At 43.9% G+C, this 288,358-nt stretch overlaps 1 long non-coding RNA gene across 1 annotated transcript; it reads left to right on the forward strand.

Annotated features, from left to right (window-relative positions):
* The first annotated feature begins 19,440 nt into the window (after window positions 1–19,440).
* On the forward strand, window positions 19,441–172,411 carry LOC146868018 (uncharacterized). The gene is made up of 4 exons (XR_014966171.1): window positions 19,441–19,497; window positions 36,176–36,286; window positions 162,470–162,607; window positions 172,112–172,411. It is a non-coding gene; the product is annotated as an uncharacterized LOC146868018 (long non-coding RNA).
* Window positions 172,412–288,358: the final 115,947 nt, after the last annotated feature.

The raw sequence follows: 288,358 nt of genomic DNA on the forward strand, positions 1-288,358 counted from the left end.
TTGCCCATTTGAACCTGGGCTGGGCGAGCAAGCTGGCGTTGGATGACCGCAACTGCCTTGCGGGGGAGTACCTTGAGAATCTCTCCTGGAGTGGGACCGGCCCTGTTCCATGAATTGCCTTATGAACCAGGCAGAGGGACTTAAAGAGGACCCTCTCTCTAACGGGCAACCAGTGAAGGTCCCTAAGTGCCTGAGTAGAGGAAGAGTCAAACCTACGACCCAGTGCCAGCTTAGCAGCGGCTGACTGTACTCTCTGTAGCCCCTGCAAGATGTATTGGGGGGCTCCTAAATACAGCGAGTTACAGTAATCCAAGCTTATAATTCTTATCCCTGTGTAAGTAGGTGTTAATGGGGGATCGCAACTTAAGGGGTCACTTGTAATCAGGACCAAAGTCTATTATATCGAATATGTCAAATAAGGATGTTTAAATAAGTAAGAGACTTGTCTCCAAATGAATTCACCTTCCAGAGAAGTAGAGTTGGACAATATGTGAGGATTCCTTTCACAAAGATTGTATTGCAGTTTATAACATTAGAGTAATTCAAATAATAGTGTAATTCAAATAACAGTAGTATAATTCAAATAATGCTTTACCGAAAAAGATGATGGCATTTCCAGCCACGTCAATATTATTTCGTTTTAATATATATTACGCAGGAGAGACTATTGAGGAGTCACCTGAAATATAAAAGCACGGGTCAATTTTCGAAGCAGTCACAAGGTGCTAAAACACATGCACAGGTAATTGTTTGACCTAGCTTAGCTGCATTTAAAATATTGCTGAAACCACTACAGCAACTGGCTAGTGAAGAATCCTCAACTTACCAGTGCAAACTGTATTATTTCCTCAGGTCGATTGATGCAAATGTCCTTTTTTTTGCTCTGTTCAATTGGTGAAGTGTCATTAGGATAGCACTGGTCCAAATGTATGTCACATGGCATCAAGAATATGTTGCTCTTCATTACAATCTTGTATTGGAATTTATTTTGTAGTGTCCTTTAAGACCATCAACGATTGAGCAGGGGGAATAGTTCCTGCTATATATATTTGTCCATGTTATTATCAATAGAAGTAAATTTCCTTAATGTGCCAGTCACAGCAAGGAAGAGATAGAAAGGTACAAAACATACAGAAAAAGCTAACCATAATATATTTAGAAAAGGTTTGTGTCTTGTGGAAAACTGTTGTAATTAATAATGATCAATTAATTGCAGTATTAAGAGATTTCCACTTGTCCCTTGTGTTACCCTTTCCTTTTCCCTGTTCTTCCCTTCCCTTCTTATTACATGGTATTTGCCAACATTGTAATGGCAGAAGGTCAGTTGGTTCTCTGTGTGAGAGTCTCTGACTGAACAGCTGATGTGTCTTAGAGGCTGTTGCAGTATTAGACAAATAAAGCCATCTTGACTTAATATAGCGTCCACTTTGTTCTTCATAATATTGGTGACGACGGCGGGATACAAACCCATGCATGCAAAGCACAATGAATTAGCAATCCCTCGCAGGAAGAAAGCTGAGGAAGAAAAAAGGGAGAGACTGAAGTGTTATCGCTGTGGAAATCTCAACCACCTAGCTAAAAACCCAAATTGTCCCGCACATTCCATTGGGTGCACAACATGCAATAAGAAGGGGAAATATGCCAGGCTATGTAGGAATTTAAAGCAGACAGGAAAAATGTGCATATGGTTGAAGAGGTGGAAGATGGAACAAGCAAATATGTATTCCAGGTGGAAGGTAATACAGGAGAAAAGGAGAATAGTTACTCCACATGTGATATAGCTTTAGATGAGGTAAAACTAAGAGTTTACACTGACTCTTGCTCTCCATATACAATTATTCATTGCAAAATGTTTCAAGAAAAAATTCAAGGAATGAGCTATGTCATTCAAGAGGCAGACGTTAAACCTATAACGACCCCAACCATTTAGTTAGAATCCTTACTATGCATATTTCTTTCAAAGACTGTACAACTTTAGGAAAGATCTACTTGACAAAGAAGGGTTCCAGTTTACTAGGCGGGCGCATCATAGAAAATTGTTGACTCAACTCGACCCCAATATTGATGAACCTGTATTAGCTATAGCAGAGGAGAGTGAGCGTAAAAAAGAAAAGTGTGTGATGAGTTCCCTGAATTATTCGCGGTGGAATTGAGCCATTTAATAGATTTCCAGCATAAAATTAAAGTAAAAGACAAAAAGACAATGCAGTACTAGTGATACACAAAGTCAGGTCTAGCCATCACATGATGCAGGAAACCCTAAAGGAAGAGTTAAACAAATTAATTACACAGGGCATCATTGAACCCATCCAGAGTTCCCTGTTACTTGCTTCAATTGTGGACGGCTAAAATCTGGGGGGGGGGGGGGGGGGGTTGTGTCTCTGTGTTGACTTAAGGGACCTTAATGCAAACATTTGGTTAGACAGATTCCCTCTTCCTAGAAAAAATAAAATGATCAGTGTAATAGGGGATGCGGAATGCTTTAGAGTTATTGGCCAGTCTTCCACGTACCATCAAATAGAGTTGCACCTGGACTCCAAATCGCTAGAATCGTTTCTAACACCTTTTGGAGCATTCAGGTATTGCAGAATGCAGTTTGGCCTCGCATTAGCAGCTGCAGAATTCCAAAGATTTATGCAGAAGATATTTGAAGGGATAAAAGATGTACTATGCTTCCAGAATGACATATTGATTTATGGTGCCTCAGCATATCTTCACAATAATACATTAAGGAAAGCTTAAAGGGTGCTAAACAGAGCAAGGTTAACCATCAGGAGAGACAAATGTCAAATTGGGGTGGAATCAGTTGATTACTTAGGTCATACTATTTCAAAACATGACATTAAGCCCAAGCTGCATTTTGTAAAGGCTGTAAGGGAGGCACCCCTTCCCTTAAATAAAGAGGAATTGGAATCCTTTCTAGGATTAGTTTAGTACTTAACAAAATTTGTAAAAAACTTTGTGGTTATCACTGCGCCTTTGAGAAGACTATTAAACAAGAAGGAGTCCAATTCAATTGGGAGTCCGAATGCCAAAAGTTCTTCGAAGCTACTAAAAAAGCCTTCATGGATGCACCATCATTAGGTAATTGTGTCACAAGACGAAAAACTATTTTGACCACTGATGCCAATGCAAAAGGGATTAAGGTATGATTGATACAAATGGTAGAGGGCAAAGAGAAAATCATGGCTTTTGCATTTAGAGCATTAAAGGACGCTAAATGCAACTATTCCACAATTGCCCGTGAAGCATAACATGCCATTTTGTTTACTAATGAGGTTTACCATTTACAGTTCACACAGATCACAAATCCGTTGTGGATATATTTTCAACCAAAGGAAGTGAGGGAGAATACCACTCTTCACGTTGCAAAGTGGCTAACAAGATTAGAAGGATATAATTTCAAAATTGAATATGTTCCTGGTACAAAACAAATAGTAGCAGATTATTTATCTAGACTGCTGTGCAAAGGGGAAGGAGTACAAGGATACAATGTGGCAGAACCAATTTTGTTAGTTGACATTCCAGGGATCTCAGAGAAGGAGTGGGAAACAGGCATGGACAATGATCTAGCTCTGAGTGAAGGGAAAGATAGTACAGGGATGGGCAATAAAGCTTGGGAATTTGGTTGAAAATCTCAAATACTTTTGACCAGTATGTCAAGAGTTAAGCATTGTTAACAAGATGGTCATGAGAGGGCATAGACTGGTACCCCCTAAAGACCTGTGGGACAGAATAGCTGAGTTAGCCCATGAAGGCCACCTATAGAGGAGTCTTACTAAATCCAATTTTAGAGCTACGTACTGGTTCCCTAGAATGGACAATGTGGTAGAAGGTATGGTTAGGGATTGCTTGCCAAAGCACAAGAGATGCATTGTTGTCTCCAGTGAGCATTCCATCTCAACCGTGGGATGAACTTGGTTGAGATATGATTGGACCTCTAAAACTATCCATGTGGGCTGGGAAGTTTAAGTTAGTATTAGTCAACTACCACTCTCATTGGATCATAACCAGTGGTCAGTAATATCAATACTCAATCCCTGATAAATTTCTTAGCTGATGTGTTCACGGCAGAAGGTGTGATAAGCATCATCATAATGGAAAATGGGGTGCAATTTACGTCAGATGAAATGCGGAATTTCCTTGAAAGATGTCTATACATCTCAAAACTTCTCTTTACAGCCCAAGAGCAAACGGCTTAGTCAAACAAGTCAATCGCTTGATTAAAGAATGTATTCAGCTAGCTTATATGTCAGGAAGTCCAGCAGACAAAGCTCTTCAAGGAGTGCTACCACACTATGCCCAATTCAGTCACCACTGTTTCATCTTTTCTGGCACTTAAAGGTAGACTCCCAGGTACAAAAATTACTCCTAATTCCCTTGGTGGAGGAGAACCAAGATGGATGTGCAGAGAAGAAATGGGTAGCCAAGTTAAACAACATCAAGAAGTGTGCAAAATAAGACATGATCAAAAACATGGAATGAAAGGATGTAATTGGAAGGTGGGGGATTGGGTATTAATCAAACTTCCTGTTTCCCATCTAAAGGATGGCAGCACATTTTCTACACCTAAGAAAGTGATTAATGTAAAGAGAAATGCTGTGACTCTGAGGATGGTAGAACATGAAGTATGGACAGATTAACACCATGTCAACATTCTCTGAGCAATGTTGATCCGATTGAGAATTCCCAAGAGGTTTTGAATTCAGATGGAGTTCTCCAAAATTTGAGTACTCGCACTGTCCGTTTGTGGCACAACAACTATAGTCTTCATTAATTTGTGTGAAGAACATTACAACAAGGTATATCAGTCATATTTATATTTGTGTTACAATTTATCAAGGTCGCAATGTATTTCATCTGATTCTTGTCATGTTATTACTGTTCCTGTTGGTACAATGAATTTATCTTTCTTTTTATAGGAGTGTGAGAGGGATGGGTGGGAAAAAAATCTCTGAGGCTTAATGTGCGGATCAATTTTGGCTTGGTTTTACTAAGGAGCGCATAAACAAGAATTGCAATGTAAAAATTGAGGGTCTTTTCTTCTTGGTGGGTTTTTACGGGATCTTCTTGCTTTTATAACAGTGCTTCCACGAAGAGGCCATCCCCAGGAGTCTCAGGAAGAAAGAAGAAGGAAGCAATAAGTATTACTGTTGAGCGGGTCAGGGTTTCTAGAGTAAAGTCCTTCACCATCTCTGGGAGTGTTAGGATACCACACACAAAAATATTTGAGGTGTGCGACAAACCAAGGATTGAAAAAAGGAACCAAAAGAGTATAGACTCTGAGGGTCCTGTTCTATGACAGCCGACAACCAGTCCCTTATCTTTATGGTACATGCATAAAAAATAAACTGACTGTCTCTTTCTATAGGAATGGGCGCATGCACAGTATTTCAAGGGAGTCTCCCTTTCTGTACGGGTGACCTAAACCAGTTAGGTTGATATGTCATGAATAATACACAAAGAAACAGTTATGCCACTAAGGGGCAATATGGACGTGCTCATGCAGATAGTTTGAGTGCCAGGGGAAGGGCTCAGAGGTATACACCATCAAAACTCCCTGTGTTGTCTTTTGTGCCTTCCCCTTCCCCTCTCACCCACCAGCCCCTTACTCCCCTCTCTTGTCCTGATCACGTACCGCAGAGGCCGCAATTCTCCTGAGTTACAGCGGTGTGATAGCGTCCTCCGGGGGCGTCCACCAGTCCTCACAACAGGTCTCGAGGGCTTCGCCGGTTTCTTCATCCCCTCGCACAGCTTCAACTGGGCTCTCTTCCACTCCTGCCTGGTTGTCTTTCCTCTGTGATACGGGTTGGTTCTTCTCCTCGTCTGAAACGGCGTCCACTTTCCTCGATGCAGCTGGGCTCCTTCTTCCCTATAGGATCTTGACATCTTCCGCATTTCCTGGGTCCTCCTTATGTGGCGGTTGCTCCACCTCCCTTCCCGCGGTCCATGGTTCCCATTGGCTTCTGCTATCAAGAGGCCGGTCTTCTTCCTGCACGCGAGAGACTTCGGGGAGAGTTAATCCTTGCTTCTCTGATCTCTTTGGGCTATGGTCTCATCAAATGAGGATAAAGACGGCAAGTGGAGCAGGTGGGAGGTCAATGTCTGCTCCCCCTCCTCACAAGGAGGGAGAGATGTTGTAATTTATAATAAGCTGCAGTGTTAAGAGATTTCCACTTGTCACCTGCATTACCATTTCCTTTTCCCTGTTTTGCCCTGCCCTTCCTATTACATGGTATTTACCAACAGTCTATTGAAAAAATGTCAGTTGGAGATCTGTATGAGAATCGCTGACTGAACAGCTGATGTGGCTTGGAGGCTGTCGCAGTATTAGGCAATATAGTACCGGTTTGGCCTAATACAGCATCCACTTTGTACTTTATAATAGAAACACTAATCATAACGTGAAATAAGATAGAACCAGAGAGACCTGGTAATTTTGATTTCTTTCTCCTTCTTTCCACTTCTGGTGCTGGAGGTTACTCTTATATAAAATGCAGTCTTGCTAATGTTTTAGGTCTCGGAACCCATGGTAAAAGAGGTAGTTTATTCTGTGATAACTTCATTGAAAAGACATTGACCACTTGTGGAAGCAGATGAGCTTCCTTACATAGAACTTCATTTAGGCCTTTTCAGATGGCCCATCAGGTCAGCTATAGCCTCAATTCCCCTGGCAGAGGACCACCTGCCAGATTTAGAGATCCCCACTAGCCTGGTCAGATTCTCTAAAGCCTTCAGTGGAGTCACCAGTGTGGCATCTCCAGTAAAGCCTGTGAAATTTGCTGTTCAGACGACCATGTTTGTCGCGCCTGGTTGGCATAAACCTGGTCCTTTCCCCACTTCTTAAATCAGGTGAGAAAGGTAAATAAAGCAAATTTGACAAGGTGAGAGACCCATTCATTTATGGTGGGGTCCTCACTTTGCCATTTTCTTCTTTTGACACACCTTTCCACACCTAAAGATCCATATAGTTTAACAAGCCAAAAAACTAGTGGTGGTACACCTACAAATATTTATCAAATTGGGTCAATCGATTTATTCGCCTTTAACATATGAACAGCTCATGTGTTGTACCCTCCGCTCTTTAGCAATATGTGTAAGCAATGTATCACTTTGTGAACATGAGTGCCATTCGAAGGGCACATTTACTGCACGCCTACTGATTTTTTGGTGTACGCTCTATAGTACATCTGCTGCCAAGATCATGGAAATATTATAAAATTGTTAACGTTCTGGCAAGAGTCTACCATCTCCCAGTGGACATTAGTTTTATATTTTAGTCGATTTACATCATTAGGATGGACATCTGTGTTTGGGGCCTGCATCAGACAATATGCTTGTCCTGTGAGGGAAAGTAAATGAGTACATAGGTAGCCAGGACCTGCATACATGTCTGAAGGAATTAACAAGTGCAAAGATGTTGTTGAACGGAACAAGCAAGGTGAGATCAAAAAACAAGGAAGGAGTTCAAGCCACGATGGGGGGGGGCTTCAAGGACTGAGGAAAGAATTACTGCAGAATGAGAGCAGATTATCTAAACCCGCTCCAAAAAACTGACATGCAGTATAAGTTCAATATTATGAATCACAAACATTAGATTCACTTATAATTTCCCACTGGAATGTCAAAGGAAGACTCCTTAACTAATCTTGCATATTGATATAACGTCTGTAGGGGTGTATTAGAGTATATACACCAGAGATCATTTCGATCCCTTCTTTCCCAGTGGGTATGATTTGCCAGGAGTTTTGATGTAAACACAAGGATGTATAGTCTATCGATTGAAGCCGATCCAGCTCACGGACAGTGCAGGAAACTGGAATAGTAGTCTACAGGAGACACAGTCCTCAGACTTTATGTGACCAGTGGCTTCCACGTGATTAAAACAATGTAGCATCTTGAAAGGAGAAATCATAGGCACACCCTTCGTAGGTTGATGGAAGCAGCATGGCCCTACTCAGAGATAATGCACATAGGATATGAACAGCAATTCCCAATCTAATTTAGTTAAAAAGAAAACAATTTAATTATTAAAAGGACAAGCTAGTGAAGTCTATCCGATGTAAGGATCAGGAGATATTCCCTATACTAGCTGGATGCGTTTTTAGAAATTTAGGCAGTCAATCAGTTTTTATGTAAATCAGTGTTTTGTCTCTAACTCTAAAAAATCATCCCTTAGGGGGCAGCAATGTTGCTTAGGGAACCGAAATAAAGCCATGCCTTTCCACATTGATTAAAAAGTGAATTGCTCTGGAAAAACGATATCCTTTTAAAACATTTTCACCTATAAGCAGCAAATGTCCATGTTTAGAAACTTGCTGTTGAAAATGTTCAAAATTTAAGCAAATGTCTAACTTATACTTTGGTTCTCAAATGTTCTTAAACCTCAAGGACCGCCTCCTCGGAAATCAAGCTACACATTCATTGGGGAAAACGGCCTTCCCTCAGATCATTCTGGACTGAAGTCCAGTTCCAGCTGGTCATGCAGGTTAGTCACAGTAGTATGCCTGCCTGGATAAATCTTGGGCCTCTTTCTCCTGTGGTGTTCAGCAAGCGAGCCGTTTCAATGGGCTTCAGAATAGCCACTAGTTACAAACGATTTAATGAAAGATTGGAAAGTCCTAATTTCTTTCCCACTCAGACAGTTTCTCAAACAATAGTCTTTTACCTATTTTCTTCTTAGAGCCTGACTTATAGTTCAGTGGATGGGTACTTGTCACAAATTTGACAGATATTGTTTTCACATTAGTACAAGCACCGTAGGATAAGATGCACTTGTTATAAGGTAGCCCTGATATCTGTCACGTTTGCAATGGAGTGTTGTCTGCCAATCTCCAAATAAGGCCCCCAGGGCCAGATGTACGACCCTTTTTTGCGGCAGCAAACGGGAGGGTAATAGCATGTACAGATGCTATTTTGCAAGTCCCTTACTCGAAAAATAGCATTTGCAACTCTCGCTATTAGGTAGCGAGTGAACATGCTATGTACTAGTGTTTTGCGACCGTATTTGCGGTCGCAAAATACTCACAGTTTACCACCTACTTCAAGTAGGTGGTAAATCACTTGCAAACGCTTTTCCTTGTTGCTGTTCCTCTTGGCATTTAGGGCCAGATGTACGACAGTTTTGTGCGGTTGCAAAAGAGTATTCAACCCTTTTGCTGCTGCAAAAAACGGTGGTGGTATGTACCGACGCTAATTTGCAATGCACAGACTTGCAAAATAGCGTTTGTGACTCGCTATTAGGAAGGGGATATGATAAGGGAGACATCGAAGAGGTACTCCATGGTTTTATATGCAGGCCTTTTGTAAATAGATCCCTGCCTCCCAGGATGAAATGCCCATATACCTGGGACCCACTCTAACTGGAAAACAACTGTGCAACAGTATGCCCACAATAGGGGGCATCCCTACAGTATGTGCTTCAAGGCTGTTCCAGGGGTCTCACGCCTAGTGCATATGTCTAAGGTACCTGGGAACATGGAAACGAGTGGCATAGGGGAGAGGTAAGCCCTGTGTAGGATGTAAAATTGGATCAATTTCAGGTGTGCATTTTGTGATACTCTATATTGATATGCCAATGCCTTTCCCCATTGGTTATTGCAAAATTGTCCACAAATTTCAGTCAATCACAAAAATGAGAGACCAAGAGTGCATGAAGGTCCAGCATACGTACGCCAAGGTAAATTAAATCAATAAAAGATATACAGTTCTTGGGAGAGAGACAGGTCAGACATATAGGAAACAAAGGTGTTCGAGACGGGGCAGGTATCTGGTGTAATGTCACTAGGACTACTACTCTAAAATTTAGCATTATCTTAGTGCAGTCTCAAGGAGGCACTCACACCAGCCACATTGGGTTTGCCTTTTGGCATTATTAAGGTACACCAATTAGGGTACTAAGTGTTTGGATTCCATACATTTCACTTTTAGTTCCAAACGCTGTGTACATTAGATTCAACTGTCCCGATGAATTGCCCCTGATCATTATTTGACTTCATGATGGCAAGAAACATGGCGACCTTCTAACTTCTTTCTTAAGGCCACCTGAGATCATTGCCTCTGCTGGTGGCAGCCATAATTTCTACTTAGACAGGCACACTCATTGATTATAATTCTTTTTAGAGATTTGCTTAGTCTATTTTAGTTCACCATTCACTATACACTTACACCAAACATTACCGATCTACACCTAGGGCCCTATATTTGCACATCACATACAGCATTGGGACAAATGCTCTTTGATAAAGAGCCCCTTTGAGGGTGCCCGTCGTGCATTGCAGTGCCGACCCAACGAGAAGCAAGCCCCATGATGAAGTATTATGCCCACAACGGTGTGTGAAGACCTAGTTCCAAAAAGGAATCATTCCCCTACCTTTGGCTCCTATATGTCTGACCTGACACCCTCCCAGGACCTGCATACCGATTATTGATTACAAATTTCAGTCTCCCTGTATCCCGCAGGGACAGTAATGTGGTTTGTGTATAGGTGGTTTCCGTGGCGGTTGGCATGTCTTGCGGGTGGCAGGGCAGGCGCTGGGGGAGGGCGTGCAGAGGGTTGTGTGCAATGTAAAAGAAAAATAACAACTTACCTGGCCGCCCGGTCCCGCGTCTCTGCTCCTGCTCTTCTCGTCTTGACTCAAGGAACAGGATGCACAGCCAAGCTCCCCTGACCAATAACAATGCTGCAATGCAGCGTTGTGATTGGTAAGCACCCAGGCTCCCCTGACCAATCACAATGCTGACATGCAGCATTGTGATTGGTCTGAGCATCCTAATTCAACGCTCAGCCAGGGAATGAGGGCCTGAGTATGTTCTTCATGCAGGTTGTAATGCAGCCTGCATGGAGAATGGGGAAAGTGCGCATGACTAGTTTAGGCCGCCCGAGAGGGCCGGCTAAACAGTCATCTGCACTTAGGAGTGGGCAAACCACTCCTCCTCCGCTCTGCTCCGAGAAAAGAGCAGCCTCGTCCACCCACCTGCCCACCTGGAAAAACAAAATGACAATAACTCAAAGTTATTATCATTTTATGTTTCTACTTTGCACTGCTTGATCTGCTTGCGTTCGCTGCCCATGGTGTGTAAGGTGTGTATGTGTTAGTGTGTGGTGGGCTCTGTCTCGTGGGCTGCCCAGGCATCCCAAGGGCCCATTCAGTGAGTGTATTAGAGGAATTGACCCTCAGGAAGTTCATATTGGTCAGTCAGCGTCACAATTGTCATAAGTTGGCCATTCTGATACAGGTCTCCGATGGTAGAGAGTCTGGCTTTTTCCCAGGGCTGCAGCTGGCACTCAGTTATATGGCCTTTTCCGGACTGGATACAGAGCAGTGAGATAGGATGTAATAAGAGTGTAGCTGTTTGGTGACTCTGGTCACCTTTGTCATGCAGGAAAGGGCCATGTTGAGAAGTAGGGGGGCTCCCAGGGTGGTCGAGTGTTGGGCTTCGAGAGTTGAAGTAGGGACCCTCAGGAAAGAGGGGGGATTTTGGATCCCGCATATTCCAGAAATTGTCCCCCAACCAATGTAATAGCCATTATATCTAGGCCACCAATGTAGTAAAATTTAAAGTTGGGAGGCCATTAACCACCGTGCTCCGAGGGAGCTGGAGAGTGTGGATTGCTACTTGTCCACATGAATTATGCCAACATTGGTCCCCTTTTAGTTTAGGAATCTCACGGAACCATGGGACCACTGGGAGGTTCAGGAAATAGTAGAATAGGCAAGGAAGCATAACATGGCCCATGACTGATAAGGGAAGGGATCTCGAAAAGGTCAAGTGTGATCTGATTGAGGCGACGGCTGCTGTTAGGTTACCATCGAGCAGATGTGATACACTCGGCCATTACCACTGCTTTCAATCTGTTATGTCTGTGCTCAGCTACCTTAGTGTATAATAAAAAGTATCTAGGTTTTAGCTGCTGGGAGTCAGTTAGGCAGTCGTAAAGCCTATTTTAACTGATTTCAAGAAAGACTGTATCACCTTTCTAAAAGTTATTCTTGATACATATAAAATGAAAATGTATCCATCAGCGATTATTTTAATTTTCATCAGCCTTATGTCACCTAAATGAAGTTTCAGCATTTGCCGAAGACAAAGTTGTTGTAAATAGAAGACTTTACTAGATACGTTCACCAAAAGGTAAACTGTTACAACCTTCGTGGTGACATGCACCACATGTCCATGCCACCATTTAAAACATGCACAAGAGTTCTGCTTACATCTTTAAATTGTAACACTACACAGTTGTACCTTGGTCTCACATGGCATAGTGACAGTAGTCATACATACTGTTGCCCTTGAATGTCAAAAGCAGGTTTACGGGCATTTCAATACTGAGGCCTTGCCCATAGTGTGCTATGTGGTGGAATTTGCCTTTTCGGCTGCCTGCACAGTTTGAGTGCATTTAGGTAAGACTTACAGGTTCATTACTGCACAGCGGTCTAAAATACCAAGGGTCATATGTACAAGGATGTGGTGGAATAAGGCGTTAGCCGTCATGGCTTAACACCTCACTTCAGAAACACAAGGCTGAACCATATTTACAAGGATATGTTGCAGCCTTGCATTTACCCCTGCGCTGGGGCTACACTTAGCAGTGTAGCACCAACTGAGGCCCCCTTGCACCATTGGGGGGTGTCTGCGTGCAGGGGAGAAGTGTTTATGTGTACGAAGGTGTGCCTTCCTGCACATAAACAATCCTGAAATGCCATTTTGTCACTTCTATGTGTGCTGCTTAATGCAGCACACATGGAAGTTACAAAATGTCATTTTTTAAGGATTTTTTGTGTGAGGAAGGGTCGTCTTCCTACACATACACAATCCAAAAAATGGAAAAAGCAAAAACCATGAGAAATAAAGCATTGATCCTCGTTTCGCCAACTTAAGACCTGTTTTTTTCTGGTCTTAACTTTGGCGCTGCTTCCTCATTACGATGCCCTTTTAAATAGGGGGCAGTGTCAAAATCAATGGGTGTTGCAGTGGAACGCCAACCGCAACACACACTGCCCACCCCTTTCACACTAAGCATAGCGTGAAAGTGGGCCTTATTTACAAGGCAGCGTTAAGCCATGTTAAGTGGCTCAACGCTGCCTTGTAAATAAGGCAAAGCCCCTATCGCCACAGAAACGTCACAAAAAGTGACGTTCCCATGGCGATAGGTGCTTGTACATATGCCCCTAAAAGTGATGTTGTGATGGCGATAGGGGCTTGAACATATACCTCAGGTTTCCACACAAAAAAAATGCAGGGGTACACACAGAAAAATAGATTTTCCTTCACATGCCACTATCAGATGAAAATAAATCAAAGCGTTGCTTAGGTGATAGAATTTAGCAAATACATACATTTCCTCTTTGTGTATGTCAGTTTTAATCCTTGTAAAACCATTAGAACTCCTCAGACGGGTTCTACTCCCACAATTAACATTATCCATAGGGTACCAATTTCTCCGGACTCTACCCATGATAACCCTAGCCTACCAGTTGATGCATGCATTATGACAATAGTTATCTCAATGGCCAGCCAGCTTAGGGGCACTATTTTACCTCGTTTCTGTTCCACGCCCTTATACCCATGCAAGCAACCAGGGAAACCAGAAAACAGCTGCCCAGTGTAATAGCACATGGGCTGTCAAATTTGGCAGCTGTCAGTTCGCTGGTCCATGCCATGATCCTCACTTGGCAAACTATGGCTGGGCAAGGAGCCTTCTTCTATCGACCTCTTTTAGCTAATTATTTTCAAGAAAGCCCTGCTTTCTGATCCAAATAAAACATATACTGAGCCAAATGAAATGCTAGTGTTTAGTGAGCCTTCCCTTTGGGTAGTTAGCCGATCTGGGCCCTCAAAAGTCTCTCTAAGTTCACAATTTGCAATTTCCAACAATCACAAACTGGATACACTCAAGTGTTTCCCCAGGAGGCTGAAAGGCAGGGGGCCGGTTTTGCAGAGGTGGGGTGGTTTGTTACTGCGGGCTGGTCTTCCAGAAGTTCTGCAATATCCGCCCCAGTGACAAAAGTGGCCTCCTGGGACTAGGCAGAAAGAAATTTGCCAGAGCTGCTTTGGTTTCCCATTCCAGCCCTGATTCTCTCCTCTCTCTTCTGAGATCCTCTTTATTCTCTCAATGGTCTTCACGGCCCTCTGTGTCCCATCTGTCTCTCTATTTCAAAATGCAGAGGCTATCAACTGAAGTAAGACGCTCTGCCTGTTACAGTGCTTAATTAGTGCCAGTGGTTTCCAGTGCGTCACACCAGCACCTAATTCTCGACAACGGCACTTATCACAGACTGCCATATGGTGGCGCAGTTTGTATAATTTAGAGACGAGCAGAATACCAATTGTTTATTTATTCAATATACATTAAAATGACTAATAATTTCCGCCCAAGTCATTCTTATATATTTGTGTGCCTGAAATAGTGTCATTTGTCACACTTGTGGCATGCAATGGTTAGAAGTTGTGTAAGTACTGGCGGGGCCATGGGTGGTGCACAGGGCTGGAATGGGGACAGCAAGCAGCCCTGGCAGATTGCTGCCCGACCGGCCCTGGGAGCGGTGGGCGAGGGGGGGGGTGCTAGCACGCAGCACCACATCCCGCTTTTGTTACACGGAGCCGATATTGCAGCACTGCTACAAAACCAGCTACCACGGACACAAAACCGACCCTACCTCTCTGGCCCATGGGGAAAATGCCTGGTACCCGCTATGACCAGTCTGGCCCTGGTGGTGCAAAATGCAGTTGCCTCCTGACAAGGGCCCTGGTACCTATTTTTTTTTTCAAATTGATCACAGGCCTACTCCAACAGCACTGCGTGGCAAACACATTCCCTCATCGCAGCAGAATTTATCAAAGCAGAGGTCCACCATCCCCTTTGGCCTCCGCACTCTTTGCAAAAGCCCTAGGCAACTGTGCTCCGTGGCCTCCTTCATCACCCTAAATGGAAAACGCTCAACATCTGGTCTCCTCATTCAACAAGTGGGTCCCATAATGCTGTGACAGGAGATTTTTTCCACTTGGATAATGGGCTCAGTTTTTCTTCTTTTAATAAGTTATCACAGGGACTCCGTCATAGCAGTAAGATTGTATCATCTGGAATGTGAAAATGTTGATATCTGTATCTTCTAACATTCATCGCTTCAGCTCCCCTCCCCTCTTGGTTATGATTCTGCCTGAAGTACGTGCCACAGTTTGCGAAGTGGGAACCTTTGAGGTTAGCGAATAGTTGCATTGTGCTTTGATATGAAGCTCAGGTCATTGGCAGGTATCAACTACTTGTACAACTTGCAGCTCATAGCACCAGACCCAGCACTGCAGGGGTCTTGTCAGCTATTTCTCTCCTTCACTCCTTTCTCTTCCTCCTGGCAGGATTCATCTGCAGTGTCCTGGCAGTCCTGTGCTGTGGATCTGTTGTCCTGCATCTAGTCCCACTTGCTCAGCGATCAATACACTTTTGGCTAGTATAGCTAGTAATCATCAGATAGGCACACCATTTCTCTGGATACTCGCCATGCAGAGCACTTCAATAGGTAGGATTTCATCTAGTGTTTTTCAGCATCCATTGTGATGCAGTCTGAGTTCAAGTATTTAGAAGAGGTGAGGCGCTAATAGACCTTCCTGGAGTTTCCGTGTTTAGCCAAGTTCTGCAGCAACACTTGTGTCTTAACATGCTCTGTCCTATCGCATTCAACCAAATAGACCCCTGAATTCTAAAGCTTGTCTGTATTCAGGGTGGAATTCTCTTATGTAGTGATCTCCTGAGGTTACCACCAAGTTCTTCCTGACACTATTGTTTTAAGATGCATATACTTTTTTAAGGTCCCGGTTTCTTTGGTGAAAGTTTGTATTCTCGGAGTACTGTTTGATAAGAAACTGGCCTTAAAATCTTCGCTACGGGTAATCTCAAAGGCAGCATATCTTCACTTATGATTTCCCTCCTGAGCCTACATAGTCATAGTGACTAAAGGCAAAAATATTTTGTGGTCTCAAAAAAGCAGACATTACCACAGTACTTCCTGGCATTGAAGGGAACTATGTTGTGTGTAAATGTGCTCATTTTGAAATGGAAGCATGCTGTAACTCAAAGTAAAAGCAAAAGGAACAAATGATGGACGGAATGCTGAACAATGCAAACATTCACCCCCAGTCACAAAGATCTGGGTTTAATCCATTGTTCTTTTGCTCACCACACCAACCCAGTTTGGATCCAGTCATATGCAAATCAGTATTGACCCTGTGCCTAATGGGAGCAGTCCAGCCCGAACTGCCAAGCCAGGTCTTACCTGGATCGGAAACAAGCATTCTGGGACTGGTTTGGGGGCTTCACTCCTCATAAGCCAGGCTAGCTTGAATCCAGTGGCGCAGTGAGCACGGGACCCACGTTTGGGCATATCATTCCCACTTAGGGTGACCAAAGCAAAAGGAACAAATGATGGATGGAATGCTGAACAATGCAAACATTCACGCCCAGTCTCAAAGATCTGGGCTTAATCCATCCTTCTTTTGCTCACCACAACACCCCAGTTTGGACCCAGCCATATGCAAATCAGTCTCTACCCTGGGCCTCATGGGAACAGTCCTGTCCAAACTGCCAAACCAGCTCCTCCCTGGACTGGAAACAAGCATCCTGGGAATGGTTTTGGGGCATCAGCACTCATCAGCCAGGCCAGCTTGAATCCAGTGGCGCAGTGAGCATGGGACCCACTTGGAAGAAGAAAGAAAGAAAGAAAGAAAGAAAGAAAGAAAGAAAGAAAGAAAGAAAGAAAGAAAGAAAGGAAAGAAGAAATGAGGGAAAGAAGGAAGGAAAAAAGCAGTAAAACAGCAAGAAAGAAGGGCGGCAAGAAAGATGGAAATGCAGAAGGAAGGAACAATAGAAATAAAGAATGGAGAAATGGATGGAAAGATAGATGTAAGGAAATAAAGATGGAAATAAAAGAGAAAGGTAAAGAAGGAAAGATGGAAAGAAAAAAGAAAATAAGCAAGAGAGCAAGAAAAAAAGACAAAAAACAAGCAAGCACATAAGAAAGAAAGACAAAATTAATGTAATTTTTCCCCAAATTCTTTAAATTACACATGATAAAAGATTATTTTCTTCCTGTGCAAAGTTTATTTTAGAAACATTAGTGAAATTGAGTCCAGAATCAACGTTTTCTGAAGAATTGCTCTCTTATGAATTCACATAAATAATATTAAAGCTTTTGGGTTGTTTTACTGCATGCATAATAATAAACGAATAGATTAATAGACAACAGTTTCAGATGTATGCAGCCTGTTATGCTGTGAAATACCAACAGGCAAATAAACAAAGGACACTACAAAAGGAATTTGCAACAGCATTGGGATGAGACAGGAACTAATAAAACTGGTAGAAAGCATCCTGGTATCACATCAGGCTCAAAACACAAGGGCAACTCTAAAATAATAATAAAGTAAAAACAAAAACTCTGGTACTGAAAGGAACTACCTTGTGTGCTCATGTGCTTATTGTGAAAAAGCAAGTCACTCCAAGTGAACTTAATTAACCAGTAACTGAAGTTGGCTGACCCATTGCCCCATGCTATATGCTGAAGTGGGTGGAGTCAAAATGTGAATTACACAACAGACCGACAGATGAAGAGAGGTGGCTGAGTGTTACAGTTTATACCCACCTGAACTCCTGGTTGTTCCTTCTTTGATGCTGACTGTTCCCTGCCCCCTCCGGAAACTACCAGAAAGGCAAGGAAGGTGTGCCCTTACCGTCCTGACAGTTCCCTGGGGGAAGGGGGAAATGGGAGTGAGAGACAAGAAAAGACAAGAGACTGGATTCCTGTTGGACTCTCTGGTTGGCAATGTCTCTTTGTGGTCTCTCAGGGGACTATCAGGAAAATGACGAGCTTCAGATTTCTCTCTGTAGTTGACTAGGTACATAGATCTACAAAGAAAATACAGTACATTTACTAATTCTAGTACTATAGAATGAATGAACATTTAAGCATTCACTAACCAAATGTGAAACAACCTACCAGAGCAATAAGTGTACTCTTAACGAGCTTCTTCTATTCAGAAGTATCTGCAAACACACATTCTGTACATAATCATCAGATGATTAATCTAAAAGATAAACAATTACCATGAATTTCAATAATCAATTAACTGTGCCACAACCTTCATGCAGGTTTAAACAATTACACTTAAACTCACATACCTTGCTTTTGCTCGTGCTTGTTGTTAAAAATGATCCAATAACTAAAGGAAAGAAGAAATAAAGAAAACTACACAAGCACAAATATTGGATGACTGATTCTCCAGTCAAACAAACAAAAAATACAAGGCCTTTTCTTTGTTTTATATTATGAAGTCCTTTTCAGTTCTTTAGATTGTCTTTTAATTGTAAAGACTGAGGGGCAGATTTATGAGGCCTGTTGCGCCATCGGAACGTCACTTTTTGTGACGTTCCGTGGCGCAGAAGCCTGCGTGATATTTATCAGGCAGCACTGAGACACTTTTTTTGGCTTAATGCTGCCTCATAAATATCAGTCCCTTTAACGCAGTGTTCTGCGTTAAAGGGGCGTGCAATGGGTGTTGCTGGGGGCGTTCCCAGCAACACCCATGGCCTTTTGACACTGCCCCAGAGGCAGCGCGAAAAGCTTCCGCCTCCCCAGGGGAGGCGTAAGGGAGGCGCAACGGGGAGAAATATCTTTATTTCTCCTCGTTTTTCCTTTTTCTATGTGTGCTGCATTCTGCAGCAACCATACAAAGAGGAAAAACCTCTTGTGATTATTTTTGTACAGAAAGGTTTCCCTTCCTGTACAAAAATATTCATCTCCGCAACGCAGGCACCCTTGCACCATGGTGCAGAGGTGCCTGCGTTGGCGCAGGCAGCCCATTGTGCGCCGGCGCAGGGGAAAAGGACAGGAATGCGCCGCATTTTATAGATACGGCGCATCCCTGCCCTTTTCTTTTGCCGTAGGGAAGCGCAGCAGGAAGGCCTGCTGCGCTTCCCTACGGCAAAACCTCATAAATCTGCCCCTGAGTTCTTTACAGTTCTTTATGGGTTTTTTTAAAAGTTCAAAACGCTTTTACACGATGAAATAACTCCTCTTGGATTGTCCGATATGTGTTAAACACTTCCTCACGTTTCAAATATGCAAATTAGTCTGACACGCGATGAGGAGTCTCCTCGCATTCAAAATATGTAAATTAGTTTCAATCGAGATGCAGAGTTCCTGATTTAAATGATAGCTTAAATCATCAACTAACTTCCTGGAAGGTTTGCCGCTTTTAAATACAACTTGTCCATAATCCTTAGAAACAAATAATGACTTTTGTCTTACCATGAATCTCCTCGTGAAAGATATCTTGACCGGGTCTGTTGCTAAGCAACCCTTGTACACATTGCTGTTTCTTTCTTCTTTTTGGTAGGAGCGTCGGGGGACAGGACTCTGTGATGGACCAGCGTGGACCGGAACTGAAGGGAAGAACCGGATGCTTCTTCTGCGATGAAGAGCTCTAGGACGCAACTGGAGTCAGGTAAGATGCGGAGCAATGAAGCGAAGCATCACAGTGAATGCAAGTGCGCTTTAAATACCCTGCTACTGGATTGTTCCAGAATGCACGTGTGCACCAATTGACTGTTAACACGTGTGCATGTTTCCCTGCTATAACGGTATTGAACACAAGTTTGCTGCTACTTAAGTCATCATCAAGCATTGACACAGTCAAAACAAGCATTGGTAAATGTAAACAAGCATTGATAAAGCCAGGAGTAAATACTTGTATAAGTGTATACATAAGTTGGGTACAGGTACTGTTGGTCATTTAAGTTAAGGGCATAACGATTATACACCTACCAACCAATTCTGAAATGGGGCATAACAATTATATTCCTGGCAATCATGATAAAGCTGCACAATTCCGCTTACCCATAACACTGAGAGCACTCTTGTAAGTAAGTATATTAAACATATAATTTTAGTAAATCAAAAGGTCTTGGCCAATACCAGCCCTAAAAAGAGTCCAGATGAATTTGATGTCACTCTAAATGTCTGATTAATAAAGTAAATTCGGTAAATGCAATCCCTTGGAAAATTAGAAAGCTCTCTTCCTTCCTACAACCCATAAACACAATTGTCTGACATAAAAAGTATGTTATAATTCTCGAAGTCATTTGTGGAAAAAATAGATTCACAGCAAATAACACAGACAAGACTCTAATTCAAATAAATGTAGAGATTATTCCAACCAAAGTGTGCATGTTGCATATGTGACTTCTATCCAATTGCCCAAAATATTTAAATTTACGTTAGTGCTTGAATACCTTGACCAACCAGAGTTCTACAAAAATCACAGATTGCAAAGATTGCCTGCAAGATCACAGTGTATCTATACTATGGGGGTTACCCAATACTGCAGGTAATAAATTCTGTAGGCAACATATGAACAAGCAATATATGAACAATCTCATGGTGTTCTACACCCAAATGTAATTTAACATGACTACGAAAAACATGTAATAATGCTTAAATTAAATTAATATGACATTTAAATGGAGTTAAAGGGGACAATTATCTATATTTAATGGTTGAACCAATGCATGTATATAGTTTAATAAATATTTATTGTTTTCTGTATATAATAATGCAAAAAAAAAACTCACTTAGAGCCAGATGTACAAACATTAGGACTACCGATTTCCTAGTTGCAATTCTCTCCAAACCAAAATTAGGAAATTGATATTCCTACTATATAAAACTCTTTTGAGTTAAATTAAGAATTCCTAGTGGGTTGCAAATAGGTCTACTTCATGCATAATAATGAGGTAGGTCGCAATTTGCTACCCAATAGGATTTGCAGTGATCACTGGGATGGTGCTCTCCTGAGGTCATCAGACCACCAACTCTGTGATTTATTTTTAATAAAGCAATCTTTTTTTTAATGCAGTCTGGTCTCTTGAAAGGAAAACCGGGATGCGTTTGAAAAGACAAAATTAAACTTTGCAGTTTTATGCAATGGCAGCATTGTGATTGGTTGGGACGCCGACCACACAGGCAACTATGGGGAGGCCATTTCTCCATGTAGGCTGCATGCAGCCTACGTATAGTAAAGAGAGAGTGCGCATGACTGGTTTGGTCGGCCCCAGAGGGCCAACCAAACAGTCAGGGCCCAGAACATTGGGCTAGCTACTCCTCTCCTGCCCTCGAGCAGATCTGTACCAACCAAACCCTTCTGCTTTCTCGCAGTGCGAGAAGCAGAATCATAAAATGGTATTTATAATATCATTTTATGTTTCTGCTTCTCGCACTGCGAGAAAGCTGTGGGGCGACGCTCCTCTGCCCACATGGAGGAGCCGCCCCTGGTAGATACCAATGCTATTAAAGACAGTAAGAAACACATATTTGGGTGGATTGAGAAATGACTTCTACAGCTTAAGTAAATACATAGCCCTTTAAGCATTTTCAGTACACTTCCGTACAGAGCAAAAACATTTTCACATTTGACTCCTAAATATCTCTAGTTATTTGAAGTATGTTGTATACTTGTGAAATTGTTTCACTAAATATGCTGGCTTTCGCTGTAGTCAAACATTTGTAGAACATCACAATAATCATTACATACACTGTTTCATATATAATAATTTACTTCAAAGATTCAAATAGAAATCACAATATGCAACATACTACAACTTGATGCATTTCAACATTTGCCTAAATAAGTCATAAGTGTGGCCTGATTCTCAGTATGGCACACTCCTACCTAAATATATCTGATAGAACATTCCATCCTCCAAAATCCCATTAAGTTTCCCATTTTTATCCATCATTGATTTATCATCTGGAAATGACAAAGGATATTGAAAAATGGTTTTGGCCATATGTTACTTTGTCCAGCACTGACTCCTGTATACGGGTGCAGGGGCTGTGCCCCCTTCCCTTTCATAGGCTCTGAGTATAGAAGGTTAAGTAAATAAACACAATTAAAATGAAGGTTATATTAATAGGCATTTTTGCAAGGCATGCCCCTTTGTGAGGATGTGTCTGATTCAACACTAGGAGGGCTTATTCACGCAGAGCCCTAGTCTTTCCTGACAGCACCGTGACATCACTTTAATTTCTCCACCATCTTCTACAGAGTCCATTAAAAACAGCCACAGGCGTTTTGCATTCAAGCCCAGGTTGTACGAGTTTGCATACCACTCAGCATCATTTACCCCACCCTTTAGTATCTTGCCACACGGTGAGGTGTGGCCAGCTAGCTTCACTGACCACACACCACCCTGTGACAAGATGTGAAAGGGTGGGGTTAGAAAGAATGCGACTAATGCCACAGACAAATTTATTTGGTCAGTCTGTGGCGTCGTCAGGCTTGATTTATTGTGTTCACAGCCAGGAGGAGCCCATTCATACTTAGCACTGTATGTATGAGAATCCAAGATCTGAACCTGCACTGCAAGCTGTCAGGACACGAGAAAAAACATAGGCAAATAAATGTGGGCACTGATGTCACATAAGGTATGGAACGCACAGCCAGACAATACAAGTATCACAGAACGTTGAGAAGAGTTTCACTTGTGAATCAGAAAAGGCCCTGGAACATTTGTTATACAGGTATCATTGTGGATGAGTACAACAAGTATGTATGAGGTGAGAAATGTGCAAACCTACATTCTGGACATCTTAGTTTAGAGACGATAGACAGGCTTAGAACAGGATATTTTCATCTCTATGCTATGCCACATGAAAAGTTGCAAAGTTTGTAAATATAAATAAAGATGTGGTGTAATGACTGTGGAACTGGGGATCCAGGTTACAGTTTTGAGGCCAGCTTAACTCCTGTGATTCTGGGCAAATCATTTACTCACCCATGCCTAAAAAAACTAAAACAAATGTGCTCCTGTGTTAAGAAACTGATGCTCATGTTAAGGTATGGAAAATGCCTTAGGGTCAAGTTCTTTTTAAATAAAACAGCAAAAAAGAAATCCTAATGAGTGTGACCTAATGTAACCTTTTTAAGTAAGATGACTAGATCAACAGCTGCCTAAAAAAAAAACTGCACAAATAAGTTGGGAGAAAATAGTAAAAATCTATTCCTTTTTAACTGCTGTGGTTTCCCCTCTGCAGCACCAACGGGGTCAGTGCAAAATACTTTACAGTTACAACTACATATGGTTGTTTTATCTCCCTCGCAGATCAATTGTGCTTATTGTTGTGGCATTAGACCTCAAGATGTAATCTGCTGGGAGAATTAAAAAAGCACTAACAAGGCCACTTAGTGTAGCGTTTTATTAATGAAATTGCTGCTTACTCAATGAGTGATGTTTGGTGCGTGTGAATGTCTAAGTCATTAAATGTGGAGGTGACTGCGTGGCTAGGTAAACGTAGTTATATGAATTGGGTGAATGACAGTGGGAAGCATGATGCGGTTGGGTGAATATGAGTAAGCAGGTGAATGATATAAGATGGGAGAAAGTGAAATGATTGTTGAATGTGGGTGGAATGATCTTAAGTGAGTATTTGTGTGAGTAGCTGGGTGGATGACTGTGAGAATGATAAGGCGGGTAGACAAAATGTTGTTAAAACATGGCAAATTGTCTGAAATGCAACCTGCTACCTTCAGTAACATATTTCAATAACTAAAAATATAACAGTGAGTGGGTAAGGCAATGTACATTAGGTGAATGAGTGGGAGGGTAGTTAGATGAGAATGTATGAGTGAGTGTGTGAATGAGTATGAGTGAGTGGGTGAACTGCAGCATGGGTGGGAATATATAGTCCAATGAGGGAACAAGAGTGTATGGGTAGATGGATGAATGTAAGTTAATGAGAAATTGTGCTGAACATACACTGGTAATACTGGTGACGGTTGGAACGGAATCTGGCAGGTCTCAAGCCTCTTGCCTGGGTCTAAAGGCTCATTGGAATAATGTATCCACTAAGCCTTCCAACAAAGCTGATGATCTTTCTTTGACCCTAAGGTTTGAGCTCTGGCGCTCCACTCAGCCTTTCACCCTCTCTAGGTTGATAAAAAAAGCTATTGAGTTGTGTAAAAATGAACATCTGTGTTTACCCTCTCTTCCCAGTCAGTCTCTCCCTGAGAAAATCAGGCATCAGGTTTGCTCGCTATGCTACATTGTGTAGTACAATTCTGTGTATTGATTTCCGCCGCACTACATTTTGCAATCACCAGCAGCCACTGTCAAGGGAGATAAAACAACCATATGTAGTTGTAACAGTAAAAAGTTTTGGGCCCTCAACTACCCAACAACAGCCCATTAAGGTCCGGGTAGGCCATCCCAAGAATGCAGGCCACTAGGGGAGTCAGGGTGCGGTGCACGCGCTTCCCATGCTGGGAGGACTATCTGAGCTGGACTTCAGCTGACTTTATGGTCCAGCGTTGTAGGTCCTCCCACTTCTTGCGGCAGTGGATGCTGTGTTGCTTGTAGACCCCCAGGCTCCACACCTTTCTGGTGATCGCTTCCCAAATGTTCCACTTCTGATGGGCGTTGACCTGTATGGATAGAAGAAATAAAAGAAAAACAATGGTTTTGTGACTTTTTGTTTGTCTGTATTGATGTAACAACGTTTTTCGACACCTATCACTAGCATGACTCATAAGTTAGCATACAACATGAGTATTTTCCCATGCTGACAACCATCTTAATACACACTCTTGTAGGGACTTGTTGATTACCCTCATCTCATGTCATGGCCTAAACTCACTAATCCTGGCCTTTGACATCATCTAGCCCAGGGGGTTCCCACATATTCTGTGATGTGACCTACTTCTGATCAGTTCAAAACATTGTGAACTACTGAAGGCTAAACATAAATACTTATGGCACAATGAATACTGCCCACTGTAAGTAACAGGCCTGAGTTTTGAGCATGACACACTTTGAAATGGGAGTAAAACAAAATGAAGTGTTAGCTCAAGAAGTTAGATAACACTCCATTCGAACTGTTGTCCATTTAAAAGCATTCAGGGGCATATTTTTAAGCACACCTCAAAATTGATTTGTCAAGGATCTATGTTTATGAAAAATATACTCTAATCGTAACAACAAAAGAGTGTGCCTTTAAACAAGGAATGTAGAGCACGACAGAAGAAACCAAATTTGGTTCTTTATAAAGCCCTCACTCAGCAACCTGGTTGGTGACATGCTTCATCATTGGGCCCCACCAGGAGAGGCCGAATGCCACCCTGGTGTGCTACGTCGCCAGATTTACTGCGGAGCTGGTTATTCGTGTGTGGTGAATAGTGAAGAAGTGAAAGTTAAAAGTGTCACGGTTGTGTTCAAAAATGATTTTTATTAAAGGCCAATCGGACACAGTAAAAATAAAGTGTGGGACGACGAGGTGGATGATATTTTGGCACGCCCTTCCCTCTTTGCTGATCCTGCAATCTCGCAGGCTATAACTCACATGAGTGAATGGGACAAATTATCAGAGAAAAAGAAAAACAGAATTCGGACCATCTTACATGGGACAATTTTAACTGAATACCTCCGCACCAACACCGCACCGAAGGGCCTTCTAGTCACCAACGCCCCACGTATCTTCTTAGAAGATGCTACCTTTAGGAAAGAATGGGCAATGATCGCGTGGCATTGCACACGCGATTGGCTGGTGCTAATTATAAAAACAGCAGTAAGACTCTCAGAGACACTTATGATCGAGATTCAACAAACAGAGAATCAATTTAAAACCACACTTACAGGTTACCAAAAAAGATTAGATGAAATTAACAAAGATATTACAGAGTATAAGGAGGGTCTAACACAGGCAAAAGTGACTAAGTTTCAGAAAGATTTTAAAAAGTTTGCTTTTACTAAAGCCTATCCATATGCCGACCCCACTTACACCCCATCAAACAGAAATAATTCTAACTCTGAGCTCTCTGATGATAACTCTTCAACATCAAGTGGCTCCAGCAATGGTAGTTACAAACAAAGACATTGGAGAGGAGGAGCAAGGGGGATGACAAAACCAAACTTCCAACAACCAATCTGGCACCCATACCAAATGCCTGGGGGTGGGAAACATCCGATGCATTTCCAACCCCCCCATGTCCCTTTGATGGGATGGAACCCAGGCTATATGCAGGCACCACCCTTCCAACAGAATACCTACCGCCCACCATTTTTAGACAGAGGTCGGAGAGGAAGGGGCAAGAGGAGAGGACCCAACCAAGTTCGGTGGGAACAGGACGACCCAGTGGGCAACAACACTCGCAGCAAATCCCAACAGGCAAGTACGAGTGCCCAGGGAGTTTAATTGTCAACCTCTCCAATGTAACCCTTTCCCCTCTCGAGACACAGGTCCTTGAGAAAGGTTTAGGTTTTGTGCCAACAGCGCGCCTGGATAAGTTCAGCCTTCAATGCGAACTTTCGAATTTTTTTAGGAAGTTAAAATTAAAGGCCTTTTTTGAGGAAAAGGATGAAGAAAAGGAGGAGGAAACAACTAACCCTAATAAGGGAGACACCGGCCTGAGAAACAAATCTACTTTCATACCACCCCCTCACACAATACCAGCAGAAGTGACTGCTTTTGAACAAGCGGTCTTTCTAGAAATCGAGGCCTTTGATGAACCTAGACAATTCAAACATTTGAGTGCACAAGAATACAAGGCACTTGATAATTTAAAGGCTAACTCTGCTATCACGATAAAACCGTCTGACAAAGGCGGGGGTATCGTGATCCAAAACACAGTTGATTATGATTTTGAGTGCCAACGCTTGCTGAGTGACAGGACCAACTACCAACCACTCACGGCTGACCCTTCTCTAATCCTAAAGACTCGGATCTCCAACCTTGTGAGAGAGGCAGAGGAGAACGGCCACATCAGTAAACACGAGGCAGCCTTCTTGACAGCAGGGGATAGCATAGTGCCCTATTTTTACACTCTGCCAAAGATACACAAAAACAAAATGCCCCCCCCAGGACGCCCGATTGTTTCAGGCATTGGCTCTCTACTTGAGCCTCTGTCCCGTTTCTGCGACTATTTTCTTAAAACCCCTAATCCAGGAAACTCCCTCCTATTTTAAGGATACTAAGAACCTCCTTAATCTACTCCAAGAACTATCGATTGACACAGAAACCACCATATTAGTGACCTTAGACATCGAAGGCCTTTACACCAGCATCCCCCAGGACGATACTATTAGAGTCCTGGGTGAAGCCCTTGATGGTACAAACTGGGAACACCAAACACCCAAGGAATTCATTCTGGAATGTGCCACTCCGGCACTTAAACAAAATTTCTTTGAATACAAAAGGGACATCTACTTACAGGCAACCGGGACTTCTATGGGCAGTACCTTTGCCCCTAGTGTAGCGGGCCTCTACGTCCATAATTTTGAATGTAAATACATTCTAAGTGCTACCAACCCCGACTCTTCTTCCATAATTTTTTGGAAGAGATACATAGATGATATCCTCCTTGTTTGACAAGGTGTAGAGATCGATCTAATGATTTTTCTCCAATGGTTAAATACCCTGGATCTCAATTTAAAATTTACCCACACCTGTAGTTCACAATCAGTGGTATTCCTGGACGTTGTGATCTCGAAGTCTAACGGGTGCCTCACAACTAAAACTCACTATAAACCTACTGCCAGGAACAATCTTCTCGATTTCTCAAGTTTCCACCCAAGACCATTACGAGAAAACCTACCCTATGGCCAATATCTCAGGGTAAGGAGAAACTGTAGTAATCTTGAGGATTTTCGCAAGCAGTCTACTGATCTCACCACTAAGTTAAAACATAGGGGTTACCCAGACAAAATTCTAAACAAAGGCTACAAAAGAGCGCGCAACCAACCAAGAGAGGCGCTCCTTGAAGATAACCCTAAAATAAATAAAGACTCACTGCTGACATGCGTAACCACTTACAGCAGTGCCTCTAACTTTGTGAAAAAAATAATTAACAAACATTGGGGCATCCTCACGAGCAACAATCGCATTTGGAAAAAAACCCTTTTTTCTTTAAAAAAAGGACGTAGCCTGAAAGACACTCTAGTCCATACACGTCGTAGAGAAAATCTCACCAAAAATCCAACAATCACCGAAGCATGGGGACTACCAAAAATCATGGGCCATTTCCCTTGCACCAACTGTAGTGTTTGTCACCTAACTAAACACACCAAAGTCCTCAATTTAGAACAAGGAAAAACGTGGACACAAAAAGCTCATACCAACTGTAACTCAACCAATGTGGTGTACCTGATAACGTGCCCATGTGACTTGCGTTACGTGGGCATGATGACTCGCAAAGTCAAATTACGCATTGGTGAACATCGCAGTAATATCCGTTGTGGTAGGATTACCACAAAACTCAGTGAACACTTCATACAGCAGAATCATACTGCTAATGATCTCAGATGGACAGTCATCGAGCAAGTGCACACACAACGCAACACTCAAGAAATTCTTTTTGAAAAAGAACAAAGGTGGGTGTACCGGCTGGGCACTCATAATAAAGGACTGAATGATAATATCCCCTGGTCCTCTGTGTTGAAACGCTAATTGCTCGCACACCTCTGATTTTTGTCCGCAAATAAACTCCTTGTCCTACTTAACACTTTACTACCATATGAGAAAGTTGACCATCTTGCGGGTTTCTCCCGTATTAAATGCTGAATTGTTGACCTTTTACCCATTAGATCGATCAATTTTGACAACTCGCTCTAAGTACAAGTGATCACTGAACTATTGACTTGGGCCATTACACAATGAAGACCTCTCGTGTCCCACCTTCTGTGTATCTTTTATCCTATTGTTTTTTATCCGATTCTGTTTTCTACCCTCTGTGCTTTTTTTGGGCTTACTTGACCCTATTTAATCTATCCTCGGATTCCAACCTAGGATTTGTCTCCCACAACCCCTTTTCCAGTTGTGCCGACTGTGGAAACATTTAACAGCAGGATAATTTTTCCGTTTTTAATGTGATCGTCATAACTTCCAACCTAGGAAATGTCTTCCACAATCCTACTTTTAGTTGTGCCGTCTGTGGAGACATTTAGCAGCAGGAGCTTTCTCCTGTCCGTAATGTGACCGTCATGGTTTAATAAAGTTCACTGAGTTGAAGCCCATACTAACTTGTTTCAACCACACGCTTCTGAAGCGCTATATCGCCATGACTACCAAATGTACTATCACACTAATGTTGTTTCGCTTAGTCATGGATCTCCAGAGTCATACTATTTCCTATTCGCTTAGCCTCGAACCTCGAGAGTCTCCTGATTCTTGATTGGTAGATAACGGATGACGCTTTCGGGCGAACACGTGATCGCGCCTCTCAGGACATGACTCCGCCCTCGGCAAACCCTCCGGAAATTTGTCTTTAATACATGCCTGTCTTCCATTCTCCCCGTCTTCGGGGTCCGGTACTAGAGGGCTTTTTGCAGGCACCAAGCGGGTGTGATGCACTGCGGGTGTGAGTCCCTCTTATCGCCATTTAAGATAAGTAACGCGACATTCCTGTTGCCTTCTGGTAACTGTTTGTTTTCTATCTCTCATTTCCTCCCAATACTCTAGGGTGTGCCATTGTTGCTATCACTCCCCTCCCAAGACCCATGATGCAGTTAATGACTGCGTCCTAAGTGAGATTTCTCCTCTTTTCTTTTACTAATTATTTTATGCCCAATGTTTTAAAGCTTTACGCATAGCCTTTTCTCACTCCAATTCTCGTTTATTGATACATTTCACGATGGGCATATAGATTATTTGAATCTGTTGTGAAATCCTTCTACCAACTTGATTTTGTTTTGTCCTGTTCAGTGCACACTATTACCCATAAGCAGCACGTCCTGTCAAGTGTTACTGCTTATTTGTGCACTGCGTAGAGCATCAGTATCTGTATATGCAACCAGACCATATGGAATGAATTACGACTAACGATTATGTCTGTCTTTTTCTTTGTATGTTTGTCTGTGTATGTCCTGTAACAACCAGAATAAACTCTGTTTCTCCCACGCACGAGGGATACACGTATAAAAGTTTTTATCTTTTTAACACTTATAACCTCAGGCCAGGGTGGGCCTTAGCATGCCCATACCGCCGGGGTTTACACTTCTTGGTCCTGAAGAATGCCCGTTAAATTTACAACACATAGGCAGAAACATGTTGACCACCCCTTAAGCGGACTCTGCTGAACAATTTACTCAGCTACTCGTCTCACACTTTGTTTTTACTGTGTCCGATTGGCCCTTAATAAACATCATTTTTGGACACAACCGTGACACTTGTAACTTTCACTTTTTCACTATTCACCACACACGAATAACCAGCTCCGCAGTAAATCTGGCGTCGTAGCACACCAGGGTGGCATTCGGCCTCTCCTGGTGGGGCCCAATGATGAAGCATGTCACCAACCAGGTTGGTGAGTGAGGGCTTTATAAAGAACCAAATTTGGTTTCTTCTGTCGTGCTCTACATTCCTTATTTAAAGGCACACTCTTTTGTTGTTACGATTAGATTTACCCGGGGGGACTAAGAGTGTTTCCTGATCATTTTTTCCTCCCTCTCTTGTTGTTTACTATATGACAAATATAGCTCAGTGCTTCAGTCGTTTGTCCCTGCAACTTAGCCCCAATCTGGGCCATTAGTCTGACTGAGCACTGCCCATTGTCAGGCCTTGTTATCTGCAGTCTGATTAACATAATGTCTCATAAATACAGAATTCCCCTACCTTTTACATGAAAGAATTACCTTGTGCCCATCTAATAAATGACCTCAAGGATGTCTGCTACTCTGAAGAAGTCTGGGAGCTACTGGTAGCTTCCATACAATTGTTTGGAGAGCCCTGATCTAGGTTGAGTGATTTGTGGGACAATACACAGAGCTAACATCATTTTCATTTGGTTTGTACAGAAATCCTTTTTATGCACAGTTGTAAGGAGTTTATAATGTATTTTCTAATTTCCATGATTTGAGTTTTCAACATATCACATGTAATGCAAACATATACATAGATATATACATACACACCAATTAGAATCTAGGGCTTTAAACACACAGCTCATACTAATGGTGGTGTTTTTCAACATTGTAAAGTGCTTCGAAATCTCCAACATCATTGTCCTATATGAGGAACAAAATATATGAGACTTTACAACACTAACTACACTTCACTCAGGAACTGAAAGGGACATTGTAGCCTGTGTTAATGGAAAAAATCCAGTTAGTCAGATTCACATATACATTTCAAACATGTACCTGTTCCTCTGGTGAGCCATACAGGCGGCCATACATGGAGAAGACCTCCAGTACAATAACTTCCACCCCTCTAGCGAGAAGGCAGGTTCCCTCTCTCTTTTTGGACCTGCCATCGTTTCTTCCAGAGGTCAGTAACCGCGGCAAAAGTGGAGGAGATCTTGATGGCTCTTAATTTCCTCGTATATGAAAAAAATTATGCAGATCACATTAGCAACAGCTAACTTATAAGGAAACAGGACATTTAGGTTTACTGATACACTTTTCAATGTAACTTACCAGTCTCAACTCCACTAGGAATTCCTGTCAAGCCTTCAGGATGTAGGATCTGCTAGACCTTCTCATTCCAGGGCATGAGTTGTAAGGAAGGCCTGGGAGAAATACCACCAGTCCACTGGAGGCAGGAACGCACTCTCCCTCTCAGGTCGTTCCACCCCTTCCTAATTTCCTCCTGTATGCGCAGGTTGTTTGCTACAGTCTTCACTCTATTGACTATTATGGCCCACAGTTGCCTTTTCTGAGATAGGTGTGTATTTTGGACTCCAAACAATTGTGGCTCTACTCTTCAGATTTCATCCACCATGACTGACAATTCTCCTTCAGTAAAATGGGAGTTTTTGGCCCCTGGCTTTGTGCAAAGACATATAATAAAATCAAATTAATTAACCACAAGGAAATAAATTAAAGTAGATAAAGGGACAAGAAACTAGGAAAAGCAACCAAATAACCTCATTTAACTATCAAACGTTCTGCTAGAAAATGTTGTAGTGCAGTGGAATGGCAAAGGATCACGGTCTGAAATGGAGTGTGTTTTATAGTGTGGTATGCAGGTGCAAACAATTAGCCAAAACACATGGCCGATTCCCGGTGGAGCTGCTGTGACAGCTATAGGGGAGATTGGCTCTTGCACACCGCTATGGCCGTCACCTACCCAGCCGGACCTCGGACATTTGTCTCATCAGTTTCTCCGCTGCTGTCTCCTTCCTGTGGTCTCCCAACTCTCCTTGGTCTTTTGTTGGGTCTTGATTTTCTTGCTCGCTAGTAATTCCTGTCTTGACGACGTAATCATGCTGTAACTAATGTGAAAGATTTGTAACTTGCAACATGCTGTTTCCTTATGTAAAGCGCTCTGATACCTCCGGGTCTAGCCAGCGCTATATAAAACTCAAATAAATAAATAAATAAAAACATCAGGTGTGTGGTGCTAACATGCAGCCTACAGCCACAGGAATAGTCTAATGCTGAGCGTGTCCCGCAACGGATTCACAAACTGCAGCTAGAACACCACCAGGACAACTAGGAAATCTAAATCACCTTGGCGCATTCCCACTAACCTGGTGACAATGGAGCACTATTCGCCGGCATTGGAGTCCGCCCCGTTGGCAGCGGTAGAGGCACGTACGCAGCAGTGAACACTCTGTCAACGCGAACGGAGGCTTAGCCAACATACATCTAAATTAACAGGGTGGACCGCTTTCAGCTTGACGAAGTGCTAGGGACTGCCACAGCAATAGGCCGGCTGTAGTACCACCAAGATCTAAATCAGGCCCTTTGTCGTATTGAGGCGACAGGAAATACTAAATAAAGTTCTCAACTTGATACTTGAATCAGGGATGAGTTGCGGTTTACAGAATATAGTTCATGGTGGTAATATTTCTAAAGTGATGATTAAGTGGAGGTGTTATATACATTGTTAGCATGCCGGATGGATGGGGAAGCAGCACAATACTATTCGTCTGTAAGAAAGGTTCACATAAGCACCATCAAATAACCGTCGGAGTGCACTTTTGAATGTATTGGGCAAGTTTTTAGCAAACGTTATTTTGAATTGCATGTATGCATGGGGGAAAGAAGCAGACTTGATTCCATTGCAAGAAGGCAGCTCCCTGTTGTAGCACGATGAACAATGTTTTGGGACTGCATTTAATGCTGGAGACGTATATTACACATAAGAAAACAGAACATTTGCACGGACGTCGGTAGTGCTTATGGGTCTGCCAAACGTGGAACACCATGGGCTTAACTACCCCAATGTGGAATCTTCAAAAGGCAACTGAACATAATTATCACTTTGCGCATTGTCAATTGGGTTCAAGTGACGTATAGTTTAAAACATGAGCTTACAAAATGATGCTGTGGAGAATGGGTTAAGACAAGGGTATGTTTTAGTATCCTTGTTTAATTAAAAACATCTGAATTGCTTGCATGTATACTTTACTGAAAGATAATTTCCTCCCATGCTGGCATACACTGCCATACTATAATTCAATCTACAACAAATTGGCCAAAAGATGCAGTCAAACAGAAGCAAAAAACATGTATTTTGTTGGACATTATAATGTGCCTTTGGGGGCTGGTGGTTAAATGTGGCAAGACTACAGTCCATCAAGGAGTACCGATACCTTGGGGTTACCTTGACTTTTAGCAAAAGTTTTATAACATCTATGCAGGTGCTCCAGACTTATACAGGCTCCAGTCAGCGGATCCCAGGCCAAGATTGCATGGATGCATGGTTTGTAGGAACCAAAATACTGTAAAAATAATAATTATCATTATAACTATTAAAAATAATATTATCAACATTATTAATTATTATTATTAAAATAATAATAATACTGTCTCTCTTGGTTCAAAGCAAAGCATACCCATTCTAGGGAAACCTGCTGTCAGGTCGAGGGAAATCAAAGATCAAAACAACCCAGTTCCGTAAATGCCATATTATCCAGAGGATACATGACAAAAAGTCGAATTACCTACAATAGCCATGTGTAACATGGTAGAATTCTGACATACTTTATAATGAAAGCAGTGTTGTTCAAATATTGTACTGTAGCTCCCATACTGAAATCTAACTAATACATACAATAAAAAACGCAAAAAAAATCAAATAGGTGTGTTTGTGCGTGCGTGCATGCCTGTGTGTGTGTGTGTGTTTATGTGTATGTGTGTGTGTTCAGGGGTTTGGGCTAATTACGTGCTTCTCTGTTTCATAAATGAGGATGCTTACCTGATCCTTAAAAATACTATTGTTGACTGGAAACGAAATCAATTTCAGATGCTGATGTAATGATGTTCTCAATACACAGACTTTTCAGCAGTGGTTTTTAAGCAAGTCTAATATTTCAAATCTGATTTTTAAGTGTTCTGTGTACTTAATTAGTGGTATGTCTACTATTTCAGTTTCTTTTAGAGAGATGATGGTATAATAAAAAAAATTACACAACTCCTGAAAAGCGTGTTTTATAGTACCTGGTATCAGTTTTAAACTGACCATTTAACCTGAAAATAAAGATGAATAGGATGACGAATTTTCTGAGGTAATACAGAGGTTGGAAACAGTTGGCATGTGGTTTAAAAGTGCCAAGTAGCAAGTAAAGTGAGTGAAGTTACAGCTGTTGGCCATTTGATCCAAAAATGCATGTTGGCAATCTGTTATGAAGGCCCCAGAAGCGAAAAATAGGGCCCGATTAGTATCCTCCAATATGGCCTGGAGAATCATGCTTTGCATGTAATGAGGAACCTGGAGAACCAATAAAAGAATTACGAAGGTTTAGAGTTTGAAATCTAAATCTATACTCGTTGCTAAGAGATTTTGCATACACTCTTCCATACATATTTAACATGACATTAAGTAGAATTACCTGCTGTGTGTTCATCATTAAGATTTATTCATAATACAGTTTAAGAATTAGAATGGAAAATATCCTTTCACAAAAGAATAAAATCAGTTTCTTATAATGCTGACGTGAAGCAGTTTCACAAGTGCAAAGTGCTATAGTGTATTGGTGATACAGCAGCCGGGTTATCCACCATGTTTTGTGATAGAGTATGTCTTCCTCCATATTCTAAATGAAGCCCTTTGCCTTTCCTAGTAGAATGACTCCTTTGACAGTATTTCAGGTAGCAATGAAGGAAAAAGAAGGTCTATGTGACAACAATTTTATGGAGGGACATTATGTCAAAGGGATAGAGTTGGTTCATTCTTACCCTGTCTGGCACCATCGAGCGGTTCCCATTGAGATCGTGAATAGCTCAGTTGTTCCATGAATGAATCCAGTCTACGAGTCCTGATGTCAGTGTACTTCGCCCAGGGTAGAAGTGGATATGTGAATTACTCCCTGCTCAGTGGAATGAATGGGGCCATGCTCGTAAGCTAAATGTTAGATGAAGTCATTCGACACAATGGAGTCCTGCAAGTCCACAGAAAGTACAATAGACAATTTACACTACACTGTCTGCTTGTCCCCTCTACATGAGCACTATGTGGACGACCGGATTATTTTGCCACATTTTGTGGGCCAAGGTAGAGTTTGGAATGAGAGAGGAAACTAAACGCGGCCATAGTTTTTCCAAATGGTTTCTTGTTTTAAACGCACACAGTTAATAATCTTCGAAAAAAACATTTTACAATGAAAGGGGCAAAGGATTAATTCATCGGTTTTGGAGTCCCATCACAGACTAGCCCTGGAGAAAAATGCGTACAATGGGAAAGACATTGACTGCGTCACAAACAACAAATCTTGGACGGGAACCAACGATTGCATTTCCTGGACTTTTATTTAGAGACTGAAAAGAGAATTGACGGAGAAACTCACACAGTCATTTAATTTGTGGGAAATATTTCCAGAGTTCTGTAGTGCTTGAGATATGCTTTCTCATTTTTGTTTTCAAAAAGCTGCAAAGCAAGTTATTATGATGAACTGAAAGGACATCAATGAATAAATTATCACAAATTAATGCAGTTTGCTATCAAAATAATTAATTAGAAATATTTGGAGAAATTTTTTTGTTTGTTATCAAGGCACATTAGAATATTAACTCATTTCACATAATGTGTTCTTACATTTTTTAAGTCCGATTTTTTAAAACAAAAATCAAATCCTATGTCTTGATTTACTTTCCATGCTTTGTGCTACATAATGTAAAAAACACTTAAAATGCTACATATGGAAGTCTCTATCAGAGGACCTTTTCATCCGCCTATTACTTTCTGTTTGCAAGCGCTGTGTCTGGAATGATGCAAATCAGATATGTGCTCTAGCTCTGAAGAACAAAAGTGGACGAGTGAGTGACTGAATGTCTAAACGACAACTACCCTCAGTGCTGCAATGGGTAAGTTGCAATGCATTTTTTCAATTTTTTTACTACTTTCTGTTGTGCAGTTTTTTCTCTCTCCTTCCACAGTTATGTTATTTATTTTATTTTTTGATTTTTATATAGCATGAACAAGACCCTTTCAGGTGACAGAGCACTTTACAATAGAAGAAACAAAGGAAATGATGATACAAACTGTGGCAATTTACAAACATGGTATAGGGCAGGAGGAACAATAATAGCAAATATAAATGGTAAGAGAGGGGATGGGAACAAAAGGTCGGACATGATACTCGGTTGGGCAAAATCGACGAGCAAGATCCTATCGGCTGACAAAGCGATATATATACAAGAAAGGACAAATGAGAATATGATACAAACAGTGGCAATGTACAAAACATGTGGTAGTGCATGAAGAACAGTAATTGCAATTACTTGCAAATGTAAATGGAAAGAGTGAAGATGAGAACAAAAGGACCAGACATAATAGTTGGCCGGGCACAACAGGTGAGGGAGGTAATCCCTCAGAGTGAGAGGAATTTGTTGGAAAGCAGAATTATTACCCGTTCTTGAAGAGGGATGTGGATGGGTTTCTTCTGATCTTTGGAGGGAGAGAGTTCCAGATTTTGTGAGCAATTCCTTAGAAGGATCTGTTGCAAGTTTTCTTTTTCTTAAATTTTTGTGGCTTGAGTAGTAAGGAGTTTGTTCTTCTGAAAGGTCTGTTTACACCCAATAGTGTCAGTTTCTGGGTTAGTTGGGTGGTGCAGCACTTTATGAGTCATACATGCAATTTTATGTTGGATCCTAGACTCATAAGGTAGCCATTTAAGTGATTGGAGGTCAGGGGTGACATGATCCAGTCATAAGCTTGGCTGCTGCATTTAAGGTGGCTTTTAGAGGTGCAATTGAGATTTTCGGTAGGGCCACCAGTGTGGCACTACCATTAACTAATGTCAGTAATACTTTGCCAAAGAACCTCTCTCCAGGTCAACTGTGGACTATCTGTGTTCAATCATGTGATACCTCCTTGCATGTAGCTAGCCATCAGATGCATTCCCTACCACCAAATATGTTGCTATGTTTGTTCTACAAGAGGCAAACTTGTTGGCGATGGGAGACTAAATTATTCAGGCATACAACAAAAATATCTTTCTTGAAATGTTTCTGGTAACACGTGAAACAGTTTGATACTCGCATTGTTAAACTGTCCACAATATTGATACACATTTGATATTGCAGATAGGCAAAATAAGCACATTGATAACATTCAGAACAGAATTCACGAATAATTAAGACTTGAGGTTCTGTCGTTTTATAGTTTTTAATGATAACTAACATCACAATATACAGATTATAGACCACAGTAGCTTTTCACCATCATCTCCTTCTATATTGCCTCCTTTTGACAACATAAACACATAAACTGAGTTCTCGTGATAATTCAGTGAATTCAGATCTCACATTTACTATATATAATTATAGTAAGGACCATGTCCATAGAAAAAGCATTTTTTGACTTGCCTATATCTTTGGCATCGTTTGTAGAATTTTGATGACATTTCCCCCCAAAAGTGTTATTGTGAGTCTTGTTGTACATGGAAAGTTTTGGGATGATTCATAAAGCAGGGTCTGAAAAAACCAGGGGGGTCAAAAAAAGTGTGTTTCCCATGTTAATTCCCATGTGAGCTTTATACAAGACTGCAGCCCGATGCACTGGACGGAATTATGCCAAATTTGAGAGACAGCTAGCTTTTGATATGCAGATTGTGCTTTTTGTTTTTTGTGTTAATGTGTTGAGTCGTTGTGGCGACATTTAAGGAGATCCAAATAATGATGTCTGCAATTGCAGTGACTTCACAAATTATACCAAGCTTGTACAGGAAATGCAGAGCTCTGATTGGCTACCAACACTTCAACCAGGAAGTGTTGGCAGCCATCTTGGGACTTGGCTTCACAAAAAAAATGGGGAAAAAGAAAAGGGGGCAGGGTAGGAAATCTCTGACCCCCAAGCCTTGGTCTTTGGGTTTCCCTGGAACCCCAACACGAAATATATATTTTGCTTTTATTCACAGTGATTTTCTCAAAATATTCACAAACATCAAACATGGATACCATTGATTGTTTTAACTGTAGTCCTCGGGTGGGCCAGACTAATTATATTAAGAAGCTTAAAAATAAAATGCTTAGGGGTGGCTGCGTGGATCCCCAGGCCCTGGGGACAACCACCTCCCTGGGGCTAACTTAAATAAAGAGCTGGGAGCTGAGTGGACCCCCCACAGCCCAAGGACCACCACCTCCCTGGGGCATTCTTTTTTTAGAGAAGATGGGGGGGTGAGTGGCCCCCTCCTGGGCTGTTGTTGGCCCTGGGATCACCACCTCCCTGAGGCAGGCCTTTGAAAGTGAAAGGGGTGGGGTCACAAAACCCTCATCTTGGAGCTAATAATGGCCTGGGTACTGCCACACCCCAGGGCCAGCTCCTGCTGTGCTCTGGGTTGCCCACCCCCGGAACCTAGCTGTCTTCTGTGACTTGGTAGGAGTTTTGACCGCTCCCACCAAGTCAGAGCAAACACTCTGCTTTCAGCAAGCAGGAGCTAAAAAAATGCTCTTGCTAGCGGAAAGTGGAGGTTTTGTCTGTTTCCCTGCCTTTTGTCAAGCGGGAAGGGAAACAGACAAAAGGATTGCTCTCACAGACAGGGAGCTGCATGTTTAGCAGCTCCCTGTCTGTGAGCGCAATTACAGCACATGCAGGAGGTGGAGAGCCGGTAGGGACCACAAGGGCCTTGAGGCTCTCCCATGTGGTCCTGAAGGAAAAGAGCAGAAAGAGGCAAAATAAAGGAGAGAAACAAGCAGAAAAAGGCAGAATAAAGGCCAGCAATGAGCAGAAAGAGGCAAGATAGAGGTGAGAAACAAGCAGAAAGAGGAAGAATAAAGGTTGGAAGCAAGCAGAAACAGGGAAGATAAAGGTGGGAAACGAGCAGAAAGAGGCAGAATAAAGGCCAGCAAAGACCTGAAAGAGACAAAATAGAGATGTGGTCCTGAAGGAAAAGAGCAGAAAGAGGCAGAATCAAGGAGAGAAACGAGCAGAAAGAGGCAGAATAAAGGCCAGCAATGAGCAGAAAGAGGCACGATAGAGGTGAGAAAGAAGCAGAAAGAGGCAGAATAAAGGTTAGAAGCAAGCAGAAACGGGGAAGATAAAGGTGAGAAACGAGCAGCATAAAGTTTAGAAACAAGCAGAAAGAGGCAAAATAAAGGCCAGCAAAGAGATGAAAGAGGCAAAATAGAGCTAAGAAATGATAAAAAAGCCAAATATGGGAGAAACAAGCAGAAAGAATCAGAATCAAGGTTAGAAACTAGCAGAAAGAGTCAGAATAAAGGTCAACAATGAGCAGAAAGCGACATGATAAAGGTGAGAAATTAGCAGAAAGAGGCAAAATAGAGGTCAGAAACGAGTAGAAAGAGGCAAAATAGAGGTCAGAAAAATGCAGCAAGAGGCAGAATAAAGGTGAGAAGTGAGCAGAAAGAGGCAGAATAAAGGTCAGAAACAAGAAGAAAGAGGCAAAATAAAGGTGAGGAATGGGCAGCAAGAGGTATAATAAAGGTCAGCAATGAGCAGGAAGAGGCAAAAAAATTTGATAAACAAGCAGAAAGAGGCTGAATAAAGGTCAGAAACCAGAAGAATGAGGCAAAAAAATGTGAGAAGCGAGCAGAAAGAGGCAAAATAACAGTCAGCAGTCAGCAGAAAGAGGCATAAAAAGGTGAGAAATCAGCAGAAAGAGGCTGAATAAAGATCAGAAACTAGCAGAAAGAGGCAAAATAAACTTCAGAAACGAGCAGCAAGAGGCGAATAAAGTTCAAAAACCAGAAGAGTGAGGCACAATAAAGGTCAGCAATGAGCAGAAAGAGGCAAGATAAAGGTGAGAAACAAGCAGAAAGAGGTAGAATAAAGGTGAAAATTAGCAGAAATTGCTAAAATAAAGGTGAGAAATGAGCAGAAAGAGGCAAAATATAGGTCAGAAATGAGCAGCAAAAGGCAAAATAGAGATCAGCAACGAGCAGAAAGAGGCAAAATAAAGGTCAGAAATGAGGACAAAGAGGCAAAATAGAGGTCAGCAACAAACAGAAAGAAGCAAAATAAAGCTCAGCAAGGACCACAAAGAGGCAAAATAGAGGTCATAAACAAGCAGAAAAAATGCAGAAAACAAGCAAACAATGAGCAAAAACCCATGAGGCACTCACAGCCAATCACAGATCCATTCAGACACTCATGTACCCACTTTCAGAATCACTCATACTCTCGCTCACCCATTCACAGACTTAGTGAGAGATTCATGCACCGACTCACAGCCCCACTCAGAGACTCACAGACCTACTTAAGATCCACTCAGAGACTCACGTACCCACTCACAGACCTACTCAGACACTCATGCGCTCATTCACAGACAGACTGACACACTCATGGAAGCACTCACACACTTATTGTGTCACGCTCACACCCATTCACAGACCCACTGAGACACTGACTCAGGCACTCATTCACCCACTTATATATTCACGCACTCACCCACAGACCCACTGAGACACTCAACACACCCACTGAGATACTCATGCACTCACTCACAGATATGTTACAGATTACATAACATTAAAGTAGAAATTCACTAAACAAATTAAAGGTTACAGGGATGTTATGGTTAGGAAATAGAATGTATAAAAACCCTAGAAATACACTAAAAAAACTAAAATCATAGGGACATTATACTCAGGAAATAGAATTGAAAAAACCTTAGAAATTCATTAAAAAAAACAAAGGTTGCAGGAACATTACAATTAGGCTCAGATTTGCCTCGTACAAAACCTTAGAATTTCAGCAGTTATAGTTACCGGAGCTAACTATAATTTACGCCCCTGCAATGCACTGCTTATGACCTCACATATTACATCACTCATGATATGGTCAGTGACATCAGTGATTACATCATCCACAGAACCACTTACACACCAACTCACAACCCCATACAACTACTCATATGCCCACTCACTCATCCATACAGCCACTCACATACACATTGACAGACCCATACAAGTTTCTCACACAACTACTCACTTATCCATAGTGCCACTCACACAGTCACTCATACAACCAGTCACTCACCCATACAGCTACACAGCAACATACTCACGCAGGTACTACACACCCACATTTTTACCTATATAGCCTCTCACACACCTACTCACTCACCCATACTGCCTCTCAGCACAGTCACTCACACACCCACACAACCACTTACATACCCATTCAGACATCCATACAAGCACTCACACATCCACTCACTCACTCACCCATACAGCCATTCACACAGATACACTTATATAAACACTGACTCAAAGAGCCACTCAGTCACACATACAGCCACTTGCACATCCAGTCACTCACTCATACAGCCATTTAGACACCCACTCACTCACTCATACAGTGACTCACACTTCCACTTACACACCCATGCAGCCACTCACTCACCCATACAGCCACTGACACACCTATTCACTCACCAATACAGCCACTCATTCACTTGCACAGCTACTCACACACCCACTTATACACCCATTTAAACACTCACACACCCATACAGCCACTCAGACACCCACTCACACTTGGATACACACAGCCACTCACAACATATATGTTAAAAGTGGTATCACTCATCAGTAGTACACCTAGCATACTAATTAAACTTTTGTAGTAGCTTAGTATATATATTTAACACTCATAATCATAAACTCTTCGCAAACCCTTCATGGATGATGTAATCACTGATGTCATCACCAGTGATGTCACTGACTAATATAATATGTGAGCAGTGCATTGCGGGGGGAACTATAGTTAGCTCAGGTGCAAATCTTTGGTATAAATCCGTTCAATAGTTTTCAAGAAATGAAAGGAAAATCAAATTTGTATATCTAGGTTCGTGGATCCTCAGAGGATCTGACAGTCCCATGTTGATACCTGATTTTCTGCTAACACTTCAACCAGGAAGTGTTGACAGCCATCTTGGGACTCGGCTTCAGTCAATGAAAAAAAAAAACCTTAAAAAAAAGAAAAGGGGGCATACCCTGACCCGTTAGTCCTAGTCCTGGGGTCCTCCTGAGATCCCACCAGGGCAAAAAAGAATTTTTTGTCTTTGATTTTTGGGCAGAAATCACAACGAATTTCTTTTTTTAAAAACAAGCATGGGTTTCCGCACTTTTTTTTTATGAGCCCCCAGGTGGGCCAGGTCCCGGGGCCATTGTTTTAAAAATTATAATTGGAGGGGGCGCATGTACCCCCGTCTGCATAGGGAGCTTCTCCCCCAGGGACCCCCACCACACCGGGGTAATATTAATAATAGGAGGGGGCACAAGATACTCTTTATGCATGATAGCCTCTATCAAAACCAGCAAGCAAGGTTAGACTTGTATATGAGACACGTATGAGCTACCTATAAAAGAAAATAATAACCCAGTAACAGGGAGGTGAGAGGGTGTATTTTAGTTTCCAAAATGAATGCTGCAAAGGGGAAAAATAGAGAGTATAGATGAACACCTTTTTCAGCGATAAAGCCTGTTATACTCAAGAGATAATATGAAACACTTTGACCAACATACCTACCCTCATTAATGGGGTGGAAGGAATCACAGAGGACAGGTGCATCAGACTTCCAATCACCCACTACTGACCCCCCTGTTAAAGAACACGGGAAAAACAAATGCCACTGCTTATTAAATCTGTTCTTGGTGTAGATCCATGAGTAACAAAGCAGCAGAGTTACATGAATAGATCAGGCTGTATGAGCTCCGAGGCAGTAACTTTCAACACCTACAATAATTAGCCAGATATCCACTTAGGCAAGTTCCTCCTTAAATGTAATCTCTTAATGTAGCAATGAGATGGGAGTTCCCTCATTCCCTCTACGTCACATAAATGTCACAAGTAATCTCCTCCACATGAGTCGCATTCAGGGATTTGCGAACAGAGGAGACAAGGAAGAATGTTCCTGCTCTCTTCAAGGAGAGAGAGGGATTGTGTAGAAGCTTCTGCTTCTCCTGCCGAGTACCCGTAAATTTCTCCCCTGCAAGAGTCCGCAACACAGCTGGTCTCGCCAATGGAGGAGGAAAGCTGTGCCAGGCACGAAAGCACAGCAAACGAAGGGAGTTCTGGTTAAAGATGGCACATCTTTAAGAATCTAAAAGTTGGTGCTACAAGCACCCTTACTGGACCGTGATACTGCCATGAAATCCAAACACTGGTCGTGACTCGAATAATCGGCAGTCCGGCGGAATCTCTTTCCTGCTATATCCGGGTTTCGCCACAGCACGCACAAAGTAGAGTGTTGCGTCAGGAGCGCATGTCATGCTGGGTAATAGAATTACCAATTTACAGGGATGACTCACTTGTCGTCTGACTTCCACTACACAGCCAGTCAGTGTTCACGGGACGATGAGACCTGATACCACCTCCTCCCTGGGGCATGGCCAATTTGCAAGTGGGACCCACTCCTGGGCCATATATGGCCCAGGGGACCATTATCTCCTCAGTGCCGGACCATGGAAACAGATGGAGGGAAGCCGCCACCCCCCAGGACTGGTTCCCTATGTCCCGGGATGCCCACCTGAAATATAGCTGTTTGGTCTCACTTGGCGGGAGCTGTGACAACTTCCACCAAGAAAGAGTAAACATAACTCTGCTTCCAGCAAGCGGGAGCATTTCCAGCAAGCCGGAGCTGTCAAACTGCTCTCTGAAGCAAGCGGGAAGGGAAACAGCTCAAACAATTTCGCCAGCATGCAGGGAGCTGCAAATTTAGCAGCCCCCTGTGTGCTGGAGCAATGCCGACTCCTGCAGAATGTGGGGAGCCGGCTGAGACCGAGGGGGCCTTGAGGCTCCCCTCCCGTGGTCCCCATCATAATACATTGGGTGCCCTGGGTGGGCTCCAGGGCACCCAGGGAGACACATGCCGCCCTCCCGGGGGATGAGGCCTGTGGTAAATATTTCATTACCGGTACTATTTTTTATGCGGTAAAGTCTAGTAAGAATAACTCAGTAAATATAAGAGGCAGAATCCGTGGTATTAGAGGTTCTAAAAGGCTTTATTCCTCTACAAAGGAAATACAGTTCGAACTGCAGGCTTCACATTCCATCACCATGAGGGTTCAGGAAGGAAGGCAATTCATTATTGACAGGTAATCATTTTTATAAGAAATGCATTACAGTGAAACAGATGCAGGAGGCGTAACAGTTGATAAGATAGATAAAATATGCATACGTAACTAAAAAAGGCGGACATATAGGCGTAACTTAGAAAACGTCATTATACATGATGTCACAAGTGGGTGGATCCATAAGAGAATCCTGCAATGTCAGCAGAAATATTTGGCAGAGATGCGCGCGCAGCCGCATGACGTGTGATTGACGTGCAACTAGAGGGTGAAGGGGACTTGACATTTAGCTCTACATGTGGAGACAGAAGTCTGGGGGGTCATGTCAACCTAATCCCAAAATCCCAAATCATATCTAATATCTTATGTTTAAAGAACTGTATTATCCAAAAGGAAAGGTCTCTCGGACAGAATCTATTCTATACTGGCTGTTAGTGCGTGTACAAGCGTCTAAGTGTCTACATGAGATGCGAGGGGGCAGGAATCTTCCATGGTAACAGGGGCTATGAATTACTTGCATGAGGACAGCGAGGCCTGGCCCTTTGCACTGTAGCTGGAAGAATGTTTACCTAAACTACTAGACAGGAATGCATCGGATGAGGAGCGGAGCAGATAATCTTGAAGGTGAAATACAGTTTTTGGCAGGCAACAGGCTGGATCAGGCACCGTTAGCCGCGCAGGGAGTAGGACAAAGTTCATGGATACAGATGCAGGCTCAGACTGGAGCTCTCGGAGGCAGGAGGCAGAAAAAGGCTTGATGGCAGAATTCAGGGCCTACTCGCCTGAATCTGTAAAATGTGGAAAGTGAACCACATAAAGTCGGTGGCCTTTCATACTTAGGAATGGAATATCTGACCCATTCATGGCGGATCTGAAAGAGGACATGTTGACGGTGGACGCACATGTATTTGCGTCTTCATAACTGGAACTGGAGGGAACATACATGTACTTATAGCATGCACATGGAGCCGTTGGGGTCTACGATAGGGGACATAACTGATCACAAAATTCATATTTCCTCATTCCCTCCTTGTCCCCTACGGACCCTCAGGAGATATCGATCTTCATCAATCCATCGATCTGTTCATATAGCATCATTTGTTCTTCTTTCTTCTTCCGGGATCTTGAACGAAAACTTGGATGCGGGATACACGATGTGGCACACAGACCACAAATCGCTGGCCCACACTGTAGACATAAGCAGCAACTGAATAGTATGAGGAAGCCAATACCTAGGAAGGATAGGGTCCTCCATCCCCAGGCTGACAACACGCCCCAGAACCAACCGGACCAAGTCCAGGTGCCTGGACTCTGGTGTATCTGGCTTATAATCTTATGAAGGCGGGTTATGGCTTTATATACTGACGGCGAATTTTCTGGTATGAAAACACAGCAACTTGATCCGATGACCCTACAAGCTCCGCCCCTATCGGCCAGGATGACGTCAAGGACAAGACGATTTTGAAGCACAACAATCCGCATAGCAGACTGCTCTTCTGTTAAATTTCCTAAGGCGGAAGTAGTCTCGTTCACTACTGCTTCAAGGGTTCTAGTTAATCTACGTATCAGCTTACTATTAGTGACTGTACCTATATAGGGAAAGAAACCTTTATTGAAATCTGTATATTGCTCCCATGCCGTTTCAGTGTAATCGACAATCGGGAGATCTCTCTGTTGTCTATTGTGTACTAAATGGGTATTTCTGTGATAATCAGGAGGGGCTAGGAAAACAGGTGGCAGAAGGAATGCTATGTAACAGGTACCATCCCAATCTAGAGGTAGACGTATATATGCGGTCTGGCCACATATGAAATAAGAATGACGGGAAGCTCTAAACGTAGACTTGCCTTGATCACTGAATTTTATTACAGTGGTGCATTTACTATGGCCCATGTGTATGGAACCATTCTTTCTTACACATAATTCCCCTTTAACTGGGAATACTGACATAGCGGGCAAGATTGGCGTAGCGTCGGATTCAACATTCAGAATCAGGAGGTTAAGTGTAAAATTACCTAATCCATATACTTCATTTTCTAGATCAGTTCCTGTTCTTTTGGGAAGTCCCTCCTTGTTAGGGTAGCAGACTTTAAGCAAAACTAGGTTCAGGTTTCCCCATACCCAGTTGTCTTGATAAACTACTGAATTTGAATCTAGGGAATTAATCAAACTAAACCATGCTCCACAGGAGTCATTGTGTGTGAACGGATATGGAAAGAGGGGCAAAACTCCCTTATAGTTCTGATAGGGAGGGAGTCGGCCACATATCCAACAATTTGTAGCATTGCTGGTCTGATGGGAATGATGTAACATACTAATAAAAGTGTTGTTGCGCAGCGCAAATCTATAAGACAACTCATGCGGAGGTAATTCGCTAAAAGAATGTTCAGCAGTAACATTGTAAGCACGTTTAGAAATAGGGTAATACATATGAAGCAGTACACTAGTTATGATGATCAGAAAACTTAGAAAAAACAAAATTAATAGTGTTACTGTGCAATGACTACGAAGTGATTTACAATACGCATGCTTTTTAAGCTGCATCTGTTGATTTCTTTCTCTATTCCGGTCTAGAGGATACATGTCAGAGACAAATTCAACCGATTAACCTTGGAGAGGACTTAAACAATCAAATTGTCTGACTTGCTAGACCTTAATTTCAGTTTATAAAGTTCAGTTTTTGTTTGTTCAACCAAGGGGAGCTTTGAGTCTGTCTGTGAGGGAATGCAGGGCTGAGTGTTCACACTGGACGGTAGTCCATAAAATTTCTTGATATGACTCGAGTGCAACCACCCTTTACGTCCCTTGATCTTCACGGCTGTCCTTGTTGTTAGTAGAACGAGTTTAGGCGATTTCCACCTAGGCTCCAGTTGGGTCTTCCGGTCGAAATTCCGTACCAAAACCAGGTCACCTGGAACCACGTCATGGGGCTTCACCTCAGTGTTATCGGGAAAAGCTGCAGCTACCTGTGAACGACAAGATTGTAGTGCAGACATCAAGGAAGCCAGGTAATCTGTCAGCATATTACAGTCAACATCAGTGATTTTGCGAGGTATAGGCGTCCCCCACATATTTGGTGGTCTACCGAAGATCACCTCGTACGGGGATAGCCCTGTTCGAGAATGTGCTACCATTCTCATGTAAAAGAGTGCAACTGGTAAGGCTACTATCCAATCGACACCTTTTTCTCTACATATTTTGGACAATCTCATTTTCAGAGTTTGATTATGGCGTTCCACGAGACCTGCTGCCTCAGGATGTCGGACACAGTGGAATTTCCATTGGTAGCCTAACAAAAGTGAAACGTGTTTCATTAGTTCGGATGAGAATGGCTGGCCGTTATCTGAGTAGACAACACGTGGCAAACCATACCGTGGGAAGAATTCTCGAACTAACTGTTTGGCAGTAGTCGGGGCAGTGTAATCTGAAACCGGGTAGGCTTCTGTCCAACGGGAAAGAGCACAGACAACTACGAGAACATATTTGAATCCTCGACATCGTTCCATCTGGATATAATCCATCTGGAGGACTTCAAAAGCATGATCGGGAGGTTGAAATCCACCCTGCTCTACGGGGATGCTTTTACCTGGATTAAACTGACAACATATCATACAGGTACGTACTTTCTGTTTGGCTGCTGCTCGCAAGTGTTTGTTGAACCAAATGTGTTGAATACTGTCTAGCATAGCTTTTTCTCCTAGGTGCGCTGGACTATGTATTGTGTTAATGATGACTTGAACCATGGAGTCGGGAAGAAACCATATAGATTTTTCCTTCGTCATCCATCCTTGATCCGTTTGGATCCCTCCTAATTCAGTCCATTTCTTTATTTCTTCTGGTGTAGCATGTGTCTGTATGTCAATTACATCAAGGGCGGGATCCTTAACTGTCATGCAATGTGTTGGTGTCGGAACTATTGTCTTTGTCGCGTCAGTTGTATGAGTCTGGTTCTGAGCAGTCTGTTTAGCTGTTCTGTCAGCTAGGTCATTACCCTGAGAAATGATATCGGTAACTTTTGTATGGGCTTTGCATTTCATAATTGATATTGCAGTAGGTAGATGAATCGCGTCTAATAGGGCTTGAATGAGGGGTCCGTGTTGGATGTGGGCACCGTGAGAAGTTAAATAACCTCTCTCTCGCCACAGTACGCCGAAGTCATGGACGACTCCGAATGCATAACGTGAATCTGTGTATAAGTTGACTTTCTTATTTTTGGCTTGAATACAGGCTTGTGTCAGAGCGATGAGCTCTGCTGCTTGAGCTGACAAAGTGTTAATACAATTTGTTTCAATGACTTCAGTGTCTGTTGTGACTGCGTAAGCGGCCACTAACTCTCCTGTACTTGTTCTCATACATGACCCATCTACATACAATGTCAAGTCTGGATCTGATAAAGGGATATCTGTCAAGTCTTGTCTGGGTTTTGTCGTGATAGTAATGACTTCAATACAATCATGTGCTAATGGATCTGTTCCATTTACTGGCAAAAGTGTGGCAGGATTTAACGTATTACAACGTCTGATTTCTATGTGTGGCTGAAACAATGTTAATTCATAACCGGTGAGTCTCGCTATAGTCAGGTGTTGTGTTTGTGTGCGGTTCAAGAGAACCTCTACTGCGTGTGGTACTTGTACTGTCAATTGATGTCCTAACACTATGGCATCGCTTTGTCTGATTGCTAAAGCTGTTGCTGCCACCGATTTCAGGCACGCAGGAAGAGCCTGAGCTACTGGATCTAATGTACTAGAGAAATAAGCACATGGTTTGTGTGATCCTGCTTGTTCCTGAGTGAGTACTGACAAGGCAGTACCTTCGCGTTCTGTAACAAAGAGTGTAAACAGTTTACTGTAACATGGTGTTGCTAAAACAGGTGCTTGGCATAAAGCTTTCTTTAAGCTTTCAAAGGCATGTGTATGTTCTTGAGTCCAAGGGAGGACAGTCGATGTGGCTGCCTCCTGTGTTGTCAACTGGATGAGTGGTTTTGCTAGAAATGCATATTGAGGGATCCACTGCCTACAGTATGAAGTGAGCCCTATAAAAGCCCGCACCTCCTTTTGTGTCTTGGGTGGTGGCATGTTAGCAATTAACTGGATGCGGTCGGGTGTAAGCTGTCTTCCCTCCTTGGACAGCGAGTGCCCAAGGTAAACAACTCGCTGGACACAGAATTGCAGCTTAGAAGGGGACACCTTGTGCCCCTTGTCGGCCAGAAATTTTAAAACCGTCAGTGACGCTGTTTCACATTCAGGTTCGCTTCGGGCGGTGATCAGCAGATCATCGACATATTGAAGCAAGGCAGTGTTAACTGGCATGTGGATACTGTCAAGTTCTCGTTTCAGTGCTTGGCTATAGATGCTGGGGCTTTCTGTAAATCCTTGAGGTGCGCGTGTGAATTTAAAACTTCGTCCATTTAAACTGAATCCGAACAGATATTGACTTTCCGGATCTATTGGGACGCTAAAGAAAGCATTCTTGAGATCAATTACAGTGAAGAACGTTGCTTCAGAGTCAATAGCTGTTAGTAATGAAGAGATGTCTGGAACCACAGGATATTGTGGTACAATACATTTATTTAATTCGCGCAGATCAATAACTAATCGATATACTGGTGGTGCCTTTGGGTCCGTTCTTTTAAGAATCGGAATTATCGGGGAATTGCATACATTGGAGTCGGTTTCGACAACCACTCCTTGTGCAATGAGCTCGTCAATGATTTGCAGTAAAGCCACAACAGCATCTGGTGGTAACTTGTATTTTCGCATTCGTGGTAGTACTACTCCTGTTTTTAGTGTGACTCGATATGGTGTAATGTTCATGCAACCAACATCAGTGGGGCCTTGTGCCCATAAATGTGTAGGTAAACTCTGCAGCTGGTGATCCATGTCTCTGGACACATAGTGACCTTTAAAGTCACGTAGAAATAGTCGTACTCCTTCCGGAGAACAACATATTATAGCTCCTAGAGCTTTCAATGTTTTTATACCTAACAAGTTTTCCGGACATGATTTAGTAAGCAATAAATCTGTAGTACGTGTCAATGGACCAACCGTAAGTGGAAGGGGTTGCGTTACTTCATTAATTATAGGTTTTCCTGAGAATCCAAGGGAAATATTTTGTGAGCCTGAGAGGGGTGCCCCTGGAACTTCACTGCGTCGTATAGTTGTTCTGCTTGCCCCTGTATCAAGTAAAAACTTTCTGTCTTCCCCTAATAGTTCACTATGTACATAAGGTCCCTCTTGATCTACAGGAACCTCAATAAGGGGTAAGCCAACTTCCCTCTCTAGGCTATTTCATGTGTATCGCTGATAATCGGGATAATCTGCTTGTGCATACTGATACATCTGTTGCGTTGTTGCTTGTGTGGCAGCAATAGGCTGCGCTTGTGGTGGTGCTACGGTCTGTTGTGTAGCTGCCTGTTGCGGAGCTAGTTGTTGCGGAGCTGACCTAGGTTGTGCATACTGAGGAATTTGTTGTTGATTCTGATCCTGTCTAGGTGGACGTGGTCTTTCCTGGGTTCTACCTGTGGCAATATTATGTTTCAGGACTGGACAATCGTGTATATAATGACCTTGTTGTTTACAATAGTTACATGTCCCTTTAACTGGACCTGTTGAATCACCCTTTTGATGACCATCAGCTGGAACTGACTGAGCAACAAGCATTTTCATTTTCGTATCTTTCATACGTCTTTGTTCATGTTCTTGTTCTTCTCTAATTCTATTGTGGTGATATTGTAACATCTGTAACATCTGTGACGGGGTATTACCTTGCCAGGTACTCTCAAATTTCAATACTCTATTCTTAACTTGCGGTAGGGAATTTTCAACTAATTTTGTCACAAACAAATGTGGATATGACTCGCTACTTGCTTTTATGCCACTATTTATACCAAAACATTTTTCAAATCGGGAATAGAAATCACTAGTGTCTTCATCTTGCTTTTGTTTACAGGCTGAGATTGCACCCCAGTCCTCCTTTTTCGTAGTTAATAAACGTGGCAGTACCTGTACTAGTAATCCTGGTAGTGCTGTAGTCTTTTCCCCAAGCCCTGCTCCTGCAGCTCGGGCCTTTTCTTCGTTTTCTAATGCTGTCCAATCTATCTTTTGGTCTCCCACCTCCCATTCCTTTTCTTTTAGTTTCTCGTAAACACCGGCAGGCATTAACACTTTCAGTATTTTCATAATGTCGGGGTAGGTATACTCTCCCATGAGTAACATGTCTTTTATCTCACGGTGGAAACCTGCTGGATCCTTGTCATGGCTGGGTACTACTTTCTTTATTTCTAATAATTCAATTTTAGTTATAGGCGTGTACACAAACACGCGTGTAAAGTTATTACCTTCACCTCTTATTGGGTGTACTTCACGTAACGGATTCTGTCTATCTATGTGATACATTTTTCTTCCCATAGTGGGAACTGGAACGTGTTCTGGGCACACGAAAGCTATATACTGGTTTCGAAATTCTAGAATTTCTTTAATTAAATCAGTACCTGACCCTCTCCATTTATTCGTGAGTAGTTCCGTCAATATGTCAGGTAAGGGTCCAGGATCGGAGTGTTGGCTTTTATATAATATAAGGAGGTGTTGAATCATGTATATACTAACTAAACGCTGTTCGTCTGGGGCAAGATTCAGAAACGTGTGTGCTAGTGCATCATCACTGTATTTGCTGGGACTGTCAGCCCATTGTACTGCTGACCTGGCTAATTCTTGTTCGTCCATGGAATCGAGTATATGGTACCCCCTTCGATCTCGGAGTAATTTATCAGCGGCTTGGAATAGGTGTTCAGGGGACCTTGTATTTAACATAGGGGTTTGAAAATGTCTGTTACATTCTGGACGTATCGGGCGTATCGGATCATTAAAGCCTCTAGCATTATTATGGGGTCTTCCTCTACCTACGTAAGCTATCGTTTCTAATTGTTCTGATTCTTGCTCCTCCTCTTCCTCTGATTCAATTCTGTCTGCTTCTCGTCTTTCTTTATGTATTCGTTCTACTTCCTTGCGGATCTTTCGATACATGGCGATTATACACGCCTGTTTATCATGTTTCTCGTCTGATATGTTCTGACCCCATTTGGCAAGTTTTTGTATGGTATCATGATCTGCCCCAGGCCTGTCTTGGTTCCTAATCACGCAGTTTATGAAAAAACGTAGTAGTTGTCTTTGGACATCCACTTTCTGGTATTCCATAGCTTCGTTAATACTTTCTGGACCTCGCCCTGTTTGGACAAAGTGATATATATTGTCTAGGTGTTCAACCATTCCTGGTATCGTCATTAAATACAATGTAGCTCGTCGTATACGTAGTGATGATATTAGCAATCTGTCCTGTTTACCTGGCACTGGATCGTATCTACAATCCACAAGATGTTCTTTAAACATGTCGGATGTCGCTAGTTGGGGTGTACGTTGGAGTGCTAAATCTCTAAGGGTCTGTTTATTTCGCGGCGGTGTGGCAAACATGTCTGTCGTACCTCCTGTAGCACCATCTGAGGTGCTGGGCAAGAAAGGATTCGTTGGACGTAGATTGTAGATGCGGGAAAAACAGTAGAAACGGACGGACCTGTGGGAATGGGCGTAGGTTGTTGCGGGGATACAGACGGATGCTCTTGATGTTGAACACCATCGGCAAGCGGTGTGTGTGGGGTGGAATTAGCATATTCGGGAGCTACGTCATCTAAATAGGAGGAAAGGAAAACGTCTTTTGCTGTTTTAGGATGTGCTTTTATCGGGAGTAATGGGGGTGTCAAGTTTTTCGGTATTTCCGGGGTGGCCTGAGGTAACCCTTCGGCCAAAAGAGGATACATACCATTCATAAGAGTGTTTCTTTGTCTATCTACTTGTTCTGATTTTACTCGGGTACCTTCCTCAATTAATAGATTTTCTCGGGCTTTATTTGAATTCTCCCTACCTTTCTCTTCCTGTCTAAGCGCTTTTTCTGTACGTCTATATGATTCTTTACGCCACAATTCAATGGCATCTTTCTGTGACTGTCTGGCTTTCTTTTTCCATAATTCTTCTTCTACTCTCATGATGCAATCTGCATCCCAGGTCCCCGCTGCGGGCCATCTCTGACTTTCTGGTAAATCCTTGTTGTAGTCTACCCATAAATCCAGAAATAATACGGCATCTAAGCCATGTTTATGATACATAAAGTACCCTGGAGTGTCCCTAGGTGGGATGGGAACAGCTTCTTCGAGTACCCCTTTTCTAGTTTTGATCTGTCTTAATTTTGAAAAGAGCGGCATTTTTAGATCTGGTTACTTAATCTTAAACACACTTAATACAAATAAACACAATAATGAACAGTCATTCACACCACAATGTATAGAACGTATTAAAACATTTAACATTTAACTTTTAACGAATAATGATAACTAATAGGAAACTAGTTACTGACATAATACTGACACTAGATAATACTTATTTATATGCTAGACATACTAGATATACTGCTAAACAGTACAGATACACTGCTGGAACAGTGCAGACCGGATTTGTGTACCCAAACCCGTCTTGACCGGCACAGACTATGTGCACGTTTAAATGCCTCCCCGGCAATGGTACTCACCGGGTAGCTCGGAACGGAAGGCCTCGGAACTGAACTGAAACTGGACCGGACTGGACTCGACTCGACTGGACTCGGAACTTCGGAACCTGGTGGGCCTCTGTATACCTCGGATCTTGCTCTCTCAGCTAGGCTCTGGTCGGGATACTTCGCACTTCTCACCGCCTCGTCTGGGTGTTGATCGCAGCCTCAGTCGCCCCCGCTTGGCCGGAGGGAGATACAGGAAATCCTGCAGGTACGCGTTTTTGTCCGTTCAGCTGTGGCAGGAGACCGGGCCTGCAACGCACCTCCGGCGCGTGAGATGAGAAAGTGTCCCTATTCGGGTGCCAATTTATGTGGTAAATATTTCATTACCGGTACTATTTTTTATGCGGTAAAGTCTAGTAAGAATAACTCAGTAAATATAAGAGGCAGAATCCGTGGTATTAGAGGTTCTAAAAGGCTTTATTCCTCTACAAAGGAAATACAGTTCGAACTGCAGGCTTCACATTCCATCACCATGAGGGTTCAGGAAGGAAGGCAATTCATTATTGACAGGTAATCATTTTTATAAGAAATGCATTACAGTGAAACAGATGCAGGAGGCGTAACAGTTGATAAGATAGATAAAATATGCATACGTAACTAAAAAAGGCGGACATATAGGCGTAACTTAGAAAACGTCATTATACATGATGTCACAAGTGGGTGGATCCATAAGAGAATCCTGCAATGTCAGCAGAAATATTTGGCAGAGATGCGCGCGCAGCCACATGACGTGTGATTGACGTGCAACTAGAGGGTGAAGGGGACTTGACATTTAGCTCTACATGTGGAGACAGAAGTCTGGGGGGTCATGTCAACCTAATCCCAAAATCCCAAATCATATCTAATATCTTATGTTTAAAGAACTGTATTATCCAAAAGGAAAGGTCTCTCGGACAGAATCTATTCTATACTGGCTGTTAGTGCGTGTACAAGCGTCTAAGTGTCTACATGAGATGCGAGGGGGCAGGAATCTTCCATGGTAACAGGGGCTATGAATTACTTGCATGAGGACAGCGAGGCCTGGCCCTTTGCACTGTAGCTGGAAGAATGTTTACCTAAACTACTAGACAGGAATGCATCGGATGAGGAGCGGAGCAGATAATCTTGAAGGTGAAATACAGTTTTTGGCAGGCAACAGGCTGGATCAGGCACCGTTAGCCGCGCAGGGAGTAGGACAAAGTTCATGGATACAGATGCAGGCTCAGACTGGAGCTCTCGGAGGCAGGAGGCAGAAAAAGGCTTGATGGCAGAATTCAGGGCCTACTCGCCTGAATCTGTAAAATGTGGAAAGTGAACCACATAAAGTCGGTGGCCTTTCATACTTAGGAATGGAATATCTGACCCATTCATGGCGGATCTGAAAGAGGACATGTTGACGGTGGACGCACATGTATTTGCGTCTTCATAACTGGAACTGGAGGGAACATACATGTACTTATAGCATGCACATGGAGCCGTTGGGGTCTACGATAGGGGACATAACTGATCACAAAATTCATATTTCCTCAGGCCCCAGAGGCCAAAATCGGCCCGGGGAGGAGGGCCGTGCATGCTGTCCCTTCCCCCTTTGAATTATGGCTGAGCTTGGGGGATGGGGTACTTGGGGCCAAAATCAGCCCAGTGAGGGGGGCCATGTAGCTCCCCTCCCCATTGAATTATGGCCGGGCCCCTGGGGATGGGGTCCTCGGGGTCAAAATCGGCTCAGGGACGAGGGCCTCTCCCCATTGCAAAAGAGGGGGAAACAGAGGGCAGAAAAACAAACAAGAAAGGCAATAGAGAGAGCAGAAAATTAGCAGGAAAGCCAGAACAAAGGGCAGAAAGACTAGCAAAAAGTCAAAACTGAGGGAAGAAAAACAAGCAGGAAAGGCAAAACATAGGGCAGAAAAATTAGCGCAAAAGGCAACATGAAGAGTAGAAACAATTAGCAGAAAGAGCCAAAAGCAGAGGGCAAAAAAACTTGCCGAAAAGGCACAACAGAGCAGAAGAGGGTAAAACAGAGGGCATTCAGACAGACACACCCACTCACAAACCCACTTAAAGACTCACACACCCACTCATAGGCCCATTGAGACACTCATACGCCTACTCACAGGCCAACCCAGAACCTCAGAGACTCCTGCAAACCCACTCACAGACCCACTCAGAAACTCATGTACTCACTCACAGACCCACTCAGAGACTCACACACTTTTAGAAACTCATCCTTTTGCCCTATTCACCCTCATTTGTTGCTGAATGATATTGATGTTAACTGGCTCTGACTGTACCCTGGGCTCTGCTAACCAGGCCCAAGCCAGTGCTATGTGTTTAAAGGTACATGCAATAGGATACACTTACAATTGCCAATGAAAGACTCTAAATCTCCCTAGTAAATAATAGGGCTATGGGGTTCAAACTATCTATATGTCCCTAGTATGTAATAGGGCATGGAATGGAAGTTTAGGGGCCGAGCAGATTTCCTGCAGTTGCACATGTGCACTGCTGAGTACCTGCTGTCATTTTAAGTGCAGCCTGGCTTTGCAGACTGTTTTTAAAAGTGAATTGTGTGCAAACTCGACTTTGGTGGTATGGGCACTTTAAAAGTGATAATCTATCTTATGTTTACATAATAGGTGCCCACCAGGTCTCTCCAAGGTGTTCCATGGGTAAGGGGCCATGTAACTATAAACAGGGACTTTATAACAGATGCTTTATATGCCCTGATAGGGCAAAACTGCCAATTTCATTTTTCCTTATTGTAGATACTTAGCTGCATTGGCTAACATTGCAATATTTTATGCAGATATAACTATTGCTAGGAAAGGAGAGAATATATCTTTCAAGGACTCGTACTCACTCACAGACCCACTCAGAGACTCACACACTTTTAGAAAGTCATTCTTTTCCCTATTCACCCCCATTTGTTGCTGAATGATATTGGTGTTAATTGGCTCTGACTGTACCCTGGGCTCTGCTAACCAGGTCCAAACAAGTGCTATGTGTAAAAAGGTACATGTAATAAGATATACTTACAATTGGCAATGACCGACCCTAAATCGCCCTAGTAAATAATAGGGCTATGGGGTTCAAACTACCTATAAGTCCCTAGTATGTAATAGGGCATGAAATGGAAGTTTAGGGGCCCAGCAGATTTCCTGCAGTTGTAAGTGTGCACTGCTGAGTGCCTGCTGTCATTTTAAGATCAGCATGGCTTTGTAGATACTTACCTCCATTGGCTAACATTGCAATATTTTATGCAGATATAACTATTGCTAGGAAAGGAGTGAATATACTTTTCAAGGACCGAAAAGTTTGGTGTTGATGAGTGTTATAACTTGCCACTGTTGAATGTTTTATTACTAGTACAGTTATGGAACTTTCTCTTTTGTAAGCCAAAATCCAGCCTTTTAGTGGGCTATGCTGATTGGTCAGCCGTAACAGGCTTAGCCAGGCTGCTTTGATTAGCTGATAAGTGACCTGAGCAGCTTTAACTGATGGAGAGAGCTCCGCAGCTGGGGAGAATGGGTCCTGCAGAGGGGGCTGGGTAAATCAAACTGAGCTCAAAGAGAGAGAGCAGATCAGCACATAATTCCAGGTGTACCTACCCCTACATCCTGTGCCCCAGCCAGATGGAAGGCTTAGGACAGGCATTTGCAGAGGTTAGGGGTTGGTTTAGCTAGCTCTTACTCCTCTGGAGAGAAATCATCCATGTTGGATTTTGGAAGTGCAGTGCTTTACGAGACAAGACGATGCCACACTTTGGAGGAAGTTGTCAAACTTTTGAGTAGCACCCAGCATCTCATTGGACAAAGTTGCCCCATGCTTGTCACCACAGAACACTGAACACACATGTGAGCACTGCATAGTCTCTGGACTCTGCTGCCTGAAACTACAAGGAACAGAAGGACTAGCCTGCTGGAATCTGGATATACACCCAAAGGCCTGTACTCTGAATGACTGAACCTGCTGCTCAATCTGACCTTTTTCCTAACTCTCTTAAGGAATTGCTTCAATGCGTAGTTCTCCTAATGTCTGTTGGTTCAAAACCGGCAATCACTATCTCCCTGCAAAACGTATACCTTACTCATTCCATGATCTTCACAGGAGCTCGCACCGGTCCTCCATAACTGCAGTGCACAGGCAGAGGATGTGAATGATGTCTTGATGGCCCTGATCAGATACTTAGTCACTTAAATTACTCTAACGAATCAACCGCAGTTGATATGGGTACGCTTCAGTGGGGAGAGATGTGAAGGATCTAAATAGAGTAAATTCTTACGTCTTCACCAACAGGTGAGCAAGGAAAAATCTTCCTTTTTGTTTATTTACCCTCACACACCCTAGTGGTGTCATGCTTCATCATCGGGTCACCCCGACGCCTAAAAGTCGGGGTGGGCTCAACCACAGTATTGGGAGCTCTTGAAAGAAGTTGTTGACCTGGGGGGCTAAATAAGTTAAAATACCTCAAACAGATCCCCGGTTTCCCTTTATTCTTGGGTCTGTTTGGGTAACTAAAAAACAAATATTGGGTCTTATAAGGAATCTTATGGTCCTAAGACCCTAGTGCCAACATGTTTCAGTCCTGTAATGGCCTTATGGGTCCTGGACTTTCATCAGGGCTAGGTATGGCCTCCCTAGGAGACAGGATAAAAGGGGTTCCCTATCCTGTATGCGATGCAAGGGCAGAGTAGCTGCTCCTTGTGATGATGATTGATAATTTACCAATCATAAGTTGTACTCCATCTGTAAAGAAAAGACAGACAACAAAGAAAAGCACAAAGACAAAAACAACATACATTTGTATAGTAATGTCAAGGTGTCTCTGCAAAACTTTGTCCCACATTGCGTGCTCTGGAACTAATTAATGAACCACATGTGCCAAATTGTGTCTATGACATGGTGGTAATCAATTTCTTCCAAACTTGTGCCACTCACGTACATATCTTCACATAGTACTGTTACGTGACAGACGAGTTGTGGGGTGGCAGTGGTACTCAAAAAACTGATCTTAATTTGTGTCAGTACGTCTATGTATTCACTAGTAACACACTCCATGTCTCACATTCACTCCACATTCGTACCGTGTTTGTGAAAAGAATAACGGTAATCGTAATCATGTTCGTTTATCATTATCCCTCCTGATTTTGTGCGTAAAAAATAAAAAATAATAAAAAGATAACATTCCCTTACCCAATTCTTGAATGGTTTCTGTGTCTCAGGGGACCGTAAAGCATCTAGGGGTAGCTTTATAGTCAAACCCTAAAATCGTGACCCCAGAAGGTTAAGGGAAATGTAAGTAAATATAGTGAGTGGTTTTCTCTAACCACAGCGTGCCTAGACCCTCGTATTCCCCATATAGAGGAACGAAGGATGAGAGCGTTGGCGATCGAAATGGAAATTTCCAGTCTGTAACTTACTTCATCAAAAGTCCTGCCCCGCGTGCACACCTACTTGGCTCCGGTCCCCGGCTTTCGCGTTTGTAATGCGAAGGAACCGTGTTTTAGTACCCTTGAGTTGTCATAGGAACAAATTGGTAGGCGGCCCTCGGCGCGGACCGAAGTACGTTATGACGTTAATTATGTACCAGGAACCATGGGACTTGTAGTTCCGTATTATATTTAATGAAAAACCCGTGAGATCTAAGTCTTTTTACACGTCGTTAAAATATCCTTTACCATTGTGAAATGGAGATGAAATGCATTACTAGAGCATTATATGCAGGCTGGGTTGTTAGAGATGTTGTTTGGTTACCGGCATTCGGCGTGGTTAGGAATACGTGATTACATCTAAAAACGTGTCAGGAAACAAGGGAATTGTAGTTCCTTGTAACCATCCTAAACACTGCGGAAAATGTATATCGTCTGGACAATTCTCCCTAACTTACTGCCACGTTGACACGAGACACAAAAAATAAAATAACGCGTTGTACAACAGCGCTAGGGGACCACAGTTGAAGCCAACAAAGTATGTCTGCTTCTTCAATCGGTGATACGTGTGTGTCAAGTGAGATAGTTAGGTTTTTTTAATTACGAGTCCCCAATATTCACAAACATTTGTGTTGATACAGGCTCATAACGTGGGTAAACCTTAGTGGGGTTCTCAAACAAAAATAGAAGCAATGCTCCAACGTACTCAAACACTGATTATTGGGGAATTTCAAAACCCCATTAATGACGAACCTATTGGTGGATCACAAATAGTAATGCATATGATTTATTCTTATTTAGCCCCTAGTGTGGAATATTCGGGGAGTTTAATTCTGGGTATACAACGCGAATTATTTTTGAAAGACTTTCCTTTTTGTAGGAACTGATATACCGTCATCAAAAATAGGATGTTGTATATATATGCCCTTCAAGGAAGGGAGGATATGCAAGATATAGCATAACGTGTTCAAATACTATTATTAGGAAATTGGACCAACGTTCACATGGCCGCCATATTGAAGTCCCTAAGTTGGATAAACAGTTTTAGGGCGCATATTTAGTACGCGAAAATAGGGCCTAGTTGCGAAATAATCCCTTTCCTTCATTTATTTAGTTGGTTCCAGGGTATACAATCATTAAGGCCCCTTTCATGGGTTTTCAATCGATGGACCCAACGTTGTTCACGCTCTAGGAGTTTGTGTTGGAGGTTATTTACATGTTTGATTTTTTCTATGATGGTCCACTTTATCTCTGTGTCCTTGTGTTTTTTCTCATTATAGTGTGCAGTCAGTTTAGTTGCTGTTATTGCACGTCTTATTGTGCTCCTGTGTTCACTGATACGTACTTTTACTTTTCGGCTTGTCATTCCAATATACATTAGATCGCACGGGCACTTGATCATATAGATCACTGCTTCAGAGTTACAGTTGGTGTGTGTTCTCTGTTCCCATGGAAAGTGTAATCCCAAATCTATTACTTTGGTGTGTTCAGTGAACGGACATGCTACACACGTGCCACATGGGTAGTGTCCCGTAACCTGAGGTGTACTCCAGAGGGTTGATTGGCTGGTAATTTTCGGTGTATATGTGTCAGTATGTACCAGTAAATCTCGCAGACTTGTGTTCCTTTTGAATGAGAACATAGGTTTCTCAAACGTTATTGTGTTCGATGTCAGGATGGACCATTTTTTGTTTATTATCTTCTTTAAGTCATTAGAAGATGTGTTATATGTTGTAACACATATCAATTGGTCAGAGTGTTTCTTTGCATGGGTCTCTAATAGTGCCTCTCTTGGTGTGTTACGGGCTCTCTTGTTTGCTCTATCTACGATCTTTGTTGGGTACATTTTTTGTTTGAGTTTGTTAGTGAGGATAGTTGCTTCCTTTTTGTATGTTTCCAGATCAGAACAGTTTCTGCGAACACTTAAGAATTGGCCTACCGGTAGATTCTCCCTTAATGAGCGTGGATGTGCGCTATCGAATCTAAGTAGGCTGTTCTTATCCGTAGCTTTGGTAAACAGAGAGTTCTTAAGGGTACCTTCACTGGCTGTGAAGACTACGTCTAGAAAGGATATTCTTTCTTTGTTCATAGTCATAGTGAAGTGGAGATGGGGATTCAAACTATTGATCCATGTCTTAAATGTTTCCAGACCAGTAGTATCTCCTTCCCAAATCAGAAAGACGTCGTCAATATATCTATACCAACAGCGTATGTTAGCAGAGAACGGATTATGTGTCCATATATGTTGGTCTTCAAAATGTCCCACATATAGACAGGCCAGGCTCGGGGCGAATGTACTGCCCATCGAAGTGCCATGGGTTTGCAGATATATCTGGTTTTCAAACTTAAAAAAGTTTTCAGTGAGTGCCAGATGGATAAGGGTGGTGATCCATTCAATTGGTGCTGCCCATGGCCATTCTTCCTTTCTGAGGATCTCTTCAACTACCCTGATGCTCTCAGCCTGAGGGATGTTTGTATACAACGCCTCAACGTCAAGGCTGACCAGGATGTTCTTATCTGGATTATATTGTATCCTATCCAGTCGGTTGAAAAGGTGCTTGGTGTCCTGTACATAGGATTTAATCTTCGTTACAAGAGGTCGTAGGAACCAATCCGTATACTTGGATAGAGGTTCGAGAATGGACCCTATCCCAGAGACAATCGGTCTTCCTGGCGGTGGTATTTTCCCTTTGTGTATTTTGGGGATTGTGTAAAAAAGAGGTATTCTTGGGTCCTCCTGATTCAAGAAGTCACGTTCCTTCTTTGTAATCCACTCCCTGTCTAGTGCATTTGCTGTCAACGTGGAGATAGTTGTTTTGATCCGTTGTGTAGGGTCTCGATTGATCTTTTTATAGTACTTAGTATCTGCCAGTAGGTTCATACATGCAGTCCTGTAGGCACTAGTACTTTGGATGACCGTGGCCCCACCTTTATCCGCCGGTTTTATAATTAGGTCAGTTCTGGACTGAAGGGAGGTCAAGGCTTCTCGTTCCTTCTTGCTCAGATTGTTGAATGTGTTTCTCCTGACTTGTAATAATTCTACCTCCTTCGTTACAGCTTCTTCAAAGGCGAGTACCTCTGGGGGCATCATGTTGGTAGGGGGGTAAAAGGTTGATTTGCACCGTAGATCCGTATGTGTTTCGTCCAACTGTGGGTCCTCTTTGTCCTTGAAGAATGTTTTCAAACGGATCTTCCGGAAGAAGTCTCCCAACTCACATCGTAATCGGAATTTGTCCAAGTGTGACGTAGGTACAAACCCTAGTCCTTTTTCCAGTACTGTTTCTTCATCTGTAGTGAGAATGATGTCCGTCAAATTTACCACTAGTCTCTCATGCTGCTCGTTCCTGGTTGTTGGTCCCTGGTGTTGCTCCGTGTGTTCATGGAGCTCCGGTCTTCTTCCCATTGCACTCTTTTGTTCCCTCTTCTTCCACGTCTGCCTCTCCTGCCGCCCTGTCCTAAAAAACGTTGGTTAAAGTCGGGCTGATAGTAGGGACCCATAGGGAATTGGGTCGGGCCTTGGAATGGGATTGGTCCAAATGGGGCGGGCCATGGGTACATCTGCTGGTGTCCATATCTTTGATTGTAGTTACCTCTCCGTGGTCTTCTGCCCCTGCCTCGCCTGCTCTTATTTGATCCATCACTAGACCAGTTGTCATAGTCAGAATCCGATGATACCGTCTGTTCACTATATACAGATCCTGTGTCCGAATTTTCTTGACCTTTATAGTCGTCTCGGATGTAAGGGTAGACCTTTTCGTGACTGAACTTTTTTAGGTCTTTCTGTAGTTTGTTGATTTTACTTTGCATGAGATAATCTTTATGTTCACTTATCTCTTTGTTCACTTCCTCAATTTTTTCTTATATAGGGATAGTTTTATCTCTGTCATAAGCGAATCCTCACTTATTTTGATTTTGATCAAAAGAGCATCTGCTAAACGTTTAGCTGTGTTGATGATTAAAATGAGCCAATCGCGCGAGCATCTCCATGCGATTAAAGACCATTCCTTTTTAAACTGGGGGTCTTCGAGAAAGATCCTAGGTGCATTGGTGACAAGTAATCCTGTTGGTGCTGTGTTGCCTCTGAGATACTCTGTCATGATGGCTCCATGTAACAAAATTTTCATTTGGTTACGTTTTAGTTCCTTCAGCTCATCCCAATTCTGAGCTTGGGAAAGGTTCTGACTGATGTTCGTGTCCGGTAATAGTGATGGTCCTGCTAGAATGGCAGATGCTATATCGTCTGAGTAGCCAATACCCAATTGTTCTGCCATATTTATACAGATGGATGATCTACTCTATCCTTTGTGTATCGTTAAAAGGAGGGAGAAAGTCTTGTTATTCTTTGTTTGGAGCGTGAATTGAGTGTGAGTGCAAATGAGGGTTGTTAGAAAAATAGATAGTGAGTTATGTTACAGATAGTTTCTGTTGATACACCCTACAGCTGTGCGCTGCGCTAGTAATATGTTCACTTTAAAGGTAAAATAGAAAAACACTTTTTTTCATTACCTAGAGGGGTAAAGAGGATATCAAGTTAGAGTAACTCCTCCTATGATATAGTCACTTAGTCACTTAAATTACTCTAACGAATCAACCGCTGTTGATATGGGTACGCTTCAGTGGGGAGAGATGTGAAGGATCTAAATAGAGTAAATTCTTACGTCTTCACCAACAGGTGAGCAAGGAAAAATCTTCCTTTTTGTTTATTTACCCTCACACACCCTAGTGGTGTCATGCTTCATCATCGGGTCACCCCGACGCCTAAAAGTCGGGGTGGGCTCAACCACAGTATTGGGAGCTCTTGAAAGAAGTTGTTGACCTGGGGGGCTAAATAAGTTAAAATACCTCAAACAGATCCCCGGTTTCCATTTATTCTTGGGTCTGTTTGGGTAACTAAAAAACAAATATTGGGTCTTATAAGGAATCTTATGGTCCTAAGACCCTAGTGCCAATATGTTTCAGTCCTGTAATGGCCTTATGGGTCCTGGACTTTCATCAGGGCTAGGTATGGCCTCCCTAGGAGACAGGATAAAAGGGGTTCCCTATCCTGTATGCGATGCAAGGGCAGAGTAGCTGCTCCTTGTGATGATGATTGATAATTTACCAATCATAAGTTGTACTCCATCTGTAAAGAAAAGACAGACAACAAAGAAAAACACAAAGACAAAAACAACATACATTTGTATAGTAATGTCAAGGTGTCTCTGCAAAACTTTGTCCCACATTGCGTGCTCTGGAACTAATTAATGAACCACATGTGCCAAATTGTGTCTATGACATGGTGGTAATCAATTTCTTCCAAACTTGTGCCACTCACGTACATATCTTCACATAGTACTGTTACGTGACAGACGAGTTGTGGGGTGGCAGTGGTACTCAAAAAACTGATCTTAATTTGTGTCAGTACGTCTATGTATTCACTAGTAACACACTCCATGTCTCACATTCACTCCACATTCGTACCGTGTTTGTGAAAAGAATAACGGTAATCGTAATCATGTTCGTTTATCATTATTCCTCCTGATTTTGTGCGTAAAAAATAAAAAATAATAAAAAGATAACATTCCCTTACCCAATTCTTGAATGGTTTCTGTGTCTCAGGGGACCGTAAAGCATCTAGGGGTAGCTTTATAGTCAAACCCTAAAATCGTGACCCCAGAAGGTTAAGGGAAATGTAAGTAAATATAGTGAGTGGCTTTCTCTAACCACAGCGTGTCTAGACCCTCGTATTCCCCATATAGAGGAACGAAGGATGAGAGCGTTGGCGATCGAAATGGAAATTGCCAGTCTGTAACTTACTTCATCAAAAGTCCTGCCCCGCGTGCACACCTACTTGGCTCCGGTCCCCGGCTTTCGCGTTTGTAATGCGAAGGAACCGTGTTTTAGTACCCTTGAGTTGTCATAGGAACAAATTGGTAGGCGGCCCTCGGCGCGGACCGAAGTACGTTATGACGTTAATTACGTACCAGGAACCATGGGACTTGTAGTTCCGTATTATATTTAATGAAAAACCCGTGAGATCTAAGTCTTTTTACACGTCGTTAAAATATCCTTTACCATTGTGAAATGGAGATAAAATGCATTACTAGAGCATTATATGCAGGCTGGGTTGTTAGAGATGTTGTTTGGTTACCGGCATTCGGCGTGGTTAGGAATACGTGATTACATCTAAAAACGTGTCAGGAAACAAGGGAATTGTAGTTCCTTGTGATCAGATAACCATCAGTTATGTTGTACTTCCCATCTAATCCATACACGATAGTAACTTGAAATTGGTGGTACCCCCAGCCTATATTTCAGGAACTGGATCTTGGTCCACTCGCTGTCGAGTTCACTTAAGTAGCCCTAAGGTTTCACCCTGGTGTAGCTGTGCAACGTCATTCATCCATGTTTGCGTCGAGACAGGGAATACTTGTCCTCAAGCAATGACAGTAACTGTGTACTTGATTTAACCAGCTTATTGAACTCCAGATGGCTAACAGATAAGTCCCAAGCTCTGGGTAAGCCAAGAGTACGCAAAGCCTGTAACAGATAAGTCCTAGCCGGGGAACTAGGCTTTACTTCTAAATAGGACCAGAGAAGAGGCGCCCTCCTTTGATAATTTGAGTTTGTGGCAGCACACAGGGAAAGCTGCTTTCCGTGCAAGTGATTGTTTGACAATCCCAAACTCCAACCAAATCTGGGCAGGCGATGAGTTAGAGGGTAGCTGGAAAGTTGACCTGTACACCTTTGGTAGCATGTTATCCTGTAGTGCACTGTCCCACCCTCTAAGGGCCTCGCTTCCATAGGTCAGGTTTGGTGGCAATTTTGCCTGGGCCAACTGCAGTATCGCCATTAGCGATGGCCCTTTCTGTGGAGTGACCTTAGGCCAAAAGCCAGGGAATTGCCCTTCCTCCTGATTTCTTCAAGCTGCTTACTGTACTTCACCTTCTCAATGAAGAAGACGCTCAGGTACTTAAAGATTTTTGGTATACAAAAGAGCAAGCTGGATGGCTTGCAGTTAACCGTGTGCACTACTAGCAAAACAAATTATTCAATCCTTATACACTTTCAAACTACACAATACCACAATGTTAAAGCAAACTGAATACAACAAAAACTCTAGTCGAAGTGAACGTATCCACAAGAATCTTCATTGATTGAAAAAAGAACTCTTGTTGACTAATTGCAACTTCAAACACAATATGTACATAATACATCATATACAGAATATATAATGAGAAATTAAACAATCTTCATGGCAATTCCACTTGATGACGTAATGCCCTATGCATTTAGGGACACAAGGGTCCTTTCTTCAGGGGCCACTGTAATACAAAACGAAAATAGTATTTGTTTACTGCTGCTTTAAGCACACATGCTTATGAGCCACCTTATAGCCCGACAACCTGGGTGTTCAACCAACATTGTGAACAAGTGTCTGTAAGCATAGCACAAGATGAAAATTGTGCAAAAACGTTCATCACTGAAAGTTTATGAATGATAGACGTAAAACAACATGCTCAAGAGCCCAGCTATCAAACAATAAAGTCTAAACAGAAAAATAGCACGTGAAGGAAAGATACCACTAACCCCAAAAGAGCTAGTAAAAGATCACCGCGAGTGAATGCGCATACGCTGACCCAGTAGTGAGTGAACTAACACTTTATGTATCGGGGACGGTCACCAGGGTTGAATCTTCTTTTTAAAGTGACCTAAGGGGTCATGGTAGAGATACTCTGACCCCCTGTTTGACAAATGGGTGTATTAGTGACACAAGTTATGTGTCCAAAATAGATTTTTTAACACGCATGATATTCGCGACAATGGCGAAAAAGTCAGTGTAGCCTCCTGTGTACCATCGCGGGTATCGACGTATTTGTGATGCCTGCCGTCTCCGCGAAAACAGAAGATCGATTTTAAAGATTAATATTATACAAACTACCTAGATAAATATGATTTAAAATAGTGCGCTAATAAACCCCCGGTGTCTAAAATACTGTAAAATGTGTGCATATATGTGTTTCACACTTTATAAAAAATGACGCGATCATCGCAGTTACGATGTCTTCACGATTCTCGGAGTACTCGTGAACATGGAAAATTTGTTTTAAAGATTTTTTTTATAAAAACTCCCTATAAAAATATGATTTTAGACAGTGCAGTAATAAACCCCTAGGGTTACGATGTGGCTCGAAAGGCTCCAACCAACTGTCGGAGCCTTTCTGGGCCGTATCTTGGTTTAATTTCCGACCGTCTCATTACAATGCTGGCGGTAGGATATTAAACCCACCGGTCATCCTGGCTGGTTTCCGATGCGACCAATAAGCCTGTATGATAGTCAGAGGCCAGTCCATAATCCCAAAGAGCAGCCTTTCTGCTCTTGGGATTACGATACTTGGTCTCCGGCAGGCTTTCCATATTGGGCTTTCTGACATGTAAAGCCTGTCAGAGAGAGTATGGGGGCCCCTAGCAGGGCCACCTTGCTTCTGTGACCTCTAACCACTAACCATGCACTCACCCAATCAATCTGGCACTAACCATACAGTTATCCAATCACCCAAGCACTACCCATGCACATATCCAATCACCCAGGCACTACTTATGCACTCATCCAATTATCCAGCACTACACATGCAGTCGTGCTATCATCCAGACAATAGTCATGTACTCATCTAATTACCCAGGCAGTTCCTATGCACTAATCCAATTATCCAAGTACAACTCATGCATTCTTACAATTACCCATGCAGTACTCATGCACTCATAGAATAACCCGGGGCACTATCCATGCACTTACACAATTACCCAGGCATTACCTATGTATACATCCAATAATACAGGTACTACTCAGGCACTCATGTAATCACCCTGGCACTACCCATGCAGTCATCCAATCACTCAAGCACTACCAATGTACTTGTACAATTACCCAGGCACTTTCTATGTTCTTATATAATTACCCAGGCACTGCCCACTCACTTAACTAAAAACACATGGGTAGCAACCATGCACTCATGCAATCACTGAAACAGTAGTCATGCACTAATCCCATCTGCAAGGTGCTATGCATGCTCATAAACAAACACGTAAGCACTATCCATGAACTCAGTGAATCAGCTATATACCATCTAGCACATGCATCAAAAATGCCATTTGCGATTCCTTATTAGCGAGAAATAAGGATTCGCTAATAAGGAATCGCAAAAGCCTATGCATGTAGAAATCGCTTACAAAATAGCGATTTCTAAATATTTCTTAATTGCGAGTCGCAATTAAGGAATACCTCCCCATTAATTCCTATGGGCCTAGAGGCCCATAGGAATGAATGGGAGGGCGTTCTCAATTTGCGATTCTCAATTAGAGAATCGCAAATTGAGAATGCAATTTCAAGGGTGCAAGGGTGTCAAAACGACACCCTGTTGCACCCCTGAAATCGATCTGTGTACAAATGTTGCGCACACACATGTTCAAAGGACATGTGTGTGTGTAACATACCACTTTGAAAAATGCACTTTCGTGCATTTTCCAAAGTTTTTGCAAATTACCATGAAGTTCAACTTCATGGTAATTTGCGCCTCCTATCAGCGAAATCGCTAATTATTTTACTTTAATGCATTGCATTTAAGGAATCTCAATTTGCGAATCCTTAAATGCAATCGCAATTTGAGAACTCGCAATTAATTGCGAATTCTCAAATTGCGAGTGCCTTGACCCTTCATGCATCGCAAATGCCTTTTTTGTGGGCGCAAACGGCCGATTTTTGCGAATCGCACCGTTTGCGCTTGCAAAAATGGTTGATGCATGTGCCCCTAAGTATATACTCCTGCAATCATCTAGGCACTTCAGTTCTACTCATTTAATCATACAACCATTATCTATGCATGTATTGAATCGTTGAGGCATTAGTCATGCACTTATCTAATGATTCAGGCACTACTCATGCACTCATCCAAACACCCAGACAGCACCAATATACACATCCAAACACACAAGCAGTAACTATGCATATATGGAACCACCAAGAGAGTTCCGGTATACTCAGGGAAGAAAATATTAGTCAATAGAACACATTTTGGTATAGTTTGTAGTGGAGAATGCGTACATACTTCTGCCATATAGCCTATCTTGATGCTATTGTTCAGTCAAATCAAAATAAACGTTATTTGATTTAAAAAAATTACATCATAAAAGCACAATGCATAGAAGTAGACATCATATCTTACACGTCCGTTAACATGTTAAATCTGAAGATACAGTCATACAAGATGAAAGCATACATCATTGATTAAAATTACATTCTTTTTCTGCTTCTAATCATGCCCTTCGTGTATTTAGTTAAATGAGGAATAAATACTTCATCTTCTAAAAGTTGTAGTTTAAAAACGGCAGGATGACATTGTCTCAAACCTAGCTCTTTTATTATTGGCAGAATCCATCTTTTCCGTAGTAAAGTATAAAACTTATAGAAAAACAGGGTATGTATAGTGGACTGAGTGGATATGTTATCACATGGACAGGGGCATAAAAACAAGACCAGTCATTCACGTTTGGAAATGATATCAATCTATAAAAATTACCCATGGGAAACCTAGTCATCAACATCCTGTCATAGTCTCCCTTTACGATTGTTAGATATGGTTGCACCACTGGCTGTATTAGTAGCAATTGGTTCTCTCTAACAGATGGTTTAATTATGTTAGTAGAGAATCTAATAGTCTCCAGATGATCCATACAAGTAATCTTTAGGGATTTCCTAGAAATTAAGGTTATGCTGGCCGGGTTAGAAAAGTATTTTGGCATCCCAGGTCGACTATAAAGTTTTTGACATAATTCCACATATAATAATGCTGCAATTGGATGATTGCCAATGCGGGGGGAGTCCTGGCATCTACTAGACAATACTGTGCCTAGTCCATTTAGGTATAGGGTAAAAAGGAAAGGGGCTAGCACACACCCCTGCCTCACCCCCTTTCTGACAGAGAATTTGTAACTACGCTCGCCTGTGCTTCCATATCAGACACTGGCCTGTGCGTATTGATATAATTGCCTTAGGAAATTGACAAGTTGAATATCCACACCCAGGCCCTCTAAGATATTCCAGAGTTTGAGGTGGCTAACACAGTCAAATGCCGAACTCAAATCGACAAATGCCAGAAAAAGGATTCCGCTTTTAGCTTGCGCATATTTGCCCCAAATTAGATAAAAATTTAGGCCTTGTTCGATAGTGCCTAATCATTGACGGAATCCATATTGCAGTTCCATAATTACACCCATATCCTCGGCCCATGTCTGCAATCTATTTAATACAATTCGCCCAGCCACTGTAGTGAAGACACACATTGCTATGTTAGCATAAGTGTTTTAGAAGCTAAACGTAATCTTGCCACTTTGCTGCTTTTGCACACGACACCACAGGTAACTGTTATTATAAGTAAAACTGCTTGCTTGCTTTTTCTTCACATGAGAACGGTCTGTTTTTCACATCCCTAGACTTACACCGCGACCTTAGTCTGAACACTGTGTGCACAAGCCTTCAAGGTCAAATAACAATGTATGCTGTTGAATTCATGTTGATCGGCCCACGCTCTAGACACAACAAGTACACAGCTGCAAATATCTGAAACTCTGGTGCCTTTCATATTGCATTGCATGCATGATACTGGCACTTGGAGAAAACCTTTCCAGACACAGAGAGCGTTGCTGATCGTGTGATGTAACTCACCTAAGCTGCTCTTGGAGGTATGGGGTTCCCCATTCAAACCTAGAGACCTTCTATTATTATAAAACTAGCTTCTAGCCAGGGGAGGGTGGTACACAAGGTGCTATAGGACCTGTTTCCACTATCATTATAATATGATTTCTCCCTTTGTGTTTTATAGAATTGTAACAATGCTGATAGTTTTATTTGTGATCATTTGTCTGGTTATGTTAGCCAAAATACTGCATCTTAGGGCACGTAGTTAATAATAAACATTTTAAACTTTTCCGTGTCTCTGATTACTCACGTTGTGGACTGATATGAGAATAAAGACGAGAGAGTGTTCTTGATTCCCACCATTCCTGAGGGTATCCTAAATCGCTTGTTCTGGGTTGTCTAATCATTGGTAGATTTGTTCGCTGTAGTAGGGAGAACGAATGAGACACTGATGCTAGGGGTTCTGGGTACTGAGGTGAGTTTTTGATACACCTCAATTCAGTGAGGTCCTGGTTTCCTGCGCATAGTTCTATGCATGAGCAGAATCCCCACAACGTCACTTTTACAAAGGAATCCAGAAGTGAAATTGGTCTGTAGCATAGCGGATCATTACGATCACCCTTTTTAAAGATATGTACAAGAATTGACTCTGACCAGGTGGGAATAAATCCTTGCTTACAGCAGGCTTTTAAAACAGACGCCAGTAGCAGGCCCCAGAGGGAAGGATTGGATTTATATAAATCCACAGGAACTCCATCAGGGCCAGGGGCTTTGCCTCCCGCACCTGCTTTAATTGCAAGTATGACTTCATCCACATTAAAATCGATATCAATTGGGAGATCTCCAAAGTCGTGACCAGAAATATCTTCATCACTTTCACCATATAATTTTGAGTACTGAGTCACCCATTGATCCTCACTGATATCTCAATGCTGGGTAGGTTAATGGGAGCCAGAAAGGGGGTGTTTACAGCTTTCCGGAAGCCTGTGTTATCCTTTAGTTCAGAGGCTATTTGGAGGGCTCGCCATGCTTGTGATCTAATGGCCTCCTTACGCACTTTAAGCGCAGATCTATATGCCTTTCTGGCCATCTTGATTTCAGATTGGTCTCTAGGTAGTTTATCTAATACATTTTTCAGTGCTGCAAGGGCTTTGGAACAGTTAATATCAAACCAGCCTGTCTGGTTAATATGTGGTTAATTGTGTTCTACTAATAGGTTCCTCTTTATCTCCGATGATATACTCAAGAGGGAATTAAAAACATCGTGGTCTGCAGCAGTCTCATCAAGACAAACTGTCTTGATGAGACTAGTGGGTTAGGAGTGTCTTAATTAGTGCAAATGGGTCCATTCCGGTCCACTTAATTGAATATCCATCAAGTGTTTTCAGGGCAGTGTCCTGTACTAGGAATACTGATTGGCCTTTTATATTCAACACATTGGAAGGAAGATCTATAATGACACTAATAGGGAAATGGTCACTAAAAGCGACAGTTTGAGTTTTAAAGTTAGGTATTCTGCTAGCATATCTATTGGGTACTAATACGTAATCAATAATTGAACACAGCCCTCGTCCATTAAAGATACAACTAAACGGTATTGGGGACGAACATAGTTCGTTATCAAAATCCATATCAGCAGAGTATTTAATGGTATTTAATTGGTTCCCAAAAGGAGAAAGCAGGAAGTGGGTGGCATCAGTCCCGTCATCAGGCAATAGACCACATATACCTCTATCAGCATGAGGGCACAATACAGTGTTAAAATCCCCTCCCCAGATTACACAGATATCCTCATGTAACTCTGTCTGCATAATGTGCATTTCCTTCTGTAGGTTATAAAAGTTCAACAGAATGGTACAATGTGTGCGGTCGATTTACAATTTCAATACCTGATAATAATTGTTTGAGACCTTGAAATCTAATTTTTTGACATTCACTGTTGCGGGACCGAATAAGGGACACGTACACCAACTCTAGTTAGTGAGGGCTTTTATTTTTCGCAAGACTCGCTTTCTAATAGAAGACAGTTCTTAACACTGGTATTCCAGTCTGTACAGGTTTGACTTCTATCAGACAAGGGGTTTTCCTCCTCGTATTCCTTTTCCGTAGTCCGGAATACCACCATTGTTATGGGGAATAACGTCGGCTTCTTCTCTGATTTGGCACCGTCTGGGGATTAGCTTCAGCTCCACCTCCGTAACAAAAATAGAAAGGAGAGAACGGGCGCCAGCTCTGTGTTACCGTGAGTTTTGGTAATGGGAAAGGGGGTGAGGGAAAACACTTGTGAGCACTCCTGAATACGGTGAGAGGATTTTCAGATTGGGGGTGTGTGGTGAGAGTGCACGGGGTAGGATGTTACACAAAAAAGAAGAAAAGAGAGCAACCGGGGAGCGTCGGGCTATTTATCAGCACTCTGCCTCCTCCCAATCCAGCCCGCGAAGCGCTCTCGTACCTGGCCAAGCCACGCTCCTCCTGGGACGTGGCTGGATGTAGCGCGTTGTCGTTGGCCTTCGGGCTCTCCCACGGTGTCCAGCAGTCCTTCGGCTTGATTATGCTTCTCGCTTTCCATTCGGCTTCGGCTTCCGTCTTGGGCGTCTTCTCTGGCTTCCGGGTTTCCCTCTCTGGTGTTGTCACACACCAGTGAGGGGGAATCCCATACCTTTATTGGTCCTGGCGGTGCCGCGTCAGCAGCAGGGGGCGTGTCTTTTCTCTCGGTTTTCCCACTTAAAGGAACCGTCGTATTCCTCGGGTTGATGCATAAAAGTCGACGTGGTCCATTCCTCCGGCTGTATGGAGACAAGAGGGGAAGATAAGGGTGTCGGGTTCCACCAATTTACTTCAGTCCCCTCCTCTTCCTGCTCCAACCTCCCTCCGTCACATTCACCCTGTGGGAAACATAAATACATAGACCTCCCTTCTTCCTCCCATGACTAGATGATACCGCCGGTGTATGACATTTTTATAACCGTTAATATACAGCATGCTGTCTACCCAGGTTTCCTGAAAGCATAATAAATCAAAAGCTTCTACAAAGTCTATCCATGCGGGGTTAGAGAGTTTTGCAAGCTGGCCTGCCACATTCCATAATAATACTTTGCATGATGATGTCCTTCCCTGACCTTGATTGTTAGGTATAGTAATCAGTTTACCGGAGTCTGAACTGGTGTGGTGATCTACCAATTACTTAGATTTATAGCAAGGAACAGGGATGTTTGTGTCATTTATTATGTTTATATCGGCAAAAGGGAGTTCCATTGAGTCCTGTGCGGTCAATTCACGTGTAATATTGTGCTTCACCTCCACCCTAGTTGGATCTATGCGGTTACCCGGGATATCAAGTCAATAAATATCCTCTTGGGTGGGCAATATATCAAATCTGTTCTGCTTGGGAATACCAAATGTGTGTAGTGGGACACCGTAAGGACCTCTGGACTGAGGATACGTCTGCATCCGACTCGGTATCCAAGCGGTAATATGTTAATGTTCATGGTCAAAATGCTATAATTACCAAGTCTGGAGAGGATCTCTTGTGTCAATTGGGGCATTCTGAATGTCAGGATTATGCATTTTCCAGGGAGTGTTTTATCCCTTCTCCCTACCCACCTGACTCTTCTAGCCATCTTAAATTATCCAAACAGAGCTTCTGTCAGCCCGGTTTTAGTGCTGAGACAAAAGAGAGCCTTGTTTCTCAAAGCTTCCCATGTTTCGTTCGCCTGCATTGGTATATGAGGGACATTGCCCAAGACTATAGTATAGGGGGTTACCGCCGGTGACAGATCCAATCTGGTGCCTTCCTTAACTGGATGAATTAAGCGGGAAGGACCAATAGACGGATTAGACCCAATATCTAAACGGGCCTTTGCCCCTGTAGAGTTATGCCTGTGGCCATTCATATTACTTGAAAATAAGTTCAAGGAATTTCGGCCAATGGCTGTTTGATTGTTGTTATGAGACTCAGGTATTCCTTCTTTAATTTGTGGCACAATATAATGGACCCCCTTTGGCGAATGGTCAGACTGGAGAAGCAGTGCAACATTATCTGGTCCAGCTGCCAAGTTCGGTGTATTAGTCATGGGGTTCTTTGGAGGATCTCCTGTACATCTCTTCAAAGTATCTTCAATGGCTATTAACCTTGTCATTAGATTCTTTAGGGCATCAGCATTTTTTTTTTCAGACCGTCTATTTTAAGGCAAATTTTGTCATAGTCCTAGACATGGCTATTATTGCATGCAGTAGAAGCTATTAGCCTTTTTCCCCCTGTATCAGATTTAGGTTTTTAATTAGTTTTCTTTGGATTTTTAGGTAGTGCACTGGGCCTAGTTGAGAGTGTTTCAATGACCGGGATAACTTGTGTTACCTCTGGGTTCCTGGGGCGCTTAGATGGTGGTTGTATCTCACGTTCCTGATCAGATACATAGATGTGATCAGACACGTCCTGCACGCACCCGTTCATATGATTTGAAGTGTTTTGGTTGACTGTAGTATCCGGCTGTGAGGGGCTTAAAGCGGAATACCCTGAGTTTAAAGGTCCCGTCAGTCCCTCTAACGCCTTAATACCTTGATTAAGAGTTACTTCTACTGAGTGTATTTGTTTCTCTATTGCTCCCATTGCTCCTGATAAATACTTCATTAAAGAGTTCTGAGACCCACCTGCCGCCTTTAACATACTTTCAGCCTTTCTTTTACCCATTTTCTTCCCCACAAACGATTTAGGCTTAGCCTCCTGTAAAATAAAGCACGTGAGTGCCGGCCCCCACTAGTGTATCTGGCAACCAAGTACTATCAAGTTCCGGGATGGCCAAACAAATGATTAACAGTCTGTTGGAAATTAAAGACTCTTTTTAACTTGAGGAAAGGAATTTATAAAACATTATAGGACTAGATTCTGTTACTGCAGATAAAAACTAAATGCAGGTACTATAATAAGTTGCACCCAAGAAGTCTCTTCTCCATTTCATCTTTGTATCTTGTTTTGGTTGCGTAATGTTCAAAATGAAATCCTAATACATTTTTCTTTCTTTAAATTTGTTCAGGTTGCTTGAACTGCTGCAATAAAAAAGGAGCAAAATCTAACTAGTATGGTTTTTCACATTCTGCAAAATCACATCTAGAGATTGCACCTCAACTGTTACAATGGCATTACAGTTCATGAAGAAGGTAGCAAAGCACATTAGTTGTGATGACGTTTCACTGCATTTTCTTACCACTTAAGCTAGAACTTTGTTTTCTGGAGCAGGAACTTGATGTCTAGAGACTGATCCACCCTCCCCTTTTTTTTTCTTTGTGGAATTTTAAGTTGCTCCTTTTCCTATGTCTTCAAGTGGTACTACATGCTTTTTCTATCTACCACGTGAATATTTGTTTGCTGTGCCCTGAGATAATATATTGTCACATATGCTGTACCTCACCACTTTAGTTGTGGTCTTTGATTTACCAGATATAATAGAGAAAAAATCCCAAGATATACTTTGTGGGTTTATTGCAGGTTCTTCATCAGAAGACTGTTCATGTACAGCTGAGTCAAGAACTTCAACCAGTTATAGCTTTTCCTCTGGTTCTTCTTATTTCATTTTATTTTTATGGAAATAGTTTTAAAAACTTAAATACAAGCACAATGTTTAATACCAGTTTGGATGACAATCCTCAGTTTGATGAGTGTTCTATTTTTTAGTTTTGATGTTGAAAGTTATTTTTTTAAACTGTTGTTTTTTATATATGTTTGTTAAAATAAAGTTAAACCAATATGTTACCAAACAGCTAGACTTAAGATCTCTGTAAAATATGTCTGTATATCTGTTTTACAATTTGTCATTTGTATTTGTAAATATTTGTGATATCATCGCGACCTCCGGGTGCATTTTTGATTTAGTTTTTGCGACAAATTAATATAAAGGGGAAAGTAGAACATGTACCCTGAAACTTTATGTAAAATATGTCTATATATATGTTTTACACTTTTTCAGAAACATGTGGTATTCGCTGTGTCTCCTTGGCAATTGCGACATCATTATAAAAATCTAAAGTATCTTGAAATAAGATGGTTAATTGTACTATTTAAATAATAGATGACAAATATAACAATAAGTGGTGCACCATGCAGAGGTAATGTTCAATGTCTAAGTTGGAAGAAAATACAGGGACATTACAGTTAGGAAATAGAATTTTAAAAAACCTTAGAAATTCACTGAAAAAACCAAAGGTTACAGGACTGTTATAGTTTGAAGTTAGCATTTTAAAAAACCTTAGAAATTCACTGAAAAAATCAAAGGTTACAGGGATGTTATAGTTAGGAAATAGAATTTAAAAAAAACTTAGAAATTACATGAAAAAAACAATGGTTACGGGGATGTTATAGTTAGGCTGACATTTCACTTGTACAAAACCAGAGAAATTCAGCAGTTAGCTAACTATAACTATAACTCGCACCCCTTGCAATGCACTGATGACTTCACTGATTACTTAAATCCACCTCATGCCTCTTTAATGCACTTCCAGAGGCTCCCTGTCTCATTATCACGCTGTTACAGGTTCCTGCCTTTTCCCTTTGTGATGGATTTACCAGCTTTCTCCTTCTCCATTCTTCTGATCTGTGTGTTTTTTCCTCTCTTGCGCTCAGTAAATATAAGTGCCAGTTTCCAAAAATAAGTGTTGTGGCCCCCACCTACAACCACTGGCTCAAATTAAGCACTACCCCTCCCATTGCTGCTGTTGCTTGTCAGCATTTACTTTCCCCTCCATCCCAAACGCTCTACTGTTTTATCCTTATGATCTTTTGTTTCTTTGCTAATTTTTTACTTGTTTTCCGTTTTGTTGGATTATGCAATTGCAGTTTTCGACAAAGCCGCTCTTTCCTTTAAAAAATCTGCTTTGGGAAATGTTTTATATTTATTTAAAGTAGCACTCTGGTAAATTAAAACAAAAATAAAATGGCCACCATGTTATGATGTCTGCACCCATGTATCAAATGGGTTCTGTCCATTTAACCACCCTCGATTTTTTGATTTTGATGACCCAGTTTTTTAATTTTTACTAAAAGTGAGTCTCACTATCTGAGTCTCACAACTGGGTAAATTTTAGTGGAGTGGAATGGAATGAGGGTGCTAACTGCCAATATCCACCTTTTAAGATAAGGCCGCTGCTGCACAGCTAGAGTCAGAGGCTCTGGGCTCGTTACACATGAACATGTGAGCACCCATGTCTGCAGGCTGCATGTAGGAAATTACCATCTTGCCTGACACAAAAGGCACTCGTCAAGGATTGGTACTGTCCTGGGGTAGGCGTTATAATGTGGTTGGATATTCATAGTATAGGTCTGTAGTGTTTACTGAAAGTCCATGCTGTATAACTGAATTATACAGTAAAGGGAAAACTGCACCAAAGTAATGTTTCAATCTACTCTTGCCTACAGGGTCCAGTGGGGTATCCATCTTAGGGCAGCTATGCATGCCAAGTGTAGATTCACAGTCCCATTCATCAAATCAGATCTCCTTATGGCAATTTGAGAATTGTGATGTTTCCGTGGCCCAGCCATAATCACATTCCAGGTCTTTGTCCCCTTTACTGGGCCAGGTCAATCACTCTACTGGCCAGCAGGAAAATCAAATGCTTCCCCACATAATAGAGCCATTAACAGTGCTTGACCCCATTTCTGAGAGATGAAGGGTTGGGGAGGAATTCTGCATTTTGCTAATTAATTCCTCACACTGAACCTAGGCTTGGAAATTCCAAAGCCCAGAAAAACAAGGAAGGCCAGAACTCTGGTGCCAAACACAAGAGGGACACCCCTTTCAGGTTTTCATGTAAAGGGACCAGGCCACAGTGTCAGCTGGGGGCAGAACTGAGGCTTGCACAGATGGGCTTTCATAGACCCCTTGAAGTCATCATCCTGGTTGAAATGTACCAGAATGCTGTGCAGGGGGTTGGAGCAGGGGTAGCGTGTTGATGTGGCACACTTGGATTGTTCCAGGGTGCCTAGCTTCTACAACATTCCATCCCCACTTAAAATCCCTGCACAAGGTAGATACTTTGAGAAGGCACTCGGCCTAGGAGCAACACTGGTAGAGGAATGCCTAGCTGGAAGGGGAAGCCACCTGATGTCATTGCAAGGATGCACCGAAGCCACTTAACTGTAGCTGCCCCCCAGGAATAGGTTGGTTCTCTCGAGGTCTAATGGAGCTGGCCCCCTAATAACCCCTGAGGAACAGTTGGGGGAATAGGCCTGCTGGGGGAGCCTGGGTGGTCCACCTGGGACTTCTGTGGACTGGCACTTTTCCCCACTGACACATAGGAGCCCTTCAAGTGGTCAGGATTCTGTGGGACCTGGGGAGTATCGCATGGATAGTGCTCTGATAGATAACTGTGGATGTCTGTGAAAGACACCCTCAAACAGAAGAGAGCACCAGGAGCCCAGGCAAAGTACAGGTCTGGCAAAGGAGCAGCAAAACTAAGCTCCTTAATGAAAATCATATAGAGGCCATGAGGCTAGAGGAAAATGTTCCTGTTGGCAAGGTCTGATCACCAGGAGCAAAACAAGCCCAAAATCCTACAAATCAGTCATATGGAAGCTCTGAGAGTATGGGCACAGAATGAAGAGTGTGGTGCTCCACCAAAATTCTAAAATTCCCCAGGAAGCACAGGGTGTTGGTACTTCCTCATTAATCTACCCTTTATTGTGTGGGGGCCCCCTCTCCAACATACTCCTGGCCCCAGGAACGAAGTCACCCAGGACTCTTTCTCACTGGAACAGAAACAGGAAGGAGCACCATTGTGCTCTAGTAGAGAGGCAGTATACTTCTCTCCCCGGTCCATTTGCCGGTGGCCTGGGGAAGAGCAGGGAGCACACTGCCTGAATCTCCCTGCCCACGTTGACTGTAGATAGGAGGCACATGTCTAGAGCCAGTTCTGCAGTATGTGTGGGGGGAACCAGCAGGGGATTTGGGCTCCCGCTCAGCCCCTAAATGAAACCATAGTTTTTGGTGCCTCAAATGGGTCTGAGGAGCCCATATTTTTTTTTTGAATGGCTTCACTGTGAGGCAACCATATAAGAAACAATGCTGCGCAAGGCTGCTACTTTAGTATTCAAGCCAGGGGCTATGTAGGTCACCATAAGCCCTTCAGAGGGCCTCACAATTCCCATATCTGGTCCATGTGGTTCCCCAGGAAGGGCACGTGCACCACTAATGTAGCTGCAAGGCTGTTTGGGGCGCTGCAGGAATGAAGTGCAGAAGCCTCACCCAGAATGTTTGCAAACATGGTCCTAAGTCTCCCACAGGATTACATTTCTGACCCTAGGACAAGTTTCCTGTTGGTTTAATGTGCTCCTGGAGTGTGTGCTTTTGTACCTGGGTTATTGAGTGCATCGGCCCCCTTCGGTTGGTCCTATAGCTGCATTAGAAGCAGTATAAAAATAGTTAAGAGTCTGGGAAGCATATTTTTCAATATAAATGCTTTATTGACTATGTTGAAGATTGCAAATCCAAAGTTTATGTTGCCATGAAAAGTATTGAACGTTGGTATTGTTCTCTTTGATTTCAATGGTGTTGCAGTGATGGAATACAATATGATTTCTGCTTCTATTATTGTGGTGACACTGTGACAAAGCCAGTAGGCCTGCTTTATTTATAATGAAACCCCGTTATGTTGTGATATTCTATCTAGTATAAGTGGGAATATTGTGTTGATAGGGTAAGGAACCACTAAAGGTGTATGGTGTTATGAGGGTTTCACCAAAGGTTTTTCAGCCTACCTAATTTTACATATTTGTAAATATATGCATAGTGTTAAGTAGTGTGTGTGCACTCAAAGTTATTTTCCTTTTTAATAGCAAAGGTACCGAATGGACAATGATTTCTTGAGTGTTGCTGCTGTGTGCCAGTGAGCCGGGGTGTCAAGCCTATCCCAACTCCCCTGAGTAGGCCATGGACTGCTCTGCTTTGCTACCCTTAGAAATTCGAGTGCTACTATGGGGTATTTGGTTCCCAGTAAAGAAAAGTTGTGGATTTATTACTTGTGAATGGCTCATATCTTTTACTAATAATCCCAATTTCTTTCAGAGCACATGCCAGGTGGTGCATGCACAAGCATGAGTGATCACACTAGGTCTGCCGTAACATGATCACATTCACATCACCATGCACCCACACATATACATCAGCACATTGCTTTTCTTTCCAATGTTGTTCCCCATCAACTTGCAAAGAGTACACCCATACATGGGTTGCATGCTCATTGTGCCATAGGACTCAAGCTGCAACCTACTAATATGGCTGAAATAGGCAAACTGATCTGGGGTTGCTTGTGTGCTTTTTCGGAGGGAACCGGACAAGGAAGTTCAGGCTGAACCAAGGCTGATTTGCCTATGGCTGAGGGGGCATGATGGGCAAAAAAGACAATGGACTGGATTACGGCCCAGAGTAATTACCAGTGACCAGGGTTATTTCAATCAATCCACCCATCACTTTTTCTTTTCTTTATCTTCAGAGCAAAGCATGTGGCACAAACACCAGACTCTAGCTTACTACGTTTCATCATGCTTATTGACCCTCATATTTATACCTTGTGAACTGGATCACCCACAATACAGCTAATGTATCTAAAGTTAGGCACCTAAAGTCGAAGGGCACTTAGAGGCTATAAATAATTACTTGTGCAAATCTTCTTGTTTATACACATTTGCCCTGGCCTATGCTATGCTGCTTAATGAATGCTGATCAACAAGCAGCTTACTTTCAGTGGTTAAATCATATTTCATTCTCTAAAGCTTTCAAATGGAAACACATTAAGTAACTCTCAAACTCCAGGATGCCATGGATGAGATAGCAACATTACCAAGCAAAAGTCTTTGGGTGTTAATATTGCAAAATAAAATACTTTTTCACTGGGGACTTGTCTTAGGAAAATATAAACAATCCCAAAAAAATTGAAAGAGTGAAAGATAAATACAATTTTAGATAACAATAGGGCATATGCACAGTGGGGCATATTTATGTAGCTTTCATGCTTTAACATAATACAACACATTCTTGTCCTTGCATTGTGCTGGCGCCCATTTGGCTGCCTGGGGCCAACGCAGGCAACCTTGCACTATGGGTGCAAGAGTACCTGCATTATAAAAAGGGTTGTTTTGTGCAGGAAGGACCACCTATCCCTATCCTATTCCCTGAGGCATTTTCCTCTTTGTATGTGTGCTACAGAAAGCAATACAGTGTTGGTAAATCTGGCAAAGTGCAAAATGGGTGGATGCGTGGAAACCTTACACCCCACCCATGAAACTCCCCCCTGGGAAATTGCACTGCGTTGCCTTACTCTAGATTTATCAAGCGAAGCAGGGCCACATAAGGTGGCCTTGGATGGCTTGATAAATCTGACTTAAAAGTTGCATCGCTCATGTGCCTCATTGCATGGCACAAAAGCAACGTAACCCTTTAATAAATATGCCCCACAGTGTTATAATGTACAGAAATCAGAATGTGCTATCTACATATAGTGAAAACAGAAATAATGTAACTATATTGCACGTGTGATATTGAAAAAGCTGTTTAATCTATAAAATGTCCCTGCTGGCTCATCTAATTTGGGAAAACCCACGAGGAAGGCAAGAATAAGAATGGTAACCACAAAAGTAGCATATAGAGCAGGATTCTAAAATCACCATTAGTGAGACATTTTTTTTAATCTGGAACAATTTTCACCATATACAATTTCTGATTTTACAATGGATTGAGTCCCCTAAGCGATTAAGTGATCAAGGAAAATATCTCCTACACTTGGATTAAGAGAGATTAATGAGAGACAGGTCCTGATATAATCTATATGATTGATTAGACAGAATTAGAAAGGGCACAGAGAAAAGGCACAGAGGATGTAATGTGAGAGATATATCAGGGACACATGAGTTCACGTTATTTCTAAATTGAATTGTGGGTGGATTGTAAAACATGAGCACTGATTGATAGAAGAGGGATCTACAGCAGTTCAAAACTATTAAATTATGTGTATTGTTATATTATCTTGAACCTTCAATTTTCTTGTGAGATACATTTTGTAAATTAAATGAATAGTTTGGTGCTCCTGTCCAAAAACCCACTAACGAAGTGCCTTATGAACAAAATGCATTCTGCAAGGCTGAAGAATTATTTTACAATAAGTAACTTAGGGCCAGATGAACGACCATTCACTTTGGCGAGTTGTAAATTGCACCGAATTGCGACTCGCTAAAGTGAATGTTTAACAGTGTCTCGGGCACTGTTTGCTATACACAATGGGGTCGCAAATTGCATGCCTCATCATTATTCATGAGGCAAGCGCAATTTGCGACCCCATTGGGAATGGCTAGCACTCACAGGGATAGTAGCCGGCTGGGGTCAGCAGACCACCATGTCTGTAACTGCTTTTTTAAAATAAAGCAGTTTTATTTTTAATGCAGCCCGTTTTCCTTAAAGAAAACGGGATGCATTTAAAAAAGAAAAATGAAACTTTTCTGTGTTCATTTTATAAGGTCAGGCAGTGGTCCCTGGGATCACTGCCTGCTATTAAAAAATATTTTCGCACACACTCACAAAGGGGAAGGGTCCCCTGGGGACCTCTTCCCATCTGCGAGTGGTTTACCATCTACTTGAAGTAAGTGGTAAACTGCGAGTGTTTTTCGACTGCAAATGCGGTTACAAAACAAGTACATGGAATTGAGACTTGCCAATAGGAAGGGACGCCCCTTCCTAATAGCGGGAGTCGCAAACGCAAACGCTATTTTGCGAGTAAGTGACTCGCAAAATAGCCTGGACCCTTTTTTTCGGTTGCAAGTGGGCCGATCTCCCGTTTGCGACCGCAAAAAAGGGTCGTACATCTGGGCCTTAGTAACATGACATAAGAAAATTAAACAAGTAAAAAAAATATTTGCAGTTGAAATTAAAGTGACAATTTTGGGTGAATTGGACTGGAGGTGTCCATTAAACTGTGCAGAGTGGTTGCTTAGAAGGATGCTACAGACTTAACAGACTGGCTTAGAACAGAGCCTTGAAATTATGAAGGGGATGATTAAATATGATAAGGGAAATTGCAGGAGCTAATCCTGTAATTAGAACACAAAATTTACATAGTGAATGATAACCTTCTATTACAGCTGTCACTGTCAGTGTGAGATCAAAAAACACATCACTAAACCCCTGGGGGCAGATTTACTAAGGATTCATGCAACGCAGTGGAGCAAGGAAAGTTTTTGCGCTGTGTTGCGTGAATGGGAGAGTTGAAGAGCACCAGATTTGCAAAGATAGAACGCTCTTCAGCTCCCTCCCAGCACTGGAGCACAGTGGGCTGCCTAGTGACAACGCAGGCACCCTTGCACCGAGCTTCAATTGTACTTGCATTATGGGTAGGATTGTTTATTTGCAGAAAGGGACCTCTCCCTCCAAAAACAAAAACAAAGAAGCATTTTCCTCATCTTATGCGTGATACAGACTGCATCAGTCATATAAAGAGGAAGTCACAAGGAGAAATAAGCATATTTCTACTCATTACATCTCTCTTTGGTAGGTGTTCCGATTTCATGCAATTTCAGCTTTACAAACCTTAGTAAATCTGAAATTGTGTGAAATCCATGGCTGGATACAAGTGAACACCCATGCTCCACCCATTGAATGCCTACCTTTAAGAAGTGTAACGCAATACATTTCTTTAACAGCCATGCAAGTTCACATAAATCAAGCCATGCGTGGCTTTGTAAATCCCGAATCAGCCATTCGTTGCCTAGCGACGCAAGGGGGACGCGATGACTTAGTAAATATGAGCCCTGGTTTAGTGAGGGTTACTAAGCAAGGAAGTGTGTCTATTGTCTTTTTCTGGTTAATTTATTTGTGTTTAGATACGCCCGGTGGAACACTGCTTTTCTGAGTTGTACCAGTTTGGCAATCTCACCATCAAATTTACAGAGTGTAAGGTTGTTTTGAAGCATGTTACAAAAAAGAAAATGCTATGAAAAATGGATCTGCGTTAAGAAGAACCTGAGTAGAACTGGGCTTGGCTGGACATGAAGAGGCCATCAAAACTAATGATGCCATTAAAAGAAACTACGGGGACCTCATCCATCCAAGTCTCACTGGATCTCTTTATGCTGGGTTACTTGGGAAAATTATTTATCATATTTATATGTAGTATCTCATTTGCCTGAATCTCCTTCTCTGTACTTTCCTTATAGGATCTTTATTGAAACTATCCCCATAGCAAATTTTGCAAAAGGGATAGACTTGTTAAAAAACCTACAAGCCACCTGTTTCCGATGGGATTCTCAGTGCTATGATTAAAAACACCTTCACAGTAGTGAAGTGCCTTCAGGGGCCTTCCCTAAGGGTTGGCTTGGGTTCAACTCTAAGCCAGTATACAGCAAAGGGAACAGGACTGATCCCTCTTCTTTTATTTGGATGTATGTCCTGTGTGGACATAGTTTCAAACAATTTCACTTGTTTCTTATTAAAAACAACTTGAAATATGATCAATAGGCAGATCTCATATCTTAGAGAACAGACAGGCTTCCACTGAGGGTCCAGTGAATTGCACCATGTTTCCTCTTTGATATCCAGCTTGTCAGCCAATATAAGGGTGCAAAGTATAACTGTCCACGTGCTTTGTGGTTCTTTATGTGCCATTTGATGCAGTGGATCATACCCTGCATTGGCAGAAGCTAAAGTCCTAGGCTTTTGTTTCTTATATTGAAGTCTCACCAGGGTTCTGATACTCAAATAAAACTAAAATGCAATGGACAACAAGCAAAGTAAATGTTTACTGGTTTGGAACACCGCTGCTTTATTCTTGGCCAGTCTACCAAAAGCTTTGGTTAACACAGAATCCTTCTCCACAAGGTGCTATCCTTAATATGCAAATAGGCTACTTTATGCTAACTTTAGGAAATGCCTAAAAGTTTTATACAGAAAAAACACAGATTCTTTTTTTAGAACATAAGAAGATCAGATCTGTTTGGCACCTTAGGGCAAATGTCTAGCAACAGTATCTCAATGTTGATCTTTGGGTTTCCTCTTTTAATAACATATGGCTTGGTGCCCTAACTGGAAAATCAGGCATTTTAAAACATTAGGCTCGATGGTAGCTCAGAAGAAAATAATCAGGCTTATGGGTGACTCACATGGCACATCTTTGAGTGCTCTTAAACTCACACTTAGACCTCAGTGATTTATCAGGCTGTCTGTACCCTAGAAACCTGAGAAAATAACTATCTGGAGTTACATTGGTATGTTTTTGGGCTAGTGGGGAGTGCACAATGCCATTTAGAATTAGCAGAGGGGTTAGGCAGGGTTGCGTGCTTGCACCCTTCCTCTTTACTCTTTATAATAATGGTATAGATGGACATTCCAGCCACTATGCACTGATACACCTAGAGTTGGCTCTCGTCTGTTCTCATCCTACTGCATACAGATGATCGGTATTATTATGATTATCACAGCCTTTCATTGGAATGCAAAGCCTTCTGAACTCCTCTACCTCCTAAATGGACAATAGAGACTTGAAGTTTACCTGAAAGTATATATACAATGGCCTGTGGGAAGGGAAGGGTGAAGTGTCACCCTCAGTACATCTATGGTGGGAGCATTAATTTTGTGCCAAATTTTTCTTATCGGGTAATACAATTCTCTTCTTGGCATAGATGGACCAATCAAAAATGAGTGAGCCAGTCCAATCTGTTGAGAACTACCAAAGGTATGTTCTGGTTTGCTAACAACCTAGGCACAAAGCATACCAAAGAAACGTTGACTATCTATAGAAGCAAATGTCTCTCGACAGCAATGTATGGGGCTTGTCTTTGGGGCTTTGGTAATACCAATATCTTACAAAAACAAGAGAATAGATTTATAAGGCGATTACTTGCAGTGCCACAACCAATCATAGAGTTTATTTATTGAGGATATCTTACATATAAAACTGGTGCTTCTTTGTCATGCAACCTGGACTAAAACAGACACTTTGTTCCATAAGGACTGTCGTGCTCTAGATCATGCCTTCGAAATTCCTTAGCTCTCAAATATTAGGGATATTTTGAGTCACATTAGTGACTCAGATTTCAACTGCTTAAACTCCCCAGAGTCCATAGTTTATGTAACAAAAATGAATTAAAAGCTCTGCTCATTGGCATTAGATTTCCCAAGAGAGCCTTACCAGATGCTGGCAAAATGATGGGCAAAAGTTATTTATCCATCTATGAGCAAAACCCAATCCTACCTTTACCTTATTACAAATAAACATCCTAGGTATGTCTTCACATGCTTTTGTCTAGGGATCATACATCATATGGTGCATTGCCTAGAATGGCATATTGGTGTATAGATTGGCTGCCGTGTCTATGTGAATGGCAGTCTATTCAGTCAACACTGCACACTGCACTTTTTTCCAAATTCTATACTAACCAAAACAATATATATATTGTTAATTATAAACATGAAATTTAAGAATTATAGACTTGTATTTTTTATAGTGAAAACGTAATATTTTGGTATGTAATGCAGTGGTGTCCTGCTACATACAGGTCACATGTGAAAGGAAATGTTTAACTTATTATTTGGAAACCTGATTAATTGTGTGATGATATTGTTTGATTGACATGTATACTAAAATTAGCTGTTTTAACTTATGTTTTTACTGCTGTTCTTTTATGGTTTAAGGTGTATAGAAACTGAATGACTTTGAATTGAATTGATATAGTATAAAAAATTGTAAATGAAATACAAACGTATTTAAGGATTTAGGGCCACATGTATCATGCATTTTGCCGGTCGCAAATGGGCCGATCAGCAGAATCCAGCTGTTGCGACCAGTAAAATGCATTTTCGTATGTATGAATTCCAATTTGCGATTCGGTAACATGTTACCGAATAGAAATTTGGAATTGCAAATACATACCGGTTCAGTATTAGGGAGGGGCGTGTTTGGGGCATCCCTTCCTAATACTGAATCGCATCGATATGTAGGAATGTTTTACTACCGAAATGCGCCCTTGAAACATTAAAATGTTACCACTTACTTCAAGTAAGTGGTAACATATTCGCAAACGGGAAGGGGTCAGACCCCTTGGTGAATGTTCGTAACAATGAATTTGAGAGCAGGCAGTGGTCCCACGGACTACTGCCTGCTCTTGAAAAAATGAAAAGAAAACTTTTCATTTTTCTTTTTTAAACGCAAACTTTTTTCCTTTAAGGAAAACTGGCTGCATTTAAAAAAATATATTGCTTTGTTCAAAAGAAATCACATGCGGACTCTAGCAGGCCACTATTCCTATGAGTTTAGTGATTCCTAATGGCTCGCAAATTGTGATCCACCTCATTAATATGGAGTTTCATACATTCAAATAGCGATTACTTATATGCACTTTGCAGAGAATCACAATTAGGTAATTGCTATTTGAAATAATGATACATGTGGCCCTTATATACTTATTTGTGGGCCTCGAATCCACAATATAGGATGCTAGATTACAAACTGTGCAGTGCTCATAAATATCAAATGTGTAATTGTACGGAAGAATATTAACAAAATTAAGTAGACTATATATATTTTTTGTCAATTATATTTCATTCTTAAAATGTTCCTTACCCAAATATAATTCAACTACTTACTATGGCTATGTATTGGCCTACAATGTATTTATTACTATGGTGTAGTGGCCATAATGTTAGGCTGCAGCATGCTAACATTTCAGTGATTACTAGCAGCAGTCAGTGACGTAGCAAGGTCAGGTGGTACCCGGTGCTCAAACTTTCTTGTCACCCCCGGCTTAACAAAATGGTAAAAATATGTATTTAAAACACATATTTCGGCCATTTTGTCAACCCCCTCAGTGATGACACCCGGGGCGGCCTGCACCAACCGCACCCCCTTCCTACGCCACTGGCAGCAGTCGGTTGTTTTTTTAGCTCAAAGGAAATAACACATTTCAAGTGCAATGAATTTGCCAGTCATTTAAGCACAGCCCATTGGAAATGGAATGATGTTAGCACCACAAGGTTTGTCATGCCCTTGGACAGGAGTGCACGTTTACCTCCATCTTCAATATGGACACCCATAGATCTCAAATAGGAGTAGCCAAGCTTCTACCCTTGACGTGCCATATAATTCCCCTGGCACTGAGCTTCCTTTCACCTTAGTTCAGGGGTCATGAAGTCAGCAGCAGGAACAGAGAAGTAAGCATTGCCCTAAGAACCTAATTGATTTCCTGTAGCTACTGATCCTCGATCTCCTATTAGCCCTCAAGATCCTTTCTATTAGCATTCTATTGAGGGCTAGGGGTGGACTCTAGTCAGACTTGCAGAGCAAAGGGAGCCTGTGCCAATGTCCTAAAGAATACCATGCCCATTGGGGCTCTGCTAGCTACAACGCCATCATTGTACCATTTTCCTCAAATTATCCAGTGTATCACCTGCCTGGAACATGTGTTGTAGATGACTGTGTTGTATCATGTCACCTTTTCCTTCATTAAGGGCTAATTTGTCTGTAATGAAGGACATTAGAGTCAAAGCAAAGAAGAGCGTATGCTCAGTACAATTTTGTCATTTTTTTATATATATTGTTTTAATCCACTATTATAATATTGGAGTGCTGAGTGCTCTATTGAGGACACTAAAGCAATGCAGGGTCAATAGTGGACATTCTGCTTCACCATCCCATTTTGTGTCTACTTTCTCCCTTTTTAATTTGGAACATTCTACATCCATCAGTGGAAGCGTCTAGCAGCATTATAGCCCTTCTATCTTTGGCTGCACCTGTTGTCAAATTCCATCTCCCCTTTCATAAGCCTCCCCCTGAGGCTCAAGCTTATAACTCTGGTTCAGGGCCCTTAAAAACCTTTATAGGCCCTTAATAACCCTTGGCAGCAGGCTAAAGTGCTACATTCCATCTACATATAGTATGGAATTAGCTTTATGTTTCCCCCACGACTTACACTAATGTTGCACCTACTCTAAAAATTGTAGTGTGCATATATTTGCAATTATGTACAAGTGTATTCATTCAGAATAACCTGTTTGGGGAGAAAATGTGTGTATTGGTGCAATTAAACCCTCCCTCGCATATAAGAACATAAGCAACGTTTGCACACAGATCATAATTACATTGCATTTCCATACATATTAAACTAATACATTCAAAGAGGCTGTTTTCTTTTATCTCATCTTCATCTTCTCTTTATCAGCACTGAAGAAACTTTGATGGATAACTTGCCTACTTGGGGGGGGGGGCGTTTGAGGGGGAGGTGAGAGAGCAGAATAAACCCCCCACATCAGTCTTCCAGGTCTGCTTTCAGGTGTAGTGCAGGCCGATGAGTAATAGCCTTTAAAAAAAATAAGCAAAAGCCGGTAATAATTAAGCACATTAAAGCTCAGCCAGGCTGCAGGCTGCGGGATTATTAAACAGCGACCCGGCCGCACCCTCTTGAAATGGACGTGTGATGGGCTGAGCCATTCACCGCTGCGCCTGGCTGCCACTTTACGGCTGTAATGACTCCCCTCCTGCAAGGGGCATTGTTTGTGGAAATGTTTAAAAAGGAGTGAAACGCTGTTTCTTATCAACTCTGAAATTACCTGGTATTTAGTGACATTCACAAAACACGAAAACTGTGATCAATGAATGTCACAGAAGGTAGCCAGTCTCAGTCCCAGCTCTGTTTTTAATTGCACACCTTTCCACGGTGAGTGCTTAATGCCCCAACCAGCCTTGCTGGAGGACTGACGCTCTGCTCAGTGGAAAGTCACACTGAGTTTTTTTCTAAGCAGGTGATAATAATTAAGAATATAATACATTATTACCAACGTTAGCATATTTCTTCTGAGGACCATTGTAGGGCATTTCCAGCATTATTTTATTCTGCCAACATCTTTTATTCTGTATCTTTCTCTGGAGCACAGGCATTGTTCTAGTGGACCTTGGAGCGCTTTACAAGATGAAGAAAAGTGAAAAGGTATTTCAATAAAACGACAGCACAGGTGACCACTTTTAGTTCCACCCCTGCCCTGTAGCTGCCTTAATTTAAAAGTATGTGACAAGAAAAGGCACTGTCAAATTTTAGAATAGTATTTTTTATTTGATCCCAAGTTTATGAATTTTAGATTATTAGTGAGAATCCATAAACTGTTAAACTTATTCTAAGATGCTGGTTTGCACCACATGTTTTGTCACTTCATAAATTATAACATGTTGCTGTCTTAGGGTACCAAAAGTAACACACAAACATGTTTTATGTAATGTTAACATAGATCAGAAGTGTTTTCAATGTAAATCCAATTTTCTTATTTACATAACGTACATTTCGTTTTTAATATATACCCAGATAACGAAAACTCTGTACATACTCCAACTTTTAGCCATTCAGAGCTATATTTTTCCTGAAGGTTTTATGAGGATTTATGGCCATGTATTTGGTTTTACTAGTGTTAATTTGTAAACCTTTCGCGTTGCAGTATGTGTAAAAGGAGTCTATTAGGCTTTGCAATCCTTTAGGTGTCTGTGATATTAATATGGTGTCATCAGCGAATAAGAGCGCTGGCACCAACCCCCCCCCCCCAAATTTTGGTGCATCATTCATACCACCATTCAGAAAATTGGGTATATCGTTTACGTACAATGAGAATAAAGTTGGTGCCTGTACGCATCCTTGGCGTACACTTCTTCTTATAGGGATTGCTTCTGTAAGTTCGCCCCTCGGACCCCACCTTACTTTTGCATAATTGTCTTCATGTAGCCTTATTATCTGCTCAAGTAAGTCACCAGGCACCCCTTGGCGTCTCAATGTATCCCATAATAAGGTGCGTGGAATAAGGTCAAACGCTGCCTTTAAATCTACGAAGGCAACGTAAAGATGTCCTTTTCTTAGTTTTACATATTTCCAACACAAGCACATGAACCTAAAAACCTGGTCCGTTGTGCTGAGTTTTGATCTAAAACCTGCCTGGAATTTAGTAAAAACGTCATTTTCCTCAATCCAAGTATTTAATCGATTTAAAATATCCCTAGCAAAAATTTTCATAAAATATCTATTAAACTAATTGGGCGATAGTTTGCTGGGTCATAACGATTCCCTTTTTTTAAAATTGGAATAATTTCAGTCCCTTTCCAGGTTTCCGGGATTGAAGCACCCGAAGCTAAGGCATTACATAGATGATTGATATATGGTCCCCAGACGCTAATGTTATGCTTCAATAGATCACCCGTAATTTTATCAGGTCCGGGGGCTTTCCCTGGTTTGACTGCACTAATTGCCTGTATTGTTTCGTCTAAGGTAAAAACTATTTTAAAATCATTTGTATTGGCTACCAGTCCATCGTTAGGATGCTGAACACTATTTCCTGATACCGTGCACAGGCTTGTAAAATGGTTGAACCCTTTGTCTGCATCAAGATATATATCTTTAATATCGTTCTCCATCTTGTCCCCTTTAGCTACAAGCCTCCAAAAGCCCAACTGGTCCTTGGTCTTTGCTGCATTGAGTAGATCAGACCAAATGTCATCGTCCCAATTTCTTTTTGCGTTGTCAAGTGTTTTCTTATATTTAGTCCTGATCTCCTTAATGCTAATTGTATTTCCATTTTTTATTGCAGTTATCAATTCAGTCTTTACATCACGACAGCCCTTATCATACCATGGATTCATCTCTTTATTATGGCTTATGTTTCCTCCTTTCTTGTGAATGTTAGTCACAGTCGGTATCAGTGCTGCCAAAAGATCTTTGTGCAATTCCAAAAAATGATCCTTCTCTATTATTGAATCTATATGGGATTCAAAAGTGTCTGCAAATATATTAAAAATATTTGTCAGGGCATCAGTATTCCCCAAGATATGTGGCCACTTCAAAGAGCGACGGTTGTTGCTTACTAGAAGGTCATCAGAAATGATATTACAATCCTCGCTACTTCGAGGAAAAAAGGGAAAACGCTGGTTAGATAATGACAGTTGAAGAGGGCGATGATCACTCTCTATTCTTGGGTCAATTTTTAAATCAATTGCATGAGACCAAAGTTCCAGTGATATCAGTATATAATCAATATTACTCCGTGAGTTACCTCTGCAGAATGTGTGCGCCTTTGACTTGTCCGAAGGTAAACGCCCATTGCAGGCTCTTAATCCATACCCCACAACTAGTTTCATAATTTGCACTACTGCCACGGTGCATGGAACTGCGCTGGAACTTTCTAACAGAGGGATGTTATTGGCCATTTCTTCATCCTCAAAAATGTTACCGAGCCCTATCACTGGCTCAAAGTTGCAATTTAGATCCCCACCTATTAATACACTTGCCTTTGTCTTTAAAGAGTTTAAAATGGAATCCAAGTGATTGCTTGGAGACTAGGTTGGGTCTGTTAAAGAGGTTGAATAGATATAATAATCTTCCATCCTTGATAGTAATTCTCACACCAATAATATCTTGAGTTATTATACTCAATTGGGTTATTTCAATTGCTAAGGTTACCCTTATCCATATCACGAGGCCCCCAGATGGCATCCCTCTTACCGATGGAATTGCATCCGCACTAAATGTCTTATAACCAACTCTATGGGGGGTTTCTAGGGCCCAAGTATCTTGTAGGAGACAGATGTCGCTCTGTTCGATGTACTCATGCCAATCTGAATCTCCAAGATTCCGATTGAGCCCTGCTACATTCCATGAAATGAAACATAGCTTTGATGACTTATCTATTGTACCAGCAAGTTGGGACGCGTCTATCATGTTATTATTGATGCTACTAGCATCACTGATACTTGTAGCATCATCTAAGCGGTCACATGTAATTGACAGGGGGATAGATGAAATTCTCCCCCCTTCTTGCTTGTTATAATCTTGTAAACCTCCTTCTTGTAAACCTACTTCATATATCCGATGTTGATAAACCCCTGGTCCCTTTTTCCTACCAGTAGTGTCCTGGTTCACTATTACCTTTTCCTTCCTTACGTCATATGATTTCCTCCCATGAAGTTCTATCATTTGCTGTCAATCTACGGCTTCTAAAGATGATAATTCCTGGTATCTATTCCAGGTTAAAGGAAAGCCATCAGTATCACTTCTAGGCCTCCCAAATTGTGGTCTGTAAAAGTATCCTAGAGGTAAAGCGTGGATACAAGAATTCTAGAGGAATATCTCCTCCTGGACTCTCAACAAGCTACGGACCATATGCGGCCGTCTGCAATTTATGACTATACAATCCCCTTCTATATTCTTTGAGGAGTTGCCTACACTCCCTACCCTGCGAACCATCAAGATATCATTCATATTTTGTGGCTTAAATTTTTTTAACTTGGTTAACCAATCAACAGTTTTATTTTTAAGGTTAAACCATGAATCTTTCTGTTCTCTCTTAAGGGTAGGAACCCCAGCTAAGACCAAAACATACGGACATGCAGCTGGGGGTAGACATAGAATATCTGTGTTGGGAGTGGGATCAGTTCCTTTAGAGCTGTGCATTTTCTCTGGACCTCTAATCATTTCCAGGCGGTTTGTGGCCACCTGAGCGCACAATCTAACATTGGAACCTTCGTCGTTAGCATGCACTGCCTCTATCCTGCCCTTTATGTTTTCATCCCTGTTCAATTCTTCAGTCAAAGGTATTTCTACAGTTTGCCCACTACATGTGCCCTTTGTTCTACATTGGGAATGTGTAGGTGGATCTTTAGCCTTTGTTATATGCTGTACTCCTTCCTTGCCGAGTTTAACTGCTCTAATTTTTTGTCCATAATACTAAGTTTTGTATCCATACATTCCACAATCTGGGATAACATTCGGCCAAATGCAGCCTCACAGACTGATAAAGCTATTCGCTCCACCTGGTCGATGCCCCCACCAGATAAAACAAAAGATGAAATAGAGTCAGACTCGGTTTGGGTACCAACTGTATTGCATATAGTTCCCTCTTGTTCATGTGAATGAGTAGTTTTATTGGGCAAAATAACTAACCCACCTGTTTTTTTTTTTCCTTTGGTGGAAGTTTTCTTTGAGCCCTTGCCATCCCACTCCTACCCTTACATTTATACAGTATCAACTCTAAATTAAAGATATGATAAACTCTGGCATACCAAGCCTGGTATGTAGGGGGATCAGCATCCTTCCACCTAGTAGCTATAAGTAAACGATATATAGCAGTTATCATAAAGCAGAAATAAACAGAACGATGATTTAAATGTAAGCTTTCGTCAAATCCAAGAATCAACAACGTTGGCGTAAGAGATACTGATTGCCCCAAATTTTGACATACAAAGTATTGAATACCTTCCTTCAGGCTAATCAATTTGTGGCAATCTGCAAACATATGACTTAAATCTGCTGGGCCCTGATCACATCTCGGGCATTTATTACTATTGCTTCTCCCCCATGCCCAGAGTTTTGCCGGAGTGAAATAAAGACTAAACACTGTTTTAAAGGTTTGGGCTTTGAGGTTTGCAGTTAAAAAGTTTTTGGGGGACAACTCAAGTGATCTGCTAATATCTACATCTGGATTATTTAATTTGTCTGCCCAGGTACTTTCCACTTTAATGATATTGTCACTATTAACCTCCATGAACATTGTATATATATCTTTAACTTTATATTGTTTAATTGTCACATAATCTAAAAGGGTAATTCGAGATAGATTATTTAATTGTAGGGAGGGATGACTTAATATCGCCTTAATTTGTATATACTTAAGTATCGTACCTGTATCTACTCCGTATCGTTCCTGGAGATCTCCAAACGAAATTATCCCATTTAAATCCATGATATCGCCTAACTTTATTATACCTGCTCTATCCCAAATTCTGGCTATTTTATCATACTGTATCGCCGGAAAAGCCGATGAACGCCACAATGATACATATCTATTAATTCTGGGTATTTTCATGTATTTACCAATCTTACGCCATACGTTCCAGGCAGATCGAATAACCTTAAAACGAGTTTTCTTGTAATAGCTACCTTCCAGCTGCCTTAGCACCAAGCCTGGTGCAAGTTTACCCATAGCTAATTCGTAAATAGATGGTGGGGTATCTTTATCCCCTTCTATTAAGTTGATTACCCCGGCTGAATCAAAGATCTGTGGCCGAAAGAGAATATTCATATGTTGCAGCATTACTGCCCAGAAGTAGTATAACATATTTGGAGCTGCGAGGCCCCCCCGATGTTGTGGTAGGGACATATATTTTAATGATCTTCTAATTTTCCCATAGCCCCAGATAAATTGGCTAAATATCTGCTCCAGCTGCTGAAATATTAAATTATCCGGCTCTAAGGGTATACATCGCAAAAGATAAAATATCTTGGGAAACATCGTCATTTTAATAATATTTACTCTACCTATGATTGATAGATGTAAATTATCCAGTCTCTTCAGATCTGCCTTGATTTTTTTAATTAAGGGTAACATGTTAATTTCCCATATCGTGCCAATCTCGGCTTCTATAGTTATCCCTAGATAAGTGGCTGCCTCTATCCTACGTGTGTCTTGAAACCTTATGTTTTTGGTACAGATGATTTGTGTTTTGTCTGTATTTAGACTATACCCTGAATGTACCCCAAATTCGCCAGCGAGTCTCTCGATCTGATTTATTGCGCTAGCTGGATTTGTAGTAACTACTGCAACATCGTCTGCATAGGCTAATAGTTTAGTACTATATCCCAGTGTTACTACTGGTTTAATCGCTTGATCCTCCAATATAGACCTAATCAAAGGATCAATATAAAGTGCAAATAATATTGGAGAGCATGGACAGCCCTGCCGTGTCCCCCTAGTAATCCTAATCCTGGCTGATTCCCGCCCCATTAATTGTATTTTTGCATGTACCTTGTAGTACATGGCCTGTATGGCTGTTAAAATCCGTGGGCCAAATCCCTTCTGTCTTAAGTTTTCCCATAGGAACCCCCACTCGACTTGATCAAACGCTTTTTGAGCGTCCAGCAGAATCATCGACATTTGTGCCCCTGTGACCTCAGCAATGTCAAATAATGTAATAACTCTACGGACATGATCCGTAGTGCTTTGCCTGGAATAAAACCATGTTGCCATGGGCTAACGAGGGTCCCTATTACCTTAGATAGTATTAAGGCCAGTATCTTTGAATACAATTTCTCGTCTACATTAATTAATGAAATTGGTCTATATGCGGCAGGATCTTCCGGGTTCTTGCCTTTTTTTTAAAATAAAACGATATTAGCCAGGATTGTGGAGGAATCCCTTTGTGTTGAATGGATAAAAATAAATCCAAAAATAACGGGGCCAATTCTTTTTGTAGCACTCTATATATTTCCATTGGTATCCCATCTGGGCCCGATGCTTTACCCATAGCCATTGTTTTTATAGCCTTGTCGACCTCATTCAGCGAGATATCCACCTCAAGCCCTAACAGCTGGGGGTCTTCGTTGATCAATGTTATCTCCGATCCCTCCCTCTGGATCTATACAGATCTTGATAAAAATTCATAAGCACATTAAGTACGCCTGTTAAATCTGTCGCCATCGTTCCATCTTCCCCTTTTAATCGTATAATATTATTTGCCGTAGCCCTTTGCTTTATCCGTAATGCCAGATGTTTCCCCGTCATTTCCCCGTACTCATACTTCCCCTGTGTAGCCGTTTGATACCTTTCGGCTGCCTTTTTATTATAGATTCCATTAAGTTCAGCCTTTATCCTAGCTACTTTTAATTCCAGAGTCTTTTGTCGCTCTATCTGATTATGGGCTATAGCTTCCATATGTTGTCTCTCATCCCTATTCAACTCTTCAATAAGGGCAATTATTTCCCCTCTTAGTTGTTTCTGATAGAAGATCGCAAAGCTAGTGATTTCGCCCCTGAGCCCTGCCTTATACGCATCCCAAACAACTTCCCTAGATGTACTGTATCTATTAATATCAAAAAACCGCTTTGTCCATACCCTAATATGTGTGATAAATCCTTCCCTAACTAGCAGTTTTTTATCAAAAGACCACCTTTGCATACCCTTAATATATGCCGGTACATCAATGCTCATGATTAAAGGGTTATGGTCTGACAAAACTTTTGGGAGTCTTTTAATAATTGTGCCCTCCATAAGAGAGGCTGAAGCTAAAAAATAATCAAGTCTGGCATATTTCCTATGTGGATGTGAAAAATAAGTAAATCCTGGGTCTTCTACATTCTTACAAGCCCACATGTCAACCAGCCCATGGCTCTCAATAAGAGCCTTAATAGCTCTAAAAACCTGTGGTTTCCTCCCTGCATATTCAGCCTTAGCCCATCCACCTATATCCACATGGATATTTAGGTCTCCGCAAATAATCAATGGCGCCGGCCAGGATGCTAATTCAGTTTCCAACTTTGTCCAAATATCTATGTCATCGAAATTAGAGCCATACACTGTACAGATGGTGACTAAATTTGGTATGGACGCGATAGCCCACCGCCCCCATTTATCAGATTTAACACGGGTAATCGGAGATAGTCGCTGACTAACATGTATAGCTACCCCTATCGTATTGGTGGACTGTGAAGAACAGGTGGCCATAACAAATCCTGGAATAAAATTGATCCCTCTTTTCTGCCATGGGATATGCGTCTCTTGCTGACATATGATGTCTGCCCCTAGTCCTCGTAGCAGTTCCCCCGCCCTATTTCTTTTGTCTCTATCATTTAATCCAGCGATATTAACTGTTAATATAGTTAACCTACCCATATTAGCCTACGCTTGTTTATTCCCCTACTACTGATATCCATACTCTTACAGTAAGGCCTCCCAAACCTCTTTTGGCCGCTCCTGACGTTAACTGCTGTAGCTCCACTAGTACGTCTAATTCCTTGTCCAATTACATTGCTGCCCTGAATTTTCTGTTTTTTTACCCCCTTACCTACCCTCAGCCTCCCACCCACCCCACATCCCCTGCCCTCCTCCCCTCCCCCCTTCCCCATGTTATAAGGCACCAGACCTCTCAGGTCTGTGTGTGATGGATGGTGATCCAGTCCCAATGATAGCGTATACCAAAATCATTTATACTTCATGCTTTAATTCATACAGATGACACTTCTAACAAAGAAAAGATAGAAGGAGAAAGAAACAATAGCCGGCGCTACATAGTCTCATAGATATATTCCTAATTGACATATGTAATTTAGTTAATTTAGCAGCCGGTTGAAACCTTAAGGGGCAATAGTACCATCATTAATTCGCCCCTGTGCATTCAGAAACTCCTTAGCTTTAATTTCCGACATGAAGAATTTAATCTGATCTCTCCAAATAACCTTCAGTCGAGCCGGGCTGAGAAGGAACGCTTGTGCTCCTTTCTCTTGAAACTGAGAGATTAGTTGCCAACGTCGCTCCACTGTAACATGGCAGAAATCCGGCCTGGTAAAGAAGGAGAAACCATCAGCAGCCCGCTGAGCCTCAGGTTTTGCTTTTTCCAGCACATTTTGTCTCAATAGAAAGTTCCCAAAGTATACCAAGAGTGCCCTCGGTTTAGCATCTGGTCGGGCTGGTAATCTGATATTAAAGGGGACTCGATGTGCTCTTTGCACTTCTTGCGCCCAATTCCACCCCACTAAGTCAGGGAATGACCTCTCCAAAAATTGGACCATAAAGAGGCGTGCGTCTGATCCTTCTTTCCCCTCCGGGATTCCGAGAAAACGTAGATTTGTGGATAGGCGGGGCAAGATGGCGATCGTGTGCTAGCATGGTGCTGGCCACGCCATAGGTGATCCGCCCCAGTGATGGTGATGGCGTTTTCCAATCAGTCGGATCAAGTGCAGTGAAGTGCAGTGAATGGCGAACTATCAGGACAGATCTCTATTGAATGTAGAGCTGTACTTACCAGTTGTCGAACGCGGGGCAGTGGTATTGGCAAGGCTAGCGGCGGTGTTGATCGCCGGTTGTCGGAGCCTTTGGCGGGAGTTGGTGCAGCGCCGGAATAACGGAGCAGTGTCCCGCAGTGTGTGTCTCAATATGCCCCCAAAGACGGCGAACAGGACCAGAGGCGGACTCGGCAAGCCCCGGCTGACTGAATCAGCTGTTACACCCGCTGTAACTCAAGGGCGCCAGCAACGAGTACGTCCAGAGAATGCTTCGGATGGGAAGGGGAGGAACCTGCCGCAGCCCCAGCCGCAGCCGGCCGCCTCAATTATGGACCTGTTCCGGGGCGCTGGGAACAGTGTCAGCTCCATAGCAGCGGGAGATCCACCCGACAATACGAGGATACAGGAGGCGACAGAAGAGCAAAATCTTGCGGGTAAGCCGTCGCTGGGGGAAGGGGAGGCACTGAATCAGGGCGAGATTGTAAAAGTGCCAAATAGCGTGAAAGTAATTGACAGTATCGATAATGCCTCCCCAGCTAGTGTGGCACATTTGGATGTGTTGAATGACACCTCAGCCCCCCTTGGAAGCCGTGGGGTAGAACAAAGGCCACAACCTTTAGAGTTGAAGGTGGTGACCCCGAAAGTGCCCCATATACCCCATGGGGGACTGCGCATTGGCAGGGGTAAAGAGAAGGAGAAGGAGCTGGACTCTGAAACTAACGAAGCTAATGATTTCTTCTCATTATCGGACGCAACTTGGTCTGGCTTAGGCTCTGGACATGAGACCAATTCGGAGTCTAGCGAGGAAGGTAGTATTTCAGGCTCAGACGACAGGGGCAGGGTGACCTCGGTCAGGAAGACACACCCTCGATCGGGGAAAGCCGTGAATGCTAAACAAACGGATCTCAGATGGGATTATTCTACAGGAGATCAACTGATGGGGGCTAGGAATCAGCCTAAAGAAGTGGAATGCCTGGAAGCACCCTCTCCTACCTTAGAGTCTATACTACAGTGTGTAATGGCGCACAGGGAGGAAGCCAGACTAGAAAGTAAGCGCGCACAAAATGCCAATCGAAAACTTCAAGGGGCGGTTCGAAAAATCGCCAAAACCTGTAACGATATAAGCAGTCGGATAACGGAGGTGGAAACACGAACGGCAACGCTAGAGGAAGATATAGTGGCTGTAAGAGGTCTGACTATAGCGCATGAGGAACAATTCACGGATATTCACTGGAAACTGGAGGAAGGGGAAAACCGACAGAGAAGGAATAATCTACGTTTTCTTGGTGGAAGTTTTCTTAGAGTCACTTTTACTATTCTTTTGAGGCTGTTTAGCTTTCGCTTTTAAAATTCCTACTTGTTTCGAAGTTCGTAATCTCGAGGTTATTCCTAACTTACTTGAATCAACTAAATTAGATGTCGTAGGAGAACCCAGAGTAGGTGATGCAACAGGGACTATTAACTTGCTAGGAGCAGTTGGTGTTGGACTTGTTAGGTTTAGTTGCAACCTATCAACAGGTTTTGGTGAGCAAACTTGTCTATAAGTAGGCAGTCTAGCCGGATCGAGTGACAACCGTCTCTCTGCCAACTCGATTTCATGTGCTAGAAGAGATTCTGCTCTAATGATAAAAGCATCAAGGGTGCCGGCAGCACCGTTTCGCTTACTCATTTTTCCGTTCTTCCTTTTACTTAACTCAATATATTTATTCCCGAGAACAAACGAGGATACAATTACAATACTTAACAACAGTTAGCCGTATAGTTTCTTATTGAGTCACAGCTACAACGAATGCTTACCGCTGTAGTTAAATTTGAGTCAATTCTTAAGGGGTAGCCCAGTCCAGTACGGTCAGTCGCAGACGGACGCAGACGGGCCCGCCCTTGGCAAGGGCTTTGCCCGGGCTCGACTCGCGCGCGACCCGCACAGCAGGAGTCGAGGCAGTGCTTTATAGCGCAATGACCACACCTTCCCCAGCGGCAGCTGTTGTCGGTGCGGGCGCTGCGGTGTACCCTGGGACTAGGAGTCCCACCGGGATTAGCGGGGATTAGCAGCAACAACCAGCGGCCCAAAGTTCACCCCAAGAGCAACAGGGGCATGCAGGTCAGTCTGGGGCCCAACGATTAAGGGTAGATGCTGATGAGAACACCAAATGCAAGGAAAAGTCCTCTAGCGCGACCCGCACTGCGGGGGTCGAGGCAGCGCTTTATAGCGCGATGACCACGCCATCCCCCAGCGGCAGCTATTGTCCGTGCGGGCGCTGCGGTGTACCCTGGGACTGGGAGTCCCACCAGGGATTAGCGGGGATTAGCAGCAACAACCAGCGGCCCAAAGTTCACCTCAAGAGCAACAGGGGCCTGCAGGTCAATCTGGGGCCCAACGATTAAGGGTACATGCTGACGAGAACATCAAATGCAAGGAAAAGTCCTCTAGCGCGATGATGTCATTTGCATACTCTTAATTGTTTTATTTATCAAAAACAGTGGTTCCGAAACTTTTTAGAATCATGACCCAGTTTTTAGTACTAAAACCTTTCACGATCACGTAGCTTAGTGTATATGAATCGGGCGATTTTTTTAAGTAATAAAGCATCTTATGATAGCACTTTGTGTTTTACAGACAGCACATTGTTCATTGAAATGGTCACTCTATTTGCACAGATATAACATTTTATAGTTGAAACTATATTGCACACAAATATCAATTTGTGATAATCAGGTTTCAGTGAATTTTTATGAGTTGGGCATCACCAAGTAAAGTGTCATGATTTGTTCTGATCTTTGTTTCCATCACACTTCAGAATTACAAAACAAATGTGCTTCATTTTGCTTTCCTAGCTGCTGAATGTGTAAAGTTAATTTAAAGGTATTTACATTTTGTTGTGAGTTAGGAAAGATTCCATCCTCCAGCTTTCCTTTTCACTTCCTGTACCCAAGCAGGACTGTAACATAATTAATTTTTTTCTTTCTCTGACTGCAAAGTGAGAGGACTTTATAAACACCAGTCTCTATTTTCAAAAATAAGCATCAGAAGACATAACCTGGCATTTGATTTTTTTCTTTGAAGCACAGCAAACGTGAAAAAATAAATGGAGAATTTAAAGGCATCTTTATGTACTGCCTGGACTTTGGTGGCCTTCCAAAAAAGGCTTGTAACCGCTTGTAACCCACCAGTGGGTCATGACCCACAGTTTGAGAAATAGTGGTCAAACATATAAGCCCGTACTATATGGCACAAATGTACTGATGACCTGTAACTTAAATCTCACTAGAGGACTGCAGTACCTTTTGTGCCAACCACTGCAATTCACCCTGTCACAATGAACGCATTTGACAGGTCAAACCGCTTTTTAAAAACAAATTATTCACCTTAAGCAGGCCTTATTGTTCAAATGGCAGAGCGCATGGTATTTATTAGTATGGCATGTAGAAACTTAATGTTAACATGTTCTTACATTACGTTGCACCCAAAAGCTATTTTTCACTGTGGCAGAACTAGATGTCCTATGTAGAAAAATAGAGTACAGTTTAAACATTTTCATACTATATGGGACCAGTTAGAAAAAAATGAAAAAACTATTTGTAATAGTTATTAAAAATCCATTTCAATGCTGAAGTCAGGTTTATAATAAATATTAAAGAAAATAACTTCTTACAAAGTTATATTTTCCTTGCCTAAAGTTCCAGGAGGCTAATTTGATTTGCTTGCAAACATCTCCCAGCCAGGGCTTAGAATCTGAAATGGTGTGAAAAGCATATGAAATGCTTCCCAGGAGCCAACAATAGAGTGACCTGCATGGACAGAGTTGACTCCTGGGAACCTCATCAAATATGCTGGGTGGGGGCTGTGAGTATCCTTTTTGACATTACAGTGTCAATTCCTGCTTCAGCATCAAATCCTGCTTAGGAGGTCTGCTGGGGTTGCATATATCCCTTTGGCGACTACTTGAAAGGCAGGCAACAGGATGGGAAGACAATTCTTACAAATCTACTATCTGGTTGCTGATGTACTCAGCTTTGTCCTACCCGTCTTCTGTCTCTAGGTTTTATATTTAATACTGGGGAGGGTGGAGGCTTGAAAGTAAAAGAAACTGCACGCCAATATACTTCTTGAATATCCACTCACTAGTTGCTAGAAAACCTGACTTCTGTGCCTGGTCTTATTGTGGGTGTATTGGCTGCCTCTAACTGCAGGATTACCATAGTACACTCCACACACATGGAGCCCTTAGAGCCCAAGTGGAGTGTGTCCAAAGATTTGTGCCAACTTGAAAATGCCCTAAGTGGGTAGGGTTGGCCCCAGGAACTTTTTACCCCATTGATTAGTGCAAGCCGAGGAGTCTTTGCCATCCACTAGCTAGTGCCAGGAATAAATGTGGCATCTCCAGGCACCCACTTCCGAACACTCCTGGACCTGAGGAAGATGTTCCTGAGATCCTGTGACCCTCAAAATGCCCTGGTGAGTTTTAGAAGTGTACTGATGTGGTGGATTAGGACTTCAAAGACTATATTCAGGAGGTAAAATCCATGCCCAGGACAATCCTGGCTGGTATATTTGTTCTACGTTTCCGTCACCTTCAGTATCAAATTGCATCTAGGTCTTGGTCTAAACTGTCTAACATTGCCATTTTATGCTTTTTGGTGCTATTCTTGTTTCAAACTTTAAAAATTCACATCTCCACTTATTGGATTTTTGGGAATTTGGTGTAATTTTGCTTATTACATTGTACTCTATTTTTCAAATTCATTTTGGGAAATGTTATTGTTTTGCTTTTCAACGTTATTCCTGTTTTGGTTCTGCATTAATACATTACACATTGCCCTACGTTAAGCCTGCTTGCTTTGTGGCTTAGCTACTGGGGTTTGAGCTCAAAGTAATTTAGTGACTTTGAGGGTTCACCCTGACAAGGGTTGTATTACTAAATATTAATCCAAAATCTTACACTCTTCATTTATTGTAATGACACAATTAATGGTCATAGACTAAATAAATAAGTGTTAGCCCCACAATATAGGAATACTAAAACAGAATTATCAATGAAGCACAACTGTTTATCCCAAAATGCAGTTATACCACAATTAAGGTGCAGTGCTCATATGTAATCACTCGGTGAAATAAGTATCTATGTAAAAAGTAGGAGCAACGGAAAAAGCCACTGAAGAGATAGTCAGCAAAAGGAGGCTTGAGATTCTCCAAATTAATGAATTCAAGGCCTATAGGTAAATTGCACGCTTGTTTGTTGGCGATGTTTCAATACTATCTGAGTCATTTAAAGGTCATCATCAGGACTGAAGGCTTTAGGAATGCAGCAGCGGCTGTAAATAAAATAACGGGTTAGTTACAAACATTTTGTGAAAGTTTTTGAAGAAATATCTATAAGAAACTGAGGAGCTCATTTATGAGTCTCTTGCGCCGCAAGTCACTGCATTGCCTCAAACTGCGATGGGGAGTTGTGCTATGGGTGTTACTGTGGGATTTCCCACGTTACACCCATGGCATTTGACACACTCTCAGCTTTACAACATTCTGTAAACCTGGGAATTCCTGAAAAGACCATCCCTTCCTGGGGGTGGCATAAGGGTTGTTTTTGTTTAGGAAGGTGTCCCTTCCCCCACAAAAACAACCTGATTTCAATGCAGGCACCCTTGCACCATGGAACAAGGGTGCCTGTGTTAGCGCTCAGCAGCCATTTGTGCATCAGCGCATTAGAACAGCACAGGAATGTACCGTATCTCAAAGATACAGCACATTCCTGACCTTTTCTTTTAACGTAGGGCAGCGCAGCAGGAAGACTTTTCTATGCCAAAAATTTGTAAATAAGGGCCTTATTGCCTAAAGAGTGGAGTAAATGAATTACTTTAACCGGATCAATAAAGGTAGCCCTGTTTTATGAGACAGGGCTTCAGTATTTAGATTATTATAACATTAAGGAGCACGGGCATTACTCACTTATAAGCTCTTCAATGACACCAAAAGTGACTAAAAAGAAGGATATGAACATTTAGGTAAAGTGGTAGGTGTAAGAGTGTGCAGAGTCACATGTGGAGACACACTCAGGGGCATATTTATAACGGAAGCAACGGAGCCCGGCGTTAGCCTCCTTTTCTTAACGCTGTGCTGCGCCAATTCTGAAACGCAGGGCTGCATCATATTTACAATAATATGGTGCAGCCCTGTGTTTCCCTCTGCACTTGTACTAAATTTAGCTGCCTAGCGCCACCGCAGGCACCCTTGCACCATGGTGCAAGGCTGTCTACGTTGGAGGTGAAGATTTATATGTGCAGCACACATAGAAGTTGCAAAAGTTTTTTTTTTATGATCATTTATGTGCTGGAAGAAACAGCCTCCTGCACATAAACAATTAATGTTTTGCTGTGTCCATGTGTGATGCACAATGCAGCACACATGGACACAGCAAAAACAAGGAGAAATTAAACATTTCTCCTCGTTTCATCAGGGTAAGAATAGGTTTTCCCTGGTCTTAATTTTGGCGCTGCCCCATATTTACACCACCCTTCTGAATATATACGGCAGTGTCAAAATCAATGGGTGTTGCAGTGGAACGCCCACTGCAACACCCATTGCCCTCCCTTTTCACGCTAATGATAGCCTGAAAGGGTCCCTTATTTACAAGGCAGCGTTAAGCCACATTAAGTGGCTTAACTCTGCCTTTTAAATAAGGTGAAGCCCGTATTGCCACCACAACATCCAAAACAGTGACGTTGTGGTGGCAATAGGGGCTTGTAAATATGCCCCTCAGATAGATGTCAAAAGATTAATTAGAAGGTGCAAGATATTGCAATGATGAACACGTTGGTGGTGGAAGAAGGCAAGTTGCGAAAAGTTGATTAGGTGAAGACAGGCCATGACTTACGTAAAACAGGTAAGCATCACCATCACTAACCAGGTGTTGCTGCCCTGTGAGCAGGATTGAGTTTTAAGTGTCAATGTCCATCTTCAAAGAACTGGGGTCAGTGCAGCAGCTAGAACTGGTGCCTGTGTGCGGACCAGACGACAGTGCAATCGTCAACTTTGATCTTTCAACAATGGAATGATCGCGACAGTGTGGGAAATGGCAGTAAGATGGCATTATGGCAAACTCGGACCCGAAGGATGCGTGCAAGCTCAAAAACAAAAATAAGTAGCATTCAGCCTTGACTACTTAAGCTATTAATTACTAGTATGGGTACTGTTGAACTGAATTGAAGAAACAACTAATATTTGAAGACAATTGGCATAATAAAATCTGAAAAAATACACCTGATTCGACTCCAGTGTTGACCTATTGGAGTTTTACATTATTTGTAAAGTCTGCCTTATGTAAATTTATCCACAGGCGCATTCAATAGAGTAAATAAAAGGAAAATGGAGGAGCTTCTGAAGTACTGGAAAAACTTCATAAGTACTAATGTATATAATTTTTTCACTGATTTTCCAACAATGATGTTCAAATTTTACCTTTATTATAAATTACTCTTACCTTTCATCTTTATGTTAAATATAGTCTTTTTCTTATTAATTAAGCCCATGGTCAATTAATGTGCCATTACAGTAACTAATGTGTGTTTGAGTCAGTCTCTGATGAACCACTGTCAACATGCATGATTTACCTGAGGTTCATTTTGGCATAATGGTTTATCCTTGTTTTTCTAAAACATACACATTTGTAAATAAATGATTGAAAAAATACTTGTAGGGTGCAACTGCTGCTTCAGAAGAAGCATCCTGCAAAAAGAACAATTGATAGACAGACTGCAGAACAATGTCATACATGCAACCCCGGAACAGACATCTAGGCCTAAATCCACAATTTGTTTGCTCCCCATGCCATTCCAATTTGAACCCAGTCATATGCAAATCAGTCTTGACCCTGCGCCCAATGGGAACAGTCGAGCCCGAACTACCAGGCCAGGTCCTCCCTGGACTGAAAACAAGCATCCTAGGACTGGTTGAGAGGTTTCACCCTTCATCAGCCAGCATAGCTTGACTCCAGTGACATGGAGAGCACGGGACCCACGTCTGGGCATACCCGTCCCACTCGGAGTGACAAATGCAAAAAGAACAATTGACAGACAGCATTCAGGCACTTGTGTGAGACACGTAAGAACAAGAGGTTATAGCTCGCCAAACAGGACTGTTTTCAGCTGTGACTTGACCAGGCTTTCACTGGAAATGATATGAAGGGAGTGTGGGACAGCGTTCCAGAGACCATACGTCAGCACAGAGAAGGACCTTCCTCCTGACTAGGATTTGTGGAATCTGGGGATGAGAAGAAGGTTGTGGTTGGAAGAGCAAGGTGCCCTTGATGTAGAGTAAAGTTTAAGCTTATCTTGGATGTATCTGGGGCGCTTCTGGTGGAGAGCTCTGTGAGTGATCATAATCTTCTTGAATTTTATCCTTGAGTTGATCAGTAGCCATTGTAGTTCTTTAAGCTCCAGTCTGAGGGACTGATGCTTGGGGATATTTAGATTGATTCTAGCTGCAGCATTTTGTACTTGCGCAGACGAGACAGAATATTCTGGGGGTCACCAAGATAGTCTGTCGGGGTAACCCAACCTGAAGGTGATAAGCGCATGAAAATTCCCTTTGCGAGTGTCAACGGGTAGGTACTTTAGGAGCTTTCTCAAGGATTTTAGCAGGCCAAAGCAGGTGACTGCAGTGCAGAGCTTCAAACATGTTGCCTTGATGTGGGGTTTGAAGGAAAGGGCAGTGTCCATCGTAACCCCCCGATAGCTGACAGTTATGGAGGGAGAGGGGGCAGGCCCTAAACCAGAAATCCAGATGCACAGTGAGTTGAGTGGGGAGAAACGTCCTAACATCAACATTTCCATTTTGTCCAAATTGAGTTGTAGCGCATGTTATGCATCCATTGGGCAATGGACTCATGACAGCCATGAAAGTCTTCAATTACATTAGCAATGGCATTTAGCCTCTTTCACATATGTGACCACATATTCCTGAATTGAGGCAATAGGTATTGTAGGTCCTTGTAGAATAAAGTAAAATATATTGTCAGTAAGAATCAACATTTCATATGTTGTATTAGGTTATTTATGGGAATATTAATGCAAGCACTGGTTTCCGAAAATGTTTTTTGTCTCTCAGCTTACGGTTTTGCAAGAGATTACTATATTTTGGCTGCTTGGTTACTTTAATGATCTCTCCAGTCAGTTTTATCACAAGGGCCATCATGCAATTAGTTACATATTTCTTTGCCTTACTCACCATGCCAACGAATGGAGGCTGCCACTTGCCGTTCCACTTAAGAGAACTGGGTTCTAAGAGGAGTGCATTCATACTTCTGTTGCTGTATACAGCCGCCTTTTACCGGGTATTGTGGAGTTCACTTCCTCAATGTTCTTCTTGCTGGAGCTACCATAGTGACTCTTTCTGAATCAGACTGCAATCACAGATCCTGTTCCTTCAGTCAATATTCAACAATCAGGTCTCGTTTACATCCAGGGGATCTAATGGAGACAAACAGCGTTATTTGGCGTCTGGGGAATTAGGTCCACTGTCATGAATGAGCAGGGCTCCCTCCCTGACAAACTCCTGGTTCTCACTCTCTATTTACAGTCGGGCAGCACACGGATCACGCGAGCTGTACCTACAATGCTTCCTTTGGAGCAAACCTCTGACCTGGAGGTGGGTCCACCAAAAGGAAGCCAGGTGACAGTGGCAATCCCCCACCCTTTTTTGGGGCGGGATGATTGTCCCTGATTTTGCTCCTGTGTTCGCCAGTTAATGCCAGTTAATGCATGGAGGACAGAGGGTGGGAAAATATAGAACGACGCCCAAGAGCAGAGAGGAACCTCCTTGGGCACCAGGGCCATTTGTTTTTTGTTTGGAGAAAACAAACTTACACTTTCAGGGTTTCTTTTCCCAAACAAAAAATGCTTGCAGAATTGGGGGCTTCAAACATGGTACCTGGAAGACCACGAAGGAAACGTCTCTGCTTTTGAGAACTTAGATGGTGCAGGGAGGGAGGGGCAAACAGAAAGATGTCCTCCTCTGAGGCTTACACTCTTCTCTGCAATTCAGACCACATTTTTACTTGGGATGTACAGTTTATGACTTGCTGAAGCACGCCCACTTGCAGACAGTTTTTAGATACGAGAAATAGACACATATGCATTTCCAGCTTTTTTTCCAGCACATTTGTCGTCTGATTCTTTGGATTGCTGTTGTTAGCAGTTTCACAGATTCCTTTTAGGTCCTAATACCTAGGAGGGAGGCAGAAGCAGATTTCCTTTTCATTGCACAACTTTTTCGGGCCAACCTTATTTTTAATTCCATCTTTTTGTTTCCAACATTGCCTGCAAGCAATACCGAAGGACTCTTTGAGTATTTCAACCTCTTTTCCAGAATCTCCTTTGGGAATTCTGCCCCACATACTTTCTATGCAACTTATTTAATTCAATTGAGAGAGACACAGGTTTTTCTCCATCTCTTTTTGCAAACTATCACTTGCTTCATAGAGACAATTATATTATTAAAGTATAACTTTGCCTTTTACCCTCTTTGGCCAGATGCCCAATTTAAGGATTATTTTAAACCAAACAGAAAATGTAACACTAATTACCTCACGTTATAGTATTGTAGTTGTGACAATAGGGTGGAAAAGCTTTCTCATACAAAGCAAGCCTCCTTCCTACCTACCATAGCCAGCATTCTTGCACAGTGGGCAGACATCCTTTGGATTCTAGGAGGAGATATCAGCTGAGTTCTGGACTTTACATTGAACAGGTCTTTCCCTTCTCTCCTGCAGGCCCTAACATCACACAACACCAGAAACGAAGCTCATTGGTTAGATCACTGTTCCTTAGCTGACATTTGGTGACAACATAGGGGCATATTTACAAAACTATTGCCCTATTTACAAGAGGGTGCTAACATGCATAATCGCATGTTAGCACCCTTTTTCCCAACGCTTCCCTTTGCATCTCTAATGAGATGCAAAGTGGGCGTCACTGGGCGTACCCCGGATGGACTACCTTGCAAATTTCGCTGATGTTCACATTGCGATATTTACAACGCTGCCCCAGCATTTTAGCACACGTTAGTTTTTTTTAGAAAACCGCTGTTTTCTCCAAAAACTAACGTCTGCTAAAATGCAGAATTACCTATCCCTAACATTGGGGTGGATTATGCTGATACGACCCTGTGGGTCGTATCAGCAAGGTTATCGCCGTTTTGCAGGGATCATTGCTGGAAAACCAGCGATGTTCCCTGCAAAACGGCGATAACCTCGCTATCTCTGTAATTTTTATTGCCCTGGAGAAACGCGTTGTTAATAACGCGCTACCAGGGTGATAAATTCCAGAGATAGCCTGCGATAACAAAATTATCACTAAGCATGGCCAGCGATAATTATCGCTGGCCGTTGATAATATGCCCATAATGCGGGAGGGCTGGTGTAGTCTTTCTGCTTTCGTCCACATGACCTGCCCGACAGACTCGATCTTTCATATGCTTTGCAATTATCAGCCTTCACTGTCTGGGCTGGACTGTTTCCTACCACAAGTCCTTCTGAGTTGGGTTTACCCGGAGAAGGATCCATCTACAGATACTCAGGCAGTATCTTTTTTTTAAATGTGCAATTTTGGGTGAAAAAGTATTTTTTAATACTAATGATTTTTATGATGAATTAGGTGATAACCAATGAAGTATTAACATTACACTTGAAGCAACTTTTATTAGGTGTTTAGAAGTGTGTTTATTAATGTAGTTTAGTTGTGGCACATTTTTGCAGAACACCAATTTATTAATATGGATGCTGTTTAGGTGTTCTGTTCATCTTGTTCCTACTCATTACCCCTTCCAACCAATGTCCCCCTGCGGTCTTCGCTCCTCACTGCATTCGCAAAGCACACAAAACTGTGAGGTACAAAACTGCGACGTAACTGGTTATTTTCCTTAGAGAGCAGGTATTGTGAATGAAACTTTCTTTGTGTAGTGAATGTATCAATCCCAAGGATACCTTCGAAGAAGTTCTGATGGGACCTGCTAGAATACACTATTGTATGGGTCAGTGTTATGTGTCTGTTTGTGGCGATCTAATTTCTGACTTGCTCAATATGTGGTATCACCAGTCATGTCATGCTGAATTTGCAATTTTGCTTGTTACCTATTCATAAAATGTGTATAACAATCCTTGGTTTTGGGGGTGATCCAGAGACTTCTAATTTTCCTCACAGATCTCTGCCTGATTACCAGTGATTCTATTGATTTATTGAGAGCCTTTCTTTTTCCCACTAGTGATACTGTCTGTTACATTTATGTTTTTGCTGCTTTTTGTGAATTAGAATAATTATGACCTCGGACTATGCGCTCTGTACCAGAGCCTTCATGGCTTACATTTTTAATTTCTCTGTAACACCTATTTTGAGATTTTTGTAATAAAACTCTTTAATTTTTAACTGATCTAGATCCCAGCTATTGAGTAGTCCCAGTCACTATTTTATTACTGGAGTGGATCCGCCTTAGGTAGGTTTTGGAGTGAAATAGAAATTTGGGTTCTGCTCCCTCACCAACAGGGTTATTTCTCACCTTCTTCACTTTAAGACCCAGCTTTTAAAACTGGGAAACTGCCTTAAGAACGCGGGCTCAGCCACGTGTGCCGTTTCCTTGCAAGCCAAACCACGCTTGATTTAACCACACAGATGCTCTAACAGCACATACGCATAGTTAAGGTAATGCTGGGTAGGGATATTTTACAAGGGTACAGGTCAGTTTTTAGGGCTCAGGATGGGGGTGCTGGGGTCAAAGTAGATTTTAGGGCGTGAGAACAGTTTTTAGGGCTCAAGCGGGGTGTGGGAAAAGGGACAGATTTAAGGGCTGGTGGTAGTTTTAGGCCTCATGGCAGACGGGGCTGAGTTAGAGAACTTTACAGATGTTGGGGACAGATTTGGAGCTGTTGGGGGTGCCGGTGTCGGAGTTGTTTTTAGGGTGTGGGGTTAATTGTTAGGGCTCAGGGTGGGGCTGGCTAAAAGGGACAGTTTTCAGGGCTCAGGTATGATCTTTAGCATGCATGTCCCTTTATCAATCATGTATTTACCACAAAACTGCATGGTAAAGGCATGCATGATAAAGACGTGGTCGTAGTTAAACCATGTCGTTCAGGCATGCGTTGCTCCATCATAAAAACCTTTCAAACTACTTTACCTGAAAAAAATTATGCATATGTAGGCCTTATATTCAGACTCTTCCAATACAATCGAGTCAGAGGTATTCAAAGCTACAATTCGAGGACACTGTATTGGTGCAATGGTAGGGGTCCAGAACACAATCTGCCTGGAATAGTGGGCGATTGATGAATGATGCATATGGCTGGGTCTAAGTTGGGATGGCATGGTGAGTAAAAGAACAATGGATTTAACTGGGATCTCTTCACTGGGGTGAATGGTTGATTTCCTCTGTTTGCCGTCCATCATATGTGTGTCATTTGCTTTATCGCCCTAAGTGCGCCGGGTATACCCAGACGTGGGTTCCGGGCTCATGGTGCCACTGGATTCAAGCTAATCTGGCGCATTAGGAGTGATGCCCCGAAACCAGTCCCAAGATGCTTGTTTCCGGTCCAGGGAGGACCCGGCTTGGCAGTTTGGCCTGGATTGTTCCCATGAGGCATAGGGTCATGACTGATTTGCATATAGCTGGGTCTAAACTGGGGTGGCATGGTGAACAAAAGAACAATGGATTTAACCCAGATCTCTTGACTGGGAGTGAATTTTTTATTCGCTCTGAATTTCGTCCATCATTTGTGTGTCTTTTGCTTTCGCGCCCTAAGTGCACCGGGTATGCCCAGACGTGAGTCCCAAGCTCATTGTGCCACTGGATTCAAGCTAGCCTGACTGATGAGGGATGATACCCAGAAACCGGTCTCAGGATGGTTGTTACCAGTCCAGGGAGGACCTGGCTTGGCAGTTCGGCCTGGACTGTTCCCATGAGGCACAGGGTCAAGACTGATTGGCATATGGCTGGGTCTAAACTGGGTTGGAATGGTGAGCAAAAGAACGATGGATTTAACCCAGATCTCTTGACTGGGAGTGAATGTTTGATTCACTCTGCATTGCATCCATCATCTGTGTGTCTCAAGTAGTTTTCAATGCCAAGTCAAAGTGGCAGTAAACTCTGCATGCAGGCTCTGCTGTGGCAGGCCTGAGACTGATTGGAAAGGCTACTTTTGTGTGTGGCTCAAGCAGTGCTGCAGGCCCTCTAGTAGCATTTAATTAACATGGGATACCACTTTACAAGGGACTTAAAAGTAAATTAAATATGCCAAACATGTGTAAACCAATTTTACCATGTTTTAAGGAGAGAGCACATGCTCTTTAGCACTGTTTAGTAGTGGTAAAGTGCCCAGAGTCCTGAAGCCAACAAGAAGAAGGTCAGAAAATAGGAGGAAGAAGGCAAAATGTTTGGAGATGACCCTGCCAAAAGGACTAGGTCCAACACAGGACATCACAGCGACTTTCTCTCAGCTCTGGGAAGGCAACCAATCATTTGTTATAACATGGTACCGGAGCGGACACATCACTGTATGTCAGCCTCTGTAAAGACTTGGTGTTAGAATCCGGGTTCTCTGGTTGGCACAGGTAGGTACTTGTGACAAGCAGGGAACCTTTCCTTCAGTCATTGTAAGGGGTTACAATCCTAAAATAACCCCTGCTCACCCTCTAGGTAGCTTGGCGCGAGCAGACAAGGCTTATCTCAGAGCATTATAGGTTAAGCATTTGTGAACACATACAGTAACCAAGTGACAACACTACAAATGGACACCACACAGATTTTTATATTAAAAATAAGGATTCTTTGTATAGAGTTACCACAAGACCATTAAATGACAAAAATACACAATACTGTTACTTTAGATGGTAGGAGTTTGCTTAGTTCTCTTAAGTTCTTAAATGCAATACTTTAAGTCAATGTACCTTTTAAATGCGACACGCAGGGCAACAAAAGTGTTCTCCGATGTTGCGAGAAGACTCGACTCGATGCGTCAGCTACAGCGGCGTCACCCTTTACGCGATGCGATGACAGCGTCCTTGGCAGCGGCACTCTTCTCCGACGTTTGCGAGACGCTTCCGCTCGATGCGATGTTGCAGCGGCGACACCCCTTTATGCGATGCGACGACAGCAGCTCCGACGGCGGCACGCTTCTCCGTGGATGCGAGGCGCTTTTCTTGATGCGGTGCAATGCGACAGCTACGATGGCTGCGATGGCGACACGCTTCTTCCTTGATGCGAGACTCTTCTCTTGATGCGGTGCGAGGCGTCAGCTACGATGGCTGCGATGGCGACACGCTTCTTCGGCGTTGCGAGACACTTCTTGGATGATGCGAGACGCTTCCGCTCGATGCGATGCTGCAGCGGCGACACACTTTACGAGATGCAACGACAGCAGCTCCGACGGCAGAACGCTTCTCCTTCTTGAGTCGCGCTTCCAGCTCCTTGCTACACGTAGTCCCTCAGAAGGCCCAACAACAGCAGCAGGCACTTCCAAAGAACTCTGGGGAGCTGGGGGGTGAAGTCTGTTGTTCCTGAGACTTCAGCAGGAGGCAAGCTCTATTCCAAGCCCTTGGAGATCTTTTTAAGCACAAGTTGAAATAAAGTCTTTGTAGTCTTTCTCCTCTCCTTTCAGCAGCAAGGCAACCACTGCAGGCCAATCCCCCAGGTCAGGGACAGTACTCCTCCTTACAGCTTTCCCGGTTCCTTCTCCTCAGGCAGAGGTTCTTCTTGTCAAGCAGGATCTAATTTCTTGGGAGCAGGGTTCCAATACTTATACCCCTATTTCCTTTGTTCCTCTGGGGTAGAGGGGACTTTGCCCAGTCCAAACCAGTTCCTGAGCATTTTGTTGACATGACTCTGACTTTCTATTCAGGGTGCAGGGCAGAGACATCAGCCGCTCCACAGGAGGTGGAGCCAGCATTGTGGTGGCAGAGCACAGCCCTATTCAGAGTCCAGGTGCACTCCTCCCACCCATCTGGATGTCAATCTCTCTATTCACCACCAGGCTACCTAGCCCTGCCCCTCTGGGTTTTCCCAGCCCTGTCACTGACACAAACCAGACAGGCAGATATACATCATAGCAGAGATGGGCTGAAATGGTTAGGCAAGCAAATACCAACTTTCTAAAAGTGGTATTTGCAAACACAGAATATTAAAATAAACTTTACTAAAAGATGTATTTTATTATTCTGAGTTCAGGCATACTAAACTCGATTTTCTACCATGTTCCCTGGGTCTGTTAGGATCATAGGATGTAACAATTCTAACAGCCTATTCTGGCCTATGGAGAACAGGTAGCCTTACAATACTGAAAAACGAAAATAGCTGTAATTCACTATTAGGACATGCCACACACATCAGGGCTTGTCCTACCTTATGATTACAATGCACCCTGCCCTTGGGCCTACCATAGGGGTGACTAATATGAAGTTAAGGGAAGGTTTAGGGACTGGGAAGTGGGTGCACTTGCCCAGTCAGCATGACAGTACCAGACTGCACGCAGGTTCTGCAATGGCAGACCTTAGACACATTTTACTAGGCCGCTTCTGTGGGTGGCACAACCAGTGCTGCAAGCCCACCAGGAGCATTTGTATTTACAAGCCCTGGGCACTCCTGGTGCACTTTACTGGGGTCTGACAGTAAACCAAATAAGCCAATCATGGAATCCAACCAACATATACATTTTAAATAGGGAGCACTTGCACTGTGGCACTGGTTGGCAGTGGCACAGTGCTCTGAGCAGCTAACACCAGCAAAACACATGAGGCACAGCGACAAAAAGTGGAAGGGAGACTCACGCCAAGGTGCCAGGTCTAACATGTGTCCCCTCCAGCTGAAAAGTGGGGAGAACTACCCTACCCCAGGGAGTTCCTCATCGCTAAGGTGGAAAAATCTGGACAGACCGTCAGCATTGGCGTGATCTGTACCAGGGCGGTGTTCCACCGTGAAATCCATACCCTGTAGGGAAATGGACCACCTCAACAGGTTTGGATTCTCACCCCTCATATGCATCAACCATCTAAGGGGCCTGTGGTCTGTCTGAACCCGGAAGTGAGACCCAAACAGGTAGGGTCTTAGCTTCTTCAGCGCCCAGACCACAGCAAATGCCTCACGCTCAATAGCACTCCATCTCTGTTCCCGTGGAAGTAACCTCCTGCTAAGGAAGGCTACCGGTTGATCTAGGCCCTCTTCATTAATCTGTGAAAGAACAGCCCCCACACCATGCTCTGAATGCTCTGAAGCGTCTGTCTGAACGATAAACTCTTTGGAGAAGTTGGGAGCCAAGAGCACGGGCGCCGTGCACATAGCAGCTTTCAGGGCCTCAAAAGCTTTCTGACAGGTGTAAGTCCAAATCACTTTCCTGGGTTGCTTCCTAGAAGTCAGCGCTGTCAAGGGGGCAACAATGTTGCCATACCCCTTGACAAACCTCCTGTAGTACCCGGTGAGACCTAGGAAGGCTCTCACCTCTGTCTGGGTTTTGGGCGACTCCCAATTCAGGATGGTTTCTATCTTGGGTTGAAGGGGCGCCACCTGGCCGCTCCCAACCTGGTGCCCCAAGTACACCACGGAACCCTGCCCGATCTAGCACTTACTCGCCTTGATCGTGAGGCCTGCCCTCCGCAGCCCCATCAACACTTCCCAGAGGTGGCGCAGGTGTTCTTCCCAAGTGGAGCTGAACACTGCGATGTCATCCAGGTAGGCGGCACTGAACGAGTCGAGTCCAACCAACACCTGGTTGACCAACCTCTGGAAGGTGGCAGGGGCATTCTTCATCCCAAAGGGCATAACCCGGAACAGGTAGTGCCTATCTGGGGTGGAAAATGCTGACCTCTCTTTGGCCCCCTCGGTCAAGGCGATCTGCCAGTACCCAGACGTTAAATCAAACGTGCTGAGGTAGTTGGCAGCCCCTAGCCGATCTATGAGCTCATCAGCTCTGGGGATGGGGTGTGCGTCAGTCCTGGTGACTGAATTGAGTCCTCTGTAGTCCACACAGAACCGGAGTTCGGGTGTGACTCCCGGCGCTGCAGCCTTTGGGACCAAGACCACTGGGCTGGCCCAAGGACTGCTGGAGGACTCAATTACCCCGAGTGCAAACATCTTGGAGACCTCCTCCTTGATGTAGGCCCTCACCCTGTCAGTCACCCTGTAGGCCTTGTGCCTCACAGGTGTACTATCCCCAGTGTCCACATCATGGACGCACCAATCAGTAACACCGGGAACCAGGGAAAACAGATCAGAAAATGGTCCCAGCAGCTGGCGACAATCATTCTGTTGCTCAGGGGTCAGGGCGGAAGAGAGGATGACACCATCCACTGACCCATCTTGCTCCTGGGCTGACAGGAGGTCAGGAAGAGGCTCGATCTCCTCTTCCATCCCAGCATCTGTTGCCAAGAGCATGCCCACTTGGGACCTCTCCAAGTGGGGCTTGAGACGGTTGACATGAAGGACCCTTAAGGGGTTCCTTGGAGACCGCAAGTCCAACAAATAGCTAACTGGACTCTTGCGCTCCACAACCTCAAAGGGACCGGTCCACTTATCCTGGAGCACACAAGGCTCCGCGGGGGCCAAGACCCACACCTTTTGTCCAGGCTGAAGCTCTACCAGAGTGGCATTCTGGTCTTACCACCGCTTCAACTCCTCCTGGCTGGCTTCCAGATTTGCCTCAGCAAGTTGCCTGAATTGCCTAGTCTGATTTCTGAAGGCCAGCATGTAGCTATATACACTCTGGGGAGGTTTCCTGGGAGATTGCTCCCAGCCTTCCTTGACCAGACTTAGAGGTCCTCTCACTGGGTGGCCATACAGGAGCTCAAAGGGGCAGAGCCCTAGAGACTTCTGTGGCACCTCACGGTACGCAAAGAGAAGCCATGGCAAGAGGACGTCCCACTTACGCCTCATGGGTTCTTCCAGACCCATTATCATGCCCTTGAGGGTACGGTTGAATCTCTCAACCAACCCGTTTCCTTGGGGGTGGTAAGGTGTGGTGAACTTGTAGGTTACACCACACTCTTGCCAAAGGGATTTCATATATTTGGATATGAAATTGGTACCCCGGTCAGACACCACCTCTAGAGGGAATCCCACTCTGGAGAAAATTCCCATCAGTGCGCGTCCCACCATGGGGGCCGTCACTGTCCTCAGAGGGATGGCTTCCGGGTACCGGGTGGCATGGTCCACCAGGACCAGGATAAACCTGTTGCCCAAGGCTGTCCTGGGGTCCAGTGGCCCCACAATGTCAATCCCCACTCGCTGGAATGGGGTACCGACCACAGGGAATGGCTGGAGTGGAGCCTTCTGCTTCCTTCCACTCTTTCCACTTGCCTGGCAAGTCTGACAGGTCCTGCAGTGAGTGTCTGAACTCCTGCGCATTTGAGGCCAATACAAGTGGGTGACAAGCCTTTCAAAGATCTTGTCCTGCCCCAAATGTCCTGCCAATGGCATATCGTGAGCCAGCCCCAGTAGGAAGGCTCTGAAGTCCTGGGGTACCACCAGCACATGGGCTGACCCAGGCTCAGCAACCTTAGGCTCTGTATATAGGAGGTCATTCTCCCTGTAAATGAAATGCGACCCAGACTGATCACCTGCGGCCTGGTCTGCAGCCTGCTGCTGCATACCCACGAGAGAAGGGCATTCTTTCTGTGCCTTACAAAAGTCCTCCCTGGAGGGCCCTCCTTCATGCTACCAATGGGTCAGCTCAGGCAGGTCCCCCAATTCAGCTATCTGTTCCCCGGAAGGCTCCAGGGCATCCCCCTCAAGGTCTGCTTCCTCCTGGGCCGTGGGAACTTCAGGGGCCGGTTTCCCGCACTCCTGCCTCTTCTCTCTAAGGCCGGTCCCTGGGCCTCCCTCTCAGGCTCCAGGACCTCTTGAGCACCTCTACTTGCTGCCATGGATCGTGTGGTGACACACGCCCAATCCGGCATACCCAACATTTCCAGGTGAGCACTCCGCTCCACCTTAGCCCAAGGTGAGCTCTCCAAGTCGTTCCCTAACAGACAGTCTACAGGCATGGCGGGCCTCACAGCTACCTGAAGAGTACCAGAGACCCCCCCCCCACTCAAAGGGAACCTGAGCCACCTTGCAGTGACTCTCTGTGTTGTCAGCGGCAACAACTGGATAGAACGCCGTTGAGCGGAGGGCGGAGAGGCAGACCCAGTCACTTCCGCATTACGGGCGGTTAGCGCTCTAGCTTCTGAGTGTGAGGACTACAAAGGCTGCTCGTCACTCTAAGCGCGCAGCGGTTGCGCGCAGGGGTGCGCCTTAGTACGCGCCTAAGACAAGCCAAAGAGAAGCCCGTCTGCGCCCGTCCGCGACTGGACGAGGCTAGGGGCTAGAGGACATGGCCCTTATTGATGCTCTCCCTGCTGACCATACCAAACCTCGGGTAAGATACTCTCCAGCAGATTTGTTACGTATCCGTAAGCCTTCGCTCCAGGGCTGTACGGGAGGGGGAGGTTTTTCGCCTGAGGGTCCTTTTGCTTGCCGGAAATGTCAATATCAAGCTCTCTCTGACCACTCGCAAAACTTACTGCATGAAATACCCTCTCTAACTGCACCCCCACAGGACTCTTGTAAGAGCAGAAATCTTCTGTGCAACATCAGATCTCTGTCCAAACACTACAGCGAAGTATGGGACATCATTGCCTCGGTCCAACCCGAACTCTGTTATCTGACAGAAACATGGTTAAAACCTCACTCTGTCCCAGCTATTACATTAGGGATCCCAGATGGCTACAAAATAGCCAGGCTAGACCGTCCTGCCAAGACAGGGGGAGGTATTACCATTGTATATAAGAATAACTTATCAATTACCATCTTAGAGGAAATGAGTACTCCAGACTTAGAAATTCTGGTATTTAAAATCTGCACTTCCACGAAAATCAGCTATAAAGGGGCATTGGTCTATCGCCCTCCTGGCCCTTGTACCAGCTTTAACATCTTGCTGCTGGAGATACTTGCCAGACACATTGATACTGAGAACGAATGTATACTTCTAGGAGATTTCAATGTGCATAGCGATTTGAAAGACAATGTTGAGGCACAATCGTTACTAACTGATATCTCTTTGTTTGGATTAACCCTAGTGAATACTGGTCCCACCCATTTAGCAGGACATACTCTGGACCTCATTTTCTCCAATAAACCTAACACCTTGCTATGCGCCCCTCCTACTCAAGTTAATTGGACAGACCACTTTGTCTTGGAATTCCTCACCTTCCACTCAGGTAAAGCTCCCCCTCTGGTGCAAGCCCTTCCTACCAGGCGTAGGCCATGGCACAAGATCACTCCGGAAATATTTCAGGAGCAATTTGCTGCACCTTCCATCTGCTCTGGAGAGAATGTTGACAAGGCATTAGCCAACTATAATCGGGCCATTCTTAAGGTGGTTAATAGGATTGCCCCCATGAAAACCTAAAAACCTCGCTTAGCTCGCAAACAGGAAGTATGGTTTTCGGAGCACTTGAGATCTCTTAAACAACAGGCGAGGAAACTAGAAAAGGTGTGGAGAACGACCCACGATGAAATTGACAAGAATCATTTCTTGGCAGCTCTAACTAAGCACTGAGCAGAATCCTTTCCTCAAATACATCTCTTTTTGGAAACGTTACATTGACGATGTCCTTGCAATCTGGCAAGGACCAGAAAACATCCTAGTGGAGTTCTGTCAGTGGATCAACACCTGTGACCAGAACCTGAGATTCACCCACACCACAGATAGAAACACCATGGTCTTTCTGGATGTTGAGATCACGAAAGAAAAAGATCGCCTAGAGACAATAACCCACTATAAACCTACAGCAAAAAATAATCTATTGAGATTTGAAAGTTTTCATCCTAGACCTCTGAGGGAGAATCTCCCGTATGGCCAGTATTTAAGACTACGACGAAATTGCAGTAAAATCAACGATTTTAAGAAACAAGCCCTTGACTTGACCAAGAAACTTGAATCAAAAGGCTATCCGGAGAAGATCCTCGATAAATGCCAGAAAAGGGCACGCAATCAACCTAGAGCGGCACTTTTGGACAACAGACCTCCAAAAGAAGGTACCACACCTCTAACTTGTGTAACCACATACAATAGTGTTTCAAACCTAGTAACAAAATCGGTCAATAAACATTGGAAAATCCTCAATACTGGGATCTTCAATTGGGAAAAACCCTTGTTTTCTTACAAGAAAGCCAGGAGTCTAAAAGACACTCTGGTGAATACACGCCCAAGAATGACGGATCAGCTAAAACAACCTACTGTTCTGAATGCATGGGGTCTACCTGGTATCATTGGACATTACAAATGTGGCGATTGCAGTGTCTGTCATCTTACTGAGAACACAAAAACTCTAGACTTGGAACCAGGAAAAATATGGACCTTGAGAGCTCACACGAACTGCAATAGCACGAATGTAGTATACTTAATCATGTGCCCATGTAAACTACAATACGTGGGTATGACAACCAGAAAAATCAAACAAAGAATCTGCGAGCACCGCAGCACAATCAGATGCAAGAAATCAATGACAAAACTAACGGAACATTTCCTAGTAAATGGCCATACAACCAACGATCTAAAATGGACTGTCATTGAACAGATTACAGCAGGAGAAAAATTACAGGAAAGACTTTTTGAAAAAGAACAACGCTGGGTGTACAGACTTTCCACTCATAAGAAAGGGCTGAACGATAATATCCCATGGAATTCAGTTCTTTCCAAGTAGATGACTTTGCCTTTGGCACAGACTTAACACCTATTCTATCTGAAAATCAGTTCTGTCTCCTTCAAAAATACTGGATCTACTGATATAAGTATGATAGATATGTTTATTTTTGTGTGGGTTATATCAGGATAAGTATGCCTGGTATTCACACCTACTATTACCTTTCTGTCCTTTAACCTGTAATCTGTGGGTTATATCAGGATAAGTATGCCTGGTATTCACACCTACTATTACCTTCCTGTCCTTTAACCTGTAATCTCCTGGTCCCCCTTGAGAGGACTACCTTCCATTCGTTCCTCAGCTAAATATTGACGCTCCGTTAATAAAACATCTGATGTTAACACTTTGCCTCTTCCGAGGCTTACCGCTTAATGCGTGTTTTTTCACATAGTCTATTTCGCCAATACACACCCCCCGCTTTGAGCCTATAACGCTCTTCCTACATTTCTATTCTTGATCGAACTTGGGCTGTCACCTACGCCTTCATCCATTGGGCCTTACATGTAAACAAATGTTGCTATTGGTTTAATTCCAACCAATCGCGTACAACCAGGAAGTATTTGACACGCCCCTCCGGTTCCTCTCCGCATCCCGGGCATTTCTCGGGACGCGGTGGCGGGACACGGTTGTAGGCGAAATAGCTGATCTACCTATTCACTATGTAAGTAGACAAATACTACTCGTGGGTGGGCACCACGCATCTTTTAGGATCGGTCATTCGGTCCACTTATGTTCTACGTTTTTCCCGGCAGATTGAAGGTGAATTTTCTGTCCGTGCTCTCGGCATTCTCGAGGCACTTTCTCCCCGCATTACCAGTAAGACCAACCTTGGTGTTACCTTTTCATGTTTCTCGCCCTCTGCACGGTTGTTTCAGGAGTGTTGTTATGTAGAGTATGCGAGTTAGTTGTAGCTTTTTTGAACCAGTAGTCGGTATAAATATAATACCGGCATGGTGTGTTTTCACTGGTGACGATTGACATTTGTGATTGTCACTTGATCACTCGTCGCTAGTTACGTGCACCACGCAAATTATCATGTGAGTGCACAGAATCACCAGTACGATCAATGGTGGATACACGGAGTGACAACACGAACGATTGATGTTAGTCACCTGATCATCACACCGCCATTCACGTGCACCCCGGTAAGCTACCGTGTGAATGCACTCTCTCACCTGTTGGATCAACAGTGTATGATTGGAGTAAGTTGTAGCGCACTTTTGATGGATGCAAGCTGGATTCCACAAATGGAGCACATACACACTATTTCACCATAATTTGGATGACTGGATTAGCCGATTAAACTTACAACCACGGCTTAGCATCAATTTTTAGTGATTGAGAGGTACCTGAAATTTATAATGCTTTACGGAATATAAATACAATGTATATTTCTTTTCTGTTTTCCTCCACAGGCTTATTCCCACTGGATTTTCAGTAGGAATTTTTTACTCCTAACCAAGGGCAGGGTACACCTTAGCGCGTGTATACCACCCTGGTTAGCACCATCACATCCGGTCCTGAAGAAAACCTGGAGACTTTTTCCACCAGGGTTGAAACATGTAGACCTCTTTTTATATATATGACCAACCACATATATATATTTTTTTCACTCACTTTACACTTTATTGCTAGATACCACGGGCCAATTTAACCCTATAGGGTATCCCCATTTACTCTTTTAACATTGATCAAGTGCTCTATGATTAAATAATTTTTTACAGAGTTAAAAACTTGACCAAATTTTAAAACACTACAATCACTTGCACACACAAATAATACCAGCTCCACTGTAATCAGGTGTCGCAGCACACCCAGATGGCACTCGGCCTCTGGGTGGGACCCCGATGATGAAGCATGTCACCAACTAGGTTGGTGAGTGAGGGGTCTTTAACCAAACTAAAGGATTGTCCCTTTCAGTACACCTCTCTTTAACCTGGAGGTATCATTTGACCTCAGAGGGCGCGCTCCTTCTTTTGTTTGCCAAATATTTGTCCAAGGGGAATAGGAGTACCCCCCAAAAAAAACCCTTTCTCTCCCATTGTTTTTCATAGTCTAGGCAGCGCACAGCTGTGAGAGACACAACTTTTTGTATCGCTCTCCATACTTTACACTCGTGGAACTCCTGCAACCATGGGCGAAAATCAAGGCCTCTCATACACCACTGAAGAAGTGGATGCAATTCTGACAGATCCTTCATTATTTGCCGATGCCAGCATAGCACAAACCATCTCACAGACAACAGACTGGGAAAAACTCACAGAAATGAAACGAAACAAAATAAGAACTATACTCCATGGAACTATCCTCAAGGAATACCTAAGAAACAACATGGCACCGAAAGGGCTACTAGTCACGAATGCGCCTCGCATTTTTCTAGATGACCCGACCTTTAGAAGAGATTGGGCACAAATTGCGTGGCATTGCACACGTGATTGGATCGTGCTGATCATCAAAACTGCACTGAGACTCTCAGAAACGATCTTGATTGAAATACAACTTACCGAGAGTCACCTAAAAACTACTATATCTGGTTACAAAAAGAGATTAGATGAAATTAATAAAGAGATGAATGAGTACAAAGACAATCTGACTCAGCAGAAAGTACAAAAATTTCAAAAGGATCTGAAAAGATTTTCATATGTAAAAACCTACCCATATTCTGATCCTGAGTACACTCCCCCTACCAGAGCAGATAAGGACTCAGATGTTTCCAGTAATGATTCCACAGCTAGTAGTAACTCAAGCACTAGCAGTTATCGCCAAAAACAAAGAGGAAGGAACAGAGCTCAAACTAACTGGCCTGCCTTCAATACTCAAATGTTGCCTGGTTTTCAAAACCCGTTTAACCCACAACAACACTATCCCATGTTTGGTTGGCAACCACCCTTCCAACAGCCCATGTTCCCTCCAAACCCATATAGACCTCCTTTTTTAGGCAGGGGCAGGAGGGGAAGAGGCCGAAGAAGAGGGACGAATCAAGTCCATTGGGAAGACGAGGACCCAACAGGCCCCAACACACGGAGCAGAACTCTGGAAGCGAAAGCAGGGCCAAGCAACAGCCGAGCCTAGTAACTAACCTAGCAAGTAGACCACTCACAACTATGGAAGAAAGTGTTTTGAACAAAGGTCTTGGCTTTGTCCCCACTGCGAGACTAGATAAGTTCCAACTTCACTGTGAACTTGCTAGTTTTTTCCGCAAGTTAAAATTAAAAGCTTACTTTGAAAAACAAGGGGAAAGATCACAAGAACCAGATCCTAATGAAACAGGCCTACGACCCAGGTCCACATTCACTCCTCCCCCCCATACAGTCCCAGTCGAAGTCTCGACTTTTGAACAAGCAGTGTTTAATGACATTGAAAACCTAAAACCACAACAACCTTTTCAAAACATCAGCAAGGCAGAACATTCAGCACTTGAAAGCCTCAAGAATTGTAATACCATCGTCATAAAACCAGCGGACAAAGGAGGGGGGATAGTGATTCAAGATAAAGAAGCCTATTGCAATGAATGTCTAAGACTACTGTCGGATGAAAGGAACTACAAAAAGATCATCAATGACCCTTCCGGGACTCTAAGACAAGAAATAGCAATTCTAATCGAACAAGCAGAAACCCATGGCGACATCTCTAAACAAGAGGCTATGTTCCTTACTGGCAGTGAAGGAAAAATTCCATATTTCTACACGCTGCCGAAAATGCATAAAAATAAACTCCCACCCCCGGGTAGACCGATTGTCTCGGGTATAGGTTCTCTCCTTGAGCCTCTATCCCAGTTTTGTGATGTTTTTCTGAAACCTATTGTGCAAGACACATCGACATATCTTCAAGACACTAAGAGTCTACTTCGACTTCTGGAAGAAATCAGAGTCAACGATGCAACAATTCTAGTAAGCTTTGACATCGAGAGCTTATACACAAGTATTCCTCAGGATGATACCATTGAAGTACTCAGGAATACCCTTGACACTACAAATTGGACATACCGAACACCTAAGAACTTTATTTTGGAATGTGCTAGTTTGGCACTAAAGAAAAACTTCTTCGAATTTCAGGGTACTCTCTATTTGCAGATAGGGGGTACTTCTATGGGAAGTACATTTGCGCCGAGCGTAGCGGGCCTCTATGTGTTCAATTTCGAGAGAAAATTCATATTCACTGAGCAGAATCCTTTCCTCAAATACATCTCTTTTTGGAAACGTTACATTGACGATGTCCTTGCAATCTGGCAAGGACCAGAAAACATCCTAGTGGAGTTCTGTCAGTGGATCAACACCTGTGACCAGAACCTGAGATTCACCCACACCACAGATAGAAACACCATGGTCTTTCTGGATGTTGAGATCACGAAAGAAAAAGATCGCCTAGAGACAATAACCCACTATAAACCTACAGCAAAAAATAATCTATTGAGATTTGAAAGTTTTCATCCTAGACCTCTGAGGGAGAATCTCCCGTATGGCCAGTATTTAAGACTACGACGAAATTGCAGTAAAATCAACGATTTTAAGAAACAAGCCCTTGACTTGACCAAGAAACTTGAATCAAAAGGCTATCCGGAGAAGATCCTCGATAAATGCCAGAAAAGGGCACGCAATCAACCTAGAGCGGCACTTTTGGACAACAGACCTCCAAAAGAAGGTACCACACCTCTAACTTGTGTAACCACATACAATAGTGTTTCAAACCTAGTAACAAAATCGGTCAATAAACATTGGAAAATCCTCAATACTGGGATCTTCAATTGGGAAAAACCCTTGTTTTCTTACAAGAAAGCCAGGAGTCTAAAAGACACTCTGGTGAATACACGCCCAAGAATGACGGATCAGCTAAAACAACCTACTGTTCTGAATGCATGGGGTCTACCTGGTATCATTGGACATTACAAATGTGGCGATTGCAGTGTCTGTCATCTTACTGAGAACACAAAAACTCTAGACTTGGAACCAGGAAAAATATGGACCTTGAGAGCTCACACGAACTGCAATAGCACGAATGTAGTATACTTAATCATGTGCCCATGTAAACTACAATACGTGGGTATGACAACCAGAAAAATCAAACAAAGAATCTGCGAGCACCGCAGCACAATCAGATGCAAGAAATCAATGACAAAACTAACGGAACATTTCCTAGTAAATGGCCATACAACCAACGATCTAAAATGGACTGTCATTGAACAGATTACAGCAGGAGAAAAATTACAGGAAAGACTTTTTGAAAAAGAACAACGCTGGGTGTACAGACTTTCCACTCATAAGAAAGGGCTGAACGATAATATCCCATGGAATTCAGTTCTTTCCAAGTAGATGACTTTGCCTTTGGCACAGACTTAACACCTATTCTATCTGAAAATCAGTTCTGTCTCCTTCAAAAATACTGGATCTACTGATATAAGTATGATAGATATGTTTATTTTTGTGTGGGTTATACCAGGATAAGTATGCCTGGTATTCACACCTACTATTACCTTTCTGTCCTTTAACCTGTAATCTGTGGGTTATATCAGGATAAGTATGCCTGGTATTCACACCTACTATTACCTTCCTGTCCTTTAACCTGTAATCTCCTGGTCCCCCTTGAGAGGACTACCTTCCATTCGTTCCTCAGCTAAATATTGACGTTCCGTTAATAAAACATCTGATGTTAACACTTTGCCTCTTCCGAGGCTTACCGCTTAATGCGTGTTTTTTCACATAGTCTATTTCGCCAATACACACCCCCCGCTTTGAGCCTATAACGCTCTTCCTACATTTCTATTCTTGATCGAACTTGGGCTGTCACCTACGCCTTCATCCATTGGGCCTTACATGTAAACAAATGTTGCTATTGGTTTAATTCCAACCAATCGCGTACAACCAGGAAGTATTTGACACGCCCCTCCGGTTCCTCTCCGCATCCCGGGCATTTCTCGGGACGCGGTGGCGGGACACGGTTGTAGGCGAAATAGCTGATCTACCTATTCACTATGTAAGTAGACAAATACTACTCGTGGGTGGGCACCACGCATCTTTTAGGATTGGTCATTCGGTCCACTTATGTTCTACGTTTTTCCCGGCAGATTGAAGGTGAATTTTCTGTCCGTGCTCTCGGCATTCTCGAGGCACTTTCTCCCCGCATTACCAGTAAGACCAACCTTGGTGTTACCTTTTCATGTTTCTCGCCCTCTGCACGGTTGTTTCAGGAGTGTTGTTATGTAGAGTATGCGAGTTAGTTGTAGCTTTTTTGAACCAGTAGTCGGTATAAATATAATACCGGCATGGTGTGTTTTCACTGGTGACGATTGACATTTGTGATTGTCACTTGATCACTCGTCGCTAGTTACGTGCACCACGCAAATTATCATGTGAGTGCACAGAATCACCAGTACGATCAATGGTGGATACACGGAGTGACAACACGAACGATTGATGTTAGTCACCTGATCATCACACCGCCATTCACGTGCACCCCGGTAAGCTACCGTGTGAATGCACTCTCTCACCTGTTGGATCAACAGTGTATGATTGGAGTAAGTTGTAGCGCACTTTTGATGGATGCAAGCTGGATTCCACAAATGGAGCACATACACACTATTTCACCATAATTTGGATGACTGGATTAGCCGATTAAACTTACAACCACGGCTTAGCATCACTTTTTAGTGATTGAGAGGTACCTGAAATTTATAATGCTTTACGGAATATAAATACAATGTATATTTCTTTTCTGTTTTCCTCCACAGGCTTATTCCCACTGGATTTTCAGTAGGAATTTTTTACTCCTAACCAAGGGCAGGGTACACCTTAGCGCGTGTATACCACCCTGGTTAGCACCATCACATCCGGTCCTGAAGAAAACCTGGAGACTTTTTCCACCAGGGTTGAAACATGTAGACCTCTTTTTATATATATGACCAACCACATATATATATTTTTTTCACTCACTTTACACTTTATTGCTAGATACCACGGGCCAATTTAACCCTATAGGGTATCCCCATTTACTCTTTTAACATTGATCAAGTGCTCTATGATTAAATAATTTTTTACAGAGTTAAAAACTTGACCAAATTTTAAAACACTACATCACTTGCACACACAAATAATACCAGCTCCACTGTAATCAGGTGTCGCAGCACACCCAGATGGCACTCGGCCTCTGGGTGGGACCCCGATGATGAAGCATGTCACCAACTAGGTTGGTGAGTGAGGGGTCTTTAACCAAACTAAAGGATTGTCCCTTTCAGTACACCTCTCTTTAACCTGGAGGTATCATTTGACCTCAGAGGGCGCGCTCCTTCTTTTGTTTGCCAAAAAAAAAGCTCTAACTAAGTATCATAAAGAAATTCGTAACGCCCGGAAATCTCATATACAGGCTCTTCTTTTAGCTGCAGGAAATACTCCCAGGATCCTATATCAAACCTTACACTCATTTGTGAAACCAGCAGCCTGTGAAACTTCTGAACTAGCTTCACAACAACTTTGTAATGAAGTTGCTCAGTTTTTCACAAACAAAATAAATAAGATTCATGACGACATTACTAAATCCAATCTATCTACTATTGGTGATACGTTATCACTCTTGGAAAAGGAAAAAGAGTCAGGATCTACGCCCTTGGAATCTTTTTCTCTTATCTCCCTGATGGATACTGAATGCTATCTTGGTCAGATCAAAAGCGGGAGCACTTCAGACATTATCCCGGCCAGAATCATCCCGGTAGTAGGAAAGAGTCTGAGCCCACAGATTCAATGTCTCATTAATCTTTCACTGACGAAGGGGCAAGTTCCTGGGGAATGGAAAAAAGCACTAGTAAGGCCCATCAGAAAAAACTCCTCCATCCCCGGACCGACATATCTAATCTCAGGCCCATCTCTTTACTCCCTTTATTGGGGAAACTTATAGAGAAACACGTTAACAAACAGGTATCACACTACATTGAACAGTCTGGTAAACTAGATAGCTCTCAGTTTGGCTTTAGACCAAAACATAGTACTGAATCCGCCTTGCTATCTGTGACTGATGACCTTCACATGTACCAGGATAGAGGGTATTCGGTGATCTTGGTACTGTTGGATTTATCGGCGGCGTTCGATACGATATCTCATAAAATTTAATCGAACGTCTGACCGCAATTGGGATTGAGAGCACAGCGCTAACCTGGCTAAAGAGTTTTCTATCTGACCGTACCCAAGCCGTTAGCATGGGCTCATTTCGGTCGACTGAAACTTACATCACGAAGGGGGTGCCACAGGGCTCTTGTCTAAGCCCGACTCTTTTTAACATCTATGTGGCACCCCTGGCCAGAATATTGAGAGACTTTGCGTTCGTCCCTGTCTCTTACGCTGATGATACTCAGCTCTTATTCCCTTTTAAACATCTTACCGACGAAGTGAGGGTGGCCTTTTCAGATGGCATGAAGGCTGTGGCGAAGTGGATGAAATCTAACTACCTCCAATGTAATGTAAATAAGACCGAAGTCATGCTTTTTGGGGAGGTTAGAACTCTGTGGACCCCGGACTGGTGCCCATGTGAGCTTGGTCATGTACCTGAACCTAAACTGGTCGTAAAAAACCTGGGCGTACGTCTTGATCGGGAGCTCACTCTCAAACAACATGGCAATTGGATGGTTGGCCAATGTTTTCATGTTATTGGACTTTTACGTAAAGTTTTTCCACTATTACCTGATTCCACCAGAAAAACCTTGGTACAGGCACTAGTACTGAGTCGCCTGGATTATTGCAACGGACTCTTGCTGTCAGCTAATGAGGGAGTCCTAGCAAAACTCCAGGTGATACAAAACACCGCGGCGAGACTTGTGCTGAATGCCCCCCCCCCCCAGAACACCTTCCAAACCCCTCCTTGACAAATTACATTGGCTCCCAGTCCGTAAGAGGATTACTTTTAAGACATGCTGTCTCATCCATAGGACCATACATGGATCTGGACCCTCTTATTGGAAGCATAAATTTATTCCGTACAACCCCACTCGGCATCTTAGGTCTAGTAGCCAACTCCTACTTAAAGTACCTACCACAAAGAAGATCAGACAAGGTGGGAAAGCCTTGTCAGTGGCCGGTCCAACTTTATGGAATAAAGTTCCTCTTGAGCTCAGGCAATGCTCAGAACACCTTGTTTTTAGGAAAAAACTTAAAACGTTTTAATTTTAGAAACCTGTCAACCGTTCCATGTATGTAACGCTGAATTGAACTGCACGATATACCTCCAGCAGCTGCTGGCCTCTTTTTCTTCTCTCTCTCTTTTCTGTGCGCAGAGATACTCTTGTCAAGAGTCGATTCAAGCGCGGTATAAATCCATAAATAAATAAAATAAAATAAATAAAATGCTCCTGGGACAACCTGCTCTTGAGACACCAGGTGACACTTGACAGCTGTCACACTGGCTCCTGTATCTCTGAGAGCTTCCACCCTACGGCCATTGATGGTCACCCAGTGCCTGTATTTCTTAGTGTTATCAGGCAGCTGGGTTTGGGGGACCATCTCACAGTCTCCTAATGAGACAAGGGACATCTCTGCGGGACCCCACCCACCCTGGACTGTCATCTCCTCCCGCAAGGCTACACTAGCCACGTGCCGGGACGGAGCACCAGTGGGTGCTGGTTTACCATACGAAGGACACTTTAAATCAGAGGCAAAATGCCCCATGTTACCACACTTGTAACATTTTATGGGCCCCTTTTGAACAGGTGGACCTGTCGGGGCCCGGTCGGTTTCTGGGGTGGGGGAGGCTGAGAACCTTTCCCTTGGTTCCCTTGTGGATTACTTTGGGGCCTTCTTGGGAACTCCCTCTGTTTACCATTGTCCCCCCACTCTTCTGCTGATGACCCTGCCCACCTTTAGCGGAGTCTCCCACTGAACCCTTGTGGACCCTGGTACTGACCCAGCGGTCTGCCTCCTCAGCAAGCTTCCTAGGGTTAGTCAGCCTACTATCAATCAGGTGCTGGCGTAGCTCAGGAAAACAATTACTGGACAAGTGCTCCCATGCCATTAAATCAAGAAGCACTTGAAAATCATTAACCTTACTACCCTTCACCCAACCATCCGGTGCTCTGCAAAAAAAAGTCACATACTCAACATACGTACTGTTTGGAACATTGGTGCACCCCCTGAACCTTTGCCTATACAACTCAGGGGTCAACCCATACCTAGCCATCAAAGCTGCCTTCATATGGGGATAAGAATTATAATCATCTGAAGGCAAGTCTAGCAGTGTGTCCCGCCCCTCACTAAGGAACCGTCCCCACAACCCCGCTCCCCAATCCTTCTCAGGGACCCGGTGGGAAGCCATGGCTACTTCATAGGCTTTGAACCACTGCCCTATGTCATCATTTTTTTAAAATTCTTTTACCACATCTTTGGGTATGTACACCCTTGATTCTACTTGCACTGACGGTGTGCTGCCACCAGAGGGAGCAATTTCCAAATTCTGGGCCTTCAGCTCCAACTCCCTCAAAACCTTTTCATGTTCATACTGTAGCTTTTTTTCTTCTAGGGCTAACTTTCTACTTTGCATTTCAAATTCTAACTGCCACTTAACTTGAGCTTGGTCAGCTCCAATTCATGCATCCTACGCTCTTTTCTATCTGCCAGCTCCTCTGGAGATAGACTTTTACTGGAAACACTGCTACCAGCAGGGGAAGGGGTTCTCCTTCCTCTTGGACTCACTGGCCCATCCAGCTGCTCCTCTGCATTATCATTATCAGTGGCATTCCTTCCTTCTACCCAGGCCCTCAGCGCCTTGTAGAACTCTGCCTTGTTTTTACATCCAGTAGTAGAAACCTTGAATTTCTTGCAGAAGAACTTTAGCTGTCTTACTGGGTAGCTGTCCAGTTTCTCTTCTTCCCATTCAAATTCAGTATCAACAGAGACTATGGATGCTGCTTTCTCCACCATGGTTAAGCTTGGCAGTACTCAAAAATAGAAAATTCCAAAAAGAATCTACCAACAAGTATTGGTTGCGTTAAGGTCTGCACTCACTAAGTAGTGTTCACCAATCACTGTACATGAGTCACAAATGCGAGTCCAGAATCCTCACCGCTGATCACCAATGTTAGAATCCGGGTTCTCTGGTTGGCACAGGTAGGTACTTGTGACAAGCAGGGAACCTTTCCTCCAGTCAGGATAAAGGGTTATACTCCTAAAATAACCCCTGCTCACCCTCTAGGTAGCTTGGCGCGAGCAGACAAGGCTTATCTCAGAGCGTTATAGGTTAAGCATTTGTGAACACATACAGTAACCAAGTGACAACACTACAAATGGACACCACACAGGTTTTTATATTAAAAATAAGGATTCTTTATATAGAGTTACCACAAGACCATTAAACGACAAAAATACACAAAACTGTTACTTTAGATGGTAGAAGTTTGCTTAGTTCTCTTAAGTTCTTAAATGCAACACTTTAAGTCAATGTACCTTTTAAATGCGACACGCAGGGCAACGAAAGTGTTGCAACGATGCTGATGCGATGAAGTTTTTGGTGCAAAGAAATAAAGACGTGAAGATCTTCCAGATGCGTTACACTTCTCCGATGTTGCGAGAAGACTCGACTCGATACGTCAGCTACAGTGGCGTCACCCTTTACGCGATGCGACGACAGCGGCCTTGGCAGCGGCACTCTTCTCTGATGTTTGCGAGACGCTTCCGCTCGATGCGATGTTGCAGCAGCGACACCCCTTTACGCGATGCGACGACAGCAGCTCCGACGGCGGCACGCTTCTCTGTGGATGCGAGGCGCTTTTCTTGATGCGGTGCATTGCGACAGCTACGATGGCTGCGATGGCGACACGCTTCTTCTTCGATGCGAGACTCTCCTCTTGATGCGGTGCGATGCGTCAGCTACGATGGCTGCGATGGCGACACACTTCTTCGGCGTTGCGAGACACTTCTTGGATGATGCGAGACGATTCCGCTCGATGCGATGCTGTTGCGGCGACACACTTTACGAGATGCGACGACAGCAGCTCCGACGGCGGCACGCTTCTCCTTCTTGAGTCGCGCTTCCAGCTCCTTGTGACACACAGTCCCTCAGAAGGCCCAACAACAGCAGCAGGCACTTCCAAAGAACTCTGGGGAGCTGGGGACTGAAGTCTGTTGTTCCTGAGACTTCAGCAGGAGGCAAGCTCTATTCCAAGCCCTTGGAGATCTTTTTAAGCACAAGTTGAAATAAAGTCTTTGTAGTCTTTCTCCTCTCCTTTCAGCTGCAAGGCAACCACTGCAGGCCAATCCCCCAGGTCAGGGACAGTACTCCTCCTTACAGCTTTCCCGATTCCTTCTCCTCAGGCAGAGGTTCTTCTTGTCAAGCAGGATCTAATTTCTTGGGAGCAGGGTCCCAATACTTATACCCCTAATTCCTTTGTTCCTCTGGGGTAGAGGGGCCTTTGCCCAGTCCAAACCAGTTCCTGAGCATTTTGTTGACATGACTCTGACTTTCTATTCAGGGTTCAGGGCAGAGACATCAGCCGCCCCACAGGAGGTGGAGCCAGCATTGTGGTGGCAGAGCACAGCCCTATTCAGAGTCCAGGTGCACTCCTCCCACCCATCTGGATGTCAATCTCTCTATTCACCACCAGGCTACCTAGCCCTGCCCCTCTGGGTTTTCCCAGCCCTGTCACTCACACAAACCAGACAGGCAGATACACATCATATTAGAGGCGGGCTGAAATGGTTAGGCAAGCTAATACCAACTTTCTAAAAGTGGTATTTGCAAACACAGAATATTAAAATAAACTTTACTAAAAGATGTATTTTATTATTCTGAGTTCAGGCATACTAAACTCGATTTTCTACCATGTTCCCTGGGTCTGTTAGGATCGTAGGATGTAACAATTCTAACAGCCCATTCTGGCCTATGGAGACCAGGTAGCCTTACAATAGTGAAAAACGAAAATGGCTGTAATTCACTATTAGGACATGCCACACACATCAGGGCTTGTCCTACCTTATGCTTACAATGCACCCTGCCCTTGGGCTTACCATAGGGGTGACTAATATGAAGTTAAGGGAAGGTTTAGGGACTGGGAAGTGGGTGCACTTGCCCAGTCAGCATGACAGTACCAGACTGCACGCAGGTTCTGCAATGGCAGACCTTAGACACATTTTACTAGGCCGCTTCTGTGGGTGGCACAACCAGTGCTGCAAGCCCACCAGCAGCATTTGTATTTACAAGCCCTGGACACTCCTGGTGCACTTTACTGGGGTCTGACAGTAAACCAAATAAGCCAATCATGGAATCCAACCAACATATACATTTTAAATAGGGAGCACTTGCACTGTGGCACTGGTTGGCAGTGGAACAGTGCTCTGAGCAGCTAACACCAGCAAAACACATGAGGCATAGCGACAAAAAGTGGAAGGGAGACTCGCGCCAAGGTGCCAGGTCTAACACTTGGCCACTAGGAAAAAGTTGAGTATCCACTGTCAACAGTTGCCCACCACTCCCCAAAACATCAATACTTCTCTCTTGGTGGTTTTCAGATTCATTTGCAGAATCGCCAAGATTATTTTTTGTAATACTTTCTTCGCTCCCTTCTCAAAATGATGCCCGAGATACAGAACTCTCTCTGAAAATACTACAACTTACTTGGGAACACTCTATGTCCATACTCAGTCGAATAGTTAATCAGAGCAATTGTGTCTCATCTCAAACTTTCTGAGCATCTTGTGCGACCAGGAGGTCGTGAATGTACTTCACTCTAACTGAATTGCAGGGTATTGCCAAAAACTCAAATGGGCATATTTACAAAAATAATTTGTAGCGTGGAGCTGTGCCAAATTTGCCAGCGCTGCACTCCAACATTTTGAAACATTGGGATGGGCCGTATTCACAAGAATATGGTGCACCCCTGTGTTTCTCCTAATGCTGGAACAAGAAAATCTGCCTAGTGCCAGCGCAGAAACCCTGCAGCCATGTTGCAAGGGTGCCTGCTCTGCAGGGATGATTGTTTATGTGCAGGATGGGACACCTTCCTGCACATAAACAATCAGTAATGGTGATTGCTCTTTCTATGTGTGCTGCAGAAATTAATAATTTCTCCTCGTATCACCATTCTAATGCCTGGTATTCCATGGTGTTCGTTTTTGGCTCTGCCTCAGCCTTGTAAATCTGTGGCAGCTTAAAAAAGCAATGGGTGTTGCAGTGGAACGCCCACACCAACACCCACTGCATGCCCCTTTACCGCAGAGGACTTCGGCGAAATGGCGCATAGTTACAAGATCAATAATGCAATTCCCGTTGGAAGTTGTCCCCCTGCGCACCACATGATATTACCCGTCGGTATATCCAAATAAACACAAACTCCAAACTAAATTTTGAAGAAAATCTTTAGTACTCCACTTCAATTTAAGTTCACTGAAAATGTATTCGACTTATTTTTTCATTCCATCCAAAGGATTAATGCAAACATCCCTATGCATTTCGGGCATAACTTGCCCTTCGTCAGGGGAACATTCTGCGGAAATGTAAAAGTATGGAATAATTAGGATAACATGTCAAGTATATCTACATCGGAGTCATATAGAACAGAAAGGGGAATGTGAGAATGTCTCTACTGGTAATATCTTCATAGCGTGTGAAAGGATAGTCCCAAATAACCAAAGAAAATAGTCCCAATTAACCAAGGCCACAGTGTCCGACTACAAACAGAACATACTAGAGGCCATAACATGTTCGCCTCGCCGAAGTGCGGCCGTTAGAGAAAAAAACGTGTAATAGTTCTACACGATATCACCGTGAATTACACACAATTTATCGACCTAAGTATTCAAAACAAGCGGGCATGATGTGAGAGCACCCACGCTCTGAGTACTTACAATTAGATGGATCAACCACAGTACGCATACAAACACACGTTCCGAAAACATGTGCAACTTTCACTCAGTGCTCCTCGAACAAAATCACAGTGATAGTAGAAACAAAAGATGGACTGAACGTGCTGACGCGGAGCGCCATTTTGGATAAGTCATGAGGCTAAACAGTAAAGTAAAGTAGATTGTGATGGCAGACATGATGTAATGAGCAAAACTAATCAAGACCAAACATCATACAGAAAATATGAATCAAATAGTGATGAATGACACCCATAATGTTCCATAAGACTCAAAGTCAAAAGTTTAGAGATAGTACAGAAATTCCATGCGGTCATTAAGCCCTGTAGGCTGCATCGTGCTGAGGAATCTGATCCAGAAGTTTTCGCGCTGCAACAGTCTGTTTTTGGGGTTCACCCCCTCAACGATGTCCACGTTCTCCAGAACAGTGAATTGCAATTGAGCAACATTGTGTCTACGTTCACAAAAATGGGCAGCCACAGTGGATCTCATGTTTGCAGTGCGAATATTACTCTTATGCTCCAAGATTCTTATTCTTAGCTTGCGTTCAGTGTGTCCAACATAGCAGAGGCCACATGGACACTTGAGTAAATAGATGACATTCATACTGTTGCATGTGGCGTTGACCCTTAGTTTAATGTTGTGACCCTTCATGGGGTGATGTAAAGAATTTCCTTTGATTGCGTTGTTACAGTTACTACAGTTATAACACGGTTGCATACCACGGTATCTAGTGACAACATTGCCCTGTTTGGGCTTGGTTAGTAGTTCTTTTATGTTGGGCCCTCTAGTGTGTGCAAAGATGGGAGTTTTTTCAAACAGACCTTTGAAGTCAGGTTCCTTACTGAGTAGATGCTAATGTCGAAGTACAATTTTTTTGTAAGCTTTGCTGATGATGGAATATTCAGATACAGCGATCATGCGCTTGTTATCCGTTTTTAATCTGGTTATCAACAGTTCTTCCCTTTTCAGTGTTTCACATTTCTGTTCAGCAGCCGTCACCACCTCCACTGGGTATCCACGCTCATGAAATCTTTGGCACATTTCCCTCATGTGTTTCTGACGTTCATTAGGATCAAAGACGATCCGTTTAACCCTCATTAGTTGCGATAAGGGCAAGTTGTTCTTCAAGTTCTGTCTGTGAAAACTATGATAGTGCAAAGTACTATTGCGGTCAGTTGTTTTTCTGTGCAAAGTGGTTTGAATAGAATTGTTCATGATGTTGACCTGTACATCCAGATAGTTCACTGTCTTGTTGTCGACAGTCCAAGTAAATTGTATCCGATCGTTGATAGTGTTGCAGTGATTCAAAAATTCCAACAGTTTATCCTTTGATCCAGACCATAGCAGGAAAATGTCGTCAATGTATCTGATATACATCTTACCGTGTTCCAACCATAAAGGTAAACTCAAAATGTTGCTCTGCTCAAAATAATGCATGAACAAATTAGCGTAGACGGGCGCGGCACAGTTGCCCATAGAAGTTCCGTTCAGTTGCAAGTAGCAAGTATCCTGCCAAATGAAATAACTCTGGTAAAGTGTGAAATCCAGTAGTTCCATGAGAAAGGGTTGTAAATCAGTATCAATTTCTGAATTCAAGATTGCATGTTCAATAGCCTCTATGCCTAGATTATGCGGGATGGAAGTATATAACGCTTTGACATCAATCGTGCATAGCAAATAATTCTCCTCGGGTGATATTTGAATTTCAGACAATCTGTTGAGAAAGTGTGTAGTGTCTCTGACGTACGTGGGTGTTTTAACCACCAAAGGTTGTAAATGTTTGTCGAGTAGTTTACCCACTGGCTCGTGTATGCTCCCCCTTGTGGAGACTATAGGTCTAAATGGAGGTCTTCTTAAATCTTTATGGACCTTCGGAAGCATGTACAGTGTCGGTGTCCTTGGATATTCTTGTGTCAAAAAACGTTTGGTTTTGTCAGAAATGATTTTGTTCTCCACAGCTCTCATAAGTATCTCATCTAGAGTGAATTTGAATGCTTCTGTCGGATTGGTTGCCAATGGTGCATAGGTAGAAGTATCAGATATATGCTCATTAACACTTGCTAAGTAAAAAGTTTGATCCATAATTACTAATGCTCCACCCTTGTCCGCATTCTGACAGACAATCTCCGAGTTCTCAGCTATCTTTTTAAGCATGCATCTTTCTTTCATGGTAAGATTATGATGTTTCAATTTCGACTGAAATGGTAGAGCTGCAATATCCTTAACTTAAATTGAAGTGGAGTACTAAAGATTTTCTTCAAAATTTCGTTTGGAGTTTGTGTTTATTTGGATATACCGACGGGTAATATCATGTGGTGCGCAGGGGGACAACTCCCAACGGGAATTTCATTATTGATGTTCATTTGAATCGCTGAGTTGTCCAGACAGCGAAGCCCCAGCTTGCACACAACAACTGTTTGAACTGTTTAAACATTGATTGACCAAGCGGTGGTGCGTGCCCAAAACTTCATAAAACTTCATTGCATAGTTACAAGATGGCATTAAGCCACGCTAAGTGGCTTAGTGCCATCTTGTAAATATGGAAAATGGCGCTACACCAATGGAGAGTCAAAAAAAGTGACGATCCAAGGACGATAGGGGCTTGTAAATGGTGTGCAGGCAGAATATCAAGTTTAAATCATCAATTTGCACAAATATCAGGTCAGAAATATCGTGGTTCAGAAATATCGACAGCAAGAATGTCGTGGTCAAGAATATAAACTTAAAGGGAGTAATATCGATTTTAAAACTATCGAAGTATTTAATATTGTTTGCGAAAATATAGTTGATAAAAATATCGATTTTTTAATTTGTGTTATGTATTTTAGTATATGTTTTAAATGTATGTTTTTTAATATAAGAATTGTTTGTATTTATAATATATGTGTTAAATTCTTTGTGGTTATTAATTTTTTTTTATTTGAATTTTGCGTTTTTACGTAGCAGTTTGTGGGTTTATTGCTGAATAGTGTGGGAAGTAATTTAATTATATTAAATTAATTGATTATTTTTTATGTATTAATATTTGTTTAATTGGGATGTTATAGTGTTAAATGTGTAAAGTAATTTATTTTTAATTAATTAATAATTTGTTGTTAATAATAACTTAAATTGTAATTAATTATGGTAATTGTGTAATTAATATCGGGTGTGTTTTTTGGTGTTCATAGTCATAAAGGGTGGGAAGTAATTTATTTGTAATTGATTCATTAAGAATTGGTTGTTAATTAGTTTTAATTAATTAATTGGTAATTATTGATATATTATTTTTATTGAGTTTCAGGTTTTACATATATCGGGTCATACATCAAACAATCAGTGACATTGTACACATATAAATTTGTCCATGTCTGCCCGCGTTGTGGCAAATCATGAATAATTATCTTAAAGACATGCCCAGTGTGCTTACAGTAATGGCGATGACCTTCAAATTTAAACATGAACATTCAGCAGCATAACATTGATATAACAAAAAATATGTGCATTTACCCTTCCTCCTACTCTTGAGTGACCAACAGAACATGCCATACCGACAATTATGCATCGCCATTGTACTTCGCCTGCCTCACCTTCATGTACACTTTTTTGCTGTGGCTATTTTTGTCTTTTTATTACTACTATCAACTGTTCTCATTATATTCACATGTCTCCACACTTGTTCCTTGAATAGTCAACATGTAGCTTGGATAAGTGTGCGGGGGCACACCACATCTAGAATCCCATGTATAGCATCTGCTGACTGCGACTTGTCACCTATGCTTTCCCTGCTCTACTATATTTAGTAGATTTTACACTTCTTCTCTAACACTTGCGCTATTTAGTGTTTCGGAGTAGCTCTGCCATGCTGAACGAAAATCTGCCAATATGCCATCCCACCCTGTCGCCAGTGGTTGCTTCGTATCCCCACCGCATCTTCGCAACAAAGCACTAGACTTTCCGCTTGTGCCCAACAGAGAAGTGATTGAAACCAGGCATTTGCAGCTGGTGGTTCAGAGGATTTCCAGCGACGTGTGAGCAGTCTCTTAGCTACTGTAATTCCCAAGTCTATGTAGCGGGACGGCACTCTATATTTTTTGGGCCTTTGGTACAATCCCAATATACATATTTTATATACTGATTTATCCTGGCTGGAGTCAGCTAAGCTCTATGTACTATGTAGTACTGAATGAGTCTGAATCTGGCATTTCGGGGGATGCATGTGTGACTCCTTAGAATGTCCTACCATTCCTGTTCTGTAATAGGGCGCTGCAGATCTGCATCCGAATGGGTTTGGAGGGATAACAATGGTGGTGTGGTGTGCAATCTGAGGGAGTCCGTGAACCATCTCGTAAGATGTCGGTCGGTGCCTAATTCATGTAGGTATTGTATTGTTAAGTGGGTGGCAGGCTCTTGTGTTGTGTTACCCCATAATGCACGTAACATGTGTGCCACTGCGTTGTACAGTAAGAACTGGCCCTGAGGCAAGTCGGATTCTTCCGTGAGAGCTCTTCAAACGGCAGCAGCTGACCATCCCTGTAAAGGTCACCTAAGGTTTGTACTCCCGCTCCCTCCCATTGAGAAAGCTTTGCATCAGTGATTGCCTGACGCCATCTAGGCATGCCATGTATGGGTAGGAATGATGCATAAGGGGTGACCAGCAGCGTAATTCGCAGGCTCAGACAAAAACAATTATATGCCACCCTTACTAGTAATTAGGTAGGTGATGTGCCCATTCTTCCTGGATGGAATAGTGTTACTATCTGGGGATGAGTGAATCCCGGCTCTTGTGTGGTGTCTTCTAAATATTGTGAACCTAGCCATCTAGCCACCCATTGAAGCTGTGCAGCAAAGTAACATTGCTCCATATTCGGTACAGAAAGTACCCCCTCGCTCAGCCGGAGGGTACAGTTTGGTTAGCGCTACCCTGCTGCGCGTCCCGTGCCAAATAAATCATCTCATGTCCCGTTCGAACCCCTTGAAAAATGCTGGCTTGATATGCAGTGGTAAGTTTGTGAAGTAGTAGAGGAGCCGCGTGAGTACCACCATTTTCAGAAACATGATATGCTCCATTACCATCATGGGGCAGGGTACTCCAAAATGCAATTTGTGACCTAATTGCTGTGACAGCTCTTATAAGGTTACCCTCAAGGAGGTCCACTGGGTCCCTATACACAAGTATCCCAAGGTAGCGGAACGCTGCTAGCTGCCATTGTACTGGTGTGCCATTAATGATCAATTGCGGGTCTGGGGTGGATTCCGAGAAAGGATACAGCCAAGACTTCTCCCAATTCACCTGGAGACCTGAGACAGAGGCAAAATCAAGCAATATTTTTTCTATGGTCTCACAGGGCAGCCTGACGTCTCTAAGGTATATGAGCAGATCATCTGCGTACAATGAGACCGCATGTGTGCCGTCTCCTAAGGTAATTCTCCATTCCTCCTGTGTCCTGCGTAGTGACTCAGCCAGTGGCTCAATGGCCATCGCAAATAACAATGGAGAGAGCGGGCATTCCTGCTGCGTGCTACGTTCAATTGGGATCTGTTTTGACAGGTATATGCCTGTTTTGACTCTAGCCACTGGCTGCGTATATAGCAATCTAACAAGACCTAAAAAGGTGTTTCCCAGGTCGTATTTACGGAGTGTAGCAAATAAAAAGTCCCATTCCAGGATATCAAACACATTTTTTAAATCTAGCACTAAGCAACCCGAGTGTCTCCCAGTCTCCATTGCGTAGTGTGCTACCCTGAAAAAAGCGCCGCAGATTCAGGGACGTGCCGTGAGCGGGTACAAATCCATTTTGGTCCGTGTGCACTAGTTGCGGCACAAGTGGGGCCAGCCTACATGCCAGTATTTTGGCTAGTATTTTGTAGTCCATGTTTAATAGCGCTAATGGTCGATATGAGCCCATCGACTATACATTTTTGTTCGGCTTAGGTAGCGACACCAGTAAGGACTCCCGAAGTGTGCCCGGCAGTATCTCCGATTCACTCGCACTCTGGTATACCGAAAGGAGTTGTGGGGCTAAGGCTTGTTGGTATGCTTTATAATACTCGGCCGGCAACCGGTCGTGTCCTGGTGCTTTACCTATAGATAATGCTTGTGTTGCAGCTTGTATCTCCAGGAGAGTAATAGGTTTGTTTAATTCATCCCTCTGCTCCCATGTCACATGACGCAAGGTAAGCTCTGCCGGCATGGCGCTGATCATTGATTTATATACTCTTGTGTAGTGTGCGGTGAATTTGCAGTGAATCACGTACTGGTTGGTGAGTGACTGTCCCGTGCTGGACTGTAGCCTCAATATTGGCAGTGGTGTATGTTCTTTTCTGATCATTTGTGCTAGTAGCCAGCCTGCCCAAATTCGCTGCAGCATGGGTGCGTGTTGCATGTGATGCATAATTCAGGCAGGACAGTCTTTCTAAAAGCTGTGCATGCTTTTCCCTCTGCTTGTCTAGGGCCTGCAGCGTGCTCTGGCCCTGTGCTAGGTCAGTTTCTAGTGTGATTAGAGTGTCTTCAATACCCTGTATTTCACTATCAAGCTGTTGTCTAACACTCCAGCTCTGTGCCAAGCACTGCCCTCTAACCACTGCCTTGCCTACATCCCACAGCACACCCACGTTCGAGACCAAGACTGAGTTTGCTTGGAAATATGCATCTATTGCCGTGCCTATTGCCTCACTGAATGGAGGATCTTCCAGTGCCAAAGGCTGTAGTCTCCACAGGCGCGTGGTGCGTTCCACATAATTTCCATGGAGCTGCAGTATGTAAGGGTTGTGATCAGGGTGTGTTCTGCTGAAGTAGTCCGCACTGGAGCACTGTGCCAGCATTATTGGGCTAACTACGAAACGGTTACTGTGAACCTGTAGTCTGTGTGGATGGGATTAATGGAAATACAGCCAAGTCTTCGGGTTGAGAGACCTCCATGCATCCGTTAGGTCCCAGTGACGTACCCATTCCCCCAGGCGTTGGATGTTCCTGCTGTTTGTGTAAGTGGAGGGAAAGATCTATCTAGGCTGGTGTCAAGTACCGCGTTAAACTCTCCTCCTAGCAGCCAAGGGACATCGCACCAGGGGGAGAGTAGCGTAGACAGTGTATGCCAAAAATCGTTTTGATCAGTGTTTGGAGCATATATGGAGCCCAGTATCATTAATTTCTCATTAAGGCGACCCTTTGTCCGCACGAATCGGCCATACACATCTATTTCAGTCTCCTCTGGCGCAAACAGGGTCCCTGGTCTAATCCAAATTAAGGACCCCTGGCGTAAGAGGAGTAGCCTGTGGCAAGTGTTTGACCTTTCCAGCGCAGCTGCAACTCTTTGAATCTCGGGTTGTGCTATGTGTGTCTCCTGCAGTAGTGCCAGATGAGTGTTGTGTCGCTTTAGATATGCATAGATTTCATATCTACAGCCTGGTGTATGTAGCCCCCTAACGTTCCAAGCAACTATGTTTGTGGGTGGCATGTGACACATGTATAAGCCAGTGGTGTGTGCAGACAATTTAGTGCAGTATGGGCCAAATGGCATCATGATAATCTGTCCATGAATATGGGTTGCATTTGTGGCAGCTGTCGGTTTATGGTCTCGTCGACTCGGGCAGTCACTGACGAAGGGGACCATGTGGGTTTTAACTGGGGAAGAGCAGAGGGACAACATGTATCTGCCCAAAGAACAAACAATGTCATGTGGCAACAATCGGCTTTGCGCGCCGCACTGGATGTAGTATGGGGGATTGATTGGTAATTAATTATGGCAATTGTGTAATTAATTTTAGGTGTATTTTTTTCATGTTTATAGGTGTAAAGGGTGGGAAGTAATTTATTTTTATTTGATGAATTAATAATTGGTTGTTAATTCATTATAATTAATTAATTATGGTAATTAATTTTAGGTGTGTGTTTTGGGGTTCATAGGGGTAAAGGGTGTTAAGTAGTTTATTTATTTTTTATTAATAATCATTTGTTAATTGATATTAATTAAATTAGCAATTTATTATGGAAATTGTGTAATTAATTATATGTGTGTGTTGTAGTGTTTATAGGGGTAATGGAAGGGAAGCAATTTGTGTTTAATTAGTATTTAGTTGTTACTTAATGTTAATTATTTGATATTTATTTTTGGGTACTTGTTTATTTTTGTGTATGTTGTTTTTACTTTTAAAGGAGTAAAGGGTGGGTATTAAATACATTTTAATTACTTTATAATTAGTTGTTAATAGTAATAGTTTTTTAATTTAAAGTTTTAATTTTGTTTTATTATTTTATAGTTTAATTTAGGTGTGTGTTGTGGACATTATAGTGTTAAAGTGTGTGTGGTTAATTAATGTTCATTCGTTTTTTTATAATATTTTTTTGAATTGATTATTAATTGTGTTAATTATGCAAGTACATTAAATGTAATATGTTGAGGTGTGTTGTTATTGGTGTGGTGTTATAAGGTAAGAAATAAAATTAATTCATTTATGTATTAATTAATATTTTTGTATGTAAATATTTTCTAGTTTAAAAGACTTCTTTTTAAATGTATTTATTGTTTCATTTTATATAATATTTGTAGCTAGTTGTTATGTGTAATTAATATTATAATATTTTTTTAGATATATTTACTATTTTTAAAAAAATATTATGTATTTATTTTTATAAATTGTCTTAATTTTTAATATATATATATATATATATATATATATATTTTTTTTTTTCAACTGTCGTAGTTTGAATAGTAATTTTTGCTTCTCTGCAACCCAAACACTTTACCTATTGTTGCACTCATTGGAGTTGGAATAGTAATTTTTACCCCTCGGCTATCCAACACTTTCCCTAGTGTGGCACTCACTGGAGTGGGAAGGGTAACTTTTACCCCTCCGCTATCCAACACTTTCCCTACTGTTTTTTTTTCTTTCTTTTTTTTTGTCCTCATTTATCCAAATTATGCTTTCATTTCCAAAAGAACGTGTATAGACCGAACCCTTGGGCAGGTGTTGTTTATCCCCGGTCACTCCACAAGGGAGAGAGAGATAGATTTAATCTCCGGGTCAACACTTGGCCTCTTGGTTTAGGTTAACACCAAATCTTGGATTTTTTCTTTTGGACCGTTTTTTTTTTTTTAGTGGCCCAACCACCAAAGCAACCTCCTTAACATATCAATAATCATTGGACCATATAACAGAAAAACTGAAGACAAGGTGTGAAAAAAAAAATAGTGAATAATAAGTGAATAAATAGAATAGAAGAAGCTCTTTAATGTAAGACTAAAAAGGAAAGAGAGATTACCCAGTATTTTGTTTTCTTGATCTGTTTGCCTGAGCAATCTAGTAAGGATACCCTCTGAATAGAATAAATCCATTCTTCTTCCGTTGGGGAACAGGAAAGGATCCATTTAATACACAATTCCCGTCGTGCAAGGAGAATCGGTGCAAAGAAAAGAGCTTTATAATTTTTTGTTAAGATTTGGTTATCAGAATCTTCTGGTAACACCCCAAAGATTATAGAAGGAAAACTTAGCTTGATCTCCTGACCCATAATATTTGATATGGTCTTACCCACTTTCTGCCAAAAGGCCTGGATTGAGGAACACCGCCAAAACATAAGGATCTCGTTGGCACTATCTTCTCCACACTTCAGGCACAACTTCCCATTTTGGATATTTTCTGTGGAGTCCAGTATGCTTTATGTACTGTGAATAGATGATTCTTCTTTAAGAGTGCAGATTTAACACATGACCATAAAAGAGACATTGATACTTGCCCCAATTTTTCGAGATCTACTTCCGGCAGGTCCCTCTTCTAGATCTCTGTGTAGGCAGCCTTCATATCTTCTCCACTATGAATTAGCAGCCAATACCACTCTGAGACTTCTTTTCGCGTTGTATGTCATGAAGAGATCTTTAACACCATGGCCGCCTCCCCTTCTAACTCTTTTCCTAAGGCTTTTACCCAGCTTGACAGTTGGAGATATTTAAATTTCGAAACCGAGTGCTCACAAATCAGGGAAAAGTGCTGCCATGAAATTAGTTCAGAATCCACTATGAGTTGTCCCCAGGTGTGGATACCACAAGATCTAAGTGGGATGGCGAGGGCATCCTCCAAACAAGCCCGAGTGCCTGGAGAGTCCCAGATTGGTGCTGCATCACTATAGTATGGAATCCTTTAAAGTCTTCTCACTTGAACCCAGAGTTTGACTGCTGCCCCCAAGATCTTCAGTCTCACCTTCTTGAAAAATCTTGGGTGTCCAAACTTTAAGAGAAAAAACCTGCTGTTTGTAAGGGCCTTAAAAAGTGGAGAAAATATTGAGCTTTCCATCAATAATTGCCGGGAAATTTTTAAAATGAAAAGTGCAGTAATACAAATATACATCTGGGGTAGCAATTCCTCCATGGTCTTTCTTTCTTTTAAATTTCTTTAGGGCTATTCTTGTGCTTTTATTACCCCAAATAAAACTAGAGAAAAACCCCTGTACTTTCTTAAACCATACCTTCGGGAATTCTAACGGAATTGAATTGAACAAAAAAGTGAATTTAGGCAGAATTGGACATTTTTAGAAGATTAGATTTACTCAGAAAAGAAAGAGGAAGGGCGCTCCATGATTGCAACTTTGATTTGACCTTCTTAGTTACTTTTTCAAAATTAACTTGGGATATTTTATCAATATCATGAACTATTGAACCCCTAAATATCTCCTTTCCCTTTTGGTGAGGTCACTCCTGTATTGTATGTTTTGTATGTTCCATTTCCTCAGTTCTGTCTTTTGTTGATTAATCATGTATCCGGAAACCTTTCCGAAGCTCTCCAATTGATCCCATATCGCCGGCAATGATTGCTCTAAATTTCCTGTTAGTATCATAAGGTCATGAGCATATGATTTTCTTTTCCCATCCGTTACATCTAAAAGTTATGATATTCTGACAGGTTCGTAGTTTACATGCAGGCGGTTCGATATATATATTGAAAAGAAGAGGAGACAGGGGGCAGCCCTGCCTGGTACCCCTGTTGATTTTTATTGACCTAGTAAGATTGCCATTAACAAGGATTTTAGCAGATGGATTTTTATAGATAGCTATTAACTGTTGTTAAAAAGGTTCCCCTAGGTTGAGCTGCTGAATCATTTGAATAGAAATGGCCAACTGACACTGTCAAATGCCTTAGCAGCATCAAATGTCATTACTGCCAATATAATTTTATATGTTTGAGCCATGTCTATTGCTCCAATTAGATCATGCGTTAATTCAAAGAGCTGCCTCCCTTTCATGAAACCTTTCTGATCTGAACGTATTAGTGAACCTATAACCTTGTCCAGGCGCTCGGTTATTTTCTGAGTGTATAATTTATGATCACTATTTAGAAGAGAGATAGGCCTGTAGGATTCACAGGATCTCGGGTTCTTGTTGGGTTTAAGTAAAATAGTCATAGTTGCATCATCCCATGACAGCGGGAGATCTTGACCTTCTGTGAAAAGTGAATTGAACAACTGAGTAAGAAAGGAGGCAAGCTCTTCTTTTAAGATGACATAAATCTCATTAGGGATTGAATCAGGCCCAGCGGCCATTTCTTTCTTTAGAGTCCTGACAGTTTGAAGGACCTCCTCTAAAGTTATCGGGCGGTTTATATAAATGTTCTCATCGTTCTGGAGGAATGGTAGATCCAAATCTAAAAGATAGTCTTCTATATCTGGTTTGTTTAATGTCAACTCTTCTGTATATAGATTTTGAAAGAATTGGACAAAGGCGCCTTCAATCCCTGAGTCCTCTGAAATAATACTACCAGTATTCTGGCATCTGAGATCCTTTATCCAATTCCTGGACTGGTCAGCTTTTGTTTTCCAAGCGAGAAGCTTGCCACACCCCTCTCCATACTCATGATTTGACAGCCTGCTAGCTTCCCACCTTTTTTTAACGATAGCTTCTAAGTAGTCCGCGAGTTTATGCTTTGCTGCTGTTAAGCTCCGTGAAATGTTTAAGTTACCAGGCATTTTTTCTAGCTCCTCTTGGTATGTATATATTTCAGTTTTTAAGATCTTTATCTCCACACTCGTGCTCTTAGTTTGGGCAATAGAAAGAGTTGTTAAGATACCTCTTAGAAACGCCTTAAATGAATCCCATACCATATTGAGATAAGCCAAATTAAGGTTAAATTAAATAAACTCCTTTGTTGCTATGTTAAATTTTTCAAGGACTGTATTCCCCATCAGAAGTGATCGATTTAAGGTCCATCTGCGAGGTGGCTGTCTCTTAACAACCGCAATTTCCAGAAGCACCGCCGAGTGATCGGACAAGTGTTCTGGGACGTGGCTGACCTCTATGGTGTTTTTTTCTGTGGCAGCGTCAACCAGAAACAAATCGATCCTGGACCGATGTCCAAACTTCTTATAAAGAAACATAAAGTTCCACCCACTGTTCCTTTCTTAGGGCCCATCTTTCGCCAAATATCTGAGAGTCCTATATCTGACATTAGTTTTTCAGGGCTGCTCTCATATTTTTTGCCATTGCCGTTGCTCTGTTTGAAGTTGAGTCCTGACTAGGATCCAAGACTAGATTAATGTCTCCACCAATTATAATAGGGTCATTTATGTTGATTAGTTGCAGAAGTAGGGTATATAGGGGGGCCGGGTCATCTAAATTTGGACCGTAATATCCTACAAAGTTCAGTCATGAGCCGTTAATTTTAGCTGTAGCTATTGCCCACCTCCCTAAATGATCAACTATGCAATCCCCCAATATTGCTTGGATGGTTTTTTTAAACAAAAGAGCAACCCCTTTTATTGTACAGGTTTGAGTAGTACATACGCAATGTTCTATCACTTTTTGGCTTTTTAAGATTGACTCCCATTCCTCCTTAAGTAAATGTGATTCTTGAATAAAAAACACATCGCTATCCACGAGTTTTAGGTATTCTACTATTTGTTTTTCTTCTAGATGGGACACTAAGACCATTTATATTCCATGACATAATTTTCAAACTCTTTATTTGTTCTGTCCTACCTACATCTGTCATTGGAAAAATAGCTGTGTTGGGAAAACGGCTCTGTGTGTATTACCTATGGTTAATAAGGCTAAAAAGGTAGAACTCTTATCCAGATCGGTCTGGAATAATTGACTAATGATTATAAATGAGGGCAATTAAAAAAATAAAATTCCCGCATGCTCCCCCACCTTGAGTAAAAAAGTACGTTTTTAGTTTTATTTTCATTTGTGACCCACCCCTCCCCTTTCATCCCATCCCTCCACCCTGGCGAACCCTCCCTTGATTCTAGCGGTATACCTGGACTACCTCTGCTTTCGGGCTCTGTCTCCAGCTAGGCAGAATTTTAAATTATTAAACAATTCTCATTTGGCTGTACCTTTGATTTAGGTGATATGGGAATTAACATCAGAGGGGTCCTTAAAATTAAACATTTTATTGTTCCACATCACCCTTAAAGTACCTAGAAATCGTAGGTTTGCTGTGGCGCCTAGACCTCTTAGTTCTTGAATACATTTCCCTAATTCCCACTGATTATCTTGTGTTGTGTGAGAAATATCTGATCTAACGCGAAGCGACCTGTCCCCTCTGTTGTAAACTCCTATTTTTAAACCATCAGCCAAAAATCTTTCCTTTATAAGATAGGTCTTAAAGTTGACTAAAATTCTTCTCTGGTTCTTTTTCCTGGTCTCTTAGAATATGGGTCCCGACTCTCTGTATATCGTCCTCGAGGGTCAACCTTTCAATATCAGGATGCAATTCTTTAAGACATTAATAACAAAAGACCTTATCTCTGTTCCATCAACTTCCTCTGGGACATTAAATATCCTAATATTGTTCCTTCTTGCGTTGTTTTCCATGCTTTCTAGCTTATCTCGCAATTCTTTCTCGCAATTTTTTAGCCTTACGATTTCCGAGGAATTATCTTCTACTTGTTTCATGGGGTCATCCAAAACTGTTTCCAACTCTCTCTGTTATCTCATCATTTTGTCTCCAACGCTTCGCAAGCTGCTTGGATTTTTGATTGGTTAACTTCTGAAATCGCAAATTTCATCCTAATTTCTGTAAGTAGGGTAACTAATAACACCGTTGTAGAGGCTTGAGCCGCTAAGTTGTGGCCTGTAGTGGATGTCCTTAGCTCCTCTCTTGGATCTTGTCTGGGTCTGGGTTGACTCCCTTCAATCGTGAGATTTTAGCAAACGCTTGTCGTGTTGTCGCTGTCTGCCTCTGAGGATGCTAGGGGGCAAATCTATTTTTAAGAAGCCATGTTTATATCCAGTCCCCCAGTATTTGGATTCTTAGTAGAATCTACAGAAATCGCTTGTAATAAATCACTATTACTGCCGTTGTTCGGGGTCACTGCAGTAGTCGATACTTAAGTAGGCTGAGTATTCTGAGAGAGCTGATTAGATTGATTAGCTAGAGAAGTTTGTGCTTGTACCTTAAAATACAAACTCAGTGATGGAGTAATTCGAAGATTAGCAGGTTTATTTTTAACTTGCTTTTTTTTCTCCTTAGTTAAGGGGTCTTTTCTACCGGCATCTTTTTATTGGTAAGAGCTCTGGAGGGGTTTTGGGGATTAATTTGCACCGTGAATAGAGTAATTTCTTTACTATGAGACTCACTCTCAGATCAACTTTCCCCCAAATGTCTCTATTTCTTAAGGTGTAACTATTTATCCTATTTGCCCAGTGTATGTCTCACCAGCAGCCTCATTAATTTGCTGCTCCTCACTTGTAATTTCACATTTCACTCTAGGCCCCCAGTCCCCACTTTTCCTCCTTACCGGGGTCATTTGCAGATACTATAAGCACTGCTCAGCTTTCTCCCAATGTGCCGGTTCCTTATTTTGATCCCCGTTGGCTCTTTCTTGTGCTCCTTCTTGCACCCAACCTGATTGTGATTGTGCCTTAGCCCCCAGTATGGGGGTAGACCAAACAGAGACTCCTGCGGCCGGCGGCGTTTGCACACGACGCCCGCTTCCCCGGAAGCCGTTACTAGCGGCGGTGCGCCTGCCATGCGCAATCCACTCTGCCGACTCTGACCAGCGACTCCTCTGTTTCATCTCCTCCGCTCCAGCCGCCACTGTGGGCCCTTGCGTCTCCGCCAACAGTGCGCCGGCGGGTTTTTTCCTCAGAGAAACGTTCAAAACAGGTAGGAAAACAAGGGGCAAAAAGTCGCTTGAAACTTTCCCTAACACTGCTATTAGTTTTTACCTAAACTTACAACATCCAAACCCCATATATTACAGACATTCTGCCGAGTCGAGCGAGAGCCCGCGACCGCTTCTAGCCAGTGGCCGCCATTTTCCCCATTTTGATGGTATTATTTATTGGGGAATATGGTGGGAGGCAAATGTTTTTTAATTAATTACTTGTTTGTCAATTAATTTAAATTATTTTGCTTGAATAACAATAGTAAATTATTCACCTATGCAATCCAACACTTTCCCTACTGTTGCACTCACTGGAGTGGGAATAGTAATTTTTGCCCCTCGGCTATCCAACACTTTCCCTACTGTTGCTCTCACTGGAGTGGGAATGGGAATTTTTACCCCTCTGCTATCCAACACTTTCCCTACTGTTGCACTCACTGGAGTTGGAATAGTAATTTTCCCCTCCGCTATCCAACACTTTCCCTACTGTTTCACTCACTGGAGTGGGAATAAAGAAAAACGCATGCCACAAATTAATCGCAGTGAATCACTGAGCTTCGCATGGAATCTGAAATGAAATCACAGCTGGATTGGGAACCATAGTACACCAGGGAATAACAATGCTATTTGAAATCTTGTATGTTGTGGTAAATACCGCTAGGCTTATGCAGGCACATGATGGGTGAGTTACATGGACTCCCCATTATCTCTTTCAAAATGCCTAGTTGCATTATTGACTTGATCGCTTGTGTGATTCCAGCAATCATTTCAGGTAATCAAACTGTAGTGAGGGGTTCTTGGGTACCCACCATTAACTTTAAGATATATGTGGACCGGCTCAACTCCTTTTATGAGACTTATGTCCTTTCCTGAGAAGTCCCAGACTTCAGGCTTCACTGTATCTCTAAGATCTGGTAGCAAATCATAATTTGTCATCAAAGGGTACAATCCAACATTTGGCCCTTGATTCGCCAATTTAAAGGTGACATCCTCATTAGGAGTCTGAAACGCCACACCTTTCAGTGTGCAATAGATGGTGCAATTTAATTTGTGCAATAAATCACGTCATACAAGATTTACAGGACTAGAAATACACACCACAAACTGGTAGTTGTCTTCAAAGGACCCTATTTCAACTGGCACTTCTCATCTTACTGGATGTGTTATTTGTTTATTTGCAACTCATACAACTTGTATTCTTTTTCCAGAGAGGTGTAGGTTTGGAACTTCTGCTGTTCTAATAGTGGAAAGGTTAGCACCGGTATCAATCAAACCCCCTCACCTTCTACGAATTGACCACTCTGGTCTACCTCTAGGGGTGTGCCAAGCTTTCAATTTTCTTCCCCTCTCAGGCACCCCTCAGGTGATTGTTCTAAACCATAATACTTGAGTGTGTCAAACATGGTAAGCTGAAGTGGGTTTTGGTTATGTAAGGAATTCTCATTAAAATTCAGGATCTGGTTAGAAGGAAATCTGTGCACAGTTACATTTTGCTGTGGAATCAGGGTTTGAGGAACTTGCATCACTTGAACTTACTGCACATTAAGACTGCATTCTCTGCCTTGTCACATTTTGTTGTTATACAGGAATAAGCTGTGTCTGTACAAACCCTGAATTTTGAACTTGATTCTCATTCATTACTCTGTTGGAATTAAGATGACATTCCCTCTTCCAATACCCTAAATTGTTACAATAATGACATAGATTGGATATATTTAATGTGGCAACATCAACTCCAGTACTCAGGTAAATTGGAACACCGCGTCCTCTACACTGTTTTGGATAACCATTTTCACCTTGCAACATAGAAACTCCCTGCGGATCTACACATTGCATAGCACCAACATTCCCTATATACAGTTCAATCTGACTTCCTCTCTGTGCTGACTTTATCTGGACCAGCCTGAACTTCTCCTTCCATTGTTTCTGTTTCATTTCCAATTCATCACTGAAGTATTTGGCGTATCTTAAAATCGCATCAATTGACTTATTTTACCAACAAATTAAATGCTGTTGAATCATCATGCTAACCTAAGGTCACAAACCCTGACACAAAACTTTACATATCTTTGATTTTGAGATTCTCCATTCCACTCTGATGTTCAAACAACTGCAACATTCTCTCATAAAAGAAATGCAAAGTCTCTTTGGACTCCTGAGTTGTTCTGTCAAGCTTAACCCAATAAATGTCCTTTGCTGGTATCTCTCCTTTCAGAAAGGTAATGACCTGTTGATACTTTTTCATCACCAAAGCCTATGGTGCATGTAATATAGGATATCTCTGTGGCTCCTTCTCTGGCCACTGTACAGCTACTTTAAATTCTGCCCACAAGTCACTCTGTACCACAATGTCCAAAAGGGTGTTAAAATCTATCCACAATACCTGTGTGATCTTCGCAAATCGATCAACTTGGGTGTACCACTCAACTGGTTTATCTCTCAGTTTACGGAAATCATTTGTGAATGACACAAGATCACTCTTACTCCGTGGTATATGAATGTAAACTCTACCAGGCACATCCCTCAATGGGAAATATTAAGCACCTTCCCCATCTATCAAAGACGGAGGTGGCTCTCCCTTCATTTCCTTTGGGTCTTTCATATTTCCCCATCTTCCCTCACATTTGACATGTTCACTCAATTTTTTAATGCTACCAATTAATTCTCCAATTTGCATTTTCATGCCTGAAGGTCTTACACTATGTGATTTTCATCAAAACATACACGTTACTTTTCTTCATGGACTTGGTCCTACTTAAATCCATATCATATGTTTAAGCTAATTCAGACAGTTTTTCATGAGCTTTTCCTGCACTTTTAGCAACATCTTTATGCATGTACATATGGTCATTCTCTTGATAAGTATCTAATCTGGTAAGGTCAAGATTTCCTAAAATCATCTTGTCCAATTCTAACTTTAATTTCCCCACATCTACTGCATTCTACCTTCCTGGAGATTGAATTTCTCTGCTCAATCCTGAACCTTCAGCTTCTCAAGGGACCCATTGAAACACCTAATCAAATCATCTAATTCCTGTGATTTACCACATTTTGGGCTCCGGAGATATTGGGCGTAACCCCTTTCCGGGGGCTACTGCTTTGATACACTGAAGTAAATTTCAAATAAACATGTGAGAATTTTTTGACCTCTGAGAGGGTTCATTTACAGGGTAAAGTTGTTTTCATTACTGCTGATGGTACAGAAGCAGAGTATAGTGAAGTCACCATACTCTGCACCAAAGGAGTTATTTCGGTGTCTCCACATCCGGGAGCAACAGGAATATCAGTTGACATATTTACTCCCGTAGAAACCATAAAAGCATGTGTTGTGGTTCCTGAAGACTCAGGTTTATATAAAGGTACGGCTGGACCAATAGAAACCAGAATAGTTATTGCATCTGGAGCATTAGAAAAAGTAGAGTTAACATGAGCACGAATCCCTGAACTCTCTCACATAAGGTTCTTACATATATTCACTGGGGCGGTGATCACTAGAATTGCGATCACTATCTTTGTCTGTTACCTCTGCACTCTCTACTTTATCCTTTTTCTTTTTCTCTTTCTCTTCCTGAGGTCCTTCACTCGTCAATTCAGGATATAACCTAGCTCCTTCAATTATGTCAGGTCTCCATTTTTGTTGTTCTGCATCCTATCTAGTTTCAGCACAACTTTGTTCTGCCTTTCTGACTCTACCATAATATTTGTCTTTCTCTTTCAAATGACCTACACGCTCCCTGGAGTTAAGTGCCTCGTACTGTGCGGGCCGAGGAGGAAGCTTCATCTCATACAATACCCTTCTCAGATTTATAATAATTCTCAAATTAAATGTGCCGCAGCGTGGAAACATCAATACTTATCTTATGCTATTGAGTCAACCAAATGCAAATGTGAAGCCCCACATTTATGGCCATATGATGACCTGCTGTGCCTTCTGGTGGCACCTATTCTCCTCCTCAAACAGAGACTCTCACAACTCCTCTAAACAGATCTCATATAGCCTTACAACATTTTATTTTTCAGCCAAAATATAAACAATTATAAGTAACATTTTCATTTCAAAGCAGGAAATAGTTTCATTATCCACAGTTTTTGTTCGGCATTAACAACCAATAGCAGTGCAGCACTCAGTGTTGTATCAGCCATAACAGCGCATCACAAATGCCAACAGACCAATCTCAGCATGGCACACTATGACATAGTTCTCACTCCTTGCAGCGGTTTACCCTTCTTTACAACTTTCAGGAGTACACTCTTTTCTCAACACTGAAGAAGCAAAAACAAAACATAACGTGATTTCAACAAATAACTTTTGTCTGCTAAACTAAGGAAATCAAAGTATACAAGAAGTGGTCTGGAGCAACACTTTCTGACCTAGTCAGACACACACACTCGAGTGTAGTCTCGACCAGCAGTAATAACCCGGATCAGTGCAGATTGTCCTTTGTGCAAACAGGATCCACTACACCAACCACACCTTACTCTCACTCAAAGGTTTATGTCCCTATTTCAATTGTGCATCTGGTGGTACCTTCTAACACCACAAAACGTAGCAGACAAATTTAACACTTTAATCTCTATCCAATGATCTTAGGCTAGGTCGAGCCCTATAACAACTTCAATTTCTCAACATTAAGTGCATTCACATCTGTACCACAACTAAAACAACATTGCATCGCACCCCTCAATCTCAGCAAAATGCTGCAAGCTTCACATTCAAAATTACAAAGCGCAATTCTAATAATACTAATTCCTCTGCTGTTACAACTCTTTTCTGAACCTCTGGATCTCTGCTGATTCCCCGAATCGAGACATTGGCATTAACTCCCTTTGCTTCGGTAGATAACCATCCTCTGCTACCATCTGATGGAGCACTGAGTCCTAAAATGTAATCTCTTAGTCAAGTCATCAAAGATTTTTCCCCATTGGTCGTATGGACCTTTATTAGCTGACACGAAGCATTGAAAGGAAAAAAATATCAACAATACTTTTTAAAATTGTGAAGCAATGTGACCCCACAGAAAGGATCAGAAATCACTGAATATGGTTAAAGAGTTTATTTCAGTCTGCTAATCAATCCAGTATATATGCAAACCAAGTATGAGTTCAGTAATTGTAGCAATACAAAAGGTAAGCTGAAAAATCTCAGTAGGTTAAGGTACAATAGAATGACATATCGAATTGTAGTATTCACAAATGCATAAGCACAGATTAACGCAAACTGGTGTTCCATAAAGAAACTTCCCTTCTCTCTCTTAAACATGAATCAAATGTAGTGTCATCTATCAAGGGTCTCTAAATCAGGAGCATACAAGGAAAGGAAGGTGTCAGCATAATCAGACTTCAGTAAACGTCTGAAAACAAAAGGAAATATGTTCAGCATAAAACTTCACATTTGCAAGAACAGGGCAAGCAGAGAGGTTTGTACCTCCCTAAATCTAACGGGAATCTGCTCTACCTTCAGCTGTGTGAACACCAATTTAAAAGTAACAAGAGATTCTGAAACGTTTTTGTCTCAAAACCAGGGACCAATCAGAACACTGCTTGAGTGCATCTGCAACATGGCTTCAGGTTCACATTGCATCGGACTAAAACTTGAATTCTCACCCTTGAACAAATTGCCATTCTGGTACATGATGAACAGAAGGCCTCTTTCTATCATTGTTTCTCCACTTTCCTTGCCAAGTTTCTCTCAGGTGTCTCTATCAGCAGTCTAATACAGACAATAAGCCTTTCTGTAGCTACTGTAAATCATAATAATAAAACATCAAGGAAAAGAGAAAACATGCTGGCAAAGGAAAAAGCATTTCAACTAAGGCCTGTAGTGAGGCTAACTTTAGTTAAGCATTTAGGTGCCGATTCTGATCCTGTAAAACCCGGGTACGAATGGTCGTATGGAGCGTATTCTCCGTACGACTCGTACCCGGGAAATCCACCGTACAAACCAGCAAGTACGATTCGTACAGAAATACCATTTCCGTACGAATCGTAAAAAACACTGTACGGCGAAAATATACCTACTATTCTGATCCTGGACAGCGCGTACGCGATGTCCGCACGGAGTCAGGCAGCGTTTTACGGACCAGCAAGTACGATTCGTACCCACAGCACTCCGCACGGCTATTTTTTTACGGGAGCCAAAAAGTGCCGGAAAAGCTAAGTACGCTGCGATGCACGACGAAAAGGGGGCCCGGTACGTGACGTACCCCCCCACCCGCCTATGTCCGCACCGTACCCCAGGCGTACCCCCCACCCACGTATGTACGCACCGTACCCCAGGCGTATCTTCCCACCCGCGTATGTACGCACCGCACCCCAGGCGTACCCCAATCCTCGCGTATGTACGCACCGTACCCCAGGCATACCCCAATCCTCGCGTATGTACGGACTGTACATATGCGAGGATTGGGGTACGCCTGGGGTACGGTGCGTACATACGCAGGTGGGGGGTACGCCTGGGGTACGGTGCGGACATACGCGGGTGGGGGTACGCCTGGGGTACGGTGCATACATACACGGGTGGGGGGGTACGCCTGGGGTACGGTGCGGACATACGCGGGTGGGGGGAGGCTGTGGGGGCCGTACGACTTGTACCCCGTGCACAAGTGTACCCGGGGTAGGGGTCGTACAAAGTTCGCTCCGTACGGGACGATTTCCATACGCTTGTGCATTCGGAACGCCGGTACGGATCGGACTTGTGCGCTCGGACTTCTGTTTTATGACTCGTACGTAAAACTGTCCGGGGACGTCTCGTAAACTTTTCCCGCAGTGATTCGTATGTATTTTTCACGTACGAATCGTACTTCACCGTTTGTACGGGACTTGTACGATTCGTATGTAAAAAAATACGGATACGAGTCGTACGGTAAATCTTTTTAATGGATCGGAATCGGCACCTTAATGTGCACTTCGAATACATGGTTATACATGCACACCTGTAACCTGTGAAATAACGGCAAAATGTGAGCAAAAGAATACTTGTTTACATAAGCAAATATATCTTGATATGGAAGTGTAAAATGTGAATAAAGAAATACATCTCTTCATGTTTAAACTGAACATTAGTGCATATATGTATATAAATCTCTAGTTTGTGCAGTCAGTTTATTTCAATAATGTGTTTAAATGCTTCACACATGTTAATAAATTTAAGGCACACAGTAAAAATTATGTCAGGTGCATGTTTATAATTGCACGTGTGTGATGTGTATAGGTGGAGCCTAAATTCTTGTGCTCCTGGAGGATACCCACCCACACATTCCTGCTATCAATCTCTTGCTCGCTATCAACATACTCACACAATCAAAATACACACCGCTTTCACATTATTTTATCCAACGTTATTAGGCAGTGCCCACATTTGCCCTCAAGCTGAGATAACTACTTTCCTGCACAATATCCCACTGCCCAGGATCACCCTTGACCAATGTTAGGAGCTAGATCTGTTGAGAGCAAAGAAGCAATACGCTCTATGCTATGTGCTCTAGCCCCGGCCCCAGAGGAGCTTGCTTTAAAGTTCTATTGCACATTCCCTGACCCATTGGTCCTATGTCTGGAGAAGTTGTTTATGACAGCCGTCTCTTAGGGGCGTACTCCTTATATCTAAGCAAGGAAGGGACATAACCTACTTGCTGCCTACAGACCCTTGGCTATCCTTAATATTGATTGCAAAATATTAAGTAAGATCCTTTATGAGTTTCTGTTTCCCTTAATACCCACCCTTGTACATCTTGATCAAAATTATTTTGTGCCAGTGAGGAACAAATTGCTTAACATATGTAGGCTCTTTAGAAATATGGAATCCACTCCCAGGTCCTGGCACTGTACAGTTAGCAATTTAATGGGGGGCGTGGTCACGGCGCCGACAAAGATGGCCGCCTGACGCGGGACCTCCGGCGCACCGGAGCTCATTTCTCATGCCGGTCCCGTTTCATCGACATGCCAAGCATTCCTGAAGTCGGATTCTGCTTGTGGAACACAGCGCGCTTCTGGTGAGCGCTTTTTCCCTCGTTTTTATGGCCAGACTGTCTTTATTTTTACCGCGCTCGTTCTCCCCTCCTCCCGCCATTTTGTTTAACGCGCGATGCTCGCGCTAGTTACTGGCTTGCTCCACTTATCTTCTTTTGTCTCACACTGGCCTTTTTGGTGTCCTTTGTAGCCTGGAAACTAAATATATCATCTTTTTGGACGCTGACCTGCCTTATGGCTGCCTTGTCGTTTCTGTCTCTCCACACTACAGGAATGAGGTAATTCTCCAACTGTGGATTTCATATTATGATTTTATGTCTCTCCTCCAGTTACATTCAACAATGCCTCTGGCCTGGCCGTTCATTAAGAGGTTGGACACTAATTTTGCAGTCCTCATTTTAGTATAGACCTGCACTTGTTTGCCCTTTCGTGGATATCTTATTTTGCTCAGGTTTTTGGACATTGTTCCCTCAGCAATTTTCTTCACATCAGACGTTGCCTTTTTCTTTTCTACTGTACATGGACTGCCCTGACTGTTCCTGGAATGTCTTTCTAGCCACTTCCCCTGCTCTCTTATGGACATTGTTACTGCATTACATGTGAGTGGGCGCCTTCATACCCTGGTCTCCCTCTACAGTCTCCTTATTTACTCCATGGTTACGTGCAAATAGCTTTCTATGGGCAAGTTACGCAATCCAAAATTTGTCTTTATTCCTTCGGGGAGCACTCCTGTGACAACGTCTTCACCTCCTTCAACAGCGGACTCTCCTCCCAAAGCAACCCCAATGGTGGGAGTATCTCTTCCTCGCTCCTCCTCAACACAGCCGCTTTCGAACAAATCTCCTCGCCTCCATCAACATCTTCTAAGCGTCTGAAACAAGACTCCTCCTCATCAGAGAAATCGCCATCCCCTATTTCCATGGAGATGCTTTTAGAGGAAATTCGTGCTCTTCGGCCGTTTGTAGAGGAAACCAACAATAAAATGCAGTTTCTTGAAGAGAAATGGTCGTCCATGGATAATAGAGTGACATCTGTGGAGCGACAGATTTCGGATCTTCAATTTGCATCCCAACGGGTCTCCTCTTTGGAAAAGTCTGTTTTGGCGCTTCAACAGCATACGGAGGAATTGGAAAACAGAAATAGGAGGAATAACCTTCGTATTTATGGTTTACCGGAGTCTTTGGAAGGGGATGATCCTGTGCTCTTTTTCTCCTCCTTTCTTCCGAAGCTTTTGGATATGCCGTCCACCACTTCTCTTAATATTCATAGAGCCCACAGACTCGGTGCTCGGTCATCCACATCAACCAAGCCAAGGGGAGTCATTATTCTTTTTTTAAAATTCACAGATCTTCTCTCCGTTCTCTCAGCAGCCAGAGCCAAACGTCAGGTCTCCTGGTTGGGTCAGAGAGTGTTTCTTTCTCAGGACGTTTCGAACGCTACTGCCTCTCGACGGAAAGAATTTTTGTCTCTACGAGCTCCTCTAAGATCTCTTGGTGCTAGATATGGTTTGTTTCACCCATGTACTTTCAAGGTCACTCACCAAAATCAGACATGGACTTTCCAAGATCCTGCTGAACTCAAAAATTTCATTCATATTCGTTCTAATTCTGCTATGGAGACTTCTTCCTCTTCCTGTGGCTGATTGTTTAACTTTTTCTCATCCCTGCAGATTTCCTGAATATGTCTAACTTACAGGTCACCTATTTATGTTTCTATCTTTGTTTCCATTTGTTAGTCTTCTAGTATCAGATTGTAAAATCATACATTTCCCAATTTTTTTTATCTAACTACAATTTCCTTCTTTCCTTTGTTTAATAACTGTGTCTACACTTTGTTCTTCATTGTTCTTCAGTAATCCTTTTTGACTTCTCTGTTCTCCATTACCTCATTTCTTTTTATTGTGTGTCGCTCTTTGAATTCTCACCCTTTGATCTTCCTTGTATGTTTCTATGATCTCAAATGTCATTCATTATTTATTTATCTAGATGGATCGATTTCCTCTCCATTTGGCTCTTCGGTCATGTCCTTTGTCCGGGTGCGATCCGGTCTGGTCTCCCGTCTTGGGGGATCTGTCTCGTTGAGTGTCGCCATCTCCCCGTTGTCCTAGTTCGTATTCCCCTCAGGTATGTTTACTTCAGTCATCCCTTTGGGATATGTACTGTCTCTTCTTGTAATTTCTTTTTTTTCCTGTTTCCTTTTTCCTTTTCTCTCCCCTTTACTGGTTGATCAAGTCCGGTTTTCCTTCATCTCTCTTTACCCCTTACTCCTCTTTTTTAGCCTATTTTCTCGATATTCTTCCTATTTTTCTCTTTTTCGGCTTTTCTTTTGCACATGCATCTTTTTCACTTTTTCTGTCCTACTTGATTCTATGTTATTTGTTCATTCAAAGTTGTTACTTGGAATGTAAAAGGTTTCATTAATCCTATTAAGCGGCCGAGAGTTCTTTCCCATTTAGCTTCCTATAATCCAGATATAGTTCTTTTGCAAGAAACCCACCTTAATGATGTTGAGTCTCTTAAGTTAAAAAGGAGTTGGGTGGGTACAATTTATTTTCACCTTCCAATAACAAAAAGAATGGAGTTGCTATCTTTTGTCACAAAAAGCTTAAATGTACGGTTCTGTCTCAGGAGACGGACACTGATGGACGATGGATATTAGCCAAATTATTACTGAACTCCATTCCTTTAACTGTCTTCAATGTGTATGGACCTGTACAACCAGATTGTACTTTTTGGCCTTTAATTACAAAGAAATGTATCCAATATAAGGATGTATCATTCATTTTAGGTGGGGATTGTAACCAGATTGTTGACCCATTCCTTGACCGTAAATCCACAGTTCGTTTCACATCACACAAACCTCACAAACAATTTCTTAACACCATTTCACAATCACATCTTATTGATTCTTGGCGTCTTGCACACCCTGACACATTGGACTACTCTTTCTTCTCTCCTCCTCACTCATCTTTTTCTCGCCTCGACTATATTTTTCTTTCTAAAGCTTTATCTCAGAATGTGTTGTCTTCTTCTATTGAACCTATTGTCATTTCGGACCATGCTCCCATTGTAACAGATCTCGACCTGCTCCCACCGCGTCCTAAACCCTCCCGGTGGCGCTTTAATAGCGCACTTCTTACTGATCCCAATTTCTCCTCCTCTTTTCGCTCTTTTGTTGAGGAATTCTTTCTCTTTAACTGTGATCTTAGTATTTTTCCCCATACTCTTTGGGACTCCTTTAAAGCCTCTGCAAGGGGATTCATTATTGATTTCGTCTCTCGGAAAAAAAAACAATATCTTCAAAAGCGGAAAACCTCCCTGGCACATATAACATTTTTGGAGCATCAGTTTTACACCTCTTCATATAGATTTATGTCACCGGATCTCTTACGAGCAAAGCTGGAATTCAATAAATTAACTACTGATAATGCCTCTTCGATTCTTCTTCGTAGTAGCGCAAGGTACTATGGAGGCCGCAATAAGTCTGGTAAACTCTTGGCTAACTATCTTAAATCCCGTAAGGAACGCACTCTTATTGACTCTATCTACTCTTCTGACGGTGCTCTTCTCCATAAAGATAAGGAAATCCTTGATCAATTTCAATTATTTTATCAGCAACATTACACCCCAGAATGTCCTCCCACTCCTTCTCTTATTCAGAATTATTTTGAGAGACTTCCTAAACCGTCTAACTCTCATCTTAACTTTCCGGATCTTGAACTTGACCTCTCATTGCATGAGCTTTCTATAGCCTTGACCTCCCTTACTAAAGGTAAAACCCCTGGCCCTGACGGCTTTCCGGTGGAATTTTATTTGCACTTCTCAGATATTTTACTGCCTAAACTTTTAACCCTCTTTCAATCATTTTACTCATCCGGTAAGGCAGAAGGTACTTTTCAGGATGCTACCATTTGTCTGATCCCCAAAGAAGGTCGCGACCATCAACTATGTAAAAATTACCGCCCGATCTCTTTAGTTAATGTAGACTATAAAATGTATGCCAATTACTAGCAATGCGCTTAAATCCTCTTATGCCTCATCTCATTGGCAAAGAACAATGTGGCTTCATTAAAGGTAGACTTACATCGGACAATTCTCGCCTTTTTCTTAACGTCCTAAATAAAGCTTCCTCACTTTCAACCCCTCTTGCTGCTATTTCTGTTGAAGCAGAAAAGGCCTTTGACAGGGTTGATTGGTCTTTTTTGTTTGCTTCATTGCGTTGGCATGGCTTTGGTCCCAAATTTATATCCCTTATCTCTCTCTTATATTCTGCTCCCAAGGCCTCGGTGCTTGTGAATGGACAACTTTCTTCACCTTTTAATCTTCAGAGGGGTGTTTGCCAAGGTTGTCCTCTCTCCCCACTTCTCTTTGTCTTGACTCTTGAACCCTTTTTATCTTCCATTCGCAATAACACTTCTATTTCTGGTTTCCCATACGGCACTAATCAATTGAAGCTTTCCGCCTATGCAGACGATATCTTATTGTTTATTTCTGATCCAGAATCTTCCATACCCCCCTTATTATCCGAATTTAACTCCTTTTCTTTGGTATCAGGTTATAAGATTAACTTGGACAAAACTGAAATTCTCCCTCTCACCTCGTCCTGTCTCTCCCATTTTTTCTCCTCTACCGGTTTCGCTTGGAATAGCTCAAAGATTAAATATCTTGGTATTTGGTTTTCCAATTCTATTTCATCCTCAGTTAAATTAAATATGTCTGCAGTTATTTCTAGGATTGATCAATCGCTCTCAACCTGGAATCCTCTTTTTCTTTCCTGGTGGGGTCGATTGGATTCAATTAAAATGATGATAGCTCCTATTCTAATTTATACCTTCTCCATGTTACCGGTTCATATTCCTGCATTTTATTTTAAGCAAATCGATTCTCTCCTTTCGCAATTTCTCTGGAAAAATAAGAAATCCAGAATATCTCTTGCCACTCTCCGTAAACCCAAATCTAATGGTGGGGTTAATTTTCCGGATTTCTGTCTTTATCATAGGTCCTTTTCTTTACGGCAAGCTTCGAGATGGATCTCATCAACCCTTTCTCCTTTCACTCCTCTTTGGCTCCTCATTGAGCACTCTTTATTATTACCTTTCTCCTTTGTCGAAGTGGTACGTTTTTCTGCCAGAAATCCCTATTCTCTTTGTCCCTTATTCAAACACAATTTTTCTCTTTTACATTCTTTGGTTCTTCCTTCTATTATTACACGTACATCCTTTTTAAATACCCCTATCTGGTATAATTCACTTATTCTTCTAAAGAATAGACCCATTTTTTGGAAATCTTGGAGGGTGAGGGGCGTAATGTGGGTCAATCAACTCTTTGATGGTACTTCTCCTTGTTCTTTTCCCCAATTTCAACTTTTATTTCATTGCCCTCGTTCCTTTTTGCAGAAATTCACAACCCTCATGGCAATTATCCTTGACCGCTATTATTCTCTCCCTTCTTCGTCCTCATTGACACCTCCTTCTCCTCTTCTTAATATTCTTGCTACACTCCCTAAAGCATCTCTCATCTATAAATCTTTCGTATCTCCTAATCCAAATCGTGTCAAAACTAAAATGGAGCTTTCTTGGGAAGCAGATTTTTGTTGTACTTGGCCTGTTACTCTTTGGGATAAGCTTTGGTCCAGATCTTTAAAAATTTCTCGTTCTGCTTCTCTTACTCAATCCTTATTTTATCTGTATCACAGACTCTATCTCTCTCCTCTTTCTTTATCTCGTTTTTCACCCTCTTCTGATTCTAAGTGCTGGACTTGTGGTACTCCTGATGCTGACCTTTTCCATCTGTTCTTTCTGTGCCCTGTCGTTTCTACCTTTTGGGGGAAAGTTTGGTCATGCCTCTCTCGCATCTTCCCTCTTCCTGCCTCTTTCTCAAATTCTTTTCTCTTCTTGGGTAGTCTTTCTGAATCTCTGAACCTATCCGTACACCTACATGGTCTCTTTGACCTGACGCTTGCTCTTGCCTTCCAGCACATCTCTTCTAACTGGAAATCTCTAACAAATATTTCCTTACAAGGCTGGTGGAATTCCTTATGTCACTTTCATAGACCGGATGTTTCCTTTGCCTCCACTTGTAAACCTGTTCGTAGTGTTGATCTTTTTTTGTTACCCCTTACCACGTATCTTGATTGCTTGGCTTTGAAGAAGCCTATACATCTCAATGCAGAAAATGTTAAACTCCCTTGAATGACTTGAACTCTCTCCTTCTCGTTACCTCTTATAGGTTTATCTAATTCTACTGTTTGTTTATGCTGGTTATTTTGCATCGCTGATTTATATAACTTGACTGTATGCCGTAATTATTTGATAGTTTACGGTTTGTATTATTATCTTTATCCCCCCCCCTCTCCTCCCCCCTCCTTTCCCTCCCCATCTCTTCCCCTCTCTTGTTTCCCTTAACGTTAAAATTCTCTTAAAATGCGTTTTGGGTCTCTAGCATTGATATTAGCAGTGTTAAGGTTTCTCACTGGATTTCTGTATTGTTTCGGTGTATGCTAATATCTCTTTTTTGTTATCAAATTCTTCAATAAAGCTTTCAAACATAAAAAAAAGCAAAGTAATGGACCTGGAAAAACGCTTTGCCTCTATTGAATGGAGTTATCTTTTTGCACTATTTTGGAAATTTGGTCTGGGCATACACATGTTGCACATGATCAAACTCCTTTACAATAAGCCTATAGCATGAGTCAGAACAGGTTGCTATGTCTCTTACCCAATACCGGTGCACAGAGGTATTAAGCAGGGTTTCCCTTTGTCCCCACTTCTTTTGCTCTTGCTATGGAGCCTGTGGGCATTAGGCTTTATCACTGGGGTCTAGATCATTCCCTTGGGAGATCATATCCATTCTGATTCCCTGTAAGCAGATGATATGCTGCTGTATCTTAAAGACGTCAGTGTACACTACACTCACCGCTTACACACTCCGGCGCTTTGCTGAGGTGCCTGGTCTTAAGGTCAACTGGCTAAAATCATGCCTAGTTCCCTTACTCCTGGGTGCCCCAGAAACTAGGCTGGATGTTGGAAGGGAAGCTCTCATGTGGCAGTGTAATGCTATCCGATATACAGGTATCAGTATCTACCATGATAATCATGACCTTCTGGATGGCAACATGACTAAAGCAGTAGTAGAGCTTCATGGCCAGTGTTGTGGTCAATAAATGAAAGTTTCTTTGTAGATAATAGTCAGGTAGCCAAGTTGCATATGTTATAAAGTAGATTTAATGAAGATGTTATCTCTTAGTTACAGGTTACAGGTAAATAGGTTAATGCACCACCAGGAGAAGCATCCTTGCTGCTCAGCCCACTCTCGCCAGCTGGCATTCATACCAACTAGGCACTCATCAACATTCCATGACATCACACTTTCACTTGCTGAGCAGCAGGGAACTGGGCACTATGGAAAGGATGCACAGCAACAACCACATCTCCACTCCTTAGAGAAACTATTGAAAATACCAGCAGAGATAAGATGGAAATAACAATTAATCTATCCCCTAAATCTTCAAACTCATAAATCATTAATTACAAAAGCACAAAAGATGGAAGTAAACAATCAATCAGAGCACAGGTGGCTGAAGCGACAAGGAACGCTAGGTTTAAGCTAATCCAATTCCACTATTTACATCTTACATATGTAACCCCGCAGCATCGAGCGCGTTTCACACCGGGGGCCACCTCGTCCTGCCCAAGATGTGGTGCTGACCCTGCCACTGTTTTACACATGACCTGGAGCTGTATACGTTTATAATCATACTGGCACCAGGTGGTACAGACCCTCTGTGCAGCAACAGCAGTGCGCATAGATGTCTCTATAAAACAGTGCTTGCTGGGTATTCTCCCAACACCGAAAAAGGGGACTAGGATACAACATAAGTTCCTGATGATGGTCCTCGTCCTGGCAAAAAGAAGGATTGCGATACACTGGACTCCTTCCACAACCCCATATTGAACAAGTGGAAGGCTGATGTGCGTGAGTGGGGCGTGGCGGAAGAATGACGCCTCAGGGCAGTATGAATGGACAAAAATGCTGGGATTGACCTGATTGATTGGGGACAAATGTTAACGGAAGTGACAGTGGCAGCAACCCAGAGTAACGAGGATACACCACCCACACAGTCATCCACACTAGATTTACAGGTACCCAGCACGGAAAGCAGCATGCCCCCCTCACATGTACAATAACTTAAACTAGTTATGTCATCCGACCGGAATATCCACACAATATGCAAATGGTGATGCCGATAGCTGCTGGGGAGGGAGGGAAGAAAAGGGGAGGGGGGCTAAATGTTCATGTTATAGGTGTTATTTGGAAGATGTTAAGATAAAACTAAAGGGTATTGCAAATATATTATGACTCGATATGTCGCGGAGACTGTAGCACATCAATGTACAGTATAAAACCATAAGGATGCACATGGTAAAGCTATAAGATGTAATGTGAAGCAATGCTATCAATAAAAAAAGTTTACAAAAAAAAATCAATCAGTCCTATACATATTCGACCCATAAACAGGTAAATCATCTTCAAGACTCAGGGAACTAATAATGCCCCCTCCTATACACAGTTAATCCTAAACCCCTTAGGCAGGACACATACATCATTAGGGTGCAGCATACACTCACCCTATGCTGCAACACACTAGAACATTAGGGTGCAACACACACACTCACCCTATACTGCAACACACTAACAACATTAGGGTGTGACACACGACCCCTACACTCCTCCTTAACCCCTTAGGTAGGACACTTTGCAACACTAAGATCCATGACCCCTACATCTCTCCTTATCCACTTAGGAAGGGCACTTAAAACACTATGACGCAACACATGACCACGTAGACTCCTTCTTAACCCCTAAGGAAGGACACTTTACAACACTAAGGTCCACAACCCCTACAACTCTCCCTAACCCCTTAGGGAGGACACTTGTAACACTAGGGTGAAACACACGACCCACAGCCAGGTCGCTCTATGGCGAACTCTGCCCCTCTCTGTTGCAGGACGCATTGCTCTATATAAAATGATTGTGCTCCCTTGACTACTTTATTTTTTTGCTACTCTCCTGTTATATCCTCCAGGGATATTTTCCCATACACTGGACATATATCTGTGGTACCTTATTTGGCATAATGGGTGAAGTAGGGTAGATTTGGCTCCACTCTGACGGGGTTGTCTAGGTGCACAACATTTTGAGCATACTACTTGACAGCACAGTTACAGTTGGTAAGTTGCTAGTTTGCCAATGACTATTTGGCCAACATGGCCATGATGCTTGCCTCGCAGCATCTGGACAGGCTCCAACAGTTGTTGTACTAAGTATCACGCATGGAGACCCCATGCAGTTGCTTACCGCGAACTGCATTTCTTTGTTACTAAAAAAGCTTTTGTGTAACAGCCCATACCATTTCCGGATATTCCTCTACTATTCAAGCACAAAAACAAGCCTGGAAAACTCGACCTCAGGCACTGGCATTCAGCTGGTATAATGAATATGGTCGACCTCATTCCAGTTGACTTCCTTCTGTCCTTTGAACTGTTTATGGAACTATTTGATGCTCACAGAGGTCAGTTTTTGACATACCAGACCATATGACATGTCTTCCATAGTGACTGGAACATTACATTAACTGAACTACAAACTCATACAGTTTTACAAAGTCTCCCCAGGCATGCCAGCTGGTTGACCAGAACTATTGGCAAGCACTCTCAGGCTAGTTTGACTGGTCTTTAGGACAAGTGGGAGTCTGATATAGAGGGAGTGTTCCATGCTAAAGAATGGGAAAGGATACTGTACTAACCAACTAATGTTTCAAGAAATGCTAGATTTAAACTCATTCAATTTCACATACTTCACAGGGCCTATCTTTTACCGGCTAAGATAAATAAAATATTTTCAGTCATGAACACTCAATGTCCCATCTGTAGATCGCCCAATGCTGACTTGCGACATATGCTATGGTCCTGCCCATCAATATCCCATTTCTGGTCCACAATCACTGCACAACTAAAGCAGACTACGGTTTGTGGCGGCTTACATAAGTGGGAGGTCTGTGCCTTAGGTTTTTTCAAACATACAAAGAAAAGCAAATTTGTTTCAAGGCCGTTTATTTAGCACTACAGCAAAACAGTCACTGGAGGGCTACACCATTACCATGTGTGTCCGCTTGGAATCAGTCACTAGTGATTTAGGTCTAAGCAGAGAATTAAGACTTGCATAGGGAAAAAAGCCAAGAGACTATGAAAATATCCAATTTCTAAGGGTTGGGATAAATTTATAATATGATTTAAATCTACAACAGCTTCGGTTGATCTCCCACCCTTGATATGATCTCAGCCTGGGGGCGGGTAGGGGTGGAAATCAATGGTAGAATTGCTCGTCCCTCAGACCTACTATGTGTTTCAGATTGGTGTTCACAAATGTCTTCCCCAGCACTTTTCTGCCAAACCATTGAAAAGTGCTTTCATGTCCCCAGCCAGAATCTTCCTAGCTGTTTCCTTCATATTACGAAATGCATTCAGTGGTCCATTAACATGTAATCCCTTCAGAGTCACTCACTGCATGTTCTTGAGTGCAATGATGTTCTGGCCTGCACCTGCCATAGTACACATTGCCATCTGAAGCCTGCTAGGCTTTAATGGTTGTGTACTGTTTTCTACTGCTGTTTCTCTTTTGTATATTTCCAACATTATATGTGAAGCACGCGCAACTACACACACCTCACCAGTAGTTTTGAATTGCATACCTAGGTGTACTACTAATAAATAAAAGTTTAATAAAACAATTCTAAGAAATGGTAGGAAACATCCTCGGCTAGTTGCATGAAGTTCAAACCTATAGAGCAAATGGCTCCGTAAATGACGCTGTTCCTGCCGGCCCAAGGCGATGGAACACCATGCCTAGCTGTTTTGCTTTGCCTGGATCCCAGATACAAAGGAAAACGCCACATTTAACTAGCGCCGAAACCAGGGCATTAGCAGCAGTACCAGTATGGCCAGGATCCTAAGCCAGACTTAAAACATAATCGCTGTTGATGTAAATAAGGTCGAGTTAGTTTTGTTGTGCGTAAACATACTTTATGTGGATTTCCTAAAAATCTGTCAGGTGTCCAGCCTTCCTGAACCTACCTTGGACTCCCTCTCCTGATCCTTCCCTTGAGTTAGAACTGGCTGCCTCTTCATATCACAGAAGCGCCTAGAAATTTTCAGACGTTTTGTGCATTATATCCACTAACATATTCCATTTTTATTAAACCTCTTCTTGTAAATAATGGAAATATAATTCCCTTTGCCAATAGTGCTTTAGTTTTGAAGCTAAAGGCCGGGATTGATAAGTGAGAAACAGTAAATTACCAGGTTTTGGGGCAGCTGCCTACAAAGAGGCACTTCCTGTGTGTCCCCTTTGTTGGAGGCAACAAGGAATCAGATCATCTAATTTTCACAGAAAATGGAATAATCATCTAGGGTAATATTTCCCCTGCAACCCGCATTCATTGTGACCGCGCAGAATGCAACTAATTACATTCACTATGGCTCTTAGTGTGTCTCGTTTGGAGTATCCTTAATGGTGGTTTTTCATATCATTGCCATTTACCTCCTTTGTTTTTTTTTTTCTGCTTTGTAGGTGAATGTATCCTTTCAAGTACTGACGTCAGTTGTCCTCATCATGCATCCCTATCAATAGACTACAAACAAACGGAGCAGAGCAGCCAGGCACTCTAAACACAATAGGCTTCCGCCTTATGTCATCAGGGCTCTATGCTCTCTAGCCTGTATTTCACAGCAAGGCTGATGTGCATGTAATGTACACTGGTGCATTTCTTGTCATGCAGAAGACCACAGCATGAGGCTTTGCAATGGGAAGGAGTTTGCTAACGAATAATGACAAATAATGAGTATTGATTATTATTGCTGACTGGCTTGAATTCGCACATTTGTATGCATTGTTGTTTTTCTGGATTGAATAAAAATGTCAGTGCAGTTTGCCTCAGTCAGTAATTGGATTGGAAGAGGTGGTAATGCTCACTGTCCATAACTGCTTCACTATGCCTCCTTAAGTAGGCCTACAGAATCACTTTGATGACACTGTTGCATGGTGTGTACCTGGCTAGCAACTACTGCCCAAAAGACACTGATCTTTTATTGCATTTCTGTTGGTATTTTTATGAACTACGTTGATATTTAGGATGCTCTTTTGTTTGTGTTTCTCTGCTTTTTCCTATCCCTATTTTTTCCTCCTCGGTTTAATTTGTAATAGTTTATGCTTCTTTATGTTTTTTACCTGTATTCTTCTTGGAACACTTTTTTTTATCAAATGTTATTTGTTTCTGGTTTTTAATCATTCATTACCCCCCCAAAGGAGCCTGCAACTCTTCGAAGAGTAGGGCTCTGTATTTTACACGTTTTAAATATAAAACAAACAAAAGAAACGTGAGCAACGCCAATATTTATGGCATTCTTATTTTTTGAGAGGAAGTTCACTAATTTGTAAGTTATGTGCAGCGACGGCCCGTATAGGGCGTGTTACCGGGGCGGTGACGTGGGGCAGAGGAGGGGCAGGGTGGGGGGGTTGCAAAATGAGGCATACGGCCGATTGCAGGTAAGTTACGAAAAAAATAAAGAAAACGAATTTCATTGCGCGCGCAGCATCGCAAAATCATAGCTGTATGTGCCATGCTGCATAACCTTGCCACTAAGAGGGGGACACCTGTGGAAATGTGTGATTCTGAAGAGGAGGATGAGGATGAGGATGAGGAAGGTACAGCACAGCGCAGCAGGCGGCGCAGCTGCAGCAGATGGGAGACAGAGACGGTCAGATATCACACAAAATTATTTCTGAGTAAGTAATGAGACAAAGCCTGTCAATGCATTTGTGTCATGGTGTTTAATAGACCTTACAGCAGGCAATTGTCCAGCACACCGTAACACCAGCTATGTGTCCAATGGGTTACGTCACCCACAACCGAATGAAAGTAGAGGGCCGTGCCTATCTCCAGTGCCCCTGCACACCACTGCTGCGTTTAGCATGCTCACTGTCCTCACCAGCGCTGTGTCCTGCAGCAGACCCATGCCTCACACTGTGCCTCCTGCTCTCTGTCAAGGGGGGGGGGAGTTACAGTGCTACGACTGCTTGCCTCCTCACTGTCGTCCACATCCCCTGTAGCAGTGGCAGCAATTTGGTAAGTCTGCATCACCTCTATGGCACTGGTGACCGTGACCAGGCCCTGAGTAACCTCACGGCTGCACTTAGCCATTTCAAAGTGCATGGCCACAGATCTGCGACTGAGCACATGCGTTGCATTGCACAGCCTGTTCACAGACTTGGTGAAGCCTGCAAGTACCTGCCTGTCTCTCCGCCTTGCAGCGCGCTCACCATCCATCCTGCCACATAACTGCCTCACTGCCTCCGACACCTCCTTCAATCCCTCTGCCACAGTATTGTTGAGGCAGTAGATGGCCTCCTTCATGTCGTCGACCTTCCTGTTGTTAGCTACCATCTGTTGTTGAATGGCCCTCAATCTCTTCCCCTGCAGGCGCTGCACATTGAGCATCTGCTCCTCCAGTCCAGAGAAGACACTGGATCCATCAGCGTCAGGACTCTGTTCCCTTTGTCGCCGTCTACGGGCACCTGTGGTGGTTGCCTCCACGGGGGACTTTGCCCCAGATGTCTGTGTGTCATCGCCCGGTGTGGTCAGTTGGGCTTCCTGCTTGTCCTCCTCTGTGGCATCTATGTCCTGGAGTGTGGCCACTGTGTACCTCTTTGCTCGTTGTGGTGGTGGTGGTGGGGATGTTGGTGTACTGTTTGCAGGTGACATGACTTCCTCCTCTATTGTGGGTTCCTCCCTGGAGGCCTCGCCAGTCTCCCCTTCTGCAGCCCAGGGCGCTGTTCCACCTGTGGATACAGAATGTACTATTACTCACTTTTCTGCTAGCATCTGTCTGCAAATAAATTTCACAACTGACATTCTAGCTGTCTGTCCTCCGCCAACTCATCTATTGCTGTGTGTGACATGCCTATGCTTATTGGGGGCTGGCTGATTTGCTACCAGTTGTTAGGGACTACATTTCCCATGATGCATTGCTGATCTTACACAAAACATGTTCTGGAGTGGGATTTTTGCAGGGGGATTGGGGTTAGGGAGGGGAGACAGCATGCTGTGCATGCATCTTACCTTGTCTCTTGGATGCTGTTGCTGAGCTATCCACGTCCCCGATGCCACTGATGCTCTATGGCAGGAGGGTGGACTCTACCAGTTGGTCTAGGGCAGTTGGTGTAGGCGCTGTGGAGCTTCCCCCTCCTGTCTTCCCCGCTTGTGTCTTCCGGTCAGCCACCCTCTCCTTCGCACGTGCCCTCAGGTCGTACCATCGCTTTTTCAAGTCCTCAATTGTGCGGTGTGTGACACCAAGAGTTTTGATCTTCTCCTGGATTGCCAGCCAAATGCTCCTTTTCTGGGACTCAGGGACGTTCAGTGATCTCTTGCCAAAGAGCTGGTCATGGTCTTTGACTACTTCCTCAATGAGGACCTCCAACTCCCCCTCACTGAACTTGTGCTTCCTTTTCCTTCCGACAGCATCTTTCCCCTTCTCCTGTGAGGCCATGGTGCAGTTCCTCTGTGTTAGCTGGGAGGTGGCTTTGCAGCTCCTCTGCTCTTTCTCCTGCTCCCTGTCTCTCCAACAGCTACACCTGCATGGATGTGGCCACTTCCTGGTTGTGAGGTCATGTGGATGCACAGGATTGGCTGATTCCGCATGCAGGAGAAGCTGTGGACCGGACGAAGCCTCCCCAGCGAGGGAGATGTGGAGAGTCCGCTGAGTGGAGCTGGGGGAGGGGAGTATGTCGAGGCACGCTATCTGTGCCAGCCCCCATTGTTGCTTCCCAGGCATCGTGTCGGTGCCCATGTTGTTGGGCATGTTTTGTTTTGAGAGCCCGTGGGGCCCATGATCTCCCTAGTTGGCCATATCTCCAGCTGCCCTGCTTGCCAGAAGGCAGCTGCAACGTGGGGTATGTTTGTTTCCAGAGCCCCAGTGAGGCCCAGGCACCAACGCGGGCAGCTGCAATGTTTTGCGCACATTTGTTCAGAAGGCACAGTGAGTGCCCGGCCTTTATTTTTTAATCACAGCTGCACGGCAAGTAGCGTCAGCTGCAAAGTTTAGGCCACAGTTCTTAGGGGGCATTCTTATGGAGACAGGAGTGAGATGCACTCCTCTGCCCCATTACTTTCACAGCTACACGGCAATTAGCGTCAGCTACACCGTTTAGGTCTGTGCAATGGCACACTTTGTGATATTGCTGCATTAGCAGCTGCCCTGACTTTATTGGACATTGGGCATTCGAGCCCTCTGGGAAGGCCAGTTGGCCAGGGGGACTGTTAGGTGTGTAGGGCGCCAGGCCCTAATGTGATCTATGCTTCGATGGTTTTATTAGGAGGGTATGTGTTAATGGTCTTTATGTGGTGCTAGGAAATGTGATTTATCTGCTATAATTACACACCCTGTTTTATGCCCCTAAATGTGGTTTTATGAGGTTTTGCATACTGTATTTATGTTTGAGTTATTCTCTACTGTGGTTTAGGTATGAGGTTATTTGCCTACTGTGATTTATGCCTCTTCAATAGATTTATTAGGCGGGTACGTGCTAATGTGATTTATGTGTTGCTAGGAAATGTGATTTATCTGCTATAATTTACGCACCCTGTTTTATGCTTCTAATGTGGTTTTATGATTATGAGGTTGTGCATACTGTGTTTATGTTTGAGTTATTCTATACTGTGACATATGCCTCTAAATATGGTGTAGGTATGAGGTTATTTGCATATTGTGGTTTATGCTGGTGAGATTATTCCCTACTGTGAGGTATACCCCTAATGTGAGATATGCTTAGGAGGTTATGGTCTAATGCATTTATACTTATAAGATTGCATAATGTGTTTATGCTGGTGAGGTTGGTGCAGAATGTATTTCACGCCTAAATGTGATACAGTGCATAATATGGTTTGTGTTACAGGATGATACTGAGTACAGTGTTTGCCAGTAATTACTGGTTGTGTTCTACATCTATTATATGTTCTACACTTACTATCTTTACTAAGTGATGGTTCTGACAGTGGCCCAAGTGGCCCTGTCATGTGTATATAATCCCCTGTAAATATTGTCCAGTGCCAGGTGGCACAGTGTATATTGTGTGATTACTATTCTAATGTGTTTTATAATAATACAAAGGCTATTTTTTTAAATAACTTTATTTTATTGATTTTCAAGCAGTCAAAATTACTCTTAATAGAACCCACAATTACCCTTTTGCGTCCCATCGGATCCCTCCCCTTCCTTAAATCCTGATCTACAATCTCAGTGTAACAGAAGCTGATAACGAACGCCTGTTCGAGATAAGTGTCCAACAGTGGTGCCTGAGGCTGTAGTCTCTTTCTGTAGGCAATGTGCAGGACTTCATAAAAACAAGAACTGCCAACTATTCCCCACACCCATGCCCCAACTTCCCCTCCCGCCCTTCCTGGAACCGGTGTGCCATGTTAAAAGCCAGTGCGCATTATGGGAATGGAGATGTACTATTCCCTAAGAGGTTTCTCTTGGCTGCGGTGGGTTGGTGAGTCTAAGTAAGCGGAGTTATTTGGGACACGTGACTTCATTGAATTCGAGTGCCAGCTGCAATAGTAGGGGGCACCAGATAGTATGGAAGGAGGCTGACGAGTGTGTGAGATTAGCATGTATTTGTTCCATACCAATGATGTACCACAGTTTATGTAACCACCCCGTGTGTGTTGGGCAAGTCTGTGTGCCCCATAAGGACAAGATGTGTTGAACTGCTGCACCCATAGCCAGTCCCATCTGTTTCCCACACATGGATTTCAAGGAGAAGGTAAGCGCATTTGGCAGCCCCAGGAATGTATACGCAGGAAAGCGGGGTATTTCAGTTTCAAAGTGGGTGTCCATGTCCTTAAGAACCACCGTCCAGTACCCTGTCACCTCCCTGCAGTCCCAGAGTATGTGTGTTAGTGTGCCTTCCTCGTTGCAGCCCCACCAGCAGGTTGGGCTACGATCTGGGTTGGCTTTGTGCAATCGGGCTGGAGTCAGGTACCAGTAGATGGCTACCTTGACCGCTGCCTCTCTGCTTGCTTTGTTCCTGGCAGTGTGGTTCGCCCTATAATAAACCTGTTGCCATTCTTTTAGGGAGAGGCTTCTGCCGAGTTCTGTCTCTCATCGTCGCTGCCCAGCCGAGCGCCCTGTAGGAGCCGGAGGTCGCAACAATTGATATAGTTCGGAGATTAGTTTGCGGTCCGAGTGTTTGGATAGGAGCCATTTCTCGTAGGCTGTGAGCTTTCTACTGACTAGGGGGCGCGCTTCGGGCTGTAATAACCAATGACGTAGTTGGAAGTATTGGAACCGCCTGGGGTCCTTAACAGCGTGCCAGTCAGGCAGGTCGGTGTTCTTGAGAAACCCATTAAGGTCAAATAAGTGTCCTGCGGACCTGCAGGTCGAGGCCCGCCATTGTGGGAACGCTCGCACTTCAAGCCCAGGTGGGAATTCTGGGTTGTCAAACAGGGGTGTGAGGGGCGAGGGAAAGGAGGTGAGCCCTCGTTTAGTCGCCACTGTGTCCCATACTAGCATTACCAAGCGGGTAATGGGAGATTTGTTTAGGTATGCTGGTCTGTTTCAAGAATGGTATTTTCCAAAGGGATAGACGCGCCATCGCCCTGTCCTGGAAGAGCCATCTCTTTTCTGACTCGTGTCTGCTCCATTCCACGAGGTAGCGAAGTTGTGTTGCCCTATAATAGCTCAGTAAGTTGGGAATCCCTAGTCCTCCCTCGTCCGGGGGTCTGTAGGATAGATCTCTACGTAACCGCGGCCTTTTCCCAGCCCATATAAAGTGTTGTATCTCTTTTTGCAGTTTGGAAATGTAACACATGGGGGGCCCCACTGGTATCGTCTGAAAGATATATGGTATTTGTGGCAAAATGGACATCTTAACCGCTGCGATACAGCCTAACAGCGACAGGGGGTGTGTCTGCCACCAGCGTAGATCCCGCATGATTTGGGAGGTGAGGTTGGCATAGTTCCGCGTGATTGTTTGTTCAGTGGAGGGGGCCAGGGCCATCGCCAAGTAAGGGATCTCGGTTTGGGGTCATAATCCCCCAAACTCTTGAAATATTCTTGCAGGTGCGTTCTCGTTTAGACCCAGGGGCAGAAACATTGATTTCCCCATATTGATTTTAAAACCTGAAACGTTTCTGAATTCCTTCAACTCTCGTAGAAAAGCCGGGACACATCGTTTGGGCGTGTCGAGGGTCGCTAAGATGTCATCCGCATATAAGCTAATAGTGTGTTGTTCCCTGCCAAAGGGGACACTGGCGATATCGGGGTTGTCTCTTATCGGTTGCGCTAGGGGCTCGATGTAAAGCGCAAAGAGTAGGGGTGATAGAGGGCGCCCCTGTCTTGTGCCTCGCCTGATGTCAAACGGACGTGAGCTGATCCCTTTAACGCGTATCGTCGCTCTGGGTTGGTCATAACAGCTTGCGACCCAAGCCCGGAAGCGGTCACCTATGCTAAAGTGCGCTAGTGTTTTGTCCAGAAACTCCCAGTCCACTCTGTTGAAAGCTTTTTCAGCGCCGACTGAGAGTAGTAGGGCATCTAATCCCATATAGTGGGCTTTGTCTATTAGGTGTAGTAGCCTTTTGGTGTTATCGCTGCTTTGACTATTGGGTATGAAGCCCGGGTTCAATAATGCCAGGTAGATGCTGGCCCAATCTGGCTGCCAGGACGCTCATAAAGAGCTTCAGGTCTAGATTGAGTAGGGAGATTGGCCGATATGCAGCGAACTTAGTGACATCTTTCTGGGGTTTGGGGATGACAACTATGTCTGCCTCTAGCATATCCGCAGGAATAGAGCCCAGGCACTGAAAGGAGTTGAACAGGTGAGTTAATATCAGAGCTAGGAGTTGGCAAAAGGTTTTATAAAAACCGTCTGAGAAGCCGTCTGGCCCCGGCGATTTCAAGGGTTTGAGACGGGAAATCGCACTGATTACTTCCTCCACTCTGATAGGCTTATCTAGCGCTGTGGCGCCCGACGCGTTGATGGCTGTTTTCGCCGCCTGTCTGAGATATGCCTCTCCAGCACTATCAATTTGTGGGTCTTTGCTATATAGTGATGCGTAGAAGTCCCGTAGGGCCTCTGCAATCTGCTCATCGCTTTCGACCTTCTCACCAGTTGAAGTGTGGAGGGCAGCAATTTTTGAGCTTTGAGTCCGGGCCCGGAGCTTGCTCGCGAGGAGCCTCCCTGTTTTATCCCCTCCTATGTAGAATGAGTGTTTAAGCCGCAGGGCGGCGTGTTCTGCTCTGTCTAGGTCAAGACTCGCTAGCTGCACCCTGGCTGCCTTCAATTGCTGCCACATTCTCGGGGCCCCAGTCCGACTGTGTACTCTCTCCAGATCTGCCACTTTGGCCGCTAGCGATTCCCGTTTCTCTTTGCGAGTTCTATTGTCGGCTGCGGAGATAGCTATCAATTCCCCCCCTCACTACTGCTTTAAGGGCTCCCCACATTGCCGTCAAAGGTGTGTCAGCATTATCGTTAGATAGTCAGTAATGCGTTTATGTATCTGTTGAGATATGTCGGGCCGTTGTAATAGGGACTCGCGAAGTCGCCACCTTCCTTTTGGTCTGTGCAGGGGACGTATGTCAATTATCATGATCAGATAAAGCTGCTGGGATGATATCGGCGGTTTGGACCAAGACGTTGAGTTCGGATGACCCGATAAAGTGATCGAATCGGGCATACGTGTGGTGTACATGTGAATAGAAAGAGTATTGTGTGCTCTGAGGATGAGCCACCATCCAGAGATTTATGAGGCCCCTACTCTGCAGCCAGTCTCTCCCTGCCCTCGATAGTGCCCCAGCAGAACCATGGCAATGTCCCAACCTGTCTTTTCCCAGATCCATGACTAGGTTAAGGTCTCCGCCTATTAAAATCTGCCTATCTTGGTGGCTAAGGACTTCTGATAGGGAGTCCTTAAGAAAGGACTCCTGTCCGGAGTTGGGGGCGTAGAGGGATCCTATTATGACGGGGGAGTACCCCACCCACAGCCTTCAAGCCAGCAACCGACCTTTTATCTCTGCTATTTTGTCACCAATTCTGTCCTGAAAGTGCCGTGCCAATAATATAGCCACCACCCCTTTCTTATCAGCCATGGAGGAGTAGAATTGATGAGGGAATGCCCGGGATCTCTTTCTGGGCCAGTCTTTGGACAATAGATGTGTTTCTTGTAAAAGGCATATCGAGACCCAGGAGTTCTCTAAGTAGTTCAGTATTGCACGTCTCTTAATGGGATTATTCAACCCCTTCACATTAAGGGTTAAAGCTTGGGTTGTACGGGTCGACATAGTTTCTCTATGAGTACATGTCAGCTTGACAACAGGGGATTGTGTCGAGGAGAAACTTTCTTAAGCCTCTGCGCCATGCTAGCCCCCCGTCGTGAACGTGACCTTACTCCATGCTCTCCCCGTGGCTGCACACAGGTTCCACCCCCTTCCCTCCCCCAGAAACCCCCAGCCCCCCTCCCTTACCCCCACCCCTCACCCTAACCCCAACAAAACATTCCCCTTCACCCAACAATGTCCAATGCCTCCAGCTCCAGCTGCGGGCATACTGCAAAAAAAAGAGCAGGGTATTCGTGAAGCCCAGGCGACCCGGGCTCCCCGCCCGCCACACCCCCCCAGCCAGCTATAGTGCAGTGCGTGTTGAAGTCCCCATGGTCAGATTAGAGAGTTTCTGGCATTGAAGTGTCACGCAAGACTGCTGCGAGGGCCGAAGCCCTTTCGTGGGTTATGGTGTCACGGTCCGGCTTCGTGTCAACCTTGGGTGAGCGTCTTCTGCCCACTTTTTGCCACTCTCCCCCCGACGATCTTTGCGAGGGTCCAGAGGAAGACTCAGGACTCAGGACTCAGGACTGCGCTTTGCAAGGCCTAATAGGCCACATGTCTCCTGGAGGGAGCGGAGTTGATGCAGTCTGCCATTCCATTTAAAGATCAAATGAAAGGGGTGGCCCCAGGAGTATGGCACGCCGTTGTTCTTTAGGAAAGTCGTCACTTCTTTGAACGCTTTTCATTTCTGTAAGGTGATGGAGGCTAAGTCCTGGTATAGAGCTATGGAGTGTCCCTGATAGGTGGCTGCTTGTTTTGTTTTATGCGCTCCTTCAGGGGAAAGTCTGGTAGGATGGCCAAGATGTCTGGTGGGGGGGGCTGGTGCTTTCCTCCCAAGACCGACTCTGTGGGCGCAGTCGATGCGGATCTCAAAATCTGGGCCGACGTCCAAGATCTCTCTGAAGAGGCCTTGAAGATCCGTCTGCTCTTTTGTCTTTGAATGGGACCCCTCGAACGCGGATGTTATTGCATCGGGATCTGTTTTCGAGGTCCTCGGCATGCGCTTGTAGGGCCACTTGTTGATCCTTAAGACGGAGGACTTCTTGTTGTAGTTGCTCCACTTCTTCAGTTTTAGAGAGTTCACCATTCTCTATGGCCGCTACTTGTTCTCCTAGCTCGTCCATGTCCCGGCGTATTTCTCTAACCTCCCTGCCACTTTCTGTTTGAGTGTTTGAAAGTCTTCACAGAGAGTATTAAAAAGAGTTTCCAGGAATGCTCAGGTGATGGGTATTTCTCTGTCGTCCTGTCCAGTTGGCGACTTCGAGGTGGGGGGTTGAGGCTTCCCTTGTCACCTGTTGCGGAGCTGTTTACAAGCATGTCCTTCAGAGTGCGGTCTCCTTTTTTCCTCATGTTGGCCATGATGATGCCACCCGACGTTTATTCTAGGCTGTCGCTCGTGGGCCTTAGAAGTGTTTCAGTGCTCCCCACCAGCCGAGCACTTCTCCCCCAGCCTCTTGTAATATATGCTGGGTTGGTACCTGGAGCCTGTGTATGTCGCCACCGAGGTGGGGCGGGCATGGTGTGGACGCAGTTAAGGAGATTCACAGCTCAGCTATGCCAGAAGGTCGGGGGTAGGGGTCAAGGATGGACCCCGCAGGGGCCGCAACGGAAGCCTTGCTTTTGGGAGGGTCACTCGGGGGCTGGTGCTAGCAAGAACTCTGGCATGGGCCCCTCTGTCCTGAGCGGTTTGACAGGCGGATGAGTGAAGAGGAAAGGGCAGTCTTCTACGTTGCGGCAGGATGTTCGTTCCCCTCCCGACCGATTGGGCCTCGACGCCTGGGCCTGCTGAGTCCGCCTGTGTGTCTCTGTCCACCCCTCGTTGGCTGATGTGTCTCTACAGAGAGCCTGTTGTAGCTGGGTCATGGTGTGAGCGTCGCAGCAGCTCCAGCGGTGGATCCCCCAAGGCCCAATCTGCACCCCTTGTAGTGGAGCAGCGCAGGGAAGAGCCCAGTCAACACGGGCCTCTCTGCCCTGCTATCGATGTTGCTCCGCAAGGCCAAGGTGATCCCCAAGCACTTGCCTCGATGTGTCGCTTCTGGGCTCAGAGTCGTTTCCCGTGGGCATATGTTGCTTCGAAGTGCGGCCTGTATCGGGCGCCTCCCGTCCTGTGGTTCCCCGAAGGATAACTGTGCTAGGGCATCGGGAGGCGCTGTCCTGGAAAGGCCTCGACCAGTTCTCTCAATTCTCATGCAGGCCGGGCCCGGGGCGCGCTGTGCACGGAGTCCGCCACACACCCCCCCACGCTGTTGGCTTCATTTACGTGTCACGGGGGGCCAATGCGCGCTGGTGTCAGGCATGTACCGGGCTTCTCCCGCCCTAAGATGCGATGTGCGTCAGCTCCCCAGTTCTTGCAGGTGAGGGTTGCCAGGGCCCCGGCGGAGTCTCGGGGAACGCCGTTAAGGTCCCGCCGTGGTACTCCTGTTGACAACTGCGCCTCCCCCGGCGGTTGCCGCTTATTCCTCTGCTCCACCAAGCTCTCGCCCCAAGCGCCTCTGGGCCTGATATGCGCCATCAGGGCCCGGTGGAGTCTCGGCTAGGCCTCAAAGCAGCGCCCTCGATTTTTGCACCTCTGAGCCAGCCACTCGACCGCCGGGTGCGTTCCTTTTGGAAGACTGTCACTCCCCCCCCACATCTTTGGTGCCACTCACTTCCCGCTGGTAGATCGTTGCGGAGGTCTGCTGCCAGGACCGTGTCGCTCACTCGATTCGCCAGCCGGGTGAGGGTGCCTGTCCCCATCCTCGATGACTCACCGCCTGGGCGCCATTTTCTACTGGAAGCACCGGACCGCCTGTAAGGTCAGTGTGTGGGTGATTCGCGGGTTTGATGGCTCGCCAAACCTCCTCCTCTGGTGCCTCTGTGTCCCCACGTGCAATACTGCTGATTGCAGCGTAGTATTGGGAACTTTGCGTGTGGGAGGACTAGGGGCAAAGGGCCGCGGTGGGGAGCCCCTGGAGTCCACGTCCGCTCAGGTCGCCATCTTGGCCACGCCCCCCAAAGTCTATTTTTGATATAACCTTGTGTGGAGTCCCTTTTGTGGTGTGCCTAGTATGTTGTTGCTGTGTGTGTTGCGCAAACGCTTTAGGCATTGCCTCCGGGATAAGCCTGACTGCTCGTGCCAAGCTTCCAAGGGGGTGAGCAGGGGTTATCTTTGGCGTGTAACTCCCTTGCCCTGACTAGAGTGGTGGATTCTGCCTGGCTTTAGCGAGAACCTTAGCCAACCAGAAATCCCATTTCTAACACACCCTCATTCTCCTAGATCATCACCACATTCCATACTATTATTATCCATCGTTTTGGTGAGGATGGTGTCAAAGGCCCTGTACTTGCTTGGATTACCAGCTTCCTTGTGGATAGGCTCCAGCCAGTCAGACTCCCTCCTTTTTCTTCCAATCCCATTTCATTGGAATATGATTCCCAGCACAGCCTTGAGGTGTTATTTTATAGGATGAAATGCAATTGATCGTGTCTCTAGTTGAGGATGATCCCGACAACCAAAATTGGTTCAAGGAATGCTTAGTCTCCATTGTGACTTGGATAAGTAAAAACCATTTAAAACTAAATTCAGATAAGAACGAGGCATTTATCTTGGGCAATAACCAGTGAGTATGGAAGGATCAATGGTGGCCACCTGAATTTAGCTCTCTACCTTCACTAGTAGAAGTGGTTAGAAATTTGGGCGTGAAGTTAGATTCACAACATTTCTTTAAACATCAGATTTATGCTGTCACTTTGATTGCATCTGACTTTTAAAAAGGCATTGGGAAAATCTTATTTTTTACCACTCTCAACCACAAAAGTGATCCAAGCACAATCACTTCCGGGATGGATTACTCCGAATTTTCTGTGCCTGGGGCTTCCAGACAAACATTTCAGAAGACTTCAGCTGGATCCAAATTTGGATGCTAGGCTATTCCACAATCTTTCCAGGCATAGCTCAAGCTCAGCTTATTTTAAAGATATACCATGGATTCCCATATTAAAAAAAATGAAATGTATAACTTTGTTGGATATTCAGAGAGCCTTCTTTCTTTCAGGCCCTCAAGCGTCCAAAATTGTTTTAGGCCTTATGTACCATCAAGGATTCAGAGGCCAGCAATTTTTTTTAACCCACCCCACCACTAAATTTCATATGGTAAGGAAGGGAGGAAGTAAAGTAGCAGTTTTAGGAGCTAAATTATGGAATAAACTACCACTCAAAATCCGGACAACATCTGTAGCTTTTTCCTACTGTAACAGTCCTCTTGTCAAAAAGGTATTATATCCATAGGCTGTGTTAGCAAATAGCTACGGAAAGCCTCCTTGCAGTGTTAAAATATTTATCAAAAAGTTGACTCAGTGATACTCATAGCTTTTTATTAAATATGTGGCAAATCTAATTTTAATTATGATTACTTTTGTCTGTCTAAATGACTAGATAGTAATTCTTTGCTGTTCTCGTCAGGCTTTTTCTGTTCTCGTCAGACTGATCAATTCAATGAAGAGTAAGGTATCTTCCCTGGGACAGAACAGTAAGTCTAGTCTAGTGGCAGGAAGGGAAAGAGTCCATTGCTGGCCATCAACTGATAGTTCTCTTAGAAAATGGTAGAGGAAAGTTACTGTAAAAGCTGATTGCATCACAAATGTGGTTGCCTGTGTTGCTGCAGCTGGTGACATTATGGGCAGTCAGCAGCTTAGCGCAGCAATCTCACAACAGGCTGCACATTGCACCCCTGCTTTGCCCTGACCATGGCACTTTGAGCACAGCACCTGGCAAGGCAGGCTACCCTTGCCATTCCAGTTATGTCACTTTTGTGGCAAGGCTGTGGCTCTTTATATAGGCCGTAAAGACTTGTTTTATCCTTCGGATGATCTTGTTCAGTGAAAACCATGCTTACTCTTCTCGGCATGTTTCTAAATATGGATGTAATGTTGTGATGTTTTTTGTTCTGCTTTGCATGTGGAGTTACAGGGTGACACAAATAACTTTGGTGTGGAAGACAACCACAAGAAAGAGCCCAAAGAGGCTTTATGCCAATATCGCCGGAGTCCTTATGGCAGCACCCCAGGATGAAAGCAATGGTGCCCCATTATTCCCATCGACAGTTGTAAGCTTGAGCAACTGAGGACTGGCCCGTAATGCCACCTCTGTGCTTGAGTTCATTTCCCTGGACTTTGGGGACTAGATGTGGGATGAACCCCAAAGGTTCAGCACTAGATATTGTATATTCCAGGTGCTCATTGGCTAATCAGGTGGGCAGTCAGTTTCGGTCATATTGTCGCTGGTTGCCCTTTTATCTCTCGTAGGATAACCCATTAGCTTACTACATTTACCTGCAACCTAATTCTCTCCATACAAAACTGGCGCGGTCTCAGTCATTGGCCTGTGTACTTTTCTTATGCATGCGCTCATTCAGTTTATTAGGTGTATGGAAGCCTGGATATGAGATATATCACATTTGGTACCTAAAGGTAGACAGGATGCTAGTATGAGGGTGACCTTCAGTGGCAGCCCCTCCATTAGGGCGGAGGAGCTCTGCCCCCCAGCCACCAGCCGCAAATAAAACAATAATGAAACGGGTTTCTAACCTGTTTTATTATCGTTTTATTTTAATCCCCCTGGACCCACCCCAAGGACTCTGGTGAGTCTTGGGGGCAGGTCCAGGGGGATGACACTGTGGTGGGGAAGTGCTAGTGTACTCCCTTGTCCCTTCACTGTGCATGTGATGTTTGGCCAGCGGTTTCAGGCCAGCCAAACACCTCATGCGCAGTGAAGCTTTCTCTAGCCCCAGGTGCGTTGCTGGGTCTGGAGAAAGCAGGCACAGGCTTCCAGTCTGCATGGGAGCGAAACGTTGTAGCACTCAGGCCAGTCCTGACACTGCTTTCCTACATCGTCATAGTTGACTTCAGTCTAGGAGCCTGTCCCAGAAGCAGGAAGAGAGGGATAAAGTGGATATTGAATGCGACTGTGATCAGGTAAGTCCCCCTTTGCTCCCTCCTCCGGCCCGCCCTGCCACTTTGGTAGGGCACATGCTGCGACTGATTGTGATTTGTTCTCATCCTGTTTCTGCACTGAAAGGGATGGGACAATTCCTCAGTAGAAGCCAGAGTCAACTAAACAACCTCATGAAAGATATCACAGGCATCACAATGCCTTTGGACTCCAGAGAAATACTCCAACACATTCCAGGTGAAGAGAGCGCGTATCCTCTACACACTCCTCTGAGTAAATTAGTGTAATATTTTCTCCTGGAAGGTAGACTAATCATGGCCCAGTTTTGGAAACAGGAAATCCCAACCCCAAATGTTTTTGGTGTTCCAAAATATGACACTAAAACGACATGGTATTTTGTGTTTTCTCTCACTCCCCTTCTCATAAGGTCAAACCAGTGATTGTTCTCCTTTCGCCCCCTACCTGAGCCTTTTTAGGCCCCGAAGACCCCATCTCCGGGCCAATTCTTTTTTAGGGGAGGGGGTGTGTGCACCCCCTTCATGAGCCACTTTGAAGTCCCGGAGACCCCCTTCCACCAAGACTGATTTTTTGGGGGGGAGCAGGGTGTCAGGCTCCCCTCTCTGAGCTGTGAATCAGCCCCGGGAGCCCCTTTACTCATGGCCTGATTCTGGTGATGTGTCTCAGGGACACCATCTTTCGGGACTCTGGTATTCCCTACCCAAGAGAGTGCAGGCAGGGAAATGATCTTTAGTCCCTGCCCACACGTTCCAAGGAAGGGAACAAAGCTTTGCACCCACTTGGGCAGAAGCACATAAAAATGCTCCTCCTGACCGGGTGGGAGCAATGTTAGATAGCCAACTCCCACGAGCACCACAATGGGTGCTGTTTGTTGTGCCGGCTGGGGCAGCGGGGAACTGGTGCTACTGTTGCGCCCCTCAAAAAAGGTTATATTATGGGTGGCCCAGGAGGGCACTGGCCCATCCTCTGTAGAACAAAATACAGACTTTCTCCAGCACCACATTGGGTGCTGGCTCAGGAGCTTACCGGGGCCGCAGGGGCCCTGGAGCTCTCCCGACAACCCCTAACAATGCTATATATTGTGGGTGCTCCAGGTAGGCACTGAGGCATTCACCTTTTTCTTTAAATGTCGGCATCCATCACCAACACAATGTGTGATAGCTGGGAAGCCGGCTGGGGTCACAGGGGCCTTTGGGCTTCTCCAGTACCCCTCAACACCTAGCAATGGGGCACCTAAAATAATATATAAAAAGAATAATAAATGAGCATCAGGAACCACTCATCTATTATTTACTGTTCTATGCAAGGAGCGTCCCATAATGCCCACTGAGGGCTTTTAATATTATTGGTAGATCTTGATGGTGGCCCTAGAAATGGCAGAGACACCATCAATCATTTTTTTATGTTTTGAAGGGCTGCTTGGAGTGTAGGCCGGGTCCCCCACCCAACCACCTGCCGGGCATGGTGTTGGACATCTTACTTTACATTAAAAAAAACATAGAAATTCACTGAATAAAACAAAGGTTAAAGAGGTTTAATAGTTAGGTGAAAATGGCAGTTAAAACATAACAATTTAAATGAACAAAATCACTGGAATTCACCTGTTATCTCAAGTAGCTATAACTTGTGCCCTAAAGTAACTATACCTAACGTTCTCGTCAGGCACTGCTAATTACCTCCTATACTACATCACTCATGACATGTTCTATAACATCATTGATAACATATCTGAAATTACAAATTTCTGGAACACCCTAAAATTGTCCCTGATGGAGAAGATCGCCTTGATTAAAATGGTGGTGTTACCCAGGTGTCTCTACACAATGCAGGGATCTTTCTATGAAATACCACATGGGGTTTTCCGGGATTTGGACAGACTTCTTATCCAGCTGGTATGGAACGGAAAGAGGTGGAGGGTGAGCCTGGAGGTGATGAAACAACAATGGGGCAAAGGGGGCCTTGAAATTCCAGACCTGGAGCTCTACTACTTAGCATCCCAATTGCAACATGCAATAGCATGGCTTGATATGGACCCATCCTGGGAGTGTGCCCTGTTAGAGGGCTCCTATACTAGGGGACAGTTGGGGACATTGCTATGGAGGGCCAAGACACAAAAAGAGGCCAACACACCGTTAATTAGACTCATGGGCACCATATGGGATAGCACAATCAGACGATTGAATAAAACATTACCCCACGCCCGAGGCAGATATATGGCTTATGCTTCAATTTGCACAAATTGAACATAATATGTCTGTTGACAGGTGGAAGGAGGGGGGCTGCCTAATGCTTGCGGATATTTACCCAGAGAAAAGATTAATCGCCTACCAAGACGCTGTCAATACGTTTGAACTAGGGACGGGTCAATTTTTGCAATATCCAAATATAGCAGCTATGGACTGACATCTTTGGCCGATGTTCCCGGAGGCCCCCGAACTTACACGAACACTGGTTGTTCTAATAGCAATGGCGGGTGGGTGAAAACGTGTTTCTCATTTGTATAGGGCACTTAGAGACGACAAGCTGGTTAAGCCCCTATAAATTGAGGAAAACTGGCAAGAGCTTAGTGCATATGAGATCTCGGCAACAGACTGGGAGAAGACACATGAAAACGTCTGAAAAGTTTCAATCTCTAACAGATTTAAACAAATTCAGTACAATAATGTCAATATGTCTAATTTTCCCCCAAAAGGCTACACACCATCAATCCATCCAGAGACCCTAAGTGTCCCCGGTGCCAATATGCACCAGCCGATTTTATTCATGTGGTTTGGCTTTGCCCAGTAATACAAAGATTCTGGGTGGAAATCCGAGAAGCTGAACAGAATCACGGGCTGAACCACAGCCCTAGGGTTATATACTTGCCTCCTTGGCCTGATCCCTAGGAATCCCAAACGCAAAACCACCAGACGGTTCCTGATATTAGGCCTCATGATAGCTAAATGAAGAATAGCGATTCACTGGTTATCCCCATAGGGCCCACAGGTGAGCAAATGGAAAAAGGACCTCAAAGAATGGGCAATGGTTGAAGAAAGCCATTTGAGGATGACTAGACGAGATGATAAGCTCCCAGAGGTGATGTTAGCGTGGGGGGCAATGATACAAGAGATAGAAGACCTGGGAGAGGGACCGTCACAGGCTCCTACTACACCGGGGGAGGGAGAACCCCACAATGCAATGGGGGACCATAACCAGAACATTGAAGTAACAATTACAGAATAAGGTATGATTGAGTTGGGGTTAGGATCTTAACCTGGCGACACCGGTTAAGTTAGGGGGGGGGGGTTTAAAGAGTTCTCCAGTTCATTAAACACGGTATATATGATTGAAGACTGGTGCCACTCAGGATAGTAAGCAGAAATTGACAAACAGAACAGAAATAGCTATAATAATAATCCACATTTGTAAAGCGCAAACAATCACCCGTAAAGGTCTCTAGGTGCTGGGGGCTGTCGGGAAGATTAAGCAAGCTATTGCCCAGAGTCACATGCTGCTGGGCTAATCTGCCGCCAGCGCCGGGGATTGAACCGTGATCCCCAGATTCCGGAGTCAGTCGCCCTGGCTGCAGCGCCACACCTCTTCCCCCTGATAGTAGTTATCTCATCGTAAACCAGTGGATTTTTGTTATGTTGCAATGCATAATTGATGTAGCACAGTGGTTCCCAAACCTTTCACTCCTGAGGACCCCCATTGAGTCACTACTGGAAGCCAGGGACCCCCAGGCAATTTGTATGATTTAAATCAGTGGTTCCCAAACTTTTCACTCCTGAGGACCCCCATTGAGTCACTACTGGAAGCCAGGGACCCCCAGGCAATTTGTATGATTTAAATGTCAAACATTAACACTGTAATTCAAAGAACAAAACACACACATGTGCACATCAAACAAAGACTTGAATTTCGAAAGATTCTAGTATTTTTATATGAAAAATATTTGCAAAAATCCTAATGGGAAGGTTGGTGCTGCATCTCCCAACTAACTTTTCATTGTTTGATTTTATTTCGCAGCCCGAGGCTCAAGCTACTTGCAAGTCTGGACTGGAAACCTAAAGCTGCTCTGGCAAATGTTGACAGACCAGTCCCCGTACAGTGCACACCAAGTGGAGCTAGTGAGCCTGACCACTACAAAGGGGGCTTTGGCAGGCTCGCCCCCAAGAAAGTTTGGGGGAAAATGGTGCATTTACAACAGATTTGTCATTATATATTGAATTGTATTAGCTTTTAAAGCATAGTAAATAATTACCTTACAATGCACCAGGATACACAATCTTTTGTCAATCTTCAATGATTCCCTTACTACTGACACCCGACAGTGCCTCTCATCTCTCTATAGCCCCACTGTCACATGTATTTAATTTGTTTTATATCACCTCTCTCATACCACTGTAGGGTGTCAGAGCACTTTACATCACACACATACAGAGACAATGAATCATATGGTGTGTAAATCAGTGAATAGAAAATGTTACATAGGGCAAAGGGGACTACAAGGTGTAGGATTCACATGTCATCCATACTGGTAGGCATTTTTTAAAAGTGCCTGGTCTGGAGAAGCAAAAACTCAGGATTCAGAACATATCACAGGGGTTAGCGTTGACTTTAATAATAAGGATTTCTTTCTACCAAAACAAACCTTTTTAGAAGCATTGAGATAATGAACGACTGGGAAAAAGCATAACTTACTAACTTGTACAATGCCGTTTGCATGCAGCACTTTGATGGCAGTTCATAGCTCACTGTGCTAGATTACGATTGGAACTTGTGAACTGCACAATAACAAAAGAATCTCTGTGACAAAAGCAGTACTCACTGAGCTATACACCAAACAAAATACTGTTTTTTTTTTAATGCATGGTAGACATTCTTTGCACCAGCCATTTTAACCATCTGGGCTTTCTAAAATGAGTCAAGGCAGCCATTGGACAAAACCCCCATCACTCTTCAGCAGGTACATTAATCACCGGAGTTATCTCGACGCTTCGATTGCTGCACAAAAACTGATGATTATACAATGAACTTTGCAGTGCTTTTAATACTGCTTCCTGCGGACCCCCTTGGAATGTGTCACGGACCCCTGGGGGTCCGTGGACACCAGTTTGGGAACCACTGATGTAGCATGTATGCTGTTTGTTAGAATGGTCAATAAAAAATACAAATAAAAAAAAATACAAATAAAAAAACATATCTGAAATTACATTACTGATGACAACAATGTGTATGACAGGGGTGTGAAGTATAGTTACTTTAGGGTATGAGCTATGGGCAACTTAGATAACAATAACTGATGAATTTCGGTGCTTCGGTTAATTGAAATTGGTATAGTTGGTATGTTTCACCAGACATTTTATATATATATATATATACACACATATATATATATTCACTGAAAAAACCATAGGTTTCACACATGTTATAGTTAGCGGAAATTTTACTGATAAAAAACCAGTGAAATTCCCCCGTTATAGTTAGTGTAGGCAACTATAACTCACGCGACCGCAATCCTCTGCTGATGCTAATACTGTATTTAGACACTTATTTGGCCATGTCTTCTTCCATACATTTTTAGCTATACATATATTTCAAATATTTTTTTTTCATAAAGACACATATGTCATCAGCAGAAGATTGCGGTCGCGTGAGTTATAGTTGCCTACACTAACTATAACGGGGGAATTTCACTGGTTTTTTATCAGTAAAATTTCCGCTAACTATAACATGTGTGAAACCTATGGTTTTTTCAGTGAATTTGCAAGGTTTTTTAAATGCTAATTCCTAACTATAACGTGTGTGAAACCTATGGTTTTTTCAGTGAATTTGTACAGTTTTTTAAATGCTAAGTTACTTTACGCCATTCGTGGCGTGCGCGCCCACTTAACGCAGTTCGTTCCGTGCGCGCACGGGGCGCTTCGCGCACCGTGCGCGCACAGTAAGCACGCGGTGCGCTTCGCGCACCGCGCGCCCACTTTACGCAGTTAGTGCCGTGCACGCACGGTGGGCACGCGGTGCGCTACGCGCACCGCGTGCCCACGTTATGCTAGATGGGCCATGTACGCACGATGCGCTTCGCGCACCGTGCGCACATGGAGGACATAAGGTGCACTTCGTTTTGAAAGGTAATATTTTAATTTTTCGTAATTTTTATAAGCCATGCACAAATGGTGCCCGAAGGGCACCATTTGCACACGGGGTGGAGAGAGTGTTGTTAATTTTTTCTTTTATTATTTTTGTTTAAAATATTGTGGTTTTTCACGCCTCCAATAAGCCCTGCACATTTGGTGGCCTACGTCCACCAAAAGCACAGGGGGTGGGGAGAGTGTGGATAGTGTTTTTTTTTTTTACATTTTTTACAGTACGCGTACGGTAAGCGTAATCGGCGAAATTAGCGAAAAAATAAAAATTGCATTTTTGGCCTTTGGGGACTCCCTCAACATGGCTATGTGTGTGGGAGCTGTCTAAACAGCCCCTTTATATGTTTATTGGTTTTATTTAACAACCTAGCTCTCAGTGCGAGAGAGAAAAGGGCGTCCGCCGCTTCCTGGATTCGGCTGTTTCGAATGTTTACTAAGATCTAAGAGCCAATCAGAATCGCGCTCGCGCACGCCACCGTACGCGTACGGTAAGCTTACGGTAAGCGTACCGTAAGCTGGCTCAGATATATATATTGATTTAAAGGCTATTTTCTCAGAATCTACTGAACAGATGTACACCAAACCTACAAAAGGCACTTCCTTGACCTGAGGACTACCTCTCTGCCAAATTTCTAGTAATTCTGTTCAGCCGTTCGGGCTGTAGCCCTGTCTAAAGGTCCTATGGAAAAATGCATGGGAAAAACGCGTTTTGGGACCCCCCTTTTATCTCAGCCCCCGCTTGACGAATCCCTCCGAGACTTTCAGGGTAGGAGCGGAGCGGAGCGCCCCACCTATTTTGAGAAATTCGCGAGGATTCGTCGACCGGCGCCAAAGTTATTCAAAATAGAATGTTGCGGATTTCCTATGGAAAAGGGGTCCTAACTATAACTACCTACTGGCGACCGCCAGTAGGTAATACACATATATATATATATATATATATATATATATATATATATATATATATATATTCCCCCGTTATAGTTAGTGCAGGCAACTATAACTCACGCGACCGCAATCCTCTGCTGATGCTAATACTGTATTTAGACACTTATTTGCCCATGTCTTCTTCCATTAAATTTTAGCTATACATATATTACAAATATTTTTTTTTCATAAAGACACATATGTCATCAGCAGAGGATTGCGGTCGCGTGAGTTATAGTTGCCTGCACTAACTATAACGGGGGAATTTCATAGGTTTTTTATCAGTAAAATGTCCAGCTAACTATAACATATGTGAAACCTATGGTTTTTTCAGTGAATTTGCAAGGTTTTTTAAATGCTAATTCCTAACTATAACGTGTGTGAAACCTATGGTTTTTTCAGTGAATTTGTACGGTTTTTTAAATGCTAAGTTACTTTACGCCATTCGTGGCGTGCGCGCCCACTTAACGCAGTTCGTTCCGTGCGTGCGGTGCGCGACGCGCACCGCGCGCCAACTTTACGCAGTTAGTGCCGTGCACGCACGCTGGGTACGCGGTGCGCTATGCGCACCGCGTGCCCACATTACGCTGGATGGGCCATGTACGCACGATGCGCTTCGCGCACCGTGCGCACATGGCGGGCATATTATGCGCTTCGTTGTGCAAGGTAAACTTTTACATTTTCATTGCTTATATATGCCATGCACAAATGGTGCCCTTCGGGCGCCATTTGCACAGGGGGTGGGGAGAGTATGGTTAATTTTTTTTTTTTATACATTTACGTTTTCGGTACTTACATATGTCATGCACTAAAGGTGGCCTTCGGCCACCATTTGCACACGGGGTGGGGAGATTATGGTTGATTTTTTTTTTTTTATATATTTTACCGTACGCGTACGATAAGCGTAATCGGCGATTTTTCGAAAAATAAAAATTTGACTTTTTGCACCTTGGGGGTTCTTTGGGGACACCATCATCAAGGCTAGGTGGTTAGGAGCTGTCTAAACAGCCCCTTTACATGTTTTTTCCCTTTGTTTTTCCTCCCCCCCTCAGAGTGCGAGAGAGAAAATGGCGGCCGCCGCTTCCTGGTTTCGACCGATTCGAATGTTTACTAAGATCTAACAGCCAATCAGAATCGCGCTCGCGCACGTCACCGTACGCGTACGGTAAGCTTACCGTAAGCGCACGGTAAGCGCACCGTAAGCTGCCACAGATATATATTGATTTAAATGCTATTTTCTCAGGAACTACTGAACAGATTTACACCAGACCTACAAAGGGCACTTCCTTGACCTGAGGACTACCTCTCTGCCAAATTTCAAGTAACTCTGTTCAGCCGTTCGGGCTGTAGCTGTGTCTAAAGGTCCTATGGAAAAATGCATGGGAAAAACGCGTTTTGGGACCCCCCTTTTTTCTCAGCCCCCGCTTGACGAATCCCCCCGAGACTTTCAGGGTAGGAGCGGAGCGTAGCGCCCCACCTATTTTGAAAATTTCGCGAGGATTCGTCGACCGGCGCCAAAGTTATTCCAAATAGAATGTTGCGGATTTCCTATGGAAACAGGGTCCTAACTATAACTACCTACTGGCGACCGCCAGTAGGTAATATATATATATATATATATATATATATATATATATATATATATATATATAGATACACATACACACACAAATTACACACTGGCAGTCACCGCTTCAATGTGTAGTCATAGTTAGGTCAGCATTTCCATTGGTAGAACATTTTTGTTTTGCTTATAACACTGGCAGCACTTGACCAAGAAAAAGGGTGGGTCCAAAAATACATTTTCCCCATGCAATTTCCAACAGGAATTTTTGAAAATGATGTAGAGAAAATAGCCAAACAGAATTATGCTAAAATTGGTAGAAAGCTAGATCTTTACTTAGAAAGTGGGCTTTTTGTAATTTGGTGTGAATCCATTCAGCTGTTTTTGAGAAATTAAAGTTAGAAAAATATAGGGGGATATTAGCAAGGGCCTTATCGCCGCTTTCGTGGCCCTTTTTGCTGCTGAAGCGGCAATATTTCTATCGCCCTATTAGCAAGCTGTCGCTAACAGCTGTTAGCGACAGCTTGATGGCGAAAGCGACCGTTTTGGTGCCGCTTTGCATGTCAGCGATATATATCGCTGATGACATGCAAAGTAGGCGTTCCCAACTTAAAGCGACTGAAAACAGTCGCAAACACAGCTTCCCCATATTAGCAATGCCCGCGAAGCGATAAAAAAATTTGCGCTAACCGCGACTATCGCTGGAATCTAACACCTGCTAAAAACCTGACTTAACCATTCTAGTCAATGGGAGGTGGATTGTAAGGATAAGTCCTCACCTGCCTATTAGCAAGGTTTTCATTAGCGCGCTGGATTTATCGCTGGATTTCTCGCGCTATTGCTGGGTTTCGCCGCTTTCGCTGGATTTTCTATTGCCTTGCCGATAAACGTTGATAATAACGCGTTATCTCCGCGATGAAATCCAGCGATAGTCGGCGATAAAAAAGACAGCGCTAAGCATGCTTTGCGATAATTATCGCAATTTCTTTGTAATATCCCCCATAGTTATGCCATCTGTCATCTCAGTATACAGCGCAATCTGATTAGCTTTCCACAACCAAAACAAAGATGTTGCAGTTGGCATTACAGGACACAGGAACTTGGTCCCCATGTCATGAAGCTTAAAAAGAAATCAGATGAAGAGGGAAGTGGTACACTGACCCCCTTTTTATTTATGGAGTTGTCCTAGAGAACCCCACCAAGGGTAAAAAAAACTAAAAACTATTTTCAGGTCCCAGGTTCTGCGGTACTCCTGCGGAAGGCCGGGCGGCAGATCCCGCTACGCATACACTTCACCTTGTACAGAATTATTTCCTTTGTGGGTAGGCGATATACTTTTTAATTTGTTCTGGAAAATGGAATGGAGCTTTCTGAGGTAAAGTAGTCAGAAGTAATACCTCTTCATTTAAACGTTTTGGCACACATATGTTCTGCTACATTAGCTACATTTCTGCTTACATTGCAAATGGAATAACCTTTGAGCAGTAAAACGATATACCTATGAAAGCCTGTGAGTTATTTCCATAGTAAAATTGTGAATGCCACACGCATTCTAAACAAGGTAGACAAGACATCCACCACTTTTGGGTAATGTGCCACATCCATTAAAATTTAAATCAACCCCTTTGTCAGTTTATGAAAGTCATCATTATTTTTTTCTCTCCTATTGCTTGAAGAGGATGAAGTAAATCCACCTTGCTGTGTGATCACTCTGGATTTTTCACCTTTTGCTGGACTCTCTACTTGTGCCTGCTTTTGAACTCTGTGCTACTGTGTACTTCTGGTAACCAGTAGTAAAGAGCCTGTGCTCCTCATGGTTGAACATGGTTGAATTGGCCTATTCCTAGTCAGTACATATAACTTGTTTATAAATCCCTCGCATATGTGTGTTGTGTACAAACAGTATACAGGGCTTGGAAGCTGAGTGTCACTTATTGATGGTAGCACCTATTGGGCCATCTATTATAGTGACAGTGGAAATATGGCTTCAGTCCTAACCTGTATAGCTTGACTCTTGCAGCGTAGACATGCACTGCAGCCTGTCAAAATAAACACTTTGTGACAGGAAAAAAAATATCAAATATTAGTAAGTCAACATTATTAAAGCCTTGCAACCCCAATGTAGAGTGCATTGCATGTAAAAGTGGGACTTGTAAAAAGTTAATGTTACCATGTCCCTATAGTGAAATGGCCCTAAAAGCTGTGTTCATTGTTTCAGGCCTAGCTATTCTAAGTAGGAAACAGAGTACTGATTAAAATAATAATACTTCATGACTATATCATCTGGTGGTATCTTCCGAGCAGTATCTGTGTCTGGTCGCCCAGGTCTTTGTTGTCTTAGTCTGCGAGAGGTAAGGGCAACCCCTTCCGGTAGCCAAGTTGCTGCTGATACCAGGTAGCTCCTAGCAGGAAAGTGCCAGTCAGAAAAAGCTCTTAGGAGGAAAACCCTGAAGGCAACAAACCTCCAAAAGGGTCACGAGGATCCTGAGACTGAAATTCTAAGCCTTCTGGTACAGGTATATGGCCAGGATAAGTGGAGGAATAGCTGATGTCCAGGCACAGCAACATGTGGCAGTGAACTGAACTGCTTCAGGACAAACAAAAGTTAGGTGCGAAGAAACACAACAAAAACACTCAAAGTATTTGGATATAATGACTGATAGAGATTCTTTCCCTTATATAGGCCTGAGCCAGGGAGTAGAAGTAGACTCAAGGGATTCCTTCATGTCAGTCTGGGAACAAATCAGTAAACCTCAATGTGTCAGCCATTTTGGACTGCAAAGCTACATATCTTTGCCAGAAACCTCACAGATGATTTCTGGGGATGAGAAGGGAAAACAACATGGCACTTTGTGAACTGCCGACCATTTATGGGCCAAGACACAACAATGGTTTACTGCACCAGTGGGCCGGCCAAAAGTAGGTAAGTGTGGGAAGGAGTGCGATGGACTGCCAGCGCTGCCAGAAATCTCCTGATGCCCGAGCTGCGACAGGAGCAGAGCACCCGCTTGCCTGACACCAGCTGGTGGGACATGAGGGGATCAACAAATTCTGTATCTCAGGTATCTCTGGAATAGGACCAGCCTGAAAAATTATTAAAACACTAGTTGTAATAGTTATTAAAAATCGAATTCAATGGACCTTTTTGTCAAACATTAATGCTCAAGGGGAGGGATCCAAATGTGATATCAAATGTTTCAATGTTTTACTCACCCAAATGTATGAGTTTACTAGCATTTGCAACAAGAATAACTAAAAGGTGCTGCCCAAATGTATAATGAAGTGTGATATTGCTCAACAAAGGATGCAACATAGAAAAGAAGAAAGGCAGCTTTTAAAAGCTGAAGGGAAGGTAATCAACATACCCACCATGAAAAACCTGAAATTGAAGTTAAGAACCAAAATTTGCCATATTGATAAAACAGAACAAGATCCTAAGTAGACAGGGCTTCACACTGCAATAGTCACCAAACACAATAAAAACTTTTGGACCATAGTTGGTAAGGACACTAAAAACTCTAAAGTGTGGTGTGACTTCCATATAACATACGATCAAATGGAAAAAGCACATGATGGTGCTGTATGGGATTTTTGACACAGGCATGAAGGGTTCAGTAGACCAATACAGGTCCCAAATTAGAATCAGTCATGTAGAAACCCTGAAACTAATTAATAATTGTACATCCTCGCAGGCACCGGGTCCTAGTGGGCTTCCCATTTCCCTAAAGAAGTTTAATACCAAAAATGGGGTTTGATCCTAACATCTATGTTTAATTCGGTTACACACTCAGGCCTGTTCCACCCTCATGGAAAGGAGCAACCTTGTATTCCATTTATAAACGAGGCCCTAAAAATTCCCCAGCCAGCTATTGCTTTATTGCCCTGCTGAATGCAGATGAGAAATTATTTGCTACCATTAGTCAGGCTTCCTACCTAACTGCAACACAGCTGATAATATTATAGCCCTGACTATGATCAGCCAGAAAGTCCATGCCCCGAAAAACACCCTTTTTTGTATGCTTCAAAACCTTTCAACAGCCTTCGATAGGGTGAACTGATCCAGGTTGTGGGTGAAGCTTTAGAATTGGATTATCCCCCAAGGTATTTTACACTTGAAATTAGAGCTCCACAGCATTCCATGGGTTAGAGTAAAGATGTCAGATGGTCATGGTCTTTTACCCAAAATTCCCTCCTTCAATTGATTAAAGCAAGGGTGCATCCTTGTCCAACTTCTTTTTAATCTGCATATATCAGATTTAGCAGAGGTACTCACTCGCAGCCTAGACAACATGCCAAAGGTAGGGCATACCGAAAGCCCTTTTTTAGCTTATGCCAATGATTTTGTCATCCTTGTGACACCCCAGATTGGCCACCCAAGGCAACTCAATCGAATCCAAGTATATAATCAAGATAACCTTCTTAACAATATCAACAAAAGAAAGGTAATGTCCTTTGACCGAAAGAGTTCAAAGTTCATTTGGAAGACAGGTTCCATTAAAATAAAGGGAGTCAGGGAATAATTATGGTTTAACTCAGATAAAAATCTTTCTGAGAAATATCACTTGGACAACTTAAAAATTAGAATTACATCCATTTGTGAAGCTTTAAAATGGTTCTCTGCTCTCTAAGGGTGGGGAGCACTAGGCACTCTACTGGATTTTATAAAGGTTAAGATTATCCCTGTTCTTTAATATGGGGCCTTAATCGGGACCAGTTCTTTTACACATGGCCTTGATCGCATGTTCATGGATTGAATTTGTAAACTATTTCACTTAACGCAGTCAACCTCTTTATTCCGTATAGAACTAGATCTAGTATTTGACACCACGATGCGCTTTGGTCAATGTTAACCAGATCATGTACTTCAAAGAGGCGAAGGAAGCAGAAACCAACACTTTAAGATGATTTATCACCAAAGCATTTACTGTATCCTGGGCAGGAGCATTCTTTTCAGAAAAGTGATTTGAAGATCTGCAGAATATAAGCTCCTCTCAATGGCTACACTAGTATCTATGTGAAGAGCAACGAATAAACTAGGGCTAAAAATGAGAGTTAAAACCCTAACCCTGAGTAGGGACATTGATGCAGCCTTCAGATATAAGCACCTTAGATGCACCATAGACACATTATCAAGCTTCAGGCAACCCTATATCGATTTTAATCAGTGGCCTCAGAAGAAGATGATGTTAATGCGATTTAGGTTCTCTAGCTCCCATTTGAGTGTTGATGGTGCTTGGAAATTCAAGGGATGCATTGACAAGTCACAGCAAACAATAGGCTGGTCTGAATGGCACATGTGACTCCTCTGGATTTCCACAGAATATGCAGTTTGGGGACTGTGGGCCTCCATTCTGACACTACTTGACAAGACTGTTGAGCCACATGTAACATTTGGGCATCATTTGAGAGTGGAAGAAGAAGATGCCAAGACAATTCTTGAGCATCCTATCTCTGGTTGCTAGAGGACCCTTCTTTTGTTCTACCAGACTCTATCGCTAAGCTTGCTGTGTGTACAGTGCCTGCCGCAAACCAGATGTCAGTGTTACATGAGGGAGGATACTAGAATTTTCATAGCACACATGCCCAATCCCTTAGAGACCAAGTTTAGTGTGGCTGAAGACATTTGCCATCTTCACAATACCCAGACACAATGCATTTCCGGCTGTTTACAGTGATGCAAACAGGAACTGATGCAACAATTGTTAGACTTACCCTTGGTTAGGTTGTGTCCAGATTTAATTCCCACCCACTGGAGGCACTAATGTGGCACCTCCAGGCACCCACTTCAGAACACTTTCTGGACCTGCAGAAGATCAGAAGAGGACTGGAACTGCTGCCTTTGACCTGGGAGGAAACGTGAAGGACTGGACTCCAATGGTCATCAGACTGACCTCCTATGTGGCTACAGGGAGACATCAAGCTGAAAGAGGGCTTTTCCAGGAAGTTCCCAGCTGACCAGTGGCAACCAGACCTAGACTGGACCCTGCTGTTGGCCTCTGCCTGACACCCTGTGAGTCTCATAATGCGTCCCCTAAGGTCTGGCGGGTGGAGGGGCAGGGGCCTTAGAAGTGCTCTCTTGTGGTTGATTGGGACCTAAAAGACTATGTCAGAAGCTAAAGTCCTTAACCAGGATGAACCTGCTGTGTATCCTAGCTCCATTGTGGTTGGCCTGAAATGGTGCCTATATACTGATCTAGCCTCAACCATTGGCTATAATTAGGGCTTTGTGCCTTTTCCCACTATTTCCACTTTAAAGACTCATATCTCAATTTCCCCTACTGGATTTTTGTAACTTTGGTATAATTATGTTTATTAATCTTTACTCAATTTTTCCAATTCTGTTTGCAATATTTATTGGTTTTCATTTTCACTTTATAATTCTGGTACTGCATAAATATTTGCCCCAAGTTAATCTGCCTACTCTGTGCCATAGCTATACCAGGGGTTTGAGCTCAAGATAATTTAGTGTCTTTGTGGGTTCGCTATGATACAGGTTTTGAATATTCCTTGAGGTGAGTAGTCTCCCTCCCCAAATGATAATCCAATTTCTTACAGAGGAAAACCATATATTAATAGAATGTAGTTCTTGTGATACAAAGTTTTCTTAGCTGTGGGGGCAAGATGGCCGTACAAGCGTGAGGCTCCGGCAGCCCGATGCTGTAATCCTTCAATTCATCCTGCTCAATGGCCCCGCCGATGCCTGGAAATACTGTTTGCTGGCAGATATCACCTGGCTTGGAAAATCGGCCGCTTTGGGCGCACCCCGCTCCTGATTTGGCAGCGTAAGGAATTGACCGAGAAGAAGGGTGAAGACGTGCGGTGCTCCAGGGCGGCCTTGGAAGCTAAGTGAGCCCGCTGCTGCACACGTGGTATCCAGGCCGGGAGCGGAGGATCGGGTGGCAGAGAAGGAGGCACGGAACCGGAAACCTGACCGGCGCCTGGGTCGGCTCAGTACAGGGGGATGTGAGACGCTGCCCTTCTGGACATCGGCGAGGGACAACATAGCCCGCATTGAGGTAGAAGGCAGTAGGTGGGTGAAAGAGAGGATCACTGGCGGCGGCTTAGCTGGTTATATCCGCGGAGGGAGGCGAGTAATCGACGCCACCCAGGGTGAGACGCAGCGACCGGAGGAGTACCGGAATGAACACGATGCTCCAGGGGTCTTTTGAAACTTAATGCACGGCGCTAACACGCGCCCTTTCAGCGGCCACCCTGCCTTGCTGTGTCACTGGAGTTGCCCTGCCGCCGCCATTAGAGCCCTGCATACCTGCGATTGGCCTGATTGGCCTGATACTTACCCGTGGCCCCACTGAGGCAGGGAGGGGGTGCAATACCTTGGCAGTGCGGCCCACGTGGCTAACTCTTCCCCCAGGGGGCCATCAGCTGAGTCGGACGGGGAACGGGGGGTATTGCTAAAACCATCCCACTGTGTGACTGGAGGTGGCTGGGCCCCCCCTGGTTGGGTGTAGCGCTGGAAGCGAGCGCTGCCGTTCGCCGTTCTGTGACCTGAGGGGCTGAAAATACATTTGAGACATTCCGCTGCCCCAGCTGAATTAGGGAAGTGGGGCTCCCATCCTAGATGTGAAATAGATTTGAGAGGTGGGGCTCCCGTTATGGCGCACTGCTGATGATTACATATGGAACTTACCCCCCCAAAACGCGCTGGGAACTTGAGTGGTGCTTGGGCTAGAGCCGGAGGATTTCAAGTCAATGCACTGGCGTTCTGTGAGTTTGTCGCATCGGTTGTCCATGACTGTGGTGCTTGGGGGCTGCCCCTGTCGCACTTAGCTCCAGCTGCAAACTCTGCTCTGGTGGCGGCCTGCAAGCGCTTCGGTGCACGGGTCTTGGGGTGCGGGGCTTGGGGTGGCATTTCCAGCGCCGGACACTCCTGCTACAGGTGCCACACACAAACACGTGGAGGTGAGAAAGTCCGAGAGTGAGGGCTGGATTGTTGCTGGGTGCCTGAGGTAGCTGCAATTTATCTGCTATAACCCACTGCGCCACCCTGCACTGGTCACCTCACTGGAGGTTCCTGGTGTGGGGCGCTTGCGGACTGCTCAACCGGAGGGACGGAGTATACACGCGTCTCGGTGGCACACAACCTAGCAACATTCATACGTCGTCATGGGCAAGACAGACACAAGACAACCAAAGCTGACCTGTGAGGCCACGAAGTGAGGACCCCGGACCTTACAGGATGACCGGGACGCGGACAGGGGAGATGAGGTCCGGGGGGGCAGTCCCGCAGGATGCTGATATGCAAAGTATCCTCCAGGAGGTCAGACAGGGGTTCGCCACCATTGTGGACAAGGTGGACAGGATGTCGTCACGTATGGACGCCATTGCACATAGGACACGACATTTAGACATACAACGCAGCTGGCACACATGGATAAACTCTTGAAGCTTATTGCTGCAAAGAACGAAGACTTAGAAGCGCGCAGCAGGCGCAATAATATTCGCATAATAGGCATTCCACAGTCGGCCAACACAGGGAAAATGGAAGAATACGTCGAGAAGCTGTTGTTTGCAATTGGAACTGAGTCCTTCTCCAGCCAGTTTATTGTAGAACTGGCCCATTGATCTCTTGGACCGCGCCCACCGCCCGGCAGCGCGCCACGTCCTATTATAGCAAGACTTTCTCCATCTACCCGGATTTTACGCCTATAGTCCAAGAGGAGAGGTGCAAGTTTATGGATGTCAAAAATAAGCTGCGGAAAGCACACATTGATTATGCGCTACTATATCCTGCGTGGATTAGGGTTACTCATCAAGGCAAACAACATTTTTTCACCGAGCCACAGCAGGTGGAGGAATTTCTCAAACATGTACGGCGCCAGAATCGCACTGATGGATGCATGACGGCATCACAGCGGTCTACATCAACGGGGGCAGAAGATGATTTGCAATGAATCAATCCTTGTTGCGCATAGCCACTCTAAGTACAGCCCGGGATATTATAACCAATTGGCAATCAGATCTGCCTTAAGGAACACACACACTGTTCAGATGATGGACCATTTTGAGATATATATACGATGCATCAGTCACCCTCTGCCCTTGCGAGCCCGGCTATGCCATCAGCGGAGGGCTCTGTGGGCATGAGGTACCTGTGCTGCCGCCTAGAAATGGCCCCCAATGGGTATCCCTCTGAGAATGTCCACTGCATACTCGTTGCAGGGACAGTTGTGCTGTTTTTGTTTAGATTTGAATTAGGGGAGGGTGGGAGGGAGAACTATTCTGGCAAGTTAAGGCTGCTTCAGTGGGTGGAGAAGGGGAGGAGGGGGGACAGTTTGGTTTTATGTATGGCATCTACACATCAGGAATCTTGTTTTGTTGGTACAGTGTATTAAGGTATTGACTTATGCTCGAGTACAGGGCTTGAATTTCATTTTTTTTTAGCACAGCACAGGCTTGGTATGGTAAGGAAAATGGCTGATATAGATGCTGGGAATTTAAATATTATCATGTGGAATGTTAGAGGCATGGGGGACCCGAGGAAGAAAAGACAAATATTCGCTTATTTGGATAGGCATCGATTGCACATAGCCATGTTACAGGAAACGCATTTCGCTCCTCAAAAACCAAACAATTTTGCAAGCAAATAGGCGGAGCACAAAATCCTTTCCTCTTATTCATCTTATGCAAGAGGGACGGCAATCCTTATTAAAAAAAACAGATACTATTTCAGCAGGAGCAGCCAGTGATTCGCAGGGACGATACTGCCTGGCATGGGTGCGGTTGGGGGCTGTCTCCGTCACTCTTGCTTGCTGCTATGGACCGAATGTAGATGCACCAGAATTTTACACCTCGTTATGGGCTAAGATATTTGAAATAGGCTCCAGTCATATTATTTGGGGGGGACTTTAATGTTACATACAATCCAAGCATGGATAGATCACATCCTGCCCCTCACCACTATTCAAAAGCGTGCACAATTCTCCAAGATACTATAACCGCTTATCAATTAATTGATGCTTGGAGACACACCCACCCACACATGCAGGAGGGAATGCGTTACACAACACAGGCAGCGACATGGGCACGCATAGACAATTGGTTTGTGTCCCGAGGGTTGGGCCCGGCGATATTCCAAGTGCAGCACCTGGTCAGAGCTTACTCGGACCATGCCCCGGTAAAACTCACGCTGTCGTCCTCAGAATTTGACATGCCGCGCAGTGCTTGGCGACTTCATGCCGCCATTTTGCTGGATACGGTCTTCCAGGCGGAACTGCAGGAGGAAATACTAGATTTCTTCGCGCGCAACAAAGGCTCAGTGGACAGTGTGGAAACCATCTGGGAGGCGTTTAAAGCCACACTCCGAGGGTTCTGCATATCGAAAGGGTCGGGTGTATTAAAAGACATAACTAACACATTGTGCAGATTAGAAGCAGAGCTTAAATCCTTGGAAGGGCAATTAGCAGCGGACCCGAGCAGTCTCGCCCAACTCAAGTTTCGGGAGACCCTCACGGAATATATGGATGCAGCGCAGAGGGAAACACGGTTCCGAGGTAGATTCTGGGTGGCCCGCCGGTACGGAGAGGGAGAGCGACCCGGTAAGGCACTGGCGCATACGATTAGGAAACCTCGTCACTCTAACTATGTGTTGGAGCTCGAGGATCTAGACGGGGCGGTCTTTCGTGACACTACTAATATCCTAAATGCTTTTACAAAACATTATAATCACCTCTGTACTACCAAGAGGAGGGATGATCTGTATCTGGCGGGGTATGTAGATGATGTAGTGCTAGGCTGGTTGAGTGATAGGCAACGGGAATTCTTATGTGCCCCGTTTGAGTTGGACGAGGTCAGGGAGGCTATTATGAGCATGCAATCCAGGAAAGCCGCAGGTACGGACGGTATTCCTATAGAGTTTTACAAGACATATATAGATCTAATGGTCCCCATTTTACATGAGGTATATGAAGAATCACTGGAGGTGGCTACCTACCTGCATCCATGAGGGAAGCTATTATCATTTCACTCTTAAAGGCAGGGAAGATGCACCGACAGTGCGACCCCTATAGGCCATTCTCCCTCCTTAACTGTGATGCCAAAATTCTGGCCAAACTCATCGCTACTCGACTGAGTCTGTATCTGGAAACCTTGATCCTCCCAGACCAGTCGAGCTTTGTGCCCGGGAGAGCCACCTCTCATAATCTGAGAACACTTTTTGCTATTTTAAATAATGTCTCACCCGAGTTGCCTATGGCCGCGGTATTTTTAGACGCCACTAAGGCTTTTGATTCCATTTAGTGGGACTATATCTTTGGGGTAATGCTGTGGATGGGTTTTCCACCACTCTTCCTCTCCTGGATTCGGCTATTTTACCAAATGCTGGTTGCTAAAGTGCTCATTAACGGCCGCACATCTCAGACTTTTTGAATTACATGGGGCACCCGGCAGGGGTGTCCATTATCCCCTTGCTCTTTGCTCTTGAAGTGGAGCCGTTAGCGGCAAAGCTGCGACAACATCACAATGACAAGGCTTTGTGTTGTAATATGCAGCAAATACTTATATCCTTATATGCTGATGATATTACCTTATATATACGTGACCAACAACAAAATTTGAACCCAATCGTCCGGGAATTTATAGTATTTGGGAAACTATCAGGGTTTCAAATTAATTGGAGGAAATCTTGCGTTTTCCCCTTGACGACCGCAACGGTTCGCTTTCCGCTGGATTATCCCTTAGAGTGGTGCGAAGAGGAAATGCGGTATTTGGGAATTCGGGTCACTAGAGAAAGAGAGGAGCTAATGCGCTCGAATTATGTAACTGCACTAACCCGTATAACGGAATATGTGACCCGCTGGATTGCTCTTCCCCTCTCCATGGCGGAACGCGCATCCCTAATTAAAATGGTAATACTTCCTCAATTGCTTTACTTGTTTTTAAATATTCCGTATTATCCAGGTACTTTCTTTTTTAAGACACTTAGATCAGAGTTGACGCGCCTTGTATGGGGGGGTAAGCAACCGAGGTTGCAATAGAAGGTTCTTATCAGACCTTATTCACAGGGAGGGTTTGGAGTACCAAATTTTGAACTCTGTTACCTTAGTGCACAAGCTTATTATGCATGGGTTTGGGTGAAAGAGCCACGGTATATGCCACAGGTTGTGGCGGAGCACTGGCTTGCACACCCAATTCCAATAGAGGGAGTGTTATATGACCCGATTCAACCTCGAGATAGGGCGCCGACCACTCTCACGTGTACAACTGTAGCATGGCAACGTATAGGGCGTATGTTAAATGTCACCCTACTATACTCCCCGTTAATGCCTCTAACTTATCATCCAAGTATGCCCCTTCTCCAAGAAACAATATTCCACAACTTTAGAGAGCGTACTCGCATTAGCACCTGGGGGGATTTATATCATAATGGCCGTTTCCGCACTGCTGACCATGTATTTCAAGGCCTGTGGCAGACCCCTCTGGATGTTTTCCTATTTATTCGCCTTCGACAAGGAATCCGTTCTTTGACCCGGGACTTCCCGGTGGAGCCTCAGGCACTAGCTCCGCTGCAGTTAATACTTAAAAGTACGATGAATAAACGCCTTGTCTCCCTGATATATCGGACAGTGCACACACAGAGGGAATTGCTGGCCACGCTATCCTGCACACGGTGGAGTGGAGAGCTAGGGCTCGTCCTGACAGATGACCAATGGGAGTACTGCTGCTTGCAGACCGAGAGGATCTTGGCCAGCAGCAGGCTTCGCATAATACACTATAAGTTTCTACATAGTTTGTATTATACCCCAGCCAAGATGCACAGATATCATTTGCGGGATTCGGACAGATGTGATAGATGTCGAGCTTCTGAGCAGATTTTCTTCATTTGGCCTGGGAGTGCCCGGGTGTTAATGCATTTTGGGGGCACGTCTTTGACGCTCTAGCTCAAATGACGAATACACACATCGATCCCACACCATTGAGGGCTCTTCTCGGCTATGTCAAATCAATACAGGTGTCACATCGCAAATACATTGCTCTTGGCCAAGAGGCCGGTGGCCTGCCGATGGGGTAGGGGACAGGCGCCCAAATTTAAGGACTGGATTGATGATTTGGTGGTTTGCCAAGAACGACTCACCACATATGCTGAACTGTTACCTAGTGCCTCTAGACCTAGGGATATCTGGGCCCCCTTGAAGTGTTACCTGCTGGCGCTCCCGCGTGAGACTCCCTCCTCTGCCACAGAAACATTTACCCAATAATATCTCTACTGTGTTGGGGTCTACATGGAACTTCTCTTATGAGGGGATTACATGACCTTCAGCTAGATTAGCTAGTAGAGAAATGGTGCAGCCAGGAGCAAGTACTTCATAGCAGCAGGTCGGCTCAATAGCGGTATAAGCATCGCACTAAACAGGTGTCCACATCCTTTTGAAGATTCGAAGGTCTGGTGTATACATACATGATTGAAAGGTTCCCTGAAGTGCACCGCAGGGACGCCATGTCCGTAATAAGCATGTTGCATTTTAATAAAGTCCACATCATCATGTACATGAACACTTATACGGTAATGATGAAATGGGAGCATAGTTTATTTAAGAGACTGTAGTATGATGCCTGATGCAATTTCCTCTGCCTCTTTATGTTCTGCAAATATAGTGAAATGTCCAGATATGTTATGTGATATGGACTAATGCTATCAATGCTGGAGATCTATACGTGCTGGCAATGTACTAATTACTGATTGTAATGATGCACTGGATGTCATTGTTTGGTTGAAAAAGAATAAACAGAATTTAAAAAGAAAAAAAGTTTTCTTAGCTGTGTGTGGGTATTCGAAATCCATTACTTTTCTACCTTGTACAGGTTACAGGTTGTTATAGTGATGTTAGAAGAAACACTGCATAGCGTGTCAGAGTGAAATCTGCAGCCCTAGCCCCGATACGTGTAAACTACTAGAGATGGTCTCCACTTTTTCTTTCTTGGCTAGATAGAATTAGTTAGATCAAAATGACCATCCTTTGAAGGGCTCATTACATTTTTTAGGTGCTCCCAGCTGCAGCACAAAGATCATTCCTTCTTGAACTCAAATCTCACTTAATTATTCACTCATTACACTTAATCTGGAAGGAGCAGAGGGCAAGGCTGAGCTATAAAATATTGAAAGACCCTAAATTGGAAGGTGGTTTATTTAGCTTTCCCCGATTTCTTGCTCTATTTTAGGATGGCTCAACTTAGGATTTTAGAGTACTGGTCCTGTAGAGCCTCAGAGAAACACTGGGTTCCCCATGGACAGCATTGTGTTAGAAAAGTCTCTGGGACCTACTCTGGAAGCTAAAGAGGAAAAGACCCGCTAATGAATATCTCAGTACCTCCACAAAACCTACACTAGAGGTATGGGATACCCATCTAAACATTCACTTGACTTATTATTAGCATTGCTCCACACCCCTATAAACCACAATCCAGCCTTCTATCCTGCTTTAAACTGGGGTGCTTTGACTACTGAGAAGGTAGAGACTATTTAGCGAACTCTGAAATATTTAACAACCATGAGATACTATCCTCTGAGTACTCTAAACAAAAATTCAATTTTCAAAAAGATGAGCATTACCATTATGTAGAACAGAGACACTGGGTATTGCCAGTGGCGGCTCCTCCGCTAAGGTGGAGGAGCATTGCCCTACTGCTCACTGAGTGAGCAATTAAAAAACCAAAAAAATAAAATGATAATAATGTTATTATCAGTTTTTTTAAACGTACTGCTCCATTGTTTGGGGGCAGTCTATTAAGAGGCTGGGGGAGGAGTGGTGGCACCCTCCAAAGTGCGCATGAATATTTGGCTGGCCCTCTGGGGCCGGCCAAACATTCATGCGCACTTTGCAAGTTTGCAAGTTCTCCACCCAGGTTGCATTATAGATTATGGATTTCCCTTGCTTGAATCCAGGCTTCACTACTTTCTGTTACATTTCAACCACATTGCAATAGCTGAAAAGAAACAGATCACAAGTTAATGCAGGAAGTAATTAACCAGCAGCCTGGTGCTTCAGCTATGGAGTCAGGGGGCTCCTCCTTCACCCTTCTCAGTGTGTGAGTTGCCCAGGAAGACGTGCATAGATAGCTTTCCAGGCAGAAGAGACTTGATCCCTGGGGCCAAGAAGGTGTGTGTGCTGCAACATAAGAGGTGTTTCCCATGAAGTGGATGTCTGCAGCACCAAGCCCCTTGAATGTACCACTAGCTGCAAAGATGTGATAGAGATGTACCAGTGCCAGGCATTGAATAGACCGTAAGCATTTTAGTTGTCTCACTACCACCCACACACAGTGTCTGTAGAAGACAATGGGATTTCCAGCAGGCCAGTCAGAGTTTATTCTTGTTATCAGTTCTTATAATGGACTAAAATAAATGCAGTTTGAGGCAATTGTTGTTTCCTTCTGGGTTTATTTGTTAAATGTATTAAATAATAGCCTGGCAAGGTTAGAATGCTTTTGTATGCAGCGTATTTAGGACTGAAATAAACAGTCCAACTGTGTTTATGAAAAGATGTCACATCCTAATAAAACTATTAAGTGTGAACTATCGTTAGAAAAAGCGAGCATTCAATGTTTTGGGGTGCCATAGAAATAGCTTCTGTATTTATAATCTGAAAAACCAAATGATTAGAGTAATCGTGATATTTCAGCTCTAAACATAAGCTACACAAATCAGGGACCTGCTTCGGTCTTCTAAAATCTTTGAGGAAAGTCCTGCCCCTTCTTCCCCCTAAACCCCAAAAACTGCTAATCCAAGGTCTCATAATATCGAGACTAGATTACAGTAATGTTATTTATCTGGGCGCTCCCGAAGCGACCCTTAATAAATTGCAGAGAATTCAGAACACTGCTGCCCGGATCATCACAAACACCCCGGCCAGATCATCTGCTAAACCCGCTCTCAAACTCCTCCATTGGCTCCCCATAAGGGAGAGAGTCAAATTTAAGGCCCTGTGCCTGCTCCACAAAACGTTGCATAACCAAGGCCCCCCAATCCTCAGCAATTTTGTTACCCCTTACACTACCACTAGATCCTTCCGTTCTAACGCAGAAAACCTCATCAATACCCCGAGATTCAGGAAAGCCCGATCAGGAGGAAGACGCTTCTCGGTACAAGCTGCCCGTCTTTGGAATTCACTCCCCCATGACTTACGTCTTGAACCACAATATCTGCGCTTCAGGAAGCTGCTAAAAACACATCTCTTTCCCTAGCTTCCATGCCCCCCCCCCCTGTTTTGATTTCCCACCCTTCCTCTTTTTTGCTCTTAGCTCCCGGGCCTCAGATTTGTTGAATCAGGGTTTTTAGCGCTGGGATACCTCCGGGTGACTATGCGCTTTATAAAAATAAATAATAATAATAATAATAATAAATCAGTGATTAAAGTAATTATGCTTCCAGGAAAGACAGTTTCATGAGCACTCACTCAGTTGTTAGAGGTGGAACACAGGCACATTGGTGTATTCTATGTGCAGATTAGCTCTGATCAGGAAAACGCCACACATGCGCTATCTAAGCTTGTCTCTAAATAAAAATGGTGGTTTTATATGGTTGTGCCTGAGCATGTGGTGGTTGTTCCTGGGGCTTTTGAATATGCACTTAGCAGTACAATGGATGTTTCTGGCTGTATGATAGCTGAAGTGCTGGTCTGAGAGGGATATGCCTATCTTGGTTTTGGCACTGGCATGTGATGATTGCACAGGTGATTTATTGTAGCTATATGTACGCTAAAATATGGGTGGTAACAAGGTTTTATCTACTTTGGTACATTTTCTGTTATTTCATTCGTCTTTCATTGTATGCCTTAAAGTGTGTCACATCCTTTAAGATCAGCAGGTTCAAAGGTCACAACTTCCTGTGATGTCAGGAGAGGGAGGGTCAAGGAAAGATGTCACAACCGCTACTCCTGGCATTTTGTTAGACCCGTTCTGTGTATGGCACTTGGGTAATGATCTCTTTGTTTTCCTTACTATGATTGCTAGATTATATTCTCTGATACTGCAAGGGCGTCAGCTTATAATAAATCAACAGCAGGAACAATTAAGAATCTTTCTTGTGTCTCTCATATAGCTCCAGGATAGCCTTTTCTCCTGTTGTCACTTGCGTAAACTATTCTTCTTTTCAACTTTATAAACCAATATAGCCCCAGTGGGAAGTAGTTGCTGTCTTTTTAGGTCGAGCATTCAAGATCTCTTGTATATACTTTAGTATATACTTATATGTGTATGTACTTTGTGGGCTCTGGAGATCAGCCCTAGGACTGGTCTGCTTCTGCTTAGGGACTTTTTTTCTGTTCAACTGCCTCTATTAAATTTTCTTGATAGAAAACGACCACCAGAGGTCAGTAAAATACCAGAATCACTTTAACATTACGTAGATTCCAGTCCATAGAAATTGTCTTCCACGAGCACCCGTAGACAATAATATTTTTTTCAAATCTTGTATTTTCAGTGATATGACCACTGAAGGCCCTGATTTTATTTTAAAAACAGAGTTTTGGACTACACCATTTCCCACTGAAAGGCAATATTTCTCTCCATGTGTTCCCATACCTGGGGTGTCACGCAGTTTGGTGCTTACTTTCCCTCCATGTTAAAGAACAGTAGATGTTTCAGCACCCAGGCTAATGTGCTGCACAGCTAAACACATATAAGGACCCAAAGGCAAGACCGATTGCATTGCAAATGCTTCTTTCAATATTCCTGTGGAAAGAAAAAAGAAAGGAACATAAGGGAAAACAATTCCTTTCCCATTCCTTTCTTTTCTTTTTGATGGGTACCTTCGTTGTTTTTCTTATGGTTCCAACCACTTTCCATGATGATAGTGTTGGGATTCTGCATGGCCAACACACTCTCCAGATCATGAGAAAATATGTCCTTTCTTTTACTTTATGAGAGGAATGCCGTGACCTAAGCTATGGAAGTAAGATTGGGGCCAGCTCGCTCTGTCTGGGACCTCTAACATCTGAACAATTCTCGCCCGGTTTCCATCTGCAGGAGCTAACATCTCCCCACCTCTGTGCCCACCAGCACCTCTTTGCCTAGCATGCTCTCCATGTAAATGGCAAAACAGGTGTTTACCTATGCGGTCTGTCACCATCACCATCACTAGCACTAAGTGCTTTGTTTCTTATTCTTGTGACCCTTGCCTCTTAGAGCAACCCCCTCTTCTATAAGCCTGACCTTTGAGCTGTTTAGTTTTCTTATGAGCCCAACTGTTCAAAGAGCAGCATTGCCAGAAATCAACGTTTTTAATTCCTGATAAGAATTATTTCAAATTAAATATAGTGACCCGGCAATGTAAGGCATGTACCTTAAACCAGTGGTAATGTCATTTTCGACAAAATCACTGTGTACACACCCTGTGGCCTGTAGTCAGGCCACGACAATGACACAGTCCTCTCCCACAAAGTTCAATTACAATTTCCTTTATAGTAAAAAGAACATCTTTACTATATAACATAGAGCACACACACACACACATAAGCCAGCCCTCTTGCCTTTGCCAATGCTTGTTTATATTGTCATCACTTTTTCTATACATCGCATTGTATATTCCATTACAGATACTATATAAATATCAACATAACATGGGTGTATTTTGTTAAATGATGAAGGCCCAAACCACTCAGGACCTGCTCATAAGTTCCCTTTATTATATCATAACACCTGGATTGCAGGAATATTTACTTTCATTGAGGGTGGGGCTTGAGACCTCTCATTTGCAGTTAAGTGGTATTTTGATGAGTGTGTTATTCTCCATATGTATGCAATCAAATCCCAATGGTACAAAGTAGGATGATACAAATGATTCCTCAAATGAATGAAGCTGAAATGCTGAAATTGTATTAACTTTTTTCTTTTTTTACCTTTGATCATTCTTTCATGTGTGCGTCATAAGGATGCACGATTGCATAAGTATTGGGTTACACACTCTGCAAAATACCACTAAAAATAAGTGTATTGACTTTGCAAGGGACAAGATTTTGGATGAGTCTCAAAATTATGTATGCATTTAAGGAGATAACATATTTTAAATACATATTTAGGGATGTTTAGAACTTTTTTTTTCATTTATACTACTTTTCTTTTAGATGTTTATACACTGAACTGAATAAATACCTGTTTTGTACGCTTAAATTAGAAACTGTGGGTCTCATTTATGAGGTTTTGGCATAGGGCAGCGCCAGAAGGAATCTTGCTGAGCTGTCCTAACTCAAAACAAGAGGGCAGTAATGCGCCGTATCTATGTGATAAGGGACATTCCTGTCCTTTTCCCCAGCGCCGGCGCACAGTGGGCTGCCATGTGCCAGTGCAGTGCCTGCGTTGCAGAGCTGATTGATTTTGTGCAGGAATGGACACCTTCCTGCACAAAAACAATCAATTCAGGTGATTTCCTCTTTCTATGTTTGCTGCACAATACAGTACACATAGAAAAAGGAAAGAACAAGGAGAAATGGAAACATTTATCCTCGTTGCGCCTACCCAACGCCAACCCTGATTCTGATGCATTCCCAGGTTTACCATTTCTCGTAAATCTGGGAATGTTCAGATTCCTTGGGTGTTGCATGGGAACACCCAATGAACGCCCCTTTGAAAGGAGCACATATTTAAAAGGCAATGAAAAGCCACGTATATGCCGGGGCACATTGCGCCACACAAAAGTTTTAAAAAAGTGACGTTCCGGTGCGCAAGGAGCCTCACAAATTTGGCCCTGTATTGTTCCATTTAAATAGTAAACCATGTCAATTTCAATACAAAATGAAGCGCACATTTATTATTCCCTGTTTTGGATTTACTTCCATGTTTTGCAGAAGCAATCATTCTCAGAAAGTAAGAGAAACAATGGTTCGCCTAGCTATGCCATTCCAGAGTGAGAGGTTGAAAACTACTCTCTTCTGTTTTACCTTGGACTGTTTCCATGCGTTGTAGCATGCAACATTCTTTTCATTAGCTTAACTGGTGTTTCAGCATACCAATTGTATGCCCAGCAGGATGTGTTTTTAAATAAGTGACATAATTACAATAAAGTATTAGCAAGTGGAATTTGCAGAACAGTGTGAGGTAGCACATTTTGCTGAAAGTGAAGACATTTTCACAGTCAACTGAAAAGGCTAGTGTGGATTTCAAGTAGAGTTTTTGTGTTGGCCATTTTTAAACGGTATGCTTTATTTATTGAGGTGAGTCACTCCACCTGAAGCCAACAATATAGAGCATTTGGTTGCTAATTGCGTTTTAGACAAAACTATCACTTTTGACGTACAGAATCTACTTCCACTCAAAGAGGAGTGATTCATAACTTCTAAGTGGAAACGCAGTGCCCTGCACCTTTGTCTGGCAGAGCCAGGGAGTCTTCAGCACACAATGCATTGACAGTCGTCTGCATGTGTATGACTGGATACCCATGGTCTGCTGGATTATTGAGGCCAGTCAGTGTGGCCACGTCGAGATGTGGCTGTACTGTGCTTTAACTTAGACTTTAAAATATACACATTAAAATGGCGAATGCAATAAGCGTATAAACTCAAAAACAAAGACGCATTTTAAAGCATGGGGCAAATGTACAGCCCCCCCCCCTCCCCCACAAAGGATCATCACATGCCTCCCTAAGTCTGCCTTGTCCTGCCTCCAGGCCTGGCAGATGCCCTCAATTCCTCAATTACTGAGTAAAATCAGTTTTTATAAATAGTTATTTTTTTTTAACCAGGTTGGGGAGATGTGATGGGTGTGCTTCCATTACTGAATGGTTGAAGAGAAAGCTTTCCTTCTGCTTTGTTATCTCAGTTTACAGTTCACTCAAATGTGTCAAATGGAGGGAAGTGCAGTTCCACATATCCTCTAAGATGTTGGAAGGTTGTCATTGAGGGTGGAGGGGCCCTTCCTCCACCCTTTTGCGAAGCATGAAGAGTGTCTCGCAGGCTGAGCCAAGGTCAGCCTGACTGATACTAATCACGTCCGGCATAGGGAAGCAGTGCGCTGCACATGGGCAACATGTGCTGGTGCCTAGCAGCATGAGCAGAGCTTTGCCAGTCTGAAGATTTCACAGCCCTGAGGGCGTGACCACCTCAGTACGACAAAGCCCCTGAAGACCTCCCGATCATATTGAGGGGGTGCGTCACCAATAGACTCAGACCTGGGTACTTCAGTTTTAACCCCTAAAGTGCCCAGAGTTGGATGTCAATCAGTGGCACTGCGTCACAGAGTGAGGTGCGGTCAACAACTCTCACTGATCCCATCCTACTCTGTGAATAGTTATAGAAGGTCATCTTCTCATTGGCTGACTTATTACAAGATCAGCCAATGAGAGGAGGTTGCGAGATCTTCTTGTGTTCCTTGACAGAAGAATCCAGCTCCTTCTTGTGCTTTCTTCTTCTTTGCCTGCGCTGGACCTTCTATCAGCGCTGCAGCCTGGAAAGTACCTCTTTTTCATGTTTGGCTGTGTGTCTGCATGTATGAATGAATGTGTATTTGCGAGTGCATGTTCTGAATGGATGTGTGCAAGTGTTTGTGAATGGTGAGTGTATGTGTATGCGTTTATCAATTAATGGGTGTGAATTGGTGCAGTGGCGGCTGGTACAATTGTGGTGCGCCGGAATATTTTAGATATGATTTTAATGCGTAAATTCATTATTGTCTTCCATTTCTGAAAGAAAACTAAAATAGCAAAACAAGTCACTGCCCTCAAATTATACACTGCATCACTTCATTTGCATGGAGATCAACTCTCTGTTCCACTCCACATCTGTTGGTGGCATGAGCAGGACAGATGTAACTTAGGCGCTTCATGTGAACAGAGAATAGAATCTCATAGTTTCTCTCCCCGTCTCAACATTTTATAGCTCTTGGAAGCAAGTAGGCAATCCGAAACAGTTCCAAAGGTAGAGCTATATATGTTTACTACTGTTCTGGAGACTAGATACCTAAAAAACGGGGAACAACCTTTACAACGCAACTTTTACAACGCACTACACTTACAACGCAATTTTTACAACACAACATCCACTACAATACATTCCATTACATCGCATGACACTACAACGCATTTTTAAAAACTACCTTTACAACGCATTCCATTACATCGCATACTACCTTTACAACGCATACCATTACAACGCATAATATTACACTACACTATCCAACACTTACCCTACTGTTGCACCCCCTGGAGTTAGAATAGTAATTTTTACCCCTATACTATCCAACACTTACCCTACTGTTGCACCCCTTGGAGTAAGAATAGTAATTTTTACCCCTATACTATCCAACACTTACCCTACTGTTGCACCCCTTGGAGTAAGAATAGTAATTTTTACCCCTATACTATCCAACACTTACCCTACTGTTGCACCCCTGGAGTTAGAATAGTAATTTTTACCCCTATACTATCCAACACTTACCCTACTGTTGCACTCCCTGGAGTTAGAATAGTAATTTTTACCCCTATACTATCCAACACTTACCCTACTGTTGCACCCCCTGGAGTTAGAATAGTAATTTTTACCCCTATACTATCCAACACTTACCCTACTGTTGCACCCCCTGGAGTTAGAATAGTAATTTTTACCCCTATACTATCCAACACTTACCCTACTGTTGCACCCCCTGGAGTTAGAATAGTAATTTTTACCCCTATACTATCCAACACTTACCCTACTGTTGCACCCCCTGGAGTTAGAATAATTTTTACCCCTATACTATCCAACACTTACCCTACTGTTGCACCCCCTGGAGTTAGAATAGTATTTTTTACCCCTATACTATCCAATACTTACCTTAAATGCAATGTAATATTATGCGTTGTAATGGTATGCGTTGTAAAGGTAGTATGCGATGTAATGGAATGCGTTGTAAAGGTAGTTTTTAAAAATGCGTTGTAGTGTCATGCGATGTAATGGAATGCGTTGTAGTGGATGTTGCATTGTAAAAATTGCGTTGTAAGTGCATGCGTTGTAAAAGTATGCGTTGTAACGTCATACATCCCTAAAAAACAGAGGCTCAACAAGCAGTGCAGTGCAAGAAGAGAGTGTGAACCATCAGGTTTATACACTTACTCTTAAGCCAGAACCGGGATGTGGTCTGACACCCACAAATTATCTCAACAGTGCCCTGGTGAAGTGTGGATGAATGGTGCAGTCATACCTGCTGCAGTTGTAGTGTGTGCATATGAACAGCACAGCAGTCAAAGTACACTGTAGTGCACGATCTGGTAGGCTGCACGATCGCTTATTCTCATCTTGTGGGAATGTTCTGTGCTCGTACTAAGTTTTAGGAGTCTTAGGACCATCAGGCTCGTGTTTGTCAAAAACATGCCACTCTGCCTTCCTTCCTCTAGCTGCTGGCCTTCCCAGTTGAGAGATGAAAGGTGCCAGATAACAAAAACCTTTTTATTTTTTGCAGTTTTATTATAGCGCAAACTCGATCTCAAGGTATAGGAGCGCTTTACATGAGCACCAGTAACATTACACATCCATTTTATTTTTGTATTTCAGCCATTCAGAGATGAAGGGATTTTCTCACAATCATAAGATGTTGTATTTCTGGCATTGGGAGATAAAGGGATTTGCCCTGGATCACAGGATGTTGAGTCGATGCTAAAAGGCGAACCTGGTTCCCTTGGAGCAAAGATGGTATCTGAGTAGTTATCCGCAGTTCCCGTAGCTCCCACCCCACCCCTCACCTAGTCTGTAATTCAGTGGTTTTCGAGCGGAGATCCAGCCCTGAACACAGGCGGGGATGCTTGTGGATCCTTGGTCTTTCTCGGAGCTCCGCTGACCGTCATAATCTTGGGACCTTGAGGAGGAGCGAAGTCGGAAGACACTGCGCAGCTCTGGTTGCAGTACTCCTTGTTGGTTTGAGACAGAAGCTGAGGCGGGCTGTCCTCACCGTCTTGGCTAGGCAAGTGAGTCTTTCAGCACTGATGGCCGGCAGAGGGTCAAAGGCACCAAAGTCGAAACCCGTGATTGCGACAGTTGCTATTGTGGGTCCGCTCCCAGCCAGTACTATGAAGCCCAGCATGCACCAGGAACACCCCAAAGATGCTGGCGCCGAGGGGAGGAATAAGAAGAAAGGCAATGAGCTGTCCGGTGCTAGTGGGAAGAGGCCAGTCCGGGGGAGCAATCGCACGGCATCAGTGGTAGGTCAACCAGCAATCTCAGACCTTTTTCCACTAAAACACACCAGGACCATGAAAAATCAGGATGTGGTTACTGCTGCCCCCTTATTAGCAACTGCATCCGCTCCTATTCAGGTGTCTGAGACAGAGGCAGATCCCTCCAGGAGCCCAAAGGCAAGTGAGGAGAAGAATCATGCAATCACCACTATGGTGGCGGTAGAGAGGAAATCACAGCCCGAGCAAAACTCGATTAGCTCTACAACCATTGAGAATGTCGATCATGGGGGGCTTGTGGCTCTCTCTTCCTCCCAACCAGGGAAATCGGACTCTACCTTGCTAGGTTATGGCTCTCTAGGAAACCCAAGATTGTTAACTTCGCCTAATCTTATGGGGGGTGGAGAGAATTTTTTTTTGATTCTGACTCTTCAATGCCTGAATCAGGTTCTTCAACCTTTACGTTGTAATGCTCGACTAGCTGCAGCTCGCTGGACCAATCTGTTGTCCTTGCCAGTCGCAAGAGACGATTGGGGGAAGGAAAAGTAGGAGGTAATCTACAAGACTAAGAAAGAAACGGACAGCAAGAGATAAGAAAGCGAGTAAAAGTCATGAAGACTCACCCTGGAAAGATATCCCCAGGTTTTAATGGGATTACTCTGCCGTCCAACTTTTCAATCAGCAAGGGCGGAGAACGGAGGACTTTTCCCCAGGGGATCCGCCTCGACAGTTTGGAACTACGACTGTGCTGGAACCCTCAACCTCCTTGATCTTGGCTACTATCAAGCAGATGCAGGTGGAGGTTCGGACGGAAAACTGTCGGGCTCGACAGGCCTCAAAGAAGTTACAGGGTGCAGTCAGAAAAATAAGCAAAACCTTCTCTGAGATCTCCGATAGGATGACCATTGTGTAGGCACGCACGGAAACCCTCAAATTGGAGGTTGCAGAACTAAAAACCCTGAGTTCTTCCCAAGAACCTAAACTTACTGACATGATGTGGAAGCTTGAGGAGCATGAGAAAAGACAAAGGAGAAATCATTTGAAACTGCTGGGTATTCCAGAAGGGGTAGGGGGAGGAAACCCTGGAGACTATGTAGTTAAACATCTAAAGGGAGCATTTCCAGAATGTACAGTTTGGGACTAGGAAAAAGAAATACAGAGGGTGCACCAATTCCTCCTAACCCTCAAGAAACAATAAGCAGCTAATACCGCATACCCTCGGGCCGTCTTGGTCTACTTTGGAAACTTTTTTATTAACGCAGCACATTTTCGATCTGGCACGTCCCAATTCTAAAAAAGAGTTTGAGGGAGTTTCCTTCTTTGCACGACTTCACACATGCGACAGTGGAGCGAAGATGTTGTTTAAGACAGATGTTTGCTCCCTTCCAGAAGCTGGGTGCTGAGGTGTACCTACAAAATCCTGCAAAACTGAAAGTGATTTTTAAGGGGTGTATACGTAGCTTTTTCTCAGAGGTGCAGGCCCAGAAATATCTAGCTGAGCTGCAAGGGGGGCTGATTTATAGGGTTAAGCGCGAAAGGTGGAAGGCAAAACTGGTTAGGCAGAATTAAACATGTCTGAGTAGCTCAAGAATGCTTAAATGGTGGGGAAAAAATATTTTGAAAAGATAAAAAATAAATAAAAGCAATAAGTTAAGGGGACTCACAACATATTTTTAAGAAATTTAAGTTAAAAGAAGGTAAAAGAAGTGGTGTGAGACAAAAAAATAGGCTGTAAGAACACTGTGTTATATGGGGGGTTGGTGGTGGGGAGTTGGGAACCGGGTCTGACTCTTCAGATTGAGTCATTCAGGCTAGGCCTGGTTGCTCATTGGTTGGGAGCGTGAGTGCTAGAGGGGGTGGGGGGAGGCTCGCCTGGGTGGTGGAGGTGACCCACTAGGGGACGTTGGGCTGGGGAGGTGTGGGAGTGAGGGGTGTGGATATCCTACACGATCAGGTTAAAAAGAGTAAAAATTAGAGAGACTGGGATTTTGTCAATAGGGAGTGGAAAAGAAATGCTTCTGGTGTACTACTATTATAATGTTGAGGGTGAGGAGTCAAGGATTTTAGTCAAAGTAAGACAATTATCAATAACCAGATGATTTGTATTGCCTCTATTAACATTTGTGGCCTAAATGATCCTAAAAAAGATCTAGAACTTCATTAGGCCTAAAGATTTTGAAAGCAGACATCGATTGTTTACAAGAAACACATATTGAAGCTTCACAGAGAGATATTTTAAACTCCTTGGGTTATAGACTCATATGCGGCATCTCACAAGGTGCTCATACTGGGGATGTCGCAGTTTTGGCCCGAGGCAGCTTGCTAAAACTCAAGTAGGGTCCGATACCAAAGGTAGATGGGTAGCAGCAGTTTGTCATTCTCCTTGTGGAGATAAATTTACGTTGTGCTCAGTCTACGGTAGCATACTCGATGAGCCCTCTATTATCAATCAGATATCTAGAGAGTTAACTCATCGTCCTCTTCCAATAGTTTTATATGGGTACTTTAATATTAGTCTCCGAGGCAATTTGGATATAGGGGCACAACTAATGTATACTGGACGAAAACCTAAAGTTTTTCAAACCCTCAAAGAGGTGTGTAAAGATCACGGCCTGGTAGATGTTTGGTGCAAAAAGAATTTAATGGGGCACGGTTACACCTATTTTTCTGCTCCGCATTCCACACATGCTCGTCTTGATTACTTTTTTGTATCCAATAAGTTTATTACAACTTGTAATATTGAACGATACCCATGGTACCTTTCAGATCTCTATCCACCTGTACTAGAATTACAAGGAATAGGGGAGAAATCACAAAGCACATGGAGCTTTGAGCATGCCCTCCTTGCTAACGAAGATAAGCAGGTGGATTCCAATATTCTTTGAAGAGAATAATGGTATTGCCTCTTTGAGTACGGTCTGGGATACGTTCAAGGCCTGCCTAAGGGGGGAGATCCTAAGGTTCTCTTTGAACAGGGGGAAGCAGGAGAGACAATTGATATAAATTAAACAAGATAATCTAGCGGTAGCAGAGGAAAAACTAATAAAAGTGATACAACAAGGTAGGGATATAAAGGAAGCCCAAATTAAGGTAACAATTGCAAGGGCAGAAATAGAGCTGATCTTCGCAAATATGGCAGCAGAAAAGTACGTTGCTTGGAAAGAAAGAACGTACAAGTGTAGTGAGCAGGTTGGACACCATCTGGCGGTAAGAGCAAGGCAGAGGTGTACAAATAGCGAGATATGAGAAGTCCGGGACCCCGTTCTTGGGACAGTCACAGATGCAAAAAAAATTAGAGATGTATTTCAAGTGTTTTACCAAACCTTATATGCCGAAGCAATCACGGACTGCCCTCGGAAAATCGAAGAGTTCCTTGAAATGGCACCGGCAAGCAGATTATCTTTAGACGAGTAGGAATCCCTAGAAGAAGAGCTATTATGGGATGAGATCTTTCTTGCAATTTCTAATCTCCCCTCTGGTAAAGCTGCAGGTGTGGAATCAATCCCTTCAGAATTTTATAGAACATTTGCTCCCCAGTTGAAAGTTCAGATGACAACACTATTCAATCAAATATTTAGTGGAGCCACCCCACCAGACTCTTTGTCTGGGGTCAAATTGTTTTTTTTCTTTTAAAAAGATAAGCCGACAGCATAATTAGGCTCATATCGGACAATTGCATTGATAAATGGGGATTCCAAAATTTATTCAAAGTTATTAGCAGCACGGTTAGCTCAGGTCATCAAAAATCTCGTTGGGATACTACCGATCACATTCAGAGAGTGATCTCACTTTTTGATGCGGTGGAAGTGTCAGGAGACCCTATGGCCTAGATTTTATTAGATGCGGAAAAGGCATTTGATAGGGTCTCCTGGCAATTCCTATGGCATGCAATGTATGCAAGCAATATTGGTCCAAGGTTCATTCAAGGAATCAAGCGCTTAAAACTGCAAGCTTGTTGCAAAGATCTGTATTTCATGAGGTATGACAGGGCCTTTTATGATTACTTGAGGAACCCAACAGGGGTGCCCTTGCTCCCCACTCTTGTTCGCGTTAAATATAGACCCTTTTATAAGAAAAATAGCGCAAAACATCGCAATTCCCCCAATAATTATGCATGGATACGAAAGTAAAATCTTGGAATACGCCGATGATGTTGCAGTATTGACTCCTAACACTGAAGCAGCTATTAAGGTAATAGAGACGGAAGCCTCTATTTTTGGGAACATCTCTGGCTTCTCGCTAAATGAAAATACACAAATCATTATTAATGACAAGATTGCATTGGTTGACAGAAGAGTAGTTCAAAAAGCAGTATATCTCGATGTGTGCATCTCTTCTAATTTAGATGCTATTGTTAATTTAAATTTAGAACCCGGGTTAGATAAAACTAGTAAAGGGTTAGCAAGGTTAAATAATTAACATATTACAATGATTGGTCGGTGTAATCTTATAAAGATGATCTTTTTCCCCAAAATTTTGTATTTCTTTAGAACAATTCCTTTAGATTTCCCCAATGAATGCCTAAAAGCTTTTGATGTCTTTTCTAGATTTTTATGGGCTTATTCTAAACCAAGGAGAGCGTTGCGGTATTTATCGCTCCCAAAAGAGAGAGGAGGGTGGGCTCTCCCAAACCCTAAGTTATATTATTGGGCCACTATGTTGCAATATAGCCGGATTTTGCTAATGGAACCTATGTCAAAGGCTTCCCCACACTCTACCCCTACCATATTTGAATTATTGATAAGAAAAGAGGCTTTGGGGTGTCTTTGGAGACAAGTAGAATATAGCTACTAAAAAAAAAGCACTGTGTAAGTGTCTCATGGGCACGTTTAAGGTTTGGACCGATTTACAGAAATTGTTGGGTCTGGGAAGACTGAATTTCTATACTAAGATTCAGAATAATCAAAACCTACCTGAAATCTTTAATGATCGCTATATGCAAATCTGGTCATTGGCAGGGATAGATACATTGGGTACTTTTTTTTCTCCTTCCGGCTTCGTCTCATTCGATGAAGACCTACTAATTAGGGATGACCTACAGCGTAAAGCAGGCGGGCCCAGCGGTTTTGATAAAAAAGTTCTGGTGGAAACTCTAATAACTCAGAATTATACTCGCATTGGGACAATTTATCAGCTCTTAAATAATTAAATGAAGGATGATCTTGATAAAGAGTGTTTTAAGAGGCAAGAGAAGATTGCAATCTCGGAAAATGAATTTGTAAAGGCCCTTAGCTTATCCCAAACTGTTTTAATGTTGACCAATTTACAAGTGCAGTTTTTTAAAACCCGTTTTATGCTATATTATACACCTGCGAGAATTGCAAAATGGGGGCCCAGGCAACCAACTGTCCTTGATGTGCCACTTCTTGCGCTGACATTGTCCATATGTTTTCAACTTGTTCTTCTTTAAATTCTGTTAAGAATGAAATTCAAGTAAAATTTCTCAGTAAATTAGATATAAAAGTCTTATTGACTCCAAAACTAATTTTGCTAGGAGTATTTGAAGAGGAACAGGCGCCGGACATATATAGATTATTTTCTTGCTGTCACAATGGCGATTTTTAGACTTGTAATTCCTGCAGCTTGGCTCAAACCGCAGCCTCCTCTGTTTCTTCACTGGTTGGGCCGCCTATAAGCTGTTTCCAATCTGGAGAAACCAATATATCTTAGAAAAGGCTCCAAAGCAAGAAAAAAGGGCAGTTAATATGGACGCCTTTATCTACATTGGAAAGCTGATGGTTTATGTAAATACAGTATGGATCTTGGGTGAAGCTCCTTTGTTCTTTTTTTTTTTTGCAAACTGAGCCACTTTAAAAAACTGTGTGATGTTTACATGAGTTTTATCTGGATTGGCATAACAATGTTTTTATGTCTTCCAGATGAATTGCAGGACGGCTTTTGATGATTGTTTTATTCCAGTTCTTCATATGTATTATCATCCTGATGGTTATTATTTATATTGTTCCTCTGTCTTTATATATTCCCTGATCTTGGGGTTGGGGTGGGTGCAAGGCAGCTATATGTGTATAGTATTTTCAGAAAAGGTGGAATAAAGAATTTTTTTTAAAGGTAGATGAAGGGATTTGCCCAGGATCACAGGCTGTTGAGTTGATGCTAAAAGGCGAACCTGGTTTACCAGCTCCAAAGTCGGCAGCTCTGGACATTATGACACATCCTCTTTGGTTTTATGGTGAGAAGTACAAGTATGTACCCAGACCTGTGATGCATGGGTCCTTGTGGTCCATTTCTAAAGTAAGAATATAGCACCAAGCTCATTACGTACACCTTTTCATGCTACATGTAGGATTTTGCCAGGACTATTTATTCAGCATTTTCAAAGCAGGTGACACAAGAGAATGTAATCCTGTTGGTCTGTTCCGTTCAAGGGTTTTATTGGCCTTGTTTTATCTCAGCCCAAACATGGCCAAAGGGCACTGGGGCAACACCGGATTACATAACACAAGTTTGAGTTTGTTAGGCATGAGGGAGATTAGGTGATGTGCCCAGAATCACAAATGGTTGATCCCGCTCCAGGACTCGAGCCTGGTTCCCATTTCCAAAGGTGGCAGCTCTGGCTATTATGCCTCCCCCTTGAAGAGATTTCACTCTAGGCCTTGATTGGGGGCACATATAACTGACCTGCAACCAGCCATGTGATGAGCAGCCTCTCTTCTTGAGTGGAAGTCCTTTATTTAGCTATCTGATTGTTGCTAATTGGCTGCCGATAATTTTGCTACAACTACAGATGACATTGATTCCATGCAGCTGTGTCAGTGTGCATATGATAAATTAACTTGCAGTCATTGTTGTGTTGCCTATGTTGGCGCACTGGGATTACAATAAAACACGAATTGAAATAACACAGTTGGAGAGGGTTGCTAATTATGTTAACAAATGATAGAGTGCTTACAGCACTCTAAATTATATGGGTGCACTATACTCATAGTTTAAACGCACTCACATGTATTTTCATCGGTTGCAGTGTTTTACGAGTATTAAGATGCATTTAACCAACGTCATCTCCACATTGAAATGTAGTGTGCAAATTCAAATAGGATTTTACATGTATTAGAAACATTCATAATTCCTGTATATGTAATAAACAGGATGAAATCATATTTGTGCAATGTAACCGTGTTTAGTTTAAGTTGCCTGAATTGTAGGGCCCATCTGTAAGATTGTTGTTAGTTTCGTTTCTCCTTGGCCGCTCAACAATATTCATTAAATGAATCTCTTTTGTACTCGAAAGTAGCGTGTTCTCATCCTACTGCAGGTTCAGGAATTCAGCCTCATTATTCTTATATTTAAGGAGATACCCAGAATGTCTTTGAAGAAGACTGGAAGGCGAGAAGGAAGGACGCCTTTCATGTCTGGCCTGCCTGGGAACCAAGGCCATTGGAAAACTAATAAGAAATTAATTAAAGCTACTGTGGAAGAAATGTTGCAATGGAAAGTTTTAATATATAACGTATTGAGGGCTGAACACTGCTTTTGGTATGATGCGCAGGGGCAGAGTTTCGAGACTTCTGCTGATTATCGGAGGAGAAGGAGCATCTTAGAGCGAGCTCCATAGTCTTAAGCTAGGAAACCCATTTGACGTGAGTACTTCTTAGGAAGTCAACACGTGCTGACACCTTTGGGAAATGATATAAGAGAAATAGGTAGGACCCTCATTTAGAGCAGTATAGGGAAAGATATTTTTCCTTGTTTTGTTTTCCTTCCAGATGAAGAGAGAACTCGACTCATCTTCCATTCTTTGCTGTGTTTTGATTTTGGAGTTCATCATATTACGCCTTTTGTGCCGAATGAACTATAATCGTAAACTTGACTCTGTATTGGTTTTCATGTATCTATATACGCTGATACTGAGGTGTGTTTATATTCAATTATTTTGGGCCTTATATTAAATCCACACAATTGGAATTCAGAGTCTGTGGTCCTTTAGAGAATGACTACATTTGAAAGTATAACCTTGACATGTTTTACTCCCCTCTACCACTTTTAGAAAGCAAATAAAAGACCATCAGCCGTAACTTACTAGAATAATTAGGGAAGACAATTTGGCGAAATCAAATTGTAGCAGAGGATGGTTTGCATCTAAAAGAGAGGGGAGAAAAGAGACATTAGGAGTAGGATCGGAAGAACATAGAGCTTGGACCGAGCAGAAGACGGCGAAGGTGATGGAGGTTGGCGGACGTTGACGGTGCGGCGCAAACAGTGGCAGCGTGAGTATGAATCTGTGTGGTGTGCTAGATTGCGGTGATGAATTAATTGTGTGATGTCTTGCGAAGATGGAATGCTAGTTGAGTGATTGTGGGTTTATTGGTTTACTGGTCGGACACGTGCGGATCAGGAAGTTTGGCTAGCGGACTCAAGAGAAGTTCAAGATCCCGGGATAGTTTTGTACTTGTAATTGTCTGATCAAAAGTGTGGGTGTCGTGAAGCGCTATCGATGATCTATTTGTGATAGGGAACTTTATGTGCATGCAGGAGTAAGTCGCGGTAGAAAGCCTCAAGTACCGGGGGTGGACTATGGGATTGGTCGGTTGGTGTAACGCCGCGCTGGGATTGGTCGGAGTTCGTTCGAAGTCAAATATTGACATTTGGGTTGCAAATAATTGATTTTCATGATGAGATGTTTTAAGGTGTTGCGAGATTTGTGTAGAGTAGACACCATAGAGGGAGAACAATTGTATCCATTCAAAATGTTAGAAGAAGGGTCTGGAGGAATTAGTAAGACAGAAGATGACAGTGATACAGATGATAGTTTTCTTGCTAGACTGTTAGCAGAACGTCCTCCTCCTTGTGAATCTAGGTCAGAGCCAGAACAGACACATCGAATAGAGGAAGTGTCAGTAGTGGGACGAACGGGTTCAGAGGATCAGACCACCGGAGTAAGAGGGAGGCTTTTAGTGGGAGCACAAATTCCAGGAGGGTCCGGAGCGATAGGGTACGCAGATCATGAGTCAAATGAACCTGCGTGTAACATGCAGTTACCAGAAACCCTTTCAGTACCAGTTACTATTGGACAGGTGGTTTTGATATATAACCCTAGAGAGAGAACAAGTGTACATCAACAGCAAACATGAGCAGGGGAAGAGACTATATCAGGAGGAAGCCTTACGATGAGTGGAATAGGTACGGCCCAGATACCAGTGGAAGCTAGTACCCCACTGCCAGCTACAACAGATCCATCAAGGATGGATAGTGGGTCAGAACGAAGGCGAACAGGAGCTTTGGCAAATTCTAGATCAGACATCAGAATGTGGGTCCCACTGGTGAGGGACTCAATGATACAGAATGAAGAAAGAGAGATGAGACGAGAAGCACCTAGAGTAGCACCATTGGGGCCACATGTTGTGTGTGCAGGGAACCACTGGAGAAGCCAAAGCTGGGAGAGAGAAAGTCACCCAGTTGTGAAAATGGAAGAAAGTGGGGGTCCAAGGAGAACACAAAGTTGCGACAGGGAGGAATTGGGAAGTGAAAGAGACCAGAAGATGAAACATGCTGCTTTGAAGGCACCGTTGTTAGATGTGGTGAGATTAAAAGCAGAAATCGATGAGGTTATTGAAGGGAATCTGCCATTAGAAAGAACTGATACTTATGACCCAAGCGAATTGCTATTCGTAGCTAAGGACATTACCAGAAAGGCAAAGAGAGCTCATGATGACTTATCACAATTGGCACGAAGGTATGAGGTGGATTTGACAAAGACTAAAATGATGCAGGGAACCTGTCGATTGAATTACACGGATAAGGAATTGGAAGAGAAGCGAATGATAGAATTGAAGGCACACATCAGGGAACTGGTGATAGGGATGTGAGCTTGGAAAGAATTTGACCGATGGGAAGAAAGGTGGGCCAAAAAGAAAAGCACCAGGAATGGTATAGGGAATACTCCACCTCCGGGTGGAGGGATGGGGACGAAAGGGAATTTCCCTTTGAGAGAAGTACAAAATGGAGGGTATATACACGTGCCATGGAGTAGAGGTGATTTGGCAGCTTTCACTAATGATTTTCCTCGGCTGAGGGAAAAACCTGCTGATTGGTCCAAACAATTGGATCGGTTTGTTAAGATTTCGAAAGTGTTATGGATTGACTTGAATACATTATTTGATATAGTGGTTCCAGGTGAATTATGGATGGCATGTAAAGTTGCCATTGAATGGCCTGCTGCAGAACCAGCTAGAGATCCGGCGAAACATGGTCCTTCAACCGAGGTAATGAAGAAATATGAGCAAGTGATTACCTGGTTAAAATCCAAGGTAGCTCCCCAAACTGTTGATTGGCTTAAAATCGATCGTACTACTCAAGATTCTAAAGAGTCTGTGCATGACTATTATGAGCGACTGTTAGTGGCTTTTAAACAGCATAGTGGATTGGACGCATTTGAGCAGAAAGACATGGGAAAGTTTGTCTCAAAGTTTGTGCTGGGATTGAAATCTGATATTAGCTTGATGATACAGACCCACTTGATTTGTTGGCAAAACAAAACGATTGATGAAATTCTACGTTATGCAAAATACTGTAGTAATCAGGTGGAATCAACACAAAAGAAAGTGAAAGACAAGGTCATGTTGGAACAACTAAGGAATGCCGAAAGGCCGGATCAGATGTCTGGGGTAGGAGGAGGAATGGGTCAAGGTAGAGGAAGTGGTAGAGGAATGGGTCAACAGATGGTACCCGAACCTGGACAGGGAAGAGGAAGGGGAATGGATGCAGGTACAGGAGGTGATTGGATAGCAAATCAAAAGAGGGCCACTGCCTGCCACTTTTGTCACAAAATCGGGCATTGGAAGCGCGAGTGTCGATTGAATCCAAATCAAATCAAATCCAGAATGAGGGAGAGGGACAGATGCCCAAGACTTTGAACATCGTGACTAGACCTAAGTCCATGTATGAGAGAGGATTTGAGCCACAAATGCAAGTACCTCAGCCTCCAAGAATAGCTACGACAAATCAGGTGTATCGTCAGATGCCCTACTTTGAAATCCAAGACAGATTTGACCAAACTCAAAATCCTCAGGAGTATCAGAGGGGGGCGCAGGGAGATTGCACTTTGGGTGCGGCCTTAGAAGTAGATCAGAGTGGACCGTTTGTAGATGCAGAAGTGAATGGACATTCTGTTACCTTTTTATTAGAAACTGGAGCTGCGCGCTCCACAGTAAGAACAGAAATGGTTCCAAATGTATCTCTTTCAGGAGAATCGATCCAGGTGGTAGGAGTTTCTAACCAGAGGATGACTAACCCATTGACAAACAAGTTACCTGTGAGAATAGGACCATTCCAGGATAGACATCAATTCGTGGTGTGCAATTCAAGTCCAGTCTGTCTCTTGGGGCGAGATCTTTTGTGTAAGCTAAATTGTACTATATCTTGCACTCCGAGAGGTGTGGTGTTGCAAACCTGTGATGACAATGCAGATTTTAAAATGGCCAATATGAACTTGTGTGCAGAAATATACGTGGTACTCACGGCAGAGGAGTTGCCATATGACTTGAGAGACTCGGTCTCTCCGAAGGTGTGGAATTTCACAGGAGAGGAAAGAGGATTGATCCGAGGGGTTGAACCTGTCAAGATACAGATTAAACCAAATGCTGAATATCCACAAACTCCGCAGTATAAATTGTCTCCAGAAACTGTGGCTGGAATAAGACCTGTGATTGAGTCTATGATTGCACAAGGCATTCTTAAAGAGATAAGAGGAAGTCCCTGTAACTCACCTATTATGGGACTGCAGAAGCCTAGTGGCAAGTACAGAATAGTGCAGGATTGCGCAGGGTCAATGAAATTGCGATCCCATGTTGTCCTGTGGTACAGAATCCAGCTGTTATATTATTTCAGATACCATGTGAGGCAGAATGGTTTACAGTCATAGATTTATGTCAGGCATTTTTCTCCATACCATTACATGAAGACAGCCAGTTTTTATTTTAATTTAGGATGGACGATCGTGTGTTAACATGGTGTCGTATCCCTCAAGGGTATACAGAAAGCCCCTCTATCTTTAGTCAGTGTCTGAAAAAGAATCTTGAAGGGCTGGTGATGCCTCAGAGGTCAGTCCTAGTGCAGTACATTGACGACCTTCTGGTCGCCTCTGAGACTGAAGATGCTTGCAGGATCGATACTGTGGCTTTGCTGAATCATCTGGCAGAGAATGGACACAAATTGTCTCCAAACAAACTTCAGTATTGATGACTGAAGTTCAGTATCTGGGTCACCGGATTGAGAAGGGAAAACGAAGATTGTCACCAGATCGCATTGAGGCGATTCTGCAAATGGGAACTCCGAAAACCCAGAAAGAAGTCTACATGTTTTTGGGAATGGTCGGCTATTGTCGACAGTGGATCCCAATTTTTTCCTGGAAAGCAAAGCCACTATTGAGAAGGACTCAAAAGGACATTAGTGATCCGGTGCCTCAGGATAACGATTGCTTGAGAGCCTTCCACGAGCTGAGGGAAAGCCTATGTCGCTCTCCAGCCCTGGGAATGCCAGATTATGTACAGACACATGGAGGTGCCCGTAGACCAGTGGCATGCTTTTCAGCTACATTTGATCCAGTAGCTTCTGCGTTGCCCGGATGTCTCAAATCTGTTGCTGCAACAGGTGTCAGCATTGAGAGATATGAAAGCATAGTGATGGGTCATCCACTTTTTGTTTATGTACCACATTCAGTAGAACTGTTAATGACAAGAACCAAGACACAGTATCTAACAAATAACAGACTTACAAAGTAAGAGCAGGTTATATTGGCTTCTGAAAGTGTTACATTGAGACGCTGTACTACCTTGAATCCTGCCACATTGTTACCTGTTCCGCAAGAGGAAGACGAGGATTGTGAAGAGCATGATTGCTTGGATGTGACTGAACTATCTACCAAACCCAGACCTGACATTGTTGATGAACCTCTGCCTGAATCTGACTTGATCCTATTTGTCGATGGTTCATGCTTAAGAGAAAAGGAAGGGTGTTTTAGAGCAGCATTTGCTGTGTGCACCATCCTAGGGGTGGTGGAAGCTGCCTGTTTGAAAAGAGTATACTCAGCTCAGGTGTCCGAAATTATTGCTCTGATACGTGCTTGTACAATCTCGAATGGTGTCCAAGTGACTATCTATATGGACAGCCAATATGGGTTCAGAGTAGTTCATGACTTTGGACAATTGTGGTCACAGAGGGGATATTTGACGTCCTCATGATCCCCAATCCGTAATGGAGAATTTGTACGACAACTATTAGAGGCTTTGCAGAAACCTAAAGAGATTGCAGTTGTTAAATGTGCAGCTCATGGGAGAGGAGAGGACTTTGTAACAAAAGGCAATAACTACGCTGACGAAGTGGCTAGTTTTTGTGCCATACATGTTTGTGTTTTCAATAGAGAATATGTAGGAGAGAGCACAGAAGAGACTGAGCTCAGCATGATGTTAGCTGTAGCAGATACTTGGGATGAGGTGAAGCGGCTGCAGGATGAGGTCTCAGAGGAGGAAGCTGTATCATGGGTTAGAGCAGGCTGTGAACAGAGAGAAGATGGCATTTGTGTATCAACAGATGACAGAGCAGTACTACCCAATTGTTTACTGAGCCCAATGGCACGGCAAATTCATGGAGCAGTTCATCTTGGGAGAGACGCTATGGTGCGAGTGTTTAGGCAAACGTGGTTTAACCCACGATTTCGCATGTGTGCTGAAGCAGTGTATCACAGGTGTGTTACGTGTCAACAAATGAATGTTGGAAAGAGAACTGTGGTTGCGATGATCAAGAAGAAGTGCATAATTGGTACCCTTATCGTTGTGGTGCTTATTGTCATAACTGTGGTGATTGTTACATCTTTGGTTGAATCTCAAAATGCTGCAGGGAAGGGGGAACAGGCGACACATGCCCCACCTGTCACAGATTTAGAAGGGGGTGCATCCGCAAAAGATAGAGAAATGATCAGGGAGACTAGTCGGATGTTACATGTAGATTTATCAAAAGGTGATTTCAAGCTGAATGCATATGCTCGTTTGTTGTATGAGTATGTTGATACGATGGAAGCGAAAGATTGTTATGTGTGTATGCAACTGCCAGCATAAGTAGAAGAAGGAATTCAATAGCATCACTTACCTGTGACATATGCTATTACATGTAGTGTGTTGTTGAGCATGTTTTATAGAAAGGCACATTTTGAGTACTACTTCTCGAATTATGATGTGGTACTCTCAGAAGTTCCAGTTCTTAAGTACTTGAACAAATATGATTAGTATAAAGAAGTAGAGCGGATGTCTAAGTATTTTGTACCTACTATTATCTTAGATACATCATATGCCCATAGACACAGTTTGACCTGCATGCTAACAGACATTGAAAAGAAATTTGTGGATCAGATAGATCGGCATAGGCAGACCTTATTTAGACCAGATCCAAAGCATAAAGTCATTCCATTGACACCAGAAGAATTAGATCATAAAGCAAAAGGAAGTTCTGGTCCAATAGCTTTGGACTTTAAGCAAAAAGAGAAACAGTGAATTAGACACCCATCAACATATTATAACATATTTGTGGGTGAGAGTGATTGTGAACACATTTTCTTGATTGAGGATTCAATTAGAAAGGCGCTCTTGGATAAAATAACCATAGTGCCAAATGTGTATTTTGTGTCCGGAACATATGCTTATGTACCGCTGCCTAAGAATTGGTATGGCACATGTTACCTGGCTGTGGTGTTCCCCAAAATCTTTCATGTGGAAGATTTGTGGAATTTGGAAGGAAAAAGATCTCACAGAGGAAAACGTGTAAGAGAAATTGTTGGGGATATATTTGGAGCCATGATACCAACTGTGGGTGTGATTTTGAATGATGTGAAAATCAGAAGGTTGGCAACACTGGTGGACAAGCTCTCTATAAATACAGCCCAAATTCTATTGCTTGTAGATGGGAAGATGGTTTCGATAAGAGCTATGGTTCTTCAAAATCGTCTTGCTTTAGATGTGTTACTAGCAAAAGCCGGAGGAGTCTGTAAATTATTGAAAGTTCAACAGTGCTGCACGTATATTCCTGACAATAGTCGGGATATACGAAAGTACATTAGTGACATTTCAGAAATACATCAAGATTTGCAGGATTTGGCTGCTGATGGACTCTGGGAACAAATTGGTAAAGGATTTGAAAAGGTTGGAAGCTGGTTTGGAAGTCGGACAAGGGATAATGGGATACATCTTGAAACCTATCATAATAGCTGTCATTTGTATAATTGTACTACTGGGAGCAATCAAAGCTGGCAGAAAGCATGGCATAATAAAAATTCCATGAAAAGGCGAGAGCAGCAGTTAGAACGACTGCAGGGCAGTCATTATCTGCATCTTAAAGAGTTAGAAAGATTTAGACAGGGACGGCAAGCTACAGCTTCTGTTTAGGTCAGTCTCTTCTACAAGGAGAAATTGTGAGAGGATAGAATGATGGTGTTATGACACTAGTCATAAGAGGGGGGAACTGATAGAGCGCTTACAGCACTGTAAATTATATGGGTGCACTATACTCATGGTTTAAACGCACTCATGTATTTTCATCGTTTGAAGTGTTTTACAAGTATTAAGATGCATTTTACCAACGTTATCTCCACATTGAAATGTAGTGTGCACATTCAAGTAGGATTTTACATGTATCAGAAACATTCATAATTCCTGTATATGTAATAAACAGGATGAAATCATATCCGTGCAATGTAACGGTGTTTAGTTTAAGTTGCCTGAATTGTAGGGTCAATCTGTAAGATTGTTGTTAGTTTGGGTTAGTTTCTCCTTGGCTGCTCAACAATATTAATTAAATGAATCTCTTTTGTACTTGAAAGTAGCGTGTTCTCATCCTACTGCAGGTGCAGGAATTCAGCCTCGTTATTCTTAGATTTGAGGAGATAACCGGAATGTCTTTGAAGAACACTGGAAGGCGAGAAGGGAGGACGCCTTTCGTGTATGGCCTGCCTGCGAACCAAGGCCATTGGAAAACTAAGAAGAAATTAATTAAAGCTACTGTGGAAGAAATGTTGCAATGGAAAGTTTTATTATATGACGTATTGAGGGATGGAACACTGCTTTTGGTATGATGCGCAGGGACAGAGTTTAGAGACTTCTGCTGATTCTCGGAGGAGAAGGAGCATCTTCGAGTGAGCTCCATAGTCTTAAGCTAGGAAACCCATTTGACGTGAGTACTTCTTAGGAAGTCAACACATGCTGACACCTTTGGGAAATGATATAAAAGAAATAGGTAGGACCCTCATTTAGAGCAGTATAGGGGAAGATATTTTTCTTTGTTTTGTTTTCCTTCCAGATGAACAGAGAACTCGACTCATCTTCCATTCTTAGCTGTGTTTCGCCGAGTCGCACTGCCTGTATCATGTTAATGTATTTGCTGGCCGGGGAAAAATAAACCGGAGCTCCCCAGCCAGTCCAAGCACTGCTCTTATGCTGCTTATAATACTAAACAGCATTTCAGCAGTGCTTGGATTGGCTGGGGCATCAGACACAACGCTCCGTAGAAGACCAATGGGTCTGTGTCTTTGCTGACACAGCTCCATGCTAGCCTTCAATGTGGAATCCTCAGCTAAGCATATCGGGTTGGCCACAGCATATTTTCCAGCCAATCTGACAAGCACAGCTCCGTTGACAGGCGCAGCTGCACATCCCACCCACCTACAGCTTTCAAGAGAGCATCAGCCCCGCCCTTCAAGCAAAACAAAATGGCAGTAGGAGCGGGGCTATTTAGTTGTTAAACAAATGAATGAGTCTGGGATGTAAGTGGCTCACAGCAGTAGCAGGTCAATGCCCCAGCGCTCCTGTGAAGGAATCTCTGCTGACTGAGTGCGCATGTGGATGAGTGAGTATGAGTTTGTGTGTGTATGGCCCTCCCCACTGCTCAGACTGACTCAAAGTTGCCACTGCTCTCAGAGTACCATAAAATAAGGTAATAGTTATTCACAAAACCTATAAACTGCAAAATCGTGGTATGTGGTGTTAATTAAAACAGCCATTGGCAATCCCTATAGGCCTGGATTTAATCTGCCAACATGTGTAACGTCAGTCATTCACAAATGATATGTTCATATCTTATATACACAAATTCTCTTTATCACATTAAAGCATTCTAGAATTGATTGTGCAAGTACTGCAAAAAAGTAGCAAAAAAGGATTGCTTTCTGCATAAAATATACACAGGAGATAAAGAACTGAATGTGACAAACAGCATGATGATTGAGTGTACCTTAAGATGTAAAATAGTTTTTCATGCATTCCAATGGTACAGCTTACTAGAAGGCAGAATGATACAACAAATACCCAATAGCATGAGCTGAGAATCTATTACTTCTGCTGGTTGAGGCAAAGTTCACTCTATCTATATTTTACAGAATTGGTAGCAATATGTCTTGCGGACACCTGCTTCCTCAAGTCATGCCAAACACATCACAATTACTTAAATATGGGCAACTTATTCAGGGAATTGGCATTTTGAAGCAACATGCATGCTACTGTATATTAAAAGCACGTGTAACAATACTGGCCACTGGTGCATAAATGTTAATTTATCAATGTTAACATAAAGAACATCATGTAGTGAAAGGTGCATATTAACCTCTTTAGATGAGGCCTTCGGCCAGTTGCAGACGGCTGCACTCCCTCCTCTGGGCACGTGTCAGCCATCGGATGAAACTAGGTAGGGTTATAAAGGCCTTATTTTTTTTTTTCAACAGTCTGCTCGGGGGGGGGGGGGGGGGTGGGAGGGGGCTTCCAGAACAGCCTGATTGTTTTTCTTTCTCTTTACTGCAATGATGATCTGTGCGCAGGGCGCAATGACAGCATTGCAGTAAAAGTGAAAGTAAAACGAGCTGACGGTCTTGTTTTACTTTCACTGAATCAGTGTTCTGGGGCATGTCTCTGCCCCTGAGCATTGATTCCCATGGAAGAGCTATCAAAGGGGAGAATCTCTCCTTTCCAAAGGTACCTCTACCCAGGAAATCCCTGCCTGGGGTTCGCCACAGGAGAGCGATCCCCAAGCATGGATCTACCCACTAGCCACCAGGGATAGGAGGAGCAGCCCCTTGGACAAAGGTTTGCATGATCCCTTGGCAATTTTTATGTTTCAGTATTTCCAACCCCCGGAGGAGGGCAGATGGGGGCAATTACCCTGATATGGCCCCTGAGGGGGACAAAAGGTAATCTAGAAACCAGGTATTTTTACCCACCCTATGTAAATAGACAAAAAGTATTTCTGCCCCCCCGATCGGCCCCCAGAGTAGCAGAAAGGCCACTAGACAACAGAGAATGTTTTTTTTTTAAATATAGGCGGGGGGACTACTGCCCACCCCAGGTAAATAGGGCAAAAAGCCCACTAGATGCCAGGAAAATGTTTTTTTTTAAATATAGGGGTGGGGGCTGTCCACCATAGGGAAGTCTATACCCCACCCAAATAAATTGAGCAACAGTCTTTCTGCCTCTCTTGGGAGCAGATGGGGATAATTACCCCCAATCTTTTCCCCAGAGAGGACAGAAAGTCCACTAAACACATGGAGAGTTAAAAAAATATATATAGTTGTGGGGGCTGCCCACCAAATGCATAACCATTCCCCACTCCAACTAAATGGGGGAACAGTGTTTCTTCCCCCTGTGTGGGGACAGATGGGGTAATTATCCCCAATCTGTCAACCTGAGGGAGCAGAAAGCCTACAAGACACTAGGGATTTTTAAAATAAAAATATAGGGGTGGGGGTTTCCCAGCATGGGCATGGCCATGCCCTCACCCCAAGTAAATGGGGAAACAGTCTTTCTGGCTCCCCGGGGGCAAGGGAGGGTATTTACCTCCGATCTGCCCCCAGGGGGCGGAAAACCCACTGTAAGGCAGGATTATATATTTTTTTATAAAATAATGGGGTGGGTCTTACCCATCCTAACATCAGGCCCCACCCTCATCCCTAAAACCTATGAAGTCTTTATCCTCCACAGTGGACAAATATTTAGAGAACAATGGTTCGCTAGTTTTTGCAAACTCCGTAATTAACATAGAAGGACTTGCTGCGCACAGTATTTGTAGGCATACAATGTAGACAGGTTATTCTTGCAATTAGTTTATTCATTCCATAATTGCAGTGTTCATTCGCTTGTGGTGAAGAAAAGTGCAGTGAAAAGAGATGATATAAAAACACAGTGCATCACAATTAAAGAGACATATCACTGCTTTTGATTATATAAACAGTGTGTAAGGGGTCTATATAAGTCTGTTGCCTAAGGTGTTTCTGACCTGTTTAATATAAGGTCATGAGGACGAGAGCAAGAGTGGTCAGTATCTGGTATCAAGCAAGGCGATCCTGTAGGGTTAGCAGGAACACATTTTTTTTTAAGTTAAAAAAAAGGTTTATTGAAAATATTGATATGAGCATAAAAACAATACTTCGTATAGACAATCATTTACCAATGCATAAATACTAGGCCTGGGCTAAAATTCCGTTCCGCTCGCGGAAATTGCAATAATTTGACATTTTCGCGATCCGCGGAGAGCGCGAAAATTTCAAAATTTCTGCAATCCGCATTTTACCGGAAATTTTTTGCTTGCTCGGGCTGTTAAATAATACATTCTCGCGTGCGCGCGATCGCCTTACCTGAATCCCCACGTTCGCCGACAAGTTTTCACGGTCCGGTTGCGTTCTCCACGAGATGTTGGATTGTTGGTAGCCATTTGCGCTGTCTCGCGACATTCGCGCCCTCAGTAACGTCATTCGTCACGCGATCATGCACTGCGAGACAAGTGAAAACAAGATGGTCGCGCCCGCGAGCAACCGCATGGGTAAGTTGGCGAGCCGCGACCACGCAGAAAATACCGCGAACGGGCGGGAAAAAAACTTCCGTATCTTCGCTATATTTCCGTGTGTTTGCGGAGATTTTTTAACATTTTTGCGATAATTTGCGAAAGTGAATTTCGCTAATTACGCCCACCCCTAAAAAATACAAGAAAGAATGGTAAAGAATGATGATGCTATACAATAACCGCAGAAGTAACATGTCAAAAATCAAAAAGAAAATATACAATTGAAAAGATATTGTGAGAATTGATACGTTAAGTAAGGTTATGTACAAACAATAGGAAGTTAAGGAGGCTTGGTAACTTCTTGTAGTGAGGGAGCAAGTGAAAGAGTTTCCTTCACGAAATTATTTAGAAATTGTGTGAGGGGGCACCAAAGATGTAATCGTTTCGTAGCAAGAGAAAAAGGATGAACGAGTGCTGTATCCAGGCGGTGATTGTGACAAACAGCATACCACCAAGCTAAATAAGACAATTTAGAGGAATCTTTCAATTTTGTTTTTTTTATCTGCAGAAAAGCTACAGCTAGTAACAAATCAATAAGTGTTAGCTGGGATCGTCCTTTGTTCCAGTCCGATGATAGGCTACCTAAGAAAATGTTGGTGAGGGAAAGGGGAGATGTGGTGTGAAAAATAGTGTTAATTTGGTGCCAAACCTGTATCCAAAAGTTAAAAACTTCTGTACAAGTAAAAAGGATGTGTTTAAAATCAGCATCATCTTGGGAGCATGTTCAGCAGGTGTTGGGAATTGTGGAATGTATCTTGTTTAGGTGGCGGGTGTAAAAAAACAATCGATTATAAATAAAAAAAAGTGTCTGTGTCATGCTAGCTGCTCTGGAGGATTTCCTAAGCTTCGTCCAAATTTTGTTCCGTAGAGAAATAGGGCAGTCTGTCTCTAGATCAGATTCCCATGAGAGTTCCACTTTAGTTTTGTCCTGCTTCTCTAGAGGTGTCATTAGATGGGTATAAATAGTGGAAGCTTTGGGGTTTATGTACAAGAGATTATGCCATGAGAAGAGGGGTTGGGAGGTTAAGGAAGGTGAAGTTTTGAGTTTAGCTTATGCATCAAGTGTTGTGTTCTGCAAAACCAAAAATGTAAGTTTAAAGGAAGAAGGCAGATGATAAAGAGTTTGTAGTTGTGTAAATTGAATGGATGAGCCTTGATCAAAAAATTGATGAACCCAGAGTAAACCCTTGTTGCTCCAAGTCTTCCAATATATAGGTTTCCCGTTAAGGAGGATTTGTTTATTATGCCATATTGTGGAATCGAGAAAAGAGTTGTGTATGGCCATATGGGATGCATTGGATAATAAATTACAGGAGTGCTTAATTATGGGAGTAGAGAGTTTTTGTGGCTTGCGGGTAAAGGAGAGATATTCCTGAAATGAGAAAGGAGTTAAAAATGAAGTTTCAAGATCTACCCAGAGAGGCTTGTCTTCAATCTGGTTAGTGATCCAATTCGATAGTTGTCTTAACTGAGAGGCTTTGTGATAATTGGCGAAGTGAGGGAAATTGACACCACCTTCGGATTTTTTAGCATTCCATAAAACAGAAATTAAAATCGAGTTGATTTTTTGAAAAAATTTGAATGGAATGGATAGTGGTATGTTGGAGAGAATATACAAAACTATAGGGGTCAACATCATTTTAATTGTGTCAAGGCGACCCCACCAAGAGAGATGTAAAGGATGCCATCTTGCAGTCAGTGATTTAAGTTTGGCAGAACATTTGTCCGGATTGAGAGAGATGGATGTTTTAATAGAGGAAGAGAACCAAATGCCAAGATATTTTATATGTTTAGAATTCCAAGTGAAGTTAGAGATCTTAAAATCATCCTTGAATTTGTATTTGGTTAGGGGAAGTATCTCACATTTTCCTCTTTTCAGTTTGTATCCAGACACCAGTCCAAAGGCATCCACCTCTCCCAACAAAGCCGTGAGTGAAGTTTGTGGTTGGGATAGAAAAACTAAAATGTCATCAGCGTATGCTGCTAATTTAATTTGTTGAGGGTCCGAAACGAACCCTGTGATTGCGTGGTTTTGGCGAATTCTTGACAAAAAAGGTTCTAGCGGCAAACTAAAAAGAAAAGGGGAGAAGGGGCATCCTTGACGAACACCTCGATTAAGATTGATATATGGGGAAATGAGACCATTGGTAGATATTGCGGCTTTAAGTTCAGAGTAAAGTATGGCAATTAAAGAAATTATTCTTGGTCCAAAACCAACACATTTAAGAGCATGGAAGATGAAAGGCCAGTACTCTCTGTCAAAAGCTTTTTCGGCGTCTAATGCGATAGCTGTGAAAGAATCTGGATAGTGTGATGATTTGGATAAAATGTCGGAGAATGAGCGGGTGTTGTCAGTGATGTTGCGACCTTTGATGAAACCTGATTGTTCTTTGCCAAGCAGCAGGGGAAGATTTGGTTCTAATCTAAGAGCTAAGGCTTTTGAATTATTTTTTATAATCTACGTTGACTAAGGATATGTGTCTATAATTCTTGCAGAAGCATAGGTCTTTATCTGCCTTTGGTATTAAACAAATCAAGGCCTCAGAAAAGGAGCCAGTGGAATTACAAGAGGTGATGAAGGAAGAAATAAGATTGTGTAAGTATGGGATTAGTAGGTGAGCAAAATGTAAATTTAATTCCACTGTGAACCTGTCAGGACCAGGGGCCTTGTCTTTTTAAAGCATTTTTAGAGCGTTCAATAATTCTGTTTGCGTAAGGTCAGCTTCCAAAGGGGCTAAATCCTGTTGGGGATTAGTGTGCTTTTGAATTGTGGAGAAATATTGGGAAAGATCTGTATCTGAGGGTATGTTTTCTGGTGTGTAAAGGGATTTGTAGAAGTGTACAAATTTCTGGAGTATTTCAGAATCTTTGAGCTTCGATATGTGGTTATCATCTATAATAGAATCAATATGGAGTTTATGTTGTTTGATCTTTAATTAATTGGCTAAAAGTTTGCCTGATTTGTTTTGGCCACCATAGTATTTCGCTGAGGATTTTATGAGATATAGAGATGCCTGTTCAGTAGTAGATTCATTAAATGCGATCTTAGCATCGATAAGATCTTTGAGTGAATCCTTCGATTTGGAGGTGTGGAAGTAGTGTTCAAGTTGTTTAATTTTAGAAAGAAGTGAGTTATGTAATATACGTGAAGCTTTATGTTTATTTGAGACAAATCTTATGATGAAATCTCGGGCAGTGGCCTTAATGGCGTCCCATACTGTATGAAAGGAGACATAATTTGTTAGATTAATGGGAAAAAAACTCCTGAGAAAAAGATACAAAGGACGAATTAAAACCAGGATCGAGAAGTAGGGAATTGTTGAAACGCCATTTTTTTGGCGGTGTAGATTGGTTCAAAATGTCCAGTTGAATCGAGACAGGTGCATGATCTGAAATAGGGCCAATATCAGCAGAACGTAGGGATTGGGAGATGTTTTGTGAAATAAAAATATGGTCTATTCGAGATTGTGTTTGATGTGGAGGGGAAAAGAAGGAGTATTCTCTTATGGATGGGTTACAAAATCACCAAGAGTCCACTAGATTCCTTTGTTGAATAGTTTGAGTGAAAGCTTTATGTGGCGCATTTTGTTTAAAGGGGCATTTAGAATTTCTATCAATAAACGGGTCCATCACTTGATTGCAATCACCTAAAGTTCTCTGATGGGTATTTAAGCATTAACTGAGAAATACGAGACCAGAACATAGCGTCACCACTGGGAGGGGCGTATATGTTGAGCAAGGACAGGGAGGTCTTTCCCAGCAGGAGGTTAGTGAAAACCCATCTACCCTCTATGTCGGATTCCTGAGATACAAGCTTGACATTCAATGCTTTGTGGCAAAGAGTTAAAACCCCATTCCTTTTACCATCTCCCGGCGAAAAAAAATATTTCACCAACCCAATTTCTTTTAAATGTAAGTGATCCGCTTTCGGTGAAGTGTGACTCTTGCAAAAACGCAATGTTAGCATTTAGTTTGGAAAGGTGCGATAAGACTCTTTGTCGTTTGATGGGGGAATTCAAACCTCTGAAATTCCATGTGACAATATTCAACAACATGTGTAAAATAGAAATAGTAAAAATGAAAGTGAACCGGTAAAATACTGTACGTTATGAACAATAATACTTATGAAAAATTCAACAGCAGTATCTATGTAAAGCATTGGAAAAAACCTTGTATTAAGTACAAAAATATTGATATTCAAAACTGACTGAGAGAAGTGGAAAGGATATGACATTAAAAAAAAGAAGAGTAGAAGGAAAGGTACATGAAGAAGTGATACATGAGAAAAAGATAAATGACAGAATAGTACATAAGGAAGGGAAGTGAGAAAGAGTAGAAAAAAGGTAATGAGTACTATGAAGAATAGTAGAGATAAATGGGACATACCTACACGGAGTTCAAAACAATGAAAGGGTGGGGAGGGTGAGGCCACACGGAACGGTGACACGTCCAGACTCCATGAGGAAAGGCAGGGGAAACATCAGGATGTAGACAAACATGTAGGACAAAACTTGTTGAATAGACTGAGACGAAGCCTGTGAAGAGAAAAGGGATGATTAATAATATTAAACAAATTGCGATTAAACGCATTATCAAACAAGAATCTAAGAATAACGACCTGGAATCAAAAGGTTGATTAATACAGGTGAAACCAAATATTTCTTAATAAAGTGAACATGGTATCTGCAATAGAAATGAAACGCTAATTTAGGGAACTACAGAATTGTGGATAACATAAGCAAGATCACTTAAAACGTGCATTAGAAGTGTCCATCTGTTTCGGGCAGTGCGTATTGAGGAAACTTTAATTGGGTCCGCGTAAGTCGTGGTGTTATTGTTGAAGGTAACCTTAAACAAGCAGGGGTGAAGTAGTCCAAACCTCGCTCCAATAGAGCGTAGTGCAGGCCTCATAGTAAGGAATTCTCTACGTCGATCCGCCGTTGGTTTCGCAAAATCCTGTAAGAAGAAAAGCTGACTGCCTGAGAACGAGATCCGTTTCATGAGCTTGGCTGCCTGTAAGACTTTAAGGAGGTCCATGTATTCGAGAAAGTATAGTATGCAACCTCTTGGTTTTCTCGTACTCGAAGCTGGTGAATGCATCGGGCCTAGATGGTGAGCCCATTGGATGTTAAGAAAGGTGCCTTCAGGTAAGTTGAGGATTGATGGTAGAGATTTTTTGAAGAAAAATGGGGTCAGGCCCCTCTGAACCTTTTGCCAGACCATATATGCAGAGATTATTTCTCCTTTTTCTGTTCTCAAGATTTTCAACTTGCTTTTGGAGGGCAGTAACTTGAGTTTGAAGAGCCACCGTTTTGGCAGCAGAAGAGTTTAGCGTCTCGACAAAATGCTCAACTTTGGTGACCCTGGGCCTCATGTAGGTAGCCAAATACCGGTCGGTAACGGCCGAAATTCGGTAAAAAACCCGTTACCGACCGGTATTTAGATAGTTGAGATGTAGGAGGCCAAAAACCCATATTCGGTAAATATGAATCGGTAAATACCGATTCAAATTTACCGACTTCAAAAATACCGCTTCAAATTTACCGAATACATATTTTCCGAATCGGTAAATATGAAGTGGTAAATATGAAGTGGTAATACTGAAAAATGATATGTATGTAAATTCAGTAATTAAGAAATCCTTCAAATTCGGTAAATAAGAGTCGGTAATTAACACTGATAGAAAGCAGGTGGTAATTTTCAACAGTGCATTTAAGCAATCCCAAAATGCAACAGCATGGACAACATGGCCGCTCTGTATGTCATTGCAAGGCGGCTACGTCTACAGGCTGCAGGACTGAGGATATGGAGACGGGAGGAACGCATCTACAGACAGCGCATCACACTCTTCCAACTGACTGACGCAGAGATACATGAAAGGTACAGGCTACACCCCCAAACCATCATGGACCTGATAAGGGACCTGCACCCACTCCTAGACCAGCCAACAAGAAGGGCGCATGCCATACCACCACATGTGCAGGTGCTCTGCAGCCTACACCTACTTGCATCTGGCAGTTACCAGGGGGTGATAGCTGCGGTGGGCGGTGTATCCCAGAGTTGCCTGTCCCGTTTCTTCAGGAAGTTCCTGGATGCCATGATGCAGAGAATGCACCACTACATCAGCTTTCCAAACACACAGGCTGAACTGCAGAAAACTAAAACTGACTTTTATCACGTGGCACAGTTCCCCCATGTCATTGGCTGTATAGATGGCACACACATCCCAATCTGCCCACCAGCTGCCACTGAGCACATCTACAGAAACAGAAAGTCCACCCACTCCATCAATGTGCAGGTAATCTGCGATGCAGGGAACATCATCACTGATATCGTTGCCAAATTCCCTGGGAGCACCCATGACTCCTACATCTTCCAGAACAGTGGGATCTACACACGACTGCTTGCGGGAGAATTTGGAGAAGGATATCTGTTAGGTAAGTAACAGTGAAGCTACATAGTACTCAGTGCAAATCATAGTGTATTGAGGCATGTGACTGATGTCTCCCTTTTACTCACCTAGGGGACAGTGCATATGCCGTGCGGTCATTCATCCTCACTCCCTACCTACACCCATCAACCCAGAGTGAGAGACGATATAATGTGGCACACAAATCTACTCGCAATGTGGTGGAGCGCACATTTGGACTACTGAAGAGCAGGTTTCGCTGCCTCCATAAGAGTGGAGGTGCACGACAGTACACACCCATCCTCTGCTGCAAGATTATTGCCACTTGTGCAATGCTGCACAACCTTGCCACAAAGAGAGGCACAGAGGTCGAAATTACATATACTGAGGACACTGATGATGAGTCTGCACATGCAGAGGCCAACGCAGCAGGAGTACAAACAGCAACAGATGGAAGAGTGAGACGGGCAGAGATCACATGCAACTATTTCTGAATGAGTAAGGGGACACAGCCTGTAGTTGGATGCCATAACGTAGTTTAATCAGGCAGCACTATGCCACAACACTAAGGAAATTGTATTCCAACAACAATAAAAAATTAAATTTTTTGAGTTAAGGGTTACTTCACCCAAATGTGTCATTGTTTCTCATGACGCATTAATGTTTGCGCCCACGCGCAGCAGTGCGGGATGGAATTGAGGGGTCGTCCTCACTGGCTGGGGTACCAGTGGCACCACGTTGACGCCTGTTGCTGTGGAAATATGGATTTTTATGATCAGTTATGTCCCCTATCTTGGACCCCAACGGTTTCATGTATAAATCACAAGTACATGTATGTTCCCTCCAGTTCCAGTTATGAAGACGCAAATACATGTGCGTCCACCGTTAACATGTCCTCTTTCAGATCCGCCATGAATGGGCCGGATATTCCATTCCTAAGTACGAAAGGCCACCGGCTTTATATGGTTCACTTATGCTATTTTTCAGTCCAGGCGAGTAGGCCCTGATTCTGTCATCAAGCCTTTTCCTGCCTTCTGCCTCTGAAAGCTCCAGTCTGAGCCTGCATCTGTGACCATGAACTTTGTCTCACTCCCTGCGCGGCTAACGGTGCCTGATCCAGCCCGTCGCCTGCCAAGAACTGTATTTCACCTTCGAAATTATCTGCTCCGCTCCCTGCCCAATGCATTCCTGTCTAGTAGTTTAAGTAAACATCCTGCCAGCTACCGAGCAAAGGCCCGGCTTCTCTGTCTTTATGCAAGTAATTCATAGCCCTGTTACTATGGACGATTTCTGCCCCCGCATATTGTGTAGACACTTAGACGCTTGTACACGCACTCACAGTCAATATAGTCAGTATAGAATAAGGTTCTACTCCGAGAGACCTTTCTTTTTGGATAACATAGTTCTTTAAACATAGGATGTTAGATATGATTTGGGATTAGGTTGACATAACCCCAGACTTTTGTCTCCACATGTAGAGCTAAATGTCAAGTCCCTTTCTCCCTCTAGCCCCACGTCAGTTACACGTCATGCTCGAGTTGAGCACAAGTAAGGCAAAGTTCCAGTACAATTCCAGCAGATCACGCAACCCCCTCCAGGTATCCACCCACACATGACAAATTACCCATTATCATCAAGTGGACGCCCACATGGACGCCCACCTTCACGCCTACTTACACGCCCACATGCTCTTATCTCATTCTCTCTTGCTCTTTTGCTTACGTACAATTGAGAAATGTATATATACTGTACTCTGTGAATAATGTTTTGAGAATATTGAGAATACTTTTGAGCCCCTTTCCAGATCCAATTTTGGTGATGGAAATATTCTCCCTTTGACTCGAGTTATTGGAATAAATCCCTTTATGAACCTGATACCACAGACTCAGCCTCTTGCTTTATGCATGATCTTATTGATATTCTGAAATACATAGAGCGTAATATTTTATTTACCACATAATGGCGCCCGAACAGTTTAATCTCTTTCCCCACACGCCGGAGATGAAGGTCCAGTTTTGCCCCCTTCCACAGCCGTGATGGACTTCAAGCGCGCACGTCGCGGGTCTTCCCACCAACTCCCTCAGGCCAACGAAGGGGACAGACTGCGACCAGGCATCCATACGAGGCGGTGAGGAACGCAGATTGTCCTACCCAGAGCCCACCTGCGAGAGAGCTGTGTCCGAGGTATACAGAGGCCCACCAGATTCCGAAGTTCCGAAGTATCCAAGTCACGAGTCGAGTCCAGTCCAGTCCAGTTTGGTCTAGTCCAGTTCAGTTCCGAGGCCTTCCGTTCCGAGCTACCCGGTGAGTACCATTGCTGGGGAGGCGTTCTGACGTGCACATAGGTTGTGCCGGTCAAGACGGGTTTGGGTACACAAATGCGGTCTGCACTGTTTCAGCAGTGTATCTGTACTGTTTAGCAGTATATCTAGTATGTCTAGTATATAATTCAGAATCATCTAGTTAGTGTCGAGTATTATGCTAAGTGATTAGTTCCCAAATGATCATTGTTGTTCGTTAAATGTTAAATGTTAAATGTTTTAAATACGTTCTACATATTGTGGTGTGAATGACTGTTCATTATTGTATTAAGTGTGTTCAAGTAATAAGGTCTAAAAATGCCGCTCTTTTCAAAATTAAGACAGATCAAAACTAGAAAAGGGGTACTCGAAGAAGCTGTTCCCATTCCACCTAGGGACACTCCAGGGTACTTTATGTATCATAAGCATGGCCTAGATGCCGTATTATTTCTTGATTTATGGGTGGACTGCACCAAGGATTTACCAGAAAGTCAGAGGTGGCCCGCAGTTGGGACATGGGATGCAGATTGCATCATGAGAGTAGAAGAAGAATTATGGAAAAAGATAGCCAGACAGTAACAGAAAGATGCCATTGAATTATGGCGTAAAGAATAGCATAGACGCACAGAGTAAGCGCTCAGAAAAGAAGAGAAAAGTAGGGAGGATTCAGACAAAGCCCGAGAAAACGTGTTAGTTGAGGAAGGTATCCGAGTAAAAGCAGAACAAGTAGATGGACAACGAAACACTCTTATGAAAGAGAAAATGTAGACAAGCTTGGAAGGATGCCATTGAGTTTTGGCGCAAGGAGTCACATAGGAGGTCAGAGTAAGTGTTTCACGAAGCAGAGAGAAGTAGACTGGAGTCTGGAAAAGCCAAGGAAAAGATTTTAAAGGAGGAATTGGAGTAGGTAAAATGAGCGCAGGCTGACAGAGAAAGAAATACTGACGTTGCTGGTATTTATCCCGTCCTTTCAGAGGACCTAGCAAGAGTGGCCCCAGTAGAAGGTCCAGTTAGAGTGCCACCGCAAGTACCACGATACATATAATAATGATATAGTAGCCCAAAGGTTCTTGAGCCTCCCACCATACGAACAGCGCATAGCTGGTGTTTACATGGTCCAACATTTGACTACGTTGTCAATAGGAAATTGAGAGGGGTGTAGCTAGAGAAGGAGCAACACCTGTGATTTGATGACACCCCTAATGTACAAAGTGTTAATGAAAAATAATTAGTGAAAAGTTTAGCTTGAGAAAAATTGTGGGTATTTCGAATTTACAAAATTGTTCCAGAATCCAGGTTTGTGTTCTTGGTGGTCCAGTGAGCCAATGTGCTGGGTCAAGTCGGTAAGATTATGACCCCCTGAGTGCAAATTGTATGTAAAAATAATTTTTCAATTGAGCGAATTATTGCAGTTTTTATGGAATTGAGTAGTCTTTTTGTCTTTGACAGCTTCAGAGTGAGGAGAAGGTGGGGGCTGTGTAGAGCAGTATGTGATACAGAAATCGGAGACAGATTCTGACCTTGTAGCCAGCGTAGGTGGGGGCCGGTGAGAGGAGCAGAACAGAGGCACTGCTTAGAAAGCTTCTCTGACATCGCATCTGTGTAATGCCTGCAGCCGGAACAACGAAAAAAGTTGGCTGGCAGCCCAGGCTCAGGCCGCGCTGAGGGGCTATTTTTAACTTCTCTGATAAGACAGGGCAGCTGAGAAATGTAAGTCGAGAAAGATTCCCTTGTTCTATTCTGTGCAAAACGAGTGCCCCGAGGAAATGTCTATGGAGAAGATTTGTTTTATTTTTTAGCAAATGCTATATTGCTTCTGGCCAGAAAGTAAAATGTTGCTCTTGCTTGGAATTTTAAGGGCTATGTGCCTATATAAAAACGATTTTCAAATTCAGACATTTTTGAATTGTGGCCACAAGCTGCCACCAGTTGCATTGGATAAATGATCCAGTGGTTAAAAGTCTGTGAGGAGAGATGAGAGGTGCGTCTTCGTCTGGGACATTAGGGTACATTGTGTTGACGAAGATGCATAGCTCATTTTTATAAAAGAAAACAAACAGGTTCGTGTGTTCTTCGTTTTTGATTATTATTGCTGATTCTGTTTTTATAAAAGAAAACAAACAGGTTCGTGTGTTCTTCGTTTTTGATTATTATTGCTGATTCTGTGTGTCAGACTTGACACGGTGATTTCAGATGGGGGTATATAGGGCAGGTAAATGAATTATTGATTATAAGCCTGACAAATTAAGCAGGCCAGAATGTTCGCCTCTGAGCTGTAGGTACTGTAATTGCGCATCGCTGCTCATTTATATATGTTAGTGCAATTGTCTATGCTTTCTGTGCTTAGTATACTGATGGCTTGGCATATGTATTTTATATATGTTTTGTTTTTGTGTTGTATTGACCAGTCTGTTTAGCGTTTAATACCAAGTTCTCCTGTGCAAGTACAGAGATAGTCGTGACGACGGCGATCTTTGCACAGCGCTTGGCTGGAACTTGTTCACAATTACTAAATTTCACAGATGTGATATTACCTTTATCATGCTGTCAAAATAGCAGACAACACGTTATCAGTGTATGTCTAATTGGTGTTGGAGATGAATGAAACAAAAGAAAGAGGCTATGCAAGACTAAAATATTTTTCACATAACTGCCTTTCTCTTATAGACAGGCAGCCTCGGTCATATGTTTCCAGATTGGACATTGAGGAACCATTATGATCTGTGCACTCGCATCTTACCTCTTGAAAGGCCTGTTTTAAATAAGGACTGCCACCACAGAGTGACAAATGAGGCTCGGTATTTAGGGTAATGAGAAAATATCTGACAGGATTTCCTTTTTAAAGTTTGCTTTAGTAAGCTCATTCTTGTAAATGGTGGCCCCAAAAGTTGACTTGTTTTTAAATTAGGCTATTTATTGTATAGGTGGAAATTATTGCAAAATGACTGATTTCTTTAGCAGATAAATTATTAATTATCAACATTAACAACTGTTCTTAAACTTGGTTTTCCGAATATTTAGGTAATTTAGCATTCCTATTAGGGCCTACTAGCATTAATATTGACTTCAGGTTGGTGTAGGTTCATGTAATAGGGACATTTGCATATGAGATGTCATTTGGCTAGCTTATGAGCTAACACAATGAGGTTTGTACATTAATTTGAAGGATTTCTCGCCGTTTCAAATACGCTGTGTATCTCCTATAATTTTGCTTACGTCCAGTAGCTACACACAGGGATTAATAGTGTTGACAAGACACAGGGTTTGATAGTGTTTGACAGCAGTGAAATCTGTTTCAGATTTCCTCCTGTCAAAAAGGGGGGGAAGGAGGAGAATATTGGCTTTCTGCTGGCCCCTGAGGAGGTTTGCTTCCCGCTAGCCCCTTAAGAAATTAAGCCCCTTAGAAATTAGCCCCCTTAGAAATTAAGTCGAGGAAATAGGTATGGTGCTTTCCCCTTTTTCTCATGTTTTATTGTGATCTTTCAGGGGAATTAGTTGTGGGCACCGGAACGTATTCAATTGATTTCTGGTTTTTCCCAGCCCAAGACACAAAAAGACTAAAGTCCTCAAGAACACACTGTGGCATTTGAAGAATTAAAGAGAGCTTTATGTCAAGCACCAGTTTTAGCAAACCCTGATTACAACAAATCGTTTATGCTTTTTGTGACAGAGCGGGATGGAACAGCACTATCTGTCCTAACACAAGATCATGCAGGAAAACACGAGCCCTGTGCTTATTTTTCTAGTACATTAGACCCAGTAGCACAGGCTTTGCCTGCGTGCCAAAAATCAGTTGCAGCAACGGCCTTAGCCATAAGACAAAGTGACTTGATAGTGCTGGGCCACCCTCTGACAGTACAAGTACCACACGCAGTAGAGGTTCTCTTGAACCGGACACAAACACAACACCTGACTGTAGCTAGACTGACAGGCTATGAGCCAACGTTATTTCAACCACACATAGAGATCAGACGATGCAACATACTGAATCCTGCTACCCTTTTGCCCTCCAGTACAGAAAGCGTTTCACCACACGACTGTGTTGAAGTAATACATACCGTGACTAAACCAAGACAAGACTTGACAGACGTTGCACTCCCAGACCCCGACCTAACACTATAAGTTGACGGCTCATGCATGAGGACAGGGGCGGGAGAATTAGTGGCAGCATATGCAGTGACTACTGATACTGTAATAATAGAGACTAAAAGAATAGACATATTGTCAGCACAAGCAGCAGAGCTCATCGCCCTGACACAAGCGTGCATAAGAGCTAAGCACCTGAGAGTAAACATTTACACCGATTCTCTGGCGAGAAAGAGGTTTCTTGACCTCTCATGGGGCCAAGATACAGCATGGCCCCCATATTCAAGCCCTACTGGAAGCAATACATTTACCAACAGCCATAGCTATCCTAAAATGTAAAGCACATACTAGAGCCACAGATACCATTTCCCAAGGCAATGATCTGGCAGACCGAACTGCTAAACAGACAGCTCAGACCCCACTAGACATGACAAAGTTACAGGTTCAATAAGTGTCCAAAGCCATGACAGTTAGGGATCCTTCCAAGGATGTACAAGACATACAGACACATGCTACGATGGACGAATTAAAGAAATGGTCGGAACAAGGAGGGGTACTGACTGATCAGGGTTGGATGACAAGGGCAAATCCACATGGCTTCTTCCTGATTCGATGGTACAAGTGATTATAAATACCGCACATAGTCCTGCACACTTAGGAGAGAAAGCAATGATAGATAGCTTACAGAATATATGGTTCAACAAGCACCTGCGTGCAGCAGCGAAACAAAAGGTCAGAACATGTATGATCTGTTGCCAATTCAATCCAGGTAAAGGCATTCCGATGGAACAAGGTGGATTCCATCCACCTGACCACCCTTTTGAAGTGCTCCAAATGGATTATATCCAAATGAACAGATGTAGAGGTTACAAATATGTCCTGGTACTAATGAAGCAGGTGTCCCTTCTGTTAGGGTATACCTGGAAATTCCATTGTGTGCGACATCCTGAAGCAGCAGGCCTTGTAGAAAGACATAAACAGACATTAAAAATTTGCGCAGACAAAGGTGTAGATTGGATGGTAGCCCTGCCGGTTGCCCTCTTTTACATGCGAATGGTAGCTCATTCTAGAACAGGCTTATCTCCCTATGAAGTGGTCTTTGGTAGACCACCAAATATGTGGAGCACTACAATGCCTAAAAGATTACTGATGTTAATAGTAACATGCTGACAGATTACCTGGCTTCCTTGATGTCTGCACTACTCTCTTGTTGTTCGCAGGTTGCTGCCGCCTTCCCTGACAACACCCAGGTCAAAGAATACTCCATCGCTCCTGGATGAAAGGCGCCACAGTCAGTGCTCTGGACCACGGGGACGGCCGTTAAAGTCAAAGTGCACCTTCACCACTCTTTTACAAAGGAAAAAGACTTTGAACTTGGATTTTGGATTTTGAACACCATTTTCTAGAGGAGACTCCCCAGAAGTTTCCACAAAGCTAAACTTTGATCTAAGAAGTCAGAACCCGTTTGATCAATTAAGTCCACTAGGTGGTGAAGCGGTTGAACATGTATTCTGGCTCGCATAAGATCTTGGACAATAACATAAAGCAAAAATAAGAGAGCAAGATAAGAAGCAAATAGATGTATAGTGACTGTAATTTTTCAATCTCTTCTGTGCATCACGATAATATGTATCAGCTTAATACTACATGCTATTTTTCCTCCTATTGCCTCACTCTTATACTCCTCCACTAATGATACCATAAAGCACACATTTAGTGATCTGCCATCCTATGAGCTATCATATCGACTTGCCTTACGCAACAATACCTTTATTCAGATGCTGCACCATTCACATCAGACTAGCAATGCTACAGACTGCTGGGTCTGTGGCCGACTCCCCCCCTATCAGAACTATAAGGGAGTTTTGCCCCTCTTTCTCTATCCGTTCACACACAATGGCTCCTGTGGAGCATGGTTTAGTTTGATTAATTCCCTAGATTCGAATTCCGCAGTTTATCAAGACAACTGGGTATGGGGAAACCTGAACTTAGTTTTGCTTAAAGTCTGCTACCCTAACAAGGAGGGACTTCCCAAAAGAACAGGAACTGATCTAAGAAATGAAGTATATGGATTAGGTAATTTTACACTTAACCTCATGATCCTGAACGTTGAATCTGAAGCTACACCAATCTTGCCCGCCATGTCCGTATTCCCAGTAAAAGGGGAATTATGTATAAGAAAGAATGGCTCCATACACATGGGCCATAGTAAATGCACCACTGTAATAAAATTCAGTGATCAAGGCAAGTCTACATTTAGAGCTTCTCGTCATTCCTACTTTATATGTGGCCAGACCGCATATATACGCCTACCTCTAGATTGGGATGGTACCTGTTACATAGCATTCCTCCTACCACCTGTTTTCCTAGCTCCTCCTGATTATCATAGAAATACTCATTTAGTACACAATAGACAGCAGAGAGATCTCCCAATTGTCGATTACACTGAAACAGCATGGGAAAAATACACAGATTTCAATAAAGGTTTCTTTCCCTATATAGGTACAGTTACCAATAGTAAGCTGATACGTAGATTAACCAGAACCCTTGAAGCAGTAGTGAACGAAACTATTTCCGCCTTAGGCAATTTAACAGAAGAGCAGTCTGCTATGCGGATTGTTGTGCTTCAAAATCGTCTTGTCCTTGACGTTATCCTGGCCGATAGGGGCGGAGCTTGTAGGGTCATCAAATCAAGCTGTTGCATTTTTCATACCAGAAAATTCGCCATCTGTATATAAAGCCATAACTCGCCTTCATAAGATTGTAAGCCAGATACACCAGAATCCAGGCACCTGGACTTGGTCCGGTTGGTTTTGGAGTGTATTATCTACCTTTGGATGGAGGGTCCTATCCTTCCTAGGTATTGGCTTTCTCATACTATTCAGTTGCTGCTTATGCCTACAATGTGGACCAGCGATTTGTGGTCTGTGTGCCACATCGTGTATTCCACCACCAAGATTTCGTTCGTCCCAGAAGAAAAAAGAAGAACAAATGATGCTATATGAACAGATCAATGGATTGATGAAGATTGATATCTCTTGACGGGCAAGTAGGGGACAAGGAGGGAATGTGGAAATATGGATTTTTATGATCAGTTATGTCCCCTATCTTGGACCCCAACGGTTTCATGTATAAATCACAAGTACATGTATGTTCCCTCCAGTTCCAGTTATGAAGACGCAAATACATGTGCGTCCACCGTTAACATGTCCTCTTTCAGATCCGCCATGAATGGGCCGGATATTCCATTCCTAAGTACGAAAGGCCACCGGCTTTATATGGTTCACTTATGCTATTTTTCAGTCCAGGCGAGTAGGCCCTGATTCTGTCATCAAGCCTTTTCCTGCCTTCTGCCTCTGAAAGCTCCAGTCTGAGCCTGCATCTGTGACCATGAACTTTGTCTCACTCCCTGCGCGGCTAACGGTGCCTGATCCAGCCCGTCGCCTGCCAAGAACTGTATTTCACCTTCGAAATTATCTGCTCCGCTCCCTGCCCAATGCATTCCTGTCTAGTAGTTTAAGTAAACATCCTGCCAGCTACCGAGCAAAGGCCCGGCTTCTCTGTCTTTATGCAAGTAATTCATAGCCCTGTTACTATGGACGATTTCTGCCCCCGCATATTGTGTAGACACTTAGACGCTTGTACACGCACTCACAGTCAATATAGTCAGTATAGAATAAGGTTCTACTCCGAGAGACCTTTCTTTTTGGATAACATAGTTCTTTAAACATAGGATGTTAGATATGATTTGGGATTAGGTTGACATAACCCCAGACTTTTGTCTCCACATGTAGAGCTAAATGTCAAGTCCCTTTCTCCCTCTAGCCCCACGTCAGTTACACGTCATGCTCGAGTTGAGCACAAGTAAGGCAAAGTTCCAGTACAATTCCAGCAGATCACGCAACCCCCTCCAGGTATCCACCCACACATGACAAATTACCCATTATCATCAAGTGGACGCCCACATGGACGCCCACCTTCACACCTACTTACACGCCCACATGCTCTTATCTCATTCTCTCTTGCTATTTTGCTTACGTACAATTGAGAAATGTATATATACTGTACTCTGTGAATAATGTTTTGAGAATATTGAGAATACTTTTGAGCCCCTTTCCAGATCCAATTTTGGTGATGGAAATATTCTCCCTTTGACTCGAGTTATTGGAATAAATCCCTTTATGAACCTGATACCACAGACTCAGCCTCTTGCTTTATGCATGATCTTATTGATATTCTGAAATACATAGAGCGTAATATTTTATGTTGCTCCGACGAGTGTCTGGGACAGGGGGGGTTATGCTGCTCCTGCTGGTCGTGTCTTCTGTGTCGCCAGCATCCAAAGCGCCAGCTGCTGCAGACTGGCTGGTGAGCAGCACTTCTAGTGCACTTGTGACCCTAACCATCCCCCTGGACACATATGTGCTGCACTGTGCAAGGCCCTCCTGCATCGCCACAGAGCGCCTGCAGATCAGCGATGTGGCAGTCGCCAGCCGGTTCACTGCCCTCGAGGTTTGATCCTTCCTCTGATGTCCCCTGCGCCGTGTGGCCCTGTCCTCATCGAACTTCGAGCACAGCAGCATGATGGATTGGGACATGTCCCGCATGCCCGCTGCCATATCAGCAATGCCCCCTGCCATGGTGGTGATGCCCTTTTCAATGTTCCCAAAGGTGTTGTTGAGGCCACGCATCTGTCGCTGTACGGACACCATTGCCCTTGCCTGGACGCGTTGTATCTTCACCATGGTGCCCTCAAGACCTGAGAACACTCCATGGCCCTGTTCAAGGGGAGGTGGACTCTGCGGCCGAGCCCTGCGGCGCCGTCTGCCAACTGTGTGTTCTCCCTCAGACTCGGAAGGCACACTGGCATGGGTTAAATTCTGGGGTACAGTGGACGTTTCCGGGCCCCTCGACTCCTCGGATGATGAGTCGGTCACATCCAACCTGGCTGCAGGACGCCTCCTCAACCTGTGTAATGCAGGATGTGAAGATGGTGGTGAAACCTGCAGGACTGGGGATGCTGGCAGGAGCGGCGATGCTGGCTGGGGTGGTGTAACTGCCTGTGGTGCCGTTCCCTGGGCGGAACTGGTGGTGGCCTTCTCTGTGCTGGGTGTGTGGTGTGCCCTCTCTCCCTTCTCATGGCCAGTTCTGTGCGCAGTAGTGCCTGTGGACAGAAAAGCGACAGCAGCTAAGTGTACCTGCAGCTTTTTCTAGAATGACATGACAATACAATTTCTAGACAGTATCTCAATGTCCTCGTCTCATGATTGGCCTTTCAGGGACTACATCTCCCATGATGCATTGCAGGCATGCACTGATACCTGTACTGGAGTGGGATTCTCATGGCACATTTTGGGAGTTGGGATAGGGGTGGGGGGGGCACATTGCTGTGCAAGCGTCTTACCTTGTTTGGAGGTGCCTCTGGCGGAGCTGTCAGCGTCCCCAATCCCCACGATGCTTTCTGACTCAATCGTTGTCTCCACTAGCTCCTCCAGTTCTGTCAGGGCTGGTGCTCTGTTGCGTCCACCTCCTGTCTGGCTGGCCTCTTTTTTTAAATCTGCAACCTTCCTCTTTGTGATGATGCGGATGTCATACCACCGCTTCTTCAGGACATCGATGTCCCGGGGGGGTCACTCCCACGGCATTCACCTGTGCCTGGATTCCAAGCCAGATCTTTCTTTTTTCTGACTCAGGCACTTGCTGTGACAGTTTTCCAAATAGTTTCTGGTGCTGCTTCACGACCTCCTCCACCAGAACTTGCAGCTCCTTTGGGCTGAATTTGAGCTTTCGCTTCCTCTCCCCTCCTTCCCTCTCTGTGTCCTGGCTGGCCATTCTTGCAGTCTCCAGGTCTGAATCTGGCAGTTGCTCTCTTCCTCTCCTCAGCACTCCCAGCCTCTCCAGAGTCTGCTAATTGTGTGCACCTGCCTGGGTGTGGCCACTTCCTGGTTGGGTGGGGTTGAGGTTGCACAGGATTGGCTGCTTGAAGTCATGTGTTTTTGAACTGCCGATTCGGTATTTACCGAATCGGTATTTACCGAATCGGAATATACCACGTCGGTATTTACCGAATCGGAAAATACCGCTTCGGTATTTACCGATTCGGAAAATATCGCTTCGGTATTTACCGAATCGGTAAATTCCGATTCATGTTTACCGAATTTTACCGATTCGGTAATGTTTACCGATTGTTGACCTACATATAACTTACCGATTCTTAAATACCGATTCGGTAAAATTCGGTATTTAGGAATCGGTAAAAATAATTTACCTACATATGGCCCCCTTTCTTCTAAATTCTTCCATCCGTCTGTAACAACTTGGATTTGAGAGTTTGTTTCCTCCACAAATGGTCTCAGGGCACACATTTGCTCCAGGAGAAGATGCATAGATACTGAGGAAGATTGCTTTGGTGGAGAAGGAGGGTCTTTTTTCAACCGCTTTGTTGTAGTTTTGTTACCTGCCGATGAACCACTTGCGGCAATAGGAGCTGCCATTTTAGGGGAAGAATTCAGTGTTGGTTCCATTTGGACAGAGTGGGTTTGAAATTTGCCGCGTGCCAAATGTGTGCGCTTTGAAGCAGCTTGTATAGAAAAAACGTTTTTCAATCTGCCCATAGAATGGAGTATAGTCAAAAATAGTGTTAAAGGTAATAAAGATGCGACAAATCACCTCAATTGAAAGTATGCAGGCTGAGAGCTAGTGCAATAATAATGATAGAGAAACCGAGACATGGAGGAATAATAGTGACCACAAGCGTGTATAAAAACCCAAAGCACGATGAAGTATCAGGCAAAGCTATTAAAATAATCAGAAGAACATTGCCAGAGTCTTGAGGAAAATAGAGAACAATGAGTGGTTAAGGAGATGCATGAGATGAGGAGCAATATCACTTTGGCAATGCCTTAACCAAGGTGTTGTGCAAGACAAGCTTTAAAATAGAAAGAGAATACAATACGCTGCATCATTCTCCCGATACTTGCTGTGGCGTGAGGCAGTTAATATGGAGCAGCTCATGAGCGCGTTCCGCTCTGACTGATCTATTTAGATAACGTGAGCCGCTAAAATGGCGGCCATCAGAGCGGCCGTTACGAGGATAACGATAAAAAGGCTGAAAAAGCGCCTGCTGGGAGTTGAAACCTGTTTCACCGTGTAAAAGGCAGGTTCCGACATCCGCTCGTCTCGAAGGAGGCAATTCAGGCTGTGAAATTCATGGGAAAATCCTTCCGGCTCCCTGCCGTTCCCATCCGAGTCACGGAGGCGCCGCCATGTTCCTTGGGCGCTAGCCACGCCCACCACAGGAACACATTTTTAGCGGTGTTAAATGTCCTTTGGGCGAGTAATTTATTTATACTCTGTTTCACGAAAGGGGTACAGGAATGAGGATGTTTTTTGGGGGGTTCCACAGCCTCAAGGGGGACCATAGCTCAGCTATAAGGTCCTGAGCAACCTGGTTCCAAGGGCAAATCCCAGGAAATGGGGAGTGGAATAAACCAAAAATAAATTACGTAGCCATGCCACAGAACTACCATCTATAGTGTAAATTAAAGGCATGTAGTTGTCCCAATGGTATTATTCATAAAGATTGTATGTCGTGCAAGATAGATTCAGAAGCATGGAAATTCTATTATGCACTACCGCACGGAGTCTGGTTATTGCGATTTTCAAAATGCGCACTCAGATAAGTCAGAGCACGGAAGTAGGCAGGGAAACTGTCCTATGCAGTGCCGGTGAGGTTCTGGCACTGCTGGCTTTAGCATTCCATCCTAATGGCAAGCAAGAGGACATTTGATTTTTTGGGGTGTTGTTTTTACGTGTGGGCCAGGAGAGTGTGGCTAACTCCCAAGATTGTCCCACTGACAATGTTGAACAGCTGCACTTTTTAGGTTTGGATAGAATGCCACCTGGTAAAGCCTACTATACCCAGACAGCTCTAAAAACTACACATCTGGGGAACTCCAGTGTGGTGTGCTTCACATGCATCTCAAACTATTTTCTAACCCACAATGCCCTGCAAACCTTAAACTTTGAATAAAAACAGACATTTTCCTCACATATCTTTGAGGAAAACTTCTGGAATTTATGGAGAGCTACAAATTTCCTACCACACAGCATACCACCAAGTCTCTTGATAAAAATGGTACCTCACTTGTGTGGGTGTCCCAGGAGACCTTAACACAAAAGTCCCTAAAGTGCTACTTGAAGAAATCAGCAATAGGGGAGCTGTGGAATTTGGGGCTGTGCCCATGGAAACCTGCAACCACAGACATTTTTTAAAAGTAGACAGCCAGGGGATTCCAGGGTAGTGTGCCATGCATGAATCCCACAAGGTTTTCTTTCCCACAATGCCCTGCAAATCTCAAACTTTGACAGAAAACATACATTTTCCTTACATTTCTGTGATTAAAATTCCTAACACCCAGCATTACCCCACTTTTGCTGATAAAAACGCGGCGCCACTTGTGTGGTTGGTCCTTGTGCCCGAAACAGAAATGGATCAAACTGAGGTCAATGGGAGTCCCCACGCAAGGACTCACAAAAGGCCCACTTTAAAAAAACTGGAAGTCTTCCCCTGGTAGCAGGAGGACAATGACAAAAGAAGTACACAATAGGCAAAGGGGAACACAGCAGAAAGACAGAAACAGTAATAAGATAGGGCTAAGTGGCAGTGGGTTGAGAGAAAAGGATTTTGGTCCAGAAGTCCAAAAATCACTAGGCAACCGTGAAATTTCTAATCTTGACAGGTGCAGTAAAATTGATGGAAATCAGGCTATGGGAAACACAACACTCTAAAGGAATACAGAGATACAAGCAAAGGCTGCAAATAACCTATAGATATTTATGGAATCTGACTCTGGAAACAAAAGTGGTAAAAGGCGCAGGAAGGAAAACCCCCTAAACAGGTCTAGATTGCTTCAGATATTTTCAAACTGCCATAGTCTCAGCTTAATAGAATCCAATGATTTGAAGCACATAGAATTCCTAAAGAATAAAATTGGCAAAGACGTGACAAAAATCCTATTATTCTCATTACTTGTAAGAGACGTCTTGCTAAATGGCAAAAAAGAATGAAAGAGCCAAGGAGTAAAAATCACATCAGATATGGAGCTGGAATCTAATGAATGGCCCAGGGTTGGCTTTCTAAAATGCCATGGCAGACTTCAACGAAATCAAGTCAGACTGAACACTTAAGGTGCTCAGAATAACTCCAGGAATATAATAAAAGATATAAAAGGTAGCCTGAAAATTACCCTGCCTCAGGGGGAGGGCAGCATGGAGAGTCCGCACCAAGTAGGCCTAAATAAGTATGCCAGCGTAAGACAGGAAGGGGAAGATAAGGAGGTCTATAGTGACTTGAGTGATATAGACTAGGGCGGGGGGAAATGCACAGCATTACATTGTTTTCCTGAAACACACATTTTCTTTCTTTTAAATATACTTTTATTGGGTTTTGTTTAATTTAAGACACAACAACATTGCACTTGAGACAGCACATTTTTAAACAACTAACAGATCAGAATGAGATTTTGTGTTTCCAGGAAACTTGGTTGTGTGCGGAGCCCCCACAGATAGATGGTTTTCTACAAGACTTACAGGGTGTCTTAAATAACACTTCAGGGCTCCCTTCAGGGGATATATTAGCACTAAGATCTACAAAAATAGCATTAAAGGTGTTGGAAATCAACACTAGAAGCAACTGGGTACTAGTTAGCGGAACAAAACTCTCTAATGTTGAGTCGGGGTAAGATTGTATTATTATTCTCAAAATCTACCTGCAAGTAAAGAGCCCATCTGTCTATACGGGGCATATGGATTTGGTTAGGAAGGATCTGGTTAAAATATGTTCAATGTATCCACAATATTTGCTTGTATTGATGGTTGACGGTAATCACAAATTAATCCCATGTACAATTGATCAAAGATACGAAGAACTGTTGTCTGTATTTAACATACATTTTCCTAGCTTCCCGTAAAATGTTGTACCATCAAGAGATATGCATTTGCTAGACTTTCTCACATCAAATGGTTTTGTTAGTATTAATGGACGTGCATCAGCGGATATCCTGGCAAAGAAACCTTTCCATTATGATAAACAGAACTGCCCAATTGACTATGTGTTTGTCGAAGCATGGACCTTTAGCCACATTGAGAAGTTTGAGGTATTGCAGATTGAAAGGAGTGGCCTCTATCCACTAAGCACAACAGTAAAATTAGGTACTGCTTTCAAGATGAAGCAAATGCTCCCCCTGAACATTTGCTACCCAAGACATTTATGTACAAAGAGCTCAGCAAACTATCTAAGTCGGTTAACGATACTTCAATACAAATATATTGTGATCAGAGCAGAAGAAATAGCCCCAGATATTATTACACGGTATGAGGACATAAGTAATGAGGTAGTAGTATGTTTAAAGGTTAAGATAAAGGCATTTAATGGGGGGCGTGGCCATGTGCCGAAGATGGCGGACGCGTCTTACTAACGCTCCGTACCGCATCCCCTGGTTATCCTGGGCATCCGACTCCTGTAGGGCTCGACTTGGCCCCAGTGCACGTCTGCCATGGCGAGCCGAACCTGTGCTGTCGGGGAAGAACTGCCTGAGCCCTGAACCCACTCCGCGGCGATTCTGAGCGTTGCGGCCTGCGGCTCTGACAAAATCTGGGTCTGGTAACGTGGCCACGCTACTGCCTTTGTGGGACGACTCTGCTGCCGCGGTAATCCTGCTGCCGCCCGACGCCGCTGGCCCCTGCCCTAGTGGTGCCGTGGACTGCGGGGGGCGCCTCGTGCTCTCTGCGATCCGGTGGTGGCGGAGACTGGAGGGCGAGGCCCGGACCCGGCGAGGCAGACTGAGGCGGCAGAGACTGTCAGTGCAGCGCTGGAGTGAGGCCTGCACCACGGACGTAGGCCTGCAAGGGGAGCTTGGGGTGCCTGCTGGCAGCGGTGGGGGACCACGGGGGTTGGTTGGGCCTAGGTGGCCCCCTACCTGCTCACAGCGTGACTGCTGCTGCGGTCCAGACAGCTGGGGCGAGTCACGAGGGCCGGCAGGGCCTAGGGCTCCTGTGGAGGTTCCTTGCGGGTGGACATCCCACTGCCTGGGCGCGTGCTGTGGCCCCTGCATGTCTCTTGGCATTGCGGCGCCCGTGTGAGGTGGGGGTCCACGAGGGTCGGTCGGGCCTAGGGGCCCTCACCTGCATGTGGCTGGGACTGAGTGGCTGCACTTATTGTGGCTCTGGTGAAGTGGTTGCACTTGTATCCTGCTACCACTGGGCCTCATACTGGCACACAGTGTCGACCTTCCTACTGCAGCTGTCGTTGTCCGCTGTGCTGGTGGTGACTCTTTCCAGGACCTGGCTTTCTGGCGTGACGGTTGGTGCGGACCGCGCTGGAGCATACGCCGCTGAGGTGGACCTGCGGGGAGCATTTGGGGTGCTTGCTGGTGGCAGTGGGGGACCACGGAGGTCGGTCTGGCCTAGGTGGCCCCCTGCCTGATTGCAAAGCGGCTGCTCCAGCAAGCAGGGTAACCGATGTGGGCCACGGGGGTTGGTCGGGCCTAGGGCTCCTGCAGAGACTATTTGTGGAGAGGCGACCCCACTACCTGGGCGCGTGCTGTGGCCCCTACAAGGTTCCTGGTCTCACGGAGCCCGTGTGGGGTGGGGGTCCACGGGGGTCGGTCGGATCCAGGGACCCTCGTCTGCACGGGGCTGGGACTGAGTTGCCGCGCTCTCCGTGGCTCTGGAGAAGTGGTCGTGTTTGTACCCTGCTGCCCCTGAAACTAATATTGGCACACAGTGTCACCCCTCCTACTGCTGTGATCGTTGTCTACTATACCAGCGGTGACCTTTTTGCGGAGCCTAGCCTTCTGGTGCGACAACTGACGGAGTGTTTGTAGCGGCAACTAATGGTGTGACGCCGGGAGGTGGGACCCCATCTCGCGGGTGGAGAGTGGGCTGGGGGCCATCACACTTATCCCGCTTTCCTGACTATTGACCGGGACATCGCCTGGCGGACGTGCCCACTCTTCCTGGGACTGACTTGCGGGCTCCTCAGCTGAGAACGCTGTGAGGGGGAGCCTAATCATCCGGAGGAGGCCTGGGCCCACTGATTGCACGAGGGTGCGATTTGTTTTTTAAGGTGCAGCTGCGCTGTGGAGGGTCCACTCTTTGTAGCGGACGAGGCCTCTGTGTGGGAGGAATCACTGACACTTGCCAACCCTACCTTGTTGCCTATGAGGAGCGCTCAGCAGATAGTCATGGGCTGCTTGCGCAACAACTCCTCTCGCGATGCACCCTCTGGGGGCCAAGCTGGGGCATCGCTCATGACCTCCAGGGCAATGGCAGAGATGAGCCCGTCTGACATTGCCACCAAACTAGACTCTGTGCTGGTGGCAGTGGAGCACATCGGCAGCGCCCTGGACCTGACCCGCACATCCTTGGAGGGCCATATGGACCCTATTACCTCAGACTTTACACTTCTCTGGGCCGACCAACACTATCTCTCAGACCGAGTGGGTGATGCGGAGACCGCACTGGCAGACCTTCGGCCCAGATCCCAGAATTGTTCCTCCTCACTTCAAGATCTGTTGGATCGGGTTTGCACCCTGGAGGACAAGGTAGACGTGGAGGGTTGATCACGCCGGAATAACGTGTGCGTAGTCAATCTTCCTGAAGGAGCGGAGGGGCGGAACCCGGAGACCTTTACAGAGGCCTGGATGAAGGAGCTCATGCACCCCGGATCGCTCTCCCCACAGTTCGCAGTGGAGCAAGCCCACCGAAAACATGCCCGCAGGCCCCCTCCTGGGGCGCGCCCTCTCCCCTTCCTGTTCAGGGTCATGAACTTCAGCGGCAGAGATGCTATTCTGCGGGAACTGTGCAAACATCCAGGCCCTAAGGTGCAAAACGTATCCGTTTCTCTCTTTCCTGATTACACGGCTCAGGTGCAGAGGAGGCGAGCCACCTTTACGGCAGTAAAACAACAGCTCTGGGATCTGGATTCCTTGCTCTTCCCAGCCCGCCTGCGAGTCATCAGAGAGAGTGCTACGAAATACTTTGACTCCCCCACTGAGGCATGGGAATGGCTCGAGGAGCAGGGGTTGGCGACGGCACCCAAATCGTCTGATGAGTCCTGACCTCGTGAGCGCCCCCGCGGGGGAAGGTGCAGAGGGGGAAAGGCCAGGAGTGTGAGACATGCTGTGACCATCCCCAGTCATGACCAAATCAGATTGGAACGTCAGGGGGCCTTGCGAGCGACGGCAGCCCTCCAGCCCTCCAGATCTCTGTCCCCGACCGACTCTGTTGCCTCTCCGCTTGGGTTTGGAGCCCCTGAAACCACTTCGGAATGGTCATTGGATGCAGATTTCCCCCCACTCCGGAGTGTCACCCCAAAAACCGCAGATGGCATCATCTGATGTTAACTTTACATACATGTTGGACTATCGCACTACTTCAGGGCTTGTTTGTTTCATTCTAGCAGCTGCGTGATGGCCCCCCCTTCGCCCCCCGCATTTGGCAGGGGCGGGTCTTACATTGGTTACTTCTTCTTTCAGGCCATCTTCCCCCCGAGACCCCGGCATAAGTTACCTTGGGCCTTATATGCATGCTAGGACACCATAGTGGCTCAGTGGCTCAGGCCATGTTTCTTCTTGTACCCTTGTTTGAGATGCTCTACCTCCTGCTTATTGGCGATAACTGAAGGGGAAGGTCTATACGTTGCCTCCTCTTACTCACTGGTCTACCTTCCCCCCACATTCGTACGACGACAATAGTTCGGTAGCCATGTCTTGGAATGATAGTTTGGGCAGTTCCTCACGTTGGGGTTTCGCTCTCTTCTTGTTGCAAACTTTCATATTACCCCACCTTCTTATTTTTCTTCCCCTGTACGAGTTGCCGCCCTTGCAGACCTGCTGCCTTTCCATCCTTTCCGTCCAAGGGAGTCCTTAACACAGGAAGCCCCGCAGTGCCCGGGTTGGACACACTGACCTTAATAGCCCCGATGACTGCCTTTAGCGTCCTAACTTGGAATGTTAAGGGCATCCAGACACCTTCTAAGCGCTATGCCATCTATGCTTATTTGCAGCGTCACAAGACAAGTATAGCACTTTTGCAGGAAACACACCTAGTAGTCGCTGAAGCCACACGCTTGCGCCGGTGTTGGCGTGGTCAGGTATACAGCACCAATTACTCATCCATGGCTAGAGGGGTGATGGTATGGGTTAAGGCTGGGGTCCCGTGGGAAGAAAAGGAAGTTCTGACAGACCCAATGGGGCGGTACTTCCTGATAAGTGGCAGGCTGAACGGTCAACTGATCTGCTGGGCTCCTTATACGCCCCTAACGTTGCTCAGGGCACCTTTCTGAGTGATCTCTCATAGATATTGCTTCGATGGAGGGACGTCCCGTGGCTCCTGAGTGGGGATTTGAATGCAGTGCTTGATGTTTCCCTTGACCATTCCTTTACCCCTCCCTCACTAGTACCACGGCTTCCTCCAATGCTCACCTTTTAAACACATAGCTAGGACACTGGGCCCTTTCAAATGTTTGGCGGGAACGTCATCCTCGTTTTAGGGCATACTCTTTCTATTCCCCAGTCCATAAGCTACACGTACGCCTAGACCGAATACTCGTATCCATAGCCCCCCTTGATACAAGCGACGGATTATCTTGGTCGGACGCACTCCGATCATAACCCCTTGTTGATGTACCTGGCCTGGGAGGTGCCACTCCCGCCGGTTCCGACCTGGTGCCTGCAGACTACAGCCCTGGAAGACTCTTTCTTCCGAGGCTCACTGGAGGCAGCAATAGCTAACTATTTCGCGGTTAATACCGGCTCCGCAGGCTCGGTCCTCACTGAATGGGAGACCTTTAAGGTGGTGGTTAGGGGCCATTGTCTGGGGCAGACTTGGAGTATTCGCAGACAACTAGACACCTCATTGACCCGCATTGAAGGACGATTACTCCTACTCGAGTCACAAGTTGTCACCAACCCGACAAGGCAGCGACATCTTGATGCTGCCCACGCCGAGCGAGCGGTACTTCTAGACCACCTGCGCTGCCATAACTATTTAGCACACTCGATCCGCTCCGACTCGACCGCAGACAAAGCCGGGAGACTACTGGCCTATTTGATTAGGCAGGAACACCCCCAGCACCCCATAAATTTCTTACTTGATGACTTTGGTCGGGAACGCAGCACCCAGGGAGACATTCACGCACTGATGACTGTGCACTACACCCATCTGTATGACACTCTACTGACAGGTAATGCCCAAGACGTGGGATCCTTCTCGGACACAGAGGAGTTACCCACTCTGACTGTGGATCAGTTCCTGGAGCTGGACTCCCCTATAGTGGAAGACGAAGTGCTGGATGCATTACGGGTCTTGTCCTCGGGTAAAACTCAAGGGTGGACGGTCTTCCGACGGAATTCTTTAAGGCCTACGCGGAACATCTGGTACCACAGCTGCACTCGATGATTCTGGAGGCAATCTCGGAAGGGACCTTGCCTCCCACTATGCGTACCACTAATGTGGTGTCTTTATTGAAACCTTGTAAGGACCCCACATCGCCTGGTTCATACCGACCGATTGCTATATTAAATTCGGATTATAAGATCCTGGCAAAGATTCTCGCCAATCGACTGGTTCCGTTAGTCCCTGATCTGGTACACTCTGATCAGAATGGCTTTGTTCCACAGTGTAACACGGCCCTGACCCTACGCAGCTACTTTCGAGTGGCGGAATATGCCCCAACCATCTGGCAGCGTTCCGGTTGTATGGTATTAGATCTCGAGAAGGCTTTCGACTCGCTGGTCTGGAACTTTCTATTTGCTGCCCTGGTTCATTTTGTAGTCGGCCCCTGTTTTCTCAGCTTGGTCTGATTGCTATAGTGTGAACCGTCGGTTCGGGTTCGGACAGGCCCATTTATTTCCGATCCGATTCGAGTCCGGCGTGGGACCCGTCAGGGATGTCTGTTATCTCCACTACTGTTTGTGTTAGCAGTGGAGCTGCTGACGGCTCATATCCGCACGCATGTTGATATGGGAATAGAACTAGGCGATGGCATTCGCACCATTTCGATCTTCGCCGATGACTTGTTAATATACACCAGGGATCTTCATGATATTCCCCCCTCCCTTGATCGAGCCCTTAGCCACTTTGTGCGAGCCTCCGGGTTGAGAGTCAACCCGACAAAGTCCATACTCTCCCTGGGGGATACACCGGATCCAGGCTTCACACTCGGGAGAACACCTGTGGCCTGGTGCACCGACCCTTTTTGTTACTTGGGTGTTCAGGTTTATCGCGCCAAAGCCAACCTCTTTGACGGGAATGTGGTCCAAGCTACCACGGCGATCCGATCTCAGATGAGCTTCTGGAAGAATCTCCAGTTGGCAATCTCTGGTAGGGTCACGCTGGTTAAAATAGTGGTCCTTCCCCGCCTCCTTTATTATTTTGCCACGCCACCCCTCATTATCTCCCCCCCCTCCTTTAAGCAGTGGGAAAGGGTAGTACGAGATTTCATATGGGGGACTTCACACCATAGAGTGTCCATGGGAAAGCTTTATCTACCTGCCGAGCTGGGCGGACTCGCGGTGCCCTATTTTGAGAATTACTACCTGGCCTCCCAGCTGCAGTGGGTCGCCAGGTGGATGTCCTCCCGTTATCTACCAGACACGGCCTCTCTGCGACCCCCGCTACTACTAAAAACCTTACTTCAGATTTTCCACCCCTGCTCCTCATTTAGGCCTCCGGATATTTTCCTCCACACTGTAGCACACAAATGCTTTCGCAGGTGCCTTTTCCTCACTAGAGCCACCATTCCATACGCACCTGCCATCCCTCTTTTGGGAACTTCATGGGGGGTCACCTACACGACGGCAGTGGAGTTACATCCCTGGACCTCAGAGGGGGTACAAGACGTGGGGGACCTCTTTCAAGAAGGCACTCTTATTCCATTCCAGGACCTCAAAGTAGGAGAAAATATACCTCCAGGGCAGTTCTTATTACACAGAGCACTCATAGCCTCATTAGCATCCAAATGGGTTGCGCTCGCCCAGGAGCCTCCCATACATCATACCTTGCAGTACCTTCACGTGATGGGAGGGGGAAACACCTTACGTGCTGGTTCGCTTCCTCACTTCGACAACATACGGAAGCAGATCTTCAGCTTCACTGGGAGGGGGCCCTGGGTAGAGCATTTACTGGTAGAGAATGGCTAGCTGCCTGTAGCGGTCCGACCCGCATCCCACGGAATCAACGGTTCCGACAGATACAATTTTTCATACTACACCAAACCTACCTTACCCCAGCCCAAATAAACAGGTACTTCCTCCGCATAGATGCGGCTTGCCCCCGCTGCCGACAATTGGATACCGACTTGATACATATGCTTTGGGGATGCTCGGTCCTGACTGACTACTGGCACAGCGTGACAACCACTCTCATAAGCTGCACAGCCCGCACCATTCCCCCGACATGGGAAGCTCATATACTGCACCTCTTTAGCAGGAACAAGCTGCCACACGGTTTCTTGACCTAGGCCTAATAACAGCCAAGCGCCTGCTCACCAAGCGCTGAGAATCCCCCCTACCACTTCACCCTCTTGCTTGGCACCGGTCCTTCTCCAACTGGGCAAGGGCGGAGGGTGCGGTGCTGCGCAGAGAAGATCTGCTTGGCATTCGTATGTTCCCCCTGGCGCCTCAGTGGGATGCAATGGTCCCCAAGCTTTCGGGGGCAGACACAGACACGGGATCCCTGTCTGCATCACAGAGGGCTATCACTCAGGGTGCCCCCCCCACCGACGCGACTCAGGTCTGACACCAAGACCCAGACTGCCATTATGCTTCTGTCGTGGCACCCCGCTGCCGCTGAGTCTTAGGGGAGTTTGAGGTTCTCCAGCAAATGTAACTATGGCGGCAGGTCTTGCGCAACAATCCTATCCTTCGTTTGCTTTCGTTGCCCTCATTTTTGTTGTGCCCTATGTCCCCGGTTACGTTTGAACTGCACTGCTCCTGCATTACTTGCACATTACTCGATGCTGTGACTTGTCAACACCACTCTGTCTTTCCTGAGATATTGCCGCAAGCTTTGACGTAATTACCGCGCGCTGAATGTTTCATTGTCATGTAGCTATCAACTCAGCTGTACACTGTCACTAACAATCTGTTTTCTTCCCCCCTTTCTCCGCCTGTTGCATAAGTGATGCCCCACCTATATGCCCTGCTAATTAGATTCTTCGCATATTACCCAATGCCGTGCCTTGGCAGCGCCACCCCGCCTTTTCTTAGGGCATTGCAATAAGCTTAAGACGTAATTAATGTACTCTGAATTTTCATTGCCAGGTTGTATTCAGTCCAAGTGTGCCTAGCCGCTGGCAATTCATTTTCTCGCTCCCTCTCCCCCCTTTTTTTTTTTTTATCCTTTCTCATCTGTTACATGAATGCTATTCTGACTGTATGTTTTATTGACCAATGTGCAAAAACAAACAAAAGAAAAAGTTAATAAAAACGATTTAAACAATAAACAAGATAAAGCCATTTAATAAGAACTTAGGTGCAAGTATGTTAAAAAAACAAACAAGTAACATCTATTTTGATGGTGAATGTAGATATTTAAAAAGGCGGACTAAGAAATTAGAAAGATATACAAGTTGCTCATGGATTAATAAGAGCAAAAACCATCTCAGATTTCTAAAAAAAAGAGCATAAGTTTGATAGTAAGTAAGAAACGGGTTCACTATGAAAAAAATTTAATATCATGCCAGAAGCTATAGAAATGGAAAACATCAATAAAGTCTGGAACTGGTACAACATGGCCTAGGGAAGAATGAGGGGATGTTGAAATGCTTAGTAGGATAGGAAGCATGGGTGGAATACCTGGAAGGAATGTAAAATAAAGGTATAGCAATCACTTACGGACTGGCTAAATTTGGTATAAATTAGGAAATAAAGGGGCAGTTTTCCTTAGGGCCCATCGAGAAGACACCCAAGTCACTAGAGCTCAGAAAAGCAGCCGACCCTGAGAACCTGCCAGCAAATATAATAAAAACAAATATAGATTGGTAGTCCATCCTGTTCCATCCTCTCTTTCAAAACATTTTATCAACAGGAAGCTTTTCAGATAGCTGGAAGGAAGAGGTGACTGAACCATATGTAAAAAAGGTGATACTGCCTCTCCTGGTAGCTACAGGCAAAAAAACTTGTTGGGTGTCAGCGGAAAAGTGTTCTCTTGGGGATATTGAAAGAATGGACAGAAACAAATGTGATAATCACTATAGCGCATGGTGGTTTTTAGGGGGGGAGGGGCACTCGACAGCAGCTAAAATGTGATAGGGCTATAGCCAAAAAATCGATAGAGCAACGTGGACGGTTATATTGCTGCTTTGTCGATTTCCACTCTGCGTTTGAAACAGTTGTTCGGGCCTTATTATGGGAAGACTTAAAAAGATATGGTATCCCAAATGGCCTGCTCCTAAACCTACAAGAACTGCACAGAGATAATTGGGCCCAAGTGTAATTAGATGTTTATGGGTCTCTATCAAGTAGGATAGACATTAAGAATGGCCTTAGACAAGGTTGTGTTTTGGCACCCACTCTGTTTTCTATTATTTGGGTGGACCTACCAAAACATTTAGGCCTACTTAACAGCCTTAGGCCTAAAATGAATGGCATACACATAAGCTGTCTTCTTTATGCAGATGACCTAGTGGTCATGGATTTCACAGAAATTGACCTGCAGAGGAAGATAGAGCCCTTTGGGGATTGTTGTAAGAAAAAAAACTAATGATAAATTTGGGAAAATCGAAAGTGCTACCTTCTGTAAATAAGAAGATAAAGTTCAACTGGACCCTAAATGGTATGAAATTGAGATAGTCGGTAGCTGTGGTTTGTATAGATCTGTAGATCAAAAGAGAGAGAGAGGAAGATTGGTTGAGGTAGGGGCTAGTTCACTTCCCCTAAACAACACAATGGGTATCAAGAAGAACTAGCTCGCACTTTTTAGAAGCTAGAAGTTCATGTGTGAAAAAAACATTTTTTTATATGAAAACTCTCACCCACCAACCAAGTTGGTGGCATGCTTCATCATCGGGTCCCACCCAAGGTGCTGAGTGCAACTCGGGTGTGCTTCAATGCAGATTTACAGCGGAGCTGGTTTCTTTTGTGTGTGAGTGCAAAGTGGTGCAGTGACCCGACCTTGACCAGTGCCCGGGACCCTGGATCTCCAAGCATACCCCGCTACGACTCAGCTGCCCTCCTCGCACTCAACCCCGGAAGAAACAACACATGCCAGCTGTCCATGCCAAACACCACCTCCTGCCGCCATTGCCGCCACACCTTCACCACCGCCCCAGCTGCCAACACCACAGACGCACTGAGGTGCATCCACCTCAACGTGCGCTCACTACACAGACACGCCATAGAGATCTGGGACCTCCTCGACACCCTCTCACCAGACGTCGCCTTCTTCACAGAAACCTGGACCAACACCTCGCCATTGCCATCCCACACGGATACAAGATCCAAAGGAAAGACCGCCCTAACGACCAAGGAGGAGGACTCACCATCGCACACAAAAATTCCCTCCGACTTGCCACCTTGAGCGACTCCTTCTCCACCACCAAACACCTTCACTTCCAGATCCAGACAATCCCTAGTATCACACTTCATGGAACCTTCGCCTACAGACCCCCCAGCCCCATGGACTATATACTCATCGGAGACCTGAACTTCCACCCCGACAACCCCAGCGACCCCAAGTCCACCACCCTCCTGGACAACCTCGCCAACATCGGAATGAAATAGCCCATCACTACGCCTACCCACACGGCAGGACACACCCTTGAACCCATCTTTGCAGAAGGAAACAATGTCCACTTCATGACCCCGCAACCATCCCCTTCTCCTGCAACACCAGCCAGCCCACCATCTCCTCCTGGATACTGGTCACGACCGAAGAGACCACGTCGACCATGGAAGGCATCCACTCAGGGGCCCCCACAGACCCCTGCCTTCCGCACATCTACCACAGAGCCACTACCTCTCCAGATCTATGACGCATCATCAACGCCACCTTCAAGACCAGCACCTTTCCCAACGACTGGAAACGAGCAGAAGTCAGACCCCTTCTCAAGAAGCCCTCAGCAGACCCCATGGACGTCAAGAACTACTGGCCCATCTCCCTCCTCCCCTTCGTGGCAAAAGTCATTGAGAAGACCGTCAATGCAAAATTAACTAGGTTCATCGAAGAGAACTCCATCCTAGACCCCTTCCAATCCGGATTCCGCAGCAACCACAACACCAAGACCACCTTACTCGCTGCCACAGATGACATCCATACCCTCATCGACCAAGGACACACTGCACCCCTGATCCTTCTCGACCTCTCAGCAGCACTCGTCACCATCCCCCACCGCACACTTGCTGCCAGACTCCACAACGGCGGCATACAAGGATCCGTTTTGAATGGATCCGCCTGTTCCTCACAGCAGATCCCAAAGAATCAGAGTGCCTCCCTTCCTCTCTGAACCCACGGAAATCAATTGCAGAGTACCCCAGGGATCATCGCTCAATCTCACTCTCTTCAACATCTACATGGCCACCCTCCCTGCCATCGTCAGACAGCACGTTTTCTGTTTAGTTTCCTACGCCGACGACACCCAGCTCATCCTCTCCCTCACCAAGGACCCCCCACCACCAGACTCAACTTCCAGGAAGGTATGCAGGACGTCGCATCCTGGATGAGCAACAGCTGACTCAGAGAAGACAGAAGTTCTCGTCCTTGGACCCTCCCTACTGCATGGGACAACACCTGGCCTCGGCAGCCCCAACCCCATGGACCACACCCGAAACCTCTGCATCGTACTCGACTCCTCCCTCTCCATGAAACGACAGGCCAATGCTGTCGCCTCCAGCTGTTTCAACACCCTCTGCATCCTCCGAAAGACCATCAAATGGATCCCTCCCGAGTCAAGGAAGACCGTCATCCATGCACCTCATAACCAGCAGACTGGCCTGCAGAAACGCCCTCTACGCTGGGATCAACAAGGCACTACTCCGCAGGCTCCAGATCATACAGAACACCACAGCCAAACTCATCCTTGGCATCCCTCGACACAAACACATCACCCAACACCAACGGAACCTCCACTGACTCACCATTGAGAAGAGAGTCACTTTCAAGATACTCACCCACTCCTACAAATGCTTCCACAACACCGGACTCCAATACCTTAACGCAAGAATCTCCTTCCACGTACTCAAAAGAAACCTCTGATCCACCAACCTCACCCTCGCCAAAATTCCCTGCATCCGCAGAGTCTTTACAGGAGGAAGAGCCTTCTCCTACGTCGCGGCCAAGACCTGGAACGAGCTCCCGATTTACATCAGATGCACCCCCTCCCTGAACATCTTCAGGAAGAGGCTCAAAACCTGGCTCTTTGACTGAACGGAGCTGCCTACCCCCTCATCCCCAGCGCCTTGAGACCCTCACGGGTGAGTAGTGTACTTACAATTCCCTTATTGATTGATTGATTGATTGATTGATTGATTGATTGATCCTGACATCCACTTGGAATAAAAACTCGACTAGCGAGGTCTCACTTGGACTGATATAGTTCCTCTCTGTGCACTGAGGGTCACTATACCAGCCACTCTTCAGAATCACGCAAAGATAAAGTCCCTATCTCAATTGTGCTGTTGACGACATCTCACTGCTAGCAATACAACATAGCAGAAAACTACAATATAGTGTATTCTACACTTTTTAATACCATCCCCAAATCTTAAGCCACATCAGACCCAATAACCATTTCAAATTCTCTGCATTAAGCTCCGCATTCACACAACTTAAAATATCTCTGCAGAACTCCAAATAATCACCGAAAACCACAGCAAGCTTAGCATAACCAAGTGCAATGTGCAACCCTATCAATACTCACACTACCCCTGTTGCAACTCGTTCCCAAACCGTTGGAACCCCATCACTCCTATGAACGAACCATGGGTTTTAGGGGTTTGGGTAATTTCTAAATGGGACACCCTCAGTCCCTCACTTCATTACAATACCATACGACAATGCTACCAGTTGAGCCCTCCTGGGCCAACCCTCTAACCATTGTTTATCAGATGGGTCTTTCTATGCGACTGAGAGGTAAAGGGAGTTAGTACTTGGTCAAACACATATAATTAACAGCATAACTCATTTGGCTTCACAATGAGTACCAGGAATCAATAAATACAATTAAAAGATTTATTAGAAATTAGCAGTCGAATTCAGGTAATAAATCTCAATACAATGCTGAAAATATACAGAATAACAACAGGCTAGCCCAGCCTCCTAAAAAAGTTCAGGTTCATCAGCATAAGGCAAACAAGAAGTTTAGTTACAGCAATACAGAAGATTAATAGTAAGATGTGATTCTCAGAGAAGAGTCTCTGATCCTCTCGCCTCAAAATGAGTAAAGTTTAAAATCATTTAATATAAAGTCCAAACTAATGAGGATAGTTACGTTTAAAGGGATCTCAAAAGATTGGGGCAATACAGAAAAATAGAGAAATATTTGAAAGTGTTAGCATTTCAGAAGCTCAGTCAATAGTCTTCTGGGGACAGGGAAATAAGTGTTAGCCTAAGCACACTCAGCAAAGAGTCACAAGGAAAAAGCCTAGAGGTCAGTACCTCTCAAAGTCCAAAGAGATAGTGGCCAACTGCGACCTGTGAGAACCCCCAGTTATTTCCACACAACTCTTCTGGGTAACACCCCTTGCAACAGCATCAGGGGCTCCATTGTCCTTTCCATTGTTACGTTGTGATCTGCATAATTCGTGAATTCCCCCAGACCAAACCTGGGAATGATATCATTCTGGGGTACCTGTAACTCCTAGCTACATAACTGAATAGAGCCTGTTAGTTAATGCTCTGGCTCTTCATGTTCTTTGTCAAGGTCTACTTCTCAGACTCTCTATCGCTAATACAGTGTTACATCTATTCTCAAACTAACAAACCATATGAATGCACCTCCAAGGAAAAGACACGCACGCAGAGATGGAAAAGCAATATTTTACGAAAATACAGGCCTGCTCTAGTCAAAATAAGCATCTCATTTATTGATGCATATTTAATATACCATAATTGTGCACAAATAACTACAGATAAAGGAAAAATGTCAGTACATTAAATTCAAATCTAGACTCATATTGCAGTTTAAGTAAATGTAAAGTAACTGAATACATGAATACAAGTGTAATTGAGAACTACATTATGAATACCAATGCGAAAACATTGTTGCACACGTGACATAAATCTCTCTCGTTTCTATATTAAATACATTTTAATAGTGAGAAGATGGATTATCAATCTCTAAAACTAGATTTTTAAAAAATAGAATTAAGGCACACAGGGCCCGATTCACAGAACAAACTTAAGACAAAATCCTAAACTTACTACGATTTTGGTATTCACAGAAGGCACTTACTACTTCTGGCATTCACAGAATGAACTTACTACTTTTGCTATTCACAGAATGGATTTACGATTACTAACTTTACGTCCGCACTCGGGCCGGGATATCCGCCTCCGAAGCGGAAGTTCCGCACCCGGAGCGGGAAGTCCGCTCTCGGGTCGGAAGCTCAGATTTGGGGTCAGACTACATTAACTGTGGCCATTGATCTTTTGAGCCAAGGGTAAACACCTGTCCAAGTCCCTACCTTCCCCCACCATGCATCAGCTGACACACTTCAGCCAATCCTAGCTCTGCAGCATGTATAACTGCAGAGCAGACACACACAAACCCTTTCAACATGTCACTGAATGTGTTTGTTGCACTGCCCCTTGCCATGTGGCAAACCTACTTGAGGAGGAGGAGGAGGAGAGCAGAGAGGATCTTCAGACAGAGGATCAACCTATTTGGAATTTCCAGCCGTTTCCCTCCAGAAGTCATCTTGGATATGGTATGTGAGTGGGAGCAGGAACTTGACTCTGTGACCTGCTGCTCACATGCAATCCCAGCATATCTCAAGATCCTTTCTGCGCTCCATTTCTTTGCCACTGGGTCTTTCCAAAGGGTCGCCAGTGACCATGTGGGCATATCCCAGGCGATCCAGTCGCGGTGCCTGCATCAGGTACTGAGATGCATCACTGCAAGATCCCACAACCACATACAAATGCCATGTACAGTGGCCCTGAGACAAAGGGCAGCACGAGATTTATATCTCATTGCACAATTCCCACGTGTGCTGGGTGCAATTGATTGTACCCATGTGGCCCTTTAGCCGCCCCGCCACATTGCACACATCTTCTGCAACAGACACCGATGGCATTCCATCAACGTGCAAGCTGTCTGTGATGCCAGTGGGAGGTTCATTAATGTGCATGCGGTGTTCCCAGGCAGTACCCATGACAGCTTCATATTCCGCATGTCACCTCTTGCCCGGCGGATGGTTGCGGGAAAATTTGGCAACATGTGGCTACTGGGTAAGTACCAAGCGTTAGAAATTAGGTAAATGTGTTGTTGAAATGTCTGAATGCCCCCCAACATTAACCATTGTACAATAAGAATCATAAAGCTACATACATGGCCCAACAGATACTGCATGTAATACAGTATAGATCATGTCTGTGCAATTCAAAGAGGGAAATGTAACCAACTGCCCTTTCTCCACTCCTCAGGTGACGCTGGGTATGCACTCACCCCACATCTCCTCACCCCTTACAGGCGTGCAAACACTGTACCACAGCGTAGGTACAATAGGGCACACATAAGGACTCGAGCCATCATAGATGGCACTTTTGGTCTGTTGAAGTCGCGATTCAGATGTCTCGACCGTACAGGGGGTGTGCTGCTGTACTCCCCAGAAGTCGTGTGCAAGATCATATTACCCTGTTATGTTTTGCACAACATTGCCTTAACGCATGGCTTACACATACCGCTGGAACCTCGGCTAGCTCTGAATCTGGGAAACCGTGCCATTGCACATAACAGAGGTCAGGGCATGCAAGTCCGTGAGCAGCTTGTTGCCACGTTTTTCACATGAGCAACCTGTAGTGGAATGGACAAAATGTGGTTTACTGTCTGTTGCCAATGATGAAACTTGGATATACACGACTGTGTCAATAAATTCCTTCCTGAGACAACTTTGCAAGCCACACTAAATGCATGTAAATCACAGCTGTTGACAGTAGTCAAAAGGTTGAGCGTGCTTCAGCTCATGTGCCCATGTCAGCAATCAGTGTGGTGGATGCCCCTAAAGAATCTATTGACGCAGATGGAAAATGATACATGTTCTGAGAGACCTAGCCGGACCTCATGAGGATGGGTCACTTAATCAGAAAAGGCCATAACCATAGCATTGTCGGGCCTGTGCCCTCAACAGATGTGACTCCCCAACAAATGATGCACCCATAACGTGAGTGATGTCATGGGTGAATCAGACACCATGTGTCTGTGATATATCCACACTGCTCCACCCCAATGTTACGTAACATATCACACAACTCTGGTAATGAGCACCCATTATGGACTACATGTACCATAATGCAAAGTAGGAGCAACTGAAACAGGGGTTTGATGTTGTGTCAGCCCCCCCCACCCCATCCATGCAGAAATTTCATTAAATGGTCTCTTCCCCCTTTTGTTACATATTTATAATTCTCACATGCACTGTCATTTCATTTTTATCCACAACAGAATAGCAGGATGGCAGTGGATTTGATTCCTGATTGTGGATGGATCAGGATGAATACAAAATGGCTGCCAACTATTTCCTGTGATGTATTTCCTGCCTCCCACTCCCTGTAAAACATATCCTGTCTGAAATAATGTGTTCCTGGTCATTTTCGGAGATTACGGCCTGAAAGCGGAAGTCCCGAACACGGAGCGTAATGCGCGTGTGCGGACCCTCCGCTCCGGAACCGGAAACTGCGCTTACGGGCCGTAAACTCCGAAAATCACCCGGAACACATTATTTCATACAGGACATGTTTTACAGGAAGTGGGAGGCAGGAAATACATCACAGGAAATAGTTGGCAGTCATTTTGTGTTCATTCTGAGTCATCCTCTATCAGAGATCAGATCCCCTGACATCCTGCTGCTCTCATCATTCTTATTTTCTCCATAATGGCTGAGGGTTACGAAGAGAAGGCACCCCCTTTCACTGAACGGGAGTTAGACATCTTGGCTGAGGGGGTGCTGGCCAAATATCCTCAGCTATATGGGGACCCTGAACACCAGCTGAGCAATGCAGCCCGGGCCAGGCTGTGGGCCAACATCGGTGAGCGCTGCAGTGCAGTGGGAGTCCACACCAGGAGTGCAAGGGCATGCCGCAAGCGCTGGGAGGACCTAAAACGGTGGTCCCGGCACAAGGCTGAGGAGCTGGTGGGCCAGTCTTTCCAGCACCATGTGCATCGTCCTCGCCTCTCTCCACTGTACAGGAGGGTCCTGCGAGCAGCTTGGCCAACCCTCCATGCTCAGCTGGAGGAGCATGAGCAGCAGGGACATGGTAAGTGCATCATGTGCAAAATGTGTCTGGGAGTATGATGTCAGTGAAACAGTGCTGTACCACTGTGTGTCCCATGCCTCCATTCACAGATTCCGTGTCCATGCAGCAGTCACCAAGATTAAAAAGGCACACTGTGGCATATGGACTGTACAGGGCAGAGTGCATTTTGGGAGTTGTAGTTTCGTCATGACAACTGGCTAAATGAGCCACAATTGTGCATTCATTCTGAAATCTGCTCTTCCCGCACCACTACAATTGGAACTAGGAAATCATTGGATTGGATGAGCAATGGTACAGACACTGTCCAGTGTGCGCATGACAGGCCAAAGGGTATTGGATGCTGTGACTTGCATTGCATTTGTAGAGTTTGGGTTCCAATTCAGACAAATCATCATGTTCCATGGAGTCAAGACAGACTTTGACATCCTTGCATCACTCTTAAGCGCTTCTAAATTTGCAAGGTGTGTCCACTGACAGACGTCTCACCCTCAGTGGCCTGTATGACATTTCACATGTACAGGTAGCTGTCACAACAATCCCCCACTGTTCAGCGGTGTACTGCACTACCTTATCAGTCACCAAAGCCAATATGTGCCACTGGATTGTCAGATCATGTGTGGGGACAGCAAAAGGCTAGACTCACAATGTAGCTAAAGAAATAGCCCAGACCCTCTGTGGATGTGTGACCCACATTCGCCACTTGTCTTGTCCCATACAATGCTACCAAGCATATGCCACTTGTCCAGACGTTAAATAGCTGCGACTCCCTATCAATGGCCAAAATCCAAGAAATCAGGACTCTTCATGTTCTCCATTGGTGGACTGCTTTTGGAACCTGCACTTGTAGCAGAGGCAGGACACGCAGTTCACCAGAATGCCAGGTTGAGGGTTGGCCAATACAGTTGTGTAAGCCACAAACATCCACGTGAGATGTCCATGTCAGACTCAATCCAGTAAATGACAGTGAACATACACATAATGTGAGCTCATAGACACTGACAACTGTAGAATGTGATCAGAGGAAAATAAAGTCTGACCTTTGTTGAAAATTGAAATAACGATGTGAGTAAGCATTCACTAAAGACATGAATTCCCCTTTAGGACCGAGTTTCTTCCGTTATGTTGACTAAAGTCTGGACTCCATTTTGTATTGTCATGCCTCCACGTGCGTAGCACGAGAAGAGTCCTATCTTCGTGTTAGTTGCTCTTGTAATCTGCCTAGTAACAGTCTATAAATAGCTCCTTTGTCCGTCTGGCGCATGCCCAGACTTGACCACATCTGTTATCAGTTAGTCCTTGCTTGACCATGTTTTCGCGGGCTTAAGGAATGTGTTAGCTCCGCCCATATATTGATTCTGTATCAAAAATGACCATAAAAGGTAATACTCTTTGCCTCATGTTGTATCCACCCACTTATGAACCCCTCTGTTGTGTATAAAAGGGGACCGTGTATGCAAGTTCGGTGTGCTACTCTATGCAATACTGAAGAGTGTTGTATGGATTGTAGGACCACCCTTAAGGGTTAATAAACTTTGTCTTTGTACTTTGCAGTTTCCGTGCCAACTTCCTTGTAGATTCCATTTGCAGGAGAGCGAACCCTTGTGTCCTGCGGGCCTAGCTGGGGCCTATATTCATCACCTTGGCTCATCTATGTATGTGTCTCGTCCTGCATGACACAACCTTAACATTAGGATTTTGCTTACATTTCAGCAGGCACAGCTGGCGAAATGGAAGGGCAGCAGGACAAGGTCCGGAGCGCGAGGCCACCAGTGCGGTGGCGGTCACACCCTCTTTCCACCAGCGAGGAAGAGGAGGATGAGGAGGGACCCTCAACATCAAGAGGCAAGGGAATTGCGCCCACCCGGACTGACAAGGGACACCCTGATGCCGGTGCTACATCCCGGGTGGAGGCTGCGGACATTGAAGGGGGGGTGAACACGACACCTCGGCCCATGATGTGGTGGAGAGCTACTCTCCCCAAGACTCTTCACCTGTGGGCCCTGAAGAGGTGTCCTCGGGGCAGGCCAACACACAATCTGGGCCTGCCATCAGCCCCTCCCTACCTCTTGAGTCCCCCATTCCATCGGGGGCTCCAGCTGCATCCCCTGCAACCAGTCCCCCTCATTGTAGCTGCCAGCTCGACGACATCATTGCCTCCGGACCTGAGGCACCACATCCCCCCTGTCCCCCCCAGGCCTCTACCGGTGTTGTTCCTCCTGTGGCTGTGCCAGTGTACTTGATGCGGATGTGTGAGGGTCAGCCAGACATGTCCGCTCGCATCATGCTACCAGTGTGTATGGAGGTACGCATGATGCGAGAGGACATTCTCCGATCTCTGGCCACCCTCATCACCAGCATCAATTCAATGGCCACAGCCATGTCGTCTCTTGTCTCCCAAATCCCTTCCCGTACCACCGTCAATGTCTCCCCCTGTCCGTTGCCCCACACTGTTTTCCCCCGTACTCCCCGTGTGTCATGAACACAAGTGGTGCCTGTTCCTGCACCCGCCTGCCATGTGCCTGCATCGGACTCAGAGAATCTGGACATTGTGGTCCTAGAGGATGGGGCAAAACCAAAGGAAATGATGGACGGAGTGTTGAACATTGCAAGCACTTACCCCCAGTCAACTGATCTGGGTTTAATCCATCACCGTTCTTTAGCCCACTCTGCCACCCCAATTCAGACATGACCATATGCAAATCAGTCTGACCCTGTGCCTCATGGGAACAGTCCAGCCCGAACTGCCAAGCCATGTCTTCCCTGGACCGTAAAAAAGCTTCCTAGGACCGGTTTCTGGCATTTCAGCCGTCTTCAGCCAGGCTTGCTTGAATCCAGTGGCAAAGTGAGCAAGGGACTCACGTCTGAGCGTACCCTGCCAACTTATGGCGAAGAAAGCAAAACCAAAGGAAATGATGGACGGAGTGTTGAACATTGCAAGCACTCACCCCCAGTCAACTGATCTGGGTTTAATCCATCACCGTTCTTTAGCCCACTCTGCCACCCCAGTTCAGACATGGCCTTATGCAAATCAGTCTGACCCTGTGCCTCATGGGAGCAGTCCAGCCCGAACTGCCAAGCCATGTCTTCCCTGGACAGGAAAAAAGCTTCCTAGGACCGGTTTCTGGCATTTCAGCCGTCTTCAGCCAGGCTTGCTTGAATCCAGTGGCAAAGTGAGCAAGGGACTCACGTCTGAGCGTACCCTGCCAACTTATGGCGAAGAAAGCAAAACCAAAGGAAATGATGGACGGAGTGTTGAACATTGCAAGCACTCACCCCCAGTCAACTGATCTGGGTTTAATCCATCACCGTTCTTTAGCCCACTCTGCCACCCCAGTTCAGACATGGCCTTATGCAAATCAGTCTGACCCTGTGCCTCATGGGAGCAGTCCAGCCCGAACTGCCAAGCCATGTCTTCCCTTCTCCCTCTACATTAAGCTCATCATTTGTTTTCCTTTCTCCCTTCCAAACGGACGGTTGTTCTTCTGTACCTTCATAAATTTCAATGAGGAATTCTAATTACTTCAACTTGTTTGACTTCATTTTGAATGTCTGGTTCAGAATATGGACACATATTTGGTGAGTCATCTGCTATGCACATAATGGCTTGTTGCAATGATGGGTTACACTTGTAACTGTGTCACACACCCGCATACCTTCTCACATCTCTAGGCCACCTACATCGTTACACAGGACATGATACACAACAGAATCTTTTTTTTGTAGGTCTTTATTTGTTCAACACACATTCACGTGGTTAAATTGTCTTGGGGTTCCTGTCACTGGCGATCGTGCTTGCGACATTGCAATTTGGGGGGTGATGACCGCTCGGAGGGGTCAGGTCTGGCTCGTCTCCTACGTGGAGGTGGGTATTGTCCTTGGGACTGTCCAGGGTCATCTACATGTGCTGGGGCAGATTGTGTATGCACATTGGATGTTTGTGCCTGGACAAGGGCAGGTTGTGCACGTGGTGGGAGTGCCTGTACAGGGGTTGTTGGTGGTTGTGCAGGTGGTGGCGGTGCCTGTACAGGGGTTGTTGGTGGTTGTGCAGGTGGTGGCAGTGCCTGTACAGGGGTTGGTGGTGGTTGTGCAGGTGGTGGCAGTGCCTGTACAGGGGTTGGTGGTGGTTGTGCAGGTGGTGGCAGTGCCTGTACAGGGATTGGTGGTGGTTGTGCAAAATGAGCTTATTTTTGAGTGAGAGAACACAGATTTCTTATGTCCATCCTTTGAGTGTCTTTCTTTAGCCAACTCTGCCACCCCAGTTCAGACATGGCCATATGCAAATCAGTCTAACCCTGTGCCTCATGGGAACAGTCCAGCCCGAACTGCCAAGCCATGTCTTCCCTGGACCGGAAAAAAGCTTCCTAGAGGATGACCAGAAGGACACTTGACTTTTGACGGAGACATTGTCGTGAACTATTATTTCCATTTCCCCTTGTAAACAGACTGTTTTCCCTGACGTGTTGTATTTTTTTTGCCCCACCCCAATCCAGGTTCCCTTCTCCCTCTGCATTAGGCTCATCATTTGTTTTCCTTTCTCCCTTCCAAACGGACGGTTGTTCTTCTGTACCTTCATAAATTTCAATGAGGAATTCTAATTACTTCAACTTGTTTGACGTCATTTTGAATGTCTGGTTCAGAATATGGACACATATTTGGTGAGTCATCTGCTATGCGCATAATGGCTTGTTGCAATGATGGGTTACACTTGTAACTGTGTCACACACCCGCATACCTTCTCACATCTCTAGGCCACCTACATCGTTACACAGGACATGATACACAACAGAATCTTTTTTTGTAGGTCTTTATTTGTTCAACACACATTCACGTGGTTAAATTGTCTTGGGGTTCCTGTCACTGGCGATCGTGCTCGCGACATTGCAATTTGGGGAGTGATGACCGCTCGGAGGGGTCAGATCTGGCTCGTCGCCTACGTGGAGGTGGGTATTGTCCTTGGGACTGTCCAGGGTCATCTATATGTGCTGGGGCAGATTGTGTATGCACATTGGATGTTTGTGCCTGGACAAGGGCTGGTTGTGCACGTGGTGGGAGTGCCTGTACAGGGGTTGTTGGTGTTTGTGCAGGTGGTGGCAGTGCGTGTACAGGGGTTGGTGGTGGTTGTGCAGGTGGTGGCAGTGCCTGTACAGGGGTTGGTGGTGGTTGTGCAGGTGGTGGCAGTGCCTGTACAGGGATTGGTGGTGGTTGTGCAGGTGGGAGAAGTGCCTGTACAGGGGTTGGTGATGGGAGTGCCAGTTCAGCCCGCTGGTGTGGATGTGCACCTTTGCTGTGTTGCTGTGCAGTTGGTGGTACAGGTGTGGGGATGTGCTGTCCTGTGGGCAGATATGATGGCTCCCCTCCCTGCGTTGACCGTGAAGGGAGACTTTGGATCACTTTCAACATGCCCTCCATCATCTTCATGGCCAAGGCATGGTGTCTTGCACTCTCTTCCATTTGGATGGATATCATGTCTCGCATATTTCTTGACATGTCCTGCCAAGTCCTATCCATCCTATCCAAAACTTGGCTCAGCCTGTCCACCACCTGAGGGAAGTGAACCATGTCCTGCAGGGACTCCGACATGTCGGACAGGGTAGCCCCTATGGCACAAATGTCCTGCCTCACATCTGTCTGCTGTTGAAAGAAGTCCTGCTCCCACTGGCCATCATAGCCAGGTGCAGGCCCTCTCTGCATTTGTCTGCCATGGATGGGACGAGCAGGTCCAAAAGCAGGGGAGGGGGTGGCAGGTGGGAGCCTGTGGGCAGTAGAATGGTGCCCAGGGGATACCGGCACCACAACAGGGCTGGTACTTCCCCCAGATGGTGGAGAGGATGGCAGGGATACACTATCTAGGGAAGAGCGGGTAGGGGAACCACCATGTTGGTCCTGGACGTGAGGGCTGTGATGGAGTGATGTCTGTGCTCTGATGCGTGGGAGCTGTGGCTGGTTTGCTCGATGCTGGGGACACGCCATACTTTGCTTGGGAGGAGGCTGACGAATGTTGCTTGGCAGAAGATGTGATGCCCTGACCGATTTTGCCAATCTGGCACGATAGCTCTCATTGGCATCTGTATCGTCATCAGACATGTTGTCCTCATCATCCACCAAGTCAACGTCCTCAGGAAATTCATCCTCCTCCTCTTTAGCAGTACTTGCTGCCGACATCACTGCTTGGAGGATCAGGGGATTCTCCCCTCTGATTCCCCGTTGGCCCGCACTGGTCATAGGCCTGTCATCCTCATCCTCAGCATCCCCTGGAACAGAGGTTGCAACCATATTAGGGATTGACCTGGTATAACATGTGGTGCAACACAAGGGTTTGTATCAACTGTACTTTGCATCAACAGATGAGGATCATGTGACCTGTGTAGGGTACCACCACAAATGACAGCTCACACCATAGCACTGAGGTGTTACACAGAGATGTACATGATACAAGCAAATTCACCAGCTCCATCCACAACTTTCTGTCCCTTGGCGTTCCTCCCTAGTGTCACCTGCTGGACCGGTCTCCTCATAGCTTTTGTAGACATAGCTGTCCCTGATCCAGCAGCTGTAGAGGGAAGTGACAACATTCTCAAGGATCTGCATCACTAATTGACAGACAGGCACATGACACTCCTGATTTGTATTTCACTTTGTAAACAACAACTGCTGATTACATGCAGAGGGGAATCTTGATCTCTGTCATGGCTTAGGAATGTAAGCTAGTGACACACCTCATGCCAGAATTACCAGAAGGACAGGTGCGCCATGATTTCACTGCTGCAGCCAGGCTGTCATGCAGTCCCCGGGATGGTGTCCGCTGCTGTGGTGTCATCCTGTCAGCAGCTGTGATGAGACATACAGGTCTATATTTTTTAACAACAGATGGTAGCTCTGAGCCAACATGTCATTCTCAATGACCATTTGTGGGTAATCCAGGACAATGTGCAGCATGTTTACCTCATGAACTTTACATGTGGGCACCTGCTCACATGCAGCAGTTGCCAGCCGTTACCTCCACACAGCACTGACATCAATAAGATGACACTTCAACAGACACACCTCATGCCAGAATTACCTGAAGGACAGGTGCGCGGGGGTTTCACTGCTGCAGCCAGGATGTCATGCAGTCCCCAGAATGGTGTCCGCTGCTGTGGTGTCGTCCTATCAGCAGCTGTGATGAGACATACAGGTCTATATTTTTTATCAACAGATGGTAGCTCTGAGCCAACATGTCATTCTCAATGACCATTTGTGGGTAATCCAGGACAATGTGCAGCATGTTTACCTCATGAACTTACATGTGGGCACCTGCTCACATGCACCAGTTGCCAGCCGTTACCTCCACACAGCACTGACATCAATAAGATGACACTTCAACAGACACACCTCATGCCAGAATTACCTGAAGGACAGGTGCACAAGGGTTTCACTGCTGCAGCCAGGATGTCATGCAGTCCCCAAGATGATGTCCGCTGCTGTGGTGTCATCCTGTCAGCAGCTGTGATGAGACATACAGGTCTATATTTTTTAACAACAGATGGTAGTTTTGAGCCAACATGTCATTCTCAATGACCATTTGTGGGTAATCCAGGACAATGTGCAGCATGTTTACCTCATGAACTTTACATGTGGGCATCTGCTCACATGCAGCAGTTGCCAGACGTTACCTCCACACAGCACTGACATCAATAAGATGACACATCAACAGACACACTTGTATGAGAAGGTTACTGATAGGAAGGGATAAATGACCCGGAATCCTCCGCATTACACTGCTTTCACCTTTGCCATTAAGACTTACATATTTCCAGAGTCTAATGTTGTCTGTTGACAAGCCAGAAAGGGGTTCATGTGTGAGATGTGCAATAGTCAGGGACATGATGTTGCTCATTTGTGCTTCCCTACGCATGAAGTCACACAGCTCATTTTTGAGTGAGAGAACACAGATTTCTTATGTCCATCCTTTGAGTGTTCTCTCTTTGCATACTCTATTTCCAATATCATGGTACTACTTAGCTGACGACGATTGGTGTCTTGTACAGCAGACATCCAAACCTCGTATGTCAAACACTCACCTATACATGTGAATACGGTAGGAGAGGAGGCAAGCAGAATGTAGTATTTGGTTATGCTCACACATTGCGGATAGGCTGAGAAGCTTTGATGCCTTCCGCCTGAACTAGATTAGAGTGTTGCTCTTCAGCCAAGTCATTTTGCAGGTGTAACTGCATGAAGATTCACCTTAGCATCCCCTACATCCATCTCAAAGGTACACAACTGGCATCAGTGTTGGCCTCAGCCATGCTATTTTCATCATGGTTTTTCCGATCATTGAATTGCAAGCCGGTTGTGTTCTGGTCACTTCATATGACTCATTGTACTATTGTATGTCCATTCTGCACTCACTTGGCATACATTTTGTGTCATCCTTTCATTAGCCACCAGGGTCTGATCTTGCATGTGTTCAAATGCCATATGTGAGCATATTGTGATGCAGAACAACAGTGTTGTATAACACATACAACATACGGTGGAGGTGAAAGGCACATTTAATGAGCATTCAGCCTGATTTATTCTTGGGATTACTTCCCTTGGCCCAGCACCGGAACAATGTGTGGGCCCTGAACAGATGTCACAGCCAACCTTGTAGCAGAAGTCAGTGTGTGTCTTAGATTATGCGAGGACCTCGTTGTTCCTACAATGATAAG

This window comes from Triturus cristatus, chromosome 1_2 (assembly GCF_964204655.1).
Source record: "Triturus cristatus chromosome 1_2, aTriCri1.1, whole genome shotgun sequence".
NCBI lineage: Eukaryota > Metazoa > Chordata > Amphibia > Caudata > Salamandridae > Triturus > Triturus cristatus.